General features: G+C 45.2%; 1 protein-coding gene across 2 annotated transcripts; it reads right to left on the bottom strand.

The window, feature by feature from the left end:
- Positions 1–94,759: 94,759 nt before the first annotated feature.
- Positions 94,760–228,488, bottom strand: PTH1R (parathyroid hormone 1 receptor). Of its 2 annotated transcripts, XM_054190342.1 has the most exons (13): positions 228,322–228,488; positions 160,107–160,212; positions 140,517–140,627; positions 138,868–138,986; positions 127,849–127,943; positions 124,254–124,440; positions 122,012–122,165; positions 116,180–116,240; positions 113,801–113,867; positions 110,188–110,282; positions 107,851–107,992; positions 106,572–106,613; positions 94,760–105,382 (listed from the first exon to the last, which is right to left on the bottom strand). In XM_054190342.1, the coding sequence occupies exons 1-13, from the start codon at positions 228,394–228,396 to the stop codon at positions 105,020–105,022; spliced, it is 1,617 nt and encodes a 538-aa protein (XP_054046317.1). In that variant the 5' UTR covers positions 228,397–228,488; the 3' UTR covers positions 94,760–105,019. The 2 variants fall into 2 exon arrangements, with proteins under 2 accessions (XP_054046317.1, XP_054046318.1); XM_054190343.1 differs by lacking the exon at positions 160,107–160,212 and having other exon boundaries at positions 228,322–228,453.
- Between the last annotated feature and the right edge of the window lie 59,870 nt (positions 228,489–288,358).

Below are 288,358 nucleotides of genomic sequence, written 5' to 3'. Positions count from 1 at the left end.
CATTTCATTCTTCTTTTTAAAGAAAATAGCTCCATCAACAGTAAAAACCAAACTACCTGGCTTGCTGTGGACTTGAAATGCATTTTTAAAACCCCTGTTCCCTGCTGTTTCTTCAGGGCTGAGCCCTACTGCAGAATTCCCTCCCGGGGGGATGCTATTTTCTTTCTCCTTGACCTGACCACTTGTTTTCAGAAGTGTTGTGGGAACCCAATATCTTTGAGAGCTTCAGCCCAGTTCTTGAAAGCAGCTGGAACTGGCCAGTGCATAGCACAGACAGAAATACACATGGCCGGTGATGAAATAAGGTTCTTTTCCCTAAAAGCCAGCCAAAAACGTGTCCCTCTGAGGTGCACTGTTACAGCCTATATTGTTCCATCAGGCCCCATAACTTCAACATTTGGAGCCAGGAGGCTAAATTTAGGTGTGTTACTATTTCTATTTTAATATCCTGTAACTGGCTCAGAGTCCGACACTGGATTTTGCATTCCTCTTTGCCAAGTTTCTCCCACTCAGGAGTCCTGCCTCGATGGAGGTTCCGGTTATCGCATGCCTGCCAGTCCCTCCCCAGTCTGATGTGGCTGGGAGGTTTGATTGAGTTTCTTTACGGTGATGAAAATCAAAAGTGAAACTGGTGTATGATGTTCAGCAGGGGATGATTTTAATGCGTCAAGGCCCAGATTTGTGGCTTTACATCTTCCAACTTAAGCTGGGTGTTGCCCTAGTACAGGTCCTCTGTACAGGCAATGGAGAAGGTGGTTCACTCTGCTGTGATTTGAAGAATCCAAACCAATTTATTGACAATTATTCTATCACCTGATGACCCCTTGCCACCCAGGAAGGGGAACTGGGAAAAAACAAGGAAACCATAGGGTTGAAATTTAGACATATTTAATAGAATAAGACTAAAAAATTCATACTAATAATACTAAAGACCCAGTATTGATCCTGATAGAAATTCAAAATATACCGGATTATACTTAGCCCATTCCACCAGCAGGAAGCCGTGCACTCCCCGCATGGGACAGCAAATGTGGGACACTGCAAGCGCTGCAGCTTCGGGAGGAAGGGAAGGGCTCAGGGCTCCGGCACTGGGGCGAGGAGTTCTCTGTATGGCAGCCATCAAGGAATAGGTAAAACTCCTCATCAAACTTTCTAACTAATATTGAATGTGATGCTCATGGTATAAAATAATCCCATTGGCAGCTTAGGTCAAGTGCCCGGGTCTCACTCCTCCTCATCCCTGCACCTGGTGAGGTCACAGAATCACAAAATCACAGAGTGGTGGGGATTGGAAGGGACCTCTGGAGATCATCCAGTCCAACCCCCTGCCAAAGCAGGGTCACCCACAGCAGGTGGCACAGGAACGCGTCCAGGTGGGCTTTGGATGTCTCCAGAGACGGAGACTCCCCCACCTCTCTGGGCAGCCTGTGCCAGGGCTCTGCCACCCTCACGGGAAAGAAGTTCCTCCTCATGTTGAGATGGAACTTCCTATGGTCAAGTTTGTGCCCGTTACCCCTTGTCCTGTCCCTGGGCACCACTGAGAAGAGCCTGGCCCCATCCTCCTGACACCCACCCTTTGAGTGTTGATAAGATCCCCCCTCATCTGTATTTTTTCCAGACTAAAAAGATCCAAATCCCTCAGCCTTTTTCAGAAGAGAGGTGTTCCATCCCCTAATCATCTTGGTAGCCTTTTGCTGTCCCCTCTCCAGCAGTTCCCTGTCCTTCTTGAACGGGGGAGCCCAGAACTAGACACAGTCAAAAACACTGAGACCTTGAAACCCTCACACCAGAGCTGGCTATAGAGCAACTTTTTTCACAAATTCAGAAACTAAAGTCTTCTAAAAATGCAGTTTTCCCAAGCATTAGAAGGGATCTTACCAAAAAGTAAAATTACTGAAAGAGAAATCAATCCTGTGTCACTCAAACCAGGACAACCTCCTGCTTTTGCTTGTGGCTTTGTCCTGACTCTTGCAGTTGGTGAGCACAATTAAGGCCTTGGGAAGGTGCTTGAAAGGGCTTTGGAACTCTTTCCTAGACTGGTGGTCTTTCCTCTCATGGGACCAAAGTGTCTGGTGGACAGCAGATATGGCTTATCAGCCCCTGGGAAACGGAGTTAGGGACCGGGAGACGGGACATGGGGTAGAGCAGCACGTGTGTGTGCTGTAGCTGCAGCGGCGTGGGCATGAAATGAATTTCTCTTTGCCAGGACATGATGGATTTGCTGCTTTGAGCTAATGCCATCTTCACCTCCAGGCCCTGCAAGACCTATCCTGGACAGATAAAGGAACACACAGACTGAGGCTTGTGGCTCTGCTGCTTTAGAAATAGCAATAATAACCATGGCCCCAGCATTTCCTGGCTTTGCAGTGCTTAGCCAAGCAAACTTGCTTTTCACACAGGGTATCTTTTTTGAAACCTCTGTCTAGAATATCCTAAGGAGACCGGCGGTATGTAGCGGCTCCTAATAAAACAAGAGTTAGCACACTGTGGCATGGATGAATTATACCACAGACAACGCCACCCTGCACTTAGAATAAGAAATGGCTGGTGTTTCTCATTTTAAGTGTGTCATGGAAAGCAAATACATTTATTTTTATTTCTCTCTCTTTTTTTTTTTTTTCCCTAGTCAGAATAATGCCCCTGTTGTCTTCCTGTGCACATTGCGATCAGGAGCCAGGACAGAGCTGCCCATTTCCAAGCCATCCCTGGCATCCCAGCTAACTCCATCCTCCCCATGGTGGAAGGTCCCTGTGTGGCTTCGATCGGTAGCTGCCTTCTCCGGGTCCCTCCTCCCCAGGGCTCCTCTCTCATTGATCTCCACCATTGCAGTCCTCCTGACCTTCTTTTGATGGTCCTGTTTGGTTCTGCTTTGCTCCCCAGGTACCAGGACTGCAGCAGAGCATTTGTTGGTGGAAGGATTTTTCCACTGGAGAAAGGGAGATGGGTGCTGATGCTATCAGGACAATTCAGAGCCCTGACTCATGCAGTTGCACTTAAAAAGTAATTGAAATGAACTGTTTTCTTGCTTTGTGGACTGTGAGATAAGTATTGATTCCCTTTTATTCTTGGTCTCTTTCTTCCCGGATCAAGGTTGAAATAAGTTTCTGGAAAGAAGGCTTGGCTTTATTGAAGATCTTCCTGCTTTAAGGTGAAGGTATTTGTGTGTTGATTAAGTTGTAACAAGCCTATGTTATGCTTTCTTATGACCTTCCCTGTTGAAGATCTCAAAACACTTCACATGAAACAAAAGGACCTTATCCTCTTCTTCAAGCCTTCCAAGTTTGACCTAAATTGGGAAAATATAGTCCTGTCTGAAAATTGCTTCTCCTCTTCTTGCTGGAGAGACAGAAGAGTCCACCTCAGGTACAGGACCTTGGCTTGCAGAGGGGCTGTATCTTGGGATGTCTTCATGAAATGAAGACTGTACGTCCATCTGACACCACTGGGCCTGTGTCTCTGGTGAGCTGAGGAGCAGAGGCATGAGAAGAGATGGTGGCAGTATGGCAAAGCTCCAGAAGGAAAAATAGCTCAAGCATCCTGGCAGGAGGAGGGACAAAGCCACCCCATGTCTCTTTGAGGTGGGTTCTAGCCCATCCGGTGGATCCATCCTGACCACTCTGATGTTTTCCCTGATTGGCCTCCCCCTTTGGAGGAGTACCTGAGCTCCAGGCAGCATCGCATGCCTGCCTGCGAGACAGCACAGCTGTCTAATTACTCATAGGAGTAATTATTGATGGTGTCAGGTTGTGCCTCATTCATTGTTGATAACCTTCACTAGCTTCCATGTAACTTCATTTTGTGGCAAGTCTAGAAGTTATTTCCATTACATATCTCAGCTTATATTCATAGGTGATTTTATGGAGTTCATTTAAAAATAGACTGGGTTTTAAAATACTTTTTTTTCTAAGAAATTCCGTTTCTTGGTTTTCCCTTTTCTCAATTTCATCAGGCATAAAAAATACCCAATGTCTAGAGGCACGTAAAACAAAAAAGAGAAACAGAGGAAAGCAAGAAGAGGGATGCAATTAAAAAATCAGTGTTCTGTCATTCCTTCACCTCATAAAGTCTTGAACTGCTACAGGAAATATAAACAGAATAAAAATAAAAGAAAGTAGCAGTAAAAGCACAGTGAGCAAAGACAGCGTTTAGTGGACTGGCACATGTTTTAAACAGACTATATATTGTTGCCAAAGGTTTTAATATGAAGAGGGATGGCTCATTCTCTGGGACGATTTTAATGGAGAAAACCAAAGCCCATCCCCCTCCAAACTTTGATAGAGACATGTTTTTGTATTCCTTAAGGGAGATATAATATGTGCTGTGAGTGCTACCAGCAAGGGAGTTGTTTCAGGGTGAATTCCACTTTTCTTTAGGAGGAAAAAAAAAAAAAAAAAAGGGTGTCGGAACAGAGGTTGTTTTGCAAATACTTTGTAGACTCAGAGAAAACAGGACCAGGAGGGACCTTCAGCAATTGCGTGAGCCAATTTCTGACCTCGAGGTAGGATGAGAGCTCTGTGAACCACTCCTGAAAGACGGCTTTTTAACAAGTTCTTGCAAAGTCCAGCAATGATATCATTAACTCTATAGGCCATCAACAATTTCAGCTGTATTGTTATTAAATATACAACCTTGGTAAGGCTGTTCAGGTCTTTATGGAAAGAACCTGACGTTACGATTATTTGCATCTTTTGAAATGTTAACTCTATGTTTACTTCCAATATTTTTAGCATTTCTCTCACCTAATATTTGGGTCACAGGGCTGGAATAGTAATTTCAACAGCTGGTATGTAATATGTGCATTACAGATAGCCGAGGTATAGTACAGACCAACAGAGACTCAGTACATCAGGTCAAAGCAAAACTTTCTGTTCAGAGACACTTCACATTTGCTGAAATCAGCCATAAAAATTGGCTCAAACCACTGACTTACAAATGAAGGAGGCAGCAATTAGGATATGGGTTAGTGATACACAGGAAGACTTTGTGCATGGTTTAAAGACCTCAAAATGTATGAGTCCTGCTCTATTAAGTCTTTGGGCCAGCCCCTGAGCTGCTTCTCCAGGCAAGGCAAGGAGGTGGCTCCTATGTAGGTTTTAGAGGGCCATTTGCCTGTCCTGGGCACTTTTCATTTATTTGATCATTGATGGGAACACCCTGTGTGCTCCAAAAATAGCTGAGATTGGGGTATTGGCTGAAAAAATGCATGTGCTTTGACTCTTCCCCTCCAGAGGTACCCAAAGATGTGCTTGTGCAGCAATCCTGCTTGTGCAGGATTTAGTTTTATAGCCAACCCTCAAGGTCCCACAATGGGGACTCTGGCACAGCTGGGAACTGAGTGCTCACATCCATATCCCAAATGTGCAATGCAGCCAAAGTTTCTCTGCAGAAGATTCTTCCAACCTTCAAAAACTGGAGGTGGTGAGAATGTAGCATCTGGATTGCTGAGCAAGGCATCACTGCAGAGCACGCCACCCTTCCCGCAGAGCCTGCCCCTCTGTCCTAATTACCTTTTTGAGGATGACGTGAGCCAGCGATGGGCCAGGGAAGGTCTCATTTTTGAGGAAAGTGTTCAAAATGTGTTTCCAAGCATTTGTGAAATCTCCCAGAAGTCCATAGCAATCCTAATCTAATTATGCTTATGTATTTCCTTCGTTCAACACCTTTTTTTTTCCATGTGAGATTCCTCCTTGGCCTGTTTAAAGGACATTTTAATCAACTTCAGAGGCTAAGCAAGCTGCAATACTTCCATTTACTTCTTGGAGACTGTGAAAGGAAAAGTTTCAGGAAATGTAAATGAAGGATTAATGCTAAAATTGAAGAAACACCTTGCCATTGTTGATGCTTGATCACCTTTGGCTTGCATCAGGTCAAACAGAGTAGGGAATGTAAACCTGAATCCTGAAGCTAGCAAAAAAAATTGGTGGAAAGATCTTCTTCTCTCCAAACTTCACTACCTTGGCACAAACTTTGCTGCCGTTTTATACCTGCATCTTTCCTCCCAGCCCTTTTTTTCGTATGTTGTTCAACATTCAGCTCTGATGATGTTCTTCAGTATGGACTGTTCGTCCTTGTGGCTTAATGGGGGTCTGAGATCTGCCTCAATCTCTTTTCTTTCCCTCCCCAGCAAGTTATAGCTGTGCATGCTCTTCTCGTTTGGACATTTTTTTTTGGAAAAAGCCCCAGCGGGAAGCTTGAGTCTTGTGGCACATGGCAGGCATTTCGCTCTGCAATTATCTATCGGCGCTGCTAATCTGCTTCGAGTGGAGCTGGCCGTGCTCAAAACGTGCTTGTGGCTTTCCTCATCTTTGGCTCTTTGCTGTGGTTTCGGCCCTTTCTGAATCCCCCAGTGTTCAGGAAGAGCCGGACCAGTTCTCACACTCTGTTTTCTCTCCTCCTTTACTTTTTCCCTGGCATTCTCCAGGTTTTCACTTGCAGCCCGTGCTGTTTTTTAAATGCATGTTGAAAACCCTATGTTCCCCAGTTTGGGTTTTTTTTTCACATTGGGTGTTAAAGGAAGATCAATCTGTTATTAAACCTGTTTTCCCGTCTTTCTCTCCTTCCCATCTGTTTCACCTCTTCCCACAGGTCTGTGGTTTCTGGACTACTCTGCTCCTATCAATATCCCAACAACTTTCAGCTATTCATGTGTGTCAGGTATGCATTGGGGTGTTCGGGTCTCATCACCAGAAGGAACTCTCCAGTGGAGGCATAAACCCCTTTAGGACACGTACTTTTATGAAATATTGTATATAAATCACTGCTTGAGGGAGATCAGTTACTGACCAAAGAGGCAGCACAGCTTTGCTCTTTGCAATAATTTGCATTTTTGCAAAGAGAACATAAAAGGTACCATGCTAGTGGCAGAAACAATTCTAATCCTCTTTGTGCAAATGGAAAACAGCAGATAATCAAGACTTCGTATCTGTTGACTTTGGATAGTAAGATCATAAATAACCCATAGGATGATTCGGGCTGCTGCAGAATATCAACTGGAGATGTCATCCAGTGAGTATGACACCAGACTGTGTAATGCAGGCACTCTTGGTTTCAAGGACCTAATTCTCATTTCTTTCCCGGTAGCAGTATTTCCAAAAGGACTCAGAGGAAATGAAAAATGGCACTCAAAGCCCACATTTCTAGGGATAACCCATCCCATTTCCAGAGGATTATTGGCCACCGCCATGAAAAAGGTGCACTGAGTAGGTGCTTTGAACGTGTTTGAATTCACCTTCCACTTCTGCACACTGCTGGAGCTTGCTTCTGCCTTTTTATCGTAAATATTTTTCCTGTTGCATTTTTGTGTAAACTATGATTGAATTGTTCCTCCAGGAGTCTTGCCCCTGTCAGAAGAAGTATGTGACCTGAGAGGGCTCTTTTATTTTCAGCATGGTGTGTTCCTCCACAGCGTTTTGCATCATCTTTTGTCTCAACTTCCATCAGGCTATGCATGATTGATTCGCCTGCTTTCTACAAGTTATTTGTTATTGCTATTTGGGCACCTTTGTGTTCAAATCAATGAAGTAATCTGTTCAATGTTCTACGGCCATTAAAAATAAAGTAGGAGCCGGCAGAGGGTTATTTTGAGATCAGACACATTTGTGCTTGCTTGGCTGGTGGCCAGGAGACCATAAATGTAAAATGGGACGGTATAGTCTTCCCTTGACTATTGCACTCTGGTTTTATGTTCAAAACAACACAGCAGAAATAGAAAAAGTCTAGACTTGATGCTAAAGAAATGCTACAGCATTTTTGTAGCAAGGGGCTACAGAAATGATCCTGATCAGTCTCTGACAGCTTCCCATAGTTGAGTCTCTGTTGAACTTCCCTGGAATTATACTTGAATTACAGCAACCAGAGAGGATAACGAGGCCTGTTAATTGGAGGCGAGACTGATGTGTTAACCAACAGCCCCAGCCCAGTGTAACTACATGCTGAGTCTGCTTTGGGTTATACCATTTTGCACAACTGCACCCTTGGCTGGTTGATAAAGCAAAGGCAAGTGGCTTGTGTCTGTAGCATGTGCACCAAGTGGAATGTTCATGCATCTCCATCTTCCTTCCATGGGTCCAGCTCCTCCTAGAATCATAGACTCATAGAATGGCTTGGGTTGGAAGGGACTTTAAAGGTCATATAGTCCAAGTCCCTGCAATGAGCAGATGTCCCACATCTTCAACCAGACCAGGTTGCTCAGCTCCCCGTCCAACCTGGCCTTGAACATTTCCAGGGATGGGGCATCTCCCACCTCTCTGGGCAACCTGGGCCAGTGTCACGCCATCCTCATCATAAAAAACTTCTTCCTTGTATCTAGTCTGATATCTCCTCTTACCTCCTGATTCATTAAAGTTTCCACGTCTTTGATATTGGACTGGTGAAGGAGATGGCAATCCTCACGTACTCAACCTCAGACACACAGCCAACATTGGATATTTTCAATGCAAAATTGGCATCTTTGTGGAGAATGCTTTCCAAATCATATCTGCTTTTCACTGGGAAAAGTCCAATTTGCAAGAAAAAAACCCCAAGATCTCCATTTTGAAATGTTTCTCACGATTCACTGTATTGTTAGTGTGCTTGTCTGTTGTTGCTACCTCTCATTGTGGATAGGCCACTCTGGTAAGGAATTTTGCAGAGCTTTTCCTTGAGCTCAGAGAGCAGGAAACAGGTATACATGCAAAAATTTTTCTCTGGACATATGCTCTGTATTCTCTGGACAGTGCTGTCTTGTGCCAATGAGATTATTGAGTCATAGAAAGGTTTGGGTTAGAAGGGACCTTAAAGACCATAAAGCTCCAACCCCCTGCCCTGGCCAGGGACACCTCCTACCACACCACGTTCCTCCAAGCCCCGTCCAACCTGCCCTTGAACCCCTCCAGGGATGGGGCAGCCACAGCTTCTCTGGGCAACCTGGGCCAGGGGCTCACCACCCTCGCAGCAAACAATTTCTGCCTCACATCTCATCTCAATCTCCCCTCTTGCAGTGGAAAACTCTTCCCTATCACCCCATGGCTCCCCTCCCTGCTCCAGAGTCCCTCCCCAGCTTTCCTGGAGCCCCTTGAGGGACTGGAAGGGGCTGGAAGGTCTCCGTGGAGCCTTCTCTTCTCCAGGCTGACAAAAATGCAGTGTGCCAAAATTTATGTGCAGGCATGTGTGTGTGAGTGTATGTATATATGTGCACACACACACAAGCTTGTGTTGATACCTGGGCTCTTGCCCGTGCTGGTGGACTCTCGTATAGACTCGCCTCCCAAAAAACACACCCAGATAAGACGGTCTGGTTCATACCCTATACTGGGAGCAGTTTCTGCTCCTGAACAGTACCTTTCCTAGGATGGCCCTTTTTAGCATGGCCTGGAAGCTTGTTAGCAATTAAATGGTCTGGTTGGCTGTGCAATTAAGTCCTTTGTAGCCCGCAATGTGATGGAGAGTGCTGTGTTTAAACCTGATAAGGAAAGGAGTGGACTTGCTCCTATCAAGGGAGCAGTTTCTGAGGGAAGGAACAGCAATAATGGGCAGCAAAGGTTATTAAAAGTGGCTTTTATTCATCACTTCAGGACCTGTCTATGATTTCAGTCACAGCAGGTTCTGCTGAACTGGACCAAAGCAAATCCAGTACAGCCCTGGTGTGGAGTTATATCCCACCCTAAAGAAAAGGTGAACAAAGTTGGCCCCAGCCTGACACCTTTAAATAGATTTTTTTTTGCCTTTGGAAGGAGATTCTTTTTACATTCATCTTTTCCCTCTTTTAACAGCCATAGATGAGAAGGAAACAGGATTTCTGATGACACCACTGAACAAAGTTTCAGATGATGGGGCTTCAATTTGTGATCACTATCCACCTGGGAAATAGTTTAATCCTTCTCTGGGCTTTAATTCCCAAATCTGTATCTCGAGGACGAAAATTCTTCCTTTGCTTTCCTTGCATTGGACCTCAAATACCTGTTGGCTAATGCAATGTACTGCCCTTTTCCTTCCACCCCTCACCTTGCTGTGGGACTCTGGGTGCTCCCAGAATATAAACTGCAATTTCAATAAGGCCAACCAGCTGTTCTTCAAGGAGAGGGCACTCCTGAAACCTCACAGAGCTCCCAGAGCTCCCAGAGCTCCCAGCCTTCGTCAAACCCTATGGGTCCTGGGAACATCTTTCTGAGCCTCTTCTCTCCCCTCTCGTCTGCTAATTCCGTACTCACATTCCCTGGCTTTCCAAAGGTGTGGGGTGGTATAGCGTTGCAGGGTTTTTGCCAGAAAAATGAAGCCTTTTCCTATAGAAGGACTTTGTCTGCCCCAAACCCACTGGCTCATTCTGTGGCTTGAGGAACTACGCTTCCCCCCGGGTTTGACTTTACCTTGGAAATGCTCTTCTCTGAAGATAGGGGAACAGAATGTGTTCCCACTGCCAACATAGTCAGACCTCTGCTGCCAAGAGCAAAAGGTTGCAGGAATGGTTTGCAAAGAGCCTGTGTAATTGTCTGCAGTCCTGAGCAAGATGAGCCGGGCACTGCTTCAAATGGGGCTTGTTGCTTCAATACCGGCGAACCTTCCCACCTTCTTCAGCCCAGACTGGCATAAAGGCTCCTTGATGCGAGTAAAAAGCAGATGTACATATGGCCAGAGTATCATAAACATACTCCTCAGGGAAGCATCGTCCCAGAGGTTACAGAGCCGCCTTGTCAGGATGCCGACAGCTCGAGAACAGCTACGGCCAAGAACAGCACATGTTTAGTCCTAGGTGCAGACAGGATTATGCTTTCATTTAAGTCCTTCCCTCCCTCTCCTTCTCTGAGAATCAGCCCTCATCCATCCTGCCCTGGGAATCCCTTCCAGCTCCTCCCATGGGGCTTGGGCTGAGCTGTGTGAGGTGATGGACCAGCTGCCGGGTTATTCCACCTTCCCCTCCTGTCTTCAGACTCTGCAGGCTCAGCAAAGAGAGCAATGGAAAATATTAGATTCAGATTTTGGATGGATCAGACCATCCGTGGCATGACCCTGCTTTGCTCTCTGGGGTGATCTCATGGCACTTCAGGCTTCGGCATCTGCATGCCGACTCCCTGTGGCCTGCTATTCTGTGGTTCTCCAGCAAGGAGCAGCCTCCAGCTGAGATGGTGGGTTATGTCTGTGACAGAGATGCACCAAAGAGAGGACTCAACAGAAGTGGTGAGAGACCCCAGAGAAGTAACCGGCTGGTTGGTCGCTATGGGTGGGATTTATCTCCAGTAAGTGCAGCTGCCTAAATATGGGGCATTCAGTCAACAGTAGCTCTTTAGGCTCCCTCCAAAGTCAATAGAGAGAGATCAGGGACTACAGAAGATGGCTTGTTTTGCCCTAAGATTGGTGTGCAGCAAAGATGGCCTGGATTGCCTTCTGAAGGTGATTTCTCATTCCTGGAGAGGCTCTACATAATAAGCTTAGGCAAGATGCTGCCTTTTGATGGCTAAAACTCCAGGATGAATCCTGTTCTTTCTAGATCCAGCTTCCATTTGTGGATGTTATTTTTCTTCCTACTACCAGTTTTATCCTTGTTAGTAGCGTTGATTTGATACTGGGGCTATATCCCAAAATTCAGCTCTTCATTGGCAACATATCATAACCTTACTGTCCCCTCTGCTTTTTCAAAACATGGCATTATTTCAAACTTTTAATTTTTTTTTTTTCTCTAACTGGAGGTTTCCCACTCTGAACCGCCTAGACAGAAAACTCAAAACACAGCACAAAGCACCATGAGCAAAGTCTTTCTTCGACATTTGTTGACTTCTTTGGCTTCAGACTCTGTAAGAAGCCCTGGGGAATTCACTAGGACTATTCACATAATGAAGTGTAAAATCTTTTGGTAGCAACAGCTTCTAACAAATACTTGTAAACTAGACAAAACCAACACTCAAGAACTGGAATTTGCCCCTTAATGCTATTTAATAGTTATCATGCTCTGCTACACAGCTTTTGACCTCTGCCAACTAGACATGTCCCATTAGTTGCCGTCATACGGAGGGCAGAGTGACCAGTCAGCATGTGGCCACCATGCTCTAAGCATGAAAATAGAGTAATAATGGGGGTGCAGGATGTGTTGTACCAGATGACGGCTTTGATGGAGGGCATAGAGGACCAAAGATTGCCCCAGTACATCTCATTTACTAGTGCAGATGCGGCCATGGGCAGCTCGACCTCCTGGTTCAGGCTGAGTAGAGCCAGAGGTTTCCAAACTGCTGGTGGTATGTGAAGCACTTCCAAGTGCACAGAGGAAAATCCAGTGATGAATGTAAGTTTTGCTTTCCAAGCACATGGGTTCATGCCCAGTGCAGTGTGCCTGGTGGGTCTTCGGTTCAGAGCCCATACCTGACTTCTTTGATTAATTGGGTGCATCGATACAGTTCAGGAGCATCCAAAAGAGCAGCAATGCAGTGACAGTAAGCCTGGAAATAACTTTCCACCGCTGCTTTCCCAACCTCTTTGAATGGATATCCTTCACACTTGAGCAACTTTATAAGCAAAATATTCACACCTCATTGATTGCCGCCTGGATGTTTACAGGACCTGGGCAAAGCTGCCGCAATGGAGGGGAGGATAAGAGAGCAAAAGAATAACAGCAGATGCCTCAGTGAGGTTTCATGTGCAGACTTGGACTCGGGGAATTGTCTGCCTCTGTCTCAGCCAGGAAAGTGGTTGTTCGAAATGACATCATGGGATACCCTGTTAATCTTGTCTCTGTGCATGCTTCTAGATCAGATTTCACTTTGCAAATCTCTCAGCTGTTTTTTCTAAACCTGTCAAGAAACATGCACTTAGAGCGACACCAGCTTGTTTATCTCCTCCTGCCCTGTGCCACTGCACCAGCATCTCATGGGAAATTCACTGGAAAGAGCCTGGTGGTGCTTCTTCTCCCTCTTCACAACATCAGTCATGGTAGGATTATAATTCTCGCAGTACTGTATCCACACACTGAGAGCAAAAGACTGCAGTGAACAAAGGCCACCCATGGTCCAACTCTCTCATTTCCTCTGGACATACAGGTCTCCACTGGCACAGCTTGCCTGACCACGGGAAAATCCCCAGTAAGCTTCATCTCGCTGGAATTGAAACATTTATAAAGCAGATGTCTGCACTGGGAGTTATCAGATTGAGTCCCCTCCACCATCTGGAGTGGGGTTTCTTTCCTCCTAGAGCAGAAGGGTAAAATAGGTTGGACAGATTGCATCTTGGCAGCGCCAGTGTCTCTACAAAGAAATGCCTGCGTGTGTTGTTGCAACATGGATGACTGCAGTGATGAGAGCTGAACCCTGTTTGCTCCTCCTTTCCCCCTCCCATCCTTTATCTGCCCTGTTTATTCAAGACATCCCATAAAGGGCAGGTTTGTCAGCCTCTTCTCCCAAGTAACAGGCAATAGGAGAAGAGAAAACGGCCTCAAGTTGCACCATGGGAGGTTTAGACTGGATATTAGGAAAAATTTTTACACTGAAAGGGTTATTAAGCATCGGAACAGGCTGCCCAGGGCAGTGGTTGAGGCACCATCTCTGGAGGTATTTAGAAGACGGGTAGACATAATGCTTAGAGATATGGTTTAGCGATGGTTTTTGTCAGTGTTAGGTTGATGGTTGGACTAGATGATCTGAAAGGTCCCTTCCAACCTAGTTGATTCTATGATTTTATGATTCTATGATTCTAGGGTACAATCCTCCTCCTAATCATCTTTTTCCCATGGCTTGTCTTGGAGCAAACCATCGGGTAGACAGTGGTTGCTCCTAGAAAAGTGCATTGTGCCTCTTTACCTCCCCACTGGCTCTGAAGGGACCTCTTCAATTAACAAAGGTGGGGTTTATCATAGAGAGGGCTCACACAAGGCAAGGTGAACCCCATCCTCCTGAGGATTTGCTTTCCTAGCTTGAGAAAGGGTGGAATGAGCACACAACGCGTCTTCAGGGAAAGATCCTACAGTGATAAAGACCAATAAAAATAATAAAAATAATAAAAATATATATAAAAAACCCTGTAAAATCCCCCAGACCTAGCTTTCAGAGGGATGTAGAATAGACATTAGAAAAAAAATAATCACATTTTCCAGAAGGTGCTGTTGGCTTTTCTGTAGCTCCCAAGGCATAAATTATCATTGAGCTCTATTAAATGGCTCTTATCGGTAAACAGGGTTGGCTGCATAAAGTCCATGTGTAAGGAAGTGATTGATTACCTCCCAAGAGCAGCTGAACATGGCAGATGATGACCTGGCTCCAGGTTTATGGGAATGCTTTTCAGAACATTTCCACAATTTGAAGAGGTGTCCTTTTGTGACAGGTAAATTTGGGTGCCACCCCACAAACCCAGGAGAGCTTTGCAAAGATTATATATAGTTTGCTGAGTTCCCCTGGGAAATTTTCTAGAGCCACCTTCAAATACTTTCTTTTTAGGGTTTGGTCACACATAACGAAGTTATTGCTGGTTGAGAAATTAGTGCATATCTAGTGATCCATGATCACTGATTGTATTAACTCTGCTGATTCATGGCTTTGCCTTTATGAAAACTTGGTGCCAAACAGCAGAGCTATTGGAAAGGTGTAAAATCAGAATTACAAACATATAGCCCTGGTGGACTGACTCATATGTATTATATGGTGGTTTGCTCTTTGTAGCTTGCAAATATTTGCAGGATTGCTGATACTTGTGAAAATGTTTGTCAGTGCTGCAGAGGCTGTATTTAGTCATGGAAATCTGTGTGTCTGTTTGCATAATTTTGCATTTACATAGAGCTGTCTCTAGACACTTCACAAATCCTCCTCAGTGGATTGTTATTTGTGGACTCAGTAGTGTACTGAACCCAGTTTTAAATGGGGATTAAGTTCTTATTTACATGCATTAGAGAGGTGATTCACAGTCAGAGTAAATTTATGTCCTCAATTCACATCCATTCTGGGTCTTTATCTTACTCCTATCACTTGTTCTTTTCTTTTGGAAAGTTAAAAGGAAACAAAAACACTTAGCTACATTTCTAGTCGTGGTAAAGTGCTTTGGGATGTGCTCTGCCCACCATAGATTTGCACAAGATCAGCCTGTTATTATAACTGATGAGCAACGGGAGACTGCAATTGTTAGCCTTCAAATAAACTGTCATGGTGAATTGAGATATGAAAGATCGCAACTTGCATTTCAGATTCCCTTAACAACATTGTGCCATTTTAGACTTCATTGATAATGACATTATTGTTCCCATTACCTTTCAAAATGATATTATTTGAACCCGCTCTTGTTCTCTATTACCTCCAGTTCCACAAAATAGGAAAAATGCATTAAACACACCAATTGATGTTTGCTTGCCATTAGCACAACTCCCGCTGGTGGAATCATTCCCATCCATTCCCCTCTTTCTCCTGCTAGCATCGCAACAATTCAATTCTCCTTGCTACAATCAGAAACAGGGTCATACTGAGAAGCATATGAAAATGTTTCTGGGTATTAGATGCAATTTAGGAGATGCTGCATAGCCTTGGTGTCAAGTCAAGGCAAAGTTACTTCTCTTCTGGCAGCCTCCATAACTTCTTCTGGAGCGTGTCCAGAGAAGGACAATTAAGCTGGTGAAGGGTCTGGAAAACAAGTCTGATGAGGAGCGGCTGAGGGAGCTGGGGGTGTTCAGCCTGGAGAAAAGGAGGTGGAGGGGAGACCTTCTTCCTCTCTACAACTGCCTGAAAGGAGGGTGTAGCCAGGGGGGGTCGGGCTCTTCTCCCAAGGAACAGGCAATAGGTCAAGAGGAAACAGCCTCAAGTTGCACCAGGGGAGGTTTAGGATGGATATTGGGAAAAAATTTCTTCACAGAAAGGTTTATCAAACATTGGAACAGGCTGCCTTGGGAAGAGGTGAAGTCACTATCCCTGGAGGTATTTAAAAGACAGGTAGGTGGGGTGTTGAGGGACATGGTTTAGTGGTGGTTTTGGCAGTGTTAGGTTGATGGTTGGACTCAACAATTTTAAAGGTCCCTTCCAACCTAGATGAATCTATGATTCTATGATTCTGACAGAGTTTGCAGAGCAGCCGCTGTAAATATGCCTTACCCTTCACCATGTGTTTGCACTTTCATTTTATTTTCCTGTGTAAAACATTTCTTTTCTGCCTTTGTACGTCATCTCCTTTTTTGCCCACACCCTGCACAGGTCAGAAATAATTTGGAGTCAAAATGTGTGGTTTCTCTGCAGTTTGAGCTGTGAGCGTTGTATCCTGTAAATGCTGCATAACAGCCCAACCTCTAAGTGGAGAGACTCAAAGGCAAAGAAATCATACACTCCTCCCGTGATTGCTACACTTTAATAACACTAATTCATGATCAATGGTAATAAGAAAAGCAATTGCAAACATATAAACATAACCTCCTAATAAGCGTCATTCATTTCTCTTAAAAGACCATCATAAACATCTGTCCTCAACTGGTTGAGTCGCCACCTGGAGGTACCAACATCGCTTCACTGAGTGTGGAGGTCTGAACAAGATGCCTGCTCTCTAACCATCTGGGTCCGACAAGAGTTACCTAAGAAACCGAGGTGAATAGTGCTTTTTTCTGTTGGTTTCCATCCAGGACTACTGAGAGACACTAAAGGACTGAATGTCCCGTTTGCTTGCATGCTGGAGTCTGTTTGTTTGCTCTACATGGTGTTTCCTTGGAGAAGTAGTCACTGAAATGGGGCTGGGTTGATCCTTGAGAAACTGGGTCATCCATCCATCTGTGGTCCCAAGGCAGGACCAGCTCCACCTAAGTAGTTTCTGATGGAAGTTAAACCAATCCGTTCTAAAAAAACCTTCAATAAATGAAACCGAGGAGAATATAAGCACCAATTCTCTGTTTGCCTGTGTCCTAATGTATCATTGTCATCTTCTTGACAGCATTGGACACTCTCTTGGGTTGTGTTGGTAGCCACTGCATGTGGGTTTTGTATTTAAGTGCACACAGTCAGTTTCACCTCCTTTTTTCTATTTCCCCGTTTTTGGAGTATTTTGAGATCCACCCATTGTTTAGCACACCATGATGCTGCCCACGTTACAGGAACAAGGAAGCCTCTTTGAAGACATTGCTTGCAAGTTGTAATTACTTCAGCATTTAGTTCTCAGTTTTTCTGGAGTTTCTCTCCAGGGCTTTCTCTCACATCTTTTACTCCATCTTTTCTAGTGGATTTGTCTAAAAACTTGTCATTTAAGTCTATGTCAAAGCTTTTTTTTTTTTTAAATCACGATGTAAGTTGTCCTATGGAGTGCCTGTATGCTTTATTCCTTGAATTTCTGTCTAGGTTTCAGAGTTAATCTCCTCTGCTTGGGTTCAGTAAAGGTGTCAAATGTTTCAATGTCATCTATTTCTGGAAAAAAATATGTTTTTTTTATCATTCTTCTTGGCTACAAAATGAAGGCTTCTGCTCCAGAAGGAAGGCTGCAACCAGGAATGATGTTCACAAAGTAAAATTAAATTAATAATTTGACACAGACATTTTCCCTAAAACCGTTGCCGTGATGACAGAAATATTGTCTGCTCAGCTGCTAACTAGCAAAATCTGCTCAAAGAAAGATAAGCTTATTTCCTGAAGCAGTTTGAAAGGAATGCCTTTTTTCATATAATTTAGCATTTTTTTCATGAAATCATTTGGGCTTTCTTAAAGCCTGCTTATGAATTTCAGAAGAGAATTTAACCCCATGTCCTCCCTTCCTCCAAATGTGTTTGGAGAAGAAACGTTTTCATTTTCTTACGCTGGCAGAAGAGAGGGAAAGTGTTTGTCCATCAGAAGAAAAATTGATGCTTTTGCCTTACATCCTGCTTATTGGAAAACCTGGAATTTTCTTTAAAAGGGAAAATGTTTGTTTAAAGTTCATTTTAACAATAATAATTAAAAAAATCAGCAGAAAGAACTATGCATCTCTCGAGCAAAAAAGCCCTGGCACCAGAGAAAGCCTATATTTAAAGTAAGGGATATGATACGTTGGCTTGAGGGACGCTCCATGAACTTGTATTCTTATCCCATGTTTTCATTCCTCCTGCTCTTTGCTCTGTCTTGCAATCAGCCCTTTGGCTGTGCTGATGTGCTGGTGGGATCACATGGTGCATCACCTCAACAGGCTGCCCAGGGAAGTGGTGGAGTCACCAGCATTGCTGGAGGTATTTAAAAGACGGGTAGATGTAGTGCTTAGCGATAGGGTTTAGTGATGTTTCTTGTCAGAGTTAGGTTGATGGTTAGACTTGATGATCTGAAAGGTCTCTTCCAACCTAGGCAATTCTATGATTCTATGAAATGACGGACCGGTCCCTGATCTGGTTTAGAACTTGGTTGTGCAAGCACAGGTGAGGGACATGGTGCTCTCTGTCTTGGCTTTGCGTCTTTCATTTACTGCTTCTTCTAAATTACTGTCAAATGACTGACATTTATTGCCACAGCATCATGGAGGTATGGCCAGGATCTCCAGATGCTGCTTTCCACCACCAGTATTAGCTACACATTTCCATGACGGTCCTTAGTACGTATGAAGAAGTGCCTTAGAATCATGGATTTGCATGGATTGGAAGGGACCTTTAGGATCATTGAGTCCAACCATTAACCTCACATTGCCAAGTCCACAACTAACCCATGTCCCTCAGCACCACGGCTACCCATCTTTTAAATATCTCCAGAGATGGTGACTCCACCATTTCCCTGGGCAGCCTGTTCCAATGCTTGACAACCCTTTTGTTGAAGAAATTTTTCCTAATATCCATCCTAAACTTCCCCTGGTGCAACCTGAGGCCGTTTCCCCTCCCTCATCCTATCGCCTGTTACTTGGGAGAAGAGACCAACCCCTGCCTCGCTACACCCTCCTTTTCTCCAGGCTGAACACCCCCAGCTCCCTCAGCCACTCCCAGAAGACTTGTGCTCCAGATCCCTCACCAGCTCCTTTGGCCTTCTCTGGAGACGCTCCAGCACCTCAATGTCTTTCCTGTACTGAGGGGCCCAAAACAGTACTCAATGTGTGGCCTCACCAGTGCTTGTGTGACATGGTTTCCCATAATCTGTGAAAGGCTAGTGGAAGGGAGGAGTGGCCTAAAACCTCTTGCCTCTGGGAAAGGGACAGCTTCCCTTTCCCAGGCCATGTTTGTGTCAGAAGAGCGCAAGAATCTTTCTAATAATATTTTTCTACTGGAGGGTGCAAAATGTGGAATCCTAATATTTGAGCCCAGAGCTCCAATAAAGTCACGCAAAGAGCTTCAACTCCTTCATAACCCCTCCCCGTGCCATAAAACTCTCTGGTCTCAGGTATCACCAGTGTAGACACCACCAAAGCTGCTCAGAGTAATTATCAGTGACTTCATCAGGGAGAAGTTTCTTTGTAGCACCAGACAATGTATCTGCAGCCCATTGACTTTAAAGTCTCAGAAACAACAGATAAATGAAATGTCATGTCTGGGTATCAATGTCATGTCAGTATTGGGTACATTTTGATTAGACATTAGGAAGAAATTTTTCACACTGAGGGTGGTGAGTCCCTGGCCCAGGTTGCCCCAAGAAGCTGTGGCTGCCCCATCCCTGGAGGGGTTCAAGGCCAGGTTGGACGGGGCTTGGAGCAACCTAGTCTGGTGGGAGGTGTCCCTGCCCAGGGCAGGGAGTTGGAACTAGGTGATCTTTAAGGTCCCTTCCAACCCAAACCATTGTATGATTCTATGATCAACAGTCCTGATTACTCAAAGGGGCCACTGAAGCTGGGGGATGTCCACTTTTCAAGCAAGCAGAGAGGAAAAAAAATCTAATGATGAAGTCTTCAAATGGTATTTGCCATGATAGTGAAAAGCAACTGTGTTACAGAAGCTGAAGCATGCAGTGACACCACCACGCTGCGTTGATGTCACATTATTGTTATTAATATCACCCTTTTTCCGGAGCATGCAGTTAGCTTAGGAGAAAGTAGCCAAATATCACTAAAAATGACAGCTTGATCAGATGCAGAAATGCTGCTGAAATGGAAATGATCCACATTTCTTCACCCTTGACAAAAGAGACCAAGTTCAGTGGCCAGAAGGATAATATCCTTTTTATGATTATTCAAGTTCTGGAGCTCTTTACAGGTAGAGGCACTAATTATGGATGAGAGTGGGATTTGCATATCAGGGTTTTCTGGGTCATTTTAGAGCAATCACCTTCTCACCCCAAAAAAATACACTCTGGTGGCGTTCATGGGTTTGAGGCAAATAGTGACCTATTCCTGGGGAGGAAAAATATATAAAATAAAACAACAACAACAACAACCAAAAAATCAGGAAAGTCATTCCTGGCAGGCAGTGTAAAGGTCTGTCTGTGGTTACTCATGACTTAATTCCTTGTCACGTAGGAAGGGCTCAGTCCTGTTAGGCACTGAGCTGAGTAACTTCCTATTGCTTTTGTGGTCATGTCATAAAAATCCTCACTTTTCTGGTCTTTGAGCTGGCGGAGGAGAAGGGGGGGGGGTCAATGTGTAGTACATCCATGTTCTTAAGGATGCTTTCGGGGGGGAAAATGAGGGAGTTTGTCAGATTAAAATCAGTTCATAGAATCAAATTATCTTGAACCTATGACATGTCAAGTGCATCAGGAGTCTGGCTGGCAGGTTGGTAGAGCAGGGTCCATCTCCCCTCTCATTAGCACATTTTTTGAAGACGCTATAGCTTCAAGAGTAGCAATCCTCAGAGACCCCACTCAGATACTGGATTATTATTATAGCTATGGGAAATTATATAGTATTATGGTCTGGCAAAACCTGAAAGGACTTGGTCTGTGTCTCAACGGGAAGTGGGCTTGGACTGGTATCCAGGTTATTTTGGACGCGTGGTGGCTTGATACAGGCAGTTGCAAAGATTATATCAATGCTGGGTTTCGAGAACAAGTAGATTGAGGCAGATTTTGCCACATTTAAACTTGGAATAAACAGTCCACTGGGCTGTTTCACGCAGGCCAGTCAATCTTTTTTTTTTTCTTTGCTCTTTGACTGTGTTTTCTTCTCCTCTCAATCACTGAGTCAATTAATCTGTCATGGAGAGATTTCTCTGACTGTGTCAGACAAGTGATAGTCTTTGTCGAGGCTCTTCCATGGTTCGGCACAAACATCTGTGGAAAATATGTGTTGCTGCTGCTGCTAACAATGAGAAGGGCAAAACATCTATCCCCCTGAAAGCTCAACTCTAGGAGGGAGTTTTGAGGTTTTTAAAAGCCCCTCATGCTTTCCAAATAGGTCTTGTTTCCTCCTTCTCTCTCCCTGCTGCTATTCTTTGAATGGTAGTCTAAATACAGTCTTGATTTTGCCTGCAGATCTAAGGAGGTGGTGAAGATTTTTCTTTTTTCTTTTTTTTTCTTTTTTTTTTCTCATTTTTCCCTTTTTTCTTTTTCTTTTTCTTTTTCTTTTTCTTTTTCTTTTCCTGAGCATGTTCATCCTCCAACCAATGCCAGAAGAGAAATGCACCTCTCTATTTCAGAGATATGAAAGGGTTTGTTCCAAGTCAGGCCAAATGCTCCCTTGGCCAGGCTCCTCTATAGTCTGCTCAGCAGCAGATGCCATGGCAAGATCAGAGATCGTGGCAGATGCTTTGGGACCATCTAAGAGCCTCTCCTCCTCCCAGCAGTCTGCAGCTCATGTCACCTCTGAGCTGACATGTATCTTTGGGTTTGTCCCTGCTTGCATCAGGTGCCAAAAAAACATTGAGGTGACCCACCCTCTGGGAAGATCTCTCTTGGTCATGGAGGGGGCTGACATGGGTAGCTGAGCTGAGATGCCCAAGGTGAGACTCTTCCCACCTAACATTACACTCAGCAGGCGCTTAGATTTTAGCATGAGGTGAACTCTCTCTGAAAAATGCTTCTGCTATCTACTGACCAAAAAGGGAGTTTAAACAAGGTCAGCTGGAAGCATCTACATTTTAAAATCTCCCTTTGATTGCAGTGGTTTCACCCTTAATATTTAGGTAACTGAAGTTACCTAAACTCAGCCAAAGGAGAAAGAAGGAACAAATGAAACCACCTAAGTGTGTGGTGACCCCAGTAGACATGCATCTGCCTCTTTAGGTACCTGTAATGGAAAAATGGATGCTCAAAGACTTGTCTGAAGCCATGTGGGCAAGCTCTGACACAAAAGGGAACCAGACCAACAGTTCAGGTGCGAATGTTCTGACTGAGCCAACTAGAGCCAGGAGAACATAAAAAAGCACATGGAAGAAGAGGCACTGTGATTAGTCTTTATGAGAGATGACCTGTCTAAAACACCCTATTAGTAATTATTGAAGAGTTGCCAATCAGTGCCCGTAACTGTATTGAATTTAATGTAGCTTGTTTGGTTGATGCTTCCTGGTTGGATTTGGATAATTGCAAATGTGCAGGTGCAAGACCATATGTGACATAACTGGAAGGTCCGTGCCAATGCCTGCGTCACCAGGACATGGCTGTGGTACACGTTCATCCCTGTCCCTCTTTTTAAGGAGCAGTATTTTCAACAGGATAACTCTGATACCATCTGTGTGAGTGACCTTGCCAATTGCCTTTGCCAAACACAAAGAAATTGGTGGGAACAGGGAAAAACGTAGTTCTGGCCCCTTTGCATTTGATCTTGGGTGCTGCTTGCATCCAAAACCAACAGTAAAGGAGAGGAATTTGAATCTGATAATAGACACAGGCTGCAAGAAAGAAGTAGAATCCTCCAACCACAGCAGATTTTCATTTCTGAAAAGACATCTGCACTGGATGTGATGTACCCTGGTTCTAACACAAAAAAATTTGGAGGCAAGATGTGTTCCCTACTTGGTGCTCTATGACTTGCGAAGATGAGAAGTGATGAGTGTGTGTGAGTGATAACTGAGGCTGGCAATTGCCTCCTGCGTGACAGCCTGTGCCTAGAGTTGGAACAGGACCTCATGGGTGGTGGCCGGGACTGCTTTCCTTTCCCCGTCTCGACACCCCCTCCTCCTCTGAAATGCCAGATGGGAGGAATGTCTACACCACAAAGCAAATAGCAGGCTGGAGCGTGGGTATCGGCTTGCTGAGTCCTGCAGTCTATATGTTTTCTGCCTGGCCTTGTAGATCACAGACAATGGGTGGGATCCATCCTCACTAACACTGGATGTTGACAAGACAGATGCCTCTTCCTGAGCTAGCCACCCTAGAATCCCTTTATTGAAAGTTAATCAATATATTTAATCAAGCCAAGGGCATGATTTCTTTCAATCCAGCACAGGCACTTCAAGCAGGACCTATGAATTAGCCCCTAACAATTCCTGCTTCTCTTCATGGGGCTACGGAGTTAACATCTACCGTGGAGACAGCTGGAGCTGAATACACCCTGGGGTGTCCATGATGTGCTCAGGTGGTGGACTAGGATGTGGCAGGGTAAGTTCCTCCTGTAACTGACTCATCCTGGCTGTACCAAACTTTCTTCAGAGAATTTTTGGCAAGGTGATGAGTGAATTCTTGCTCCCTCCCTGACAGAGGGTTCAAGCTAACCCCGTGCCTGACCATGACCACCTGTATAAACAACACAGATAATGGGTGAGCTCAAATCTGGACTCAATTTGGTATTTAGAGAGCTCCCGGAAGGTCATAGAGTTTACTGAATGGGCTTCCAAGTATGCTGGTTGAAAGGACCTTGAGGGACTAATATCATAGTGAAGGAAAGCTGAAATGCTTATCTAGTTGTAACATCTTTCAAGAATATGATGTTAACAGAGGAGGAAGGCTGGAGCATCATCCCCAGACAAATTAATGACCAGGAGAGCTCCAATGAGTCAATGATACTTGACCTGAGCTTGTTCTCCTGTTCCACTTGGACCTTCATGAGTTGCAATCCACTCTCACAACCCTTCAGAGAAAGGCTGTATGGATCATCTTCCTCCTCCCTGTCATGTGTCTCTGCCACTGGTCCCTGCCTCCCAGCTGGCACAAGTCACAGCCAGGAAAACGTGCTCTGCAGGATGGGTTTCCGACAAGATGAGCCTCACAGCTTCTTGACGCAGCTGGGCCATTGCGAGCAGATGTTGCTAGAAGAGGAGGGCTGGCATGACAATTAGTTCTATGGGGTACACTACAAGCTGTATATATTAAGAGCAGACCTGCTTGGAAGGCTTTTAAACAAAAATGAAACATTCCTCTTTGGCAAGACACTCAGTGGAAAATTTCAACTTGTCAGCTAGACCCTCTCCTTTCCCTCCTCCCCTGGTCTCTTTTTTCCTCTGCTTTTGGCTAAAAAAATGTTTGGTTTCCAGCTGCATCGATGGGAAGATTTCGCTTGTGAAGTTTTCGGTGAAAAATGAACAAAAGCCAATTTTGATCAAAATGGATATGTTCCATGGGACTTTACTGAGGTGGAAACACTCACAGGCAGGAAAGCTTACCTGATTTTTGTCTAATAAAAGAAATTACCTTGCTGCTTAAAGCCTGAAATGCACTGTATTTCTGGATCATCATGGCTAGAACAACACAGTTAATAAAAATATCAACATTGTGCCTGCTTTTAATTAAAAATGGGATTTTCATAAGCAATCACTACTGGTTGAATTCTGCTTCAACAAAGTCAACCATTTGCCCTGGAGGGCACAGAAGTGACTATTTCCAGACTGTGTGGTCTTGGGCAAACTTCTTTCCTACTCTGTGTCTCGCTTGCATGGTCTCTCACATGCTACATGTTGTCTTCTGGGCCACTCTGCGAACCAAAGAAAGCCCTACAGAGTTAATGGTTATTATTAACATATGGCTACTCTGCTCATCTGTGTTGTGAAACCCTCAGTGCTGTTCAACACGACAGCCACTCTCACAAAATAAATGCAGTTGTTTTTAAACATAGCTGTATTTTTACCCACATATTTCTGAGTCATTTGGGGTCAAAGTATTGATTCCATTTGTCACCCAGCTTTATCTTGGCCAGAAAACGTGTTTGCAAATAAATAATCAGCAAGAAGGAATTCATGGGATGTTATGCCGTTACTCTGCTTTCCTGTGGGGCTGAAGCATCTTGTGAGTTATAATAACACAGTTCCTTCTCTCTCTCTTTCATCTGGCTCCCTCACTGGTATTGTTTCTAAGTTAATATCTCAGGATTTCACAATGGGTGTGCTAATCTCTCCCCCTCTTTTCACTTCCTTCCAGAAGAAAACAAAGCAGAACGCAGCCTAAATGCTTAAACCTGGGATGAGCAGAAGAGTCGCAGTGAGTGTAGGAAGCCCATGCCCTTGGGCTGCCTGGAGAGTCTGAGCCCAGAGGAAAAACATCCAGCAGAGAAGCCTTCAGGCTTTGCTGGAGATGTGGAGATGGTGCCCACAACCATGATTGTGACCCAGACGTAGGTTCTTTCTTGAACTCCTGTGTTTGTCTAGCTGGGGTTGACATTTGTCTGTCCCCATGGGCGGCTTCACTACATGAATGAATTAATTATGCTCTTCTTGAACTTGAACCATGTGGTTGTGTTTACTTTACTAACACCATTGACTTTACAAACATAGGCTGGAATTGCATTGTTATATTCAGCTAGGGACCCATCTCCAGAGCTCCTTTTTTTTTTTTTATTTTGGGTGCAACGTGCCTGGAAGGAGGTTGTCAAGGTCTTGCTTGGATCCAGAAAAAGGTATTCCCCAAGACTGAGAGAGTTGGGGGTGTTCAGCCTGGAGAAGAGAAGGCTCCAGGGAGACTTTGGAGCCCCTTCCAGTCCCTCAAGGGGCTCCAGGAAAGCTGGGGAGGGACTCTGGATCAGGGAGGGGAGCCATAGGATGAGGGGGAATGATTTTAAACTGGAAGAGGGGAGATTTAGATGAGATCTGAGGAAGAAATTCTTTCCTGTGAGGGTGGTGAGGCACTGGAACACGTTGCCCAGGGAAGTTGTGGCTGCCCCATCCCTGGAGGGGTTCAAGGGCAGGTTGGACGGGGCTTGGAGCAACGTGGTGTGGTGGGAGGTGTCCCTGCCCAGAGCAGGGGGGTGGAACTAGGTGATTTTTAAGGTCCCTTCTAACCCATACCATTCTATGATTCTATGACTGAATATCTAAGGAGGTTTATCGCCTGTAATGAAGGATGATTTAGCATGTCTTGAGCCGACACAACTTAGCAGTCGGTTACCCTCTGGATGTACTCCCGACCACTGCGTGAACCGGCCGCTCTGCTCTCCTAAGGGCTTCTCTGACCTTGGCTAGTCTGGAGGGTGTGTAACGGGTGGGATGAATCCAGAGTCAGAAGAGGTGAGGATGTCATGACACCCCAGCACCAGACCCCTTTGTGTAACCTCTTCCAGAATTAGCAGATTGCTGTGTGTACACAGGGAGGGAAATGGAGATCAGCAAACATTACGGGCTTTATTTCTCTCCTCACCTACACTCCTCTCCCTTGGCACACACCTCTGGGGAGAAGACCTTTCTGCTGCCCTCTGATAAAGAAGGATGCCAGATTGTGGTGCTTGACACAATTTTTCTCATGAGCTCAGTTCTTCATCTTCATTACGTCATGTGGATGTACTGGATGAAGGGCGGCTTGGTGCACTTGAATCCCAGAGGTGGGAAGAAAGGAGACAGCTGTAGCTCCTGAAACTGGGTTCAGCCAAGCCATGTCCTCCTTGCTAGTGGAGTGGGGCACATCAAGGGTGTCACTGTCAATACTGGCAGCAGCTACTCTTGTGGGGACACTGGATATGCCACTAGCTGTGTGTGTCCAAGATAACACCGGGTCATAATGCTTTCCCCGCTGAAGGCATTGCAAAAGGAAACAGGTACATGATTAAGGCATTTCACTATCTGCTGAAGTGTGAAGCATGTGGGAAAGCAAGCAATCCAAGCCAGGGCCATCAGCAGGCTGATAAATACAGCATTCCTATCCCCACCCTTCCTTGTAAAGCAAAAAATAAAAGTTTAATAGCAAACAGACAATCAAGCTGTCCTCAGCTTTCTGGTTACGAGGTGTCTCTTGTTCCAGATGGCTCATGTGATTGCCAGGAAATGTTATTATTAAACTTGCTAAAAACAGGGGGATCGTTGCAAAGTGTAGCATTTTGCTCGGTTTTAGGTTTCATCTCAAAATCTTCGGGAAGGTAGAAATCTTCTGCTAGCAGGTGGGGACCTGGAATTCCCAGGATTAAACAAGAAGGTGAGGAGAGCTGGGGTGTGACAGGAGGTTTGAGATTCCCAAGGCCAAAAGCTGGATCCTGGTTGCTGCTGGAGGATCCCTTTCAGGTGTACAATGTGGGTAGCTCTGTGTGTGTTGCAGGGTGCTCTCACCAGCAAAGAAACATGCAAAAAACCAAAGACCCCTGGAGCATTCATACGTTGAACCCATGGACAATGAGAAAAATCCATTTCCTATGAACTGAAACAGATGCCTTCACACGGGACTGAGCTATTGTTTCCATGTGATAGAAAACATCGCTTTTCGCGTCGGAGAGGCTCGTTCCCTCACAACGCGTGTGATGTCTTAGCGTGCGCCACCCCGACTCTTTCATGATAAAGGGTCTGTTTTTCCAGGCTAAGATCTCACAGCCCTTCCTTCCTTTGACCTTTTGTTCTCTAAAAAGATGATTATTCTCTTGTTTGGGTCTGCTTAGAAGATCACACAGTATCTTCCGATTGGAGTCATTCAATGTATTGTAGCTGTAAAAATATTTATCACCCTTGTAGCCCATGCCTGGAAGGAAATCACCCCACCAAGAGGCTGAATTTCTTTCAAGTAGTGATCTAAGCTTTCTGATGACCTCCAGCATGTCCTGTTGTAGGCAAGACACCTCCCTAAAGGTCAGCAGCTCCCACTGATGTCAAAAAAGGAGTGAACCACCTGAATCTTCCTGCCTTGGCCATCTGGAGAAATGGTACTGTTAAGTGTGTGGGGCCAAACTCCAAATCCTAATGACCATATACATGGTACAAGGTCATGGTGCAAAGGGAGACAGAATGGCCATTTGAAGGCAGAATGCCTTTGGAACATGTATGGTGACAGGCAGGACGATGAGCCAACTCCATCAAGAGGGACAGAAACAACCCACAACCTTTGAGTGAACATTTCTCACACAAGAATGAGGGGATTCTGATCTCTGTACTAAGCCTTGATGTAGAACCTCTTCTCATGATGAATCTGGACACAAAGCTTTGCCATTTGTCATATAATCTCCTTCCTCCTCCATCAAACACTCGGTGCTCCATGTGTGATGAATTCCTTGTATATTCCTTCCTCGAGGAAGGTAATCAGCTACCACATCTGCCCATTGTGCTCCCTGCCCTTCTTCTTAGCAGCTACTATCTTTTCTGTAACATGGTCTAAGGGATCCACAGCTCATTAAGCCGAGCTGTCAACTTGAATTTAGCTGTGACTTTTGCTACTTTTCCAGATCTAAAAGTCTTCTTGTATCTGCAAATTCACTTCTTTTTTTTCCCAGCTATATTATGAGGTCTAATAAAATACATAATTTTTTTCTACTAAGCTGTCTTTAATGCAATGCAACGAAAGGCAGGCAGTCTGCCCATGTTCCAGCCTGTATCTCCTGAATGATAAAGGGAGAATTGTGTAACTTAGATGATGCACTGCCATTGTCCCTCCAGATGGGCTGTGGACCTGCAGGCAGGTCACAACATTCATGCCTGTTTCTGCTCTGTGTATAGGGCAGGAGACTTCTTTTCCCTCTTGTCTTCACTACATAGACTCTTTGGAGTGTGAAGTGTGAGAGATCTTTGACAGCATGTCCAGCTCTGGGCAAGGGGTTGGATTAGAAGATCTCCACTATTCCTTTCAAATTTAAGTCATTCTGTGGTTCTAGGCTGGATGTTAACATCTCTTAATGCAACAAGGCTCTGGTCTTACTATGGACTAACGCAATATGAAACAAGAATATGATGAAACCATGCCCTAAACTGATATTAGTGTGGATGTTTACATACATGTATGCCTATATACTTGTTATGATTAATAGGCTGATGAATTTAAGGTCCGAGGCTCATTTTAAGGAATTCTTTATAGGTGTCTCTCTTGGGGATCAGGACAGGGAGGTGAGAGATGGAAGGACTTACTGTGCATACCCAAAGGCCAGGAAAGCCATGGATTCAAGTGCTGATCGCCGTCCTGAAGACACCTGGAAAATATTGATCACAGCAGGCTTTTGGGTAGGGAAGGGGCTGTTACCCCATCACCTCTGCCTTGTTCATTGCAGGAGATGGAAGGGATGGATGGACAAGGCAAAAAGTTGCAGAAAGAGGAGACGTGATCCTGCGTTATGCTGAATATTCCCACATCTGTGCCCTCTAACCATAGACAGTTGTTAAATGGACCCTGAGTTCTGCCTGATCCTTTCACCTGGGTTTAAGCACTTGACCATGGCAGCTAAGAAATCCAAGTGCCTGATGAGAAATAATGGGCTGGTTTGCAAAAGTGCTGAGGGCTCACAGCTGTAGCTGATGGGAGCTGCACCTTGAACATCAAAAAGCGTTACATGGAGGTAAGTGCTCTAAAATAAAAGACCCTGGGAGAGGATATTAGTCTTCCCTAAACTGGACATCTGAGTCTGGAGAAAATAGACATGTACTGAGGTCTTTCCTCTCGTCATAGGATATATTTCTCATGGAAATGGTATCATTGGCCTCTGGAATAGCTGACTAATTGCAGAAGGAGTCTGTAAGGATGGATTTGACAGCTAATTTTAAGGTATCTAAATTTCAGAGAGAGCAGATGCTCTCAGGCTTACTGTCTTGACATTGATTTTGTAGGATGCTGCAGTGGCATCCTTTCTGCTCCTGAGCATCATGATGACGGATTCCTGTTTTAAAAGTGGCCAGACATCAGTGTAACAAGTGCTGCAGGGATACTGGGAAAGCTAAAGTGTTCAATCTTCAGAGTAGGGATTGGTCAGTGACAAAAATACGGGTCATAACAGCAAACAAGGAGAAGAAAACACACTTCTGACAGCTTCTTCTCTAGCAAGCCCTATCCAAGCTGTGCAAAACATAGGTGATGAGCCCCAAATGTTGGGCCAGAGGAGCATAAAATCATCATATTCAGTTAAGCTGTGATGCATACTCGCACAGGAGATAGATGTTGGCAATTAAAACCACATGTCTTTGGGATGTAAATAGCAAATTTGTTGGAAACTGCAGTCTGTGTGGGTGTGCATGTGAGTAAATGGAAGATGGGACATGGGACACACTGGATAAATCAACTGAAAAATTCTGAAGATTTTTAGCCATTTCAAACAGAAAATATCAGGAGGAAGCAATGTTTCTGTTTCAAAGCTAGACATTATTTTGGGAAGATTTAATAACTCTGCAATATGTTAATTTTCGTTCCAAGCTGATCCCAAATGAAGTCTTTAAGACTTTTATTTTTAATCTCATTAACCCATTTCAAGGGATTGATTTCAATCCCTTCCCCCTAGTCAAACAAATAATCTGTTTTCATTTGGATTTAATTTTTTTTCTTCTTTTAGCTTTGGCGAGCAAACTAAAAAAATAATAATCCCTATTTGCCCAGCCTTACTGCACAGTGACCTTAGTTCTGGCATTTCCTAAATTTTAAGTGTTTGATGCTGCAGCTCTGATGTTTTTTTTTTGAAGGCAGGTGCTTTAATGCAATTAGAATGGCTTATGGCTTTCCACAACAAGCCTTTGTCCCACGAGACCAACCTGTGCCTCTGCCCAGCCTTGTTTCATAAAACGAAACCAGGAAGGCTCCCAAACATGGGGTTTATCCTAAGATTTATGTAACAAATTAATTTCCCTTTGAGCTCCGGCGAAAGATTTGTGAGCCTGTGAAAGTGTTTATGAAATCCAGCCGGTTTAACTTCCCTGGCTTGGAGCTGCGCTCGCTCTTGTGACAGAGTTAATCAAGGAGGTATGGCAATTCAAAGAGCAGAAGGGCAGAGCCCAGAGCGGTGCCAATGGAAAGCATGTGAGGCTTTGTGAAAATAGTTGACTTCTTGTAAAGGAGTATGTCATCGTTTTGCCATATGGGGTTTGAAACCGACTCCCTTCCCTTTATCCCCCATTTAAAAAAAAAAAAAAAAGAGAAAAAACATCTCAAATGAAAATAAAACTGGATGGGGCTCATTATTCTGGCTAGAAGCAGGTGAATGTGATGCCTCATCTCTGAGCTTCCCCTTCCCCAACAGCCTCCCCCAAGTCTTTGGAGATCAGAGTTGCTTTCAAGTGAACCTGGGCCAAAAAACCCGAGTGGTCCAGGGCCAATTTGTGCAGTTCCACATTAATCTGGTCGAGTCCTGGGCAGGACTGCACTTCAAACAAACCTGGGCTGGGTCTGGAGTGAATCCAGGATGAATTTCTGAGCAGGCATGACACAAAGGCAGGCTCAGTTTCAAATTAACTGATTTTTATCACTCCAGTCAATCATGGGCAATTTTTCTCTCCCCCTCTTCTTTTTTTTTTTTTTATAATTTTGCTTTTATTCTGAATTTCGACACTCAGAGCGACACCCTGTCTGCCAGTAGCAATGAAGGCCGGAGTTCTCTCTGCTCTGCTTCCCTGTCAGTGAAGGAAGTAAAATGATAATTTCTAGCTTTCGCTACAGGCTTGTTTCTCATGCTGGAATATAACTGTTTTTACAGAAGGCATGCAGACAGTGAATATAAAGCAATGCCATGGAGAAGAAAAACCTTCTTATTGAACCTGGCAGAGGCTGGTGTTCACACCAGAACAACTAAAGAGCCAGGCTATATTTGAATCATCCTTATTCACGGGTTTTAGCTATCATCTGAGATGGTGTGGAGGGTCAGGACCTAACCTGAGAGCAGCCCTGAGGAGAAGGACTTGGGGGTGTTGGTAGATGAGAAGCTCAACATGAGCCAACAATGTGCACTGGCAGCCCAGAAAGCCATCTGCATCCTGGGCTGCATCAAAAGAAGCGTGGCCAGCAGGTCGAGGGAGGTGATTCTGCCCCTCTGCTCCGCTCTGGTGAGACCCCACCTGGAGTACCACGTCCAGCTTTGGAGTCCTCAACATAAGAAGGACATGGACCTGTTGGAACAGGTCCACGGAAGGGCCACGAAGATGATCAGAGAGCTGGAGCCCCTGTCCTGTCAAGACAGGCTGAGAGAGTTGGAGGGGTTCAGCCTGGAGAAGTGAAGGCTCCAGGGAGACCTTGGAGACCCTTCCAGTCCCAAAGGGGCTCCGGGAAAGGTGGGAGCAGAGTTTTTATCAGGGAGAGGGACAATAGGATGAGGGGGAATGGTTTCAAACTGGCAGAGGGGAAATTTAGGTGAGATATGAGGAAGAAATTCTTGGCTGTGAGGGTGGTGAGCCCCTGGCCCAGGTTCCCCAGAGAAGCTGTGGCTGCCCCATCCCTGGAGGTGTTCAAGGCCAGGTTGGATGGGACTTTGAGAAACCTGATCTAGTGGGAGGGGTTCCTGTCCATGGCAGGGGTTTTGGGACTGGATGGGCTTTAAGGTCTCTTCCAACACAAACCATTCTTTGATTCTATGATTCTGTGACCCAGCAGATGTAGATAGGAGGTGACCAGAATTGTCCCTGACTCCTCTTACCTTAGTCATAGTCCATATTGTCAGGCAAAGTTGAGTGGCTATAGATGGTCTCTTTATGGTCCCCAGAGCTAAAGCTGGCTATGAGATACTCTGTACAATGTTGCCCATGGTCCATGAAAGGTGTCTTTACTGGAGTCTTCTCCTCTATTTCCTTTGCCCTCCTCATTTGCAGGGTTTTCAGGACCACGACCCTTCACAAGGAAGGAAGGGAGGTGCATTTTGTGACACTTGGGATTTCCAGCAGTGTCACCTGTGTGTGTCACTAAGCACCCAAGCTCTGGAGGCAAGGCTTGTTTTTATCAGAAGCTGAAAGGTTCTTAGAGCTCCATATGTACTTATCATCACTCCACACTTATTACTAGTAAAACGCTTGACCTTTTTTCTTCTATGTGCCTGAACCACTGAACCATATCACCTGGTGAGACTGCTTTGTGTTGATGCTATTAGTATATGAAATGCTCCTTCCCTGTGCCGAGACCTGCAATTGCCCTCTTGGAGTCAGAGAGGAATTCAGAATAAAGTGATTATTGCTGGAGTTTCAAATAACCCTTTTCAAGACGGTTGTTCCTCTATGGACTAATCAGTTCCACAAGTGCAATAAATTGGACAAGGGCTGCATAGAGGGAGCTGAAGGAAAGCCAAGGCTTGCAAGCTAAAAGGCAACCCCTAGCTCCAATTTCTACTCCAGGGAAAGAGTGGTTGGGACTCTCAGGGGAAATTTTAATTGATCATGTTTCATCTTCCATCTCTGAGTCCCCCTTTCCTTCCTGTTCCAACTCTCTCTCCTTTCTTTTACCATCATCATTCCCTCCCTCCCCCTGAAGTATTTTCCTTGCTTCCTGAGAAACAAAGTTCACGACCATCTTTCTGCACCTAACTTCACACTTCATGTGAATTAAGGTCCAGCATACAAAGATCAGCATGATTTCCTCTGCAGTCTGGATACAATTTTTACTGTTGCAGTAGCTGTACTGATAGCTTAAGGGTGGGGGAACACTAACCCCCTCCGAAACACATGTTGAAATTGTCTTCCTCTGATTCCTAATTGTTAAAACCCTAAATTCAGGCTTGAGTGCCTTGCTCAGTCTGACTCCAAAACTCTTCAGCTCCATTAGAGCCAGCTTAAAGAGGTAAAGACTATTTTGGCTCTACTCGTAATGCAGATGGGTTTTTTCATGGAGGCTGGAGAAGTCAGGCAGTAGTTTCCCAGTAGTTTTATGGTTTTACATTGTTACCAGCCCAGACACACTGGAGAAGGAACCTACAGCAGTGAGTCCGTATGTTCCCCATGTCAAAATCAAGACTAGCCTTAACAGGCAAAGTAGGCACAGATTTAATCTGCCTTTTTGCTGTATTCCTAATGTGTAAAATGGAGGGGATGTTACTGCCTTTCCATCAGCTGGATGGAGATTGTCTGTCCCTATTAGACCTGCGGGGGGAAATTCCAAGCAGAATTTTACATCAGAAGCTGCAAATTGGTTAAAATGTGTCTAAGGAAAGGGCCAGGGTGTGGAGGAATTTGCCCAAAGGGAAAGCTTCATTGAAACCTAACTCAGGCTATGTTTTGTTTTTTGTTAAGCTTTCATTGTACTGACCATTTAATCTCACATGGGCAGCCAAGGACCCCACTACTGGTATTCCTGTCTCTACTGGATTTTAGGAATATTGACAGTCTCATTGCACTGGGCAGTTTAGTCCTTAGTATAATACATATAAATAAACAAGGTGTTAATGTAAAAGTGCAAGATGGAAAGGGTCATTTAACTCACTAAGTGGGGATGTACTGAGCTCTGTGCACATTTGCTGTGAACTGAGATCTTTTAACACTTCCCTGAATTAGGCTGTGCTGAAGAATCAACCTTGGAAGGCTGTTGTCCATCCGTACATCCTCTCCAGGCTTTTATCTTCCCCTTCACACCCTTCTTAGCAATGCATCTTATTTATACGCAACGTCATGGTTTCAAAAGCACCATCAAGTCATCACGTCGCTAACTCACAATGGGAGAGAAGAGATACTTGAGTCCCTTCTCCAAAGCCACCGCTTTGGTTATTTAGGGAGGAGGTGAATAAACCCAGGCTATTAATCTTAACGTTTAAAGACTCTTGAATCGGGTCTCCTCTTTCCCTCGATACTTAATCACATACATGAATGTTGTTCTTAATCTATCTGATGGGTATTACTCTTGTAGGATACCTGATTTTAAACATTTTAGCATGTGAATGAGGATGAAAAAATACCTTTAAAAGTGACAGGAGACTTTGAAGTAAGAAAATGAAATGTTCGTGTAGTCGTGTAGTCAGTGATGCCAGAAATTAGGTCTTTAGGAGAACCATCAGTAGGCTTGTGCTGGGGACAACAGTATGTGATGTGTGAATAGTCTTTCTAACTGCATAACTCGCACAGTCTCACTCCCTGCATGCCTGTCAGCCCTTCGAACACCTGAAATGAGACAGACACGGAGGGAAATGAACCATGACAGGAACCTGAGTACTCCTAATTTTATTTAGTCTTCATCTTCAGACACGAGATCAGCTGAAATAAAACACCATCATGCAGGACTTAGGGGAAACACCTTTCTGCAGCAGGAGATGGAATAAGGGCAGGACGGCCCTAGGTCCTTCCTATAGGCAATGGAGACCCAGGTTGTCATGGTTTCTGCTTTGCTCCATGTAGCAACACTCGTCTCCTCTTCCCAGGGAGAGGAGGAACGCCTAGGAGGTTGCACTGTGTTATTCAAGGAATATGGGGAAGAAATTGCCCAGAGAAACTGAGTCGGGAAAAGAAGTTGGGACTGCAGAGATGTGTGTTGAATGTAGAGGAGAATTGGGAAGTGCTGTCAGGAATGAGAAGAGAGTAGGCTGAAATGCCTTAAAGAACTGGGAAAAAAGTGAATTAAAAAAAGGAAAGGAGAGAGGAGGAGAGGAGAGGAGAGAGGAGGAGAGGAGAGGAGAGGAGAGGAAGAAAAGAAACCTTGAAAAGCAATTGTAGAATGGCAGAAGGGACTGAGAGAGCAGAAAGGAGGGAGGGAAGAGCCCAGACACACGGTGGCAATGTGTTTATCCAATTGATACTGTCTCTGTGATTGCATTACCCTATCTGTAACAGGACAAGTTCCTATAGCTTCAGGGAGGAAGGACAGATGGCTGCCTTGACATGCTAGATTAAAAATATTGCTGTTCTGGATGCCGTAGATAGCTGTTTAATTAATTGGAGGGGAAGAAAACAATTTGAGAGCTCATCAGAATGCCCCGAGGGCATCTCCAGCAGTGGGAGGGCCGGGATCTCCACTATCAGCTACCAGCAGACAGGGACAGGCTGATGGCAGCCTTCCAGATGTCTTTCTTGGCCACAGCAATCTGGGTTTGCTGGTCTCTGTGCTAGTCCCCACCCCTTCAGATGGGAATTGAGAGCCAAACACTTTTTTTGGGGTCCTTTTGGCGCATTAAATGAGAACAAAGGTCTACCAATGACCCCCAAGTAGTCAAAAAACAGGACTTGGAGACAGTGGGCAGGATTGTACCACCATTTAGTTCTTTGCTATGGATTTAATGCACTGTAAAGGATGCTCTGGGATATTCTTCATGGAATGCTTTTTCCATAGTAGAAACCTTTCACTTTGAGCTCTGGATGGCCATGTCATCACCTCCTCTCCAGGAACCTGCTTGATGATTAAACTAAACCCTTCTAAGATGTGCTGACTCAGCAGCCCATGCTCTAGCCAGGCAGTGCTTCACACTTTTGCTGAATGACTCCGGCATGAGGAGTCGCGGTGGCTGAATTCAGTTCTGTGTCAGAGAGGGAAAGACCACTTTGCTTTTTGAACTTCAGCATCTATAAGTGAAGACATAAGAAAGAGTTAATTGTGCTCAGAGCCAATGATGCAAAATTCACGACTCTTACTTGTAATCTTTTGCTTGCACAGCGGATCATGCAATAAAACACCAACCCCCTCCAGCTAAAGTTTGACTACCACCTACAGAACGTATTTATGTCAGCTTACAATATTTTTTAATATATCATTGTACTTGTGAGTAAATATTTTTTACCTATCTGTTTTCTCTCTAGACAGTGATCCTGCCACGGGATATAAATTCACAGTCCAAACAGCTAATCACGGGGGGTATCTTAAGTGACAAATCCAATCCAGAGTCAAGCTAATTTTAACAGAGGAGGCAATAAAAGCTGAAGACCACCAGAAATAAACTGCATTATTTATCTTGGTCCATTTTGAGAGTGAGCAGCAGCCATTTCCATGGATTATTTCTCTCCAACGACCTGTTGAACACAGGTGATGGAGAGGCACAACGGGAAAGTCAGGAGATTTCCATAAAGTGCCTCCCTGATCTGCTTCACCGAGTGGGAAAGCTGCAAAATGCCTCCTCACTGCTGTGATTGCTGACTGTGGGCAGAGAGAGAGAAGGGATGTTCAGGGTGGAAATGAGCCTGAAATGGCTCTGCAGCTCTTTGCTCTGCTGCCTTTATTACAAACACATCCCCTTTTTTTGCGTCTCCTGGGGCTTCTTCCCTGCTGGTTTTGAAGGGCTGGTCGAAGGGGGAAGCTCTGGTTGGTGTTTGCCTCTCCAAAGCTGCCCCTCTGGTGGTAAAAACTCATGGGCTTCACTCCTAACCTGTGATGATCCATACTACTGACTTGTTAATATTCTTTTTACCAAAAAAAGTATGCCCCTGGTGTGGTTTTTATTGGTAGGGTTTTATTGTTTTATTTAGCTAACATTTACCAGACGTGTCCCAAGCATAATCTGGGGTGTGAGGGTGGCCCCTTAATCATTACAGAGGTGTGTAAGAGAGTATTCAAGCCTGTACCTTGCTTTGTTTGCTATTACAGATACAGCTTTTGTGCATGTGACACCAAGAAACTGGGCTGTAGCTGCATTTTCTGCTCTGGCCCTTCCTCTGTCTAAGTTAAGGGCATGAAAAGCTCGATCCAACAGCCATGTGAGAGGTGTGGGGTGACCAAGATAAACTTGGAGAAACATTCAGACACTGAGGTCTCAGAGAGGTTGTGTTCTTCCAGTTTTACATCCATTTTGGCTTGGAAAATATGTAGAAAAAGCTAATACTGGGAGGGAGAATGGACCTGTCGTACAATCCTTGAGCTTGCTGCTTCATGATCACGTCTCGGAGTAACTTATCCGCTGCTTTCTCCTCTGTCCAGGATAACATCTCTGTTGTGGTCGCAGCCTGTTGAGAGGCTGAGCACTAAATCCACCCCATTTCTGCCTTGACAACTTCATCATTTTACAGCCCCATGAAGCTGTGACTGCCTGGATGGCTTAAATTCCTCCATCCTATTGACCATAGAAAAGAGCAAACCCAAAGCACAAAGAAAGCCACATGGAGAGAGGATGACAGATCCTCCTCATATGTCAAAAATGACGGTTCAATGGGTCTCCTGGTGCCAGTTCAGTATGTCGTGATCCCTCCCAAGGAGTTTCTTTGCCCATGGATGCAGGGAACCTGTGAGTTGGAGAAGTTATTTTGGCAGCAGGGTTAGCTCCTGAGGTTGCTGGTGGTGCACAGGGGAGAGATGAGGACCATGCCCTTGATCCCACATGAGATCTCACCTATGCCTTGTGCAACAGCTTTAACTCTTCACAGTCACCACTGGAAGACCCAGCTCTCCAAGTAGGGCTTTTGCCTGCTCAAGTCCCAGTTCACTGCCAGGGAAATCAGGCTCTTCTCTTACTGACCTTGCTGAGACTACTGACTGTTACTGAGAAAAAGTGCACAGAATGGTAAATGTGTAGCCAGAAGGGGTGTAAGGAGCTGATTCTTTCCCTCTACTCTGCTCTTGTGAGACCCCACCTGGAGTACTGTGTCCAGCTTTGGAGTCCTCAGCACAAGAAGGACATGGACTTGTTGAAATAGTCCAGAGGGGGCCACGGAGATGCTACAAGGACTGGAGCCCCTCTACTGTGAGGACAGGCTGAGAGAGTTGGGGGTGTTCAGCCTGGAGAAGAGAAGGCTCCGGGGAGACCTTATAGTGGCCTTCCAGTATCCAAAGGGGGCCTGCAGGAAGCTGGGGAGGGACCCTTGATCAGAGAGTATAGTGATAGGATGAGGAGGAATGGCTTCAAACTGGAAGAAGGGAGATTTAGATGAGATATTAGGAAGAAATTCTTTCCTGTGAGGGTGGTGAGACCCTAGCTCAGGTTGCCCAGAGAAGCTGTGGCTGCCCCATCCCTGGAGGGGTACAAGGGCAAGTTGGACACGGCTTGGAGCAATGTGGTGCGGTGGAAGGTGTCCCTGCCCAGGGCAGGGGGGTGGAACTGCATGATCTTTAAGGTCCCTTCCAACCTAAACCATTCTATGGTTTTATGAAAACTGTGTTTCTTCATGTGGGTATTTTTAAAATTAGCTTTTTTTCATTTGCTTTTTGTTAAGTTTGGTTTTGTCTGAATGGATATGGAGAATGTGCCCTAGACATATGTTATCTGTCCATTATCAACCTTTATTGTCTTCGGTGATGGCAATGATATTGTGACCAAAGAATTAAGTGAAAATGTGCTGATTTTCTGCTCAATGCATTCACTCTTTGCTCCATCACGTTCTTTCAAGCAAAACATTTTTTTTTAGAACAGCTGCTCTACATTACAGATGTTGCCTGGCCAGGTCTTCAACTATATGCAGAGCCCAGGTTGTTCTCTGAGAACTGGTGTATCTCTGAAGTATTGTCACTGACTTTCATCTGCATCGAATATGGTTCAGTGTGAGTATAATGGATTGTATAGCTATATTCCACCAGGTTCTGACATCTTCCCTCCAGAACACTAACTTTACCGGGCCACCAATGGGAAAAAGATGAAATTCACTATGAAGAAATCTGTTAAAAGCCGAATCTTCTAAGTTTCTGATTAAATGGAGGTCGTGAAGTAGTAGAAGACACTCCCAAAATGCAGCAGTCTGAGCTTGGGGCAATAAAAAGAGTTAAAATACAAATATTTTTCTGTAGTTTCTTTACGATACTGGCAGGTCAGAGCCTTCACTGGTTGCTAAGGTTTAATGGGCAGCCATTACAATCTCATCAGAGTCTAAATATTAATGGTTGCTTACTGCTCCAGCAGGGTTGATAAGATGGGGTCAATAATGCCAGTCAAAACAGATCAAATGCTGAATACTTCTCATGAAGTGGCAATAAAAAAGCACTCAGTGGATGAGTGTCATGTTCTTATAAATTATTTTATGAATAACAGATGAACTGGTAGAGATTTTGATTGACTGTCTGACGGTTTGTCTACGACAAAAGAGACTCAATCTTCTAAATAGTCTATCTTTGCTTTCTTGGATATATATATCTGTTTCACACAAGGGATCATTTGTAATGGTTGATATTTATTGTAGACACTATATGACCAGACCTTTATTTACATGCAGACCCTAGCACTTGTGTCATCTTTGAAGAGCTCTGGGAAGATGATGGGAGCTGATGACAGCAGCCATCAAGTAATTCAAGGATCCTACAAACGGTGATTAAACTAGTGATTATTGTAACAAATCTGTGGTCACCTTGGACCTTGCAGCTGTCATTGTGCTGCTCGTCTTGAGGCATTAAAGTAACCATGACAGGGAATGGAGAGCTGAACTCAGCGCTTAGAGAATTATAATTGACTGTGCCTTGATATAGGGGATTTTCTCTGCTATCCCCAACTCCCGAAGACTTTAATTCAAAACCGAGTCCTTCTCCAGCCCTCCAGCAGAGGATGTGCCACAAGAGGCCACCTGAAAGCTATTGCAAAATTTAAGCACACCACCAAACCCCTTCTTTTTCTCCAATATGTTCTTAGTTGCTTAGATGTTCCTACTCTATTGGCTTGTTCACTATTAATTAACATATCTGTAATCATGGGAAAAGAGGAATTGCTATAAACATGCAAAATAATAGGGTGAGAAACTGGAGTAGAATAAAAAAGTAAATTTATATCACCGTCCCTTCCTTTGGAAGAAACCTTTCCTATTTTCTTCTCTTAGGACAGCATTACTCGTTCCTTCTTTCCGGGTCATCTAAAGTGCTAAACAAATGTTCTAGGCTCTCTCTAGAGGCGGTGAGACAATAAATCCCCAGAGTTCCTGTGTTGGGCTGCAGGTCCATCGCATGTCCCAAGTGCTTTTTAATATATTTCTTTTATATTTAAAAAGAGTGCTCTTTAGCTGGCTGTCTGCAGAAGGAGATGAAGGACCAGGTGATGGGAGTCAGATGAGCCCATGCAGGCTTCAGGTCCAGGGCCCTAGGAGGCAGTTTCTCTGTGTTGTTTTGGTTCAAATGCACTTTTTATTATTTTGCACTAGAAAAGCTAGCTGAGGGAAGAAGTTAGCCTCTGTGCCTTGAGCTTGTTTATTAGTAGCAAACCCACTGCTGGTTCACAAAGCAACAGCTCCCCCAACACAGTTGCTTGAATCCATCTATTGCACCCCTGAAAAGACACAATACCCGGCGTTGCAACCGGTCCTCCTTCTGCTCCTTCTGCAGCAAAACGTGGAGAAGAAGCTGCTTTGCAAACAAGAGTGTGCGCGCGTGTGTGTCTTGGTTTAGGCTGGGGTAGAGTTGACTTTCTTCCTGGCAGCTGGTATGGTGCTGTGTTTTGGGTTTGGGATGGGAACGCTGTTGATAGTGCACTGGTGGGTTTGGTTGTTTCTAAGGAGTCAAGGCCTTTTCTGCTCCTCACGCGACCCCGCCAGCAAGCAGGCTGGGGGGGTGGACAAGAAGCTGGGAGGAGACACAGCCAGTACAACTGTTCCCAGTTGACCAAAGGGATATTCCATACCATGTGACATCATGCACAGTATATAAAGCTGGGGGAAGAAGAAGGAAGGGCAGGATGTTCAGAGTGATGGTGTTTGTCTTCCCAAGCAACCATTACGCATGATGGAGCCCTGCTTTACTGGAGATGCCTGAACACCTGCCTGTTGAAGGGAAGCAGGCAATTAATTCTTTGTTTTACTTATGTGTACGGCTTTTGCTTTATCTATTAAACTGTCTTTATCTCAACACATGAGGTTTCCTTATTTCTCTGATTCTTCTTTACCATCCCACTGAGACTGGGTGGGGGGAGAAGTAAGTGAGCATCTCCATGGTCCTAGGTGCTGGCTGGGGTTAAACCATGACAGTGTGCATGTCTGGAAATGGTTTTACCTAAAGGTTGAAGACCTCTCTGAGCTCAGTTTCTGGTGAAGTGACTCCAGTCACAGCTGCCTAAGCCTTCTTCTGGATGCACCCGGGGACATTCTTTTGGATGCCTCTCCAAGAATGTCACCTTCTCTTGCAGATAGCAGGGAAATGGTGGAAGGGACACCTCCACCTCAACAAAGTGAAAAACAAGGACCTCTTCCTGCTCTTTCCCTTGCATCCCCTTAAATGCTCTGTAAGGTCATGTCCTCAACTCTCCCTTTGTCTGGCAGCCTCCTCCAGACAGCTGTCCTGCAAGCTCAGTCTGTGGCTTTGCTGGTGCATGCATATAACTTCCCTGACCCAGCAGAACTTCTCCAGATTTACACCAGTCAGGCAGGAGGTAAAACTACCCCCCAGAACCCAACCAGGAGCTGGCTCAGGAGAACAGATTTACTGCAAAATCTGCCACCCATGAGACTTCCAACCTGCTGCACTTCCATCTCCCACAGGCAGACACCTGCTCTTTCTTGGAAGGACTTAGGTTGACTTCACCCTGCAATCATTATAGTGGCCCACAGTGGCAAGGGTGGATCACGCTCATCAGCTGCGTGTGGTTTGGAAGGGCTTTTGAGATTTACTTCGTGTGGACCAAAAAGTCTTCTGCCTTAATGCTCCTCTCCAAGTGTGATGGTGATCCAGGCTGAGTGCTGGTGCTGCCATGTGGAGGAAGAGCCCTGGTTTTATGAACCACATCAGCCATTGGTGATGCAGAAAGGTCTAAAATGTTGTACCCTTCTGTAACTTGCTTTGTTTTTAAATGGGCTGCTGCAAATCTTTTCTTGCTGCCAAGTGCCTTATTTACAAGATAAAAAATTAAATGCGTCAGAAAGCTCCTGGACTTAAACTGGCTTGAAACAAAATAAATTATTACTGTTGTGGATTCCTCAGAAGAGGAGGGAGACTCAACAGGGAGGCGGTGGGAAAACACTCCTAAAGCCTGATGATGCAAGGGAAGAAGCGGGTTATTTTCTTTCTGAAGTCAGCAGATGCTGAAATGATGGTAAATTAGTAGCCTTTACAATTTTCCTAGTCCCATGGTGTAATCAGCAAAGTCGTTCGCTCTCAGCTGGGCTGGTGTGTTTGCCCCTCTCTGTCCTTCAGGTGATGAGGTGAGGTGACACGCTGTTTCCTGCACACCGAGTCACTCAGACGACTGGGACCAAAGTTTTACAGTCAAGGTATGGAGCCTGCAGCAATGAAAGTCCCTGCCCTGAGCACAGCACCCGAGGCTGAACCAGCTGGTTAAGGGAATCACTTTTCCTCCTGTCTCTTGGCTCTATGTCTCTCGTTTCTCCACTGCCCTGTATCAGTCATTGTTATTCTGCAAAAGGTGGGGTAAGATTATTTATTTGGGTTACTGTAATTTTAGTCCCTTTTCATCTTGGGGCAAGCAGACACTTAAAATGCAAACCTACACAGAATATACGGAATATATGGAGTATATGACAGCACATGGAATCCACAGTTGCGAAGCATCCTGCTGCAGAAAAGATCCCAAAGAAGAGAAAACTTGAAGGAGGAGTAAAAGTTGAAGGCTGGTTTGTATAGAAAGGATGACATGGGAATGAGATGTGGAAATGGTCTTCAAACACCTAGGAGGCAGCTACAGAGATTGAAGGAATGAACTGTTACTCATGTCTCCTGGTAAGTGATGGTCCAAAGCTGCAGCAGAGAGATCAGGCAGACTCTAGGAAACACTTCACAGCGATAAATAGGTAAAATCTTAAACTGACTAGCTGGGGAAACAGAGAAACCTCCATCATTGGAGACTTTTATGACCATGTTAGATGAAAGAGGAATATAAAGCAGAAGGTGGATTATATGTCCTCAATTACTGTTATGAGATGCCCTGCCACTGCTACAGTGCACAATTCTCATCTCTACACATGGACCAGAGCACACCTACGTGTAGCGGAGCAAGAAGAATAGAGAAGCGAGCTACAGTGATCAAGAGGATGGATGCATTTCTCCATGAAGAGAGACTAAAAAAGCCTGGGACTCCTCAATCCAGAGAGGAGAAGAGAGAGGGGGATGCACTCCTGCTTTCCAGCATCAAGAAGGCAGTGGCTAAGGTGAAAGCAGAATTGTTCAGAAACACTTAAGACTTCTCTGTATATTACCCCACTTCTCTTTCTTTTCTTTTTCCTCTGTGCAACAGTTTGCCAAAATAAATCTGTTGTAGGCTGAGATTATTTTCCTTTGGCGAGAGAGAGTAAAATGTACTTCACTCGCTTTTAATTGTTTTCCGTCACCTGAGAAGCCTGCTCTGTTTTATGGTGGTACAGCAGCCTCTACCGTGGTACTGACATTTGGGAAGTTTCAGAAGTTTGGGTTTTTTTTTTAAATTTTTATTACAAGGAACAAAAATCTCATCATGCACATTCCTGGCATTAGGCTTTTCTGTTTTAGCACCAGATATGCCAGCCATTGACTTCAGCCATGACAAAATGCCAGATGGACCAGGCTACATGAGCTGCTCCCTCTGCTTGAGAACTCTTCAGGTTGCAAATGTGTTTTCAGCTGGAAAAGGGGTTCATGGTGACCTAAATGCAGAATTTCTGGTGACAGAAACAAAACAAAAAAAACCCCAGCATTTTAACCCTCCCCTTCTTCTATCCTTTCCCAACCGCAACCCTAAAAAACCCCCATGTTTTCTTCATCCTAAAATGAATCACGACATTTGGGATCACTGTAAACTAAAAGTAGATTTCTGTGGAGGTTTACAAAGAAGGTGCTGATTGGAGCGGAGAAAATCTGAATGCCACTCTGGTCATCATCTACCCATCACCTCTGGAAACTAAACCTGTTCCCGAGCCAGTATCTGTGTGCTGTGTAGGATGAAAAAGAAATTAATGGCAAAAAGGGTTCTCCTTAAGGACTTGGTTTGAGAAGCTGGGGTTGGTATTTGTTGGAGTAAAGGAAAACATGTGCAATAGAGACCTTTCCATCAATAATGATGAGCCCTGCTTCCTTTCTATTTACCAGAGTTTGAGTCATTAGGATCACGGATTTATCTCATCTTAATGTCAATGTCTGGAAATAGGATAATTAATTGCACTCTAAAAGTGCCTATTTCCCTCCCCTGACTTTAGGGTGAGGCCAGCTTGACTGGTAGGGAGAAAGATGTTACCCCACAGACATGCAGGGCTTGATTCTGTTAGGAAAAGAAGGCAGCCAGAGCCATTTGAGGTATCCAAGTGCCTTATGCGTCCCGACCTTCAGCTGTGGCTCCGAAAGGGCAGTGGTCTCCTTTGGTCTTAAGCCCTATTTACAGCCCCATGTAGATGTTGCAAACACCCCAACATGTCACTATGGCACTATTTAGACAATTACATCCTTCCCTTAAAGGCAGACAAGGTAAATCCCACTTTCTAAGTCTTAGAGGGTAAGGGATGATGTTCTGGGTGAGTACCAGCCCCTGCCTTCTGGATGGGTAGCATTCTCTTAGTGAAGGAAGTCTTGTGTTGCCACCCAGGACACAGGTATGATGCTCCACCAACAGCAAGTATGGTCCTTACCAGATACTTGCTCACTCTTTTGGTCATAGCAGAAACTCCTGCCTGGACAATTGGTTCGGGGATTGCCAGAAGCAGGAACAGGTAGAAACAAGTTGTGTCTATTGTGGGAGCTCCACAGAAGTCCACCTAGGGTTGAAGGAGGACTTCCAAGTCAGGCACAAACTGTTGGTCATTCAATGGAGGAAGCAGGAAATGGAGAGACGCAACAGAGCAGCCTACGTTGAGGGAAGATCCTACAGATATCCAAGCATCATTGCTGTATCTGTGGGCTTGGAGGAAGATTAGGCAAAAGAAGCTGCTGAGCAGCCCAATTATTTTCCTAGTGCATAGCATGTTATGTGCTTCTACTGGCAGTTAGCATATGCTGATGATTTAGCAGAATATGTTAATGAACATCTGAGGTTGTGGCTGTGCAGTCTTTGATAGGGACTCTTTGAGCCTCCTACACTAGGCAACACAGAGCTTCTCACTTCTCTTTCTTTCCCTGGCTTTAAAATCTGGTTGCTTCCCCAGCATCCTGTGCCTTCCCTTTCCCGTGCCTTGGGACACAGCCCGGGATCTCAGAACAAAGCCCACCAGTCCAAGAGTCATGGCATCCCTTGTAAGATGCTGCAAAACCCAGGCCACCGTCCTGTTGGGTGGTAGGCTTCCAGTCCCTGCTCTCGTGTCTGGGATGGAGTCCAAGCCCTGGAGGGAGATGCCTGTTTTCGAGTGAATCCCTTTGAGACTGTGTAGTTCTCCCTTCAGTCTGTCTTTCTTTTTTTTTTTTTTCTTTTTTTTTTTTCTTTTCTCGGTTTCAATTATTTCCCTCTGAGAGAGAGAACAATATTCATATGGGCATAGGCAACTGATAGCTTGCAGAGCTGAAGGGAAATTAGTGGAGTCTTAAAATCCACATGGGTGGCTTTCAGTCAGGGCGAAACGAAAGAGGAGTGTACTGAGTGATCTCCCCTCTCCCTCTGATGACAGGCTATACATTGCTCCTTGTCGCATGATGTGATGCTAAAGGTAAATAGGTAAAATAAATGTCAAAGCAGGAGGAAGCTGAAGGGCAAAGCTGGGTTCCTCTTGCTTCACAGCCTGAGAGTGACAGCTCACTGGAGGGAAGATGTGAAGCACAGAGTACAGGATGAACAAATAGCTCCAGATAGTGACGTGATGAGCATCACAAGGCACAGGATGGATGCAGCTGGATGGGTTGAAAGAAGCTTTAGTGGCTGCTGATGTTCCTCTTGCAAGTATCTGGTGAGCTCTGTGGCATGGGGTTATCTAGCCTTTAGGCACTGGGTATGGGGCAGGTACATCAAAAGAGAGATCTGGCTTGGACCAGTGTGTAGTGGGCGATACGAACAGTCACATAACACGTAAGATACAAAATAGGATGTGACATTCCTGCTGCAGAAGTTTCCAGGGCCACCCTACTGCAGAAGGAGAGTTGAGTCCTGGGAAACTCTGAACATCAGGCAAGTCCAAATTCCTCACTTGTTCAGACCAGGAACGTCAGAATGGAGAGGAACACACATCAAAAACCGAGTGTGACAGTATGCTGTGAGTGGTCTGGCTTGTGGTTAGCTCTGATGTGGCTGCAACTTGCCCGTTGCCTCTGCAGAAGCCAGGTAGCATGGCACGGCACAGGAATGGAAGGGTATTCCCGTGCCCTGGCTCTGCATGGTCTGGTAACTTTGCCACCAGCAAGTCCCTGCGATAACCTCTTCAACTCTACAGAGAGATGATTTATCACTCAGTGAGATGAGATGGTGATGGAACTGGCTATGGAAGCCCCACCTCATGTGCAGACCTTCTGGTTCATTGCTGAGGTCTGAGACAGGTGCGGGGGCAGACTGTGAAGGGGAGGGTGAAGAGCCGCAATGTGTGCTTCACAGTTTTTTATTCACTTCAAATTCCATATCCCACTGCCCAGGAGAATTCTGCCTGCTTTCCCCAGGACACTGGCCGTTGAGTGCAGTGTGTTCATCCCTCCCCTCTTCCAGGAAGGAGGCGTGTGAGTTGCACCACTGTCTTTTTCTGAACCTAATCAGTACCACTGCCGTAATAAATCCCATCCACCCAGGACATAAATTCAGCTGGCATGTGTATTCACCACAGAGGCTTCAACAGCTTCCTGCAGGGCCTGTGCTTTCCCAAAGCTTGGCAGCTTTCCTCCTATCGGTTACTGTGTTCTATAGGAGGGACCACCCAGAAACTCTCCTGCTATTGTTCCAGAGCGACGGCTTGCGAGATGCTAATCCTGCAGGTAGGTGCCATGCTGGCAGATCGATCTCAGCACAGAAGAGACGTGGAGCTGTTGGAGTGGTGCCAGAGGAGGGCCACAAAAATGATCAGTGGGATGGAGCACCTCTCCTGTGAGGACAGGCTGAGAGAGCTGGGGTTGTTCAGCCTGGAGAAGAGAAGGCTCCAGGGAGACCTTGGAGCCCCTTCCAGTCCCTAAAGGGGCTCCAGGAAAGCTGGGGAGGGACTTTCTAGTAGAGCCTGTTGCGATAGGACAAGGAGTAATGGTTTTAAACTAAAAGAGGGGAGATTCAGACTAGTTATAAGGAAGAAATTTTTAATGATGAGGGTGGTAAAACCCCGGCCCAGGTTGCCTAGAGAGGTGGTAGATGCCCCATCCCTGGAGGTGTTCAAGGCCAGGTTGGACGGGGCATTGAGCAACCTGGTCTAGTGGGAGGTATCCCTGCCCCATGGCAGGGGGGATGGAACTAGGTGATCTTTAAGGTCCCTTCCAACCCAAACCATTCTATGATTCTATGATCTATTAAAGATTTCACAGCCAGCCCAACAAACAGCTGATGAGGTGACCTGGTGGCTCCCGAGCAGTTTCAGGTTTTTTCTCTTACTGATGTTGCAGCAAAAGTGAGGCATTAGGAAAATGTCCTTGCTTTGAACCTCCCTATGTGCTTAAAATTAAGCCTGTTCTTGAGTGGAAGATAATCACCAGGACAGGAGGGACCTCAGGAGAGTGTCTACTTCCTCCTCCTGCAGTAGAGGCCAGTCTGGTTGCACTTGCCTGTTACCTGCTTCAGAAAGATCTCAAATCCCAGCCATTTGTGTCAAAAGTGTGACCTCTAATGTGTGAACAAAAGGTGGAATTCTCCAGGGCGGACACTAAGGCTCTTTCTCCTCATACACTTGCCCTTGTAAGGGAATGTGGCACTGGCCCGTCAGGTGTGCTACTGTTGCATCAGGGAGACAAAGGGGAAAGGGAGGTCAAGAGATGCTGGGAGAGGTCATTGGATGCAGGTTGCTCCAGGACAGCATTCACAAAACAAGGGCATAGGGATCAAGGAATAATTCAGGCTGGAAAGGACTTCAGAAAGGAGATCTCCAGTCCAACCTCCTGCTCAATGCAGGATCAGCTCTGAGGTCAGACCAGGTTGCTTAGGGTCAAGTTGGGTGTTGAAAACCTCAAGGGATGGAGACTGCACAGCCCCTCTGGGCACCTTTTCCAATGCCTCGCCGACCTAATGGTCAAAACCACACCACTGAAAGGAAAGACATCATTAATGGGGAAGGGTAGTTAAACTGGAATTCACAATTCTTAATATTTTAACTGAAGGGGAGAAAAGTACTCACAATACCCTAAAGAAGAATAGATCTCCACAGGGTAAAGTGAGCTTACTTTTCTGAAGATGTGAGGCTGGTTGCACCATCTGACACTCTGTTACTATAAATATGTTTTCATTACCACTTACAGAAGAAAATTCCCAAACTGAAAGCAACTGCAGTTAAAACTAGCTAATGTGTTGCCTCCAGTGGCTGATAAAGCAGCCAGCTCAAGCCTGGAAAGGGATATTAAGGAGTGACAAATGCAATTTGACATAATCAGAATGCAGTCAGGAGAGTGGCTATCCCGAATTTGCAACTCCAGCTGCAATTTTAAGATATCTGATTTACCAGCTGCAGGAAGCAGAGAGGTTTCCACCAGGCTTCCACACTGCCGTCTCACAGAAGCATCAAAGAGGACCCAGCAGGAGGGAAAAATGATTCCCAGTTCTCTCTGTTGCCGATGACAGAGCTTGAAGATTCTGTCTCTGACTTGGAGCAGAACATGCGAGAGTTTTTTTCCCACGACTCTGACAGCTTAATGGGGGCTGCATGAAATTGTTTTCCTTTCATAGTAAATAACATCAAATATGACTATGCCCTCCCTGGTTCTGTGTCAGCGCATTTAACAATAGTGAAGAGGGGTAAAGAGACTATGGAGATTAGCAGTCATGTAGGGTGGGTTTCAGCTCCTGCTTCAGACACCATATAGAAGCCAACCTCCCATTGCTGGTAGACAGCAAGAGGTCTCTTGCTAGCAGAGCTTCAGGGCTCACTTCACTTGTCCACACAAGGGCAGCAGGAGGCATTTAAGATGCCCTGAGGTATCTCAGACATCTATATGGGCCCAGCGAATATGACACAGGGCTTATGAGACATCTGTGCCCTTTTATGCTGCTGGCTGGAGGACAAAGAGGTCATCCTAAGGTATGGCAGATGGCACTAGATGTATATCTGGTAAGTGCAGTCAGTTTGACATGATGTGGAGCCACCACAAGGCTGTGGCACGTTTGATTCTGGAAAGCAATCATATTTTACCTCCTGTACAACAGGACCAGCACATAGAGATCTGGGCACCCCAGAACATCTTTTGCAAGGGCATCCGAAATACAGGTTTTAAGGAAAAGAAGAGGAGAAGCACAAGTACATTTAGAGGAGCACAAACAGATCAGCTGAAGTTTCCGGTTTACAATGGCCAGCTGGGGAGGTGAGGAGAGAGAGAAAAGTCTCATTGCTAGATCAAGAGTCACACAGGATTTTTCCTGGGAGACACACAGACGTGATTGGTAGTAAGCAGGGCTTGTTTTGAGGTCTGGATCTCTGCATTCATCTTCTGGGTCTGTAAGAGCCCACCCACTGTCGTGCTGAGTCAGGACACGCACGTGTGTGTGTGTGTGTGTGTAGGTTGATGCAAAGAAAGGAGAGGCTCACAACAAAGCATTAGCAGCTCATCCAGGAAGATTTAGCAATCCCAACCAGAACCAGATTTTTTTTTTTCATTCTAATGAAAGAAAAGAGAAGGATGTTTTTTCTTTCTGATAGAAACACTGGCTTTTTCTGAAATGTTGAATTCTTGTTTGTGAGAGGAGAAAAATAGCTTAAACACCAAAAACATTAGCTCAATTTTCTTATCTTGCTCGAGCAGTTGAGTTTTAGTGATCCCTTTAAGTTTACAATGAGTCCTTTTTTCACCAATCAAGCTCTGGCAGAAGAGAAGTCCTCAGTCACAGACCCTGTTTGCTTGCTGCGTTCTGGAAACATCCCAACATCTCCTTGGAGGTGGCAGAGCATCTTTGTGCATCGGCATGTCCTAACCATTGTATGTGCATTAAAATGCAATGAAAAACATCTTTGTCTCACTCCCTGCATCCGTATTAGGGTAACATAGAGTGAGAAGCAGAACCAGGAACATTGCAATTAGAAGTAACTAGCTGAAGAAGCCTGTTCCCGGGTGGCAGCTGGTGTGTGGTGAGGTTGGCAGGATAATGAATTTTGACAATGTGCCCTTGTGGCCAAGAAGGCCAATGGCATCCTGGGGGGCATCAAGAAGAGCGTGGCCAGCAGGTGGAGGGGGGTCATCCTCCCACTCTGCTCTGCCCTGGGGAGGCCGCACCTGGAGCACTGGGTCCAGTTCTGGGCTCCCCGGTTCAAGAAGGACAGGGAACTGCTGGAGAGGGGACAGCAAAGGGCTACCAAGATGATGAGGGAACTGGAACACATCTCTTATGAAAAAAGGCTGAGGGATTTGGACCTTTTTAGTCTGGAAAAAAGATGACTGAGGGGGGATCTTATCAATGTTTATAAATACTTAAAGGGTGGGTGTCAGGAGGATGGGGCCAGGCTCTTTTCAGTGGCTGCCCAGTGACTGGACAAGAGGTAACAGGCACAAATTTGAACATAGGAAGTTCCACCTAAACGTGAGGAGGAACTTCTTTCCTGTGAGGGTGGCAGAGCACTGGAACAGGCAGCCCAGAAAGGTGGTGGAATCTCCTTTTCTGGAGACATTCAAAAAGTGCCCGGACGCGTTCCTGTGCCACCTGCTCTTGGTGACCATGCTCTGGCAGGGGGTTGGACTAGATGATCTCCAGAGGTCCCTTCCAACCCCTATCATTCTGTGATTCTGTGATTCTGTGACTGCAAGGATGTCTCTTTCTTATGAAGGGTCTTTGGATGCAAAGTGTGGGGGCCGTGCCTGAAAGTTTGTCTCCACTGGGGTTCACCACAGAAGCTCTATCATGTCCCAGCTTGGTGTCTCATGGTGCTGCCCTGGGGTGGACATGCTCCTAGCTTACGCCTCCAAGGTTCCTCTGCTTTCAGAAAGGACTTTTCCGAGCACCTTGTTGTCCCCATGCATTTCAGTTGTGTCATTGTACACACGGGCATGCCAGGCTCTTCCCCTGCTGGCAGGCAGACTGAGAATAAATTCAGGAGTGACAACTTACTGCTCGGTGTCAGCATGGGGACCATCGCAATGCATGGACAAACAAAATGGTGGGACCTGCTCCAGAAGCTTTCTGCTGAGTCGTGCAGTTTGGTGACCAGTGCCATGGGAATTTCCAAAGCCATGGGAATAACCAAGGCAAGGTTGAAATAATTGGACTTGAAAGGGATGGTAGGAGCTGAATTGAACTTGAAAGGGAATATCATCATGATGCAGCTCGTATACCCAAAATCTCCTTAGATGTGTTCCTAATTATGTACGGGGTTATTAAATTATATATCCACTCTGGGGAAGAGGGAAGAAAACAAACAAACAAAGCAAAGAATTCAGTGAAGGCTTGGTACTTTAAATCTGGATACTTCAAATCTGTGTCCCATCTGGTGTGGAGATGGGTTTTTTCAACCACAAGCGTTTGCTGCAGCACTGGCTAAGAACAACCCTCCAGCGTCTTTTGCGTGAACACATAGGGATAAATTCAGAAAGCAGGACACCTCATGAAGTCGAGGGACATGTGTCTCCCCCAAAGGAATACCACAAACATCTGGACTTTCGCAGCTGCTTTTATGGTTCTGTATGAACTGCCATAATAAAGCGAAGATCTGAGAGACAGCTGGTTCTTTATCCAGTGGTGCAGAAGAGAGATTGATGGATGTTGCTGAGAAGGCTGAAATGCCCTTTTTGTGTAGTCTACCCTAAAAATATTGGCTGTGACCAGAGAGCAATGTTAACACCAGGGATAAGGGAGTGAGATCTCAGTCTAGAATAGAGAAGGAAACAGTTTCAACACACAAATGCATGAGAGAATTTCAAATTGGATGCCATCGTTTCATCCTTAAATATTTTAAGAGGCAGACAGTGGAATTGCAGAGCTTGTAATGACTATTCTAGTGAGCGCATAGAAGATGGATGAGGCACTTGAAGAGAGGAAAAGGTATAATGCGGTACTTATCTTCAAAAAGGGAGAGAAAGATGAATGAAGGAATTATTGATGAGTCGATTTAACTAAAATTTCTGAGAACAAAACCGGAGTAAGTAATTATACTATTTGTAATAGCAAAAAGCACAGACTGGGTGCCAGCTGAGCTGGAAAACATATTTATGGAAAAGAACAAGGGGGTCCTGGAGGAAAAGAAGGTGAATGTGGGTCAGCAGTGCTTGCGGGGCAAAGAAGGTTAACCCCATACTGTGCTGCACCAGCAAAACTGCATCCAGCAACCACAGGGAAATGGTCCTGCCCCTCTTTGGCCCTTGTGAGACCACAGCTGGAGCAATGCCCAGTTTGGATCTCCCCAGTAAAAGAAAGACATGGATGTACTGGAGTGGGTCCAGTGAAGGGTCACCAGTAGCGTTGGAGGGTTGGCGCACTGGATATACAAGGAGAGGCTGGGGGACCTGGGTTTGTTCTGTCTGGGGAAGAGAAGACACAGGCTAGAGATGCTTGTGTACTAACAATTACTTGATGATGTAGCGACAGAGCCAGACTCTTCTGAGAAGAATATAGTAGATGGACAAGGAGCCATGGACTCAAGTTGCAAGAAGGAAAATTCAGATTAGATATAGGGAAAATATTTTGCACCATAATAGTGGTCAAATACTGGAACAGGCACCCATCAAGTTTTCTGGGACCTCCTTCCCTGGAGATATTCAACACTTAACTTCAAAGTCCTGAGCAACCTGCTCTATTTTGGACTGAGGTTGAACCAGAGGCATCCAGAAAACCCTTGCAGCCTATATTAGTCTATGAATCTAAGCTCAGGTCCCCGCAGCACTGGATAGTTAGGATTTGTTGAGCAATGATAAGCTATTAAGTCACTGCGTCTGGAGAAGCTGAGTCGACTCTGCTGAGAGCCGTGGAGTTGTCAGACCCAATCTCAAAGTATAGCACAGATGCAAAATAAGATGTGGCAGACATTTCAGCTGACCTGTTTCAAGCTTCTCACAGCAGCTGCTGGACTGCAAATACCCTGGGAGGCTTATAAAGGACACAGTCCTGGTTTTGTAGAGTGGAAAGAGGAGCTCAAGAATAGAGAAATGTAGCAACCTACGATTAGCCAAGAATACGTGTTCTGACTATGAACAGTTAATAAGACAGTTGACCATAAGGCTCTGGGCTTCCATGAGTCTGATTCCTCATGTTCCTACTTGCATGTATCTCAGTTTATTTTATTATTGAGCTAGCCCAGTTGGGTGCCAGTTTTCTTACAAATAACATAGTCCTAATTGCAATGTCTTTTTCCAAGTAGTTCTGTTCTTCATCTCTCAGATAAAAGAACTCTTGCGGATTATGCAGACGAGGTTCAATTCCTGTGAGATACTGATTGTGGGAGAGCTCCATCATTTATAACATAATGAAATGACTTAATAAGGTCCATTATAGGAGAAAAAACCCACAACAGGCTGGCTGGAGGATGCTGGATGTCTCAAAGGGTATTTTCACCTAAGTTGCATCAGTGTGTAGCAATTATATGAGTTGTTTGTGGCTACTTGATTGATGGGACACTGAGCTGACTAATCTGCTCTGATGACAGGGGACAGGCTGCTTACAAGAAAAGTCCACAGTAAAATTATAGGAATGCAGTTCGAAAAGGGCCTTGAGAAATCATCTACTCCAGGCTCTTAAGTGTCCTTAAATATGTGCATACAAGCTACATCTATACTGGAAACTAAACAGGACCTATTCATGGCCCTGGGGGTTTGTAGCATAGTGGAGTTCATATTCGAACAGCCAACAGCCCTGCAGCCCTACTGAGAAGGTCTTGGGGTGATGGGGGGTGAAAAGCTCCCCATGAGACGGCAATGTGCACTGGCAGCCCAAAAACCCCCCACAGCCTGGGCTGCATCCCCAGCAGCATGGGCAGCAGGGCGAGGGGGGGGGGGATTCTGCCCCTCTGCTCCGCTCTGGGGACACCCCCCTGCAGCGCTGCCTCCAGCGCTGGGGCCTCAGCACAGGAGAGACACGGAGCTGTTGGAGCGGGGCCAGAGGAGGCCCCGGAGATGCTGGGAGAGCTGGAGCCCCTCTGCTGTGGGGACAGGCTGAGAGAGCTGGGGGGGTTCAGCTTGGAGAAGAGAAGGCTCCGGGGAGACCTTGGAGCCCCTTCCAGTCCCTAAAGGGGCTTATAGGAAAGACGGAGAAGAACATTTTAGTAGGGCCTGTAGAGATAGGAGCAGGGGTGATGGTTTTAAACTAAAAGAGGGGAGAATCAAATTAGATGTAACAAAGAAATGTTTTAAGCTGAGGGTGATGAGCCCCTGGCCCAAGTTGCCCAGAGAGGTGGTGGAGGCCCCATCCCTGGAGGTGTTCAAGGCCACATTGGACAGGCTTTGAGCAACCTGGTCTGGTTGATGTCCCTGCTCATTACAGGGGGATTGGACTAGATGGCCTTTAAAGGTCCCTTCCAACCTAGACCATTCTGTGATTCCATGATTCTGTGATAATATCTTCCCTCCCTTGAAACAAGACAGCCTCATCCCCACTCTCAACTGGGGACAGTCTTTGGCCTGTGCAATCGTGTGCTCGATAGCTTGGGCAAAAACTCTGCCAGGGTCTGTGATAAGACCTAAAAAGAATGGTTGTGGGACAGTCCTTGAACCAGTGCTCTGCCCAGTTTGCACAACTGATCTCCTTGAGTGAGTTGTGTCACTGCAAGACAGCTAGGTGGGAATTCCTGAGGCCAAGTTTCGCATCTGGAAGTAGCATATTTTCATGTGGATTTGGTAAACTTATTGAACTTACAAGCACCAGGAAAAACATTATGAAGAGGTAAAGTAGGGCTCAGGAATAATTTACAGGCCAATTTTGCTGCCCTTCCTGCCTGTAAATATCTTTCTTGCAGGTCCTTGTTTTATTCAGCCAAGTTTGCCGGTAATTGCTTGAGTGTAGATCATTTTTCCCTGGAGCATGAAGAGGATTCAGTTAGCAGCCATTCAGTTTGAGCTGTACTTGTAAGAAAAACTGCTCAGCAAAATTTAAGCGACACGTCTCTTACTCCAGCTTTGCTGATGCATCAGTTTTGACTGACTTTCCTGCAAAGTGAGTTTGACGATGAATGGGCTGACTTTGCTGTTCATTTTTGCACCTGCTGTCTTCGGAGTTTGTAGGGCCGCTGGCTACACAATGTTCTCTGGAAGCAGAGGAGCAGAAGTTTTAATTTTTCAGATAATTTGGAGATTTTTGTCCAAGAAAAGTGCTGGAATTCAGCAACATTGGTTTTTTTCTGGAAAGCAGAATAACAGCTGGGTTTCCCACCACCACCACCACTTTCATCTCTGTCCCTCCATTTGTTTTGAGTCACACTGGGAAATCGATTGAGTGTTGTGCTCTACATTGCCTGACAGAATCACAGAATCACAGAATGGTAGGGGTTGGAAGGGATCTCTGGAGTCCAACCCCTGGCCAGAGCAGGGTCACCCACAGCAGGTGGCACAGGAACGCGTCCAGGCAGGTTTGGAATGTCTCCAGAGACAGAGACTCCCCCACCTCTCTGGGCAGCCTGTGCCAGGGCTCTGCCACCCTCACAGGAAAGAAGTTCCTCCTCATGTTGAGGTGGAACTTCCTATGGTCAAGTTTGTGCCCGTTACCCCTTGTCCAGTCACTGGGTACCACTGAAAAAAGACTGTCCCCATCCTCCTGGCACCCGCCCTTTAAGTATTTATAAGCATTGATAAGATCCCCCCTCAGTCTTCTCTTTTCCAGACTAAAATGACCCAAGTCCCTCAGCCTTTCTTCATAAGAGAGATGTGTTCTAGTCCCCTAATCATCTTGGTAGCCCTTTGCTGAACCCTCTCCAGCAGTTCCCTCCCTTTAGGGAAGATAATGACTCCCAAATGAAAAAATGTGATCTTTCTCAGTGGCTGCAGTGGTGATGCCCCTATCCTGTACATCAAGATGCATCTAAATGTTATACAGAGAGGGTAAACCTCCTGGTGCTGAGCTTGCCCATTTCTGTATGGGGGCTGATAGCAAGTCTTTGGAGCAAATCTTGATCATTGCAGGGGACCTCCCTCTCTCCAGACTCCAGCTCCCTGCAGGACTTCTGGGGGGAAAAGTTTTAACAGGAATTTCACCGTTGCTGGGGAAAAAGGCTTTTTCTGTCCCTTCATGACATCATGGTGTACCTCTGAAGCTCTCCTAGACTTGTCCTCCTCAGCAGAATGGAGGAGGGAAGGGGAAGACACAAGACAGAGTCTTGCCTGTTAGTGTGTGGCAGTGGGCACCAGCTCGGTACCAGTGCAGGTATGGAAAGATTTTAATGAGACCTACCCCTCGATTAAAAGGTTCCTAGAGGCACCCTCCATCCCATCACTCTTGGCTGTCCTTGTAGAAATCCACTGCAGCACAGTTTTCGCACTGGGGGGAAAGATTTTTCTAGAGTGAAAAACCACTCTCTGTGGGTAAAACTGGAAGCTGCACTTGCTGTAAGGACATCTGCTACCCCAGTGCCCTTATTTCTTCTACTCTGGGTTGGGATAAAAACCAGGATTTGAGAGATGTTATTCTCTACCACCCTGTCTCGACTCAGCAGTAATGCCACCTGCAGGAGCCTGTGGCCATGTACACAAGTGAACCTAGGTTACTGTGGGACCATGACCATGCAGAAAGGGTGGGGGGTTGTATTTTCAATCACACTTCAGGACCTGACCCCTCATTCTCCTCATTTCCCTAAGCCCTTGGGCATGCAGAGACCTGAAGCCAGCTCAGCACCTTCTCCTGGGTCCATGCAGGTCCACTCAGGCTCCTGTCAGATGGGACTCGTGAAAGGGGGTTTGCATGGTCTCAGCCCCAGGCTGGGTGTGTGCATCTTGGGAAAAGCAGAAAGTTTTCCTGCAGGATGGCCTGCCCGCTCCAGAAGCAGCCCACAACAGGGCCTTTGTCAGCACAGCACAGATGCAATGCCCCTGAATGACATGTGTTCCACCACTAAATGAAAGTGAGTGGGTTACAGGCTCCATGGGTTCCTTGGCTTGAGTGTAGGAGCTTACCTTGGAGACACGTCTATCTGTGTCCATCACCCTAGGTTTCCCTGTAGACCACGGACACCAGGGTAAATCCACTTGGTGGCTGCAATTCCTCTTATCCTAAAGCCAATGATCATCATTTGTTGAAGAACCCCAACAGCACTTGCTTCTTTCCTTCAGTTATAAAGGGTACCTACATGAGTTCAGCTGGAGAACTGGAGAACCAATGCTGGTTGCATTTAGATAGCTGATAAATCCTAATATTTATGCCTCAATTTGCTGTCTATACAAGTGTGTGTGTGCACTTGTGCAGGGCAGAGGTGCGACAGGCACAGAGGTTGGTGGAACATCACAAGGTCCTCCCCATATGAACAGCTGAAACAGAAGATCTGCCTTCAAGTGGCATGAGAAATGTAATCGCTGTTTCTTACAGTTTGCTTACAGTTCCTGGGCTCAGGGTCCAAGGCCTTGTATTATTGATGGTAGCGAGTGCATTTAAGGAGAATCTAAAAGGGTTTCTTTTATTCCACTCCTTGCCAGGCTTCAGCTTTCAAACAAAAGAAGAAAATTAAAATTTTAACATGTGCCAGGGACCCTTGAGGGATGTCATGGTCTTTCTTTTAATATTTCACATATCCCTCTTTTTTTTTTTTTTTCTTGGCTATGAAAGAGTCAGGCACAATCCTGCCCGTGTCTTGCTGAGTGGGAGGGGAAGACAGGAACCTTCAGCCTTCGTCCTATCAAGCATAAGTAGAAGGTGGTTCTGTGTCTCCAATCAACTGCCTAACACCAACACCACTGCCATCCTGAACTGCTCATAAAAGTGTTGCTATCATCTGTTTTATTGCTTTTGCTTTCCTTTCCTCACTCAAGAAGCCATGGCAGCCCAGGATGCAGACCTGCAACTCAGCATCTTTGAATAGTCCCAGGAAGGACAATGACGGGCATTTTCTTTCACTGACAAAGAGACCCAAACTGAACTTCTAAGCGAGCAGCAGACCAGGCTGTAAATCAAGCATTTGCTGGGATGCAAGCAAAAAGAAAAAGAGTAATAAAATACAAAAAAGTGCCATCATTTATTTTTCTTCATTTCAACAACCTACTGTAATATTCTCCCAGGGAACAGTTTGGCTTCGTCCCCCGAGGCCAGCGCAGGGCTGGTATGGGGAGGGGAAAGGAAATGCTGTGGTTATGAACCCCAAAGGGGTCATAAAGAAAGTTACAGTGTTTGCTTGTGGAGCAACTGCTGGTTTTCTTCTTCAGCCCTCACCTCACCGAAGGATGGAGCTGCTTCAAACAATAGGAAATCTGTCGGGGAGGTGCACTGTGTGGGGGTGACCTTCACGTGTGTGTGGCCCGGCATGAGTGAGTTATGTTGCCCATCACTGAAGGTTGGGTTTTGCCACCACAAACGGGTTTCTCGTGCTTGGGGAGGATGTGTTGGCAACGCCTGGAAAGTTTCACTCTGCTAAAGTTGGAAATCTTCATTTTCCACCTTCTTTCGGGTGTTTTGTCCTGTAAAAGCTATATCCACCTTGAAACAGCAGTTAAAACAAATATTTGCACATTAATGCAGTGGAACACTTCCAGCATATACCCTTCTCACAGTAAATTGTTGACTTTTTCTTCCCTCTGAGCCAACAACAGAAAATAAATCCTTGCAGTTTTTCTCCAGGATAAAGGTGAGGCATATCATCCAGCTCCTGTACTTTAGGACATGGTCAGATGTCCTTTTGTCAGTCCAGCTGGAATAGCTCACTCTCTGGCTGCATCTCCTCATGGTTACTGCCCCAGAGCTGAGCAACATTCGAGGTCCAAGTGAGCACTCTTCACACCTTCTGTACCGCCAGCCAGGTTAGTTTAAATGCCCACAAAGGTGGTTTCAGCCAACACGTCTGGCTTAGAACCTTAAACGGCGCACAAAACACCTCCTGGAAGTACCTCTCCATCTTTGCTGACTCTGCAAGAAGCCTAAAGGTCTGGCTTTGACCCAGGTGGGATTCATCTCCAGTTGTGGAGAGCTGATTTTAGATGTCAGCAGAGAATCTACTTGTGCATGGGATATAAGAAACAATTAGTGACAATATCAATGATATTAGTGACAATTAATGATTCAGCTCCTAATCATTGGTGGCTAATGTCATCTGAGACACTTTATGGTATTTAGATAGGAGAAAGGACTAAGGCACGAGACACTTCTTCGATAAACTGGATTGTACCTTTGCTTGTCATTGACTGAAAGAGGAATTTAGACTATCAGGGTGTAATTCAGATGTCAAAACACAGTTCCTCGGTGCCATTTGAAACTCCCTCGGGTAACATAACACCTGTGGGTACCTCCATGCAGCCTCTAAGATGAGAGATTTGAAATGGTGAACTGAATCTCAGCCCATGAGCCCCTCTTCTAGAAAATTTGAATTAGTTAAAATTAATCCATTTCTCAGTCTCCAGCCCCCAGCTACAGAAAAGATGTAGGGCCAGCTTTGCAAAATTTAGATAACGCAGCATTGATGGGTGCCACAGAGCAACCGTGTGTGAGGACAGCTCTCCAAGTGGTGAGTTATCTACAGGAGGACACGGCATCCCCATGAAATGGGTGGGGGGTTTTGATAGGATGAATGAAGTTGCTCAAGCTGGGTCTTGGCCAGGACAATGGCGTTAACACCTCTTCTCCTACAAAAAAAAGAAAAAAAAAAAGCCAGGGGATTTCCATTGCAGTCAGGCCTTTGGTGTTTTCACACGTCATTTGAAAGATATGGGAGAAGGAAAAAAAAAAGGACACCTTCTGTAGAAATGCACACAAGAAAACATCTTGGCTGTGTTCAGCTGTGAGCTGGAAAGTTCCCAACTGGTCAGATAGCTGGTTTCCGAGTATCATTTTGTCTCCATTAACCCTATCTTGTTGATCCTTGGCTTTATAGCATATCTTCCTGATTCTTGGCTTTAATCTTACCCTCTGATTTTTGAGCTGAGGATCTTCCACACAACATTAACAGAAGGGAATTGCACGGAGACAGAATGGTGTCTGAGAACATTCCTCCTAATGTGATAGAAAACTACATGTATGGGTGTTGCTCCAGACACGTTTTACCGTGGCCTTAAAAAGTTACCATGCATCTGTTGCTTTGAAATGACCTCCAGCATGGATGGCTCCTTCACCTGGCATGTATGGAGAAGATGGGGTAATTTGTCCTTCCATCTGTGAGAGAGGACCTGCATTGAATTGCTTTGTGTCTGCTAAAGGGGGAGATCACTGCTCAGGCAGATGCTGTGGAACAACTCACATTTGGTAACCAAAGATACTTGATAACTGTAGATTCCTTTGATTCTCTCTGCAAGTCTGCTCTGCGCCTAAATTCCTTGTCCTGCAAGTGTTTTGTACCCGTTTCATCAAATGAATTCTCAAAACTCTCCTTTGCTTTGATCCAGTAGACAGGCAGCAGCTGGATTGCTGGCATATGAGATAAAATGCTGCCTTTGATACTGGCTGATAACTTCTTGTAGTTTCTTTCATGCGTCTGCCTTTTGCGGAGCCTGTCCTTCTGATCCCTATCCGCACCCTGCCAAGCTCAGTGGAAGTTCAGTTCACTAAAAGTCTATTAAAAACCTCCTTGGCCTGTGCCCTTCACGCTTTCACACAGCTACATTTTGGTCCATTCGTCGGGCGTTTGATTTCTATTAGTCCTTCACAGATGTGGAGCTCCTGGTGTGTACACAGGCTCCCCAGCTCTTGCCTGGAAAGCTTTTCAGGATCCAAACTGAAGTGTTAATGATGCTGTAGGAGAGGATCAGCACTTTTCTAGTACGTACTGGAAGGGGAGACACTGTTGCTTCCCAGTGAGCAAAAGTGCAGGACACTTGCTAGACCTGAAAAGGGGAAAATTGGAGTTGCTGGGACTCCAGCTAGCAGGCTGGACTTGCATTTACATCCCCAGCAGCAAGATGAGGTGTGAAGTTGGTTTCTATGGATGATTTAGTGCTTGGCGAAGGCTGGGGTTGGTAATTGGTACCATTTGTGCTAATTTTGTCAGCATTTTTCCCCCTGCCCCATTGGCTCATGTAAGTTCTTTAATATTTTTTTTTTTTCAGTTTAGGGGAACAGAGTTGCGGTTTCACATTCTTGTTAAAGACCAGGGCTGTGATTTATTCTGGGTGGAGGCTGGGAGGTGGGGGGAGCACAGGGAAGGAGATTATAATTGGACTTGGGTTTCATATTAGGTTTAAAAAAATAAATAAACTGGCCGGAACAGCAGCAGAGCCAAGTAATTCTATTTCACTTCACACCAAATTTAGTAAGTAGAGTAAAAAAAAATAAAAATCTCAACTTCACAAACCCATGGCAATTCCTTTTTCCACCTCAGGTTTTCCTCTCTTTTCTTCAGTTTGTGCCTACTGAGAGGAGGCACGTGTTGCCTTCAGCTTCCCTGGGTTCCAGCTTTAAAAACTATAAAATTTCTATAGCATTGAAGGGTATCTGGGAATAGTAATGGTTTCAAATCCTCCCTTCCAACACTACTAGCAACAATCCTCCAGCCTTACAAAGAGTCTTGCTTGCAGGAGCAACCTCCAGTGGTCAGGAGTTGATCATCTCACCAGGTTTATTTGATGTGTCTTAGAACAATAAAGAAAGGGTCCTTTTATCTGCTGAATTCCTTTGCCTTTGATAGGAAAAGGGCTGCATGTTTTTCTTCAAAAGTTGCCTTAATGGAATGAATTTTGATCAGTCTGAGCTGACCTGAAAGCCTGGAGGGGAGTGGATGATTCTTCAGCTGGCAAAGCATGAAGACTTTTGAAGGCATGAAGTTGCAAAGACCTCAGCAGATCTGCTCTGCCCTCCAGTTGCCTCAGGGACACAGCCTACGTAAGCCAAGGAGTTGGTGGAACTTGATCACTGGGGATCAATTTGATCTCTCTCAGTCTAGACATTTCCATCTGAGTTTGTGTCCTGGTTCCGGCAGGGATAGGGTTAATTTTTCCTGGTATTCCATGCCATGTGAGCCATGCCCACCCTGAGCTGCCGGGGGACGGGGCAGGAAGTCGCCGCTGGGAGTGGGCTGGGGCGTCCCGGGTCCGGTCGGTGAGCGGCGGGGAGCGGCGGTTCCGTAATCGTGTTCGTATATTCCTCTATCCGTGTTATTGTTGTTGTTTGCTTGTTCCCTTTGCTGTTCTGTTAAACTGCCTTTGTCTCAACCCAAGAGTCTTGCCTTTTTTTCTTCTGATTCTTCCTGTATTGGGAAGGCCCGAGCGAGCGGCACGTTGTTCTTTGTTGCTGTCTGAGGCTAAACCATGACAGTTTGTCAACCTGGACTCCTTCTATAGGCAATAAAGAAATACAGAAACTCTTAGACACGGTAGATTTGACGTGTTTTCAATATCTTCTTTGGGTGAGATGATCACACCCATGGCTGGGTAAATATCCCTTCAGTGGAAAGGAAGAGCCCAAGACAACCAGGTCTCACAGAGATATCTACATTTGATCAGATGAGCCTTGTCTTCCCCATTGGAACGGTGCTTTCCTTGGCAAAAGGATGGGAAGAAAACCTCTCAGAAACAAGTGGTTGAGCAGTTTTCTGCCTAGAAGCCACTTGCCCTCTTCTAATGGTGCTCCCAGGCTGCAGAAGAGGTAAGATTACCCTGTATTTTGATTTTCTTCGCTGTACCCTCTTTTTCTTTTCAGATATCTTCTTTGGAGAAACATTGGCTAAACCAAGCAGGCATTCATGGGGAGCTTGTTCAGAGCATTGACAGAAAGTCCTGCAGGTCTCCTAAGCGGTGGACTTACTGTGCACACAGATATTTCCACCTGGGGACCTTCAAAAGGGAATGCAGCAGCATTGAGGGATAAGCTGTTCTTCGTGCTGGACCAGTCTGGAAGTACCGCCAGGGAGTGAGCGCTGGTGTGAGTAAAGACCAAAATTCAGTTGATATTGCAGTTCACTGACTGTGGGGGCAAAGATTCATCTTCAAGCTTCCATTCTGGGGGGAGGACTAGAGAGCTAACGATATGAGGCACACACACTCTGCAGTACTTTCCATGAGTACATATCCTACTTCAGACTGTCAACTCTTTGCTCCAACAGGTTCCTTGGATAAGTTGCTCCTTGTGTCATCGCTTGCATGATTTACTTCTCCCAAGTAACAAGTGATAAGACAAGAGGAAACGGACTCAAGTTGGGCCAGTGGAGGTTTAGATTAGATATTAGGAACAATTTCTCCATGGAAAGGATGGTGAAGCATTGGAACAGGCTGCGCAGGGAAGTGGTGGAGTCGCCATCCCTGGGGGTATGCAAAAGACGTGTGGACGTGGTGCTGAGGGACATGGTAACTTGGCAGTGCTGGGTTAATGGTTGGATTCGATGATCTTAAAGTTTTTTTCCAACCAAAACGATTCTGTGATTCTAAAATGGTTTATCCATCCCTAGTTTCCACAGCTCCGCCTTGCAGATATACTTTACAGACCAACAGCTGTTGTCATTTGGTAATTTTTCGTTTTTCTTCTCGATGCTTAAATCATTGACTGCTACAGGTAAACCAGATGAATAGTCCTAGGGAGGTGGTGCAGCATGAGACACCCAGGTTAGAAATGACTTGCAGAGGATCCAGCTCAGATTTCCCTCTGAAGCAGGGCCCGAAGCACCAACCTGGACATTGGAACAGATTGCCCAGAGAAGTTGTGGATGCCCCTTCCATGGAAATGTTCAAGACCAGGTTGGATGGGGCTTTGAGCAACCTGGTCTAGTGGGAGGTGTCCCTGCCCAGGGCAGGGGATTTGGGACTAGATGATCTTGAATGTCCTTTCCAACGCAAATCATTTTATGATTCTATGATTCTCTGATTCTATGAACCTAAGTCTGCAGAGAAGCTGAAACAAAAGGTCCAAGAGGAGACAACTCGCCTGTTGGTATTCCTGAGATTCTTCTGCATTAGGAAATTCGGGACAGGTGACCATGAACATCTGTCTATGATATCCTTGGTCTGAGGTGGGGGCCAAGGTTGTCTCCAGGGTGGATGGAGCTCCAGGTTAGCATGCAAAGGAGAGCTGTGCTGCCAGCCCTAAGGCAGAAGTGGATCTGAGATCTGAGATAGCAACTGAGACGGGCTGAAAGCCCTGAATGGCTCTGCTCTGCTGCAGGCTAGGACAGAACTGGGGACACAGTGAGGCCATTGCAATTAGATCCTGGGCAGCACTGAAGGTCACTTCATTTCATTTAATTTTTTTGGAGGAGAAAAACACTACACGCCTTTCGATAGACTTTACATAGCTATAGTTACCAATCCACAAACATACCTATAAAATTGGGCCTTTTAGGTGAAATCACTGCATAAACAGAAGTGTTTATAGAGAAATTAACCCGGCTGAACTGCTGCCTGTCTGGGTCAGGAGCCCACATCTACCTCCCCCTCTACTTCCCCCCGCACCACTCTCTGTCACCTCATGAGCACTGGCTGCTCTGCCTTTCCCCATCAGCTCACACAGCTCAGTAAAGGGCCATTGACAGGGACAAGGGGCTTTTTTGGAGGGATGGGTGGTGGAAGAGCAGTAAAGACGCAGGTAAATCTTCATCCATCTTCCTCAGTTACTGGATACTCAGTATCCTGGGGCCAAAGGCAGTTAAAAAGGGAATGGATAGAAAACTATCAAGAATGGGGGCTACCCTGTCTAAGGGGAGATGGTCTAGGTGTTTCGCTTCTTTCCCAGGGACTCATGGGTTATCTTGAATTCGAGGGTGATAAGGAAACGTGAGCAAAAGGCTGTGAACTCACAGGATTTACACCATTCACAGTCATGAAGTGTGATGATTAATTAATCATTATTTCCTGGCACTCCTTGGTGGGCAGAGAGTGTTGCCAGGAAGGAAGCTTTCTGGGATGGTGGCTGAGAAAGTCAAGATCTCTAAGGATGGGAAGAAGCTGTCTTCTTGTCTTCTTTCCAGGGGAAGAATGAGACCATGCCTTCTCCTGTGTCCTTCCTGTAGATCCACACCATCCAGAGCAGCTAGAGCTCTTCTCAAGCCTTGAGCTTTGGGCTCCTTGTCAGGTGGACACACTTTGAACCGAGCTCCAGCAGGGCTGGCATGGTCATGGGGCTTGGTGGACGTTTGAATCTCCTTTTGCCTTGCAGGGTAGACAGAGACTTATTTTGATTCTTGAATACACTTTCCAAAGGCTGAATCTCGTTAGCTGAAGCGTAGACCTCAGGTGGGCTTTGTCCTCAGAGTAACCTCTAGTTTAGGGACTAGGGCCAATGTGGGGATGGCCTGGGGAGAGTCAGCTCCTTCTTAACTGAAGAAGGGAAGAAAAGAGTATGTCCTGGTCCCAGTATGGGCAGGACCAACCTTTGAGGATCCTCTGTAGGTGTTGGCCCAGATATTCATTGCCCTTTTGGACAGAAGATACCCACTTAAAAACTAGCACATGATTGGGTCCCATCCCTTCTTCTCCCTTCACTCCTCTGGTCACTAATGATAAGTAACCAAGAGGCTGGGAGCACATGGCAGTGGGTGGAGAAAGGGCAGTGGTACCAGGATCGTGTTTTTGGCAGCAGAAGGGTCTCTGGTAGACTGGAGCCCACTATGACACCCCATCCTCACCCCAGGGGACAAACAGCATCAGTCAGACTGCACCACTGTGCCTTGGGTTTCCTTGGCAGCCTTTCTTCTATGCATTGAGGAAATGTGAAGTTAGATGTTGAGATTTACTACTTGTTTCCAGATGGCAGAACCCCATGGTGCTAGGTGTTGTGGAAGAACAGTCACGCCTGTGGGAACTGATTTGCTATGCAGATAAGAAAGAAATTCACAGTGATTCATCCAAACCCTCACAGAATTATTTTTGTTCCTGACTTTTCCAGTATTGCTCAGCCCCTTTTCCAACAGGAATGTGAACTCTCATGCTCTGCTTCCTAAAGAAGATCTGACATTTGAACGACTGTCAAAGCTGAAGGAGGGAGGGGGGTTTGTCTCTTGGAGGGAACAGAAAATGTACAGAGGGAATGCAGATTATGAGGAAGTCCCTTGGAGGGAGGGTTAGCAGGGGAAGAGGAGATATCCTCCACCTGCAAGACATTTTCTTGTGCTCATCTCAGGACATGGCCATGTTCTGGTCCTCCACTTGGCCAAGCTGTAGGTGGGGGACCACCGAGGATGGGCATGGAAGAGGATGCAGGTAGGGAGGACATGGGTTGGGGTCTAAGACAGAGGGGACGGGGTCTGTGTATAGCGACAACCCAGCATGTTCAGTGTGACTGGGGAAGAACTGAGCCCAGAGGCAATGATCTGTGGGCATCAAGGTATTACATGTAAGCAAGGGCTAATGCTTCAACCTGGTGATTGGGGTTTTGGGTTTATTCTTTACCCCCTCCTCTTTTAGTTCCTGAACACTGTTTCCCACTTTTCCTGGCATCTGGACCCATGTCCTGAGAGCCTACTTGGGAGTTCACCGAAATCAAAGGGCGACTTTTGCTTTGCTGGCAGCAAGGGCTGGATCAACCCTTTGGGGGCTTTTCTCTGCTGCCCATGCCAAGCCTCTAAAAAGGGATTTCCTGACTGTTTGCCTCAGCCTTTTTATTGTGCTTGGCCAGTGCCACAGATGAATGTGGGCTATTTTTGTGCTCTTTCCTTCACCCACTGCCCCGCACACGCACCCTTTTGCCCCCTTACTTTTCGTGCGCGTGCATCAAAGGCCACATATAGCATCATGGTGACCACAAGAGCAAAACCCCCGAGACAAGTGTGCGTGCAGCATTAGTAAGGCTGCCGGCTTGCACTGTGCTTGAGGAATTTAACAGATCCCTCAAGAGTTTAATAGAATATAACAACATAACAAGAATGTTTGTTTATATTTTTTTTAATATATTTATATTCTGCTGGGGAGAGTGGTGGGTGGGGACCTGGGAGGGAATGAATGGTCTGGTTTTAAAGGAGAATCTGTCGAGCTCTTTTGAAATCCCACCCTCTGAAAAAACAAGCCCCAAAATGCATTCAAAATAGTCAAACAAACAAACAAGCAGACATAGCTCATTGCAAACAGCTCAAAAGTGGAGAGAGATGAAGCCACATGCCCACACCTGGTTTGTTATCATAGGGTTTTTTATAAGAATGGGACATCCCATCTTTGAAATGACCAAATAAGCTTTCAGAGGGGGACCTGACAGGGGGGTATCTGTGTGAGACATCTATTTGGACTTATATGTGTGCACGTACACACTATTTACAGGTACGTGTTTGCAAGTAGGTATGTGTGCATGTGTGTCTCTGTGCCTGCTAGACCTAGCAGCATGTCTTAAAAAGAGTATGAGTCAAAAAGGGTCTAATCTGATCCTGCAAAAATCCCACCCTTAGAGCTAAGTGTCAGGACTTATTTTGCTTGCACAAGCTGTGTGCAGAAGCACTTGTCCAGAGTGCCCGCAGGGGAGCAGGAGGTGTCTAACCCTGCCAAGTTTGTCACTGCTGGGTGTATAGAATCATAGAATGGTTTGGGTTGGAAGGGACCTTAAAGATCATCGTGTCCCATGCCCCTGCCCTGGGCAGGGACATCTCCCACCAGACCAGATTGCTCCAAGTCCCATCCAACCTGGCCTTGAACCCCTCCAGGGATGGGGCAGCCACAGCTTCTCTGGGCAACCTGGGCCAGGGGCTCACCATCGTCACTGTACAAAATGTCTTCCCAATATCTCATCTAAATCTCCCCTCTTTCAGTTTAAAACTGTTATCCCTCATCCTATCGCCCCACTGCCTGATCAAGAGTCCCTCCCTAGCTTTCCTGGAGCCACTTTAGGGCTTACTGGAGACTCTAAGATCTCCCTGGAGCTTTCTCTTCTCCAGGCTGAACCCCCCCAGCTCTCTCAGCCTGTCCCCACAGCAGAGGGGCTCCAGCCCTTTGATCATCTCTGGGGCCTCCTCTGGACCGGCTCCAACAGGTATGGCCAAGGTCTGCACCAGGCTGCCCAAACCTGGCCCTCATCTCGAGGATGGGTGCACCCAGCCCTGAGTTCCCTAAACTGGGAATAATCCAGAAGGGTCTATCCTGACACAGTACATCAGTGCATTGGTCTGGAAAAGCACGTGCAGGAAGCATGGAGCAATCTGGATGAGAGGACACCAACTTAATTCAGGTCTGGGAGTTGTGGCCCCAAGATCTGACACCCACTTCTCCTAGGAGAAGGACCTCTTTGGGATCTGCTACGGCATGGAAGGTGGGAGTCAGGGACCTTGCCTTTGATGCACAGGACTCAATTTTTCCCTTTGCATTTTACTTTCTTGGCAGCTGGCTGCACAGCAATGATACTTTGCCTCCATACTACTTATGAAAGCCACCAGCACAGAGAAAGACTTGCTTCACCATGACAAGCCATCGCTCCTGATCAGAAAGGAGCAGAAGCTGGGAAGGATCTGGGCTGAGAGGAGCCAATTCCTGTGGAGGTACAGGCACAAAGGGAGTAACAGCAAGACTAGGAAGGTCAGCTGAGCGAGGACTTTGCAGGTGGGACTGCCAAGGCACATAGGGATCAGGTAGCCTGTCCTAGATCACTTAAACCACCCGGCGAGACTGGGGAAGGACCGAGAATAGCCCCTCAGTGTGACTACCAACACAGGGACCTTTGTTTCTTCCCTTTGCTGGGAGACAGTCCTGGCCAGGAAGAAGAAGCAGGTTTCAACATACGAACATTTAACTATTCAGTTAGTTTACCAAGGCTTGTGACGGACCCTCTGTCCCTAAACACTTTTCTTTTTTTTTTAATTTATTTAAGCATGAGAGTTTTTGGAAATGTGTTCTGGAAAATGCCATGTTCCCGTCTGAACAGGAGTGAATTTGGGACTGTAGCAGACAGCGTTGTGCAGGAGGTAAGACTAGACATCTTCTGGCTCTATAATCTACACAGCCATGTCCAACACCTCAGGCTGGTGCTTTGGCCACAAACCCATGATTTCTCTTTTTCACTAGAGCAGCACTTTGTGTTTGAAAGTCCATAGAAAACTGGACTTTCAGATTATGCTCAGCAGAGGTTTAGAGAAAGACCCAATAAACACTATTCCAGCTACACCATCCAACTGCCTTCTCCCATCGGTTTGATTTCCAAATGGGGGTTTTGCACTGTAATTGCCCTTAAAAAAATATTAGTGGAGGATCTTTGGCAACAGGGCCAGCAGGATCTGCTTCATTGTGCTTGCTGACAGTGGTGCCTATGTCCAAGAAAGGGATAGTAGATGGGCATCAGGGAGGAAGGCTGCCTGGAATTCTTCCTGGGGTCCTGGGCACTGATTTCTTGAAGAGGGTTCTCTGGGACAGTTGTGCACAAGGAGTGGGTTTACAATGTGGACGCAAACTAAAAGTTTGGGAAACCTGGAAGGCATTGAGTGGCCAAGACATAACTCAGCCCCAGAAAAGTCTGCAATGCACTAAAGATGCTCTTGTAAAAGAAGCACAACTGAGCAGAAGGATTTTGACAACTGCTGGAGGCCCTTTGGCTTGTGTGTGGTGGTGAAGGATGAGTATGGATGTTAGTCTACTGAGCGACCCCTCTGTAGCTGCTCATCCACAAATTCAAATTCCTGCGGGAAACAAGGCACCTCCCACTGCATTCCCAACACAGTATTATTAAAGTATAAAAAGTGATCTCACAGCAAGATGTGACTAGGACCAAGCTAAGGAACCAAGGCTGTTAAACTCAGCCCAGAGGCTGGTTAATTCAGCTGCAGCCAATGTCAGGTTAGATGCCAAGGTCAGAGATGTGATCCCTGTTATGAAAGATGGTGAAAGACCACTGAACATTGTCCTTATCTTCCAAGGCCTGAGAGCTGCTGAAAGTAGCAGCTAGAACATTAAATTAATGACGGGGATAGTCTTAGGCTGAGTTCTTTGGACTCCACCCCTGTCTTTCTCTTGCACGTGTCCCTTTTTGTAACCAAGAACATAGCCCTCTACTTTGCCCATGCAAAAATTCTTGTTTTCATCCTGTGCACGCACCAAATTCAGCAAATCTGAACTGCACCTCCCTTTCCCAGAGCTGCCAAGTCCTCAGCGGAAAAAACCTTTGGGGCTCCAGAAGCCCAAAGAAATTTGGGAAGCGGAGGGGTTTGTTTCACAGTCATCTACAAGGATTACCAAAGAGATTAGTTATGTCAAATACTAGGAAAAAGAGAGAAGCTCTCCCAGGAAGCATAAAGCAGTGCCCCTCTGACAAGAAACAGATAAGAGGGAGCCAACTGATTGCTGAAGGAAAGCCCTGTATTGTGAGACTGTCTTATATGGGAAATCAATCTTGAATGATCTAATGGTCCCTTGTTGCCTTAGGAAAAGAAAAAGTCTATTAATTTGTTCCAGTTAGTTGTTCATGCAAGAGAAATTGTGGAGGAAAATGAGCCAGGAGAAAGAAAGAACTGCTAAAAAGAATTTGCTTCCTGCAGGGTAAGCGGTTTTAAAAAAGTGGCTTGGAGGAAGTCCTAGCATGGACAAACCCCCTCACCCTCACAAATGGGGACTTTTTACTGCTGCAAATTTTTCTGTTGGATCTCACCTAAACAGGCGTGCCCTCTCAAACCTAGAGGGAACTCAAGTTAAGTTGCTGAGACTCTTTGGATATCCATGGGTGGGCACTTCAGGGTAGCTAAGGGAAGACAGGTTGTACATTTGGACTCCTATCAGGACCTATGAGTAATATCTGCCAGTGGATGTTGGGGCAAAAGCTTCAGGGCATATCCTTGGTTTTGCAGTTCAATGGAGATGGTCTCTTGGTACCAGCAGGTCTAAGCAGCACCTGAAAGAATATGTGGAAATGCTCCCTGACCGCTATGGGCTTGATCAAGGACTCTCCTTGATGTTTCAGGCCATGGTGTTGCTATGTAGATCTGCTCCTCTCCACCACAGCTCTGACTAGGTGACAGCTCCTCATCATGACGTGGACCCCTTGCTGCCAGCGTGAGGGCTTGGTGATCCCATACCAAGCTGGCCATCTGTGTTGTAGACTAAGAGAGGACATAGAGCTTGTTGTCTATATCTGAAGCAGTGGTCTGGCTGCGAAATGGGAGAAAGGCAAAAGATAGGTCTGGGAGTGTCATACATAAAGTATCAAAGAAGGCACGTCTGCAAAGTGCTTGTGGAAATCATGATATGTTAAGCTAAATGTCCCAAACTCCTCTGCTTTGCAGCAAAGCACGTGCTGAGCACAGCATGTGCTGAGCTGAATTGGGGCCCAGTGCCTAAAACCACAAGACCTCTGTGGGAAAGCTTATTAGCTCTTCCTGCCTCTGCTGCCTTTTAATTCCTCACGGCTGACTTCCAACTCGTGCTAACATCTCCTCAGCCACAGCACCCATCCCTGGTGAATTCGAAGACAATACTGCTCTTAAGGAGCAGGAGGGGTAATTACGGGATTAACAACTGACCTTCTCTCATGTGTTTTTATGTGCTTATGTGCCTCCAAGGACAGGATTTGTACTTTTTGTCCCGTTTAGAAAAACATGCTTGACCGTATTTTATTTTTTTTATGGCATGTTGTAGGTTTGGCCAAGAGAAAAACATGAAGCATAGTGTCGTTGAAGCTGTAAACAGGGGAGGAGCAGATGTTTCTTCCCTTCTGCAGGGAACGCGAGGCAAAGGAGAGAGAAAGAGAAGGGAAGGGAGCCAGACCTGCCCAGGAGGGAGAAATGAAGCGTGATGTGATACAGTTTGGAAGGAGCTGAGAAGATCTTGCCTACTGAAATTAAAATACAGCTCGATAGATCTTGAGCACCCCTGTTTTCTGTGTGGGGCCCCTGGAAACCCTGCGGACAGGATAGACATCTAGCAGAAAAAGGGAAAGAAGGCCAGGAAAGAATAGTTTTCCCTATGAAAATGAATGAATGAAGACTTCCTAGGGACCAGCTGACTTGGCACTGAGTGACTTGACCTTCACAACCCAACCAGTGCACCCACCGTCACTGGTTCGTGCTTGGCTTTGTAAAGGTAAGTATGGGATGAAACGCCCATGAATGGCAGGGCTAAGGGAGCAGACAATGCACTACTGGGAGGCCCTGTTTGGATGTGCTTGTTGGCATTTTTCACCCTGTTCTAGGTGGAATATCACCTGGTCTGAGCTGCCCGACAGCCATGTAAGTGTGTCTGGAGTCCTGCTGGGCCATAGCTGAGGCTTGGTGTGGTGAGACCACCTCTGTGTTTTGTGTGATGATGGTGGGACGTAAAAGATTGCGGTGAACCTCGTTCTGTCTGGTCCTCAGAGGTTTTTCAGGGAATCCACATAATCTAGTAATTGGTGGACTGCATCCATCTGTTGAAGACATATCTTGTATGAGAAAGAAGCATTTGGGACTCCTCTGTCTTGTCCTCGCTGTCTTCTGTGGTCAAGGAAGATGCCTTTGAAGTGGGAATGGTGTGCAGAGTCGACAATATAAGATCTGGTAAAAGAGAAGACATCAAAACTGAGGAAGACATCAGTTTTGAGTAGCAAAACCAGCGCAGAGTGGGGCTATAACTTCTGTGGTTTTTAATACAAAGGTCTACGAGAAAGAAGAGTTATTTAAGCTCAAGGACACTGTCAAAACAAGGATAAATGAAGATAAACTGAGCACAGATCAATTCAGAGGGGAAATTAGCAGGTCTCTAAAAGGTAGAAAATGGATGTTTTGGAACAGGTTCAGAGAGAAGCAACCAAGGACAGATCGTGGCCACTTGTCACATGGAGCTCAATCAGTTTTGGAAAGGATGGTGGGTACTTCTGCTTGTGACAGGAGGGACTGGACCTTGTGGGCTGCCTGGTCCTTCCTTCTATTAATATTGGGAAAACAATGCCTAGGAGATTGAAAAGTCCCTTTGACTAAGACAGGCATAAATACAATCCTCACTATAAACACTAGCAAGGAGCTAAGAACTCAAGAACCCCAAGGCAAAAGACCTCCAGAAACTGTCTGAATTCAAAAAAGGCACCCCTAAAACACAAACAGAAAGAATTTGGATACCTCATTAGTATAAGCAAGCTACGGACAAGGCTAAATTTTCCCAGCTCATTTATTCCAGCATGTCCATCTGAAAGCAAGAATTATATTTTCCCCCAAGTGCAATTTCCTCTTACGTTTTTGGTCAGTATTTCACAGCTTGTCACTTCATTTTGCTTCCCCCCGCAAAGCCCTGAGTGAAGTTGATTGTGGATGATTGAACCAGTTGTATTTTTCTCCCTCCAGAGACGGCTGCCTTTCAGTAGCAGGTGAGATGATAATGCCAAGGCTGTAGAAATGTTCATTTATTCCTCCAGTCCAGGCTGGATTCCTCTCAGCAGAATGGCACCTGGACAGACAGACTCTCCAGACTCCAGGAGACACACCAGAACATGAATGCTAGGTTCCTGCCCTGAATTACTCCCTGGAGGTGTTTCAACAGCACATGTGGTGGAATTCATGGGGTAAATGAGACACCACTTTGTGTGGGTGCCACCACACCAAACTAGGTGCTACCACAACCTGGGGTGTCTTCAGCAATGGCTGGGTGAGGTTTAGTCATGGAAATGTGTTGCTTAGACACCCATCACCTGGGCTTCTCTCTGTGGCCTCGGGGAAGGCCTTTTTTTGTCTTATGAGTGCCATGACTAAAGAACAACAAATCTTAAATCAGTGGAAAGGTTAAAGGAGACCTTGTAATGTCTCTGTAATGGTCTGGATGCTCAAATACAGATATATGACTCAGCACGCTCATTTAATACTAACAGACAGATGGTTTAGCTATTACAGCTCATTGCAAGAGGGGACTTTATCTGGTAATCCAATAATCTTAATTATATCATTCTGATAATAAACAATGAGGCAGATTCAAGGGAGACAAAGGCTAGACACAGCAGTCCAAAGAGCCTCTGATTTGTTATGTATCGGATGATTTTTAATCATGCTATCATACTGGTTCTGGATTCTCAGCCCAGTATAAACCAGTGCAGCTTTACTAAAGTCAAGGTAACTTGGTCAATTTTTCCTGCTCTGAGTATCTATTTTGAAGTGATTAATTCTGTTTAACTTGCAATACTCATTTTAACCATGTGAATCATGAAAGCTGTGATTCCAGTAAAAGGCTAGGTCCGCCTCACATCTAATCAAGTAATTGTATGTAATTGCAGATAATCAGAAGTCTTAGATCTAGAATGCATAGCAGCAAAACAGCTTGCATTTAAAAAAGGCTCCCAATTAAATGAGTGCTGAATACAAGTGTGTTATTCTTTTTTTAAAATCTTTTTTTTTTTTTTTTGTGGGGCTAATTGCAAGAAAGGAGCTCATTCTTCAGTGAGACCGTTTTGCATATTAAGCATCGCTTTTGATTAATCTGAAAGCCTCCGTTCCCCATCACAAAAACTTCTGCATGAGCGCTCGTTTCTAGACCAGATATGGCATGCCACATTTGTGAATTCTCTTAGTCCACTTGCACATGCAAACATAAACAAACTGAATTAGAAAGAGACACTCTCACTTCAAAACAATGCTACGAATATACAAAATATGGCGGTTAAATTAAAAGCGGTGCTGGAAACTGGAGATTATCGTGGAAATGCCAAAGTATTTTGAACAACGTTCTCTCTCTTACTCTGAAGCTCTGAAGGAGAGAAGACACAGGTTGCTTTTCACTTTACGATGTCTGAGATAAAGTTGCCTGAGGCTGGACACAACACCCTCGGGGAAAAGCTGCAATAACTTGCCTCCACGTGGTTTTTACACCAAATAGGTTCCTTTCGATTTCAGAAGGTGCATTTTTACCCTGAAGATACAACTAGAATCTAATAAAATAAAGTGGTAATTTTATTTTTTTTTTTGTACATTTTTTCAGCTGTACTGCTAAAGCTGAAAACTTCTTGCACGGAGATGCTCCATCAAATCTGAAGTGACATAATTGATACAATTTGTGGTGGAGATAGAGAGTTTCTGGAGGATGAAAGTCTGAAGGTTCAGGAGACTACTAACCCATAAAGCCATCTCCTGGATTATTATGTCTGTAGGAGTTTAGCCAGGATGTCACTTGAACCTGCATCCAGAGCATCTCAGGTCCCATCAGTATGCTTTATCCATCAGATGAACTTATATTATGGTGTCGGGCTGGAAATGGAGTGATGGGGCACAGACCCATTGGTCTTTTGCGAAGACATGGAAACAGAGATTTTGCTTCAGAATCGGAGCAAGTAATACCTTTTAACATTGGTTTCCCTCTAATGAATCGATTTTTGCACCTCCCTTTCTTCCAAGCTCCCTTGCACCTTATGAATGCAGACATTTCACGTTTTTTTTCAAATTTCTCTTTGAAGTCGTATTTTCTAGGCTAATTCTACTGGTCCTCAGCTGGGTGCATCTCACTCCGCTCCAAAAGCTGATGGTCTCCTGCTCCCTTCCTGTCAGATGAATAAAGTCACCAAGTCCCAAGGAGCAAGAGGATTTAATGGTCGCTGTCTTGCAGTCCCTTGAAGTTTCCTCTCTCTGACCACGGTGCTGTCCTCCATGGTGCTTTGCTGAGAACAGTCTCCACAGCACCGTAGACCACCTCTGTCTTTCTTCGTTCCCTTGACAATACCTTGCTTGCTTTCTTCAGTTCTCCAAGGATCAACTCAGTCTATCCCATTCCAGACAACTAAATTATTCCTCTTATTGTTAAGGAGCTGGTGGGACAGCAGTATTTTTGCTAACCAGGTATCCCAGGACACTGTAGGATGTTCCTTCCTCTCTCCCTGCTCCTCACCGCTTCTCTTCCCACCACCCCAGACAGCACTCCAAGTCCAAGAGCTGAAGATTGCAAAAGGAGGGACATGTGGGGCATTCACCCGCAGTTGCCCTGGATGCTCTCTGCACGGCACAAAACACACATCTGGAGTTTTTCAGTTGAACCTGGCTTAAGGCTGGACATAGGGCTTGTTGAAGCGAGTGGAAAGGTGCTACCCAAGGGCAAATTATGGACTGTCCCCAGATGAGAGGGAAACCCACCCTGGAGCTCAGAAGAGAGCCCAGCACTAGCTCTGCATGATGCCTTTTCCTAGCCATTGATCAGGTAACGATGTGCCCTGGTTCATGTGGCTTTTGTTGCACGTGAACGTACCCCAGCACCACGGCTTCCTCCTGAGATGAAGTCAGCTGTCTTATTTTCCATACAAGCAGCATCTCTCATCCTCCGTGAATTTCAATTTGGCAGCAGAATTTTTCTTGAAATGTTAAACAGATTCGAAAGAAAGGCTGACGTTTCTCTTGAATGACCTGAGAAGTGAGATACCTGTCAAAAAAAAAGGGGGGGGGGGGGGGGGGCGGGGATTGATTGACTTCGGCTGGTAGGAAGCTCAGATAATGAGGGCTCTTTTACAGGCACAGCAGCTTTTTGAAAAGTGGCAGCAATTTTGGGGTGAAATATGGTGTTTCACAGCGCACAGCAACATAACACAAAGTGTCAAACAGGAACTGAGAGCAACTGATATAACATGTTCACATTTGAGGTTATTTTAGGCTGTCATTAATGAAGTTAGAATAAAGACAGGACAGTGAATTTTGCAACAAAAGAAAAAAGGAAGTAGTAGTAGAACATTTAACAGCCAGAAACTCTGTTTTATAACTACATCAAAAGTAAGACCCATTCGCCTTCATATCTTTTTTCCATTCCATGAATTATTGATCCATGGGGGCTTTAAAGGAAAGGGATTATACTCACTGGATTAGTAACACTATGCTTCTCAAATTGTAACTCATAAATTCAGGTGGATGCTTACACCATCATCAAAACAGTGGAAATTCAGCCGTGAAGGTGAGATTTGCAACTGAATATGGTCATTTCAGTGAGGCAATTAATCTGAAGGTGAAATTACTGTGTGGTCTCCGCAGAGTTCCTTCCATTTATGTGCCCTCGTACCCTGCTGCGGGTGGACGTTGAGCTGGAGGTTGACTGCTGAATGCAACCAGCCAGCCCATATTTTGGGGATCTGAATGGCTTCTCAGGGCTCTGTAGAAATGCAAAAGACTTGCCTGCCTGTGGTTTCTTCTTACATGGGGAGTTCTGGGCAGGTTAGATACCCCGCATGGAAATGGAGCAGAATGGAGACCTGCAGCAAATAGGCATGAAATCTGCTTTCCTCGGTATTCAGCTTTTCCTTCCATGGAAGCTCTCAGCCTGGTGCATGCTTTTGTTCCTATAATTACTCAGTGAGTACATTAGATCCCCGCTTTTCATTTTTATTCATTTGCTTTTGTTTTCGATGCTCTCTTTCGCTGAGAAAGAGGCATTCATTTCTGGCTGCTGTTCTTAACATCGAACGACGCACGCTTGTCACTTTGTGGTGCTTCTTGCTGGGGGTGTAACAAATGCTTTCAGGAAGCGTTGCTGCTTTACCAGATTCTGGCAACGTCTCGAGAAGGGAGAGACGACTGTCAGGAAAGCAGCACATCAACTGCTCACGGGCAGTATACTTGAGTTCAGGCCAAGTGTCTGAGTCCACTTAGTCTTCTGATTAAGGAAGACAACGTGCCTGTGGGGCTTCATGCTCTTTGTCACCATGGAAAGGGCCTGAGAAAACGCAATTTACTGGGAGAGGAAATGCATATATTTGCAAAGAACCAAGAGTCCTTATTGTAGGGGCTTATCAACAGGGTAGAAAAATGAGAGGCTAGTGGTTGTAATACCTACGTTCGTATTTACAGTCATTGTATCATCACCAGTGCGTTAGGCTGTTGGAGCCCAGCATCTCTGGGTGAAGTGGTGTCTTTCTTCTCTGGGTTCACACAGTGTCTGGTACAGCATGTATGGGAGACCATGAAGGATCCAGACTATGCATGGGGCTTCAGGACAAAAAAAAAAGAGCAATTATTCAATTAAAAGATAGCACTTTCATGCCTTGAAGAACAAATAGTATGTGGAGAACAGATGGGCTCAGGCTGAAGGGAGCTGATAGATACAGGAACATTGATATATATGAGATATGATGGAGAGGGATGGAGATGACAGACATGTCTGGGACCTTCCCCCTCGCTATAAGAAAGGTATAGAATCATAGAATCATTTAGGTTGGAAAAGACCCTTGGGATCATCGCGTCCAACCATCATCTCCACTCTACAAAGTTCTCCCTTACACCATATCCCCTAACACCACATCTAAATGAGTCTTAAACACATCCAGGGATGGTGACTCCACCACCTCCCTGGGCAGCCTATTCCAGTGTCTAACCACTCTTTCTGTGAAGAATTTTTTCCTAATGTCCAGCCTAAACCTACCCTGTTGCAGCTTGAAGCCATTCCCTCTTGTTCTATCACTAATTACCTGTGAGAAGAGACCAGCCCCAACCTCTCTACAACGGCCTTTCAAGTAGTTGTAGAGAGCGATGAGGTCCTGTCTGGCTCTGTGTGCAGGGGAGAATTCAACCCCAGGATGAATCCCAGGATCTCAGTGGGAGACTGACCGTACTTAACAAACAGACCTCTTTTCCTTTGCCTCCTGAAGGACGACGAATTTCTATCAGGCAAGGTGAAGTTAGGGACACGAGCCTGTGATCTCTCCTCCTGCGGAGTAATGCAAAATGCATGAGGTTTAGGCAAAGGAAAGTTAATCTACTTACATGTATGAGAACTAGTCCCTGGCTTCCCTTGCAGTAGCATCCCCCAGGTGCTCAGCAGGGCTTGCTAAATGATACAAACAAATTAGCCATTAATTGTCTCTTCATTTGCCCTAAATATTTTTCTCTATTCTTTATCTTAAAACTCCCCAACTACACAGAGTCATGTAATTGATCCTTCTTCTTTTTTTCTGGACAAAATATATTTTATAGTGAAAGAGCATTAGAATTTTCCCCTTTGGGGAAAAAGAAGAGTGTTATTCCTGGCTGTGATAAGCTGAGATATTATTAAACTTCCTACATGAGTCCTTAAGCTACTCTACTCTTCTGAAGCACTTTCAATAAGCTGTTTGCAGAGTGCTTTGCTGTGGACATCAGACTTAATGCTTTAAAGAGTGGTTCAAATTACACAAGGGAAGATGTCGTGAGTCCCAACGTGCTGCTTCGGTCAGCACAGACAAAATTGCACTCCTGGCTCATTTGACTGCATTTAACGCTGGTGAAATAAAGCCAGAACACTGTCCTGAGCACTGTCCCACCATCGTCTATATTATGCAAAAAGTTGGCATGACCTGGCATGGTTTTGGCCCAGGTCAGCTAGCACTGTTCTGGACAATGCAAAGACACTGTTCCGGGCATAGATTCCCCCAGGGTAATATGGCTGGGTCTGCATTAGGTTTGACTCCTTAGAATCATAGAATCATCGTAGAATCATTTAGGTTTGAAGGGACCTTTAAAGGCCATGTAGTCCCAACACCCTGCCACGAGCAGGGGCATCTTCAACTAGACCAGGTTGCTCGGAGCCACGTCCAACCTGGCCTGGAATGCTTCCAGGGATGGGGCATCTCCCACCTCTCTGGGCAACCTGGGCCAGGGGCTCAACACCCTCAGCTTAAAACATTTCTTTATTATACCTAGTCTGAATCTCCTCTCTTTTAGTTTAAAACCATTACCCCTTGTCCTATCGCTACAAACCCTACTAAAAAGTTCATCCCCAACTTTCTTATAAGCCCTCTTTAGGGACTGAAATGGTCTCTAAGGTCCCCCCAGAGCCTTCTCTTCTCCAGGCTGAACCCCCCCAGCTCTCTCAGCCTGTCCCCACAGCAGAGGGGCTCCAGCCCTCCCAGCATCTCCGGGGCCTCCTCTGGCCCCGCTCCAACAGCTCCGTGTCTCTCCTGTGCTGAGGCCCCAGCGCTGGAGGCAGCGCTGCAGGGGGGTGTCCCCAGAGTGGAGCAGAGGGGCAGAATCCCCCCCCTCGTGCCCCTGCCCATGCTGCCAGGGATGCAGCCCAGGATATGGCTGGCTTTTTGGGATGCCCTTCCACAGACCTACTCAGAAACAAGCGTAGTTGGTGCTCATGCAAGCAGCTTGGCAGGTTGATGTATACGAGGAGAAAGAGGATATGGGAGAATGTCATCAGTAAAAAATTTTTTCTGGGGAAATTTCAACTGTACAAAGTAAGTAACTAACTTCTGCAGGCTATCATAGGGATTTAGGTCTTTAACTGCTTTGTTTTCTGAAATCTCCCCTATGGTATGAGCTTGATATAAACATGGCAGGGGCAGAGAAATGCACTCAGCGCAGAGAGAGATACACAGAGGGAGGTGTTTAGCAAAATCTTTGGGTATACAACACATTAAGAACGATGATAAAATAGTTTCACTTTGCTGCAGAGAACAATCCTTCCGCATCTGCTTAAATCTGGATGGCGGACAAATGTCTTCTGACCTGTGCAAGGCTAATGAGGCTGAAGATGTATGTAAATATATACTATTTACCAGGGAAGAGGACATTAGTTGAGGAAATGAATAATTTCCGAAGGTATAAACTAATCAGAGACGTTTGGAGAAGGAAGATGCTCATATAATTGGATTTGATCCAAAGGGTAATCCAATCAAATGATAATGAAGGCCGGTTGTTTATCACCTGTTGTAAAAGAGTTGTCTGGGCAGAGAATAAAGAAAGAAATAGTGTTATGTCTCTATAATAAGAACCTCCAAATAACCTCTTATAGATTTGTAGGGTTCAAAGGAAGATGGGATAATGAGAACTTCAAATCTGACCTCATGTTTGCCATTGTCCTTCCAGTTTCACAGTCATCTCTGCGCTGACTCTATTACATTGGGTTTGATGACAATAAATCTTCTGGAAGAATATCGAGTCTTATTAAAAATCTGTGAGTCAGTTCTGTAGCTGAAGTTCCCAGAATTGCACTGATTTAGAGTCACGGAGAGTTTGATGCCATACTTAATAATAATGATAACAATAAAAATTTTTTTCACAGTTTTTTATAGTACTCTATGAGATCATTAAAAATGAACCTCTGTTAGGAATCATCCTGGCTTTCAACTAAGTGCACTCTCTGTGGTCAGTTTGGAGACTGGAAGAAACACAAGCCTTATTTTCTGATCAAATTGTTTTTGCAAACCAGTGGGGCTTGCAGTTGCTTGCAGCTTTTTGCATCTTGCAAAAACCACCTCTTTTGTGACACTCCCCTAGGATTTTGGTTGAGAAGCCACCTCCCAGCCAGCAGAACATGAAAGGGCTGGCATCGTCATCTGACTTTCATTAACCCCTGAACCCAAGCTGGATGCATTCAATGAAGCTGCTGTTATTTTTTTTTTAACCATCACACTGAGACCTGTTGAATTCTCTCTGTTGCTGGGACCTGGCGTCTCTAGTAGGTGAGTGGTATCATAAAGTATGCTGTTAGTCCGCAACGCTGCACACCTCGGTGGCATTCAGAGGCTTCACATAGACTTAGCTCACAGGCAGGCTGTGGAGGGAATTACTGAGTTACCCATGCATGCAGTTGCCTTGGCAGTTATCCCCGTGGTTGTAGCTTTGAATCACACTAAAAACAGCTCATCCTTCTGAGGTAAATGAAGTTCATTACTCTGTAAAGGTCATTTTGAAGGAACTTCAGAAAATGGAGGCCTGCTCTGTTGTTCTCCGTAGGAGATTAAGACTGGTTTATCTCCTGCTTCTTGGCACCCATCAATCAGATTTGGGATTCACCGCTTCTAAGTACCCGATAAACAATTAGGAGACGGTTCTTGCACCATTAGCTTCTTGCCTTTCCCAAGCCTGGCTGCTCAGGACTCTTGTTCACTGCTGAGGACCCAAGGTACAGGAGATGGGGGTCACCCACAGAGGCCATAGCAGGACCAAAAAGGTAATTCAGATCCCACAAACTTGCATCTGGGCCTCTCAAATTTATTTTTTCTTGAAAATCTTGCATAATGAGTGACACACTGTTTATCACAGCCCACACAGCCGCGTGTCTGTGTTGGAAGAACACAGCTTGTAAAGCATATTCAGATCATTCAGGCAAGTTTCCTCAGAAGTACTTTGCCTTCCAATGATATAAAAGTGCTGAGGACTGTGGGCTGAGCAATCCCAGTTCCCCAGGGTTCACTTTCCCACCCAGCTGCATCATATGCTCCAAAACTGAGTATTACTCCCGAACGAATACAAAAAAGATATGTACTTCCTCATCTTGATGTTAATTCTCTTTACAGACACTATAAAATAAAAGCAGTTGAGGGAAGAAAGAGGGAAAAGCAATCTGTGGAATAAATTGTTTTTTCTGAAGTAGTTTAACCATCAGTAGTGAAAGAGATTTTTTTCGGGGTGTTAAACTGTTTAAGAAATGCTTTTGAGATCTGAAAAGTGAACAAACAGTCTGTGCTGCCTCAAAAGGGATGCTGAAATGTGTGAGGGCACAGAACTTAATTTTTCAGTAGCCAAACATTTCTCTTCCTAGGAGGCAATAATCTTGGGATAGTTTTTTTGTTGTGGATCTGGGATTTACCTAGAAGCTAAAGAAATGGGATATGAATGTAGAAAAGGAGGAAGCTTGAGGGATAAACAGAGAGGGGAAGGAACTGAATCCGGTTACTGCCATAAGAAACAATAAAAAAGTCAATAAATGCATTAGCAACCAAAGAAGGACTAAGAACCTGGGGGTGTTGGTTGACAGCTGGCTGAAGGTGAACCAGAAGTGTGCCCAGGTGACCAAGAAGGCCAACAACATCCTGGTCTGTATTAGCAATAGTGTGGCCAGCAGGACTTGGGCAGTGATGGTCCCCCCATACTGGGCACTGGTGAGGCCCCACCTTGAATATTGTGTTCAGTTTGGGGTTCCTCACAACAAGAAAGACATTGAGGGGCTGGAGCGTGTCCAGAGAAAGGCAACGGAGCTGATGAGGGGTCTGGAGCAGGACTCTTGCGAGGAGCAGCTGAGGGAGCTGAGGGTGTTCAGCCTGGAGAAAAGGAGGTGGAGGGGAGACCTTCTTGATCTCTACAACTGCCTGAAAGGAGGGTGTAGCCAAGGGGCGTTGGTCTCTTCTCCCAAGTAATGGATGATCGGACCAGAGAAAATGGCCTCAGGTTGCACCAGGAGAGGTTTAGGATGGATATTAGGAAAAAATTATTCACTGAAAGGGTTGTCAAGCGTTGGAACAGGTTGCCCAGGGAAGTGGTTGAGTCGCCATCCCTGGACATATTTAAAAGACAGGTAGTCGTGGTGCTGAGGGACATGGTTTAGTGGTGGACCTGGCAGTGTTAGGTTAATGGCTGGACTCAATGATCTTAAAGGTCTTTTCCAACCTAAACAATTCTATGATTCTCTGAATTGATGTAGAAAGTATGAAAGTATTCAAGAACCCAGGGCACATGCAATGTGCATGGCTGGTGGAAGAAACCCCTCCCAAATCTTCCTGTCCTCTGCAAACAACGTTGGAAGCTTCTTGGCATTTCCTACTTACTCTGGTTTGTGAACCAGCAAATAGAATTATTATAGAATTATAGAATGGTTTTGGTTGGAAGGGACCTTAAATATCATTTGGACAGGGAAAATAATAGTTTTGGCTTTTCTTTCTTTAAAAAAAAAATATTTTTATTTTTATTGCCTCTTTGGGATTGTGCAATAAGGTTGTCACATAACGATATGTGACCATTAGATAACTGGAGTCATGTGGATGAAGAACAGAGGCTATGTTTGGATCATTCACAGGGAAGTGCAGAATTGTTTCAATATGGTTTTCTGCGTCTCTGCTACCTCCTGGGCTGGGACTGTTAGAGGAAGGGGGTAATTAATGTCTGTTCAAGCTGAATGCAAAGCGGGACTGGAAGTCCAAGTTCCTGAGCTCCCCATGAGACCCATAAGGTTGAGTTCCCAGTGAATAGGGTCTCCATGGATCCACCAGAGGCCAGTTTCAGCACTGGTCCAAGTGGGCATGGCCTTGATGATGCATCATGGGCTACCATCTGCCTGTGCACATCTGAGTCTGCTCTGTACAGGCAATGAAGTGCACCACCTAGATGTCAAGCCTCTGTGGACCACTTTCTGAGAGATAATTTGCATGTGTAGGAGACGCGGAACATGTTGCCGTGTCTCAGCTCAGTATGCATTGTGTGTGTCTTGCGAAGTGCCAGCTGAGTGCACCGGGTTTGGCACAGTCCTGCAGTGCTGTCTCAGCAGGCATTGAGTGCCCACACAAGCTCGTGCTGTATTTGCAAGTCACGAAACATCCACCCACAGGTTCACGCTATAAACATACCACTCTGGGAGGTGGTGGGGCTGTATCAGGCACCCTGAACTGAAAAAAAACAAAACATGCATAAGTGAATAAAAATGTCTTAGACCTACAGGGACACTGCATGGGGCTGAGGACAAATTGCTGTGTAGCTTTGCCATTCAAAAATAAAACTTTTCAGCTTTTGCCTTACAGAAGTGGAATGCTTCTGCCTTACAGAAGTGGAATTATAAAGTGACTTTAAATTCAAAGTTGAAGTACCAACAGCAGGGCTAAATAACTCCTGGATTAAATGAAATATTGAGTTTGGTGTCAAACAAAATTTCTCAGGTTGTCCCAAAATGGAAAGTTCAGAATTAAGTAATTGTCAAAAAGCATTTTTATCTTGTCTGCTGAATTCTTTCCACCCTCCTCCTTCCCCTTTTTCCTCAGATTTCAACTCATCCACTGAACCAAAACTCCCGTTATTCATCCAGCTCCATGCCAGCATTTGCAGAGGGCTTGCAACAGAAGTGTGGAGAGAGGCAGCTCACCCCATTCATCTCAGCAATGCATTAACGTAAATCTGGGGTGACAATGCATGTGTCAGCATAGCAAACTCTTTCTTCACCCTCTCAAAGGCAATGTGGAGATGGGGGGGGATTATGGTTTCGAGGTCTGCGCTGTATATCTGGAGTGAAAACAGCCTTTGTTTCAATATCACAAGAGGCGTTTTTTGGAAACTGATCCCACACAGAACTGCGGGCAAAAGCAGACAGTACAAAGAGCAAAACAATAGCATTAAGTCAAAGGGAGCTGAAAACCAGACTGAGCAGTGGCAAGGAAACCAATAACAGCATAACTTAGATAAGAGCACGTAACTGCAGAGGTAGTACAGGTAGAAGCATGAGCTGTAACATCCTGTACAAGGGGATTTGGCGGGCCAGGAACAACCACAAGAGAGGGTTAGCGTGGTTTGAGTCAAAAGAAGTGACAGATACCGTCTGAAAAACTTGCCTGTGAAGAGAAATGACCTTACTCAAGGGACAACATGCATAAAAACTGTGTGACCTAAAATCATTAACCTTGTGAGGGTGTCTGGTTCTCACGTTTGTGTTTGCATGAGAGGAACCAGAGACAGGATGGTCTATGCAGAGTGAAGCTGGCTGTTGTAATCACACTGTGTTTCAAATGCAAAAGTAAGCAATGATCTGAGTGTCTAGGACTCTCTTCTGTTACTGATACCCTCAGTACATTGAGGCACCAAGTGGCCTGAGATCTGACTCCCCCATGAAGAAAAAATCTGTAGAAGTCTAGTAAGATCCTTCAAAGCACCTGAGCTGGCAGAGGTAAAGCCCTGGAGTAAAGACAAACCCAAGGAGGGTCCCTGAGGGATTCATTTTGGGTGGCATCTCTTTCTGATGGGTAAAAGCAGGGAGCTTTATTGTAAAGCACAGGTACATTCTCTGTCCCCCTTGTCTCCCACACAAACTTTCCCTAAAAAATTCCTCCTCCGAGCTTGCTTTCCTCTCTTTCTCTGTGTCAGGCTGTTACTCTTGCATCTTCACTGTGACACAGAGGAAGGAGATGATTATACATTAATAATAGTAATGCTACCAATCAGACTTAATAAGCGTTATGATAAGAGCATTTTAAGACCCCTCTAATCATTTGAACTGGGTATTGATGCCCTGGTGCTCTGAAAACCTCTCATATAGTCTCCTCCCAACAGACAATGTCTATTCTTAACAGCTCCCTGTCAAAATGAATGAGAAATGAAAAACGAAGATGAGTAGGAGGATGAGGTACAATTGATTTAAGTTGCAAGAAATTTCTGATTAGATGCCAGAAAAATACAAAAAAATAATGCAGTCACAGTGGTCAGAAAATGAAACAGGGGCCCAGAGCCTATGGAATCTCTATTCCTGGAGGTACTCAAAACTCAAAATAATGTGGTCCTGAACACACTTTGAGGTTGGATCTGATGTTAACGTTGGCCCTGCTTAGAGCAGGGTGTTGGACCAGATGACCTCCAGAGGTCCTCTCCAACTTAAACTATTCTACAGGAATGTAACAAATCTATAATAGGCCTCTTCCAGACTTGCCACCATGCATCCTGCTGTCGTGCCCTCTTGGTAGTCTGGGCCTGAGTCTTCTTGGAGAGGACTGTTGTTTCCAGTTTGAGAAGGAGTAGCGGGGACCGCTGCACACCCAGATATCTCTGTGTTGGGAAGTAATGCCAAATCCAACAGTATGGACCTATATGGAATGCAAAATCTAAGAAGATATATGGAAGGATGTATATACACATGTTTTCCTATACATATACACACACACAAATATATTTTTATATATGCAAGTAGAGACAGGAAGACATATGGAGGGAACATGTACAGAGTGACTCTGGTGTTCATCAGACGGCTTAGTGTTAATTGACTATCACAAAAGCTTTGGCCAAGAATATGGTCATTCTGACATTTGCAGAAGTCCTTAGCTTATACCTAGGGGCTTTTTTAAATGCCAGAATGCCTTTCCAGGTATTCCTAGTCCTGTTGCTCCACGCAAGTCCCATTGCAGGTCTTTAGAAAGTGGGATTGATCGTGACACTTTGAGGGGTGAGGAATGGGGAGAGAAAAAGAAAATTCCAGGCTGAAGGTCTCTCGCCTCAGCCTCAGTAAAACAACCAATATATTTTCCCAGTGAATGAGACCCTCCAATCTCATTACCCATGTCTCAGTCCCTCTTTTCCTCACGCTGCCTGGTTATCTTTATCTGTGGCTTATGAGTCCAAGGGAACCGCCTACTTGGCATTATAACCAGCCATGAGTGCCATCACTGATATTTCCAGAAACACTTCTTTTTCTCTTAAAAAGTATTCCTTATGTAAAGCACCAGGGCTGAAACTAAGCACAGTGGGGATGTGATGGCCTCTGGCTGCCCAGGACCACTGGCTTAAAGTCACCCAGTCTTGTAGTCTGGAGAGAGGATGCAATGTTTCTCCACCCTACCTAAAATTTCCAATAGTGTCAAGGGATAATTTAGTCACAAAGTATGGACCCCCCTGAACATCTATATTGCTACCTTACCCCCCCTAACCAAGGTTTACCCCTGGCACAGTCAATGAATTTTGGGGAAACAGTCAAAATAAAGTAGAACTTTCTGCCACTAAGGCCCGGTGGGTATTTATTGGTGTGGAATGAATTTTGGGTTGATTTCCACTTTTAGGCTGAATGCAGGGAAGATCTCAGGTGCACGTGGAGATTTATGAAATTACCTTTACCCCAAACTCATAACAAGATCAGGAAAGATGTTGGTAGGAGAGTGAATGAACAAGGCAGGACTGAGCTAAATCGTAGAGAAGCCAAACCTCCGACCATTGCTGTAATTAGCTGGGGGACTGAGGGAAACATATATTTTCAGCATGCCTTTTGCAGCATTCCAGATGTTTAACTTCTGATTTCTTTGCAGAAACTTAAGACCCCATTTCCCAAAACCCCCAGATGCTTTTGTCTAGGGAAATGATTCAGAATGCAACAAAGATGTGTTTTCCTCACTGTGCAGATTAGGACTCAGTGGCATCACGCCGGCAGATAGGAGCCGACCAGAAAAATGTGCACAATAATAAACAAGAATAATTGTGTTGGATTGGATGGATCCTTCTGGATTAGACTCGTGTCTTCTTTTCCTTCAGCTTCTTCTTGCCAGACACTCCCCCAAATAACTCTTGCTCCCCGTCAAACGGCATTGCTGGTTCTTGTGAGTTTATTGCAGGTTTCCCAAGACTCTCAGGACTCCACTCCTAAAGTCCTGTGGTTACCAGAGAAGCCAGCTTTCTTTCAAAACCAAAATTAAATTTCCAGTCCTCATGGCTGCAGAGAAAAACTAAACATGGCTCAAGCCTAAAATGAAGTCAAATATAATATGATCTTTTTCTTCCCAAAAGCAAAATAGGAGATCATGTTTTATAGACTTGACACTGGATTGTTGATCCAAAGCAGTTATCAAGAGCACAGGCAAGCTGGCTAATTTTTAATCAGTGTTTGATGAGTTTTTGAGTGAATTTACACACCAAGGTCACCTACAGCAACCCCGATGATCCTCTATATTCTGTGGTCCCATGTCCCCTTTCCCAGATTTCCCTTCTGCACTCCCAGGGTATAATTCATGGCAGTAACTACTGTTTCTCTGTAAGTAACAGGAAACAGCAGCACCTTCAATTTAGGAAAGTAAAGTTTTACAATGGAGATACAGATCAGGGAAGTACAGACAGCATCAGTTTCTAGATATGGCACTACGTAACGTTGGAAGAAGAAGAATAAAAATAATTTAATAATGAAATACCAGCTGCTGTTTTATTAGTATGAAAAGTAATGTGCTGCTTATTTCTACAAACACTCCCCCACTTAGAGAAGGCAGCTGTACAACTCCCTTTGTCTGGTTCCTTCAGGAGAGGGAGGAGGAGGCCTGGGATTTTGATAGGGGAAGGAACAAAGTGGAGCATGTGGCGGAGCGCATGGGGGACCTGCACCTGCCTCTCCTACTAAACCCTCAGGAGCTCAAGCATCATTATGAAGGTGCGGGTTGAAAACAAAAAGTAGTGGAATTTCAGACCATGCCTAGTTCAGCTGCACCTCTAGGAAGTAGGTCTAGAAAAATGAGTAGGGAGAAATATAAAGGAAATCCGTTCTGAGGTTCAGGAAACTCACTGATACCCTTGGGCTCCTGCGAACAGGTGTACCTCCTGGGAGTGCCTTTGCTTGCTTAGCCTCCAGGTCCATCTGCCCCTTTGCAACCTTCCATTGTGGGCAGGAGAAGAGCTTTGGGGTAGGGAGAGACCTCTTCCACATTCTAAAATGGGAGAAAGGTCCCCGGAGTGCATTCAGGAGCTGATGATGTCCTGACCAGAGCAAAAGGAGGAGGGAAGTGTTTCAGCAAGACTTCGCTTTACCCTCTTTTACCATGATTACAGGACCTTGCTTGATAGAATCATAGAATCATAGAATGGTTTGGGTTAGAAGAGACCTTAAAGATCATCTAGTTCAACCCCCCGTTGCTATGGTCAGGGACACCTCCCACTAGACCAGGTTGCTCCAAGCCCCGTCCAAACTGGCCTTGAACACCTCCAGGGATGGGGCAGCCACAGCTTCTCTGGGCAACCTGGGCCAAGGGCTCATTACCCTCAGAGTGAAAAATGTATTCCTCATATCTCATCTCAATCTCCCCTCTTTCAGTTTAAAACTGTTCACCCTTGTCCTATGGCTCCCCTCCCTGATCCGAGTCCCTCCCCATCTCTCCTATAGGCCCCCTTGAGGGACTGGAAGGGGCTGGAAGGTCTCCCTGGAGCCTTCTCTTCTCCAGGCTGAACACCCCCAACTCTCTCATCTTGTCTTGGTAGGAGAGGTGCTCCAGCCCTCTGATCTTCTTCATGGCATCCTCTGGACTTGTTCCAACAGGTCCATGTCCTTCTTATGTTGGGGACTCCAGAGCTGGACACAGTACTCCAGGTGGGGTCTCATGAGAGTGGAGTAGAGGGACAGAATCGCCTCCCTCGACCTGCTGGCCACAGGCCTTTTCCACCCCATGGTCCTTTAAATCTTCTCCCTCTTTCCTTGCACCATATCCTGGCTGGTAGCCTAAGAATCTCCCCACCAACTGAAATTGTGATATGCCTGTGTAAATCAACATCATCCCTTGGAGCTCAGTGGCATTGTGCTGATTTACTTGCGTGCAGGGTCTGTCCATGCTGTTTTGTGTGATTTAAACAAGATGTTCCTCAGGCTTAGACATAAGTGAATAAATGATGTTTGACATTTTAGAGAGGCTCATGTTTGCTAAAAACATTTCTTGTTCCAGCAGACTCACCCTGGTGGTTTATTCACTTAGTTCCTGTGCAGGCTTTCTCCTGCTCCCTTCATCTCACCTCGGTACTATAATGCTTCTCATGTTCAGAGATTTTTCTTCACTTGTGAGTTAAATCTTTCTTGGTCCCATCTGAGGTTCCTTCAGCATTTTCTCTGCAAAAATTTGCAGATAATTTGCAATTATCTACTGTTATGTAGGAACCAAGCCATGAGGACGAGCTGGGTTTTGTCAGTGGCATCTCTCCCATTCAGACATGGCTCCCTCCTTTCTCTTCAGAAGACCGGTATCTCATGTGTTTTCAGTGTCAGGGTTTTCTTTCCTGTTCTGTGACCCTGATGGAAATGGTTGATATTCACTGCTGACCACTCAGACCTAGACTACAAGGTCATGGTATGGGAGAGAGGCCAGAGGATTGGCTTGGGCTTCTCTTGTCTGGAGCTTCCATGGGTAAAAAGTAATTCCTACAGTAGGGTAGAAATCATTTCCCAGATACAGCCTAACTCCTGGGCTCTCTCCGCACTGAAGATTTTTAGCCCACTGGAGATTTCATTGCTTAAGAGATTGGCTTTGTATCCAGAATGACACCATTGTTCTTCCAAAAAAGCTTAATGGGGGCTGGCCTGTTCAACTTCTGATAAGCTAAGATGTCCTCCAGGATTGCTTATTCTTTCAAGACAGAGGGAGGACTGCAGCAATATTGGGGGAGACTTGGATAGAAACCTTGCAAAATCAAGCTTGCAATTTAAGGTTGGAAGGAACCCTCCATTTAATTCCTTCTCAAACTACTAGGAACTGTGCCTCGAGTAGGAATGAGCAGCCTTTAAAAAACAGGGTTACAGGTTCTTGCTTTCCAATGGTGATTTCGCTACTTTGTTATCTCCCGGGCAGGCCATAAAGCACATTCAACAAGTATTACATGAGCTATTTTGATGCTGGAACTGATAGATATACTCCAGATGATAGACTCACTGAGTAGCCTAGTTGGCTGACATCCTACTGCATAGGTGGCCGCGTTTTACCACTCGATGGAGCCCTCTTCTCTCACCACACACGCACAAACCAGCTTGAGACGTGGTTTGCAATACACCTGCTGCTTCAGATAAATCATTCACCAGTGTTGCATCCAGTGTTCCCCCTACAGAAAATTTATACAGCACTGCATATAAAAACCAGCTGTTAGCACTTTGGCAGATATCAATCCTTCTCTTCTCCAAAGGGGTATTGCTTCCAAACAGACATAGTTTGGATTTAATTTCTTTTTCTTGCTCAAAGTTTGGCTGCTTAGATGTCCTTTATTTTCCATGGGCAGATGAAGGTACTTCAGCAGAGCTAATATTACTTGTTAATCTTTGTGGCATTCAGCGGAGCACGGAGAAATGGAAAATTCTTTGCAAAGTTTTTGTTCTTCGAGAGAACTGAAGATATTTGGAACTGCCAATTGCTCAGCCAGCAGCAAACTGAGACTTCTTCTCATGGAGGAAAAATATGCATGTTTCTATGTCAATCTAGATCTGGTTTAGATCTGGTTTGTTTATCTGTCTTTGATTCAGTACCACTACCTCCTTTTCCAGGTTCACCTAGGTTGTATCTAAGGGCATCTAGGTTTAATCTAACACTGGCCCATGTTGTCCAGAGAGGTGGTAGATGTCCCATCCCTGGAAACATTCAAGGTCAGGTTGGATGGGGCTCTGAGCAACCTGATCTGGTTGAAGATGTCCCTGCTCATGGCAGGGGGCTTGGACTAGATGGTTTTGAATGGTCCTTTACAACCAAAACCATTCTAGGATTCTATGATTCTATGATAATCTGCCCCTGGTTGGGTTGAACTATTGGCTCAAAGTGCAGAAAAGAGTTGAAGGAGAGAAACCATCTTAGCAGTGAAACTTCTGGCTGCATGGGTGGGAGTAGGATGGCTAAGTATCAAGGGACATGCTTAGGTGCTCACTGGGAGAAGGTTACATTTGTGGTTCTTCCCAACTCCAGGCAGAATGCATCCAACTCATCTTTGTTCTGCCAGCTCTTTGTACCAGAAGCCCATGGCAGGACAACTTCCCACCATGCTGGTCATCTTCCTTTCTGCTTCATGGGCAAAATGATTCTGCGTAATTAGACATCCTGCATATGATCAACATAGGAGATGCCAACATCCCATGCTGCCCTTGCTCCACCTGTGCCCATAAACAGCCCAGCATAGTGAACCTGCTACCCCAGGTACCCCAGGATGGGATGGTGTATAAAGTCACATTTTTTTCTGGCTGGTGGTGCCTGGGAAGAAAGCAGCTGGGTGCTGTGGAACCAGCAACACAGGATGCAGGCAGTTGGCATCAACTGGTTTAATCCACAGTTTGTTTATAGAGCACAGAAGGGCCCCATTCTGTGTGAAGCAAGAGCCACCACCAATTTGAGCGTTGTGGATATCAAAAATTGAATGCTTAGTTGTGGGCTCTGAAACCATTTTGTTTTGGAATGGCTAAATGAGAGGGGAAAGGTTACAGGAGGAATGAGTTCCAAAGAGTGCTTGAAAGTCCTGAGCAGTCTAGCCAGTGGGGATGACATTCTGTAAAGGTCTCCACCAGTTAGGATTTGCTGTGATTATATTTCATGCTCATGAGGAGCAGCATTTGCTCGTACCCAGTTACAGCCTCTCTCTGCAAGGGCAGCGCTCCGGGGAACCACCCTGCATTGTTTGTGCCGTGTGAGATGAAGGCATCGCACAGCTGTGAATGGAACGAGGCGCCCCTCATGACACTGATACCATGAGTGTATCAGGTGGCATGAGAGCATCCTTTGAAATAGCCACTGCAACCACATTAGAACAACAAAGCTAGAAGGTGCTTTGGGACTAGGGAGAGATAAAAGGGTGATTTGTCCAATTTGCCTTTTGCCACTGCTTTATTTTTGTTCTGCAATTTTCTACTGTATTCTCCAGTTGACATTTAGGGCCACAGCCAGAGATGCCATGCACGCTTTTACTCCGGTGAAAGTTAATGCCGATGATGCAGAAAACAGTTTTAATATGAGATGAGGGGAAGGCTCAGACTTACTGAACTTGATCATCTAAGCAAATGTTATCCACATGGTTGGTCATTTACCAGCTTGTAGTGGGTCTGAAGCCATCCATGTTGTGCTTAGGAAGAATTGAGGCCAGGACACCTGGAGGTGGATGGGCTGCAGTGTGCTCTCTGTCCTGTTCCTCTCCATTCAGGTGAAAGAAAGTCTGTCTGAAAGCAAAGATTTGGACTCTATCCAGCATATCTCTAGCCAGATGCAGAGTTCAGGTTAGAACCTGTGGGTGAATTTTGCTTGTGTGTAAACAATGGGAATGGGATGGGAGCCAGACCTACTCCTGCATCACTGTGAAGTGGCACTGTAGACATCCCCCTGGGATGAGTGTGAGGAGCTCTGTAAGGGTGAGTACCTTCTGCAAGGTGGTTGTTCTCTCTCCTGGATGTCATTTGATGTTGATGTTGAAGTCAGTGAATGGGATCAAGACACTCAATTTATACAGTAGCCCATCTCAATCTCAGCCAAGACCCGTGGAGCTACATCTGGAGCAAATGTTTGTGCAACTGTCTTTGGTCAGCAGCATTCCCACTCCTTGGTGCTGGGACCCAAGTGTTTTTTGAAACCAGACCAATCATTCAAAGTTTATCCATTTAAAAGAGCAGAAAATTTTTACTCCCTGTTCCCACCTATAACCATTGGCTGGCTTTCCTGAAAATATTGCAGGAATGGTGATACACAGCCCACAGAGTGTATGTGATGTGCTAAATGTTGGGGTAAGGAGCTCTTTGGCCAATTCTTCCTTCTGTGTGAAGCACACTCTTGCTTCAAAAGAAATGCCATGACTAAACTCTGTGAGGAAAAGCCTTAAATTTCAGCTTCAGTAAATCATCTTTCTTATTTAGAAGCTGTTAGAGTTAAACCATGCACAAGGAGAAGGTTGAATTAGCATGTCTCCAGAAGCGGCTGCCCAGCAGGAAGCACGAATGGGAACTGACCAGGTTTATTCCCAATGCTCATGAAAACCACAAGCTTGAGCAGGTATTTAAGCCACCCAGTGTGAGGTCTTCCCAAAGGGTTTCCAGAGATATAGCTCACTCCCATCTTTCTGTATCCTTAATGGACTGCAGGAGCTTCCTCATGAAACCAGAGGAATACCTACCCCATGTCCATCTAAGAGTGACCCTGAAGGACTTTCTCTGAGTCTTATTTGAGGGAGGAAAAGACACAGAAGAAACATTTAATGAGAATCAGTAAAGGTTTCTTTTTATTTTAATTCCCTTTTACATACACCTGTGGTTTGTCATTTTCTGCTTGTTACTTTGGTCCATACAGAAAGCAGAAGTGGAGGAATGTAAACCAAATGCCTGCCTAACGACACACACAAGGCAATGTCCCCGTAACCCATAGAAATAAATCACAGTTTCATCCTTTATTTTTTCAGTATTGTCCCTCTTCTGCAGTAAAACAAGGCCTTAAAACCCACTTCTGTGAAAGCGTTCACGTTGGAGGGGGAAGAACACACCCCAACTACTTTGCCTCCTGTTGAGACTAGAAAAATGGAGCCAATATCTTGAAAACAGATATCCCTGGGCAGAGCCTGGCAGACCACTGGGAATGGCTGAGTCCTTTTGCTAATGCCCAGACCCCATCACTTCTGGTGACCACCATGGCTGGGTCACCCTGAAGTTGCTGAGACGAAGCAATGAGATTTAGCAGCAGATCTGTCTCTTCATGCATGCTCCAGCTCATGCAGATGGCAAGAGATCGACATAGTATTTCTGAACACAGGGATGGACCGAGGGGATGGGTTTGGGTGACGGTGCCTGGCTACGCCTGTCCTTCCTCTCTGTCACCAACTGGTTTCCCTCTACCACCAGTTTTACCTCTACAACCTGTCCTTTAAAACATTTCACCTCTAACAACAAATGGCTTCCTGTTCATCCTTCCCTGCAGCTCTCAATGAAGAATGATTGATTTAAAGAAAAATTTAAAGGTAAAAGCTTGGCCTGGCAAGACGCACCCAGCTCTATATTTAGAAGGGCTCATGCCTATTGTAATGCTCTGGTTTAAATAGATGCTGGTGAAGTCATTGTTTTGTCTTCTGTTTTAGGCACCTGAGGTCTGCCTGTTTGGAGAACACCCTTCATTTAAGTTTGTTCTAATCAGTCTTTCAAGTGGATGTTGTAGCTCTATTTCAGAGGATGTAGGCCCAGGTATTTTGGAAACCCAGTGCATACTAATCCCATCTATCTCAAACATTTTAATCCCATGTCTTTTTCTAGCCAAATATCTACCACATCCTAAATCCCCACAAGCAGAAGCTGACACCAATACAAAAGCCTGATGTTGTCAGTTGGGAAGCATTTCAGGAGAAAAGACTGCCATCGAACCACTTCTACCTCTTGGTCTCTGCTTTCAGGTCTTGTATTGACCTAAAGCAAAAGGACACCCTGAAATATGGGTGGCAAGTAAGGTTTTGGGGCTGGGGGAGGTCATTTGTTTGAATCGTTATCCTTTTCTTCTTCAGAATTTATGGGTGAAACCCACTCCATGGAAATCAACAGACATTTTGGTGCCGATTTTCATGGGATCGGGATTTCATCCCAAATTGATGCCAGCACATTTCTGCTCTTGCACACCACATCGCTAGCCCAGAATCATTAACCATCAGTCTGAGGAAGATAATTAAATACCATCAAATTCCTTAGTTAATGTCCCAGAAAAACAATTGCTGTGATCACAGGGAGAAGTTACTCTGTGGGAGCCAGGACAAATGGGTCTGAATTCCAGGTTCTCATGGTGAGGTTGTCCTAATGGACCCCTTTTTTTCAGGTGAAAACAGAAAGAAAAAGTGCCAGTGAGGATGATGAAGAAGAGAAAGTTGAACTGACTTTGTTACATGCCCCCCATTTGCTCTCTCAAGACATCCCTTCTTGAGGAGGGAGCGTAATTGTGCAATGGAGTCTACCTCTGTCAGCTCTGCGCTGGATAGAGAGGTCTGTCCGAAAAGAAACCAGATTTATAAGACTTCCTAATTACTTAAGATCATCTGTGTCAGCTCTTCCATAATTTTTTTCTTTTGTTCCTGGCCCCTGCCAGACTCTGAGCTGATTTCCAGCCCAGCCCTGCCGTGCCTCGCTGGAGTCTTTCAAATCCATTCTGAATTAGGACAAAGTTTGTTGCACTCTGTTCTTGCAAATGCTGCTTTCGGCTCCCTTGCAAAGCGGCATCACTGCCTGTCACTACTGAAGGCCACCACGAGACGTGGTCAGAAAGGGGATGGCCCCTGATGGGTTCAGTAATTCCTACATGCCACAGATGCAAAGGCAGTTCAAGGGACAGTTCTGCAAGTGTGCCCTGACGCAGCACTAATGTACCAATCTAGAGAAGGATGAAGAAACCACATGAGCAGATCAGAATATTAAACTTCATTTAAACAAGAATATTTAAATGAGCGTACCAGCTCTAACCCCAAGCCCTGTGAAGCCAGTGGAAAGACATTGTGTGAGCTTTGCAGGTCATACTGAATGGCTCGAGATCATCTACGAGCAAAACATGAGTGAGTTCAGTTGGAGGATGAAATGCTGTGCCAAGGTCTGCAAACCTTTCCCTGGTCTGTGGGAAAGGTTTCAGAGGAACCTCATTTGATATTTATTTTAATGCTCCCCTGTGACATTCTTTTTTGTACTCGCCTCCCAAGTCCTGGCAAAATGTTGATACTATCTTGAACTTTGTATACGGCGGGGCTAGCTTAAACCTGGAAGACAGTATGAAAACTTGGAGGATCTGAGTTCACATGCAAATAGGACAGAGAAGAAAAGAAAGAAGGGGCAAAGAAAAATCCCTACCAATTGAAACAGCTGAGTGTGGCTCAGGAACAGACAAAACTGGATTGTTGTATGTGACAGCTGATTCCTTGTGTGTCCTTTTATTTAATCCCAAACCGCAAGCCTTGTCTTTAATACTCAGCAGAGTATTTCTGTAGCTAGACTTGGAAGCTTTATTTTAATTCCATTATGCAAATTGTACATGAGTCTTGAACTGTGGTCTAGATTCAGATCTGTTTTGCCTTGGCATTAGACCGAGTTAACTCGATTAACTTCAGTGGAGTAGCTCCTGCCTTCTGCCAATGAATATAAAATCAACATCAGGTCTGTTTCTCACTGTCCTGCCCCAGAGACCAGCTCTGAATGACTCTGTCCACTCATTATAACTCTTCTATCCACTCATTATAACTCTTCTATCCACCACAGAACTCGGTTGGCTTGGGAGAAACCAGACACTGCACAAAAACCATCAGGACACTCAGCAGAACCTGATGAAATAAAAAAAAAAGATAACTTATAATTACTATTTTATCATTTATAGCCCTTCTTAAGTGTGGTGTAAAGACAGCGAGTCTTTTTCTTGCTTTCAGTTCCCTTTTCTTATAAATTCACGTAGAATGAAAGATTATTTCGGCAGAACGACCTTCCATCTCTGCTGGGGTACCTGTTCTCTGAGCCTGGTGTGATCGGTAATGATGAGACTATGGGACTGTGCAGCTGACCTGAGCAAATCATCTTCCCATCCCGATGCTCTGGATTGGTTTTGAAATAGAGTTGAGATTGGCTTCTAGCCATAAAAGAAAATGAAATGCTTAACCAAGTTCTTTAAATAAGTTTTTGGGGGTTGTTTTGTAGGACCAGTTTGGAAAAAAAGGAATGAAGCGTGGAGAAGGACTCCAACCCACCTGAGTTTGGGACCGATATAGAGGGGAAGTTTGTCCACCCTTCTGGTGTCCTTTTTATGGGCTTCTCTACCCACTAGGGACAAGCAGGCTCAAAGATCTAACGATCCCAGCTTCAACTGCTAGGCTCTCAGTAGAAGATACCTGCTCTAAAATCTCCTAAACCGCCTACAGACCAAAGAGAAGCCAGTGAAGATGTCTATTAGCACTGAGTAGAGAAGCACCCTGATTAGGATACACTTTGCCTCGTACAAGACTTGATATATTAGACAGCAAATTAATTTGGAGTTAACCACTAAATGAAGCACATTAGCAATATTTCTGTTTCAGCACACAATTGCTTGATGTCCCTAAGCTTTAAAGGACCAGTAGCTGGTCATAGGCCAAGGCGGATTCCAAGTTGCATGTCCATGTGTCTCTCTCCATCCCAACTCATTCACAATGGCCTGTGGAGATTTCCTATGGAGAGGCCAAGGAGCACATGGAAACACCAAGGAGACCAGATTTCTAGCTCAATCTTTCTGTCCAACTGAATGTTATTGGGGAAAAAAAGAAAAGAAAAGAAATGCCAACCTGCATTTTTTTCTTTTCCTTTCCCTTTTGTCTTTTTCCTGAATAAAGCAAGTTCATTCTGCATTTCCAAGGTGATTTCTTTTAGAATCACAGTGATGAAGTTATGTTTTAATAGTCTTCAGCTGATCATGTGTCTGTGCAACAGCTCACCTCTGTTTTATTTCCCCCCACTACCTTTAGCTAAGAGCTAAGCTTGAGTTTTGATTTTATGAGTGGCCACAAAAATAGCTTGGGTGGAGCAGGATATGCCCAATAATTTTTATGATTTCGTGCCTCAAAACAAAATGTTCCTTTGGGCCAACTGTATTGGCTGTCCAGCAGGTTCAACCTTTCACTTCCGTGGGTCAAAACAGAACTGCCTTCCAATGAATGTCCACAGAGATGGACACGCTCTTTATTTTACTTATACAGTTTATGAACCGTTATGTCTTCCAGGCAAATCCAGAGAGCCATGGCCAATCATGATGGAAAATTATTTATTGGGTCTTTCACAAACTCATTTCCTTTACAATTTAACATTTTTCTCATTTCAAGACACCCTAGAGGGATGAGTATAAAATCTACTCTGTCTGAAGAATCACACTGTAGCTGGACAGAGATATCATATACGTCCTCTGTTCACTCTGTGGAACATGGCAGCCCACCAGCAATAGCAGTAGAAATAATAATAAGAAGAAATCAAACAGCAAACCTGTTCCAGCATGAAGCTTATTGAAAAAGGCCAATTCTCCTAGGCCTGCCTGAGGGTGCAACATGATCTCTTCTCTAGCAGGTGCTGTCAGCAGGGAAGTGGCATGGGAAAGACATAGGTTAACCTGCTCATGGCCTTAAAACAAAGCTTCCTCACCAGCTGAGCAGTTTGCAACTTGCAGCCATCAATGCAATGCCCATTTGTGACATACGATATAGAGTTGATGAGCCATTATCCCCCAACTTTGGAAAATACTGCTCCAGGTACTTTTTTTTTTTGTTTCTTTATTTTGTTTGTTTGTTTTTCTTCCTGTTACAGCTAATATGTCATAAAATTCAGATTAGGCCAGAAAGAGAGGGATGTGAACCATATTACTGCTGCATAACTTTCCATGACAAGGCACAGTCTGGTCTTCAGCAAACTCATGGCCACCAACGTGTAGAAAAAAACCCACATACGCCAATAAGAAGCAATGTTGCATATGAAAAGACTTCACAGGTTCATACAACCTCTCTTAAAGGTCAACTCTTAAAGTGCTTTCTCTTATTTCATGCAGTCCTATCTCAGGTGAAAGAGTCATTGACCATAGCGAGAGATTCAGATGAGTTAAAGGATCCCTGTCCTCATCATCGGTAATTCTGCTTGAAGCTTTCAATGAATTCTGGGTGGAAAGTGTGCAGAAAAATCAGCCAGTGACAAAGCAAAAGAACCCTACCTATAACTAAAGTTTCTTAACTTTTTGAAACATCAGAGCCTGAAATTTAAAACTTTTAATCCAGCCATTGAGTTAGTCAAAACAATAAACAGGAATAAAAGTTGGAGATCTTCCCTCTTAATGTATTTTCACAGTTTAAAAAATGGAAAATTCTACCAGCACTGTGGATGTTCTATGACTTTCAGCCAATCACCCATAAACAGATAAATGAAGCCAATCCCTGGCTGAAGAGTTCAGTTTTGGAAGATCTTTGTGAACTGGTTTGGCTCTAATACGTATCATACAAGAAGAAGCATAGATGAGGAATGGTGAAGAGTAGGACAAGACATGATCTCATCTGAACCAAAACCAAGCAGTATACAGAAGGTGTAAAAACACTCGTCTGCACGTATCCAGACAAAGCAGAAATGACAAGGCTCCTGCCAAAAGTCATCCTTAAGAGACACAAGGCTGAGGAACATTTAACAGCTCTGTGTCCATCTGGAAAAGAGGTAGATCATGTAGGAAGGACTCAAGAAGAAAAGTAGGCTGCGCTGCTGTGGATGGGAATAGAAGAGGTGCTGGGTTGGTACCATGAGATGAACCTGCCAGGGGGTGAGATTCCCTGCTCAAGTCCAGTGACGCTGTGGCACAGGAGAAGAGGACACACATCCAAGAGATGAACAAGGGGATTCCTCCCCATGTAGCCAGTCAGCTGGGATATTGCAGCGCACAGCTTGGCCTGTGCCAGCCCAGCAGGTTTAGAGAAGTGAGGGGGTCTATAGGACTCCTGAGTGTTGCCAGCTGCTTTACAAGACGGGAAGAAAAGACGCACAAAGCTGACACTGTGGAGGAGGAAAAACTAGAAAAATACAGACAACCAGCTCCTTTGGACCGTTGCCTCCTGCTAGAAACGACCTTGAGAAAAAAATCTCTTTGCCCATGTGTTTGCTGCACACTGGCTCCAAAGCAACCTCTGCTCCACCATCCCATGATGGACCCGAGCCAGGATGGGCAGAAATCCTGCCCTGCCTGTGGGGTTTGCAGTGGTAACTAGATGAACTACAGCCGAATGCATCCTCACCTCACCATGTATCTGTTTTCTGTGGCCGTCGGGGCTACACCTGCACTAGTAAATCAGACAGGAGAGGAACTGTCACCTCAGGTGGACTCAGACTTTTGGATGGGGATAAACGGTCCTTGGGAAACGCCCGCATCTCCCGGTGATGGAGGAAGCGAAGGGGACCCTACTTTGAATCTAGAGGCTTTGGCTAAGGGCCAGCAGGACCACTCTGCTTTCCCTTCCAGGGCAAATCGCAATGACAAATTGTGGTGTCTTCTCTGTTTTTTAAACATCGCAGCTCTGATCCTTTCCTCACTACAATCAGTGATCCGTGGATCTCTAGCTAATAGATCATGGCCTCTAGACTCAATCAAGAGTTTGTAATCAACCCAGGAAAGATAGGAACAGGCTTTGACAAACATACGGTCTACAGTTATTCCCCTGTTTTGGTATCAGCATTTTCCCGATTTTTGCATGAATATTGCTCACGCACATGAACACCCAGAAAAAAAATATATCTATTACGTATGATTTGTAATTGAAAGGATTAAGAAGAGATTTCTTCCCCTGTAAATCTCTTCTGCATGCAATTTTTATCTATGTTTAACAACAGATTTTAGACATTTATTCTAAATAATCCAGTGATGAATGCATTTCAGTGAGGGCCTCCTTTTATGAGGGATGTTGTATCTATTTATAAATAATTTCATGGCTTTTGCTAATTCCTTGAATTTTGCTAAGTGATTGTCAAACATGTTATTAATCTTGAGTTCTCAGGAACAAACACAAGCAATTAGTGAGTCACTGATGGGCTTTCTTGGGGTTTGTTTTGGTTTTTTTTTTGCTTTGTTCCAGCAGTGAAAAGATACTAAGAAATTTCTTTAAGTGAGAAAATCTGGAGGCTCATTGCATTCTTGCAGGATTTAAGCATAATGTACTTCTGGAAGTGTGGAAAGCCAGAGCCAGCATATTCAGTGTTCTTCTCTGTCATTGGCGGTTCAGCCACAAGGGATGCTAAATAATGCAGCTGTATACACTCTGACAGCTGACTGTTAATAACTTTTGCCCCCTTTGATTGCCTCCAGAAGCCATACCAGCATCTGCGAGGAAAAGGCGAGTAGTGAGTGTAGCTGGGCTGACCCAGATTTATGCAGAGCTGGTTGGCTCTCCATGCCAAACTTTCACTAGAGTTGACTTCTCTTGCAAGAGTACTTAACTCCTCTGTAATACTATTGTTATTATTGTTATACAAATAACAGCAACAACAACAACAACAATAATAAGAGAGCACGAAAAAAGATTATTCTTTGAAAACCTGACATTTCAATAGCTGCCATTTGGTAGTAAATTGTTATGATGAGTTTTGACTTATTCGAATGATGCAAAACAAGAAAAGAACATCACAAATAAATACTGGCTTTTAAAGACCCACTCATGTATGTCTTTACCTGCTGGAGAAGAGGTGCTTCAGTGCCTGACAGAGCACTGCCTCTCAGCCACCACATCCCCTACCAGCTCTGAATCCAAAACTCAGAGATGTTGAAGGGAGAAGGTTTTTTCCTTGACTTCACTGAGCTTTGGATCAGGCCCTAACCTGAGAGGTTGTTTAAAGGATATGCGGGCCACAGAGTCAACGTTCCAACTCTTCCTGACCTCCTTCAGAGTTTTGGGGAAGTTAGTCCTTAATTTGCCCTTAATTTGCTGGTTGCATCAACCAGATGTATCTCAGAAGTGCTGGTTGATGTGACTCAGCAGCTGTATCTAAAGGATCAGGATGGAGAGTAGATTATCCCATCGGCTCCACCTGCTCCACCTGCATCCTAAAGGACTTCTGCAGAGTTTATAGAATCATAGAAACTTCAGACTTGCCCAATACCTCCTTCCTATTCCATTTGAGTAACAGCCAAGTGAGGTCAAATGTTTTAGGTACTAGAAACTTGCCAAGAAGGAAAAAAAGAAATAAGAAAAAAAAGCACCATGAGGAGCTGACTCCTAGACTGCAGCAAGGGGTGATGTTGTGACAGGGGCTGAAGAGAGGGTCCAGGCTGGCTCAGCCAGAGTCATTCCTTTGGGGAAGCACATGCTGCAATAGGAAGTTTGGTCACTGTTTCTAATTTCCCACTTCCGGGCAATTCTGAATCATGCTTGGGAACTGGCAGAGCCCCTTTGCTGGATGCTTAGCTAGTGTGAAAAGACACCAGTCCAGTGCACTGTTGGCCAACAATGATGGTACCAATGATGGCAACTAATGATGGCTGCTGCTAAAGACATGAGGTGTGTCAGAAAATGACCTTTTGGCACACAGTGTGAAACCCACCAGCAAGGGAAACTCTGCAAGGTGACAAAATCTCCCTGGTCCCTCTCTCTGTAGGAAGGAGGCATTTCCTTGTGCTTTTCCCTTTGGAAGCAACAGAATAACATCTCCTCATCTGAGCATCTCTAGGCAAACTCAGTGAGTTTGGTTGAAGTTACGCTTGTTTACACCAGCCAAGAGTCTGATCCAGTGTACATATGTGTGTATGTGACCAAACCACAAAGAACAGGAAAGTTCAGAAGATGCTCAGGGGGAGAACGTCCACAAACATCCCTTGTGCTTTTAGCTGGCAAATTTTGCCTTCCGATCTCATGAGGGTAGGTTTGTCTGGCTGTATCCAGCAGTTTGTATTTCTGGGTGATACAGGCGAGACTGTTGATAGAGTCTTTCTCCTCACGAGGGTTTGGATGAATGAAAAGCAGGAAATTCAGAGAGGAGAGTGAGAAGCAATTCAAAGGTTTAAAAAATTTAAAGATTTAAAAAAAACCTCGTTCCATGAGCATCCACAGAAATGGAGGGCTGAGTGAGCTAAGCTCTGAAGTGATTTTAGCCACACACATGCACAGGCACATGTACCCAAGACCTGCAAATCCCCCGCCCTGCCTCAGCCCACTTGACAGGCCCCTCTCCACTGCTGCATCTGGAAGAACAAAAATGTCGCACATTCTGAGAACCACATTTTCCATCCTAAAATTGCACTGGTTTCTGGCTTGCTACTGGGACTGAGGTCAGGGAAAGAAGAACAGAGTTTTCAGCCTGCATCCAGCAACCATGAGCTGTTAAACCTGCCCATCCCAGAGGAGCATTTTGCCAAGGAGGGAGATTGCCCAAGGGAAGAACATGCAACTGGTTGTACCGAGCTGTCCGCGTTGAGCGCTTGTCTGCAAGATCAGGCTGCTATGACCCCCAAGGGGTCTTGACCAGTGTTGTGTGTGTTACCAGGCAGACTTTACAGGGAAAGGGTAAGCCAAACTGAAGACGCTGATGCCCAGGGTGGCTTTTACCCTCGCAAGAAGATGGCACTGTACACTCCCCTCAAGACTCTTGCTTTACTGAGTGAGACTCCTGTCCTCCTCAGCTGCTCACGCTCTCCAACAGGTCCAGGGACCACATGCTGCTTTGCAACCCTCCCTCACGAACTCTCAGTATCTCTGTTGTTCAGCAGGGAGCAAGGCCCGTGGGTCTGGATAGCCCTGCCTCCGTTAACACCAGGGAGACATAGATCACTGAGTATATGTATGTGATCAACAGCTGGCCACGTTGGTGGCTCACTTTTTTTTCCCATATAACTTAACCTCTCGTTCCACAGAACAGAGAAACTGTATGGAAACCCTCGGCATCCGATGTGTGGCCTGATATTCTTTTGCCCACTAAATGCTCTCCAGGAACCTTTTTCATCCTTTTGCTTCTTTGTTCTCCTCCTCCCTTTACATCACCGTCTCTCTTTCTTCTTCAACAAGTACTGTGGGTCTGTCTCCATCGTAAAGCCCAGAGCCATTCAGGTACTCCTCATCTTTGTTGTACTGCTCTGGTCCAGAAGAAGGCATGGAGTTTTCAGAAATGGAGCCATTTTTTACATAACCTGGCAAATTCCGGTGTCCATTGAGGGTCCCTGGTATAAGTCTCGTATTGAGATGGAGGGCAAGTGCCCCTCTTGTGGCTACGTTTGTGATGCTGGTGTGGGAAACCATTGGTCCATAACTGTAGGTTGTGCTCCCACTTCGTGCTTTCCTTTTAAAGTCAAGTGCTAATGTCCACCTGCTCCATGACTTCTTTATTTCTGCTTGGACCTGAGAGAAAAGGGGGGAAAAAAGCATGAGTGGGAGGAGAGAGGGGCAGAGAGTCCTCAAAAGGCAGCAGTATCCACAGACAGAATGGAAGAGAAACTCTAGAGTATGAAATTGGAAGGAACAGTAAATTCACATTAAATCTGCCCTTTCCAAATGAAATATTTGATATTGGGAAGCTTGACTGCCTGAAAACATCTAACTGAAAATATGGGTTGACTCTCTCCCAGGGAGAAGTTGTGGAGGCCCCATCCCTGGAGGTGTTCGAGGCCAGGTTGGATGGGGCTTTGGGCAACCTGATCTAGTGGGAGATGTCCCTGCCCAGGGCAGGGAGTTGGAACTAGATGATCTTTAAGGTCCCTTTGAACTCTAACCATTCTGTGATTCTGTGATTAAGGGGGACTGAGCTGCACAACCAGGAGTGAGTTATCTCAGTGTACCATGAGCATCAAGTATAAGTGGGATGAAGCACCTTCGGAGGTGTCTGAGTCTCAAGAAATTTCCTCTAGAAAGAAGTTAGCTGACTATAGAGTGAGTGTCCCACTTTTACATGGCTGAAGTTAAGATGACATCAATACCCCTTATGGTATGGATTTCCTCTTGGTTGCTTGCTGTAGATCATCAGCAGCGTATTTTTAGTTGCATTTCCCCTTAAAGTCCACAAACTTAGGCCAAACCAGCCTTATGAAAGTAGCTCTGTTCTTCCCTGGTGTGCATCCACTGACTGTCTAGTTACTTAGTTTGCAGCCATAGAGGGAATTAATGGAAACAAAGATATTAAAGCATATCACTCTGGAAATAGAAACAAAGGTCAAAAAAGTCTGGAAAATCAAAAGAGCTTGCTCATTAGGCAGCTACTCTATCAGTCCACTATTCTTCCCGCCACAGATCTGAAATTAAGCAGCACTAAACAGCACTTGTACTGGGAAAAGGAAAGAAAAACCCCACATTTTTATTCTCCATTAGCTGCTTCCAGTAGCTCATTTATTGGTGACACATTGACCTGGATGTCTTACATGACCAAAACTGAGGGTATGAACTTTCTATGTGGACTGATAGTTCCTTCACTGAGTGCAAAAGAGGGTTGCACCTCTAGAATAAGTGGGGATATATTGATGTGCATCCACCTTCCCAGCTGTGTGTGGAACTAACCTAACAAAGGAGGGAAATAATTAAGAAGCTGGTGACTTACCTCTCCATTGCAAAAACAGTATATGATGGCAACAAAAAATCCCTAGAAGGAAGAAGAAACAACATATTAATGTTACTCTTGTGACATATGAGTTTCTCTTTCCTGATTGTGCTGCCCAACATCTCTGTGTTCCTCTGAAATCAATGACATTTATAATATGTTGTATATAATATGCATAAGAAACCTTGCATTGTTAAGTAGTGTATGAGAGACAGATGAACACAGCCATTTCCCTGCAGACTATTGACAAAGTAGGTAGACTATATAAGCCCTCTGGGTCATGGTTTAGCTAACAGGTCTCTTTTCACCCCCAGATCTTTTGCAAAGTTTCTGAGATGGTGATGGGTGCTTGGGAAGGTGGTGGGATCTACCTCACTGGAGGTGTTTATGAACATATTGGATAAACACTTCCAGAATTTTACATGTAGGTGATCCTGCTGCAGGATGGGGGTGGGGGTGGGTGAAAGATGGCCCCAATGGGACTTTTGCAGCCCTGGTTGCAAGTGGGGCAGCCCATGTGTGGAGCAGAACTGGCTGAGTGGGATCAGCAAAGGAATTCAGATGTGAGCAAACCATCCACATCTTTTGGTTCGCCAATAGTTTACCCAGGTCTTTCTGAGGTCACCCACTATTTTGTCCCATCTGCACCCAACAGTAATTGTGAAAGCACATGAATGCAAGCTTGGTCCCCTTTTCCCTTACAGTTTCTCTAATCTGTCACCTGGACAGACCCACTGTCCACCTTTCATCATCCATCATTTGGCATGTGAGCCAAAAGTTAATTTCTCAGGGGATGGCGTGCAGTGACAATCAAACACTGCTCTGCTTGTAGAGAGTTGTGTATTCTTGCTGCTGTGTCTTATAGAGGACCAGTACTGTAACTGAACCTGCCTTTTGCCCAAACCTGGAACTGAGGAATCCATTCACAGGACTGAAAGACAACTTGGGACAAGCAAATTGGAAGCTAATGTGAAATAACAGGTCTCTGTGGATCTCTACCAGCTTATGTCTAACCTGGATATAAAGGGATTTATTTTGTGAGGAAAGTTATCTTTCAACAGGAACATTTTTTTGTTGGACACAGTGAGCTTTTATACGTTGTGTTTTGCAAATATAAAACATACCTGATGCTAAAACACTGTCAAATCACCTTGTGAATGAAATCTGGAGTATTGTAAAAACAGTCCTACTTCCAAAGACAACACCTTCCACTCTCAATTCCCTCCTGTCCCAGCTGAAATTCTCATAGTTTGACCCCACAGTTTAAGAGCTACAATACCTGGAAAGAGTTGAACAGCATTTCATAGTGCATTTGAACTTGCCAAAGAATCCCTGACACATCTGTGTATGGCATAGCCATGAAAACAATATAGTGAACGCCGAACAGAGGCATAAGGACAAGGGTAGATTTCAGCAGCTTCCTGCAGCAATAAGGAAAGAGAAAGACACAGAGGAAATTAGTGGATGGAATGAACCTCCCCACCAGGCTCGTCCACCTCATACCTTGGATACAAGTCATATGTAATTTCTTCCTTTCTCACATGCTCCCTTGGCTGGGCTTGGCTACCGTATATTTGCAGGCACTGTGTCCACCTGCAATTTCAAACTGTTTCTTCTCTTACGGCATCTGACACAACCCAGTCCATCCTCCAGCATGGCTTGATGTTCTAGTCTAACCCTCTCCACTTGTGTGCGCCAGTGTGATGCTGCTGTAGGTACTGGAGATGAAGAAGCTGAGATGTTTTTTTCAGCCTCAGACTATCCTCAGTTTCAGGTCAGGTTCATGGGTAGAGGGTGTAAGGGTGACTGGAAAGAAATGTGCGCTGCTGCTTCCAGCCCTCAGCCTCTGACTGACGCTAAATCCCCTTATCCTTAAAAGATGGTTCTGCTTCAGCTTACAACAACTGGACACAGTCCCATAAAACCTATGACACTGCTTGAATGGGGGGGTTGGACTAGATGACCTCCAGAGGTTCTTTCCAACCTCAACCATTCTGCGATTCTGCGATTCTGCAATTCTGCATGCTTACTGAGGCAAGACACGAAGGTCCACCCTGGGTTAGTGCCTCCTGGACAATGAGCAGGGCTGGTGGAGAGGGAAGTGCATTTAGGAGAGGAGTTGTTCCAGATATCAAGGGGAAGAGGACAGCGCACTGCGGGATAATCACAGAATCATAGAATGGTTTAGGTTGGAAGGGACCTTAAGGATCATCTAGTTCCAACCCCCTGCCCTGGGACACCTCCCACCAGCCCAGGTTGCTCCAAGCCCTGTCCAACCTGCCCTTGAACCCCTCCAGGGATGGGGCAGCCACAGCTTCTCTGGGCAACCTGGGCCAGTGTCTCACCCCCCTCAGAGTGAAAAATTTCTTCCTGATATCTAATCTAAATCTGTGTTCTTCAAGCAGGAGTTGAAGACTCTTAGGAGGTTCTTTAGACTGCAGTATCACCTGAAAGCTCCTATTTAAAGAAGCAGCTCCATCTCAGCATAAGACCAATGCTAGAAGCTGGGGGTGAAGTACAATACAACCCTGAGTACTTGGCTAGATTTGCTCCTGAGGGAACCAGCCTTGCCTGGAAGTGATGCTAATTGAAGGATTAAACCTTCTGCCAAGAGTTACAGCAAGTTACCAAGTGCAGGCAATTATTGAGAAGGGCCAGACATCACTACCAGAAAGACCTGGTACCTCCTCTGTCCACCAACTGGAAACCACTAAGGGAATTTAACACATTAAAAGGAGAAGGTGCCATCCAAACCATAATTAATAGCAAGCTTCAGCCAGGGAGAAATAAACAAACAGATAAATCAGAACCCTGACAGGGCAGCGAAGAAAAATGGAGAGGTGTTTTCCTGCCAAATCTCATTCCTGCTTCAAATGAAACATCTTGTGTTTGGAGAGTGAGATGGTAGCAATGAGCTCATGGTTTGCAGCCCAAATCATTCTGCTCTCCCCCCTCTGCATGTGTCATGCTGGTCAGTCCAGCTCAGAAGATTATGAGATACCTCAGGAGCTCTCAAGCAGCCGAGGTGTCTCAGCAATCTGTTTTTTCTGTCCAGTTTTGACCATGCTACAGATATCCTAAATTATCAAGAGAAAAGAGCTGGAAGAACAAAGGAAAACAAAACAAACAAGGAAAGGCCGTATTTCCAGCAGAGAGTCAGGCAACGTTTTTCATTTCAGCAATAGCACTGAAACACCCGCTGAAGGGCACATTGAACAAATAGACCAAGTTTTACAAAGCACAGGGGGGAAATAAATAGAAATAAATAAATTGGTACTAGTTTTAGGGGCTTCAACAGCATAACCAGTGTTTTTATTTGTGCGCTTTTGGTTCAAGGCCAGCACAGTCACTTCCAAACCCGCTGAAGAGACTGAATTCCTCTCTTTAACCTATAAGGCAGGTCCCTCAATTTGGATTTGAAAGGTTTTGGAGATGTTTAAACTGCTGTTGATTCATTCTGCATTATCAGATTTGGAAGATGGCATTCTCCTCACCTTTTTTCAGGTGTCTACAGTGTAGATACCATGAACTACTCACCCTGGGCTCCCTTTGTACTCAAGGAGGTGAAACAGGGACTTGGACGTCTCCCAAAAAGTGGAGAGGGTACGTGACTCACCTGTACTGTTGTCTTGAGTCACACCTCCCTGCATTCGTCTCTCGTAGCTTGGTTGCTAGGACTCTGATAATGTTGATAAAAAGAATAAAATTTACCTGGAAAAAACAACAAAGAAAGGATAACTCTTAAAAAAGATCCAGACGATGACAGTGTTGTTTAGTCAATGGTTTCCCCAAGATGAGTCAAGGGGCTGTGGCACACAGTGACCTGATCATGCTGTGTATGAAGCTCCTCCTGGGAGAGCTTGTTCTGTAGAAGGGGTGAGCTCCACAGGAAAGACCCAGTGTTTGGTGGGAGCTAGTCGTCTGTGTTTAACCTGAATAGCTGTGAGAGAGAAGGGAATGGCTTTGTCTGACAAAGTGGGAACATCTCGCATCAAAACACCTACTTCTGATCTAGCCAGACCAGCAGACACCTGATAATTGGGTATGACGCTTACCAGGCATTTTGAGGTATAGACTACAGATAACTCTCAGTATTTTTCACATCATCTTTATTTAAAACTCCATACAGTGATATGGGTCATTTTCATGGACTCATAAACCTCTCAAACTTGGTTTGGGGTACAGGGAGCAGACAGCAATTAGGTTATATTTGTCTCTTGCAGCCCACCCAAGACGAAGATCTCATCAGGCTAAGAGATGCATTAGTCGGATGCCTTTCCACATCTCCATATGCAAAAGAGCAAGGAAACTGAACCATGACAAAGACGCAGAGCAAACCAAACTAGAGATGACAGATCAAGAATGCAGAAGGGCAATACAACTGCAAAACTTCTGTTGTATGTCTACTGGTTGTTCTCTCTCTGGAGGAGTGTTTAATATGGACCTGATAAGGACAGTGAGGAAGTAATATCCACTTCCTATGCAGGGAGGCACATTTGTGAAGGCATGTTGTGGCCAGCTCCTCAACCAAGCTAATCTTCTCCTACAGGAACATGCCCATGCAATGCGGCAAAAAGTAATGGCAACATCTCATGGCTACACTGCCACTTAACGGAGGTGAAAAATGGGGATATGTTTGAGGGATTCTTAGCTTTTCGGAGCTCTTCAGAGATTGGTTTCACTGGGGCTGGGATTACACCTGCTGCTGCCCCAGACAAACCCATTCTTGGGACTACGGTAAGGCCACAAGCAGAACCATTGTGTAACCGTCTGCACTAGGCAGATCCCTGTTGCTGGGCTAATGCCGATGCCTATGGGTTTCTCTGGAGGCTTGCAGCACTCATTTGACCTCTCAGATGCCAGTATAGCAGCATTTCAAGGACACAAATTACCATACCACACACAGGCTCATAGTTTTATGCCAGAAGGGACCATAGTGAACCTCTAGTTTGATCTCCTGCAAAATGCAGTCCATAAGACCTCCTTGTATTCATTTTTGTTTGAGCTATAGCAGATCTGGGTTTCAGTGTTTCCATGACGAAGATCCTACCACAACCATTGGTAAGTTGTTCCAATGGTTAATTATCCTCACTGTTAAAACAAGTAGTTCCCTGAGCCACTGAATGAACACAGCCTGGTTTGCTATGGCTTTGTCTTCTGTGGTTGGATTCCTTCTCCTTTAACGAGGTGCAAGTTCATTTTAAACAGCTCTCCTCTGTGTTAAAAAGGGGGTAAGGTCGTACTATACCCTTTCCCTTGAAGAGGTATTAGTAGAATTTCTCTCCTGTATCTATTTGACTGTTTTCATGAGGTCTGTGGGAATTTAACACCCATGCAACCCTTAGTTACATTTGGTTGGAATTTACTGACTGGCACAAAAGTTATAAGGGGGGGATGGATCGACCAACAGGCAGAGAAACACACAGCCCGGGGGCATATAATTCATTTTCATTGGAAACCAATCTGAAAGGGAAAAAAAAAGGCAGGATTTGTTTCTCATATGAGATTTTTTTAGCTTCAAAGGTTAAAAAGTGGGATCTTATTCTTCATTTGTTGGCTAAACTGAAGACGTCCAACCTTATCACAGTCAGGAGGGAAACTCCCCTGACTTCCTGAAGCACGTGCTAAGTTTTAAAAGAAATCCAGACAACTGAATAACATCAAAGCTAGCAGCAGAGCGGAGGGATTTTAAGCCCCTCAGTCTCCAAATTCTCTGCGAGTACATCCAGAAAATGCATAACTTAGTCCAGCTACATATGACCAGCCAGTGTGGGAACTGAAAAGGCAGCCAAGTGAACAATATGAACCCACAGAATATTTTTGCATAATAAATAGCTGCATTTGCAAATAGCCAGGGTACAAGCACAGCAAAGCCTCATGGAGAAACATCATTTTTACAAGGACGAGCCTCAATCGAGCTCTTTCTCCTCTGCTAATTGGGCTTTAAATTAAATGCAATGGGATTGCTGGCATTCATCTAGTTGAACTATCTGAACTTTCTTCTCCATCCTACTATTTTGTTTCCAATGACCACGATGTGGGCTTGCTGATTTGTTTCTTCCAAGATGCAGAACTAATTGCTAGAGCCAGGTGGAGAATTTCCACCAAAAGGAAATTCTGAGGAAGAACCCCCCCCCCCAAGTCCAAAGCAGCTCACCTAATTGCACATATGAGCATATTCACCTCAGAAAGTTTCCTGCTGTTTATATGCAGATGGTCTGATTTTCTTCTCACCCACACTGATCATCTTCCAAGGCCTCCTGATTTGTGAGTCAGAAGGAAGTATACAGACCTTGATGCAAAACCCTCTGAAGACTATAAAGAGATTCTTACTGACTCCGCTCAGCCACTCGTGGATGAATGTAAAAGGGGACTAGGAGGTGTGGGAGTGGACAAGCTTTTTTGCATGCACTTTTCTAACCATCAGAAGATGGAGTAATGGAGAACGATAGAGAAAGACCAAGGGAGTGAAGAGAGAAACTCATGGAAACTGTGAGATTAGGTTCTCTAGCTCATTAGGACCCTGCTCAAGCAAACACATATCTACCCACCGAATTTCCCTTGTGCAGATAATGACATCTTATAATGACCTCTCCAGCTTGTGAGAACTCAGACCTGTGTCTGGATAATGTTACTTATATCCTTTCTGTCCCCTCTGGCTCCTGGGTGGGGGCTGAAATAATCCTCCATCAGTGATTAACATCATGTCTGATCATAGCTGGGATGGTTTAACTTTCATCCCCACCTTTGAGGTATCCCAAGCTTTTATCTGTTCAGAAAGACAAGTCTGAAACAATCTAATGCCACTGAAGCGTGCCTGGGGAAAAGGTTTAGTCCAACTACAGAACCCAAATTCCAGTTCTTCCAACATAAGATGCCTGGTGAGAACGTGTTATGATCCCTGAGGGTTTCCAGTATCACATGGGTTGGAAATATTAGCTTGAATGTTTGTTTCATTACTGATTTTAGGGTCTTATCTCTGTGTAATTTTTCTCTTATAAGTAAAACTTGAAGTTGCTGATAAACCCCTCTGCCCTATGCAGCCATCAAACCTACAGGCAGGTCAAATATAAAGCCCTTAGACTGTATAAACAGACACTCCACACTATTAAGGCAGGAGCTGTGTTAACAGAATGATTAGAGTAGGGCAACCTGGCTCAACTGTTCCCACTGAACCTACATTGACCAAAGGGAAAGCCTCCCACCCCTTGCAATCAGCCAGTACTCACCACGATAGCTGCCAGGATGGGCACCTGAATAATCCATTTTAAATTGCCAGCACTCAAGTCCCAACACCTGAGGAGAGATTGACATCCCGTCAGAAAATCATTGGTTACAAAGAGCAACAGACTCAAGTGTCTTGTTGGATAAATCCACCCTGGAAAGGTGGTTCCTCCAAAGGCTGATGCGGTGGAAGGACCCTGCCTTCAGTCAGGATGGCTTCTCCTGCTGTTACATTATTCAAAACTGAAACCACTATTAAACACATTTAAAGTTATGCTCTCCAGATGGTGGAACAGCTCTTTCCACAGTCATCAGGACTTGTCGCTTCTGGGCAGGAAGACACCCTTTTCCACTTTTTCTTTACCTCCTTACTAGAAAAAACTACATTAAGAGTAATCCAGCTTTCATGAAAACAGGAGAGGCTGAAATGCCCTAATATTACGCCTTGGAATAAACCTGCACAACTTTGCATGGGGACAGGTCATGTCTGGAGACGTGGTGATGGGAACAATGCTGTGGGGTTCTACATTCAGTTCCTGTGCTTCCTTCAGCCCTGCTTTTGCAGTGAGACCCAGCCGTGCCCCGCAAAACTCTTTATCTCTTTTTCATCTTCAGCCCTTATCCAAGTAAGGATTGGAAGGGCAAACTCTTGGTGGCGTGGATGTTGGGCTGAGGTCCTCCATCTGCCAGGATGGGGCTGAACAGTATTTCCTCCCAGGCTTTTCCAGCAGCCATTGAATAAGGTCACTCAGTGTTAATTACTGTGTTTGAATTCTCTCCAACCACAGAGAGAGGAGTGCCACAGGCTTTTCTTTATTTGAGCCAGACAGCCCCCACATGGCAGCTGCAGTTTTCAGTTCACGGGCCACATGCTGCCCAGGCAGCTATTCAAGGCAAGCGAGAGGCAGGGGCAGAGAAACCACCAGTGCTGACTGCAAGGCTCTACCAGGATGACCCTGTGCCAATGCAGATGTGTCACACTCCAGTAGCTGTGCTATTCTGTCCTTCCAAGCCTAGAGCTGAAATCCTATCCAGCTCTGGGGCCCCCAACGTAAGAAGGACATGGACCTGTTGGAACAAGTCCAGAGGAGGCTATGAACGTGATCAGAGGGCTAGAGCCCCTCTGCTGTGACGACAAGCTGAGAGAGCTGGGGGTGTTCAGCCTGGAGAAGAGAAGGCTCCGCGGAGACCTTCCAGCCCCTTCCAGTCCCTCAAGGGGGCCTATAGGAGAGATGGGGAGGGACTCGGATCAGGGAGGGGAGCCATAGGACAAGGGGGAATGGTTTTAAACTGAAAGAGGGGAGACTGAGATGAGATATGAGGAATAAATTTTTCACTCTGAGGGTGGTGAGCCCTTGGCCCAGGTTGCCCAGAGAAGCTGTGACTGCCCCATCCCTGGAGGGGTTCAAGGCCAGGTTGGATGGGGCTTGGAGCAATCTGGGCTGGTGGGAGGTGTCCCTGCCCAAGGCAGGGGATGGGACTCGATGGCCTTTGAAGGTCCCTTCCAACTTAAACCATTCTATGATTCTATGAAAGCAGTGTTCTCCCAGGCAAAGCCATTTGAAAAGTTGCCTGAGGACTCCCACACTTTTGCTGGTGGATCCTGGGCCGACGAAACCCATTGTGCGTTCAAGCCTGTGCACCACTGGGGGAAAATGTGACTGGTTAGGGGTCTGAAGACTGGATGCTATGGATCCTTCATTCAGCATATTGTAAAAATATGAGGCCATGAGGGTGCATGAGTAGGACCAAACAAGCAACTGATTCAGTATCGTGTTGCTGACAGTATCCAGAAGCTGATATTTAGCACAGTAGTGATATTTTTTTAGAATATTCTTCCAACAATCTGCAGTTCAGGACGGTTTCCTGAGCCAGAGCATTACTGAGTATCTAATGTTTTTAGAGGAATTTATCTTCCATGAATTTGTACAAATGCTTTTTAAACCTAAGGACGTGCTGGAGTCCACATGTCCTGGAGTGAGGATTTACAGCTTTATCATCTCATCAGCTCCGAACCGCCTCTTTTGACTGTGCTCCCAACCTCCTGTTTCCCAACTTCATTCCCATTCATTCGGGATTTTAAAGATCCCTGTCCTGTCCCTGCCTAGCTCTGAGCAGTCCCCTTCAGCCCCAGGGATAACAGCTACAGGTGTTCACATTTATCAAATTCTGTAAAAAGAAAGGAAAGCTGGGAAGATTGCACCCACTTTATCCTTCCCTGCCACACACGCCCCAAAAAGTTTGCTAACTTCATAGTGGAAATCACTTCTGGCTTTGCCTCGTTCCTTTTTTTCCTTTCAATTCACTCACAAAGTCACCATTGCCCAAAGACCCACAAAAGCATCACACGTAAAAGGGAGAAAAGAAAATCCAATGCAACTTACTCTGTGTCAGCTACAGTGGCTCTCACGCTGGCCCACGCTGTAACAAATACAGCAGGGAGTCCTACAAAAAAACACATGACAAATGGGGTGAGTAGAGGGACCAGAGGACTCTGTTATGACAAGCCCAGGTGGAGCAGGCTAGAGGAAGGTGGAAGAAGCAGTTTTTAAATATTCAAGTGTAATTTAGACTAGGAAAGCCTGATATTGGTCTCACATCTCTTCTGTAGTCCAAATGGTAAACGAAACAGTGGCAGGGAACATTTTCTGGAAGACAAATGCCATGGTTTAGACATGTCCACCCTGTGAACTCTCCTGGCTTTCAAAATTGAGCAGCTTGCTTTCCCAAGTTGCTGGCCAGGAGTGGTCCAGGTTTAAGCTGCCGCCTGGTTTCTGCTTGGGAGGTGCTCGGGTCTGGGCCTGAGATGGGGCATAGACTTGGCAGGATAAATCATCAAGTTCCCGTGTCTTTCTTACAGTGGTATTTTATAGACACATAACATGTAGTGCTTGAACCTGTGTGACTGATACCTCCTCTAGCCAACTCATTCAATTTGAAGCAGGTAAGGGTTTCGTGCAGCACACCTTTCCCAAGATATTTGTTCCCTTCCCCTAACGCCAAGGAAAGGTGGATCTGGAGTCAGGCTCAGACCGTCTCTCCCAGCACGGATGGATTAGAAGCTCTGCTAAGCGTGAGAGACTCTGCGCGAAGCAGATAAATGCTAGAATTTAGGGTGATGTTTGCAAAATACTCTAGCCAAAGGTTCAGTGCCAAATGAACCATCCTCATTTCAGCACAGTTACAGTGGGCATCACCATTTCTCTGTGGAAAGTAAAAGAATCACCAATATCCAAATGCAATCTTCTATTTATTTTTTTAGGGTCCAGTTCTGCTTTATTTGTACAACTGAGTCCCCTACTGGCTTCCCTTAAAAGGCAGGATCAAATCCACAGTAGCTTCCACAAATTCAAGAAGAATAGCCCCTTTCAGGTGAAAAAAAAAAAATAAAAAAAAAATAAAGGCAACATTTATCACCAATGACTGTAAATATGCTGTTCACAGTCTAAGCTCATTGGGGCTCGGCATGCATAAGCACACGCTTAACTTTCAGCATGCACTTAAGTCTCATTAGGGTGCTTAAAGTCTTTCCTGACCACGGACGCTTTCCTGAGCTGGGGTGTGGAGCAGGGACGCCTGTCTCATACACACGTGGACAACGGGGCCGTTATCTTGGTTGGAACCTTTAAATGCCATGGTAATATAAGAAAGCATAAATAATTAAACACAGAGCCCCACTCAGGACCAGCGCGGCAGCACTGCCTACAAAGATACATTTATAAGGAATGCACCCAGCTTTATAATCCCCTGCGACCGCTGGCATTGGAAAGAAAATACTCAACCTATTGCACTGGGAACCCATGAGCACATTGAAGGTGATTGCTTGGGGATGGTGATGATTTATTGTAACAGGCACCATCTATTTCCTCCTCACTGTTAATCACCTATCTATGAAAAATACGTGCATGCTCCAGACTACTGGCTGAGCTATCAAAGGCTTAAATGCATCTGATTTTGCTGGTGTCTTTGGTGATATTCCAATTTATATCAAGCCAGAAACTGGCTGTGTTGCAAAGTTCAGATGCCTGCTGCCTGCAGGCAGGTCTAAGCTTGAAAGATGGGTTGTTTCAGAGGTTTAGATGCATTTGACATGTGCTTGTTCCTCCCTAGCGTGTCCCGCACTTCAGAAAAGACACTGTTCCCATTCATACTTATCCTGTGCTGTGTTCAAGGTTCCTAGCAACAATAAAATATACAAGAGAAAAAAATTACACCTAAAAAAATCCCTATGTGTGGATTTATTGTGCCCTGTGCACTGCTGCCTCACTCCGTTCAGGCAAGCTTAGGAAAAGGATCTTTTGACATGTTTTTCAAAACACACAAAGCAAATTCCTGGCACCAGTTTTATGGCTACATTTGTCTTTCTGTGTCTCTGACATCGTTTTTTGGGATTTTTTTTTTTTTTTTTTTTTTTTTTACAATGTGAACAATAGTAAATGTTCTTAAATTTTCAGAAAGTGGTATGAATGCTCCCCCTCCCTTTCCTCTGCCTCATTTTTAGATTCGACCTCAATATAACAAGGAGTGTTTGGGCCATCAGGTAATTTCTAGAGTTCAATCTTTTCCTCCCACTCTGGTAAGCTAGTTTTTCAATGTGAAGAGTAAGAAGGTTTAGCTTTGCCTCCAGCATCTCTTTTACTTTTGAAAGGTGATGACTGCCTTTTTGGTGTCTCCACTTCAAGGTCCTGGTCTGTGATGCCCCAAGATAGACAATCCCTCCTGCTGAGCACCCACTAATGGGAGAACCATTAACCCAAAAATCAGGACTGGGGTCCTCAAAGTTAGACATCCAAAGACATCCACAAACCGCAAGACACCCAAGAGGATGCAGCTCTGTGAGCAGGAAAGTCATATGTGATTAAATGCATCTGGCCGACGCACCAGAGAAAGGGAAGTGTCTCCAAAAAGCCTGTGATCTCCTGGGTGGCTTTGAGCGCAGCCAGATGGATGCATGCTTGTCCTCCCCCTTGCACGTATGTACCCCACGTGCACCACCGGTGTGACGCAGGATGAACCCCACTGGGCGGCGATGCTGTGAGTGACTTCTACAGAATCCACATTGTATGCGCTGTGCATTTCCAGTCCATACACACAGTGTGTACAATGCAGGTGCTATAAAGTCAGGTATCTCCCCTTCAGCTGGAAAATGTGCGAACCTCAAGCTGGGCAGTCTGGTGGCCCACCCCACCACAGTCCCTTGCTCTTCCTCTGTCACTTTTCTTGCATATGTGTGGAACAGTGGCTTTCAGGTATATGTCAAAGCTATGAGTAAGAGAGATGGTCACAAAGTGACTGCTGGAAGAAAGCCTATGAATAAGGACCTTATGTAGGACTGGAGAAATCTGGTCTCGAGTCCCTGCTCTTTGAAAAACTCTGAGGAGCAATGCATGTGCTTTTTCAGTTCTACCCTCTTATGCTTCCTGTCCTGTTAGGTACGAATACTTTCAGGCAGGGATGATTCCCACTCAGATAAATATACAGGGCTCACCATCATGGATTTTTGGACCTGAGCACCTCTAACAGTAACACATCGATCTATTTGGATTGTCGAGGTCTCCCTGCAATCCTCATTTGCACCGTAGCTGAAAGCCAGTACAATCCGAGGGGTGGTGGGGGGAGGACGGAAAAATTAACATGGTGTGAAGGAAAAATGCCAGTGGAATCGGCTTGGGTTTTCTAGCTATTGGTCATGCTTCTTAGACTTCCTTCATAAAACAGCTGCAGGGAACTTGAAGTCTGCTGGGGAATTTATTGTTGCCCATAATATCATTACTTATTTATTTATTTTTGTTGGGCGCTGGCAAGGAACAAGTTCCTTTCTGTCGTCAGTGTCTCCCTTGCAAGAAGGGCGCTGCGGATTTTCACGGGGCTGTGCTCCCTTGTGCCAGTGAGGATGTGGATTGCAAAGACTCTACAGAAATCTTTGGGTCTGACATCAAAGAGTAGCTATATGTTCTGGTTTCCTCAGTAGTCTGGAAATAGGATGTTGTAGGGTGATTTTTGCTCCCTATCCCCACCTTGGAAATTTCCAGGCAGGATAAATCCACTCTTGTTTATTGTTACACAAGCCAAAAAAATGAAAAAATCCCAGCTTTTGGGGAAAACTTGTCTTTTCTGTACCTATGTGAAATGTCATAATTATTTATCGCTGATTCCCTGTCATTCATTGCTGTGGTATGGGCAGGATCCAGTGCCCACTGCAGGGAACTGGAGTTTTTCCACTGACTCCAGTGGGTCTTGGACTGGGTTGCCCTTTCCAGTGCCCAAAAGCTATCAAAGCAATACGTCTGTGCGGGTGTGTGTGTGTACATTATCATGCTAATCAAAACAAAGCAAAAACAAATGCAACTGGAGGGATCCTATGTTCTCATTCCAGAGGAATTTAAATTGAGCAGCCTCAAACTCTTGGAAGCACATAGATGATTGGTGTTGTGACAGGTGTGACTTCAGCTTTGTGGTTGCTCCGATAAAATGATTATACTCTGGCAGTGGTTGGAAGAATTAATGAGAGGAACCCATGCCTGTTAGACTGTTTTCCTTTGGCTGCATTACGAGCAGCATCAAGTTGTTTTTTCTTGTTAAACATATGGCATTATTTTTCAACTGCTTCCCCCTCTTCCAGAATTTGCTCAGGGGAATTGCTTCTTTAAGTCTGCTCTATACAGTTGAATACCATTTTCTGAGAACCAAATTCTATGTAGCTTGATGGTTTGGAAGAGGGTGGGTTATGGGTTTCATCTTTTGTTCATTTGTTTTAAAAAAGAGGTGACATCTAAAGTCCTCTCTGTCTCACAGCAGCTGAAGTTAGAAATGCCCTGTCCCCAAAGTATCCCTCTTTATTTGTTTATTTTCCCCCAAACCTACCAGCTGGCTGGGACTAGACTTTGCCTGAGAGATGGATGACAACTTTGGGACTCAAATTTACACCTCCCATCTTTATCATGTGGCAGCACCAGCTGAACATGAGGTTAGTAAGGAGCTTGTGGATCCCTTCTTCCCTCAAAATCCCAGTGGGGAAGGAGGAAGGCTGGAAAGAGTCCTGCGGGCTGGACTGCCTTGGACTAGTGAACCCCTTGCTTGCTCTCACGAAGCAGAAAAACCCTGCAATCCTCCATAAACTCAGATCTGCACTCTCTGGCTTGCTCAGAGCTCCACTGTTAGAGACACTATTTTTCTTCCAGAAGAAACCACGTGCTGGAATGGGGATGGCATGGTGCACACATTAATCTCGTCCTAAAATGCAGACAAGATGTGGCCAGGTGCATTTTGGACCTGGAAACTGAGAAGTGGTCTTGGGCCATACAGTTTCAAGGTAACCGTAGGCACCTCTGAACAGGTTTTTACTGCTGTAAGCTCCTTTGTAGACCTACACCCCATTACTCTTAGTTATGTCCTCGAGGATCATCTAATATTTTTCCTGTTCTACCTTACAGTCCACGAGCTTCAAACAACTGTGAGCAGTTGTTTTATTGTCCTCAGCCTACCAGCACCTCATAACTCCTTGCAAGCCAAAGCTAATGCCAGAAGTGAACAGAAAGCACATTCTCGTCTGAAATGCGTGTGCCCACAACGCCTCCCACTAACTAGCACCCGTCCTGCACCCGCGTCCCACGCCTTTCTCCTTACTCCAGGAAAAGATGCCCAAGTTAAAAGAAAAGGGGGGAAAAAAAGAAAACTTCCCCACAAATTGCAGGTTTCTACTGGTGCTCCAACACTCATGAAACCTCAGGAGCTTTTTAAAGCTGAGATCTGAGGTAGGAAATCGGAGCTTAAGATCTGAGGTAGGAAATCGGAGCTTAGGTCTGCCATTAGGAGCAGATGCTCACAGCCTCATGCAACTTTCTGCCTCTCCAGCCCAACGCCTGTTTCTCAGCTGGAGGCACTTGGCAGAGACAGGGATAACTCAGAAGATGCACTAAAATCAGCTGTCACATGCGCACATCTGCTGCCCTGGAAGGATGGCAAGATGTGCGGTCTCTCCAAGCCTCGGCTGATCCTTCTAGAGATCCTAGAAGTGCCACAGTGTAAATACCACCATTTAGAAATGGTGAAGGATTCACAAGAGAGCTAAACTGTCCTTGCAAGAGTCACTGTGTCTCTGATGCTCACCTTGCTTCTGTCCCCTCTCCTATATTTATGTATATGCACTATCTGCTTCAAAGACTACCTCCAACAGGCTTCTTACAGATCATCCATAAGGAGCAGCCATGACTTACCCCAGCCAAATAATGTGAATCCCCAAAGATACTTCTTCTCTGAGAAAAATGCCATGAAGATGAGGCTGTGGAGATAGAGCCCTTCCACCAGAATCCAGTAGTAATTGGTTGCCAGGAAGTAGAGGAAGAAGGTAACCGCTACTTTACAGCCCACCTGCAATGACCACAGAAAGACAGGGTTATGTGAGGAACATGGTGTGAAGTTCTTGTTCTACATAACGCCGTAATTTACCAAGATGGGCTGCAAAACAAGCTGGAGAAAAGGAAAAAAAAAATCAGAAAATTCTGTTGCAGGGCTTTTACAAGAAAAATCAGTGCAAGAATAGAAGACAGCCTGACATCACGTCTCCAATAGTGCGTGAGCTGGGAGGTGTAGGAGGGCAGGGCACATGTGGAAAAATGGTGACCTAATCCTATTCTCTCCCAACCCCGGTCATGAGGGGCTCACACACTTTCTAGGGCAGCTGTGTTTCATCTTTTCCCTGTGTCTCTTGTTCCATGTTAGAGGGCAAAGGGCTGTGGCCAAGTCTCCTTGGTCTGGGTGACCTGATACAAGTCACATCACTTGGAATTACGACTCTGCCCCTCAGGTCATGGAGAGATATGGACACCGTGCTGAGGGTGAGTCACCCCATCCTGTCATGGATGTCCAAGACGGAGTCCTCCAGGGCTGCCTTTCTTTCCTCAATAAGTGTGAAGACACTCTAGATGGCTGCCGTAGGCTTTGGCGACTGGTTCTCCAAGAGCAGACAGAAGCTGTAGGATTTCACCCACAATGTCAAGGTGTTTTCTGAACACACCTGAGTTGCAAGGTGGGAGACCTGGTAGACACTTCCAGGACACACTGATTGTAAACATACTCATAAGCTGACCTCTCACTCCACTTCGCTTTTTTCTTGAGTAGAAAACCCTGACTGCAACTCAATTCTCCCCTATCCTGGCAGAGTGGGGCAAAGCCACCCTTCTTCCAACATTTCTTAGCCTTAGTAGAGAACGGCTGCAAAGTAATGATGCCACACAGGGTTAATCGGTACAAAAGGACACATAAAACCATATCTTGTCAACGTGGAAATGCTAGGACTATGGGTAGTCTGATTTCACAGGAAGTCTACGACTACCTAACACATCCCACATCAGCAGCACATCTCCATGCTGCCCTTTACTTTGAGAGGAATACAGAATCACAGAATCACACAGAATCACAGAATCTTCATGGATGGAAAGGACCCTTAAGGTCATCGAGTCCAACCAAACAACCTACAATCTCTGCCACTACAGCATGCCCTGAAGTGCCACATCTAGACGCTTCTTAAACACCTCTGGGGATGGTGACTCTACCACAAGTGACTTTCAGAAAATGTCAATAACTTGTACCTTGTAAATAAAGACTGAATTTTTTATTCTGGCACAGCTCTTAACACTAATCCTTTACCAACCAAAAACCATAGAAAGGTTTGGGTTGGAAGGGACCTTAAAGGTCAATATATTTATATATATAAAATATGGACACATTTACGCCCATTTTCTTTTGCAAATGAAGTCAGTTAGAGTAGAAGGAACATCAATTAAAAAAATCCCCGTCCAGGTTTAATAATAATATTTATATTAATAAAAGCCAACCATTACCCACACACAGAGAGCATCAGGCAATAATTGCAAAACTCCCACTTCCCTTAGAAAAGAAAGAAATACACTAATTTTCACCTTCGTCACTTGTTTGCCTTTCAATTCAGCAGAATGGGAAATGCCATTAAATCGCTAATATTCAAAGAATGCAATATATTATACCAATTATTCCTTATAATGAGTCAAGCCCAAGGAGAAACAGAAAACAATGCAGCAAAACATTTTGTGTTCTTTCCAAAAAAAGAGTGTTTTGAAGTGTGCTGAGTGCTCCAGCTAGAGACTCGCCAAATTAAGGAAATGGATCTCTGAAATGGGAAGAAAACGTGATAACAAATTTCCATTTGGGGGCACTTGGACACAAAAGGGGACACTCCATATCTGCTGATTTTATGCAGGGGTGTTGGTGGCCAGGTCTCTGGTAGTAGAACAAGCTGTGGAAGACTGGAGAAACCAAATGAATCTGCAAGCAGAAAGTTCGTTGCCACATTGCGAGAGCAACCCCACTAGGATGCTTAAGCTAGCTCAGATTGTCCCTCAGTAGGGTGGAAAAAGCCCCTGAAAGAGGTGAGGTGTGTTGAACAGCGAGGACAGAGGCACAAAGCCTGGCGATACTCACAAACTGTGATTTATCCGCTGGAGGTGCTTCAGTAATGGATTTCAAGTCTTCCTCTGAGATGCGCTCCATCTCCTCCAAAGCTGACCCAGAGTACAAGACCGCATCCTTTATGAAGATGCTCATGGCTCTCAGCATGAAGGAGACAAACAGGTGCATGTGGATGTAGTTTCTAGTGCAGTGCAAACGTCTGGAGGAGGAGACAGGAAGGGTTGGGGTAGTTTAGCCCATTTATTGGAGAGTCTCAGGGTCATCTCTGCATCTGAAGAGCCCCAGCTCCTCTCATCAGCACTGTGCCACCATGGGGTTGCTGCCCTGCACTCATAGTTCAACCATGGGGTTGGTAAATGAATTAATACCTACCCCATGGTGTTGGTAAATGAATTTAAACTCTTTTAAACTCCTTTATTTCTGACCATGAAATCTTGCAAAGAAACAGGGATGCATTTTGCCTCTATCAGGCATGGGGAGTGAGCACGCATGCAGTAGGTAGTGTGGGCAGTAAGTCCACATCTGGAGGATGGTGTGTGTGCAGTGCACATGCAGCTGGAGCAGGGTATGTGATACACAGTCCATGCTCAGTGTGTGTACCTCTGGAGTGCAGTGTGTGTGTGCAGTACGTGTGTGAGGAGTTTCATGGAATCATAGAATGGTTAGAGTTGGAAGGGACCTTAAAGATCACCTAGTTCCAGCCCTCCTGCCCTGGGCAGGGACACCTCCCACCACACCAGGTTGCTCCAAGCCCCGTCCAACCTGCCCTTGAACCCCTCCAGGGATGGGGCAGCCACAGCTTCTCTGGGCAACCTGGGCCAGGGGCTCACCACCCTCACAGCCAAGAATTTCTTCCTTACATCTCATCTCAGTCTCCCCTCTTCCAGTTTAAAGCCATTACCCCTAGTCCTGTTGCCCCACTCCCTGATCCAGGGTCCCTCCCCAGCTTTCCTGGAGCCCCTTGAGGGACTGGAAGGGGCTCCAAGGTCTCCCCGGAGCCTTGTCTTCTCCAGGCTGAACCCCCCCAGCTCTCTCAGCCTGTCCCCACAGCAGAGGGGCTCCAGCCCTCCCAGCATCTCCGGGGCCTCCTCTAGACCCACTCCATCAGGGAGTTGCACATGCAGGACACTGTGTGCAGTGCACATCCATATGGAGGCAATGAGAGGTGCCTTCAGTATGAAGCACATGTGCACTGACTGCACATCTGGTGAACATCAGGATGAATGCGGTGGGTGCGCAGCAGCCAATGTGCAGGGTGCGTGCAGTGAGCGTGCATCCAGTGTGCAGTGTACATCCAGGGAATGTACGTCTGGCGTGCAGTGTGTGCGCAGTGAGCCAACAACGGCTGTGCAGCGTGCGCCGGGCATGCACATCCCCGTGTGCAGTGTGTGTGTGGTGAGCACGTCCCTGGTGTTCAGTGCATGTGCAACGAGTGTGCATCAGACACGCAGCCATTTTCCAAGGTGTACAGACAGAAGGCAAGATAGTGCTCACTGATACTAAAGTGTCTTTCCTCTCTGTGTCCCTTTCGGTGTTAAATCCACCCCTCCAACAAACCTGCCCTTCTCAGAGTCAAGCCCTGCATTTATCTGCATTTTGTATGGAGGAAATGGACTACAAAGGCATTGTGGCCACTAAAAACAGTGCAGAGATTCTTGTAAATGACTAATCTTTGTCCCCACTCCAAATTTAGCAGCAATCATAGTAGTAACTATAGTGTGCTGGGCTGTTTTCTCTGCTGTTAGAGACACCATCCTTTGCTCGGTCACGTTGAGCAGTTTCTGGGCTCCACCCCAGCAATGGCACCAACGACCCCACAAATGCTGATTGTAAAGCGCTTTAAGATCCTTTTTGGGGAAAAGCTGGATGATAAGAAGTGAATGGGTTAGACCCATAACTATGAGGTGTGTTTTAGAAACGGTGATCGTGCCTTTGGGGAGAAGAAGCAACTAACTGGCCTGTTGGAGTCCCTTTCTGTCCTCTGTAGTTCTGTGGCCTGGCTAGCCATGCATGAATTTATGAATCGGTTTATACCCTCTTAAATCCCCAGCTCCAAGAATGGAAATAAAAAATAACAGCTGTGTTTTTTTTTTTTTTTTCTCCTTTGGAGGGGATTGTGATAGTCATAACTGTTGTTTCCTGTGCTATTATAATACAAATTATGCCAATTGGAACTGCTCAGGTATAAATTATGATGGGCTTTGATCCCTGCATTTGAAATGTAGTCGGTGAATCTCTGGATTATGTGTTATCTGGGATAAAATCTAGCTCGGTCCCTACTGCTGCTTCTGTCCTTGGGACAAAGATGTTCTAGCACAGACGCCCATGTAGTTTGGGCTGAAAGTGAAGTGCTCTGACTACATCAAGGGAGAGAAAACCTGTCTCCTGAAACTAGGAGTAGTCTTGCCTAGATGGACATTAAATATTTCAACAACTTTGCCCGTGTCCAGTGGGAAACGAAACAGAAGAGAAAGGGTTGAGAGGACAGGAGAGTGGTGGCAGGGGTGGGTTCTGGGATGACATCATGTGAAGTGCCTCCAGGAGGGGTCTGCAGTCCCTTTTGGCTTGTGGGTGTCACAGATTTGGGCGCTGGGATGTTCTGCTATCCAAACAACCCCCGCGGCCTCCTTTTGCTTGCTGCAGAGAGGTCTGAGCACTTTTAGAACCAAAGGCCACACATTTTATTCCCAGTGGTTTGTGTCTGGGGTTTATCTCGAGCTTGCACGGTGGGAACTGCTGAGTCCATCTCCAGACACAATGCGGCTATTTGCAGTGTGAAGAATTTCCCTCCACAGCTTTTTTCTGGGTCCTGCTGTCTGCTTCCCTTCACCGAAGGGAAGCAAATCTGGGGCTCAGGGGATTGGGGCTTCAGCACCCTACTCTATCTACACCTCACCAGGCATGGTTTCTCCCCAAGGACAAACTTCTAGTTGTGAGCAACACCTTTCATCCCTCCCCTCCCCTGGTCTCTACAGCAGCAAGGAGATGCAGCAGCCAGGTATGAGGAATAGATGGCGCAGCTTCAAGATGGTATTTAGGGGTCGACATCCAGTGGCATGAGTGGTGGAAAGGGAAGGCAGACAATCAGTTTTAGGAGGGTGAGTCATCATTTTTGGATCCCTAGGTAGAGCAGCAGCATGGGAAGGTTGAAGGAGTTAGTCCAGCAATTTTACATGGCTGGTGTCCCCTTCAACTGGTCTATCCTTCATGAATATTTGGGTTTAGAGTGGAATTTCTCTTATGAAACCTTAGGTATCTGAAAATTAGCCATCTAAATCTAAGCTGACATCTGAAGGGTTAATTGGGACAGCAAACCCTCGATGGTCTACCAAGGGAGACAAACCTCTTCCTGGAGACGCCTTTCTTCCCATTTGCTACAAAAAAGGTCTAGAAAACTCCATTGCAGGCAAGCGGAAGAAGTTCAAACATCCCACCCACCATCCCCCAAGAAGTTTGACCTAAGTGACACTAACACAGCCCAAAGCACAGATGTAACATCCTGTGGCTTGCTGAAGAAGCACATGCCACCCCAGTTTTATCTTTTAGGAAAGCCCGAGGCTTTTCCAGTCTAGTGACAACTTGCTTAGGTAGAAACAGAGCCGCCTACCTGAAGTATCCCAGGATAAGGACAGCAACTGTGAGGGATCCCAGAGAGATGGAGTATCCAACAGTATAAATCAAATAGAGGCGATCAAAGACCTCCTGCAGTACAAATGATGGAAAAAATAGCGTCACATTAGAACGCGTCTTACTGCATCGTAACACAACCATGGTAGCAGCACAAAGATTCAGGCTATCATACCTGCTGGGGGTGTACAGCTCTGGGCCTGGAAAACCTTTGGCAGGCACACTTATTGTCCCCTTTTTGACATAAGAGCAGCTTGGAAAGAGGTATTCATCTTTCCTAATGACTGGGAGGAGCTGGGTTCTTTCCAAGGGACTAGTGATGGAGTTGGGTTAATCCCATGCCTGGGAGTTTTGCAGCATTTTCATCCCAAAGGAACCCAAAGCGCTTTACAAACTCTCAGTCAAATCCAGAGATCTCTTGGCAACTTTTGGGTCAACAAAATGCCCACTGACCCGGGATTTTTGCTGGAACTGTAAAATTTAACCATAAGGCTATGCTATACCATTGCTGAATGACTGATGTCCAGGCTGGTGGAGTGTCAACCCACCACAGAAAACATGGGGAGGACATACTTTGGCTGTGGGATAGGAGAAGACATCACCTGCATTTATTTTTATTTTTTAAAATCAATATCAGCCTATGACTGTGGTTATCCAATCCAGACACAATTTTAGCTTGCCAAAGTCCCATTGGAAAAGGTCCTGTCACAGGAGAGCTCATAGTAATTAGATTTTAGTTCTATTGGCCCTCTGAATTTTAGAGTTGGGCTTAGAAACCCTGAGCTTTCCATTAAATATTGAGATGTTTTTCTTCATCCAGTGCTGGGGCATGCAGCTTCACTCAGGGATTACTGAATATCTACCTGAAAAGGGTTAAAATGCCTGCCACTCTCCTAGCTTGTACTACCTTTCAGTGTCTGAAATTAGAAATAAACCCCGAAGAAACCAACCAATTCAGCATCTTTCTCCTCGCTCCCTCCTCCCCTGCCTCCCGCCTTTCCCTCACCCCACCCGCTGGGTTGCAATAACATTAGTAACGCTGGGCTCTGAATGACAGCTCTGATTTTGATTTGAGGCTAGAAATGCTGTCCTGGAATGTGAAACCTCAGCCCTATTACATCAGAATCCCCAGATATGTGAATGTTTCTTTGCGGTTTCCATTGGTAGAGTGGTGCGCTTGCCAATATTAATCTAGTGTGTGTGTATGTGCGTATTTATATATATATATCCCTGTATATCTGTGGAGCCAGCAGGCACTAAAAAGCCAATGTGAGCAGATTTGAGAGTTTTAGGAGGGAAAGAAAAGCTCCTTCCCTTCAAAGGTTGGTGCACTTTTGCCACTGTCGAGCTGGAATCCTCTTTGAACTGGAAAACACTTGCCTCCACGGTGAAAATTAAAAAAAAAAATAATAAAAATCCTACTCCAAGTTTAGGATTCTTGGTAATTCGGCAGTTGTGAGGCGTTACTATGCCCAGCCGAACAAAAGTGTCCCTGAGCCCCATTCAGAAATTTAACCGGAAAGATCCACGTTCCTATCGGACAACGACACCGTTGTAGTAGCAATGGCCTTGGGAAGGGCCTGCTTATTGGCTGGCAGGACGTTTTCGGAGGCTGTGGTTAATTCCTCTGATTAACCACAGGGCCTCTTTTTGAAAGGATGTTGAGTCAGAGCTGCCAAGACATACACATGCATGCATGCATGCACGCTGGTGTGCTCACTTGCAGACATAGGTGCCACAATCTTACCCAGTGTCACCATGGAGAGCCTTCAGGGCAGGTAATTTTTTTGGACAGGGTGCTTAGGTCCTTGGGGAAAGGCTTGGGAGCAAAAGGTTGAGGTTCTCCTAAAGGCTGCACAAGGGCAGCCCTTGGGAGGGCAGCTCATGCTCGCTAGTTCCCAGGAGTGCTTGTCCTCAGGAATGGCAAGACCTGGATTTACCCAGGAGGAAAAAAAAAAAGCACGAAAGGCAATTCCAGGTTTCACTCATCTCCTAGCACAAGGGAGGTCCCAGCTCAGTGGAAACCGCAATGCTGAATCAGGAAAGGTCCTCCAGGTAACAAAATATTGAGTCATCTGCCAGCTGAAAAAACCACCTCCATGGTCTGAGAACCCTCTTTTTGGAGCTGAGATGGATGTGAGTTTAAATAATTCACAGAAGACCACAAAGGTCATGCATGGCCAAGCCATGGACAAAACCTGGATGTCCATAGTCTCGATACAGTGCACTACTTCCTAGATCATGCTGCTACAATAGAAGCTCTACCTAATGTCTCCTATAAATCCACCCTGAAGGTGGACTCACCATCACTGGTCATCCACTGACCCGCTGGAAGAAGCAACCCACCCTGCAAAAATATGGCCTCGCCACACCATGAGACCCTGGTTTAAAAGGTGTGATACTTTAACCAGTGTCATTTAATTTGACTCCTGCAGACATCCTTCACTGTTTCAACTGTTGACGCATGTGTACTTAAAAAAAAAGAAAAGCTGAAAAAAAGCTAAAGGAAAACCAGAAGGACAAAACCTCCATATCTATGATTCTAGGGGCTGTGATTGTCAGCAAAATATTGTAAAACTCACAATACAGTGCCAAGATGAGGGAACATCAGTTTCAAAACTGGCGGCCTTGCATATTGCCCTCTGCCCACTCCATCCCATGCCCTGCTGGAGTGCGATAATGATAGGGAAGGTGTGGGATGGATCTGATCCCCACTTTCCTCCCTTCTCTTACAGCTTTCCTGGGCCTCTTGCATCTGCCATCTCGCTAAGGAGTACCCAACTTAACCCCTTCCCCTGCCAACAAGGTCTGCAGAAGAATGCTCTGGAGGCCTTCCTTACACTTGGTTGAGTTGTGGTTGTTCTTGGAGGGTTCTGGGCAGGATGAGCCCCCCTGGCGTGCATGAGTTGGTTTTGGTGTTGGTAAAATGACTTCCCATCAAGTCATGCACCATGCATCCTCTCTAGGCCATGCTCCATGGTGATCTCAGACACTGCACAGCCTCAGCTCATTTCCTTTCCCCCCTCCTCTCTGGTCACACATTGCAAAGCTCCACCAAACCACAGCCATCTATCTTGTATAGCCAGGTGAAATGATCTGTCTGCAGTGAGCTAGCCCACCTGATCTTGCTTTCCCGACCTCACTCCAGCCATAACTCAGAGACTGACAATAGATTGAACCATGAAAACCATAAGTACAATTTCAGATGTGTTGCGTGCTGAACCTGTAACAAGATCTCCCTTTCCCCCTCCCTCTTGGTTTGGTGGGAGACTTCCTCTCTGCTCCCCTTTGCGTCTCAGCTTTCCACCAGCCTGACCTCAAGGTAGAAACTTCACAGCAGTCTGGTGGCTTTGGGAGAACAAGAAACCAAAACAGAGCTGGACATGGCTTCTGCGTGAACTCAGAGAGTGCATGGAAGAAACAAAATAAACAAACCTTAGCCACCATGGGCATTCACGGGCTGGATGTTCCCCCCTCCCACAAGGGTCCATGCCTTCCCCACTGCCTGCGGTTTGGATGTCTTCCAGGTGTGTGACCCTCAGAGCAGTTGGCTGTTACATTTTCATACTGTGCTTAGGGCTTAACTTGAGTCCTAATTTGCCCGCTTCCACCAATGGGGAGATAATTTGCATTGATGTGAATTCAGAGGAAAACTGCTTTCCTCTGCAGGCCAGCTCTGAGCTACATCAGAGCATCAGGTGAGGGGTTTCGAGGCCGCATACATTGTGAAACCAGGGCTTTGCTTTTACTCTTGCATTGCATCCAGCTGTAGGACAGTCTGTGTGAAGAGTATTTCTTCTCCCTCAAATTCTAGTATGGGTACATGGAGTTTGTCATAGGGAATGCGGTCCTCTAATTTAGATGTCTACAGAGTGGATAGCTCCATCAGAGCTGGCCACCTGAGGTCCCAGCAGCAGTAAGAAAGGGGTGCTTTAGGCTGCAATCCGTCTATTTTAATCACAGGACTGTGCCCTCAGCCACCAGCTGCATTGACTGGGTTGTCACAAGAGGAGTCCAGGGTGATTAGCTCAAATAGAGATATTTACATTTATATAGCAAGTTCCATCCATCTGAGTCTCAGGTAAGAGGTCTTGCGACCCTTAGGACTCAATTCAGTTGTCCTTCCATGTGTCCCATGCCTTTTTAGAGCCCAAGTGTTCTTTCTGGTTCAAGCTGCTTTTACAGAAGGGAATGAGCGTCCTGTAGGTCCCGTGTTGTATCTGCAATTCCCATGCAGTTGTCTCATCTACCCTAGAACATCTCATTTAATTCTGGGCATAAACATAACCTACGTTTCAGCATCTGGATGAAACCTTCAGGGCTTTGGTGTTCATGTGTCCTGCTTCCTTCCAGTGTCACAGGGAGGGACGTGAGTGACTGAGACACGTATTTTCTAGATGACTGGTAGCAACGTCTGTTCTGAGTATCATTGCACTGTGCCCTGTATCCAGCTTTCTCCTTTCCTCCTTTTCCTTTCCCCCTTTGTGAGACAACAGCAAGACTCTGCAACATTTAGGTTGCGAAGCTGAAATGGATCCAGTGGTCTTTTGAGGGGTTGGCAGGCTGTGCTGAAGGGTGGGATTAGCAGTAGATGAGGATGGAAGCATATGTAACGGCTTTCCAGATCAAGTATCTGCAAAGTTTCTCAAAGCTGCTGATTCAGATGTTGCTAATGACATGTTTGAAATTAGCAGGGGAAGCATTTTACTGCTTTGAATGATAAGCAAAGCCAGAAATCTTCAGTCATTAGCTCTGGTCGTTGCTTTTCTTGTCTTTTTTTACAACAAAAGATGCGACTAAAAAAACACTTAATGGCAGGGAGAAGGGATATTTGCAAAAGGCACAAAACAGTCACTGATTTCCAAAGCCTAAGGGAAAACATTGAGTGTTGAACATGACTTTTTTGCTACGGAATTCTGTTCCCCTCATCTGTAGAGGTCCCGGGCGCTTCAGGTCCTCACAATCTAGATAGTGACTAGGGTCAGCTCTCAGACTAAGACACCCCAATTTAGATGTGAAAATGTATGTTTCTGTGTGTGTTGAGCATCTATATTCACATGATAGTCAACAAGGAGAGATCTTCAGATTCAGTTGCCTGCACATAAGCACTGAGCGCTGTGTGAGATGCTTGAAAGTACTCACATGGACCCCAGATGCTGCTCCAGAAGAGCATGGGTCTCATAGATATCTGCCAACCTTGTGCTAATACTGTAGGAGGTGTAGTGCATCTCCAAAATGTATCTCTGGCAGTCATGCCAGGTTTCTAGGTGTAGGGAAGTAAATTGGACCCCTTGACTGCAGTCAGCAGAGCTGGAGAGTTGTTCAGGTCTATAGACCAGTCTATGAAAAAAAAAAGGAAAAAGGAAAAAGGTGGGAGTAGACCCATGTCTAAGAAGTCATCTGAGCTCTTTGGGTGCCCGATAGCTGTATTGACGAAAGGTAGCACTTTTCCATGTTGTGCCCAGTTTATCTACAGCATTCATAGCCATGGGACATCCAGGAGGCCACTGAAAATATGTCCCCCAAATCTGCTGTTCATATTAATAGAACAAAGTTCTCCAAATCCTATGCTATGGCCACAGGCTGAGAATGCCCCACAGCTGCAGGCTCTTGGAAGGCTTTAAGTAGGGACAGGAGCACTCTTTGCTTGCCAGCCTCCATAAACTGTCCTTAAACATCTTCTATGGGCCAGCAATGGTTAAATAAGGGGTACAAGGGGACTATATGTGACCCTGTGTGCTGTGTCGTGAGAACTCTTGTGTTTTTATGTGAAGCATTGTTATGCTGTTGTTATAAATCATCAGAGTTTCCCAGCAGACTTAGGGAATTAACCATCAGCAGAACCACACTAAAAGGTGCTGCAGCATTTACAGGAAGGCACTAGGCCTAAGTTATAGGCATGAAACAAGGACTGCCTGACAGGGTTGTTTGCAAGAATGAAGAACACATCTGAATAATGCATTTTTTTTTTTTTTTATTCCTACATGTACTTTAAAACATCTGCCCATCTTTCATGCTGCAAATGTATGACGCTTTGATGGCATTTCATCTGTATAACTCAGTATATGCTATGTAAACATGCTTTATGCCATCAGTTTGAGGCTACACAAAGTTGTTTGCTTTTAAAAGGACCCCAGAGAGCTCCGAGAACAAAGGCCAGGCACAGAAGATTTTTGGTTTGAAGAAGGGAGTTTAGATAAAGCAGCCCTGCAACATGCTGTGCCTTTCCCATTGTGTTTGGTATGTGATGGATTCTCGAGGCCTCTCTGATTTCCCTGGAAGCAGTAAAACCACCATAATATAAACAAGCAGTAGCAGATGAAGACAGGATTGGCAGGCTGAGGTTAGATCTTAGGATGGTCTATCTTGCTAAGCTGGTGGCTTCCGAGCTGAGCTAACCTCCCAAGTTGCTGGCTCATATTCCCCTTCCCCATGATTTCAGTAGATGTAGGTCACATTTAGCCTTAAACTCATCCTTGAAAACAGGATAGGCTTGACCTGCTTTAAAAAAAGGATGTGTTTGGCATTAGTGTTGGTTTTGGGGGAGACGGAAATGAAGGAAATTTCTGCTTATTGAGCAAAATACGCCATTACTCCTGCCAATGTCTGAAAAGGCGATCAGAAAAATGACCATGCTGGGAGTGCTGCTATTGCCTGGCTGTGTGGAAGGGAAGAGGTCCATAGTCAAAGCACTACTATGGTATTTTGGAGACAAATTGCCCAAAAAGCTGCTTACTAGTGCATCAAGACTTTCCATGTGTGCCATGTTTTATCCAGAGATTGAGGAGGAGCTCCAAGAATACAGGTTGCCCTCACTCCTGTTTTTAAGGGAACTGAAGAAAGCTCTAAGGACAATGGCCAACCTCGGCCAGACCAAGGGTCCTTTTAGGCCCACTCCTTGTCTCCTACATGCCCAGGAATAGTGTAAGAACAGAACAAATATAGAATAAATAGATATATATACACCTATGTGCCTATCATCTAGTGATTACGTAGCAGTGCTTTATACCCTCTCCCAACGTTCAGCAGCTTGCGATTCAGCAATGCGAAACACGCAGCAGACAGATAACCAGCTGGTGTTTTAACCACGCTGCCTTCCTCAAAGAGCGAACAGCGGCCAATCCGTCCCCCTTCTGTCCCTTGTCCTACTGGCTCTCTTTAAGCACCGGATGGAAAATAAACAAAGCAGAGCTGCCCGGCCTGGGGTGGGAAGCCACAGATCTCTCAGCTGATCTGTTCAGAGGCAGGAAGACTTTTGAAAGATCCAGGGTGCAGTCGGGATGGGGGATGCCCATGCACGTCTCCTGGGGAAGGGGTGGGAGAACAACATTTTCCACCATTTCTGCTGCGCTGGTGAAGGGTTATTTTAAAAGCAGAATATGAGAGAATATATACAGACTGTGGTGTAGCGGTGGCTTTCGGCACTGCCCGAAGGCACAGAGAAAACTGTCTTATCTTCCCATAAGGTGCTGCTGAGACATCTTTCCACAAAACTTCTTCCGAACTCTTGCTAAACAGTTGTCTTCTGCAGACCATGGTTGTTCATGGCAAGATTAATGCTGCCTGCAAGGTGTCTGGGGAAACACACTTCAATAGCTAGTTGCAGCCTACCTGCTCTCTTGGCTAAAGAGAGGACATCAATCTTCAAGGCTGTCAATCCAGCGTCCTTCAGCAGTGCTAATTTTCCCTTAGAAAACAGACCAAGAGCAATTGCTCACTGGGCAGTTACGAGCTGTTAATTCTCCTGGCTCTGATGGCTTTAGCATACTTTGCTAATTTCAGAAAGCGGTTTCCGTGCTGCTCTGTGTGAAATAATCCTCTTTATATGGTTCAGGAAAAGGTAGCGAAAGACACAAACTTTCTCTGGGGCCCGCCGTTTGCTGCTTTGGTCAAGCTTATAATTATCCCACAGTGGCTAAAATGAGAAAACTACACACCTAAACAAACATACATGGACATATATATATATGTGTGTGTGTGTGTGTGTATGTGCGCATGGACGTGGGTGTTTATTTAGGTGTGTTCATCTGTAGCTATCTATAGATACAGGCCTATTTCTAGAGATAGCAATGCAGATATATATATATAGTCACAGACATACATTTTTTTCTTAATGCTTTCTAATGCATAGTTTCTTAAAAGTTTCTCTGGTTACATCTGCTCGGATGCTGTCCTACTTGGACTCAGCCCACGATCTCCTTTCAAAACGTTGGTTAAATGCAGCTGTTACTGGTGACGCAAAGATGCTGTTCCCCAGGGGGGGAAGTAATAATAGAAAACAATCTCTCTCTAAAGACGACTAGTCTATCTTGCCAAATTCCCTGATTCTGACATCTCTTGACATATTTACTTCAAGAAAAAAAAAATCAAAGGAAGGTTTATTAATACCAGTGCTTCAGAGCCACGCTTGGGTGTGAAAGACAAGAGGCCTTCCTTGTTCTCTGAAAGTCATCACCCAACTGAGAAAAAAAAAAGAAGGTCATTCCTTTTCTCTTTTATTTCCAGAGCGTTTTTCATGCCAGAAGGCCCAAGAGACCTGCAGTGGATGTGTAGCATTGCTTCACTTGTCACTAAAATGCAGCCACCTCTATGGTGAAACAAGGTAACTACATGAGAGCATGCACCATCGCCATGAAAGCAACCTCTTGCAAATACAAGGATAATAATAATAATAATAATAATAATAATAATAAGTAATAGATGCTGTTGAAAATCACTTGTTAATCACGCTACAACTCCAAAGGTAAGGGAAACTTCCATTTTTTTCTAATGTTCTTTGCACTGGGGAGGTGTCACTTAGGCAATACCGTGTTGCCCATTTAATCTGAACAATGATGATGGTCTAATTTGTCTTACCATTAAGTACCATTAAATTCACCTCTGTGTGGCTAGATGAGAAAACTCCTGGCAGAAGATGACTGACCCTTATGTACAGAATAATGAAGATGATAATATTTGGATGGTTTATTAAAGCAGGTCATAAAGTGAGCAGTAATTTTCCAAGTAAGAACAGAGGTTGAGAATAAAAATGAAATCTTCTGCATCATGACACCTCATCTAATGTCTCTCCATTAGGAAACACAGTCCAAGTCCCCTGTCTGTGCAGTGACCACCTCTACACTCAGGAGACACAGACAAAAATAGATACAGGAAACCCAGGACAATAGACTTTGCTTTCAGCCTTTTTTCCCAGCCTGGAGGTCTGGTCTCTACACCTTCCTTGTGCTCGTAACAAATGGACAACTGTCTTCTTCTTTGTACCCTTCCCCTACCAATTTATCTTGACCACATCCTAGCTGCCAGCATAGGTAGTTTAACAGAAAGGACCTCCTTTCCCTAGGGGAAATCTAGGATACTTGCTTAGGTAGAGAGGTCTACAGCAGATGACTCCCACTTCAGGACATGGCTGAGATAGCTGGGACAGGGGAGATAATGACTGCAGAGAGGTCAAGAAGTTGTGCAACTTAGTAAAGCTCTCAGTGTGAGCAAGATGTTCAATGTCTCCAACACCAACTCCAGAAATTTCCCAGAAAACTCTGGGGCTAAAATAGTTCTTTCCACTATACGTACTGGGAAAAAATGAGTCCCATCAAACTTGTCCTCAAAATGAGTGTTGTCTAGCACTGACACAACACACCTTGCTATCAAGTAGCTGGAGCAGTACCTGGCGTATACAACCTTGTCAGTTCTTTGACCGCATGATATAATGCGTGCAGATGCTCAAATAACATCTTTCCTCACTAAACAACTTCATTCATATGTTGCTTCACCGTTGGGAAAAAAAATGCAAAAAAACTATGCTGTGGTTGGACTTAAAATTAAGAACGTTCTCCCAAAGGGGCTGTATATCATCTTCAAGCTTGCTCCCCACTGTGAAGCTTGTGGTTAGATCTTTATCTCCAACTGTCTGAAAATAACCCTTGCTGCAAATGATCAGTCCCTAATGCCATACCCCATATCCAAGGAGGACATCTTCCAAGTACCACTGTGAAACCAGAGGTTTCTGCTGAATTCTTTGCAAATTACAGAAATAGAGCAGCAACCGCGTGTGGGTGGAAATGTCTTTTTTTGCGAAACAAGAAGGTCACATCCTCTCAGGTGACTCCACTGACGGCTTTGCTGTCGTGTTAGCACAGAGTCACTTCTATGATGGACTCAGCTTGGGAGACATTCAGAAGCACTACACAGCCCCAGCTGGGCTCAGACCCAGACAAAGATGTGGGAAATTTCTGTCAACTACTATTTTGCCAATCACCTGAATTTGTGTAAAAATAAGGTACATAGGTGTGACGTACAGATAGATAATTTTTTTTTTTCCCCAGGAGCATACCAAACTCTCTCCATGTGCTATGAATCCCTTTTCTAACTTTGGACTGGTGTCCCTGTTTCAAAATTGTGACTACACCAGAAATAGTTTAAGATCTGTTCTTACATGTTAATTTGCTTTAGCAAAGGACTTTGTCCCCACCCATCTCCAATGAACAGACCACGTAAAACCTCTGATCCTTGATTTATACCTCTCAACAAAGAGGTTCTCTATTAATGACCTATAGAAGCAGGGTTATTACTGGTTTTATTGACACATCTTTTAGCTCTGTGTTTGTACATTCCCCAGCACAGACAAGCACATAAGCATTAGAATTATTGGTAACAAACTGGTACCAAAATTAGTGTCTGGTGGGGAAGAAGGAGTCTCAATGGCATGGAACAACCTCCAACCACTTCTTAGTGTTCCTAGCCCACTTCAAGTTTCTCCAAGATCTCTTTACAAATGGGAGTCATGGCAGCAGGAGGAAAATTTTCTGGCTTTGACGACAATTTCAAATTCAAATAATTCCCCAATCAAAACAAAGATGTGGCTTTGGCAAGCTCAGACATAGTTTCCAAGAGGAGGCAGCAAACTAGAGCTCATCAAGGGTTTTAAATGAGACAGTGCTTCTTAGGTTAGCCCTGGGTGAAGCCAACACTTCGTGGTCCATGCACAAATGCAATTGCCTACCCTTTCCCTTGTCTCGTTGGTGAGGAACTTGGCACATTCACTGTAGTTTGCCCAGGTGCGGTTGTTGCCTGGGACCAACTCCCAGCTCCCGTTCAGGTCACACCGGCGATAAGCATGGCCTATGGGAGAGAAATGAGACAGAGTAAGCGGGACTAGACCTGGTAGAATAGGAGAAACTTCTTCCAAGGATGGATCCCATCAACCCTGATTCTTCCTGCCTGCTTTGAAGTACAACTGCAAGAAGACAATTTCTGCCTGCTTAGCAACTTTATCAATTTTCTGGCTGAGAAACACTAGAGAGCTATTAACAAGTTGCACTTTGTTTAGGTTAAGATATTTGGTCTACAAACAAAGGAGAGAAGCTTTGAAAAGTCCCAATGCACAAAGTCATCCTCAGAGTTGCATCTCTCCCTATGAAAATAAACAGTGAACTATATTATGCTGCTTGTTGTTTACAGATTCAGTGCTTCTCAAGACAGATTTTTCCATGGGTACCCTCCCCATGGAAAAAAAAGAGAAGGCAAGGTTTCATCTCAGGACCCAATCAGCAGACGAAAACATTCATGTTCAGATGTCTGTGTTGGGGTATCATTGCATAAACTGTGTGTAAAAAGTCCCATTACAGTTAACAGGGATGAAACCAGTCAATAGATCTATCTGTCCTGTGACTACAGAGGGAGAGGTTATAGAGACCTCTGCATCTAAGGGTCTTAATCTGACTCCCACCCTTGCTGACCTGACTGGTGGCGATCAGTGAGGTGAGGAATCCATGCCGTTGTTGGGTTATGGAGAAAAAAGGGATGCATTGCCTGTTCCTCCTGGTCTCTAATGTGAAGTGCATGTGCAGGGATCTCCCAAAGAGGTCATCAGCCAGGGGTTAAGCTGGCTCAGATCACCGTCCCTTATAAAAAGGGCAGGACAGACTACATGCAACGAGGCTGCACTGGAATATCGCTTCTTTTCTGAAAACAACATCGGTGCTCTGCTGGGAACATATAGTCTTAATTCTTTAGTTTTTCAGTCTTTGGATGCACAGCTTTGCCTGAGAAAAGAGAATGCTTTAGCTTTGAAAATACACTAAGGAGTGAGTGTACTTCAATTCCTTCTAAAAACATGCACAGACTCTGCGGCACCACAAGCAAGCCAAGAAATGTGCTGCCTGAGGGAAAGTGAGATGGGGAGGAATTCACATGTTCTGGTTACCAGCGCTGTTCTCAGATACCCACCATAGGGGTCTGGGCAGAAATCAGGGGTTAGAATTAACAGATCCGTCAAGCGAAGAACATAAATTGGAAGAATATCTTGTGGGTTTCTATTGCTATGCAAAGTTTGTGGCATCAAACAAATAGAGGTTTGTATATCTGCAAGACTACCCAGTTGTAAACATGAAATCAGTGCTTATAATGCCCCATTACAGTCTGGGGTGGGTGGGAAATTTGTCATTGTTTAGGTTAAAACAGAGCTTTTCTTCCAGCATAAAAACGTAACGGTTGTTTCTTAACTTCCTTTTCCCTGTCTTTACCCCTCCTTGGAAGGGAGCCACCATATGACAAAAAAGGGATACTAAAGAGGATTTCTAATTTTTCAACTGCGAGACCTCCCCTTCCTGCAGCTTACCAGGCTGTGCTGACACCAAGGACAACACCTACCTTTGTGATTGAAGTCATAGATGTACTCAGGACATGGCATAGCCACCACTTTGCCTGGCACACCTTCAGGCCAGCAGACAATACCATCCCACTCCGGAAGACAAAAACCATCTGTGGAAGAGAAACAAAGATAAAGAGGAGTCACTGGACCTGCAGAGGTGAAACTAATGCCCCACCGTTTGGAGAAGGGATCTCCGTGAAAAAAAAACAGCAACATTGTCACTCAATTCAAGAAGGCCACTCTTAGGTATCATTGCAATATTCTTCTTAGTGTTTAGCTCCAGAAGATGTGGTTTCTCCCAAGTTTTATTTCAGAAGGAGATGGTCAGACATGGGATAATCACTGAGCGCTCTTTGAGAGGGGACAATGTGTCTGGAAAGTTGCTTTCCCTTGTGGGATGGAAGAAATGGAAATGGGGCAGGAAAGCAGAGTGGAGAGCTTGAGCATTCAGGACTCCGTAGACTGACAGGCAACCTGGAGATGCCCAAGGGAGCTTGGTTGGGTGTAACCTTGATAAGGCAACACAGATTTGAACCTAGCATACCAAGGAGCTAGATTATGCTGTGGCTAGATTATTGTGGGGCTCAAAGTTACCCTTTCAGGCTTCCCTGAAAGGTACTAATTCCCACAGAGTAGACTAGCTGTGATTTAATGTCCACAGACCATTAATCCAAATTCAGCTGTAATTGTAACTCATTATTTGTATCAGCCAGTGCTATGCTATCTTGCGATGCTTTGCTGCTTTCTCAGATGTCCTTGTGTGCCTGAATTTGTGTGCGCTTTTAAGCAACACTAAGACTAGCAAGAATCTAGAGAGGTGTCTGTGGCAAAATTTCTAACCATAAATAGAGAATATTTCATTACCTTGCTTCATAAGGAGGGAAAGGGTGGAATTTCTTTTTCCTAAAAATTTGCATCCTTTCCCGTCTGACATCCTTTAGGCCGGTGACTTCAGTAGACCCAGCTTCCCTCTCCCCCCATTTCCCTGTGATGTCACCATGGGGCAAGATGCAGGTCGTGCACTGATTGATTTGGAGCCATGCCCATGCTAATTGGCTGGCAGCACACACACGCTGATTGAACCGTCGCCTGCTGCCCAGCACAGCGCACAATGGTTGAGTTTTCCCAGATTTCCCTGCTGCTTACATACTATTTTGGATTTCTGCCCTCTGCTTAATCACAGGTTTTCAGAAAAGGAGCAGAAAGAATGGGCAGGTGCAGAACTCACATGAGCCCTGTCACCTTAGGAATGCAAATATCCTCAGAACTGTTTATCTCTCTCGGTTGTACCACTTTGCTATGTTCACTGCTAATTCCTAACCTTTTGGGAAGGGAGTGGTGAGGCGTTGTTACCGGATTTTTCTTTAAATCATCCTTGTTGTCCCTTTTTGTTCATTGAAGAAAGCTAAAGTAGCCCTGAAGGAGAAATCCTGTCTCCCCCCATACACAGGTCTTCCTCTTACCTCTTCATATGTTAGTTTATTTGCAGATATCTGTGATTTATGTGCTTAGCACAAGGAAAAGCAGAGATACAAAACAAGAAAAAAGTCCTTTCCCACACTTTATGTTGCCTTTTCCCTCCAAACCTTCTTTTGAAAACTGGCAAGTATATAAGTATATACTTAAAGTTCTTTAGTTGTCATTTTGCAATCCTACAGAACTTGAGAAGCAATTAAGCAGGCCTTCTATTGACCCGTAATTATGAGAAGCTTCGTTTCTCTCTTCACAAACTGGGGTACCAGCCAACCATTCAAGAGCTCCGACATCATGTCCTACAAAACCATGTAGGCTAAGAGGATCATGAAGGAGCTCTGCAGCACATAGGGTTTGCCACCAGCCCCTGAAGCAGCTGAGATGCCAGCAATGGAGGTAGACTGCCCTGGGAGATGGGCTGCCCACCCTCCTGGCAGTCTCATCTTCCTCATCGTCTGCTCATTCAGTCTGCAAGGGACAAAGCCAGAACTTATCCATATTTAGAAAGGCTGAGAAATACTCCAGGCTTCTTGAAAACTGTGGGAACTGACCTCATTTTCAACACTGCTTTAAAAAGAGGGAAGTCAAACCCTGTTCCCTACCTCTGACAACTTGTCAGCCACCCATTTCTGCAGCTTTTGATCCAGAAGCTCCCAGTCCACAAGAGAGCAGTTCGCTTTCAGACATGGATGTTCAACATGGGCTGCATTTCCAGTCCCTGAGGAAGGACTATCCATCCAAATCTAATTTGGTGCTTATGTACCCCTCTACTCTGCTCTGGTGAGACCCCACCTGGAGTACTGCATCCAGCTCTGGAGTCCTCAGCACAAGAAGGACATGGGTGGAATGGGTCCAGCGGAGGGCCACGAAGATGATCAGAGGGCTGGAGCCCCTCTGCTGTGAGGACGGGCTGAGAGAGTTGGGGGTGTTCAGCCAGGAGAAGAGAAGGCTCCAGGGAGACCTTCGAGCTCCTTCCAGTCCCTCAAGGGGCTCCAGGAAATCTGGGGAGGGACTCTGGAACAGGAAGGGGAGCCATGGGACAAAGGGGAATGGTTTAAAACTGAAAGAGGGGAGATTTAGATGAGATGTGATGAAGAAATTCTTGGCTGTGAGGGTGGTGAGGCACTGGAACACGTTGCCCAGAGAAGATGTGGCTGCCATCCCTGGAGGTGTTCAAGATCAGGTTGGACGGGGCTTGAAGCAACCTGGTCTAGTGGGAGATGTCCCTGCCCATGGCCTTAAAGATGATCCTTAATGTCCCTTCCAACCTAAACCATTCTATGATTCTATGATACACCTTTGCGTTGGGCTGTACTAACTGCACCCATCAGTTAGCATCCAGTTGCAGCAGAGTATTTGAAATGAAAAGCAAAAACCGGTGAATCTGCCCCAGCTCTGCTTTCAGAGCAGCATCTGCCCTGCGTATTGATGGCAACCTGTGAATAAGTTTATCAACAGCATACAAAGTGTCTGACAGAGAGGAATTACATGAGAATCAAACCAAAACGGAACAGCCTGCTCTTATCTGCAAAAGAACTCCACTAGTAAAGAAATGATAAGCACGGCCAAGATCTCAGCATGTTTCATTAATACCAAAGCTCGTCCCTTAGCAATCTTTCAACCAAACAGTAATTTATCCTTTATAATGATTGTGCTTTCACAAGATTAAATAAGAATACAGGATTGCTTTAAAAACCTTTGGCTGGTATGGTGCCCTCCAGGGTCGGAGCTGACAGTGATCAATTCAGTTTGATGGTATTTTAGGACATGAAAACCAACTGAAAAACTCATCACTTAACAGCTGATTTCTTATCTTTAATTTAGTGTTGATGAAAAGGACCAGACTAATCACTGCCTATCTTATAAAGCATTAACTGGGAGTGAGGATAGAGGAGCTAAAATTCCTCAGCATTGGTGTGATAAAAGGGAGCAAGAAGTTTATTGCATTTTCTCTATTTCCAGTCACAATAGAGGAAGAATAATACTAAATTTCCTATTCATGAAAACTGGGAAAGCCCTTCCCTTTGGCTCATTATGTTGCAGGATTATTTACACTGTGAAAACCTGTTTATTTATTTTTCAGTTCTCTGGAAGGATCAAAAGAAAAAGGCAAAAAAGCACCCCACAAAATTTGGATTAGGACAAAATGTTATTGTCCCTGAGGTTTTTTTTTGCAGGCAAGAAATTAAATAAAGATTTCATTTAGCCCTCAAAGTGGTGTTACTTAAAATAAAACCATTTTTTTTTACAAAATAAATAAATTAATTTGGGTAATCTTTAAAATGAATGACATGGAGAAAAAACATTGAGAAGAAAAAAATTCATCTGAATGTCGTGCTCTGAAACGCTGAGAGAAAAACCTTCCACTTTTCTTCACAACGACTTCCAAAGGTCAGCCTTCACTTGTAAGTAGTTTCATTTAGTATCATACTGCAATATTTGTCCAGAAAATATTAATGTGGAAAAGTATCTGGTGGGTACGCCCTCCTCATGCTGTAAACATACACACACACACATTTGCAATGGACTCATTCAAAAGAAAACTGATGCTTTCTGGATAACAGAGTGTGAAATTGTTTCTTTTTGTGTACTTTGATCCCCACAATCCTTCCAAAAAGCAGAGGGTTGAAGGCTCGGTGCAGGAAACACAGTGCAAGCTGGTGTTGGGACACCCCTGGACTGCTGCTTTACCATGTGGACAATGTGGGGAGCCATTAACTGACCCAGAAATTCGAAAAAGAAGATGATCTTTGCTGCCTCTCACTGCATCTGAAATCTTTCTGTGCCTCTGTATATTGACTTGTGGAATTGATTCATTAATGCTGTATAAGATCTGGTGGGACTCTATCTTCAAGAAGTGGCTAAGGCTCTCAAGAAAAGATGAAAATGAATATGTTGTCATTATCACGAACTGCCACAACACAGAGAAACCTCTTTAATGTCCTCTCCACCTCTCTATCATCCCCTGCCTCTCTCTCCCCCCTCCATGCTTGGAGAACACATTTCAGCTCAATTTGAAGGAGGCATAAGACATCTCAGTCATCATTTCCTTCCTGCAAATTTTGCGGTGATTGATGATTAGTAGTGGGAAGGGCAGGTGGACATTTGGTATCTGCCACCTGTCCAACCAGCCTAAACTGACTGACCAGCCAACTGGCAGGTGCACAGCTTAAAATTAGGCCCAACATGTCTGTTTCTTGCCAATCCAGGGCACCACGGGGGCAAGGAGAGAGGAACCGGATTAGGAAAAGGCACTGCAGTTATTAGTTTGTGGTAGGGGGAAGCCTGGGGGGACATCGAAAGGTTAAGCTAGGTGCCTCTGGACCTCCTGGTTGGAGAATTGACAAGTTCCTACATTGAGTGAAACTCTTGGAAAACATTTTTCAAATGGAAGTATTGACTGACATCAGGTCCGGCCACACTTTGTGACTGTTAAATCCACATTCCTGGGTTTTAATGCAACCAAAAGCTGTTTCTTCTCTCTGTGTCACACTTCTTGTCCCAGACAGGAGCCCCACCTTCCTTCTCTCACTCCTTTTTCTAATACCTCCATTCCTCCCATGTAAGGAGACAAACCATTGACCTGCTGATAGGACAAAGGAGTAATGGTTTTAAACTAAAAGACAGCAAATTCAAACTAGATATAAAGAATAAATTTTGTATCCTGAGGGTGGTGAAACCCTGGCCCAGGTTGCCCAGGGAGGTGGCCAATGCCCCAACCCTGGAAACATTCCGGGTCAGGTTGGACGGGGCTCTGAGCAGCCTGGTCTAGTTGAAGATGTCCCTGGTCATGGCAGAATGGTTGGACTAGATGGTCTTTAAAGGTCCCTTCCAACCCAAACCATTCTGTGATTCTATGATTCCCCACATCCCTTCCTTCTTCCCTCACTCCACCCCCTGTCTCTTCTGGTCTGCATGTGGCACCTTTACCATTAATTTCACCAGTTTGAGACCACTGATGTGATAAGTGGGACCAAATTCTGCACCTTCTGTCTCCAGCTTTCTCCTATTTTACTCACTGTAGAGGTCACTTAACAACTGAGTTGATAAAATGGGGAGGGAAAATACCATATATTCCATTGGTATTGTGCTGGAATCCAAACAAAACTTTTCTTTTTGTTTGTTTTCCCAAATATTTCCTCCAAACATTTTTTTCTTGGTTTATAAAAATATTAACAGTACTAACAACTTGGCTTCTCTCTGTTGTTTTCCTTTTCTCTTGGTCATTTCTCAAAAGAGATCCATACTGAATTACAAGAAGAAATATGAAAAATGGTGGAGAGTTTCAGGAAAACAATAAAAAATCCACAAGCTGACAATTTTTTTCTGATGGCTATAATTTAAAATAAAAAATAAAATCCATTTTTACAACTTTTTTTATAAGCTGTCATTAGAAAAAAAAATAATCCACCACCTGCAAGTAGCGTGCTTTTGGCATGCTAAAAATAAGTCAGTCTCTCCTGAGACAGTGTTAACAATATTTAGAAGCATAGATAATCAGAAAGGATCCAGTTTTTTCTAAATGCTGATTGAAAAGCTGTCAAAAACTTTCTTTTCTTGGTGAAAAATAGTTTGAGGGTTCAAATATGTTGTTTGGATTGATACAGGTGGGTAGGTTTGGGACACGAAGTCACACGTTCCAAGTGAACTGGGAATGCAAAACATTTCTTTCCTTGGAAGAAATAGTAGGATTCACTGAAGATGTAAGTCAAAAGGAATTCATAAACTTTTAAGAAAACAAGTAAATCTCATGCATATCCCACATCTTAAGTGTCTTGGATGTGTATCAGTCATTCGGGCAGCGCTGAATGGAGGATATTGCTTCTTTCTCAGGCATGTATGTATGAGGGTGAAGCTCCTCCAAATTCAGAGCTGTAACTCTCATGGATGGAGACAGGGAAGGTGGGAATTGCACTGAAGTTTCTCACGTTGAGAGGACATCACCGACCACTTCGGTGCTGTGTTGCGGGACAACATGAGTGGATGGAAGTGAGGCGAGACCTTTTTCTTCTCCAGAGACTTCACAGATGCCTCATCCTGGTGCCTCCCTTTCTGTCTCTGTAGTTTGAGATGAGTTCAGGGAGACAGGACTATCGTACTTGTGGAGACCATGGGGATCAGTGACCACCACACTCCCTGACTACAAATCTAATGCAAGCAGATAAGTGAGGTCGGTAAAAGTCAACTGCTGAGGCAGGAATTGAATCTTTGTCTTCTAAGACTTATTTTTTTTTCTTCATTCCATAGTAGTTTTCTAAAAGAGGCTTCATAGGTCCTGAGACGTCCTTGCTACTGGTCAAACAAAATAACCTCTCTGGGAAAAAGCTCATAATTTCCTTTGGTGAAGAGGAACAGAAAGCAAAAATCTTACAGCAATAAGGGAGGACTATTAGAGTGGGAAGATTTCATTGGTGGCCCTGGAGGAAAATAAAAGGCTTGAACTGCTTTGAGAATGAGAGAGAGAGAATGAGAAAGAAGGCTTTTCTCACCCTACTGGTAAGCAGTCTGAGTAGAGATGAGCTACAGAAGTGGAAAATTATGCAAAAATAATCAGTTGTAAACTGGCAGTGAACAAAGCTTATACTGGAAATTAAGAGACAGCTCTATGCTTCAGGTGAGTTATGTTTGGGATGAGGTCCCTGGGAAGAACTGTAAGTTTCATGTCACTAAGTGATTTTAAGATCGAACCTCATTAAAGGAAATGGAGGCTGCGGCATTAATGGAGCTAGAAGGAGAGCACTATGTCACTCACAGCTTCCTCTGCACTCCAGCTCTGCTGCCATCCTTGCCCTGGGACAGGTCCATGCATCTTCATCCTTCCTCAATATCCTGTATGCTGCTGTCTCACAATTAGCAGAGTCACTTGTGCTTCCCACCCCAGTTTTCCAGCTGCCTACCCACCTGCACTCCAGATCTCAGAAATCATTTTGCTTGCCCTGCAGGCAATCACTTCCAAGGACAAGAGAGATTCCAAAACAGTCCAAATTACTCCTTCCTTCCTTCCTTCTTAGGTACAAAGACGCCAAAACAGCTCCCATATGCAGCTGTTGGCCTCTCATCTCTTGGTCTTGAGACACCCAGCTCATCAATTCCTCAAGACAAGCTGAACCACAGCAGAGGTCAGCCGCTCTTCCCACCACTACATCCTTGCAGCAATAAGGGTCACCTCCTCTAGTTCACTGATATATTTTCTATTTTTCTTTATTTTCTGTTTTTCTTTACCTCTCAGCCCATCCATACAGATCACTCACGTCCTCAGCTTCAACTGAAGGCAGCCTAAAAGGTTCAGGGAACAAAGCGCTGCCTGAAATACGGGTTTCAGTCTGAGAGATGGTGCTAAGTGCTGCTTTCACCCACTGCCTTCCCAGGGCTGTGCTGGGGCAGGGACTCAGGTCACCACCAGACAGCTCCTCCTTATCCAGCTCTGCAGAGGGGATACCACCGCCACGAAACAAGCACTTTGAGAAGATGAGGCTTTTGGGAATGTGTCAGTTCACCATCCAACTCGAAGTTCCCAGCACCTCAGTGAAATGCACTGAATGACATGTTCATCCACTATCAGTCACAACAGGCAGGTATAAGCCTTCAAGTCAGAAAATCTGATTTATTTCTCTGCATCTGCATGCCATTTTATCACCAACAATCTATGCCCATCTTCTAAGACTAGACTGTAAAATCCTGCAGGCAGGGCATGTGCCTCGGTGCCTGAGATGTCTGAAGGTTACTATTATAGTGTACCCATTCATCTCACTGTTGCTTGGACTGCCATGAATACTCCCTTACAGTAGTACCGTACTACAGAGTAGTTATAGTAGCACAGATTACCGTAGTTTTAGAACAGACGTGCCTTGCAGTTCTCCTTAGCCCTTGAGGGTTGAAATCTCAGGGCGTGGAAATTGTACTCGTTATCACAAGCCAATATGGTATTCAGGACGGAGCAAGCAAAGGCTCCGTTTGGTGTTGCTGCTGAGGACTTGCCTTTTGAAGGCAGAAAGGCCTGTCACAGGGTGCTTTGTGAAAGGCCTGCGCCACATGCGGCCCTCATTTTGCTCTTTCTTAATTTCTGCTTGCCCACCTGAGCCTAGTCAGAAACCCCAGCATGCTGCAGGTTGCTTTGGTGGAAGAGAGAGGAAAAGAGAGGCATATTTGGGCCATGCCTGCTCACTGCTGTATCCCCCAGGGTGCAATGAGGGCTATTCTCTCCTGCCTCTTACTTCTCCCTTGCCTCCTCCCTTCTCTCCTTCCCCCCAGTCTCAATTCCGATTCCTGTGCAAGCGGTACATGCATGTGGAGAACACATTAAAACCATCTGCGAGGCTACTTGGCAGCTGGATAAATGCAAACACGGTCTCGAGGTGTTTATCTAGGGGTATGGAATATAAATCAGCCCGACTTATTCTGGCACCGTGCAAGGCACCAGGGAGACCACATTTGGAATACGGTGTGCAATTGTGGTCACTCTATTACGGGAAGGACATTTGGTGGATTGGAAACAGGCAGGGAGAAGCAACCAAAAAAATGACCCAGCATTTTGGGACAGAAGGGGCAGAAAGGGAGGCTTGGAGGGTCAGTGCCTCTGTATGGGGGTGTTTGGTGCTGCAGATGCACTTCAAGCCTGGCTGTCAGAGCTTGTGTGTATGAATGCCTGCATATGTATAGATCTATAGAATCATAGAATGGTTTGGGTTGGAAGGGACCTTAAAGATCATCTAGTTCCAACCCCTCTGCCATTGGGCAGGGACATCTCGCACTGGACCAGGTTGCTCAAAGCCCTGTCCAACCTGGCCTTGACCACTGTAGGAAGGGGTGTGTGTTACTGTTGACCTGTATTGTGCAATGCAGAGGGAGCATCTGTCTGTTTTGGGCAAAGATGCTCTGCACACGTCCAAGGGCATTGGCATGGGTAGCTGGGGACGCAGTGCTGCAGTATCTCTCGGTGGAGCTGTATGCAGTGTGGCCTGTGTCAGCACATCCATCTCTGAACATCTCTGTGTGTCTATGGGCACTGCGTGCCGGCCAGCATGAGGGGAGGTCAAGGAGACAGGATGGATGGATGTTGGTCCTGCCTGTTACTACTCAGAGATCTTTGCTGGCCTGTGCACCATTGTTAGTGGGCAAAACACCCCTTGCATGCTCAGCCCTGGAGGAACTGGACTTTGGAGGGCAATGATGTGTGTGCCAGGGGCTGTTCTGAGTCCCCCTGTCTCTTTACTCACCCCAGTGCAGAATGGGAAAGTCACAAGATTAAAAGTGCTAACAGAATTGCTAGCACGACACAGCTCCAGAGAGCTGGCTACCCTGACATCAGTGGCCCATTTCACATGCTGTCTGTCCACTCACTGCACTCACAACTCCAAAGATGAAATATCACCTTCTACATCCCACCTGATAACACCCCACCTGCCATTACTGGCCCAGCTCAGCCCAGGCATGCTTCTTTCCTCATTCAGTTATCTAGTTCTCACAAAATACTCCAGACGTCCTTCTGGGAGGGCATAGTGCTGGTCATATCAATCATTAAAATAAGCATAGAAATAAGGCTTATAATTAGAATTGCAGTTTAGCCACTCGTATGCAGCGTTTTCCACCCATTCTTCATGTAACTTTACATATCTAACACATGGAACATTTATGCCTATCATAACTCCTGAGATTTATTCCTCCTGTGCGTTGCAAGACCTATATAGCTGCTCAGCAGACATGTCTCAAGAGGACTGGAAGCTCTTGGTCCATAAACCTTTGCAAGTAGAGGCCAGCTGTTGGTATTCCCTATCTCTTCCTAGCTTTAATTCAGGCACGACCGGCAAGTAGCCGTCTGTGAAGAGCTGCAAGCCCTTGCTAGTCATCACAGTCTGCTGATTTGAAAGCTAGTGGTGGTAGATAGGTTGGGTGGGAGGTGACATCTCTCTGTATGGTTTCAGTGCTCTTTTGGCCCATCCCAAAACCACAGATGTAAGGAGAAAGCCCAGGCTTGACCAAGACTCACTGATTTAATCTATATTAGCCAATACAACAGACCATAGCCTATTTTTAGGCCCTGTAAGCCCCACATGGCTCATATCCACAAATGTGAACTCCCTCTCATACACACCCCAGAAGAATAGTCTTGTCTGTGCTGCCGTCTTGAAAGGTCTCCTGGTCAATGCTGACCCACAGATGGTGTCCATTGGGGCAGTGACAGCTGTCCCAGGCCAAAACTGTGCTGGAAACATGCTAACAAGGGATGGTTTGGTTGTTTGCAGAACAGTACTTTGCCCAAAACTCTCACCCTGCCCATTGAACCACAAGGACTGAGAACAGAAACAGGGAGAAGCTAGAAAGAGCAGAAGGAGATACGGGGCTTATAGAGGTTTAGCATGTTTAGGGCAAATCCTGAGTGCACTGGATGCCTTTTTCTCCCTGAACTTCTAGGGCAGCTGAGGCTACTTACAACCTCTGAGGATACCCTGGCAGGCTGGATGGTCAGAAGATGATGCTTGACCCTCTGGAGAGAAATACAGGAGCAGATCCTGTCCTTCTGCAAGCCCAGAGAGAGTCTGGACTTGGGTATAGGTCCTTTAGGGACAATGGGGCCATAAACTCAGATGGGCAACCCACACACCTTGGGTAAATACACACAGCTTCTCAACTAAAAATAACCCCTTTTCCTAGCAAATAGGTTTATTTATTAACAAAACAAGCCATTTTGAGGCAAACTGCAACACCTAGGACTCTGAGAAAGGATTGCCGATGGCCTTTGCTAATAACAGGTTTGTGTAAAAATGTCTCTTCTCCCACAAAATGTGCCATCTCCTTTTCCAAACCAGGGAAAGACAGGCTTTTAATTCATGTGTGAAAAAAAAAAAAAAAAAAAAATCAGGTCTGATGGCTTACGGCTGGGAATTTCACTTCATCCCCTTCCAGGTTTAACTTTGGGGTGGCATCAGGCTGCCCACCACGGCTGAAATGTAATATTTGTGTACGTAGAAGAGAAATTTTAGGGTTTCCTGTTCTTTCCAAAAGGCTTTCATCTAGAGACTAAATTTAAGGAAAAAAGGGGGATAAAAAATAAAGAGAAAAGAAGAAAGGAAGCCAAATTCTTGCAGGAACAGGTTTTGAGTTTTTTTTTTTGTTTTAATATTTTGGGTCTCCATCCCTCGGTGCCTTAGCCAAAAGTGGCAGATGACAAACGTATCCTGAGACAGGGCTGTGTGGAAGTTATTATGGCTGAAGAAAGTTTAGAATTTCATCAATTTTTTACCTTTCTGTTTGCTAGGACTTTCCTTTGGACCATCAACCCTGCTAGCAATCACACGTGTAACAGTCACATGTTCCCGCTCCACAGAAACGCTTGGCACATCTATTGTTCACCTTGATACTCCATAGTCCCTAATTCAACTCTTGAAACGCAGCTTCGACACGCACCCAATTAAATTACATCTGGTTTATTTCAACTGAACAAGATATTGCTGACCCATGGTAGCAGGTACCATACTTGAATATTCCACTTGACGGATAATTGCCTGGTCTTTCAGGGCATGGGTCAGGGATCAGAAGAAAGTGAAAATCAAGAAAGAGGGTGATCACCCCTTCCAGCATCTGGAAGTCTCTTTCCAATGAACATCTCCTTCCAATCTCTACAAGATGGATGGACATCACTACTCCCCATACTCCCATCAACTCTTTCCTTTTTTCACAACAAGCAGTTCAAGTTTTAGGCCTACTATACTGTTTTTTAAGTCCAGTTTTAGCAGCTGGAGCTACTTTAAGATCAGCCCTTTGGCACAAGAACCAAGACTGTGTCGGCCAGGTTTGTGAGGGTGGTTGGGAGAATAACGTAACCACTCACCGGCTGCTTTGATAGGAACTGCTCTGGAAACTGCTGCCTTTTGGTACTGCACCATGAGGCACATGGCACTGGCTAATAATTGTGCAGGCTGAAGAAAAGAAAACTGTGGATTTAATAAAATGGAGACAGTAAAAACCAGCAAAGGGAAAAGGACAATGCTAAGTGGAACGGAAGGGAGAGCAAGCTCTTCCTGCTTCCAAAGGATGGCAGAGCATGATTCTTCTGGGCTGGCTGCTTCTTGGGTAAGAGCTCATGAAGCCTATGCACAGGCAGGTTCACATTTTCCAGTCAAAGAACCAGTGCTGGTGTGTGTCTCCACGCCAAATCCAAGTCTGTGCTGGAAGAATGATGCACGGAAACCTGCTCCTCAAATCTCATTTCCCCTCTTGGGGGCAAGGAGTGGTGCTGGACTCACAGATCCAGCATAATGTGTCTCCTTCACTTGTGTTAATCCGTGTAGCCATTTCTAGCCTGTGATTGCCAAGTGAATTAGGATAAATTAGGATCACATTAAGAGTGGGTAACTGCAATGAGTTCGTGATAAATCAATGCCCTCACTAAAGCGAATGAGAATCTGCCAGTTTATGCTGGGAAAAGAACTGGCCCATGAAATGCACTCAGCAATGAGATGGGCAAAAGAGGAAGAGAAACCAGGGACCCATTGCACTGCAGGAAATTTCAAATGTGTTTTCCTCATTTCAAAACAAAACCGGAGGCTTTAAAGTGAGAGCAATGATGAGAGTTTTGAGTTTCAGTCAAGTGGGATTTGTCCAAAGATTTTCATCAGTTTCTGTCCACCTGGATTTGAATCTTTGGAGCCTCACCTTGAATTCCAGGACAAAAGGAAATGTGGTTTGTGGCTTGTGCCCTGGCTGAAGAGTAAGGAGATGAGAATCCAAACCTTGGCTCTGCCACAGACTCTCCTTTGAGATCGGAGGCGAGGCGTTGAATATCCCTGTGCGTCAGCTCCCAAGAATGAAGACAGCAGCCCTACCAAACTTTCATGCCAGCTTACGTGATATTTCTTTCTATCTAAAAAATAAAAAAAAGGTGTCCCAAATTCCCTCACTGCTTCTGAAAGCACAGATCGTTGGCTATTATGGAGCTGTGTAAATCACAACACTGGGCTGCAATCACACCTAGGCAGAGGCGGGATCCAAGCAGCCCTCTGCCAGGTGGTATCTGGCAGCTTCTGATGAACAGGGATAGTTTGGGTCAAGGGTAATCGCAGGACAGGATCTGACAGCACTAAGTGGATGCGCATACCCCTTGATGTGAAGCGGGGCTGCATGAAGCAAGGAGAGAAGGCAACGGGGAATAGGTCAACTTGGGTTTTCAAAACTTCAGCTGCTCAGCAGGTAATGCTCAACGTAGTACTGCTTACACCAACAATTTTCTTTCCTGGCACTGCTCCTTTCCCTGTGATGGCTCTCTTATTTATGTGGCTGCACGTTGAACCAGATATGGAAGCTCATCCAGCTGAAAAACAAACCTCCTCCAGAAAGGCTCTTTCTGGGTTGATCAGTTGTGCCATTAGCCCCGCCCATACTTGCATACTATTTGAAATAGCAAATGAAGTCATGATTTTGATGATAAAACTGGCCTCTGTGTACACAAACAGGTCCTTAGCACCTCTGCCACCGTAACTGAGTTCTGCTCAGCGCTTGTAAGCCAAGCTGTCTTATCAAGGATATAGACATATGCTCAAGCCACTCCTTCCCTTTGCCATAGAGATGCCCTGTAGGTTCAGTTGAAGAAATGACATGCAGTTAGGAGCCCATGGCACTCCATCTTCTCCTTGTTAGAGAGAAGAGACATTACTGCTGCCTCCTCACACCTTCCATCTGGCTGCCTTTGAGCTGGCTGAAAAGCAGTGCTTCATTCAGTCTGGTTTAAATCCAGGTATGAACTTGAAAGGTTGACGAGAGCAGGTTTGCAGGAAGGGATCCTGAGAAAGCTCCTTGGAGAAGCAGAGGCTGTCTGCAGAAATGTACACTCCCATTTCTCCTGGCTTAGAGGGCCACCAGAGGGAAGTATCCCTGTCTGCTCATAGCAATGGATGCATCTCTCAAAGTCCATCCACAAGCTATAACATTGAGGAAGTTGAACATTTACATTGAATATTGAGGAAGTTCCACCTAAACATGAGGATAAACTTCTTTAGTTTGAGGGTGCCAGAGCACTGGAACAGGCTGCCCAGAGAAGTGGGGGAGTCTCCGTCTCTGGAGACATTGTAAACCCGCCTGGACACGTTCCTGTGCCACCTGCTGTGGGTGACCCTGCTCTGGTAGGGGGTTGGACTAGATGATCTCCAGAGGTCCCTTCCAACCCTACCATTCTGTCATTCTGTGAGGAGTGCAGGACAAAACTCCAGAGCAGAGATATGAAAGCCAGACCTCAGGTTGCACAGCGGTCTTCACTTGTTGCAGAACTCGCGTAAGTATCCAGTGTGGAGCAGCTCTAAACCAGCCATGGGGTCAAAGGTCTCTTTTCCTATGACCTCTGTGGTTAAGAGTTTCCCTGGGGACATGGGACTCTCAAGTCCAAAGCCACTCCTTGTTGACTCAGGCCAAGTGTTTTAAGTGGGAACTTTCTCCTTTCCCAAACATCCTACAGCATTGGGCTGTCTGCAGGGGTGTCCCACAGCTAGAGCTGCTCCATGCTGAAGGCTACTATAATGGTCCCAAGCATGATACCGCTTCTAGAAGGAGATCATGAGGTTGGACAAGCGAGATCCAGCTTGTGCACTGGTGTTTTTTTGGTACTTTCAGACATAGTGAAACAGAACTAATGGAAGAGATTTCAATCTCCTTTTGCACCTCTGTCAGGCTAGGCAGTAAAGCATTATTTCTGGGAAGTAATAACGTAGATTTAAGTTCCTTCAAGCAGAGCTGAATGTGAATCCTCTCCCTCACCACAAACGACTATGTAAGAAAGGCTGAAGAATTCTCATCCTTTGACAACTGTATGATGTGCTTTCTTTATAATCTCCTGAAAACTGCTGCCTCATTGTGGCCTTGTCCTTTTTTCCTTCTTTGGAATGACAAACTAAGCAGAGATTTGAACACGCTAAATAACTGGGAACAACATGCAAAAAAAAAAAAAAAAAAAAGGAGAGAAAAGCTCCTCTTCCAACGTAAAAGACAGATGAATTACCCAGACCTCCTCTTCTCTCCTTGTCCATCTCTGTACCTGCTGCATTGTAGTTAGGCCCTCACCAGTCTTTGATAACTGAGCCTTGAAGTCTACAAGGAGGAAACAATCCCCCCAAGGAGCCTCAATGCTGTTGGCTTGTGATCCTAAATCCCCTGTGCAGGACTAAGCATAGAAATGTTTCTTGGAAGGGATCTCTGAACTTCTCTTGTCCAATCTTCAGCCTTCAAAACCAGCATGAGGCCAGGTTAGTCACGGCTTTGTCTAGCCAACTCTCAAAAATCTCTGAAGATGGAGGTCCCACCACATTATCAGGTAGGCTATCTTAGTGCTAGGCTACCCTCCTAGGGATCACACCATCATCATCAGTAATCATATCATACTGCAGCATAAGTGATAAGCGCTCCATCTAAATCAGCGGTCCTAGGTTTAATCTGTGATCAACATCTGGAGACAGGTGGGAGGCAGGTGCCACCCCAAATGATGCTCTTCTCTGTCCAGCAACTCTAGAAGGAGCTCAGATGTTCAAGGTCATCAGCAATCCACCTCTGCTGCACACGACTATCACCAACACTGTGACAATCGTGGTTCAAATTCATAATGGCTCCAATGACCGCGACTTTTGCTTTATGGGTGACTTCTTCAGCTGAAGTTCACCATGCCACTGTCACATTCGGTGAAACCGTACTCCCTTACCTCCTTTTGTAAGGCAGATTGTTTGATCTTGAACTCTCCTCCAGGGTGCCATGGAGTAGCTCTGCTTTATTATGGACAGAGAGAGCAGATTGTGCAAACTTTCCAGGGTCTCATATATGATCCATATGGCCGTTTATTGACCACATGGGGCCAGTTTCCCCTGTTTAGAAGACTTCCATAAACTAAATGTAACACTGGTAAATTGAACCAGGAGTGTAAGCTGCTGCCTGCATTGCATACCTTGAGCCTGGGTGGATTTGTTTCTTTTTGTGGTTACTTTCATTGTTGTTGGGTTTTTTTTGCTTTGTTTTGTTTTCTTGTTGTTTTTTTTGTTTGGTTTGGTTTGGTTTTGCTTTTTAATATATATTTTGAAGGGGCTAGACTGTGCCTGTTCCCTTTTGTGCTTTGAATACCAGCCAGATCAATAAATCATTTCAGGCCAAGGGGTGCAGCGCTCCCTGTGATCTGCAAACACACTTCTCAGCGGGGCTTGCCCCACCTCTAATAAAATAAGTCTGTTCTGCACTGGCAGAAGCCGCCTTCAGAGTAGGACCTATTCATCATGCTGCTGAAAAGAAAAATAAAATCCATAGGCAGGGGTCGAGTCTCCAGCCTTGCTTTCAGGAGGCACTGTGAACTGTCAAGACAGGAAGGAACATGGTAGGCTGCCAATGGGAAGATCTTGCAAGGAGATAAGGTCCTTCGTATATCTGATGTGAGGACCATTAGTCTGCATTGCTGGCAGGTACACTTGATATAGATACAGCAGCACCATGGGCTGCTGTTATCGTCAAACAGAGGGTCAAACGGACCTAGGCACAGCTCTCTGCCTGCCTGCAGAGTCACTTTTTTTCCTTTCAGGAAAGGCTAGGTCTTGCAGAGCCAAAATACAAACGCATCGTGAGGGACAGCTCTGTCCTACACCATTAAAAATCCCAAGACAAGACAGATAGGGGACCTGGCAGGGTGGTAACAGAAGTCCTCCATGACAGTTAGAAGAGTCTTCCTGCCACCCAAGTGGGTGCTGCTCAGAAACACTCTGACTGATATCACAGGAGTCTGCCTGAAGGCTTGGGGTGCCATATTGCTCCAAGTCACAACCACTTTGCCCCCACAAATATTATCTGCAAGTCGGGGCTGGTATATCTTAACTGTGAAGACCATGTTGCCCTTCCCAGGCTTTTTCTCTTGGGTCTGTAGTGAAGGAGGAGGCAACGGGATGAGGTCCTCCATCTGGCTGAGAGGGGCACAGACCCATATGTCCTTGGGTGATTAGCACAAATAGAAACCAGGCCCCAGTTTCCGTATCATCAAAGGAGGAAAAGACTGGACCCAACCACTTTTCACCCTGGGCTCTGAAGCCTTTGTGCAAAAACTAAGTTTCTGAGCCTTAGCCAGGCAATTAATTGCATTAAAGTTAACACAATGCAGATTACAGCCTTTTGTTCTGTCACCCCTCACCCCACAAGAGGATCTAAAACTATGCATCTCCTTCAACTCCTGCAGCATCAAGGAGCAGACACACTGCAAAATGGAGTCAATCTCTTCACAAATACCCTGTAACATCATATTTTCATTGTCCAAAGGCATCTGTATCTAAAAATCTGTGGATGGCAACTCTTCTGCAAAGTGGGAAGATCTTTTCCAAATTGCAAAATCCTTTATCTGCAACCGCTGAGTCTTTAGACCATCTCAGAGATGGTCTGGCAACTCGCTGCCTTGTTTATGAAGTGCTAGAAGGAATTTCTGGGGTGTTATGGAGGCACCGCCACTGAAGATTTTTTTCACAACATCTTAAGAAAAACATTTCTTGGGAAAGGTTAAATCAGAATTCATTTGGCCTTTGGATTAATAGACCTCTTGCAGATTAATTTTAACTAACTACCTATTGCTAATGATTGCCTTGAGTCTTTAAAGACTTGAATATACTGCTATGAGTAACGACATCAAGATGATTTCTTCCTCTTCACTGTACTATTTGGGACTGGACAGAGATTTGCCTGAGTTTTACTGCCCGAGAAGCTCAGAACAGCTTTTCCAAAGCCAGGACTTGGATCCATGAGATATCTAAATGACAATGTATTAGATTTCCAGTCAATGGCAGAAGTAATGCTGTCCTCAGTCGCAGAACCAGGTCTCAAAACAAGCCCAAGGGCAAGTTTGCAAAGCCCTGTGATTTTATTCCTTTGCTCTACCAAACTGGTAAAGAACCAAAAGTCTGTTTGTCAGTCATATGCCTCTCCCCAGCCCCACCAACACTGCTGCTGACAATTAAGGAGAGACATCAATACTAAATGCTGACAGTCTCATAGAGAAGAGTGAGAAAATAGGGTGTGAGAGCAAGACCAGCTGGTTGATATCACCAGATCCCAAGGTAGGCAGGTGGTCTATAGTACAACAGAAGGAAATGCCTTTGCACATATGTTTTTTAATGAGCTGTTAATTGGGCATTGAGTGAACAGGACAAAGAAGCAACAGAGGATGTGGCTTGAGGTTTTGGCTGATGTAAAACTGGAGGCCTGGAATAAAATGAAAGCTGGGCTTTTATGGCCTGTTACTGTCATTTCCAGCAGGAGAGGGACACCAGGTGGGCAGGTGACTCTGCTCTAAAATCACTACTGGCTTTGGGTACCTTTCTCTCTGCTGGTGATGTCTCCAGGTACTCCCAAAGTGCTGGCTGTGGGAAGGGAAATCTCTGAGATGCAACAGTGAAGGTGGGAAGCATTCTGGTTTGTCCCCTTATCAGGCAATAGAGGGAGATGGGACAGGATGCCCACCCAGGACTAGCTGGGTGGGTGCAGGGGGCTTCAGCATACAGCCCCAGTGCCAATAATTAACACATGTGAAACTGGTGAAAGAAACCAATGGGGGATGATTACTTTGCTACCCACATGAGAGAGTTTTCTCCCTTCCTTCTCCCTCCAGCCCTACCTCTGGCAGTGATTTTTCAGCCCAAAATAGAAAGGAAGTGGAAGAAAGAGGTTTAGCTAAGCTTGGGCCCATTTGAGAGAATATAGAGAGAGTATGTCAGGGGGAATCAGAGAAGGCGTGTTGAAAGGATGCTTTGTTTCCCGTACCAGTGGTGTCTTACTGCGAAGGATCTTGGGAGAACTGATGTTTGATGCTATCTCCCATGCTTTGCCTGGACTTTGGGTAAAGTGATGAGGGCTGTAAACCCATGACCATGGCTCTTGCATCCTCCTGACCCCTTGGCATTTGGTGTTCTGGAGCAGGACAAAGAGGCTGTGGCAATTTTGTTTTCCAACACCTCATGCTGCAAGATCTTCCCCATAGTCTAACCTAAAAAACCAGTCTGTTGGTCCATCTTCAGCTGACTCCCTCACAGCTCTGTGTATGGGGTTAAGGGGAAGGGCTGGAGTTGAGCAAAGAGGGGCCTAGCCCCAGCTGTGCAGTCTGGGGTTGCTGTGGGAACACTCACCATGCACCTTGGGCACCTTGGCTTTCAGGTGTCGTTCGCACTTAGCCTTGGCTTTTAGCAGTAGGAAGATCTGCTCCTCTTTGGTGATGACATCATCAGCATCCACCTGCAGGGATGGGGAGAAATGAGGTTAAACCTCAGCATGGGAAGAGCAGCAGGACGCAAACTTCCTGGATAATGCGGATGATCTGAATGCAAAATCTCCTTTGCATCAGCAGTTTGCTCCACCAGCCTTGCTCTGTGCACCTCAGCTTGCTTAGCAATTAGTGTCCCAAGCAACACCTCTTACAAGATGCCACATGAAATCATCTGCCTATGTGGCAAAGGAAGTGCACACTGCAATTGCTCACATCATACACATGTGCACACAGCAAAGTAGCAATTTCTGGGGTGGCGTGCCCCAGCTTGCAGGGATGAGGCTAGGAAAAAACCATCCTAGTCAATAATATTGGCATAGTATTTTTAAAAAGCGGTGCCTTTGGGACACAGAAACATAGGTAAATATAATACTCAGGAAATGGCAAAACAATGCTGTGTTTCCTGGCGCCCGCCTCTTGGAAAATACCGCCAGGGGATAAAAGTACCAAGGGCTCTTCTCCCTTTAGGAGTCGCAACCTGCCATCATCAATGAAGTGCTATTTCCACCTCCGCATGCAGGCCCTTGACCACATGGCACCAGGCTCTATCCACATCCTAACTAAATCCAAGAACATGTGCAGAGGGAGGCTGCCTTAAGCAGGGCTGTGAGCTGATGTCATTTGCCCCCCAAAGGCTGAAGATTCAGTGAAAAGACTCTGTGAGCATCATCCTGGGAAGATTAGATTTCTCCTCCTGTAAGGCCTCCAGATGTCAAGGGACAAGGAGAGCTGGGACAGGGAGGGTGCTTTACCCAGAGCCTTCTTCTACCCTCCTCTGTTTGCTGCTTGCTGATACACGATGAAACTCAGCCCTCAAAGGCACTTGCCGGTCATAAAATAAATCTTGCTTCATGAAGCTGACACATTCCCATCAGGCATGGCTGGCCTCAGGAAGCCTGGGGTACAACTGTGGGGAAGGCTTGTTCTACGGATGCTTTGGTTGTTACGGCATACAGAGCTTTGATCTAATGCAATATGGCTACTTTAATCTTTAATTTTCTGATATGCCTCTTGGGTGCTTAACCTGTATGTCCTGCTCAGACATCCAAGACCAGTCCCACTGCCAGAAGAAGCCTGAGATTAGGAGGAACTTTCCTCTAGGTCAGCTGGGCAGGAGCGGATGGAAATTTTAGTGTAGCCATCCCAGCTACACTGGGATGAGACTGCCTTTGTTCTTTCCTGCTTTTTCCCTCCAAAAGAAGAGTATACTTAGCCTTCTCCTGCATTTATTTTCTACTCCAAGTTTGAAAGGGTGATGCAGATCGTACACTCCAGGTGCTTTGTGATTTGCAGCACAGAAGGGGATGAGGAAAGTTGTGGACTACGTCCATCTACTGGCAAACATCCCTTGCGGGCTCTGACCTGCAGAATCAGACCACCCTTGAGAAACCTTTTGGTTTGGGTCCATCCTTAGTACTCTGCCACTTATGGCAGAAGAGGAGGGCTACGAAGATGATCCGAGGGCTAGAGCATCTCTCCTATGAAGACAGGCTGAGAGAGCTGGGGTTGTTCAGCGTGGAGAAGAGAAGACTCCAGGGAGACCTTATAGTCCCCTACAGTATCTGAAGGGGGCACACAAGAAAGCTGGAGAGGGACTTTTTACAAGGGCATGCAGTGATAGGATGAGGGGTAATGGCTTAAAAATTGGGAGAGGGTAGATTTAGATGAGATATCAGGAAGAAATTTTTCACTCTGAGGGTTCTGTCCCAGGTTATCCAGAGAAGCTGAGGCAGCCCCACCCCTGGAGGCATTCAAGGCCAGGCTGGATGAGGCTTTGAGTAACCTGTCTAGTGGGAAGTGTCCCTGCCCATGGCAGGGGGTTGGAACTGGATGATCTTTAAGGTCACTTCCCACCCAAACCATTCTATGATTCTGTGAAGAGTCTCTGGAAGGTCAGGGCTGGGAGGGCTCCTTATCCACAAGATCACCCCAAAGCTGGTTCAAAGCACAGAACAGTGGCGTGCAATGCGTCATAGGGCTCCTAAATGAAAGATGTTTGTAAGGCAATAGCCTGAAATAATTAAGTAATGTAGTAAGTTGGGATAAATCACTGCTCTTCTTATTGCCTCTGTTTCCCTAATATTGGTTTGTCTTGATTAATCAGACTGTAAATGCAATGAGAGCAGATGCTCCCTCTCTCTGGATTCATACAGAACTTAGCACTCACTCATAAATGCCTAACGTAAGCAAGAAGGGCTGCAGTACGGTTTTATACGTGTTTCTTTTTTCCACTTACATTGACTGCGCTGAGACTGGCCACTGTAAATCTGTAATGCAAAACCTAGGGATACTGGATGGATGGAGCAGATGTAAACATTAATGCTTCATACAGGCAGGCAAAAGAAAGAACAGAAAACCTTGTGAAGCCAGTAGTGATCTGCAGATGAGAAGGAAACCTGTCAATATGTTGTAGAGCCTGCCTACGGAGGTGGCTGCTCATTTCAGTCCCTCTGAAGCAGAGACTGAAAGGGGGTTATGACATTTCACTGTACTCCCCAAAACCGCTGCTCCTCTGAATTAAGGCTCCATCACTCATTTTAAATTAATTCACTTTGGAAAGCAGGTGAGATAAGCCAGCTGAAGGCCAATCAGTTCTCGAGTGGGACTTACTACAAATGACATAATGAGGGTTAATGAAATCCAGCTTACAAATTAACTCAGATTCAATTTCCCAGTGTGCTTCTATGGAGAGCAACGGTGGATGTTTGAGCAGCTGGTGTGGTAACAGACACCCAGATGGACAGCTAGATCTGATAAGGGGATTCTGAGTAAAACAGAAGTTAGTTTTTCATGTCCTTGGAAAAAATCCATGCTAAAAATCCTTCAGAATGGGGAGTTGGTTTCAAAACCGCATTAACGTTAATGCAAAACAAAGCCATCCCCTTCCAGATGTTTGGCCTGTCCACATTTAAGGCAACATCCTGCATTTCAACTCTTTCATTGGAAACAAAAAAAAACCTCTGGGTCAAATCCTGCTGTCATTTATATCTGCACAAACCCACAGTGATTCCACCAAAGCTGGAGGAGTTAGTCTGGATTTACAGTGGCCAGAGTAGAATCTGACCTCAGGCATTTCAAATGATTCATCCCTTGCACGCTTAGTCCTCAGGCTCCTTTGGCCGTGCTCTGAGAGTAGGGCAGCTCCCAGCCAGAGGGACGTATGGTGTCCAGGCCAGGCACAGAAAATAAATTTTACTTCCCAGAAAGGGAGATTAGGCACCGAGCACTGTGCCCAGAGCTGGGCAGAATGGCTGGGGCAGAGCTCTGAACCCAGCCCAGGTTTTCAGCTTTCCTGAGCTCTGGTTACCACTCTTAAATTTCCCAAAACCTACCAGACCCTTAAAAAAAAATAATAAATCTCCTCATTCTCTCCCTTCCCCTCAAACTGGTATAAGTGCTGAGAAATATATTTAAGACACGTGTTTCTGTGTTTCTCCTTGGTCAAAGAGGCTGAAACACGTATGTAAACATATATATATGAATAAAGACAGAGATTTTCAGTGAATCCTGTGGTTTGAAGGAGACACCTATTCTCAAGAGACTTGTAGGAAAACTATTCGGTCTGTCAATGCTGCACCTTTGCTGCTGAATAACTCACATTAAACACCGAAGAAGCAAAACCAGGCTGATAGCTGGTGGTTCTCAACTTGTCATCTCCTCCCACCCCATCCGCACGTTCCATCCCTTGTCAAACCCCTTGCCGAGACACTTCAGTGTGTCAGCCAGGCTGAAAGGTCTCCAGGGACAGAGGATCGAGCAGTATGCTGCCAAATCAGACACTGAAATGGCTCAACCTTGGGTTCAAGGACAGTAAATAAGACAGGGCAGACACCCACAGCTGGAAACCTTTGGACCTGTCAGCTGCTGGAACAATTTTAACTGTTCAATACCACTTTTTCCTATGCATCCGATTTTCTTGCTTGGGATCTTCTGATCTTAAGGCAATGCTGCTCTATTCATCTTTCCACCCTGGCTGTCAAAGGTTAAAAGAAATCCACAGGACCACTTGCTTTGCAGCGTAGGTGCACTCATGATATTAGACAGACTTGGATCTGGCTTGGCAAAACTCTCTCTTTGACAAACAATCTCAACACCTGATCCAAAAATACTGGTGGGACAACCTTGCTAAAATCATTAGCAGTTGCGTATGCCAACTTGTTGGAATCTGAATATCCCTAGGCAGCAAAATAAGTGGTTTCATTTTCATAAGTGCCGAGGTACAGGCTGCAGGACTTCGTAATGGGTGAGAGCTACTGCTGGTGAAGCACCCACTGCTTTGGAGTGGATTTGGATCCCTTGGGATGGGAGAGAGATGAGGCCAGAGATATTGGTATGAGAGGTGTTGGTAAGATAATTGTGATGCAGAGAAAGGGGACTAATTAGTCACAGTTTTGCAGAATTTGAGATCTGGGAGGCACGAGATGAAGAGAACAAGGTCTAAAAGAAATAGGATGACGTATGTAAGCAAATCACATCAGTGGATTCAAAATATGACTAGACAAATTAATAAAGGACAAATCCACCAGTAGCTGTTAAACACTGTGCCCTGGATGCAAATTTCTGATGCAGGAAGATCTTAAACTGCTGATCACAAAAAGCTGGAAGGTGACAACCCCTAGAGCTGTCTCTTTCTCTAAACATCCTAACCTGTCAGCTCCTGGGTATGGTCCGTTAGGACAGAAGATTGAATAAGGTTATTTTCATATATATAGAATCATAGAATGGTTTGGGTTGGAAGGGACCTTAAAGGCTATCTAGTTCCATCCCCCTGCCCTGGGCAGGGACACCTCCCACCAGCCCAGGTTGCTCCAAGCCCCGTCCAACCTGGCCTTGAACTCCTCCAGGGATGGGGCAGCCACAGCTTCTCTGGGCAACCTGGGCCAGGGGCTCACCCCCCTCACAGCAAAGAATTTCTACCTGATATCTCATGTAAATCTTTCCTCTTTCAGTTTAAAACCATTCCCCTTCATCCTATCGACTCACTCCCTGATCCAGAGACCCTCCCCATCTCTCCTATAGGCCCCTTTAGGGACTGGAAGGCCACTATAAGGTCTCCCCAGAGCCTTCTCTTCTCCAGGCTGAACAGCCCCAACTCTCTCAGCCTGTCTTCACAGGGGAGGTGCTCCAGCCTTCTGACCATCTTCATGTCCCTATCTATTTTTTTTAAGGCCACAGAAACATTGTGCCTTGCTGAACACACCTATATTCAGGGTTTGGTCCCGTTTGACATGGTCAACACAATCTGCTTTGTGTATTCTCCACACCTTCTGTTCAGGACTATGAGAGAAACTGGAAGTGCTTCATCCAAGTGAGTGCTGCAGCAACAACTCACCAAGATTTACCCTAGTCAACATTTTACTCATCTTTTAGCAAGAACCTCTACTATGAGCCCACCCATTTGCAGCCCAAGACTTCTCATCATGCAGACGCTCATTAGCCAACAAAAGGGAACTAACATCACATAGGCTTTCTAACATAATACCTGCCTTACTGGCCAACTGGGGACATCCAGGCCTAAGGTATTCATCCACAGTTCCCCTTATAGTCACCAAGCAGTTCGATACACAGATCAGCTGAAATCCATTCCATCCTCAAACCACCACTTAAAATAAATTCAGATCAGCTGTGGGCATATTTTTTTTCATCTTTTTTTTTCCTTTGGGCAACTGGTGACTGCAGTAATTGGTCACTTTAGCGGCTCCGAGAAGATCTGTGGAGTTTAGGAGCTGAGCTTTTGCTGACGTGAGCTCTTGGGCTCAAGAGAACCATCTGAGGGAAGTCAGAAATAATGTCACAGACAGGTACATCTCCCACATGCAACTATTTGGATGTATGAGGTCACCCTGCCCCTGCAGAAGTTAATCACTCTAAAAGAGCTGACAGCAAATCCCTTTTCATGAGCCCTCCCTAACTTGCTTCAGCATAAATTCCTGCACTGAGCTTACTTGGCATCATATTTATGCAAGCTCAAGGGATGCAGGCAGGCTGGGAGCAGGAGGACAGCTTTGCCCTTCACTCTTGCTGTGACAGACTGTGTGCTGTTGGGAGGCATGGGGGCTCCTCCCTGGCATCCCCAATTTTGCAATCAAAACCCATCTGCTACTCTTAATGTTTATCACCTCTCGGCTTCACAGCACTGTGTTGGGTTTGGTTTTTTTTTTTTTGCCAGAAAAATAAAATTTCTTGTAGGGAAAAGATCTAGGAATGTTTTTTCTTCTCCCCCTCGTTCAGCGAAAGCAGAAAAGCAGAGCAGGAAGCAGGCCAAGCAGGGAAGGGTGAAAAGACAATGCTGTCCAGAGGTTGTTAGACCAGTTTTGGTTCAGATTTTTTTTCCCCCTTTCCCTTGCCCCTGGAGGAGGCCATGGGGTAATTATGATAATGTTTTCTGGTATTTCCATTTCATTGGCTGATCTCCCAGCCACTAAAGTAAACCCCAAATCTCAATGGGGAGGTCATATTCATCCTTGTTTATGGGACTCATTTTCAGAAATAACACTATCCTTTTTGTGAAACTTCCCTGGCAGCGGCTCAAAAAATAGCTAAAGGCAAAAAAGATTCCTCGGTCGGGGTTGAGAGCGTCACAGCTGCTTGATGGGCCCAAGGCAAGGGACTGCTGGTGATCACCATCTTGGACAGCAGTGGACCAGGTAATCGCTGGCTTGAAGCAGAAAATGGGGTGCAGGCAGGAGCAGGGCTCAGGAGAAAGATGGGAAGAAGGTAAATGTGAAAATGTGTTGGTGATGTGGAGGGAAAGGGAGGGAAAAGGAAGCTGGGTCCCAAGGGTGTGGGACATAGGTGGAGCTGGCCATGCAGATGGCACCCAACACCAGCCCTGCTGATTTTGGTGATCGCCTCTGGAAGGGTGATGGTAGTGCTGGCTTTTTGCAAGGAGTGAACCAGATGGGCTGAGGTGGGATGGGGACACAGAAATCAACAGTTACTCAGCTTTGGGGAGCGTGACAGAACTTTTTGAAGGTTTTCCTTTAACTGTGCTTTAGGAGAACTGGGTGAATGGTCTAACTGAAGCACCAAACCAAGCAATATAAGGTTATAAACCAAGTCCTTTTTCTGCAATAGAGATGCAATAGAGCTGAGGGCATGAGCGGGAAGGAAATGGAATTAGAGCTTCATTCCAGCCTTGCGATTGGAGCAACACCTCTCCTAAACTCTGTAAGGGTCAAGATAGCTGTTAGAATTAAGAGATTAATCTATTTGAGTCTGATCTAAGGCCAGACCTGCAGCTGCCACAGATGAGCATATCTCTTCTGATAACAGAGCATCAGGCTGGGCTGCGGGCAATGGGGTATTGATGCCAGGCATGCAGACAGGGGTGGCACAACTAAATAATGCCACAGAATAAGGATCTGGCAGGAGCTGATACAGCCTTCATCATGGGCTGAGCCAAAACCGGGTCACTCAGGAGCTTGTGGTGATGGGGAATTGCTCAGAAGCAGAAAAAGGTGGCAAGGTGGAGGTGGTCAGGAACATAAGGTTGGTCGGTGGTGGGGTGGCAACATGGGATGGTGTAGAATTGAGATCCTGACACCTGTTTTTTATAAATGGAATTACCTTCCTTTAGATGAGAGAGGATGGATTCTCCTGGTTATGTTGTGATTGGTTTGGATATCTAGTTTGTCTTCTCTGTTTTCTTACTTTTCTGCTAGTGAGTGTTTATACACGCCCTGCATCTCCTGGCCACTGGGCTCTGCTGGTTTACTCAGGTCCAGATGAACCCTGGCAAGTATGGAAGGACCAGGGATTTGTACGTGCTGTCTTGGACAAAATGTACCCTGTGCAATCTCTGTTACTGGGTCGGCTGCCAGTCCTTTAGCAAAGTAGGATCTGCCAGGTTGCAAGTCAACTGGTGATTAACCATGCCCCGTGCTGGCTATATTTCATGGAATAAATACAGGTATGCTTGGGATTTGCTGGATTTGTACACTGGCTTTTGCAGTCACTTTGGGCACATGCACCTTGGGGAGCAAAACTCCTTGGGTTCAGAAGGAGGTTCTGACCCCACTACTTGGCTCTGGAAGCCGGCACTTCAGGCAAAATACATCCCTCACCCCTCCTGAAAGCTGCTCTGGATTTGTGCTTGGACTGTGGGGGTCTGGCACTTCATATTTCAGTAATGGCTTACAACATCTCCCTCGTGGAGAGACAGAGTGGAGTAAATATAGATAAATCATGTTTATTCACTTCTAACTTGGGCAATGCTGGATTTGCCCACTGCTCTAATAATCTAATTCTCTTTTTTAATTTCCTACTACCTCCGTGCTTCTTACCCTCTGCCTGCCTGCACGTTATCAGTGCCTTGGCATAAAAAACATACATATAAAAAGCAACAACAAAAAAATCCATCTGGGACAACTTGTGGCAACAAGGAGCTAACTGGGGAGGGAGAGCAGGGAGTGGTACTTTTTCTGCCCTGAGGGATTTAGTTTAACTGAATAGGCATTATTTCCAGCATTAGAGGAAAAAAAAATAAATGTGGTTTGAAACTTACTTCCTTTCAGGTTAACGCTGGAAAGATTTAAAAATAAATAAAGCCCAAGTGCCAGTTGGCCTAGCCAGAGATACAGTAGCGAAAGCAGCAGAGGCACGATCCGCTGCCAGCAGCTAATCGCAAAAGCTGTGGAACTGTAGTTTGCTCAGGACACCAGAGTGGTGACGAGGATGGGGTGAGGAAGGTTGTTTCATAGCAGGAGACCCTGGACTGATGGATGGGCCAGGTCCAGGCAGGAGAGAGGAGATTTGAAGCCCCACTGGTGCTGGGTCTGTAGCGGGACTGACGTTTCCTCCACTTGGCCAGCTGCAGCTGCTTTTCTCAGGTCATGCAAACCAGGGCTGGTATGACAGGAGCAAAGGACACGTCCTGGGGGGGGCTAAGCATCAGACTTACCCACCAGTTGTGAGACCAGATGTGAGCCCAACAATGATTCTCAAGGATTCTTGTTCCTACCCCTGAGCTCTGCTCTGCCCCATGATGGACAAGCACCCAACTCTCTCTCCCCCTGCCAAATATCACCCAGAGCGATGTTGCTACGATGGCAGGAATTCAGAGTTAAGAGCTCGGGCAGGTCGGTGCTGAGCTGAGCTCTCTGCATTGCTGTCCTGACACGTGGAGTGATGCGTCTGTGTGTGTCCCTCACCCCATCCCACTTGCAGAAGATGAGAATGAAGGTCATGAGATGTCTTACTCTTTTTAAAGACTGAGCTTATAAACACTGTAATGGGACAATCAAATCCAGAGGGTGTGAAGACAGAAAGGTGAAAGGAGGAGGAGATCCAAGAGACACTCAGATGAAGAAGAGGGTGAAGGGAAAAGGAGTTGATGTGAAGGGGAAGTAAGAGCTGGTTGGATGAAATAGGATTCTGGCCACAAGCTGGGGAAGCACTGAGAGGTTAGTGCACAAGCTGCTCTGCCCTCTACCTGCTTTTCCCAGCCTCCTAGAGGGTAAATGAAGTTGGTAGTTTTCCCTTAATCCCTTGACCACATCACCCAAACCACTGCCTGCTCCAGAACAGCAAGACATCTCTGCTCCAGGTAAATGGGCTCAGGGACCCTGCACTGCAGCTACAGAAAACTGATTAACCTCAGTCTGTGTTTAGGGCTGTCCCAGCCCTTCCCATGGCTGCCTTCACCAGACTAGCTGGTCCCTGCTCTTCATCCTACCCTCATGTTCAGATCTCCAATGTCTAGGAGGCGTCTACACACTTTTGAGGAGCTTGCCTTCCCATTTCTCAGTGCCTCGTTGTCCTGTAAGGAGGATACACTCCTACCCTCCATCATAAATCCACCCTCTCTGCCCATGTCTATTAGAGTCCAGGTCTCAGCACGGTTCTCCCACGGCTGCTGTACTAAGAACAATGCCGGTGAATGGAAAGAGGAAATGTCGGCATGGAAAGATGCTGGGCAGAACTGGGAATGTCGTATCCTGTCACTGTTTGTTTGGGAATAGTACAGGCTGAGCTGGTCTCTTTGATGCCCTTCCAAACCCATTTGCTCTCACTTTGCCTTGGGGAAGCCTCATCCTTCAAGAAGAACAAGAAGAGTGGAAAGAAAATCTGCTTGGACAAAGCATAACTTGCAGACTCATGATGACTCCTGCCATCCTGACATTTATGCAGGACCTGGAGTTTTAGGAGAACATCTGTCACACCAAAATGATTGCCCACTTTCCTGTTTTACCCCCATGGAGTAAATGAAGTGTAACCCAAGAGGCTGATCTATGAAAAAAAGATCCTTCCAAAGAAAGAGAAAATTCATCACAATGGCTTATCAGTGCTGCCCCAGCAGAGGTGGTCTTTCCAGTGATTAGAAGATGGAGGTGTAGAGATGTCAGCAGTGATTGGTACTGATTTGAGTTATATTCTTGGATCTTAAATAACACACATCACATTCCGCTCTTGTGCAACAGGGTTACTGTAGTCAGGAATGATTAATCCCAACATAAAGCTAATGTCTAAAATATTCACATGAATCACACCCTGATGCTGCCAGTTCTCCCCTATGACTACAGTGGGTCCAGAGAAGGACTCTCTCAGCTGGAGGTGTCCACATGGCTCCAGATCTCTCATGTGAGATGAGACAAACCCTAGATTGAACACCTCAGCTGTGTGTCCATGCTGAAGATCGATGCAACCCAAGGACTGTCTTCTCTGCCTAGATCAAGGCATGGGCTGCAGGCTTAAACCCAAGCTAGAAAAGCAGGTCTCTGCTCTCTGGGCTGCCAGAAGGATGCAAGATTGCTCCTTGGTGACAACTTGGCAGCTGAACGTGATGCCTGACCCTTCTGTGACTTGGAGGTCCCCTTGTTTGTTGCTGATGGAACCTTGTATCTGTTCCACACTGGTTGAAATATTGGGAGGACCATAAAAGAAAGTAGATGTCAGTCTGACATAGTGTTTTGATTTGTCTTGGCTCACACCCCTACCTTTCTCTCATCTTCAAGGGATGATACAAAGGAGGGTGCTGTAAGACCCCATATTTCCCAATGCATGAGCCTAGATACGATGTTGGCTTCTCTCTTTCTGTTTTCCCCTCATCCTTTGAAAGCACGTGGTTTATTTTAGTTTCATACCTTGCTGTCTACAATGATTGTTTCGCAACTATCAAGCTGCAAGGCTTGATTTCTACCCTTTCTTTTTCCTTTTGCATTTTATTTTGCCTTGCAAAACAAGAATCCAAAAGGTCATGGAAGGGCTTTTCTTGTAAAAATGGACACCTCTTTCCTCCTTCCCATGCTTCTACCACAGATACAAGGAAGATCATCTGAGTATAGACCCTGTGGTCCTGAAATTGTTTAAGGAAAATCTGTTTCAGTTATGTGACATATAATGTCACTTGGACACAGTAACAGAAGGGATATATTTTTTCTTGATTCTTCATGAGAAATTCCAGCTCCTTCCCCTTTGCCAAGTTCTCTTGCGCCTCTCAAAAACAGCTCCCTCTTTTAGTTTTCTCTCCTGGTTCTCAAAGCTTCAGGCACTGATTATTTTTTTTTAAAGCCTTTCTAGGAATACCCTCCCTGGACGAGGGAGTTGGAGTTCAGTCTTTTACTCAAGTACTCAGAATTGTCCTTAAACAAGACAGATGGTTGCAGTCAGCTGGGCCAAGGATGCAAACAGAGCCATCTTAATGCACTCTGACACACATTCCCTTGTTATCCTCCCACGGTGGAAAGTACCGATAAGAGCAGGAGAAAGATCTATATCAAATTGTGAGATTAGAGCTCTAGAAAAAGAGGACTTTTTACTTTTATTTCTTATACCAGCAGCAAAAAAGCTGGGGGTTATAAAGCATGATGTGCCCGGTGGGAGTGTGCTAGGGAGGAGGTTGCCAACAGCCTTTACTCAGCTCTCCAAACTGCGCAGAAATGGGATTCTCTCCATTTCACAACTGACTACTGTTGCTTGTCTGAAACCAGGTCAATACCATTAACACTGAGGAATGAAAGACTCCCAGCGGAGTGTCTAATTGAAAGCCATTTAAGACAACAATTAAAAGAAAGGTCTACAAGTAAACACCTGCTATCAAGTAGTAAGAATTAATTACCTATTATTAAGTAGTAATACTAGCGAAAAACATCCTGGTGACTTTGATCCATGAGTACTAATAATTGGTGTGCCACTGTCATGCCTTTAGATGCTCACAATCAGATAAAATTAGACAAAATACAGATTCATAAATAGAAATAACAAATATTGTATATACTCGTCCAACCTCACACATAAAAATATCTTTTTTTTTCTTTCACATCAAGCCAAAACAAGCTTTTCCTATAAGGCTTGTGAAATAGGCATTAATATGCTGACTATAACATCATTAAATTCCCCCCAGGTGCATCTGTAGAGAGAAAATCTTATTTTCCCTATTATTTACCACAAAAGTGACACAAATCCCAATTTTTCTGAGCAGTGCGGAGGTAAGAAAATCAGATATCCCCAGTAAACAGGCTTTGTTTCCCCAGCAAGATGCATGGACATTCCCAGTGTCAGGCTGGTCTGGCTCTCCAGCCATGCCCAAAGGCACAGCCACTCTCCTTTGCCAAGGGCATGCCAGAATTGGTATTTCAGGATAAAGGTTTTGGATTCAGGATAAAGGTTTTGGATCCAGGGACTGATGGAAAGGTCTTCATAAGAACAACTCTGAGCTGCTCTGCATTCGTTTGTGGTAGACAAGTGTCCTCACTACCACCAACTACTGGGAACTGAGGCATGGAGTGGTAAGTGCTGGTGACATCTCACCTAGCTTGAAGCGTCTAAAATGCAGATATGTCATCATAAATTGGCACTCAGAGTCTCTTGAGAAGAAAAGGAGACAAATAAACACTTTTAGGAGCTGCTGTTCTTCTCTGCATTAGGACTTTGACACCAGGGTGAGATGATCATGCTCTGGACTCTAATGGCTGTAGTGGTTATGCTTCCACTGACTCTACAAAAAGCTTGGGGTGAATAGCCTGAAGAAGCTAACCCACATTCTCTGTAAGTCACATCAGTCCCCAGCTCACTGTCTGCCACCAATGATCATGTAAGTACCATGCAGTATGCAGGGATTTGAGCCTGGATGTTTAACAGTGCAGGCACCTCTCCTCTCATGACCCCGTCCCTGCCAAGGCTGGATGAAGCTCACCAAGCAAGTTCTCTTTTGTAATGAGCCCTCTGCACCGTACCCATCCTACAAGACTGGTGGCATCAAGATTGGATCTGAAGACCAGTTAATAACCTCAGGGAGTAGTGTGACGGGTCAGGTCTCATCCTCTGTACAGCCTCCCTGCTTGTTTCCACTAATGATGCTGCTCTGGAGCAGAGTGAGGCCACCTCTGCAGTGTCATTTGGCGAAGGTAAAATTATTCTGCTTTCAGTAACAGCAGATGTCACTCACAGCACAGGCTGGAGTAGGGATTTGGGTTCACCAGTCTCATCTGCTTCAATCATCAATTTTCCTTGGATATGTACAGCAGCTACCATCATGGGTTGCCATCTACAAGAGATCCTTTAAGGGCAAATGTCAGTACTACTGTCAGTAAGTGACAGTAGCATTCTACTCATCTTCTCAAAACTCCCAAGCTCACAGATGAATGAAGCATCCCAAGCAATCAGACCGCATCAGATCCCATTGATGGCAAATGTATTCAGATTCAAGGAGTGAGCTGATGCCACAGTTCATCCGAGGAGACCAGGAGGAGATCCTCATTCCCTGTATTGCACCTAGTGACTGCATGGCCAGTGGGTGAGTTAGCTCAGCAGTCTGCTCTGACAGAAAGGTCTTATTTTTGGGGAAGTGATTGGTTATTTTCTCGTCAGAGCATAGGTTCCAACAGTTCAGGTTGGAAGGGACTTCAGGACCTCAACTAGTTCAAACTACTGTTCAAAGCAGGATAAGCAATGAGATTGGATAACCAGGCTTTATGCAGCCAGGTCTTCAAATTAATTACGCTGCAAGAAGAAGTGGGGGTAGGAAAGGGGTGGGCAGGGAGATAACCCCTGTGGTCATGCCCAGTAAGGTGGGCTGAACCCTTCAGATGACTGACCTGGAGGAGTTGGTGTTATTGTCTAGGAAAACCAGACCCTTCTGCTACTGGGGTCCAGTTAGGGAAATCCCTTCTTCCTGCCTCAGTTTTCCCCTGGTGGTATTGGTCAAGCCATATGGGGCTTAGTGGAGTTCACGTGGCTGACAAATACAAGATCACAAGTGTGTTTGATTAATGTAATCTCCTGGAAGCAGCGTGCAGGGCTGCTGTCCCTGTTACCTGAGTAGCATTGTCAAAGCTGTCACATGGGATTCAAACAGAAGCAAAGTGAAGATCCAACACTTGCTCTAGTCTTTGAGCCTCCCCTTTCCTCCTCCTCTTCCTCCTCTCACTTGATTTTTTTCCATATTTATCTCTAATTGCCTAACCATTTTCTTCTAGCTTCTCTGCACTCATGATCCGCTACAGTATCAGGAGACATAAATTGTCAACATCTCTCTTCTTTCTTAGTCCACAGCCGTGAGAAGTGACGAACAAAAGTTTTATTGCTTTCCTCTGAGATGAGCAAGCCACAGCCTTAGATTTCAGTGAGAACATCATGCTGCCTAGACCTGGGCAAACCAGAGAAGGGCTCAGTGGTTGGCTGAGTCCGCTGGAGGTGTTATCTGGCAGAGAAGAGTTTCTGTGTGCACGTGCGTGCGTGGGGGACACTTGCAAAAAAAAATCTCTCAAGAGCTGGAGGCTGCGATACCCTCCTTCGCAGCTGAGTCAGATCTGTCCTGAATCTGAAATCAGAGAGGGAGATCGGGAATTTGTTAGCTAAAGATCAATTAGGTACTTAATTGACTAATTACCCTTTGTTGACTAAGTAAAGTTGGATGGTTTTGGGGTGTGGGGGTAGGGAGGAGAAGGCTGTTCTTACAGTGAGGCCGATTGTCCTGGCTTGAAGAGAGACATGTGGTCCGAAGGCAAAATAGCCCCTTGTCCCCAGTTTCAGCAGGTCCTAGGTGACTGACATCAACCATAGGACCGATCGGGCTGGGTTTCAGTGGTGAGGCATATAGTGCTATAGGGGACAGAGAATGGTAATGTGTGGGGCTGGGAGCTGCATTCCCCTGGGCTCAAAGCACTGACGGTCAGGGACATACTGCTGTTACAGGTCCTTCGGGGGTGTCCGCATTGCGGTGAAAGGAGCTAAGCAGATGCAATAGCCTGTTTTCTTGGTGAGTCTTTGACCCCATGGATAAATCCTAGGGGTAGAAAAGTCCTTCATGCTCTCATGAAGGTGCCTATCAAAGCAATATCTCAGGCACTAAAACATTTTGATGCAATATGCACCAAAACCCAATGGCTACAGCTACTCAAATTGTAGGATTTGCAGGCAGGTCATGGAAAAAACCAGTATAAAGCCAACATCCCACAGAACATGGTGCCTAAGTCCTCTACACCTGACCAGGGCTCTGACTGCTGGTCCTCCCTTCCCCTCCCATGATGGCCTAGCTGTGTAACCTGAGAGCCCAGTGCTGCACGTGCAGGAAACTAATACCAAAGGATTTGTCTCTCCAGGATGAGCAATTCCAGTTTCCACAATAAACGTCCTTGTCACAGGAAACACTGGGACTTTGGACTGGTCCCAGAGGGTAATGAGGTGGACAGTAGCCCACCATCGCCAGCAGTAACCCCAAACCGCTACGTGTTTTTGCTGAGCTACGCAGAGTCCAAGCAGAGAGATTGGAGGCTGCTATCACCCCCAACACCCCGTCCATAGCGCCAATCACGACTCGCAGCAATCCTGCCAACAACAGCCGCTGAGTCCCCAAGGCCAGTTAGATGCCAACAGGAGCATCCTCTTTGACGTGCATGATCCGAGCCATGGAGCTATTTTAGCAGTGAGGTCAGGTGCTGCCTGAAAGACAGCCCTGACAATACAAAGTCCCATCTTTTTTGAATACATTCATCAAACAAACTCACAGTCAGGCATTTCAAGGCACAGCTGTTGGACTTGGCTTTCAGGTTGTGGCCAAAGAGTGGTGTACCAGCTGCCAGCATCTTTTCTGGATTCCCAGAGGTGGGAAGCAACCCTATTGGGATGCCACTTCAGCATCTCCCAAGCTGTACGTACGAGATCAAATTGCCTTTCTTGGTGCAACCACATGCATGTAAAGCAGCTGGGAAGCAACCTCTGTCAGCAAAGGAACTGAATCTCTGGACTAAATGTCCCTGTATGTGTTACAGGTTTATTGTCCCTGAGGTTGTCAGTCAATCCCATCTGGAAAAGACTTTTACAGCTCTGCTGCACAGGGTCCTGACTCCCAGCCTCTGGACTTGCCATTGTATTTACCCTCTGAGATGTCAATTTGCTGATGAGATTGAATGGTTATTCCAGAGACCCATGAAGATTTCTCAAGAGGCAATTTTGTGTAGGCTGCTGCTCAACTAAAGGGAAAGGAAAGGCCCAGCTGGAGATGTTTTTGTGTAGCATCATCCTTGACATGCCTCAACTGGAGCATCACCCTTGTACAACTGAAAAACTCAAGGCAGAGCTGAAGAGCATCTAGAAAGAAGGAAGGTAAGGTCTGATCTGGACAAATGAGGCAGAGTGATGGAGCCAGGCTGTAAAAGGAAGTACGTCATGCTGTCAGTGTTAGGTCGATGTCTGGACTTGATGATCTGAAAGGTCCCTTTCAACCTAGACAATTCTATGATTCTACGCTCTAAGGTCCACTGACTTCATGGGCTAGATCTCCATATAAAGATACTACACTGAGGACATCCCCACTTTGTCATCTGAATCCCCTTGTATCCCACATGCCCTTGCAGTCATGGCACATTCCTCCTACTTCTCAAGCCTGGACTGGCCCAATATTGCCAGACAAAAGGGAGATAAGATGTGGAGGTGACTCCAAGTACAGGCAGTCCATAAGGGCACTTAAAGGAGTAGGGACGGGACTTGGGAGCACATGAGGTGTCAGGGAGCTCCCAGCACCGACTGGTATGTGTGATTAAGCTAACGAGCCACAACTCAGCACCCACAGGGCAGAGCATTCTCCAAGAGGCAAAACAGCCTCAGCTGGGAGTTCAGAATGATCTTGTCTTCTTAATTTGGTGATATACTCTGAAGATGTTCAGGTACCAACATATCTTTGCAACTCTATGCTTTACATTCGTATCACTGAGAGTTTGAAAGGTGAGCACAGGTGACAGCCTTTCTGCCTCAGTTTCCCCCAGGCAGTGCAAACCTTCTCACCTTTCCTTGCCTTATCTGTTCGGACTACCTCTAACTTTTTTTGTGCATATATGTCTAACCGGGAGAGGGAGTGGAGGGAGGAGAGGAAAGGACAGATTTCAGAGCAGGCAGCTGCAAGGAGCAGGAACGAACTGCATGAAGCTCTCTTCCATTGGTGTCCGGGAGAGCTCTGCTTGCAACGGGAATAAGGAAACGGTTCCTGCAGCCCAAATTGTTGCTCTGCAGCCTTTGTGTTGTCAAATCACCAGCCTTTTTGCTTGAAGGCTTGACTGAATTTCCAATGCAGCTGCTCCAGGACATGATGTGATTGATTTCTTTTTTGCCTTTTTTTTTTTCCTTTCTCTCTTTTTTTTTTTTTTTTTTTTCCCTTCCAAAACATCAACTTTTCATCTTACAGCAGGCTGCTGAGCCCTGATGAGTGATCAAGCACAAGATCGCACCGTGGCCCCACGCAGCCCATGAATTTTGTGAGGGAGGCAAAGTCCTGGCACGCTTTCCCTGCTGCAGCTTGGAGACCTGGGACACCACAAAGCCTTACGGTCAGGCTGACCTGCTCTTTCCCAAAGCCCTGTGTGCATTTTGCTCTCTCAGTGCCAGATATCCAGATGCATCCAGCCTCCGGTCCCAGCAATTCCCCAGCTAGAGACACACACAGATAGAACAGAGACACAACACTGAGATGACTTTGTGCAGCCCTTTGTTCTTCTCTCCTCTCTGGGGAAGAAGTCAGCTGGAAGCTAAATTCATTATTCCCACCTTTGATGCCCATAAAGGGGCTTGATGGACGCTCCTGAGATGTTTCTCCTGCAAATGGTCAATCCCACATCCCTCAGCCTGCTGCCCCGGTAGTAGGGTTTGGGATTTACTCATGCCAGGTCACGTCTGCTGGTGGGATGCTACCACATATGGACCACGGGAGGTGAGGGTTTTGTGCCCTGTGGACACTGTGCCAATGCTGCGGGCCAGGCAGGTATGGGCTGAATGCCGTCTCCCCCTCTGCACTGCATGTGCCAACAGCCACAGCCAAAAGCAGAGAAACCTTGGTGGCTCAGATGGCTCACAGCACAGTGGCAATATCTGTTCCCTCTGGGGCGCACCTCCACGTACCCTCCTGGGAGGGACATGCTGAGCAGCATGTCCAGTAGCTGAGGTTGGGTACGAGTAACAGACAGTAACATGGGGTTTGGGCACAGCAAGGACAGATGCCAGCATGGATTTGGTCAGGAAAATAGTCCCTCAGTGGGGGTAGCTGCTGTGGTGGGGATCTGGCTGCTGTGACTAAGCTCTGGCCATAAATAAGCTTCATATTACCTAAGTTTAGAGGTCATTTCAGAGAAATAAGCATTTCCTGGGTGCAAGGGATCACCTCCTGAACTAGATATCACCCAAAATAAGGCTTGTTTTGTCTGCACCAACTGTTGGCTATCCAACTGTGTCTGAGCATCTCTGCGACCACGGGGAGGATATTGGTTACCGACATGGTCCAGGGCAGAAGGTGTTCTTCCAGCCAAGTGGCAGAGACTCAAACTTAGGAAAGATGCTACCGGCCTCCATGGGTGAATCAAACTGTCTGCCACTGTTCTCTGTCCCTGGTGTGCACGGGCCAACCCACATCCTTGCTGTCAGACTCTTGTACCTTCTAAAAGAGGATGGCTGCACCCAAACTCTCACATGGGAATGATCCCTGATGCACAATGATTGTGAGATAGGGAGAGGGATGTTTCACCTAGGTGAAAAGCATACAAGGAATCATGCTTGACATTTAATTTGAGAGACAGTCGTGAACCCAGAGCCAGGAACTTTTCCAGTTCATATATAACTTATAGAGGTAGTCACTGTATCACAGAGTCACTGCTTTTCCAGGGTTTAAAACAGAACTGGGGGGTCCAAAAGCAGGAAGCTGTGAAAGAGAGAGTCTGAGATACGCTGATTTGCTGGTCTCTGTTGAAAATATCTTTGGTACGTGGAGACTGACTCTTCACTTTGAGTTCTTACAGCAACATACGGGTTCAGAGCCGCAGTAGAAGTGAAATCTGCAGGCAACTAAACGAGTGCTGAGAGTCTGAATAGTGTTGTGGATCCAGGTCCAATATCTAAATGGCTTTGGGGACAGTCAGTACAAGCTACTGGTAGGAAAGGAAATATGATTTACTGTGACTTGTACAGAGTGTTTGGGGTGGCCAGCCCTCTGAGACAGGCTGCACACAAGCCCGTTGCTTTGATGCAAGTCTGAACTTCTCCTCAGCTGCACACAGGCAAGCGCAAAGAAACCTTCAGATCAGGAAAGGAAGGTCAATGTGGAGGGGGGGCGGGTTGCAAGAATTGTGTAGGACTTGAATTTCTGGCCTGCTAGAACCCCTCCCAACCCCAAGACCGAAACCCAGAGCCCTGCCCTGGTGCAGTGGAGCTCTGCAGAGTGTGGCGCAGAAGAGCATGGCCTGGTGGGATCTCCAGAGCAGCTGCAGCACAGAGCACGTATTCTCCGTAGCCCTGGAGAGCGCGACACCACTAATAGCTCTGGAGGAGCTGACGTGCCAGCATTCCTCGGACGGTGCCAGGAAAGCCGCACTGAGTATACAAGGAGTTGGCTGCCCTACGGGATCACATTAGAGACACTCTCAGGTCTTCCCAGCTTTTGCTGCAGTAATACCTCATCTGCTTCATTGTCCACGGGAGGCTTTGCGGGCAGAGTGGGATGTGGGAAGAGGCTCTTGGGGGAGTCAGGCCCTGCGCCATCGCAGTGCACTGGCCCCATTTCCCTTCATCACTGCTACTGAGAGCATCAGGGCAGAGGTGCACAGGGTGGATTAGGCCCATTGATTGAGGACCATCCTGCACTAGACCACCAGAAACGTGGTTTCTATTCCACGCTGTGCTGGGTGAGCTTCCCCTCTTTTTCCCACTTTATAGCAGGTATAAAACCCCTTCTCTAACACTGCTTTTTTTTATCACCTTAGGCAAATTACTTAATTCCTGTGCACTCAAAACATTTTAGTTTACTATTTTATTTTTTTATTATTTTATTTCATTTTGATTCCTGAAGGCTTTATGATAATCAACAGGTCTATGTCTCATCTGCTCCCTAAGGTGGAGAACAAAGACTATCTGCTGTAATGGAAAGGGAGACCTCATACTGAAATCACTCTGTGTGCCAAATTTTTACCCAGATGACTGACTGCCTACCACAAAATCTGCTGTTAGCATCCCTGGGAGCAAAGATGCCTCGCAAAAAAAGACACAGCCAACAAAGCAAGTCATCTCATCTTGCCTCTCAAATGTCTGGGAACTGAAAATAGAGAGCTTGAAACAACTCTGTTGACTGGAGGAGCACAGATTTCCTCAGGACTCAAGGGGGTCCTGGGAGCACAGATCCATTCTGGGTCCTAGTCCTAGATGGTGGAAACAGAGAAACAGAGAAAATATTCTAGCCTGCTTTCAGGTTTCTGGAGATGTGACTTCACTCTTTTTTCCCAAAGGAAATTTCTCCCCTTTTGTCTGGGAGCCTAAATGCTTGCCCAGGACTTTTTGAATATCCAGCCGACCCATTAGACTAAGCTGATGACTTTTTCACGTGGATAACCACCTGCTGGAGAAGACAGCGATGGGCTGATCCAGCTTGCTGTGAGTCAGTGCAATAAGCACAGGCAGCAAAATACAGCCGCTCAGGCAATCGGAGCCCTACAGGTCCTGTAGCTCTTGTGCCAGAGGATGCTGACACCGGCAAGCTGCCATTCCTGGAGAGCAGCCGCAGAGCACCCTCATGGTACTAAGCTTTCCAGGAAAATCAGGTTCCTCTTGACTATGATGTCTGTGTCCATAATATTAACCGAGACCACTGTGTCAGTAAAAACCCTGCAAATCAAGGAAATTTCTACTAGCAATGAAAAAACAAGTCAACCCAAACATCTGTTTTTATTTTGAAGGTGTGTTTTCTCTGTAGCAGAAGTAATGTCAGCAAAAGCTTGTCACATCGACAGCAGTCCTTCGACCAGCAATCAGACCAGGAACTTAACAAGCCTTTGCAGCAGCATCCAGGACAGCAGCTGCACCCAGTGTGTCAGTCTGGGCTCAGGTTAATGAATGTGAACCTGTTGGAGGGGGTCCAAAGGAGGCCATGGAGATCCTCCGAGGGCTGGAGTCCCTCTGCTGTAAGAAGAGGCTGAGAGAGTTGGGGGTGTTCAGCCTGGAGAAGAGAAGGCTCCGCGGAGACCTTAGGGCCCCATATAGGGCTCCAGGAAAGCTGGAGAGGGACTTTATACAAGGGCATGTAGTGATAGGATAAGGAGTAATCGCTTTAAACTGGAAGAGGCGAGATTTAGGTTAGATATCAGGGAGAAATTTTTCACTCTGAGGGTGGTGAGCCCCTGGCCCAGGTTGCCCAGAGAAACTGTGGCTGCCCCATCCCTGGAGGTGTTCAAGGCCAGGTTGGATGGGACTTTGAGCAATCTGGTCTAGTGGGAGGTGTCCCTGATTATTGCAGGAGGGTTGGAACTAGATGGTCTTTAAGATCCTTTCCAACCTAAATAATTTTAAATCATGTTCTTTAAGGTCCTTTCCAACCTAAATCATTCTATGATTCTAGGAATATATCCCTGCTTAATCCCATACGTATCTGATAGAAGGGAATAAAACAAGAGCATTCAATAAATCCTGTGCTCTGAAGGCCACAGGGTCTTGTCCTATCTAAGGAATCACTCCATAACAAGCAATTATCAGAAAAGGAAAAAAGTCTTGTGGAGTGAGCAACTTCTTGTGAGTCTGAGTTCAGGCCAAAAATAAAGTGTGTGGGATGGAAGTGATTATGGTGCCTCTTATGGCTCTTGGAGTGAAGGTCAAGCCTGCAAGTGGTCAGTGGTTCTGTGACCCCAGGCATTGTCTGGCTGTCAACCTCAACGACCAGCTCAAAATGTCCACACTATGCCTACGTGGAGCTAACCTGGGACATCTCCCAGCAGAGCAGCCTACGCATAACAGGTCCAACCTGTGCCCCAGATGCTGCAGGAAAGAGCTCTGGGCTTATGCCGAGATCTCTTCCCTTGCAAAGAGCTTGGGATAAATAAAAGACACCCCTCCATTTCTGTGCACACTGGTAAAACCTCGGTGATGGCTGGGTGCAGGCTCAGAGGCTCAGCTTTCTTGGTAAGTGTGGCTCAGGCTCCTGCTTCCTACAGACATTGATTATTTTCCTTCCAAGGAGGCCGTTCCTTCCCCTGCCTCTAAACTCTCCCTCTGCTGTGTGAGACTCACAGCATTCACTCACTCTGGGCTAGTGTGGACAAGGATGTAGTGACTCAATCTGCACCCCTTTGGGGTTCCTGCAAACAGGCTGGCAGGGTGGTAGAAAATAGAGTTAAAATAGATCATAGAGGAAAAACATATTATTACTATCACAGCCTTGACATGTCTCACTCTCCTGGGTTTTCCCACCCTGTTCCCCAGCCCTGCTGCAGCTCCGATGTGTTGGTCCTCCTCTGAGACATTGCCATGCTCCCACCACCCGCCGGTTGCTGCAAGCACTGAGCCATGAGGCCTATTTTTGTTGAACAGCATCCTAAACTGGGGGCTCAGTAGTGCCTGGACTTGTGTACCTTTCTTTCTTGGACTAAAATACGATGCTGCTTATTTGGCAATAATGATTTGTGAGAGTCAGACAGTTGCCTGGCTCCCTGCCCTTTGGGGAAGAGAGTGAGCCTCTCGTCTCCCTGCTCTGGGGCCAAAAAGCACTTTTTTTTTTTTTCATTTTGCCAGATGCCTCACAGAAGTCTACCCAGATGGGCTGGATGAGGGGCATGAAGGACACTTTGCTCACCCAGGCACCTTTTAGCCTTGCACTATGGCAAGGCCAACCAGGACTGCCAGCAGTGTTGAAGTCACTGAAGAGCAGATAAGACTGGAAGTCACCTGTGGATGCTTTGGGAAAGCTGAGAGATGGATGACATTCTGGGATAGCCTTTTTCAAGAGGTGGTTATTGACCCCTCATCATTAGAAACTTGCAGGTTCCAGACTCTCTCCAAAGCTAATTCCCTTCCCTTCCCTCCAAGTCACTTTTAGCAGTTGTAAGGCTAGAAATACTTGTTGTCTCTTCGAATGTCCAGTCCCCTGGATCTGACTACAGCTCTTGGTTTCCATACCTCTCTTGTAACAACAAATTCCTTAGTCTGGTAAACCTCTTAAGGTTTCTCGATGTCTTATTTAGTCTCCCTGTGGAATTTGCTCAGAAAATCTCCTTGATCTTTTGTTATGAGACACAAGACAGATGTCTCTGGGAACCTTTTCCTCATAGGTGTGTCTGTTCTCAGCCCTGTCTGCAGCTTGTGTGATGCCTTTGCTCCATGAGTCAATGCGCATTTAACCCATCTATGACCCAAGTGACTGATTTCAGTGGACAGTGCTGTTCCAGACTAACCATAAACAGAGGCAAAATCAGGCTTAGGTAGATTTCCATGAAAAGCACAAGAGATGGGGTAAGGTAGATTGTCAGAAGAAATAATATACCCTACTGCTTAAGCCCCAATGGAGCAAACAAGGTGGATGTCCAGAGGCCAAATTCTCATAGCAATTAAGCGGTTGTATAAATTACACAGTAGACGTAAGCTGGAGCAATGCAAGCAGCAAAGACAAGGGGTTGGGGTAGAGTTTCCAAAACAGGTGTAAGGGACATGGGAAACAAGCTGGTGACAGAAGTCTGGATCCAAGCAAAGCCCTTGTCCTCCTCACACCAGAAGCACCTTTGCATGAAGTAGGAAGAAACTGGAGCTGCTGTAACAAAGGTATGCAACAGCACCTGGTGGGATGCAGCATGAAAAGGAAGGTAGATATTCTGAGCTATAGGTCTTTCCAGGGCATTACAGGGATCCACACCATGTAACTTTGAGCCCCTACAGTTCAGATGTCCACATTTGAGCTCTGCGCTCTCTTTGTAGCCAATGAGGAGAAACAGGCACTTTATAGCTATGGTTGGTCAACTCTACTTTAAATGTCTACTTTTAAGCAAGCCTAGATAATGCCTCATGTACATTGACAGCATGAACAAGATCTCCATTACCTATAAGGATACAGAAATACTTCTACACTGCAGTGTCTACATGAATCCTGCGCTGGGTGTTTCTCATAATCTTTGCATCCTCAGCCTATTTCTTCAGAAAAATGTCAATAACAATATTAACATTGGCATGGTCTTTCACATTCAGCAGAAATTCTGAGCACTACACAGCAACTTTAGAAATAGATTCACAAGGGAAAACCCAACCAAAAGGATGCCAAAGTATTATGTCATTCCTAGGAGCTCCAAGGCCAGTTGATAGGGAATCATTGGTTTGGATATAGGTAAAATGCTTTAACACACACAGGACTTGCTGCCAGGACTCTGGGGTCCTCCTTTCTTTTCCCTTGCTAGCAGGACTGCGGTTTTTGGCTGTAAAGAAAAAAGCACAGAGCTAGTTGAAGAGCAATTAGTTCTGCAACAAAAGAAATTGGCACCATTAGGAATGTTGCTGTTTTTTGTACTTTTGTAGGTTTTCATTACAAAAAATAAATGTACACATACAAATATTAGACAAATCTGTTTTCCCTGAATAGCTGATTTTTTTCCTAGGCTTAAATTTTTGCTATCTGTGAAGGGAAGAGACAGATTTTATGCTTTTTCAGAAAAAAAAAGAAAAAAAGAGGTTTTTTTTCCCTACGAAAAATCTTTTCACTGAACATTCCCATTTCATCAAGAAGCCATTTTCCATTAGGAAAAAAAAATGCTGAGGAAAACGTTCTGACCAGCTGCTACAATGCATCTTGCCACCTCAGCGGGGTGCTTGCAATTTTAATTAGTGGTTAGGATAGTAATATGCTGCACATTTCTCTGATGTGAAATGCTGGTAAATGATTATTCCAACCGCCTGTTGGATCCTAGTTTCTTCTGTTGCTTCTGTATCTCACTGGGGTTTAGCAGTCTCTTGAGATCTGCAAACCCTTTTAATCATGGTGACCAAAGATGGTCTTTTGATCAACAGCCCAGCAGTGCTGCGTGCGAAGACAAAATCAATTAGTGAAAATGCAGATTGCTTTTCCCTCTCCTCTTCCACCTGGCAGAGCTTCTGAAATGGGGGCAGAGTGGTGTTTCCATGGCAGCATGTGATAAAGAAAAGAACCACCACTGCTGTAACTTCGCTGCTGGACTTGGCCATTCCCAACCTTCAAGGCCACCATGACTAACAGTTGGCCAACTGGTTGCATCTCACAGCCCAGAGAAGAAAGGTGGCTGAACTGAATTTGGTATGATTCAATGCATATATGCTTTAGATACTTTAGATGGGGAAATGACTTATTACCAAGATAAGCAACACCTGGGCAAAAGGGGTTGAACCACATTGGAGGGAAAAATTCAAATTAATAGATAAATCACTACAAAAAAGCAATACATAATTGTTCCAAGGTGACACTCTAAATGCGAAAAAATTCAACTAAAAGGCCCACTCCGCATCTCAGCCTGGCTGCATTCTGTATCCCAGGGGATTTCAGGAGGTGCTTTTTCAAAACCAGCAAAGAATCACAGCATCCCTTGTAGCATTAACAAAATGACTGTTTTCTTTTTTTTTCCACAGTGATAGGTCAATGGTACAACATGATGGGTGGTACAACCCTGCCCCTGAAATCAAGATTAAGCCTTAAATTATTCTGCATCAGTCTAGGTGCATATAAAATACTCAGGTTTCCCCAAAAGTAACATGAGAAAGCATCTCTAGCTCTCTCTTCATCAGCACCAGAATTATTTAAAAATATATTTCATCCATGCCTGTCTATGTTGGGGTTTAACAGAAATGTGCACAGGTAAATCCTGGATTTCATCAGAAATCAAACAAGCGGTTAAAAAGAGGTTTAGTTTCCAGCTTCAGCTGCAATGAAATAAAAATACTGAGCAAAAAATTAGCTGCAAAAACTAAACCAATCTCTTCTGGTCTAAAATTTTAATGGGGGGATGGAGTCTATAATTTCCTGAGCAGAAAATTGTAGAAGCGCTCCTGCTTTATCTTACTATCTGGTGAGCTCAATTCGAGCTGAAGTCCCCTCCTCTTGCTCCTTGCTCTTGTTTTGCAAGGTAGCAATAATAATTGTGGGGACTTGCCAAACCCAGGGCCACCTGGACCTCCCCAACAATCTCACTCACAAAAAGTTGAGAGTTTTTTACTGACACACGTGAAGGAGCAGCTAGAGCCATGGGGATATCCAGGTTGTGGAATCACAGTGCTGGTCGCATCCTAGCTCCCATCCCAGCTCAATATGCTCCCTGGGAGCTGGTCCCAGTGCCCTTGGGTACATGCAGCGACAAAAGTCTATGTGTTTGTCCAGGTTGAGCAGTCACGCTCTACTTCAGGCTCCTTCATCCCTGTGACTCTTGAATGGAAGGCTGTTCAGGAACTTTGACCCTTTCTTAGGAGCCCCCCTTCTGATTTCCAGCCTAAAGTTATTCCTGCTCATTACATTTGTTTGTCCTGGTATCAAGAGCATGTAGTGTATTGATGTCTGGGGACCAATAAGCCAGACTTTTGGGGGTCCTGTCTGCATCCCTCTTGCTTGGGAAAGGCATTGATGGTGTCATAAAAGTTTGTGGAGGGGGTCTTGGCTCTCCTGGGTGTGTCTATGATGTGGAATAAGAACGGATACAAGTGCCCCTGATGTTGCATAACCGGGGTTGAGCTACTCCTATGGTGGGCTTACCATCCTGTGCTGTGGAATAACACAGTCGTGCAGTGCTGGGACAGGCTGCTCAGCCTCTTTGCACCAAGCTACCTTGAGCGTCTGCAATTTAAAACAAGCTTAGCACACTGAAAGCTGTGCTCATGGGAAAATCCAACCAGGGATCCCACAACGGCGCTCGTTGCATGTGAATCACTTTTTTCAAATCTTCCTGAGGTGCTGAGACAAAGGCAAAGCTCTTCTGAAAGCTGAGTCTTAAAGCTCTGTTGATAAATCAGAATAAATTTCTCTGGATAATCTGGCCTGATGCTTTTACAAGTAATGTATCTAAAAGTACATTTGGGGGTGTGAAACACACAGACCGTAGGGGAATGTGTGTATCTCTGTGCTTATGTGCATGTATTAGTTTCCTCTATTTGCTTTCACACTTGTCTTCACAGTTGTTACTGTGCTTTGGAAAAGAAAAAAAAAAAAAAAAAAGAAAAAAATCAGACAAGTATAAATTGCCAGCAGCCTTTTAAAATAACATTTAGAAAGCATTTGGCTGACTAAATGCAGATGTCTCCACTGGAACTAGTCACCTTGGGCTGTCTTCAACGCCAGCGAAGATCTGCTTAAAATAGATGGTATCTGTGTTCGTTAGTGAATGAGTTATTGCTGGGGAACACCCCCTGCCCTGGAGCCGACACCGGAGCCGTGGTCTGCCCAGTCCCTGGCATACCTTTGGCTCAGGCTTTCTCAGACCGTTCCTAGGCATGGGTCAGCAGTAGGAAAAGCACCACCCCTGATATGCTGCTGGGATGGGGCCACCCTGTGCTGGAGGTGAGAAGAGTTTAATACTAAAGGAAAAGTCCCAACTGGTGTCCGGGCACTGGCAGTGTTTAGTTTACTAGAGCTGTCGTTGCATTGACTGGAGTGCCAGGCATGATTTATCTCCTCCTAAAGTAGACATGTAAACAGGGCACATGAATCATGCCTTAAAAGTGCCTGTTTTTCCTCAGCGGCTATAAAGGGAGACTGGGATATGAGCTCAGAGGGAGTGGTTCCACCCTTGTCACCCAAAGTGAGGTGGGTGAATTGCCGTTCTTCCTCCTGCACCTCTGCATTCTCTCCATGTGTCTGTCTCAGAATAGCTGTTTAAAATACCAGTCTCTTTTTTTTTTTCGTTAACCAACAAAAAACCTCGGAGTTTATAGTCACCAGACATGGCTTACACAGGGACAGATGTTCCAGATAAGCCATAACCTTCCTTAACAATGGTTTCAACACAGTTTTCCTTCCAGTACCCTATCTGCCAGAACCAGAGCTCTTTGGTGGGGAATAGCAGATCACCTGGCTGGATCTGAGATATTATTTTTTTTCTGCTGCTGCTTGCCCTGTGCAAAATCATAGGGTTTTTGCTGATCACCAGGCTCTCCGACAAATGATGGTGACCCCCTGCACTTGACATCCTGTTGCCTGCCCTAGGACAAATGACTTGCTGATGTCTCCATCACAGCCAAGCCTCCCTGCTACGCTTGATCTTTTCAGCATGTCCAAAGGTGGATTATCATGATTTATGAGAAAAAAAAAAAACCTAAAAATATCTTACTGTATTTAACATCCCCAGTTCCCTACAGTTGAAAGCTTTTCCAGAAATTCATTTCGGATTCAGAAACAAGTCAGCCATCAGTGTGCATCAACGAGCCCGTAAAACAGCTAATGAGTTTTTGTCTGTTTGGAAACAGATTCCTTATGGGGTGAGGTTGGTGGAGGGATTACGACAAACAGTTCCTGCTCACATTCTGATTTGGAGGCTCAACTTGTGTGTCAACAAGAAGCAGAGGGGAAAGAACTTCATTGGTATTGGGAGGATGTTGGAGAGCTGTGAGACGGAGCAGGAAGGTGAGACTCAAGCAGGACTCTGGGGTCATGATTACATGCAAATGGGAAACAAAACTGTGAAAAGAAACCTGAAGTCAGGCAGGTTCAGGCTGCATTTATACTCTGCAGGTGAACTGGCATTGTTGGTAGGAAGGCAAGAGAAGGGGAACTTAGCTATTAGAAGCCAAGGGAATAAGTTTTTCTGGCTCTGGAAACTCTTCATCTCTGCCATCAGGGAATATTCTCGATTGTGACATTTGGACATTTCTTTAAAGATGCTGCCAGGAGCTCTGGGTTCAGCATTGCACTGAAAAAGGCCATTGCTCTTTTTTTGGAAACAGGATGCACGCAACTTGTCATCACTAGCCCAAGACCTTATTCTCTCTGTTCTTGGCTTTGCAGACTAAATGCCCTGTGTTCAATTGCTTTCCCAGCAATCCCTAGGTGACCCACTCAACCTGTGTTTGGGATGCTCTTGTTTGCTAGGAACCCTTCTCTGCAGTGGCTGTACACAGTCTTCTGTGAGCTCAACTTTCAACTTCTATCGGTGTTTTTTGGCACATTTGTCAGCACGGACACCAAAGCTGCGGCCCCATTGTCCTGCTGACCTTTCATGGTCATTGCTCAGCTTGGGTTCATCACACCTATCTGCAGATACATCAGAGACACCACCACAATCAGCTTGTCTCCCCAGGCTGATTCCATCACGGGGGGGAGAGTACTTCCAGCCAGCTGCCACAACACTCAAGATCCGGCCCCTCAATCCATTGGTCATACAGATCAAGCTGACCCCGATATAGTCTTCTCAGGCACACATGAAGTTGGACTGCATGTCAAACATCAGGGAAAAAAGGATATTTATGCATCACATTTCCAGGGCTGACCTAGAGCTTCCCAAACCCCGGCAAGTCTAGGGCTCATGTAAAAGCACAACATCTTCTCTTTGCTGCTTCTCATCCTGAAGCTGGGAAAACCACTGCTGCATTTCTTTTGAGTCCTTCATGCTATTTTTCAGTCCCTACCGCAGCTGCATGACGCAAATTCTCCCATCATCGGCAGCCCCAATGAACCGACCGAGGCACAGCAAATGGACCCAGAATTTTGGCCGATGTAAATCGAGCCACCCCACTGACGTCAGCTGGACTATGCTGGGGTAGGATCTCTTACTGAGAGACTGGCTCAGAATGCCAGTGCTCTCACAATCACAATACATGATTTGTATCCACTAACATCTAGACAGATATGGCTATCAGCACGTGCAAATATCAAATTACTGTTTCCCCAGTTAGAAATACTCAGGGGAGCACTGGGCATTTTGGTGCTCACCCAGTCCTGTGACTTTTTGCCAATGCATATAAATGTGTCTGCGCCTTAAATTTAGCACAGGGTGCAGACGGTTCTCCATCTGAAAAAGCAGATTGGATGCCTCCTGAAAAAAGAGACACCCCATCTTGATTGTGAGAAAAGGGCTTTGCACTGGAATAAGGGAGTGAATTTCTGTCTTGAGTTACACAGAAAAGCCTTCTGGCTTTTGTGTCTAGGAATAGCTCAGGCTAACAGATAATCAAATAAATAGTGGATGTAGTGAATGCTGGTTTTCTACAACCTGGCATTTCAGGAACGCTGATGCCCTGTTGGACAATAAGGCTGAATGTAAATTTTAGCTTTAATTTTGCAAGTTCACCAACTGGTTCAATTGCTTTCCTCTAACCGATGGCTGATTTTTACAGAGCTTGAAGGCACTGGCTGACTTTAAAATCTCAACTAAAAGTCACATTTGTTTAAAGATTTCCAAAAGATTCAAAGCTCCTTGAAAGTTATAGTAGCAAAGGAAAATACATGCAAGTGCACATATAGACATATAACAAAATAAATCACATTGCTTTAGAGGACCAAATAAATAAATAAATAAACACTTTTGGGAAGATTCAGGCTTTTATTCAGGAGTTAGAGATTAGAAAATAAACCTGGATGGAGGACAGGGGGGGATATTACACCATGTATATTTACAATAGTGTTTCTTCCACTTCTTCTGACACGTTGGGTTTTTTGGCCACTTTGGAGACAGGAACTGGGGTAAAAAGACCCCAGCTGGGTTCAGCTGAGCCCTCTCTTTGTTCTCCTTGTGAGAATTGCACAGCAAGAGCAATGAAGTCTCATGATCACCGCCACAAGACGCTCAGCCTTGCAGTCACGGTCTCCTAACTCCCAAAGCAGCTCTCCCCAGTGGGTAATGAGTCCTAATTGGCAGGTAACAAGAAGGGAAACAGGCCTCGGAAGGAGAGAAGGGGAAATGTGGCCTCTGCCATCTGGAAAGCTGGTCACTCAAAAACAAAGACCTGCAACAGGAAACCACTTCTATCAACACAGCCCGAGTCGACAGCCCGAGACAGAAGCCAAATGTCTTTAGTTATAAGCAGGGCCAAACTTAGTAAAGCAGATGGAGGAGGGATGAAATCAAAACGGAACAGCTTTCACTCCTCATGCAGGAGGGGATGCATCTCAGGTTTTCAGAGACACAGGAGGTGCCTGGTGAACTTTTGCTCAGGATCTCGTTATGTTTGCACGGTACCTGAGCAGAGGATGGACATGTTTCCTGTCCCACTTATCTCCTCCTGCCCCTTCACCCACCCTCTGGTGCTACCTTATCCTTTTCAGTGGGAACGGAGAAGGAAAATTGATAGCAACACCATTCACTTCAGGCATTGGTCCAAGAGCACTTTGCTTCTCCACACCAAATGTGACGGTAATTCAATTCATGCTGAAAGATTTGGGCTTCTCTTGATGCCCCAGAAGAGGATCATGGCCAGGAGATCATCGCTCCTGATGGTCTCAACCTACCTAATTGGCATGCACCATGCTAATGAGCAGGTCCCTGTGCTGCAAGAGGTACTTTCAACTGAGGCACTTCGTAAGGCTTTCTGAACAATGTGAAATGGCAGAAGACTGGTTGCCCAGAGAGGTGGTGGATGCCCCATCCCTGGAAGTTTTTAAGGCCAGGCTGGACGGGACTCTGAGCAACCTGATCTAGTGGGAGATGTCCCTGCCCATGGCAGGGGGGTTGGAACTAGATGATCTTTAAGGTCCCTTCCAACCCTGACAATTCCATGATTCTATCATGTCATGTGGATGTTGTGGATGTGTGGGGGAAATCTTGGACCATGCTGTGCAGCACATAGCTCGGGAGGTGAGAAAGAATGATCCAATGCCTTGAGGAGCCAGGAATGATCTACTGGTGGGGAACGTAATTCTCCTGAGTAAATTGTGTCTTTTTGCTTGCATGTAACTTTAATGACAAGCCATCGAGATGTAGGGTTTATGTTTCCTTCTAAAAACACCATCGCCACCACTCAGGCACCTCTCATTTAACCTTAACTACTACAGCATCTAAATTAGGAGCAGAGTTTTGTGGTAGCCCCCATCCACAATAAAAGTCTAGGGATGGGCTCTGGAGGATGATTCGGTCCATCTTAAATCATGAGTCCTATTGGAGGAGCCTACAATGACTACTGGGAAAAGATCAGCTGAATAGATCTTGACTTAGGCCTCTTCACATTGTGGCGGAGAGTGCCTTCGTGTCTACAAATATCCTTCAAGCTGTTGGCTTAGATGGAAGAGCTTTCCTTAATAAAACACCACTGGCCTTCTTTGGTGTATCCCAATGCCTCCCAGTTTAGAAAGCAGACCAGCTGAATGTCCAAGGGTGACATCTGGTCATCAGCTGCCCTCAAGAAAACATATTCTTGAGCATGTCTCACACTACTGGGTGTCCTTGCTAACCAACAACTTGTTCAGCATTTTTGCAGAGAAGAAAGTGCTCTGAGGACTGCAGTGCCTGAGAGTGGGTTTATACATATGCTAGCAACACCAGAACCCATGCCATCAGCTTGAAATAAACTGATGATCCCTTAACCCTCCTCTCTGCCTCCAGAACGGACAGCAATTATCTATGGATCATTATTTGTGTGTTCCTGACTAGTGTTGTGGCAAAACAATCCCAACTATTCCTGGCAATGGGGCAAATGAAATAGCACTATTCAAATCCTGATGGCTTTCTCCCCAAGGATGAATGTTCGTCTTGATCTTTGGGCTTTCTGCTGATATTTGGGTTCGAAGTCAATAGCTTCTAGAAAAACACAGACAAAAGCATCCCCAGCCAGATCTTCTGGGCATGCAGTTCAGGCCATCACTACTAGAGTGAGGGGAATTAGCCTGGAGATCATGAGCTCATGTCTTGCCTGGATTAGGGAGGAATCCTCAAGGAGACACCAAATGGCATCCACCCATTTTGGTTTTTTTTTTGTTTTTCCCATTACAGAAATAACACGAAGCAACTGCACAGACTCATCTGGGTCCCAAATAGAATCGCCTGCTCCCTTTGCACCAACTTGCCAGGCCCAGACATGCACATTGCTTTTCCACACCGTTCTCCAGGGGCTTCTAAAAGCGAAGATGGCAAGTGCCATTGCTACAAGTGATTTAAAAAGATGCTACTCATTCCCTATCCTCCCGCACATTGTTTCCTGGTGAGCACAAAAGGTTAAGTGAACTTGGCACATGTGAACCTGGACCTGGCGGGAGTTTGGAGTTTGGAGCAAAAAAACCTAAAGATGAGTGAGCTGCCCGGGTGGGATTTTGTTCCAAAAGGCTGCATACGGTTCCCTGGTGCCGGGACAGGACACCGAGTGTCTCGCCTGATTCTGGGAAGATGTCCTGCTGAGCTGGAGGCATTTCAGCGCAAAGCTGATTCCTGTGCTTTAAAGGGCAACATCTTACTTGAACTACACAACCGCAGAGTCTTGCCTTTGGCCCAGGCATGCATGAGTCTTAGTCAGCAGAAGGGTCTGAGGTTTACCCAGAAGTAAAAATCAAGTATTGTTTTCTAGGGAAAAGGTGGGGTGAATCTAATTTTGGGACCCCTAAGTTTCAGCCCCACCCGTCCTGAGCCATGCACTAGTCTCAGAGACAGCCACCCTTGTTCCATCATAGGACATGATACAACCAGCACTGCCAGGCGGTGTAAGAGACTGATGTAGCTGGGGGCAGAAAAAGAGTGGAAAGGAAAAGCTTGGTGGGAGGGGAGAGAGGAGAACGATAACGAGGAGCACTGGGAGAAAGGAGAAAAAACATAAAGCTGGGAAAAAGATGAATTAAAAGAAGACAGATCAATGGACCAGGGGAAGACAAATACTGTGTAGACCTGCAGCTCAGGATAATAGGTAGGAACCAGAATCTCTTCTCTCTGACACAGACTTATGGGATGACCACGGGCACCTTCCTTCACTGTTCAGACTGTAAACTCTCTGGAGTAAAAAAAAAACATGCAAAATTGGCCAGCGTGGGGGATCACAATGTCCTTTGGAAATGTTAATCAGGAGGAGCTGTGGAGCAGGAAAATAAGTAAATAAACAAAGAGCAGAGCCAAATAAACAAGGGGTACAGCAAAGAAAGTTTTGATTTGGGTTTTGACACTGCACCCTGAATCCTCCGTATCTCTGTGTCCTGAGAAGGCAAAGGATTTGTCACAGCTGTATATTCGCTGCTGCCTTCTGGTTTCATTTAGCTACGTGTGAGTGCGCGCGTGTGTGCAAGAGGTGGAGCTGCGGACCAACCTTAACCCTGCACTTTTCGCAATTGGAAACAAATGGACGCTCTCCGTTTTCCATTCACTGGTTTTATAACAGTTTGAAATTAGACTGATGAGGTGTTTCCTTGCCAGCACCATCTATCTTGGTCTAATTACACAGTCTGTGCTAATTGCAGGAGCCAACCTATAGAACCACAGCATTCCTTTTCTGTGCTTCTAGGGGGAAACGTATGGGGGAACTCACGTTCCTGCTCACTCCATCTCTCCCGCCTGCTTGTTCTATATCCCTGGGTGATTATGGTCCTGAAATGATAATTAAAGGATTGCAAAGAGAAGGGGACATGGCAGAGAAACAGCTTTCCAGGCTCTGGAGAAGAGCCATGAGTCTGGAGCCTGGCTAACAAAATGCAGAACAAAGAGCTGGAGGGAGACAATCCAGTAATCCAGCAAAGTCGAGGCAAAGTGAGAAACAGCAGGTCTTGCGATGGTTTTTCGTTGGTGGTGAAGTGACTGGGAAGGTGTTTGCTTCTCTGCTTAGATAACGTAGCTTGAAACACTAGGGGCAGTGAGATGCACAGATACATCTTATCCCTGCAAAGCTGTAGGTAAAGCAGGATTAGGACCCCCTTTCTTACAGTGAAGGAACCAAGACACAGAAGGAGGCTAAGTGACACCACCTAGGCTATCCAGCAAGCTTGGCCAAAGCAGGAACCTTAACCCATATCCAAACGTGAAGTTAGTGCTGTGACAGGGGACCCAGCCTGCCTCCCCCAGCAATCCCAGCACCTGCATGGAATCCGGGGAGGCAGAGAGATGGAGTTCAGCTCTGTCCTTAATTCCTTTCTTGAGACTGCAGAGCAGAATAAGGGTCTTCACTGGGCTGGGTTGTGTGGGATTGGATGGAAAAGGATGGCTCCACTCTGAAAACAGGACACATGAAACTCCTGCTAAGACAAATAATTACTGAGTGGAGGAATGGCTGTGAAACACCGTGAGCCTTCGTGCAACCTCCAGAGATGGAGGCCTTAAGATGGCAGCTGGGGCAGGAGAAAGGGAACGATCACTCCCAACAACTCTGGTTTTTATTCCTTTTCCCAAACACCTATGACTATCTTCTGTGGGAAGCAGGTCGTGGGGCTAGATAGACTTTTGGCCTGATCGTACCTGTCTTTTCTTAAGTTCCTGTAGGGTAGGAATGACTGTGGTCTTGCTGGAAAGTGGGGTTGGCAAAGTCAAAGTTTTTGTAATACACAGGTGGGAAACTTTCAGTTTTGTCTTCTTTTTCTATACCCTGGTGCAATGGTTGCATTTACACTGGCAAAATGAACTAAACCAGGGCGCTTTCTCTGGTGCTGTCCCTCCTGCCCTGTTGCAGGACCTTCCCCATCCTGGGGCTGTGATTGTCCACCCCCCTGCCCTGGGCAGGGACACCTCCCACTAGACCACGTTGCTCAAAGCCCCGTTCAACCTGGCCTTGAACACCTCCAGGGATGGGGCAGCCACAATTTTTCTGGGCAGCCTGTTCTGGTGTCTCACTATCCTCATTATAAAAAATTTCTTCCTTATGTCCAATTTAAATTTATCCCCTTTCAGTTTAAAACCATTGCCCCTTGTCCTGTCACTACAAGCCCTGTTCATCTCCAGCACCATTCCTAGTGAGCAATATGGAAGGTCTCACCAGGCCTGGCTCCCTCCACAGTCCCCCTGTTCTTCCCAGCACCCTGGAGCGTGGGGGACTGGAGGAGATCCAGGGCTTGCTTGCCAGTGGCCACTAGACCTGCTCTGCTGGAGATCCCTGCATGGGACCCAGCTAGTGACCTCTGCTCCTCTGTCCCTTTGGAGAAGGGACCATGCCTGTGCAGCAAAGGGATGGAGGAATTTCGCTGGCTTGTGCCTTTGTTCCTGTGGCTCCCGGCTGCAGCAAGCCAACACAGCGGGATGCTTTGAGACTTTTGCTGCCATCTATGGCCAATAATAAATAATGCAAAAGTAGGTAGAGAGCTGGGGTCTGGCTGCAGACTGCACTTTCCTCATCTCTGTGCCTCCACAGGGGTGCTTCTCTCCATGGGGGCCAAGGCTGGCCATGGCGATGAGGATGGAGAGGCAGGGAGGTGCCGTCTGAAAGAGACTTTATAGCAATCCCTTCCCAGCAGATCTATGCCATGAAAAGGTTCTGTCCAGGATCCACAGGAGACCAGGGTTCTGCCAGTCATTTGACTCAGATCCCACCAGTAACAGCTATTAAGTGCAGAAACAAGAGAGACAGGAACTCTCTGTGATAGTCTGGAGGTTGCAAATGATGCTGCATGGCTGGCCAGGGACCAGGCATTTCCTTCAGCTTACAGGAGCAAAACACACACACACACACACACTTGTCCTTTCTAGTGCAGGCCTTTTGTAGATATTCCTGCCCCTTCCTCTTGGTGTTGTTTCTCTCTCTTTTCTCTTTTACACCCAGATGCCTCCAGACGAGATGCCTGGAGAGCATCCAACTCTGATTTTGGGACTGCCATTGCATCAGCATCCCCCAAATCTCAGAGAGCTATTTCAAATGTTCATGAGAGGTTTGAAGGTGGTCATTTTGTCCCAGCAGGCTTGGCACCAGATCACAGATCATGTCTACACTCTCTTTGGTTTCCTATCAGATCAGCTGCAGCCACTGCTGTAGCACAACCCTGTTTTTGGTGCTCTGGTTGTAGCTGCAGAAACGCAAGTGCTTGATTTCAGGCTTTTTTTTTTTCTTGATTTTTTGGCTTTTTTTAGGAATGTCACAGGTCACGGATACAGTTTTAATGATCCTGGGATAATTGGGAGAGGGTTGTTCACAACAGCTCACACCTTGCAGCAGCTATTTAGCAAGTTTTGCCTTCTCCCTTTGACCTGTGCAACAAAAAGGGGGACAAAAAGTAGGTCCTTGATGGTTTTCCCTGCTGGCATGGTGGGGACAACCAGGCACTGGGGAATGGGATACGCATCTGTGTTATAGACTGGGACCACTGGGGATATGGGCCTCCTAGCAAGGCCCCTCTGAACGCTAGGTTGTATATACCAAATCAAAACACAGAGCTCAAACTCCTCTTCCTCCTCACAACTACATGCCAGATGGAGCTTGTGAATGTTTGATGTCTGCTGAAACTCAGAGAAGTGAGTGATCCTGACAATGCTGTAGATCTGCCCAAGATCCCACAGGCAGCTGATGATAAAACAATAACACGAAATGAATAAGAGCCTCACCAGTGCCCCAGCGACCAGGGAACCCCCCCTTTTCTGAACTGCAGGATGAAGCAGGGGTCCTGTTGCATTGTAGCCCACCATCCACATCCAGTCCTGCTGGGAAGGTCTTTGTGTAGTCTATGTTTTCCAATACAAGGGATATAAAACCTCTCAGGTCCTGGGTGCATTTCTCACCAGTTCTTGGCCCATGTCTCTCCCAACTTGGGAGAGGCCTGAGAGTCACCATGCCACATTTCAGCCAGCGCTGGGGTTTGACTGCAGGTAGGACCTTGCTCCCCTTTCCCTAGACAACCCCATTGCATTAATTCCTGTCCCCTCCAATGACAACATGATCTCACATGCTAGTGACCTGCCTCCTGCTCCATGACTGGGCATGAGGAGCCACCTGCAAGCAGGGAAGCCGATGGGTGCATGCATACATCTGCTCCAGGGACGGAGAGCCCACCTGGGATCACTGCTGGTGGCTGAGACACCATGAAGCCATGTCCTTTCACCATTGTATAAAGTGTGGAAACATTAATCCACCCCGCTTAACGCAAAACCCATAGAGGAACAAAGTCTATGTTGCATCACATGGCTGCTACAAAGGCTTCTTTGGCAAGTAAACACCATGCAGGGAGCCCTTCATTCTCCAGGGGGGTATAAGAAAGATCCAAGGACGACACCTGGAGAGACACTCACTGGGTGCCCCCTCACACTAACTGGAGACATTCAAGTGGGTAAAACAGACACTTTTAGGACAAGATTCTATTGATCTCCTTTACACATTGAGCTCTGTGCATAGATAACGTGTCTGTATGCATGTATGTGGGTGTAAACAGCATGTTCGAGCACATGATGTGGGCTTGTTTGTAGGGTTGCTAGTAACGCACCCGAGCTGCTCTACCAGTAAATGCACTTTGTGTGCAACACAACCGGAATCACTGTGGGCTTTCTGGCTTCCTCCCGAGATAACATCACTGTGTGAACCTGGGCTGAGTGCACGCAACATTGGCTGGGAGGCAATGGTGCAACGGGTGACCAGAGACACAGATCTTCCATGCTGTGAGTGAGGGCTCTTCTTCAGTCCCTGTGAGAGCCCAGCCAATGCATCTGACTTTACAAGGACACAGGTCTTCTCCTATACCCCTCCAACAAAACCAAAACTGTGAGTTGCATCAGAGTACCCTACAGAAAGCAGAAACTCAACTGACAGACTACAGCATCTCTCTTAACATCGTACAAGTATCACCATCACTCAGCAGATCAAATTCATTTTCCTCTTTCAGAGAAACATTTCAGCCCCATGCAGATTTCTGCTTGCTCCCTGCTGCTCCAGGCAACCACTACCCTCCTGTCCTTTGCAGAGGACATGCCACCCATCCCCAGCTCCTCTTGGGCTGGGACATGCTTGGACTGTGAACACTCCCTCCCGTTCACTGCAAGGCAGGAACATGAAGCGCTGGGTGCTTTATGCTCCTGGACTCCATTCTCTTTCCCTTCTTCTTTCCCAAAAGCCATTGGATGAAGCCAATAACACAGTTTAACTTAACAGGATGCCATACATGCTCTCAGGGCTCTTTGTCCCTCCTCTTTTTTAGAGCTGTCACCTCTCAGTGTTGCATCCTGTCCCCAAGTACCTAATGCAGCTAAGTCAGAGGATCCCTGGGACAGACTGGGTTCAACTCATGGACTCATGGATTGGGACACAGGGACTTAGGCACAGACAGAGTTCCCTCCAGAAGACACCCCCACCCCCATTGCAGCCACATTCTACAGCTCTTCCCAAGAGGTGGAAAGCCTTCTCCATCTTGTACCTGCTTTTCACACACTGGAGACTTTGCAGAGCTGTGTGCCCGGATGGCTGGGTGTGGGTGCTCATCTGAGAGGGTTTCAATGCCCTGCTCAGTCTGTGCCCTGGTGTCTGGACATCTGTTAGCTTGACTGCATTCATGCATCACTCAGGGTGTTTGCATCCCCCTCATGCCTGAAACAAGTTGCTGGTGCAAGTGCTACTGTGCACGCACAGCATGGGGCTGCCTGCGAGCATCTGGGAGCTACACAAGCGAGTGTGTGGTGCCTCCCTCCCTCCTTCCTGGCGAGGCAGGAGAAAGCATTCCCACTGTGGATGGCCACTGCTAATGGCCCAGGAATCCTCAATGCAGCTGTTTGTTCTGGCACCAGCACAGCGAGGTCCCGAAGTCAGTTGAACCGCATCGACTTCCCTGCCAGGGTCAGATTTCAGAGGTATGCGATTGGGGATGCCCCCACTGAATGTTTCCAGCACCTGGCCTCCGCCCCCTTCCCCGAGCCTGCCATCACTTCTGCTGGAGGGAAACCTAAGCCTTTTCAACACGGGCAGCAGAACACGGCTGCCAGGAAAGTGATTTACAGCCCTGCGAAATCCCATCACCCAGCCAGCCCACAAGGCAACAGTGCTGCTATTGTGACAGCCGGTTTGGTGATAGCAGAGGACCCCTGCGCCAGCCTTTCTTCCTCCGTTCCCTTCCTCCCCTTCTCCTTCCCCAACCCAGGTCCCATGGCCCTGTGACCCTCTGACATCTGGGGCACTTGTGCGGGAAAGCACATAAATGAGCTCCATGGTCCACTGTCTGGTTGGGCCTCTCGGAGACAGTGTGTCTGGTGTGGCCATCGTGTTGATTTACCTCAGAAATTAGAGAAACTGAAACCAGGATGGAGTGGCAGAGTTACCTCCGCAGCCCCAAGGAAGCTCCATGTCCTTCCAGCCAAGTTCATGGGGAAGTCTGTATCAAGAACCCAGCTGGTGGGGAGAGATGTGCTCCTCCACAGGGCTACTAAGCCCTCTTCAGAGCATCCCATAGCAAGGAGTCCTACACCTGCTGGATGAACTTCTGCATTCCCAGCTTCAGACCACCTCTGTGGGGCAGGATGGTGACATCAACCCATGCCTCAGACCTTAGAGGAGCCAGAAGATGGTTTGTTGATGCCCTCTCTCTGCTCTGACTCCTGAGGCACCCAGGAGTACCCACATTGCTAACTCAGCTCAGCCACATTCTTCACTCCAGGTGAAATGAATTTGGGCTGTTTGGTTCAGAAAGTCAAATGAAGCTCAGTGACAGATCTGGGTACAGTAGGGAATGTGGTGAGAACTGGCACAGCTCTGAAGAACCATCTAGCCAGGTTGTTACCAGAGCCCACGTGTGACTTTGAACATAGAGATGCCCTCTCTACCTAGGGAAAGAAGTGTGTGCCCAAGAGCTCCCAGTAGATCTGTGATGAAGACAGAGAATCAGCTGTCTCCATCTTATCCCACCAGCCTGCTGATGACCAGCAAGACTCTGCTTAAGTTCTGGTAAAGTTGGAAAACTTGATGCAAAACACTGTGGTTGCTAAAAGTTTAAGGGAAGGCTGGACAGATTAAAAAACAAACAAACAAAAAAAGCCACTCGGGTCCAGTATGTCCATGGGAAAAAGGTCTTGCTCAGGAAGTCCCTGAACTTTGTATGGTTTGGGTATTGAAAGGAAGCATTGCATTATGCTTGACATGTTACATGTTTCCAAAGCCATCTGCTCTTGGCCACCTACAGAGAGGAGACTTGGGAACCTTTGCTGAGCTGTAGGGCTTAGGGCTGCTCTTTGTAGAAAAGCCGTGCAGATTAGTCTTTCTGCATCCTGCTCTCTCAGGTATGAGTTTTCCCTCTGCAGAGACGTGGACCAAATGTATCTGGAGTATTGCACTGAGCAGGGCAGGCAATCAGTGTGTTTTGGGAGGCCTCCAGGGAGGATTGGGTGTTGTCCTGCTGAATGCTGTGTGAATACAGTGAGGACCTGAGTAGGGTTTCCTTTATCCTACTTCAGGAACTGAAAGTATCTGAAAGTTAGGTGTTTCATCTGAGCTAATCTCTGCAGGCTGCTTTTAGCCATCTGAGACAAAACAGTCCTGGATGAGAACAGCTCAGCATAGGAGAGATTTTGACAGCTCGATGTTTCCTCTATGAGTTATATACATGTGGGTTGAGGTGATCAGCTCAGACAGAACTGCTCATCTTTTTGACATCTAGAGAAAGGAGAAGTCCCTCATCTGAAAGACAGCACAGCCCTTTCCACCTTCCTCCTCTGAAGGAACCACCCCCGTACCCAAGGCTGAACCGCAGACTGATGGGCAGCCCCCAGTGCACGTGCCTGTCCAAACGATGACCTCATGCAGACAGAAGGACCTACTGTCACTTCACAGAAGAGCCAGTGTTGGTGTGGAGAGACCCAGGGAGCTTCTGGTGTTGCAGTGGGTGGTATGGTGGATTGCAGGATGAGAACAGAAGAGGAAGACATGGGAAAGGAACGAATCTTTGTGGACTGAAAAGAGAGACAGGACTCCCACCAGGTACAAGCCTCTGGTGGTCCTCATGGCCTTGCATTTTCCCTGCCATGGCTATGAACGGGACCTGCTCTAGCGGGCTGGTGCTGCAGGTTCCCACACTGACATGTGTGCCTCTTGTTTAACCACGTACCAGATGCACAGCAAATCTGTCCTCTGAGCTGGGTTTGGTTTGAACTGTTAACTTCGTTCTAGTGTCTGGCCTCCCACGTGTGTGGGAGCTTTCCTGTTTAAGGAAAACATTTCACGGAGGGTTTGAAGGTGTATTTCAGCAGGAAACTTTAGTAGCTTCTGCAATTGTAGTGTTCCCTCTGCTTCATTCTCCTCCCCTGCCCTCGGAGGGCCTGCAGAGCCAATCAATCCTGCTTCATAAATATTTTACTGACTACCTAAATATGAAGAGACTCTGCCATGGATCAGAATCCCATTGCAGACAATTGTTGTGCCACCAGAGTGATACTCAGACTAAGCCCTTGGGATGCCACCAGAAGAGCAAGAAATGGTATCTCTGTGCTGGTGACTCCGTGTCTATTTACGTGGAGATTTACATGTCTATTATGGCATGGAGAGGGTGATCACTGCCAAGGGGGCCAGGGGATCCCCTTCTAACATGGTCCCTTGGCCCTTCCTCAGAAAATTTATCCCAGCTCATTTCTGTTAATAGGGAAAGACACGAAGGACTTACGGGGAAGGGTACAGGGAGGTTGTCCATCCAGTTGATGCTATATGCCCTCCACCTCTCATCATTCAAGAGGCATTCAGGGCACCTCTCTATCTTTTCTCCAGCTGCTGCCTCCAGGAGAACCTGAACCTTCCCCACGTGACAGCTGTAAATGGAGAAGGAAGGACCAGGCAGAGGCACAGCTTCGGGTCTGGGGATCACATTCATGCTGGGACTTCCTGTTCAAGGGTTCAGCCTCCCAACAGCACCCTTCACTGCAGAGATAGCTTAGAGAATCATAGAATCACAGGATGGTTAGTGTTGGAAGGGACCTTAAAGATCACCTTGTTCTAACCCCCCTGCCATGGGCAGGGACACCTCCCACTAAACCAGGTTGTTCGAAGCCCCGTCCAACCTGGTCTTTGAGCCTTAGACATGCCTTGGCCTTGCTCTTTTCATGTCCCCTGATGCGTCAGAGGGAAGGAACTTATATAAGCTGCATCTCCCAAGTTGGAGTCCCACCACCACTGATCAAACTTTTTCCACCTCTGGCCCACTTGGGATCACATCTGATCTCCCACTAAGAGCAGCTGTGTTTATTTCCATTGGCTTACAACCATAAGACTAAGAGCCCTCTCTTAGCCTTTGCTTCAACCTTCTCAATGACACAAGAGGGTCATTGCCCTTGTCTTTGAAGGAAGCTCTATGATGAGGAGGAAAAGATACAGCTCAGAGCAGAAACCCTGTCAAGTTAAGCCTTTCCTAACGAGCCCATCACAGGACATTTTGAGACCTGGGACTGCTGAAATCCTGCATGAGCCTGCAACTGAAATATTCTGTGTTTGCTGAGCACATTTATTTCCATGATCATTCATGAATGCCAGTTACACCACGAGGACTCAGCACTGATCACAGAATCACAGAACGATAGGGGTTGGAAGGGATCTCCGGAGTCCAACCGCCTGCCCGAGCAGGTTCACCTAGAGCAGGTTGCACAGGAACGCATCCAGGCAGGTTTGGAATGTCTCCAGAGACAGAGACTCCCCCACCTCTCTGGGCAGCCTGTGCCAGGGCTCTGCCACCTTCACAGGAAAGAAGTTCCTCCTCATGTTTAGGTGGAACTTCCTGTGTTCAAGTTTGTGCCTGTTACCTCTTGTCCTGTCACTGGGCACGACTGAAAAGAGCCTGGCCCCATCTTCCTGACACCCATCCTTTAATTATTTATAAGCGTTGATAAGATCCCCCCTCAGTCATCTTTTTTCCAGACTAAGAAGACCCAAATCCCTCAGCCTTTTCTTCGTAAGAGAGGTGTTCAAGTCCCCTGATGATGTGCTGTTGGGGTGCGTGCTGTGTCCATGCATGCAATACCTCTTGTAGCAGACCTGCTTTGCATAAGTGCTTTGTGAGGGAGTAAGAAAGCCCAAGGGTGGTTAGGTGACCATCAGATTTTGAAGGCTGTAAGCTCACTGTACAGCATTTATGCCCCTTCCTTCTGCAGCTGCCAGAGACCATGTGCAGAGCTGGTGCGGGTCTGACTTTTAAAGAGTGTAGCACAAAAATATCACTGCTGCAAGGCCAATCTCATTTACCAACCTTATGACTTTTACAAGAAAATAACACGCTCTTTTCCTGCAAGGCAGGCAGAAACATATGGCATCGGGCCTGCCTTTATTTCCCACCCTTCTGGGTATTAGCAAATGTGTCTGTCTCTTTCCAGTCTTCTGCCTCTTTTACGTGCTTTACACCATTAGACAAACCCGCAGTAAAAGGAAAGGAAATTGAATTAAAAATTGATCTGATCTACCTCCTGGGAGCTCTATGAAAGGCAGCATCCCAATATTTCCTGGGTAGAACAGGAGGAAGGAGAAATAATAACCCTTGAAAAGGAGGAAAAGAGGAGTGGGAGCATTAATTAGACTGAAAAGATACACAGGGTGTACTGCCTATACACTAATTTAGTAGATAGTCAGACAGATGGTGCATAGGACTACCCAGATGTATGACAGGTGATATTTCCCAAAAGCACTGGCGACTGAGGGAGCGTAACGGGCACCAGTTCAGAGGGGACTGGTTTTCCCAGTCGTGTGGATTCATACACAGGTGATAATGGCCCAGTGTTGTTGGACAATACCTGATGTTCCGGGGATCTGAACTTGCATCACTTTTAGAGAGCTTGAGTCTGCAGACCCAAGTGTATGTCTGGAGAATGCAGATCAGCAAGGTCTGGAAATCAGGTCCAGATTCAGAGGATACAGATTTCCTCATGGATCACGTGCCTCGAGCGCAAAGAGAGGCTGGTTCAGGTCCCCACTGTGTTCATGCACCCAACTCCCATGCACCCGTGCTTTGCAGTGACATTCTGTGCCTACCCAGAAAGTCAGAACGTGAAGCATAAATCAACGCACCGTAAAACACCACCAATCCAGTAAACAGAGAAGATTACAGGAGTGATTTGGCTGGCCTGTTTTAGCTGTTTTGCAGGGCTCTGGTGATGCAAAGCAGCTGTCAGCTTGGTCATTCCCATGAACAACCATCTCTTATTATCCCAGCCTTGCATTTGGGTCTGGGCATACTTGGGAATCTGCTCTGCCGATTGCACCCTCCATGCACATATATTCAGGAAACTGAAGGATGTCTTCAAGATATTGGCATGCAAGTCCCTGGCAGCTACTGGCTGAGAAGAAGAAACCCATTGAACTGAAGCCAGCTGTGGAGAATGTAATTACACAGGTAAACTTGGAGACCACTGACAGTCACATAACAAAGGAAACCCAGCATCACTGGAGGCAAATTGCTTTTGTTCTGCTTGAGAAAGGAAGGTTTTGTTGACAGCCCAGATATCTGCTTTCAGACAGGAGCTCTTAGAAAGAGTCACACAACAATGTCTTACTCCATTAGACAGCTCTACCCAGGCTGAGGGGCTTCTCTGTCCAAGAGGGCTGCTATTGTGGGCTGGGGCCATTAGAATAGCAAGTCAGCTCATCTCATCCTCCAGTCATCACCATCATGTGCAAAAAAAACTCCAGGAGCACGTTAAAAATGTAGTAATTCATTTAGGACATGGTCTTTGCTTCCTTTTCTCCTTCCCTGAAGGACAATTGTCTGCAGAGGGAATTGTCTCAGGGTTTCTGAAGATCCTGTTCAGGTTTCTTTAATATATCCTCTGCTGGGAAGTTGTCTTAGAGAAGGAAGGTAAAATTAAACAGATCTTGGGTACGGAGAGGAAGGTGGAGGTGGTGAACTAGGTCGTCTTTGGGAAAATTACATCACTGCTGAATTGTTAGAAAGACAGTTCTGGTGGGAAGGACCGTGTCCATTTTCTTAATCAAATGCAGAATAAGCTCTGTTGTAATTGCTTTGCGAGGTGCTGGAACTGTTTTAGAAACTCCCTGTGATGGACACTCTCTCTCCCTTCACTAGGCAGTCTGTTTTCCCGCCCTACTGTCTTCTCTTAGAAAGCTTCTGACATTTAATGCTATTTCCTTTGCTGTAATCTAAGGTCATTGCCTCCTATCCCTGAGGGACATGAGGAACATTTTTTTTCTCTGCCTTCCTCTGTGCAGAAGTGTGGTGGGTTCACCCTGGCTGGACATGAAGTGCCCACCGAAGCCTCTCTATCACTCCCCTCCTCAACTGGACAGTGGAGAGAAAATATACTGAAGGGCTCGTGAGTCAAGATAAGGACAGGGAGATCACTCATCAACTACCGTCATGGGCAAAACAGACTCAACTTGGAGAAATTAATTTAATTTATTACCAATTGAATCAGAAGAGGATAATGAGAAATAAAACCAAACCTTAAAACACCTTCCCCCCCACCCTCTCTTCTTCCCAGGCTCAACTTCACTCCCAATTTCTCTCCCTCCTCACCCCGAGCAGTGCAGGGGGACCGGGAACAGGGGCGGTGCTCAGTTCATCACAAGTTGTCTCTGCCACTCCTTCCTCCCTCCTCAGGGGAGGACTCCTCACACTCTTCCCCTGCTCCTCTGTGGCGTCCCTCCCAGCGGAGACAGTCCTCCAAAAACTTCTCCGACCTGAGTCCTTCCCACAGGCTACAGTTCCTCATGAACTGCTCCAGCGTGGGTCCCTTCCATGGGGTGCAGTCCTTCAGGAACAGGCTGCTCCAGTGTGGGTCCCCTACGGTGTCACAAGTCCTGCCAGAAAACCTTCTCCAATGTGGGCTTTCCACGGGGTCACAGCCTCCTTCAGGCATCCCCCTGCTCCAGCGTGGGGTCCTCCATGAGGTGCAGGTGGATATCTGCTCCACCGGGGACCTCCCTCCGTGGGCTGCAGGGGGACAACGTGCCTCACCATGGTCTTCACCATGGGTTGCAGGGGAATCTCTGCTCCAGCACCTGGAGCACCTCCTCCCCCTCCTCCCTCCTTCTTCCTTGGTATCTGTGGAGTTGTTGTTCTCACATATTCTCACTCCTCACTGGCTGATTCTGTGAAGTTTTTTCCTCCTCTTCTTAACCATGTTATCCCAGAAGTGCTACCACTGTTGCTGATGGGCTTGAGCTTGGCCAGCAGCGGGTCCATCTTGGAGCTGTCTGGCATTGACTCTATTGGACATGGGGAAAACTTCTAGCAGCTTCTCACAGAAGCCACCTTTGTAGCTCCCCCACTACTACAACCTTGCCACATAAGTCCAATATGTGTTCAAAGGCTGTAATCATGTGTCCCCTTGATCTTCTCTAGACTAGACATCTTCTCTCCTCAGCCTCACAGATCATGAGTTCTCTATTGCTTTTGGGACACCTCAGGACACAGCCAGGTGTCTGCACAAATGACCTTTGCACTTGCTATAAGGAGTTTTATGGCAATCAAAGAATGCTGTTATTTATTAATGTCTGCAGACAAAGTTAAAGATTTCTCCGATATCTTGGATGTAGGATGTGGAGCCTCTAGAAGGAAGGTATCAAGGTCTCAAGTGTGAATCCAGACAGGCAGCTTAAATGTTGATGTATGAGAAAGCATTATTCCTGGACTCTGTCATGTAAAAGTGACAAGACCAGTCAGCAACAATGAACCAAAGGGATGCTTACGGCAGATGCATAACCTTTGAGCCAAAAATCTTCTAAAGTGCCTTCAACAACTTGATGGAAGCTGTGCTTACAGGTCCTTTGAGGGTGGATACAGGCTAAACACATCTTTTTCATCTGAGGAACCCTCTCAAGCACACTGGGTCTTTCTAGGGAGGGAGAATGAATGTTCTTAATAGCATTGGTAGTGCTTGGCTGCAAGAACTGTGGAATGACAATGCATTTGTGGGACATCAGCTGAAGTCAGGAGCTGGTAGATTTGAGAAACTCATGCAGTATGTGGTTAGATTCATTGCTGCAAGATGTTGTGGCACAGAGGACTTGCAATAATTTAAGGCATGACCGAACCAGACTTTCTCATGGAAGGGCAATCCACAGAGGGTTACTCAAAGCAGAGACCCCAAAGCTAGCTCACAAATTAGGTGTGTCACTGGAATGGGCTAATCTCTGACCTTCTCCTGTGGGCAAAACATTTTTCTCCTTTAAAGAGTTCCGTAATTTGCTGGAGTCTTTGAACTCTCATGACTACATCCCATTAAACACTCTGCTTTGTTGCCTGGGAGTTGGCAGGTCTCTGACCTTTGCCTGAAGGAGCTGCAAAACCAGGGCTTGGTTGTGATACCCTTGATCTTGAATTCTGACATCCTGCCTTTGATTCTGCCCAGCACTATCTGCTTCAGATGAAGGTGAAAGAAATTTTGTGATACACAGTTATTAAATAGTCTTCCATTGTAAGAAACTTCTTGGCCTTTATTTAGAGCAGACTGGCTTCTGTCCCGAAGCATTGCAGTATATCCCAAAAATGTTATCAATGTCATATTAATGGTACTTCTGTCCATTTTTATGCCCATACTTAAAACTTTCTCTACCTCTGGTCATAACGCAATCTTATGGCAAAAACTTCCATAAATGAAATGTGTATTTGCACATTAAAAAACAGCATGAAGGAGGGATATTTTAGCCAAAGGCTACCAGAGGTTACTCCTCCTAAACATTCAAAAGTGTTATAGACCTTTTAATGAGAAATAAGAAGAGATGGGAGACAGTCTTGGAGAAAACATACTGATACCTTGCACAAACTCAGCTTACCCTGCTCAGCTGACCAGGAGTCTGAAACAATATCCATGAGCACTCAGATGCAGGGGGAGAGGAAAGACAGTTATTTCAGAGTGGCTGCTGAAACCACAGCGCTGTTGTGCACAGTTCCCATTGTTATGATCTCTCAAATCCATTAACTGTGATTGTTTTACACCTCCCCCTCCCTCTCATCCTGGGTTGATTTGCAGCAGAGGCAATGAGAAAGCAGAAAGCTTCTCTGGCCAGACTCCATCCTCTACAGGGGCAACCAGACACTAGGGAACACCAGCCCCCATCCTCATTTTGCCCTCAGATTGTACGCTATTGCTCTGCTGGTGTCAAACACCTTTGAAGAGGAGTTGGCATAACCAAAGTGTCCATGAGATGCAGATCTCTGTTATACGTTCTTCCATCCATGCTGAGGATCTTTCACAACCGAAAATAATGAAGCCCCATCTGAAACGAGACACTGGATTCACACAATAGATTTTGAAGGGGGAGGACAGGAAGATGTTATTTTTGGCTGCTTGCCTACATCAAAACCAGCCACCACTCTAAAACCAATAGATCTGTATTAGCGACTCCTGTGGGAGGCACAGGCTAAAGATTTACATCAGTGTTTGTAGGACAAACATATTTTGAGGCCACAGATAGAACTCTGTTACTGTTATGCTTATCTTTATGCAGGCTTGCAGCAAAACACATCTCTCCTCTGAGGAACTTATGGCTCAGGGCCCAGAAATTAGGGTGTAAAGTTGCTTTGGTGATAACTCCCTCCGATTGCAGTTGGTACCGAGATGCTTTGAAAGCCAAGCCTATAGAAGCAAGTTGGACAAAGGATATAAGAACCAAAAAAGGAAGGGGCTTCTCAAAGTCACCCCAGGGTGATTGTCAGAGCCAGAAATAACACACAGGTTATTTTGGTGCGAGCCATCTCCATCCTCAGCCATATAAAGGTTAAGCATCTAACCTAGCGTGTTGTTCAAGGCTCTTTCTATAGACCACAAAGAAAAGCAGGAACAACCAGCAGGCGATACAAACCACCTTACATGGGATGAGAGGAGAGGTCTGACTGACATAATGACTATAGAAGAAACCTCAAGAAATAATTTTTAAAACGCTAGATAAGGTGAGAGTAATCCCACTTGCTGGTCTGCTGTTTAATGGAGGCCAGCAGCACACTCGGTCTCCATCTAGGTTGGTGTTCCCATGCCCACAACAGCCAGTGGCTCACAAGGTCTTGACAAATGGTCCCCAGTTTCTTTACAGAACCAGAGTAAACACTAGCATTTTTAACTAAAGGTCAGAGGATTCAAATCATGGTGGTCGTAAGGAAATATTGGTGGCTAAATGTTTCCTTGGCCACAGAAATGGGGAAACTATTGACTGAGCACTGGCTTTCAACATTTCTCTGTCAGTTGTGAGCCCCTCACCATTTCTTGGTGGAGGTGTGGATCTTGTATCAAAACTACAAGTGTATTAATGACAGATTTCAGGATTTTTATCCACCCTTCATAAACATCTCAGTGTTCATCGTTGCCAACGGAGCCGAGGACAGCAGACTCAAAACCGGGGAAGTACAGCCTGAAACAGTATGTACTGTTTGTGTTTCTAGATGTTCCTGAAGAGGATGGGAGGCCATGGTGTAGCTGTACCAGGCATTCTTCAGCATTACATGAAAATGCAAAGAGATGGCAGGGACAGGGAGTTGCCATGATTGTATTAGAAGTCTCTGCTCAAGCACACATTTTCTTTCTGGTCTTTGAAATTAGTAGGTTTATTTACGACCAGATAAATGTCTGTTTTCTGGCTTGTTTTCCCAACAAAAGCATTTTTGAAATTTTTTTTTAAAACACACCATTAGATTTGAAACCCAATATTTTGGACTGAAAGGAAAGATAAAATTCTCAGCCTTACTGCAGCCTCGGAAGGATTTTTATTGATAACAACAGTTTGCATTACTACAGCAGCTGCTGGTTTTGATCAGGAATTGGAACTGTCCAGAAATTACTACAACATAATCACTTAGGTTTAAATCCACCACATGTACCTGAGCTGTCCTATGGCGAGCCCCTCCAGCTTAGTCAACAGAGAAAGACAGACTCTGCCTGTGAGGGGTGATGCACCCCTTCCAGGTCTTTGTCCTGCTCCACTGACCACAGAGAGGAAAATCCCAAATCTCACTTTGCCAGAGGCTGGGCAGTGGCAAGAAACAAGGTGTCAAGTGCAACTTGATGCCCTGCAATACCTTACTTGGCTTCCAGCTCCTGCTCCATGGCTTCCTGCTGGCCCTGTGCCATGTCTACCTGCCCTTGGCAGATATCTTGGACAGCCTGGGTGCCTCTAAGTGATGAGAAGGCAAATGAATTGAGCCTTCATTGCCTCTGTAGAGTGAAATGAATCTCTCCTCAGGCTCATTGCTGTGCTGGCTAGAGCTCCATGGACAAGTTCAGACCACAAAGCCCAGGTAGACACCTAGATGTCTCAGATCAGGCAAGAGGAGTCTCCTGCCCAGGATGCCCAAGGGAACCTGGACCAGAGCACAAGCCAGTCTTTGCCTCTAAAAACTTCCAGCTCCAACACAGCCAAGAGGAAACAGGAGCACTTGGTTGAGAAAGCAGCTTCCTAAGTATCCCCCTGTGAGATGCTCACACAGCTACTTGCGATGCCTGTGTTCACTTATTTCAAGACAGTCTCTGCATTCCCCAGAGACCACTTTTGGCTCTGGGGTTCTTACTGTGACTGTCCTCTTTTAGTCACATTCAGGACTCCTTTAAAAACTTATTTTAAAGATTTTAATTCATGCCCAAACTGCAGGGTTTTGCTCATTCCAAAGGCATATTTCCCAAATCTAAACACAAAAACTTCAGCATCAAAATCTCCTAGCTCTGAACATCACAAATGCAACAAAAGACCAAACCATCCCCAAAACTCTGAACAAAAAAATGAAACCAATTTTCTTTCGAGGCATTTGCAGGAGAACGCCTACTCATATACAAACAAAGCAAACAGCACTAATCCCCAGAGGAGTAAAAATGTATGAGATTATTGTTTTCTTTTAATTTGCCCTGACACTTTCCTTTAGCACACAGTGACTGGCTCGATGATGAACAAGAAAAACAGCAAATGATGTTTTACTTTCAGTAACTTCCCAAAACTCTTTAGACATCTACTTTGTCAAGTCCTTCCAGAGGCTGTCTTGCTGAAGGACACACAGGAAAGAGATAATAGTATTTTCTTACTCATTTTCCCCTACCCTTTAAGTACAAGAGTAGCCAGCCACTCATCAGGACTACGAGTTCTCACTCCTTTATCTGCTGTTTTTAAAGACTAGTTTTCTTTGAGCCTTAGCTCCTGGAGTCATCTGTTGGGGGACACACAGCTCACATTTAAAATAAAAGCAAGCATTTACCTGCCATGCAGCAGAAAGAAGCTGGAGATGATTAACTCCAGAGTGCCAGAATAAGGGGAGAAAAAGGAAGAGAAATAAAAACTCCCCCTTTTTGAAAAGCTCTTGGTATTTTAAGCAACTGTCATAATTTTGGGAGCATTTTCCACCTCTAACCATCCAAATGGGTTGCTAAGGCAGCGTTTCCTGCACTGCAGCATTGGGTGCTACCTGCAACCTTCTTTCATTAGAAAGAGAAAGCGATCTCCATTGTACTTCAGAAACTGAAGAGGTTTTTTTTCTACATTGCAGAGGGGAAAACTTACAAAGTCAATTGTTGGCATCAACTGGCAAAATAAATTCAGAGCAGGCAGTGTTCATGGAAACTGGGAAGCCTTTGAGAACATCCTGCTGATGCCACTAACCACGAGTCCATAAATGCAACATTATTGTCTTAAACAGGGAGGATAGCCTAAAGCCCACTGTGGTTAAAAGATGTAATAATAAAACTACAAAACCAGGTAAAGAACAGAAAAAAGGAGGAGAAAGATGCAATGCTAAGCCGACAGGCCTGGGCTTTGCCTTGTAGCATGGCCTAGCACCTCCTGTTTAGAGGTGGCTGACGGCTGCCTAGACCACAGGCAGAAGCAGCTTGTGTCAGTCTGCACTCATGGGACCTGGTAGACAGACACAGAGTCTCTTGAGGGCTTCAGCTTTCCTCACTGCAGATATCCATGGTATCATGAGCTCATGGTGATGTCATGGTGTCTTATCTGCTCCCCTTTAGGTGCCTGCTCTAACATCTCTCTCCTTGCTGGATGTCTGCTGCCTATGGAGGAAAACTGAGTTACCCCCCTCCCTTGGAGAGGGAGAAGTTGTCTTTTGGAGTGGCCTCCAAAAGCAGGTGAGATCCATCTCATCTGACTCCCAAGCAAGTCTGACAGTGTCATGGTCAACCATATGCTTGCTATGGGGACTCCTGCCTCCCTCCAGGCAGCACAGATAAAAGGAAACACAACAACTTCACATAGCCAAGGTGTCTCCACGAATCCCTCACAGCATGCTCAGGTCTTGATTGCAAACACAGACCCTTCTCTTTCCTCACTTTCCCCACTCCTCCTGCCTTGTGCATTTGCACTGTGGTGTTACGGTCCCTTTCCCACCCTGGGATGCCCTTGTGCTGGACACGGATGGGCCAATCTCCTGCTTGTGTTGTTAGGGACTGGGAGGATGGAGGGGTCGATGGGAGCTCTGAGACAAGGGACCACAGCATGCTTCTCCGAGGGCAGTCCCTAGATGTGGCTGCACCCTGGCTGGTACCCCTCTGTCTTTATGTGACTTGCCATAGCAGATCCCCGATCTTCTCCCATCCTGTCAGCTCAGCTATGGTGTCCTGCCATGAGCAGGGAGAAACCAGCATGGAAAGTTCTGCAAAATGCCTGAGTGGACCCAAACCTAAACCCCTGACAGCTTTCCTTAGACTTTATAACACCTAATATCATGTAAAAGCCAGACGCAGCTGAGAGCCTGTTTCATGCTGCCTTGGAAAGCAAAGCAGCCTCAATCACAAGGACAATGAAGGGGCCCTGTCTCCTCCGGTCCCCTCTTCCCAGGAATAGGAATCCCATTTATTTCTCTCCCAAGCTCCTGGCACAGCCTTTAGGGCCCTGCCTTCCCACACTCTTCTGCTACTTCTCCTGCCTGGATGGTGCAATTAATTTCCATGCTCTCCTCTCCCCAGTTTCTTGCCAACACTCATGGGAAGGGATAAGCAGCAAAGTCCCTGCACTGACGATGCAAGAGGCAAGACAAAGGTTCAGCAGGCGGGTTATAAAGCAGGCAGCCCTCTCCTGTCATACTCCTGCAGGCAGAGCAGCCAGAAAGCCCCTGGAGAGGGTTTCTTTCTTCCTTTCTTCTTTCTTTCTTTCTTTCTTTCTTTCTTTCTTTCTTTCTTTCTTTCTTTCTTTCTTTCTTTCTTTCTTTCTTTCTTTCTTTCTTTCTTTCTTTCTTTCTTTCTTTCTTTCTTTCTTTCTTTTTCTTTTCTTTTCTTTTCTTTTCTTTTCTTTTCTTTTCTTTTCTTTTCTTTTCTTTTCTTTTCTTTTCTTTTCTTTTCTTTTCTTTTCTTTTCTTTTCTTTTCTTTTCTTTTCTTTTCTTTTCTTTTCTTTTCTTTCTTCCCTTCTCCTTTCCTTTCCCGCCCCCAACAGCAGCCGCCTCCTGAGCCCGTCCCCCTGTCTCTCCCGGCACCATGCCTCCTGGAACGTCGCAGCTCCACTCTTTCATGAGCAGTGTGTGGTATTATGACTCCGGTGATGCTGAGCCCTGCCAGCATGCCTCAAACCACAGGTATCTGACCCCGTCCCAAGCCCCATAACACTGATTAATGTCCTGATTCACAACCCGATAGGGTCGGCACCATCGGTGGCCGAGATGGGACACCACCCCACTCCCTGTTCTCTCCCGCCTCCCTGAAGACCCCTCTCCATTTGCTGGAGGAGGGGGGGATCCGTTCCAAAAAAACCACCCGGCAGCAACTGCGGGCAGGGAGCGCGGGAGCTGCCAGCGGCGGCCGGGAGCTGTGCTTGGTCGGGGTGCCGTTACAACAAGGCCAGCTCTGTGATTACGGCACATTAAGCTCTCAGTGTGGTGCAGGCAGCTCTGGGGCATGACGTCCTCCCAGCTCCAGCCAGTCAGCTCCAGCATCCCCCTCCGTCTCCTCCTTTTGCTGGTTATGGAGGGGGGACACTGGGGGGCTTGACATGCTGCTTACCTGGAGCTGAGGGCAGCCATGGCTTCAGAGCCACGGGGGAAGACACGGTAGGGGGAAAAGCTGCGGTGGCTGGGCATGCCTCAGCAGGACATGGAGGGGAGGGAGGAGGAAGGTCGCCAGAGAGAAAAGCACAGGCTGCAAGCCATTGCAAGAGGGCAAATCAACCCTGGAGCATGTTGCAATGGGGCATCCATGCACCTTGCTGTTGGGATAGAGGTATCCCCACACTCCAGCAGTACTGGGTGGTGGCTGGTGGTGGGAGTCCCAACAGAGCCTTGTTTTATGTCTGTTGATGCCTTGGATGTGGCTGTAGCAGGGATCCAAACATGCAGCCATGGAGTGGGACCTGCTGCAATGTGGGTCCCTGCCCATGGGGCCACAAGCATCACCTAATCCTGTGCAAGAAAATAAATCAGCTGGGTTCTGTTCTCTGTCTCCTTTGACCATGCCCATGTCCGTACATCTACAGTACAAGGGTGGTGAGGCACCGGAACAGGTTGTCCAGAGAAGCTGTGGCTGCCCCCTCCCTGGAGGTGTTCAAGGCCAGGCTGGATGGGGCTTGGAGCAACCTGGTCTAGTGGGAGGTGTCCTTGCCCATGTCAGGGGAGTTGGAACTAGATGATCTTGAAGGTCCTTTCCAACCAAAACCATTCCATGATTCTATGAATATCTTTTTCCCAAAGCAGTATGGCTTCATACAAAGGACCTCCTACAGTCCACAGTACACCTGAAAAGTGCCGAAACATTATTTGGTGTAGAGCAAGCTGGTGAGAGCTAAAGACAGTCCAGGCAGTGTGCTGGCAGTAGAATAGCATTGAGGATCATGGGAAAGCACTTCAGCCCATCAACAATGCTGGTAACTATTCTGCAGGAAATTTGGCTGCTTTGCAATTAGAGGAGGGATGGACGATTCACCTCCGTGTCAGCAGAAACAGGAAAACTGGCAAATAGAAGGATGCAGGGGTCCACCTGGACTCTCTGCTCCTGCTCCACCTCAGGTCTCTCCTTCACCCAGCTCAGTTCATGGGATGGCAGTCAGTTCACCCTTTGGCTTGGCCATTGTTCTGCTTATCTGGGGAACTCAGAGCCCTTATCACCCCAGGAAGTGCTGAGTCAGGTCAGCCAAACACATGCTGGCACTGACCCCTACAGAGATCCTCTTTGTGTTCTGATTTGTTGGCACAGAACCAGGGCTGGATCCTTACCTGGGTGCAAAACATGGACTGACTGTTCCATTTTCACCAGCTGAAGTGTGCTCCCCTCCCCCTGCTCCGTCATAAACCTGAGTCATCCTTTGCTGATAACAGAGTAAATTAGGAGTACACAGTAGCTGTGACTTTGAATGGCCCGATTTCCTACTTCCAGTCCTACAAAATATTTGCAAAAGGCACTTAAAGCTCAGTTTGTTGATCACACTGACATTGTCAATGACACGAAAGGATGCAAGGGCAAAATCAGTATAAAAATTTGTGTAGGACAGAAGAAAAAGCAATCTTCTACTGCACAGTCTGCTTTAAACACTGGGGCTAAATTTGCTCAAATCTCTTAAATTCAGACATCATGATTTGGCATCCTTTAAGAATGGACCCAAATCCACAGTGAATTCAGCTCTGTCCTGTGGTTTGAAAAATCCAGCCTGCCAGCATGCTTATCATCCTTCCCCACCATCACCATAGCCAGAAACAAGAGCAACACCCCACCCTTTCAGGTCTCCCTCCCCGGTTGCTCATATTTAAATGTTTTCAAGAAGGCATTCATTGCACAAGGCAGCCAGCCACAAAGGAAGCTACTGAAGCATGGCCGAACATGGTTTGGAGAAGCATCTGGAAACTGGGGACTTGTCATCTGACCCAGATCTCTCAATTTGCAGAATCTTCTCCCTTCCCATCCAGATGCAACCCAGGGCCAGGAGACCAGGACCAGCATATGCCAGTTGGGCTTCTTCAATTTACACTCTGGCTCTCTCCTTCTTTCCCTGCAGTGACACTGATTGACATCAGATGAGATTCTCTTGGCCCTTGTGCACTCCACAGGAACACCACTGATTTACGCCAGCAGAAGGCTCTGGCCCCTTGAGCTTTGTGGTTTCTATGATGAGGTTAAGGCAAATCACAGAGAAAATCTGATCCCAGGAATGAAACAAAAAAGAAAACCAACAACAAACATGCTTCATTGTGGTGGTGAAAGGCTGACAGAGAAACACCAGTCATGGAGGGAAATGAATTGGAAATGAAACTGGTACTCTGCAGTGGGATCATATGGTGGGATGCTCCGAGACTGTTTAACAATGCTATGGCATGAGTCAGAGCTGTACAGTTGTACCCTCATGCTCACTTGTATATACACACGTCCTTGATGGTTTCATACCAAACCCCACGTCTTTGTCAGCTGAGGAAATAAGACCTCAAGGCCCACCCAGGTTCTGTGGGGTGAAGTCACAGATGATCCGTGGTGGGATGCTCTGTGGCTGAGCGGGTGCCTTGAGGATACGGGGCAGCTCTGACATGCACGACCACCCATTGCTGACATCTAAAGCCAAACAGGGGAAATCAGCCCTGTCCTGCTTTGTCCCCAGCCAGTGGCTAGCCTGGGTAAAGAGTTCTGGTAATTTAGTGAAAATAAGCCACGTCTGCATTAGAGACAGTGCATCAGACCCTCTGACCACCTACTGGTGTGTGTTTTAGTAACCATGGCTATTTAGACTGGGAAAACATTTCCACCTCAGTGCCTATAGAGCTAGCTATCTCTCTCTTTTATCCTTTTCTGGGAAGAACAACAAAAATCAGCCATGTTTCCAAATGCACAAAGTCCACCTTCGCTCCCCACAAGTCCTCTCTGCCTTTGCTGCACACACAGAGCAAGAAGTGCCTGAAAGCACACAGAAAGTCAATGGGAGAGCTAAATCTCATCTCCTGGTCTCCTCTCCTTACTGAAGAGGCCATTTTAGAGCAAGCAATTCAGTCAGCATAACCTCGAGGGCACTGGAAGAAAACAAAAGCCCAGAGAAAACTTCAGGGATATCAACTCTGAGAGGTTAAAAGGCTTCATAAACTGATGGCTCTTGACAAGCCAGAAATTCTGGCTTTTGAAGCTCTATAAGTTGGTTGACTCTTAGCAGTCCCACCTCTTGGCAGCTCTCTGCCACGTTGATTTTAATAGTTTTTTTTCTATATTTTTACTGAGCTGAGTGAAATTGCTAACCACGAAATAGATACGCTACGTAATGTTGCTTTATCGATCTTACTCTTTGAGTGCAGCCAGGAGAAACAGATCATTTCCTTGCAATCACTCTCCATAGCCGGTGTCTCAAAGCTACTTCATCTCTGATTGCTCAATGTCTGAAAGTGGTTTGGGATGCAGGAGTCAAGAAGAAAGTCAAGGTAACATTGAGGCAAGGCAGGGGTTGAGGCAATAAAAGTGGGATAGATGGAAATAGCATGTAAAGTTCATGGAAATCAGTACAGTGGCTTCACTGGATTTTGGAATTTGGTTTGTATCTTTGCAAAACAAGAGAGGCTACTGGCTATTTACTCCTGGGGGAGATCAGGCATTGCCTAAAGTGTTTTAATTCACAAAATCAATGGATTAATTACTCTGCAGGTCAGCCTAAGGTTTCCTACAACTGAGCAGTCTCTGTGTCACTGAATAAAGTGGATTAGAGACCATTTTATTGGGAAGGGAAATGGCAGTAACATGGTCTGGGTGCAAGTGAGCCTGTCCGTGGGCCAGAGTCAGCCTTGTCTTCTGGTGGGCTTCCATGTGCCTACAGGGAGTGGTCTGAATGCAGCCCCATGTTCCAGGTTGGTGAAAAATGTTGGTTTCTTTCTCCCTAGCCTTGTGTAAGAAAGGCCAAAAATGACAGAGCTGGCTGTCATCACGCTGGGGAGATGTTCCCCTAACAGCACAGTGCAGGAAATTGTGAACAAAATCATGTTCAAACGATGCTCCAGGAGGAAAGTTTCTGCTCTCCTCCTGGGAGGAGAAGGGCCAGGGTACTTCCAGCTTCCGAACCCTTCCTTTTCCTTCTGACCTAAGAAATATCCCACTCCTTGTCTGCTACCAGCACCATTCCTGTGGTCGGTGTATGGGATGGGCCCAGGGCTCTCCTGGGATACTGCAATCCCTTGAGTCCTCAAGGCATAAAATATGAGTAAATATTTTCAACATTGAGTCATATTGGTGATATTTAATCACAGGTGAATAAATTAAGGCAATAAGATGATGATTACTAGTAGTCCTAAACAGCACCAGATTCCCCCAAAGCCCCAGTGAGTCTCAGTTAATTGATCATTTGTCCTCTGCTACATGCCCAAGGGGTGGTAGTTCCCTACCATCTGCTGCTTCTTACAAAGTACCTCATCCCTTAACCGGCAGCAGGCATGAGCTTTTGCATACCACTCACTTTCCTGTTAAAACATACAGAAAAAAAACATTTAGGTCCCAAGCCAAAGTTCAGTAAAGGGAAGAGAAGGTTTTCTAAGGACACCCAGTGACTTCCAAACCTGTCTTTAGAGATGCAATTTGAGGCTGCTGCTTGCTCTCAGTGTGGCAAGACCAAGTAGATAAATCCACTGAAATGTTTGAAGAGATGGGAAGGGAGACTGAAGTAAAGATAACATCGAGGAACCCTTATTAGCAACGGGGCAGCCATGTGAAAAACGAGATAACCAGCCTGTCTTGCGTGCTGAGACAGCAACTCCTGTCTTCAGCCCTTGCCTCAGACACTGATCTAGGAGGGGGTCTTTTTTGAGAGGCCACGTCTCCTTTCTATGAGCTGCCCTTATCTGACAGACGGTTGATACTCGAGGTCGTTACGGTGGAAAGACTCAAAGACACCAAACACCTTTGGACTGTGAAGGTTCATTTGTTCTGCACTTTGCTGGGGTCAGAGAGGTGGGCCAGGGCAGGCTGGCTGTGTTGCTTAATCCTGCCTGGCTCAACACCTTCCTCGACCTGGACATAGGGGTAATAGTTTTGCTTGACCATTTCACTGTCTTGGCAAGTGACAGCCCAGAAAGCAGGTAAGTAGGTACTAACTGTATTGTATCTCAGCTTATCCAGGCCACTTCTGAGTCTTGGAAGTCCCTGTTTATGTCTGTACTGCTAAATACAAGGGCTGCGTCTTGTCCTCTGGCCCTGAAGCCAAGTGGCACAGCACACATGTCTACAAGCCTGAACTTATTTTTCCCCCAAAATAACAAGAGTGCAGTCATATCCAATAGAATCATAGAATCACAGAATCACCTAGGTTGGCAGGGACCTTTCAGATTATCGAGTCCAACCATCAACCTAACTCTAACAAAAACCATCACTAAACCATATCTCTAAGCACTATGTCTACCCATCTTTTAGATACCTCCAGGGATGGTGCCTCAGCCACTTCCCTGTGCAGCCTGTTCCAATGTTTAATAACCATTTCAGTGTAAAATTTTTTTCTAACATCCAATTTAAACCTCCCCTGGTGCAACTTGAGACCATTTCCTCTTGTCCCATATACCCTTGGCCTATGTTATCCTACACCACCACCTGGCACTCTCTGCAGGACCCACCTGCTCAGACAAAGACTACCAAGAATTGTGCTAATGATCAGGTGGTATTGGTGGAGGGGTGTCATGGTTGGGATGGAGTTGGCTTTCTTGCTAACACCTAGTGTAATGCTATGTTTTGGATTTGGGATGAGAATAGTGTTAGTAGCACACTAATGTTTTTGGCTGTTTTTAAGCAGTCAAGGCCTTTTCTGCTCCTCACAAAGCCCCACCAGCGAGTAGGCTGGAGGGGCACAAAAAGTTGGGAGGAGACGCAGACAGGACAGCTGATCCCAATGAACCAAAGGGATATTCCACGTCGTATGTTGTCATGCTTAGTGTTTAAAGCCGGGGGAAGAAGAAGGAAGCGGGAGGATGCTCAGAGTTATGGCGTTTGTCTTCTTAAGTAACCATTATGTGTGAAGGACCCCTGCTTTCCTGGAGATGGCTGAACACCTGCCTGCAGTGGGAAGCAGGGAATGAATTCCTTGTTTTGCTTCCCTTGTATGCATGGCTTTTGCTTTACCTATCAAACTGTCTTTATCTCAATCCAGGAATTTTTTTTTCTCAGTTTTAATCTTCCGATTCTCTCCCCCATCCCAACTGGGGAAGTGAGCGAGTGGCTGCATGGTCCTAGTTGCTGGTTGAGGCTAAACCACAACAGGGAGATTCAGAGGTGGCACGGAGCTTACGCTATGCTCACATTGAACCCCGTGGCTCACACTGCTGTATGTGTATTTATCGCCAAAGAGCAGGAGGTACAACAGGGATGGGGTATGGGTCTGTTAAATGGAGAATTTGGGGGGTTTTATGCCAGCCTAATACGACTGTACAAGCACGGTGCCAGGGCAAACATGCACAAGTTGCTGCCTTGTTGTCCCCACCTCTGTGACCCAATCTCTCCCTTGTGTGTCTCAGGGATTCATCCGAGACTTTGCTGTGCAGATACCGTTCCCTTACCCAGCTAAAAACCTTCTCCTCCATTTATTTTATTTTTCCATCTTGGTTTAGTTTCATACAAGCTCAATGAGTTGAATCAGCTCATGGAAAGGTGCACACGGTCAGGAAGGAAGAGAGGAGACGAGCACAATCCCTGTGCTGCTGAAATGCCTTGAACCTGGGATGCTAGAGGGGTGAGAGGGAAAAGGGGCAGAGAAATCCACTTTCTGCTTTGCTGGGTAAAGGGAAAAACACGTAGCCAGAAAGACAAGCCAGCCTTGCAGAAGATTTCAACAACTGAACCATCACCTGAATGCTGTCAGAGGAATTTGTGTTACAGGAGGATCAAAGTATAATCTGTTAAGAGGATGTCGCCAGTCCAAAATTTTCCTTTCTTGAAAATCAGGTTTCTGGAAGTCAGTCCAAGCTGAGCCTCCAAAGGAAAAGGAAAACCCTAAAACACAGAGCCCCTCTAATCACTGGCAAAGGTCAGCCTGGCCTCAGTGGAAATAAAGGGATTAATGCCAAGCCAGGTACATTAAGCACTTGTTTGGGTGCTTTCTTCCCATGACACAGGACAGCAAAGCTCAGGCTGACCCAGCAGGTATTCCACTGGCTGAGTTTCAGCCCCAAGAATAATTTGTTTATTGCCACGTTGTGAGAGGTGCAACACAAAGATCATCTTTAGCATAGCAGCTCTTGCAAGGCCAGCTGAAGTCTGAGGTGTTATGGGGCGAGATAGCCAAACGAGATTATAACAGCCGAGAGGATGCAGGGAGAAAGCAAATTCTCCATGTCGGGGAAAAAAGTCTTTGATATGGTCTAATCTTTAACACAGGCTCATCCTGTTGAGTTCTTCCTTTTGATCAGGGCTCGCCCTAAGGAATGCATTTTCTTTGGGTTGTTTTGTTGTTGTAACAGTTACTAATTGAGAGACGCTAAAATTGCACTTACAGCAAGAGCAGAGCAGACAGAGAAACCCCTCTACGCTTGCCCTTTTGCAGAGAAACAGCCCATCCAAAAGCGTGGAGGATCCCTGCTGGCTTCTCCCTTTGATCCGGACAGTGTCTGAGGGTGAGAGAGTTTGGAGGGATCAGAACTCAAAAGGCTGAGACGAGCCCAGCGATAGTCATGGGGTTGGAGAGCTGCACAGTGTAGCGAGTACCTAAACACATGCCAGACTTCATCGCCTTTTCCCAGTGGTGCGGGATGAAGATGGAGCCGCTCGGCAGCAACAAGGACCAGTTCCCAGGAGGGTTTAAGTAGGAGGCAGCTGTAGCCCAGCTCTGCCATTCCTTCCTCCTGGTCTTTAGGCACAATGAAAGTTCAGTGACTGCAGGGTTTGGCTGGAGCCATAGCTCTGCCACCCACTCCAGGGAGTAGGATTTCCCCAGCCCTATATCTCAGTGCCGGGAGAGGTGTTTCACCACCTCACCCCACATTACTTGGTCAGAGGCTGACTGGTAACAGCTGCAATTTAGGGGTTTCAGTGTGATGAGTGTGGTATCTGTGCCCCAAATAATTTTGCAAACCAGAGACCGATTTCAACTGAATTTGACCGAGGGGCTGAGCAGTGCATTTCCCAAGCAGAGGGAAATCTTCCGGCCGGCATCTTTACACCCTCGGAGAGTCCCTTATCAGTACACCCAGCCCAGGAAAAGAGACAATACAAGTCACGCAGCTGTGGGACAACTCTCAGACTCTCAGCATCGTTTTTCAAAGGGACACAGGAGTGCAGGGTGGCGGTGGCAGGGCCAGCAGCTGTCTCTGCTTGAGCTGTCTGGGTTGGGGGTTGGCCCTTGCAGGGACCGCAGACACACTGCCCTAGCTGGAATAATCCCACTGTCATCTCAAAGCACCGCTCGGGGGCTATTTCTAGGAGGCCAGAAACCAAACAACAACTGTCTGGACCTGAAAGGCACACCTCGGATTTCATTTCCTTCAGCCTTGACCCCCTCTGCGTGCAGAGTTGCCCTCTTGCTTTTCCTCTTCCCGATGCAATGAACTCACCCCAAACCCAGTCTGCTCAGGTCAGACTTGCCACCAGGCAGCTGAACTTTTTTTAGCTTGCAGGGGATGAAATCACAGCCCATGCATTACCCTGACGTGGAGGCTTGTTTGCTTTATATTTTTGCGGTTGAGTATTTTATAGTCAGGGGATATCTGCTAATCCCGAAGTACAATAACAAAAATCGTATCTTTCATAAATACACGGGGCAGGGATGGGCACGCTCCCAAGCATGTGTGGAGAAAAGAACATTTCAGACATTGTTTCCCTGCACTTGGAGCCTGTCTTTATTTAATGAAGTTAGAAAGCTAGTCAGGATTTGCAAGATCTCCATATAGGTTTATTTCATTAGTATTATTCTTTTTATTATGGGCTGTATTCTGAGGCAGAATATGATTATCTCCCCCCTTCCACCTGTAAATTATTCAACTTCCAATCCTTCCCCTTTCCCAATCTATGCAGATTTGGGTCTGATCAGGGGAACAAAAAGAAACAAGTCAAAGAGCAAAACACCGACCAGCACCTCCTTAATCCAGCAGTTTTGCTGGGGTCTTGGCTAATTGCTGACCTAAGTATCACTTTGGTGGGAACTTTCTGATTTATACTGGACCTTCCCACCAGAGATTAACACCAACACTGGTGTGGACGCAGCTCCCTTGGGAATAGGACCTGGGACCTTTCTGCAGGTGACCTGGTCGAGTCTGTCCCCGTATTGGGTTATGCCTGCAAGAAAGGGTTCCCAATCCCTTAATGATACCCCTTGAATTTCTGTGGGAGTGGGGCCAGGGCTGGGGAACCACTGCCTGCAGCAAACAGAAGGGGTTGAGACCGTTCTACTGCCATTCTACAGTCCCCCTAATGTGCAGCACCTTCTGCAAGGCATTGAGCACTGCTGAAAGGCAGGATCCTCCCATTCCCAAACTGAAGATATTCTGGTCCAAAGCCCTGCAGAAGGCTGGTGGCTTCCCCTCCTCCCCATCCTCCTCCTCCTCCTCCTCCTTCTTCTTCTTCTTCTTCTTCTTCTTCTTCTTCTTCTTCTTATTATTATTATTATTATTATTATTATTATCATCATCATTATTATTCAGAGTAAGTTCTCCAGCGACAAGGGGATTGGGGGCTGCCAGGCTTAGACTGGCAAGAGAAGGAAACAAAGTGAAAACCGAAGGGATCAGCAGAGCATACCGTGGAGCTTTCGGCCAGGAGCAGGACGTGGGGAGGTTTTTCTGCAAGGAGCTCTGGCAGCAGCTTTCGGATAAAATCAGAGTGCTTACATCTTGACTTCCCCCATGCTCTGCTGATGTCAGACCATACTTTTAAAGATCCTTTTGCACACATCTTCTTTTTGAAGCTGTTTGCAGGGCTATCTGGCTCTTGCTTCCCTGGCCCTTGGACCAAAAGGCAGAATTAACCCAAATTTCCCCCCTCACCCTGCCAGATTTCAGGCACAAAGAACTCAATCAACAAGAGAAACTCCCCTCACTGTTTAGGAAGGTGTTAATCATGATATTCCCAGGGAAATGCTTGGGGAGGATTTCTCTGGATTACCAGGGGAGTTGGAGGAGAGCAGGGCTTCACCCAATACTTCAGTCCACATCAAAGACAGCCATCTGTCCCTCTGTCCCTCTCAGCTGTCCCTCAAAAACTCAGGACAGGGATGCTCATCTCTCTATTGACTTTATGTGGCCGGACGCTCATGGCAAGTGCCATGATTTCTGCACAGACACTTTTAACTCTGCAAGGACTCACTCCCGCAGCTGAATTTCCCACCCTGGTTTACAGTTAATGCAGGGACATGCAGCCCGCGTGCTGTGGAGAAGTGATTCAGCTGCCAGCATCCTGCCCCATGAGGTACCGGTGACACAGGCAAGCAAAGAAACCATTTCCCATCCCTACTTCTCCACTCTTGCTTCAAAAAATGCCTTTAAGTATCATCTTTGCTGGCTGACAAAAAGAATAATGGGAGTGACAGCTTCAGATTTATGATGCATCATGCTCTTCCTGATCTCAGCATCACCAGCTCTCAGCTGCAAAGCAACTGGGCTGCAAAAACCCCAGCAATTAGGGCCACGGCTCTCAAGGTTCCAAACTTCTGCCCTCAGACAGATGAACTGTGCCCTGAAGCTGGGAGCGATCAGCTGCCTCAGTCTGCGGGAATCCTCCTGACTCAAAGGCCATGACGGAGCTTTGCTTTGCTCTGCCGGGCGAGTGAAGGAGTGGGTACCACTTTTCACTTCCCCAGGGCTGCCACACAGCCTGCCTCTAAATGAAGTCCTGGCATCCCCATCCTTCTGCAGCTGCCCTCATTGATTTTTGCTTGTTGCTTCTAGGAGAGAGGCGCTTGGTGACTTCTATTGCTCCACCACATCAACTACACTCAGACCTGTTTAGCCCAATATCGAATATATACACGACCCCTCTTATAGTGTAGCAATTGAGGTATTACTGTGCTGAAACATGCAGTCAATACCATACAGTGTTGTTAAGTTTATCTAAAAATCAAGTTAGTTTGGGAAAGAAACAACAACAGCCAAAAAAAATCAGGCTCTAGACACCCTGCAAGTTGTTCCCTGCCTTGCAAGTTGCTGTAGGGTGGGATGACATGGGGTTGACTACCTTATTCTGACTAAGTGGATGCCGGAAGGGACACACAACATCTCCGCGACCCCTGAACTGTTAGGATGACTTTTCAAACCTTCTGGTAACTCCTTCAGCTGTCAATAGTGGGTTTGCAAAGCAAGGGAAGTGTCTGAAACATGCATTTCAACCTGGGCCTAATTAAACAGAATGGGGGTTTTAGTGGCAGGACCCTAAATCGGTACAGGAGGAGACCAGACTTCTGGAAAGGCAAGAGAGCGAATACACTGGTATGTTCCTCCTCTAGTCCTTCGCAGCAATTTTCCCTGCTTTCTTGCCCCTCTGTGATTCTGGCAGAGCTATCCCTGATTTACACCCAAGTCCAGCTCGCCCTGAAGCCGGTGCGTGGGGCACGCGCGGCCACTCCAGCCGTGAGCCCCTGTCCCCTACCCGTGCTGCCCAGCAAATGGCTTGTGATCTTAAAGTGTCTGTTTTGATGGGGATATAATAAATAAAATACCCACTGGGAACATGAGACAGCTGACGCTTGGCTCACTGTCTGGTCCTCTGCACTTTTTAGAGGTACTGGGATGTACTGGAAGAGGGGAGCGAACCAGGATTGGGACATGACATGCACTCTGCAGCCCTCGCTTGTGTTTTCTGGACCCTGAAGTTTGTCAAACTACAGTCCAACTGTTACAAGAACCCGATTTTCACTGGTACCGACAGAGACACCACAACTAGCAGGAATTTTGGTGCTGACCTCGGCGGTGGCAGTGCTGTGCAGCTGGGGGGTAGCAGGTGCTACAGGACCTACTAAGCCCGGTCACGATATGGTCCCAAAGCCATTCGCTGTTACAGAGATGAAAATCTGCCCCCAGAACAGGAGAGAAACCTCAACCATCACTAAAAACTCAGCAAATCTACACACGATCCCCCCAGTTTCCCCAATTTTGGGGGGGCTTTGAAAGGTTTATTTGTCCTTAGAGTTGTGCTAAGATGGGGATGGACTGCAAGAATGATTGTTTTCCGAGAAGCTGTTTCTCCTCGTGTATTAATGAGATGTTTCCTTCCAGCATGATGCCAGACATGTGAGGGAAATACCCCCCACCAAACCCACACAAGGTCCCAATCAGTCGCTACAAAATCCAGGGGACAGGGCCCAGGGTGATGGTCCCTGGAGGGTCAGGGAGGACCCAGCTGGAGCCAGGGTCAGGGGCAGCCCACTGCCTTCCAAACACATCTCCATCCCCTTGGAAAGCAGACAGGGCTTTAGGGGGTGGTCATGCTCTTTTCTATGCCAGAAGGCATTGAGAAATGGCCAGCGGTGGTGGTGATTCCAGGGATGGAGAAAGCAAGGAAAGCACCTGTCAAATATATAATATCTGGTGGCTGGTTCTGGATGACATTTCCCTTCGCTTCTGCAGAAGGGCTCTGAAGACCACTTGGAGTCTGTAGATCTCAGCCCATGCCCCAGCACCACCAGCAAGGCAGTTTTGATAGATTTTAGTCCTTTTTGCTCCCTCTGTAAAGGTATTTTCTCTCGGTGTGTGCAGGAATAGGTGAAAACTGCGCCAGGAAGCAAAGGGTTAATACTACTTCCATGCTCCTGAGCGTAAACTGTCTGCAAACTCTGCACTCCAAGGTCCTCTCCAAATTTAATCCCAAAGAGGAAGGCACTGTTTCACCGAGATTAAGCAGATTTGCAGATTAAGCATATTAAATTAAAATTAAATTTGTCGTCTCGAGGAAGGGGGGTGGATTAAACAAAAAAAAGAAAAAAAGAGGAAAAAAGAAGAAAATGTTGCCCTTTACCCATAGGTGTCTTTTAAGTTATTTCCCAAACGCTTTCCTCAGCCCCCTGTCAAACTGCACACGTTCCTGTCTGGAGGGGTTTAAAAGTGATTCAAACTCTTGGGGAAGCACAGACATTTTAATTTCATCTGGTGCAGTGACTCTTGAGACCAACTGCACACACTATCTGCCAGCGAAGGAAACCATTGGGCTGAAAAGAAAAATAATAAAAAAAAAAAAAAAAAAAAGAAAATCAACCCCAGTGTTCTGCTTTCTAAATCCTTGATACAGCACATTACTCATCAAGGAAACAGCCGCGCGGATCGGTCAAGAACGTGAAGGAAAAAAAAAAAGATTGAGGGACTCACCAGAGCGTAGACTGAACTCAGTACGGAGCAGCAGAGGATCAAACCCAGGCTGTGATAAACCAGATATGATCCCATATCCAAGAGGCTTCTTCCAGCATCCAAGCTCGCTCAGGGAAGTAGGAGGACGAGAGGTCTTCCAGCGCTCCGCTTGCAGATGATTTCTCCTTCTCTTTCCCTCCCACCCCCCCCACCCCCCCTTTTCCAGAATTTGTGTTTGATTGTTTGTTTGTTTCCACAGTTTGTTGGGTTGGTTGGTTGTTTTTTTTTTTAGCCAGAAAGGCACATGACAAGAAAACCCGGTCTTTTGCTTCGTTTTCTCATGGCTGGGGATCTGGGCAGCTCCCGAAATGCAGCCGATGAGCCCATGTGAAGCGGAGCCACTTCGCTCCCTTCAGAGCTCCAGCCCCTGGTGCTGTTTGTTTTCCGTGTGCATCTGTCTCACAGCAGAAAAAATCACATCCATATGTCAAAAACTGCTCTTCTGTTTCCTTTTTATGAGGCAGTGGGAAGTTCAAATAATTTCTTTGTCAAACGCAAACACCCAGAAAAGAGGGAGAGAGAGAGAGAGGGAGGGAGGGAGCGAGGGAGGGAGGGAGAAGGCGAGAGAGGGGTGGAAGGGGTGGGAGATTGGAGAGGGTGGGGGAGGCTTTTAACCACTGCTTTATTTTTAGATCCCGTAATTTTATCTTTTAGGTTTCAGAGGGGTTTGGAAGGAAAAAAAAAAAAAAAGAAAAAAAAGGCTTTTTTTTTTTTTTTTTTTTTACTCGTCTTCTCTTTTCGGCGTGCAAACAAATCGCCAAGTCGAAAGTTAAAAAAAAAAAAAAGCGAAAACTTGGAAATATTTTCACTCGGCAATTACCTTTTCGCAAACAGTGGTACTCGGGGGGGGGGAGGGAGGGGGGGATTTTTGCTTGAATATCCCGGCGCGTTTCAGCTCCACAATAGGTTTATTCTGCCAGCCTTCCAGGTCGCAGTGTGTTTTAGTTACAAATAGGGATTTTTTTCCTTCTCTCTCTCCCCTCTCCGTCTCAAAGGATCTGCAGTTTCAAAAAGCCGATTGAGTACGGCATGAAAGCGTTGGGCTGAGAGATCCCCCCCCACCCCTTTAAGTAGCTTATTTTAGATTTTTTATTATTTTTCTCGCGGCAAAACCACTTTTCACTGACTCTGAGAAAATGTTCTGAAATCCTCATTTTTTATTTTTTTATTTTTTTTAATTTTTTTTTTTTTCCACTCGCGCACCCGCATGGGCACAAAATCCTCCATCCCGTGCCCAGGAGGAGCCTCTCGAAAGCCGAGGAGGGGAGTTTGCAGCCTCCCGGGGCTCCGCTCAGCATCGCCCGGGGCTGGGGGCGGGGGACGGGATGCGCGGAGCCACCGCTGAGCGCCCCGGGGAGAAACAGTCACCGCCGCCCGGAGCCCATCGCTCCTCCGCTTGCTTCCCCCCGCCCCCCCCCCACCCCCCCCACCCCCAACCCCAACCACCACCTTCCCCTGCCTGGATTCCACCACTTTTCGGGAGTTTCAGGGCAGGGATGTTACAACCGGGAGGTTTCATTCATAAAACTACTAGCAAGAAAAAAAAAGAAAAGTTAAAAAAAAATTTAAAAAGCCCCCTCACTCCTCGCAAAACCAAACTCTTGGGGGTTTTATGTTATTCAAAAGCCGAAAGCTGTCTCCAGCAACCATCCCTTTATCAATTTTTCGACGTGGGAGGAGAAGCGAGGAGGGGAGGGGGCTAAAAATCATGACAAGGATGCAACAGGCGGGCAAACACCCGTCTCCGAGTTTAGGGCTGACTCATTGGGAGAACTTTGGAAGAAGTCAAGTAGTGGTGGTTATGCTTTTTTCCTTTTTTTCCTTTTTTTTTTTTTTCTTTCTTTCCTTGCAGAAGTAGGGAATATTTAGGAGCTGAACGGCGGCAAGGAGGAGGGGAAAAAAAATATAAATAAATAAAAAGCCAGCCTCCTCTCTAAGGTCTATCACAGAGCAGACGGTAAAAACATCAAGTTTTCGCAGAGTGGAGCTGTGTGCATTTCTGTTTTATTTTCTGGAGCGAAGAAAAAAAAAAAAAAAAAGAAGAGCGAGAAAGGAAAAAAAAAAGAAAACCCCAAACCTCTACAGTCGGTTTGTTGCTTGCTTTTTTTTTTTGCTTTTTTTTTTTTTTTTTCACAGCCCCATGGCTGTGAATAGGTGCCTTCAGCTAATTTTATGAAAAGGGGCTCTTTCCAAGGCTAAGGTAGAGTAGGGCTTCCTGTAAGAGTGAGAGAGAGAGAGGGGAAAAAAAAAAAAAGAAAAAAAAAGAAAAAAGTTCTGCTCTTGATGCAATCTTTTCCTCCTCCTCCGCCTCCTCCTTCTCCTCTTCCTCCTCTTCTTCTTCTTCTTCTTCTTCTTCTTCTTCCTCCTCCTCCTCCTCCTCCTCCTCCTCCTCCTCCTCCTCCTCCTCCTCCTCCTCCTCCTCCTCCTCCTCCTCCTCCTCCTCCTCCTCCTCTTCTCCCTGCCAGCCCCAGCGGGTGTCCCCAGCTCTGGGGGGAGCGAGGCAGGTATTAATCACCCCCCCCACCTGGACCCCATTGGTTGGTGACTAATGGACTGGGAAGCACGGGGTCACTCCTGCATCCGTCCCACCCCATCCCACCCCCCCCAGTCCCACCCCTGTCCCAGCCCCTTCCCTCCAGCTCCAGGGGACACACGCCTCCAGTTAGGCAGTGCATACTATGGGGCTGGGGGGGGGGAGGAATAGGGAGGGTGAGATGAGGGGAAGGGGGGGGTGCTGGGGGCTGGGGGGTTTAAAACCACCCCCCCAACCCCCCCCATTTGGAGGCTAATCCCAAATCTGTTTTTCAAGCTTTTGCATAAAAGATATTTATTGGGGAGAAGGGGGTCAAGAACGATGCGGGGGGCGGGTGTTGGTTGGTTCTTTGGGGAAGCCCTGGGCAGGTATTTCCACCTCTGCTGGGGTTTGTTTCATGGGGTCTGACCCATTCCACTCGCCTGAGGTGGGGGGGTGGTGGTGGGGGGCTGGGGGTGGGACAGCCCCTGTCCCCAGGGGAGCCCAGCATCTGTGTGTGTTTAAGTATGGGGCAGACTGAGCAAATATGTACTCAGGGCTCTATAGTCTTTCTGAGAAGGAGGAAGAAAAAAAAAAAAAGAAAGAAACCCACTGCAAAGTTTTCAGGGGCCCCATCGTAGCTCCCTCGATGGTTTTTATTTCTAGGAGAGAGGGGAGAAGGAGGGGAAAACCTCATATATTAAAATGCCCCCACCTCCTGCCGCTACTGGGAGTGGTGATGTAAGTAAACCAGGATCCCATATGGTTTAGGGGATGGTCACATCCAGGCCTTGCCCCCCTGCTCTGTATCCTGCTGGGTGTGGGACTGGACCAGGGATGCCTCTGGGATGATATTTCTCCCCCAAATCATTTAATGATTAAAGGCAGCTATTATTGAACTGCTGAAGCTGCACAAGAAGGAAATTATTCCCTCCAGCCCCAGTTTAAAGCTTGCCGAAGAAGCACAGTCGGGGAATCTTACTGGCCGTGTCTCACTCTCGTGGCTTCCAAGACTATGAAGGATGTTTTCCTGGATCCTCTTTATCCACAAGCAAAATAATCTCACACCTCAGGACTCCCTAGACCCAAAGTCAACCCGGGTATAATAGTCAAGGCATGCTTCATTTCTCCCTGCCTGTTCCCTTCTGGGAGGATGGGAAGTGCAAGGGCTGGAGTTATTCTTCAGACGGATGAGCATTAGATGTGCTGCAGCGAAGTGTAAAGGTGGGGTTCCCCCTCCTCCCAATTTCTCAAAACACAAGGGAGGACAGAGAAGGTGCTGCCCCACAACCCCATCTCTCTCTCAGAAGCAGACATAAGAATGAATCTAAAGTGTAGTTGACAGCTCAGCGTCACTCATGTAGGTTTTTGCCACTGCTGCAGATGAGTTCAGGTCCACTGGAGAGGTCTCCTTGGATGCCACCCTGCTCATCTCGTCACCTTTTCTATCCTCTAGGCAGGGCAGGAATGCAGGACAGAGCTGAAGAGCAGCACTGTACGGGTGGTTGGTACAGATGTCCTCTAAAGTCAGAGCAAATCACGTCCAGGGACTCCCAGTACCAGAAGTGAGCATCTTTACCATTCATGTGACCCCAAAACAACCTTCCCAGCTCTTTTCCCCACATAAAAAGGGACCCTGTCTGGACTCAGGAGGTGCAGATAATATCAGGCCCTGCAATCTGAGGCCCTGCCATCCTTGGAAATTGTGATTTATGCAAGGTTAGATGACAAACAGCTCTACTGCTCAAGTTTATTTTTGAGCAGGTGCTTCAGAAAAATGTTTTTGTCATCTCCCATCATCCCCAAACACAGTCTATGCTCTCTGCCTTGGTTACAAGAGGATCCTTTCTCTCTCTACAGACTTTTGAAGCTGAGATGGATTATTCTGCATGTCCAGATGCCTGGTTTGGTTTGGGATGATGCATGCGAGTGTGTGAGGTTCCTGCTTGGAAGTTTTCCCATTGGAGGACTCCGTTCTCCTTAGCAGATCCGTCCCAGGTTTATATTCCTATCAAGGCAAAGGTAATTTGGACACCTAAGTTTTGTTTTGTTTTTCTTTCAGATTGTATCCATGAACGTGTGTATAACGAACCAAGAAGGAATGCGGCACTAAAAGAAGCCTTTGTAATGTTGCTATTTTAAGGACACCCTTGGGGATAGCACGGGTTGAAATGAGTTTCTCCAACATCTTACAACAAATCCCTCCAAATGTTTAGATCCTTCTACTGATGTAAAAGAGCATCCAAAATTTTTCCGGCATTTTGGCCACAAATGATCACTATTGGGAATCGTCTTCATACTGTAGCTAAGCTTTACACTGCGTAATAGTAAACCTCTCCTCTCCCTGGGTTGTTTTCTTCCCAGCTGGGTGAATGTTTCCCTTCTGCAGGAGCTGAAATCCCATCCTGGATAAAAAGCCTCCTGTCCTTTCTCTCCTGGGTCACTCCGGTTCAGCGCAACATCACGACTTACGTCAGCCAAAGCCATTGATCGGGGAGGGAAAGGTCTGAAAAGATGGTGCTGGCAGCCACGCTGCAAAATTCCCTCGTTGTGTAAGAAGTCGGTCCAATGGCCAAGTGTTGTGGAGGGTGAGGTGGCCTTTCCTGCTCTATTCCCACTTGGCTATGGCTTGTGTTTTGTATGCAAAAGTCAAGGCCAAAATATACAAGAAGGACCTTTGGTTAAATTATGTTTGTGCATCAGGCCAAGTGGCCATCGTGGATTTCTGGCCTCAGTCGCTGTGTGTTTTGTATGTGGTGCAAAGAAGAGAGTTTTGATGTCACCACTTTCTTTTAAGAAGAGAAGAGAGGAGAAGGGAAGGGAAGGGAAGGGAAGGGAAGGGAAGGGAAGGGAAGGGAAGGGAAGGGAAGGGAAGGGAAGGGAAGAGAAGGGAAGAGAAGAGAAGAGAAGAGAAGAGAAGAGAAGAGAAGAGAAGAGAAGAGAAGAGAAGAGAAGAGAAGAGAAGAGAAGAGAAGAGAAGAGAAGAGAAGAGAAGAGAAGAAGGCCTGATACTGTGCTATTTGTACAAGGCTGAAGTCATAACTCTAGGCTGAGATGCCTGTGAAAGCCCTGCATGATGGCTTCTTTGTTGGCTCGTAAGGGAAATATCTGCGCTGGGTCTTATGGACAAAATCCAAGGTGAAAATCTCTGTCAAAGCAAAATTAAAAGACATATGAGGGTCCTGAGGGTATGTCATGAGCCCTTCCATAGTTTACTTCTTGGTGCCTCAGTTTACCTGTGATGTAGTGTTACCGAAGTTGACAGCCTGTATTTGTATTGCCAGTGGAGGTCAGGACCTCCACATCTTTGCTGTCAAACAACTCTGTGACCCGGATGAGACTGTCCTGCTTCAAAGCTCCTGCTCCTTATGCCTTGGATAGTCTTACCTGGAGATCTGCCTTGTGGGAAAGGAAGGGCAAGGCTGGATGTTCAGCCCAAAAACCAGTCGCTCAGTTGAAGTCTCCTTGCAGGGGGACAGGGGCTTTCACATCACCAGTAAGGAGGTGTGAGAAAAGAGGTGGAATAGAGGAAGCTGTCAAAGAGGAGTTTGTGGAGACGGACTCAAGAACAGGGACACCTAAGAGGTGCCACAATACATTGAAAACACTGTTAGAGATGTTCTCACTCAGTAGCTTCCCGATCAAACACAGACCCAATTTGCTAAACTGAAGAAGGGGGATGGTATTTTATGCAACAGTTACCGCTGCAGATGCAATTTTTGGCCTCACATCAGACCAAACGTGCATCTGCCCATCATTATCACCAGTGTAAATGATGCCGTCAGATGAAGTGAGACAAATTTTGGGGCTTTTTTTGTCAAGCAGAAAGGAATCCGTCTGAATATCAGGATGGGTAGGCTGTTAGACCTCAGTAGGTCTCAGTCCTGCTCTCTCCTACTGCTCCACTCACAACCTTTCAGACAGTCACCACTGCTCTCAGCCTTCAGAGTGGGGTTTCCCTGAGAGATCTTCTCCAGAAAGCCAACCCATCTTGATATCAAGGCTTCCAGGGATGGTAGATTACATCCGCACTGTCCTTCCCTTGAAACACAGGGGCAACCATTGGTTAGTCACCCAAAATGTAGGAAAAACAGCCCCCTTTTTGTCTAAGCTGTGGTTTGGTTGCTGCTCCTTACTCTGACTTTCTCCATCAGCACCTAGCACCCAAGGAACAGGACTGCCCTCCAAGTGAGTACCAGGACAAGGAAAATACACTTGTTTTTCTCATATAGCCTAAGTGAACAACCATTGAGTCCTCATGAAGAGCTGGAGGTGAGAGTCTATACTGTTAAAATACTTCCTAGAGCGATATTTTGGTTTTCAGCAGTTTTCTTTTTTGCTTTTTTTTGATTCCTTCTAAACCCTGCCTCCCTGCCTCCATATGATAGGAAATCAACCTAAGCAAAAATATTAATCTTGGTGAAAAAAAGGGGTTTAGGTATAGGAGAAATATAAAAATAAATTTTAAAAAGAACTTTTATCTGCAAAGGTTTTTTATCTCTCTAGGTAGTAGTACATAGGACCCCTTGTGATCAAAAAAAGTGTGGCCAGCAGGTTGAGGGAGGGGATTCTGCCCCTGTACTCCACTCTGCTGAGACCCCACCTGGAGTACTGCGTCCAACTCTGGAACCCCTAACATAAGAAGGACATGGGCCTGTTGGAGCTGGGCCGAGGAGGCCACGGAGATCTGCAGGGTCTAGAGCCCCTCTGCTGTGAGGACAGGCTGAGAGAGTTGGGGGTGTTCAAGCTGGAGAAGAGAAGGCTCCGGGGAGAAATTAAAGCCCCTTCCAGTCCCTAAAGGAGCTCCAGAAAAGCAGGGAAGGGACTCCGGACCAAGGAGGGGAACCATAGGATGAGGGGGAACAGTTTTAAACTGAAAGAGGGGAGATTTAGATTAGATATTAAGAAGAAATGTTTTACACTGAGGGTGGTGAGCCCCTGGCCCAGGTTGCCCAGAGAAGTTGTGACTGCCCCACCTCTGGAGGTGTTCAAGGCCAGGTTGAATGGGGCTTGGAGCAACCTGGTCTGGTGGGAGGTGTCCCTGCTCATGGCAGGGGGTTGGAACAAGAAGATCTTTAAGGTCCCTTCCAACTGAAACTGTTCTATGGTTCTATGATTCTATGAATAAAAGACATAGGTGGACTAAAGAGACTGTACACCTCTTCTAACATGTTGTAGTAATGGCTTACAAGGTGCCACAGCAGCCACATCCATCTTCTTTCAGGCCTGTGTCCTTTCTTGAGCTATTCCAGGGACTACAAACATGCTAAAAGCTTTATGTGCTGTAATCAGGAGGACCATGAGATGGGACAAAAGTCTTATGAACCTACAGTTCATGGGATGAGGCATCTATGTTGACTTCCACCTATCAGCTTTGTTCTCAGTGGTAACTCCTTCCAGTTGGAAATGTATACCTGAGACCTTGAATATGTCCAGTCAACAGGGTACTTCTCTCTGTGTATATGTATTTGGGGCAGACTTGGGAGGTGGTGCACACAGCCACCGGCAGCTGGAGTGGTGAGAGAGGAGATTTCTGGGTCATGCCTTGGCGTTCTGGTCTGAGTAGCTGGGATTGAGTCATATCCATGGGGCTGGGGGCTCTGAGTGAGAAGATGCAGAAAGTGTGTCAGCAGGAGGATCACAGGGCTGAAACTCGTTTGTGAGAAGGTGGAGACGAGGCACGTGGGCTGGAGGGCTTGGTTTAAGGCAGAGAAAGGAGTGTTGGAGGTGAAGAAGAGCTCTCCCCTGACAACAGTCAGATCCAGAGGTATTTTCTATCTTAAGCAGGCCAGGTGAATAACAGTTGGGCTAGCAAAGAAACAAGCAACAGAGACTGTAGCCAGTGGCTTGAGACAGTGACCTTCAGCCGAAACAAAGCTGTACTCTTCAATTTTTCATTATGAAACAGGTTTGATTCATAAGCTTTTGTGAGCACTTCCATGCAACAGGACCGAAGGCATGCAGGTAGGTCATGGATCATCTTCCTAAGCGATGGCCTTGGCCTCCATTTGGTTGCATTTTTGGAATGATGAGGGGATATGGGTGCCTGTCTCCCAACCTCTCCTCTTCTATGTATCCCTGGAAATGCCAGCCTTTGGTGAACTCCAGGTGAGCAGAAGGAACAGATTGGATCTGAATCCTGGGCTCTTCTCTTACTCGTCTTCTGTTGCTCTCCTTGCTGTAGATCTGACCTGTTATGAGCCCAGGTGGACATGGGCAGGATGAAGATCAGAGTCTGGCCTCTGGATTGGGTAGGACTGGGAAATGCAGCTCTAACTTGCACTGTCTTGTGTCGATGCCTCAGTCTTTGGGTTGGGCAGAAGTCATCAGCATTCAGCACTGTCTGTTTTGCTTCTTCACTTGTCTGCTGTGAGGAGAAACTGGTGAGTGGGTGAGCACAAGAAGGAACAGGGTGAGCATTGCAACTCCTCTCATTACCATTGAGGTTTCCCCCATGCCAGTGACTGATTTGCCTTTCAGGTCATTCACCACGGCTTTATCTTCTTTGCAGAGCAGCAAGTGATGCCGCTTTTGGCTTGTTCTCTTTTTTATCCTTCCTAGGGAGTGTCTTTCGTGATTTACCAGCTCCGTTGTTCAAAACAGCAACGTGAGTTGAGAGCCTTTACACTACATTTCACATGTAGTTGCCCTGCCTGCTGCTCATCACAGTTTAGCGATTTCTGTGATTTCTGCACACCACTGAACAATCTCATTCCCACCCTAAGGGGGATGTGAGTGTCTCGAGCCTGCATAATTTTCTCATATGCACAAGGTCTTTTTTTTACTCTTTTTTGAAATTATTCTTCCCTCTCCTCCTCACCTGCCACATGTGTGACAGACTGGATGTCTCTGGGCTTGAGTCAAATTGTCCTTTTTTCACATTGCTATTCAACCCACAGTCAGAACCAAGAGCAAACTCCAGTTTGGAGGTGAGCAATAAAACCCCCTCAGAAACTGCCAGGGGCCGAAACAATTTGGCAAGCTTTGCAGAAAAACTGCCAGCATGGAACGACAAGATGGGAGCATTACTTCAACAGAAGAAGCTCTGATTAGCAGATTATCGCTTAAGTGATGTTGATCCCAGCCACGCTGCCGTCCAAATGAGCCCTTTCACAGCTGCCAGCTGCACTGCGGAGTCATGCACGTAAATAAGTGGGCCGGATCCTTTGCTGGCATGAGTTGAGGCAGCTTTGATGGACCGTCATGGAGTTACAACAGCTGGAGAAGTCTGGCTATAACGGGGCGTCTGACTCGCTCCTTAAACTTCCTCGAGAGCTTGTGAATGAGAGCGCATAAAACAGAGGGATGGCTTCTCCCACTCCAACAGCATTAAAAACGCAGCATGCCACAGCTGCAGGGACCCTCTAAACTTTGATTGTGTCCAATGGCTGTTGGACAAGTCATTCTTTGTAAGTAATACTCTTTTTTTTTTTTTAATCGCAGATACGAGACTCTGCAGCCCTGGCTGTAATGCACTCAGAGCCAGTGTGCAAAGAGCCTGTGCAAGCGGGTTGAAAGAAGCTGGAATCACCTTATCACTAACTGTAAGAGAGATCCTTGCTGAGTCAGATAGGGGAATGATGAGGGATATATATATATTTATTTATTTTTTACAGTTGCTGAGCTTGTAACCTGTTCCCTGGGACCATAAACCAGTATATAGAGTCTTGCCCTCATGAAGCTTTATTTATCTCTGATGAGTCTGTTTGGCTCAACGTGTGGGAAGCATGTGAGGGACTTTCATGAACAGCCTTGGGTTGAGCTTTCCCCAGAGTTCACAGTCCATTTCAGCTCTGATAAGTGTTCAAAGGTGATGGCCTGAAGCCTGCAGAGCTGGCAGCAAGGGATGGGGCTGGGGGGAACAAGCTCTCTTTGTGAGGCTGTTGGAGCTTGCTCCTGCAAACTGGAGACAACGCAAAGCCGCAGCTTGCTGGCATGCCTGTGTATTGAATGAAATCTTTCATTGGGTTCCCCAAACAGTCTAGGAAGATCCTCAACCTTTGTCCTGAACAGGACTGCAGCCCTGTCCAGGTTACCTCAGACCACAAATGTCAGTGACTTCAAGCCCTGGTAATTCTTAGGTTATTGGGTTGAATCCTGATTTGTCAGCATAACCCTGCTGTAGACTTGGACTTTTCAACCTAGAAAAGAAGGTATTGTAGAAGGGGAGGGCAAAAGGTAGGAGACAGATCTGTGAAAATGATGAAGGCGGCCACTGAGAAATAGTGATTTGGTATCTCTCCCAGTAAAGAGACTGGGAACACAATCTGGCCTAGTTAAAGATGTCCCTGCTTACTGCAGGGGGGTTGGACTAGGTGAGCTTTAAAGGTCCCTTCCAACCCAACACATTCTATGATTCTATGTTTCTAACACAGGACTGAAAATTTTGGGGTAGGTGCAAAGCAAACAAAAGGAGGTGGCTCTTCACAGGCAGGTGGTGAAGCTATGAAACTCTTTGCACAGGATCTCGTTTGCATGGATTCGAAATGTGATTAGATGAGTTAACGGAAGGAAAAAATATTCAAGACTTTTAAACACTAGTGTAACATCTGTGCCCTGGGAGGTCTCTGAGTTTGGGATTACTGAGGTCTGGGGAAGTACGTGGGAAACCATCAGTACATGTTCATGCTGTTCTTTTGGTAGTTAATAGTCCTGCTAGTAGTTATCAGTACAGCACATTGTTCAGTCACTATCCATCACGAGTGCTGTTGGAGATAGGGTACTCTGATAGGCGGATTTTTCGTCTGAGCTGGATCAGCAATTCTGGGGTAAAAAAAAAAAAAAAGAACAAACTGGTGATTTTCCAGTCACACAGACGGCGAACTCAGCCCCTGAACAAGTCCATCCCTCTCTGAGAGACCAATATTTGGAGAACTGTGAGCAGGCACATATTCCTGGTCCTGCATGCATCCTGTCCATCTGCACTGCTGCTCCTCCAACAGCCCATGGACCATGTGCAGTCAATCCCTCTGGGTCTGCCCCAGGTCACGTGTGACCTCCCACTGGCTGCTCAGCTGGAAAGCTGGTAATATTAAAAGATGTGATCTCAGGAGTCATCCTTTTCCCTGGGTTTTGGCAGGACCAGTCTGAATCTGGCTCCTGCTCTCTGGGACAGGTAATCTTAGCATTGTGTCTGCTCCCACAAAGCCTGGAGATGGTCTTGCCATGGGTCCTGAGAGTCATGGAGCCTGCTTATGTTGCCTCTACCACCAAAACCTGAAGCACTGCCCCTGGTTACCACAGCACTGACTCCTCTCTTGAGGTGGGAGAAAAACCTCTAACTGAAAACAAGGCTTTATGTCTTGATTTGGAGGCTCAAGTGTCTGAAAATCTGAGTTTTAGCTGCATTGTGGTGTTCAAGTCACATGGCTTTTGTTTGCAGCTCTTGAACTTCCGTATGCCTTTCTTTCATGCACAAAGGCTTGGCTGGTTTCTCGGTCCTCATAAAGTCTCCTTTATCAATGTAAATTATTTTTAAAAAGTCATCTCTGATTGAAGCTTCTAGCCTGCATCAGGCAAAACTGAAAAAAAAAACCAAACCAACCCAAACCCATATATTTTCAGTGCCAATCACTGCACACTCAATGAAGTATCTGATTATTTTAAGCGACACATGATTACACTGTCCTGTAACATAAACTCTGAAAGAAAGCATCCTGGGGTACAGCAATAAAATAAAAATACCAGCATTTACACACTAGAAGAAACACAGTAAAATTCAAGCTGGTCTTGCAGAAATGGAGATAATATCCTTCTCTCATTGCGATTAGTTAGCACTTCATATAATTATTTTATTTTAAATGGAAAGAAGAAGCTAAAGCATGGGAGAAGTGCCACCAGCTATTTGGGACAGATTTGTAAATATAATTTATGCAGTAAATTATGTGTAAGTCTTAATTAGCAGCTCTTTTCTTTGTGCGTGTGGGAGTTTTTTTGTTCTGTTTTGTTTTGCTGTTGTTGTTGTTGTCCTGGAGGTCCAGAAAGAGTGAAAGAGGATCCCATTTCCCCTTTGGCTGTAGGATTGACTTTGCCTTTGAGGTAGGACTTGCCATAGGGCTTGGTGGGAGTCAAAGCTGGGGAGTGAGATGTGGTCAGAAATCTCTGCACCCTTTGTATTCCCCATCTGCACAGCTCACTGGGAGCAGCTGGAGGTTACTCTGAATGTTGCCTGGATGAGGCTGATACATGTCCAAGCTCCCTACGCCACCGGTGCCCACAGAGAAAGACTCCTACATCTGGCTCAGGAGGGATGCTCCAGTTGGTCAACCTCTACATCTCCCTGGGATCGCTATGTCATAGAATCATAAAGTGGTTTAGGTTGGAAGGGACCTTAAAGATCATCTTGTTCCAACCCCCTGACGTGGACAGGGGCACCTCCCACTAGAGCAGGTTGCTCCAAGCGCCATCCAGCCTGGTCTTGAACACCTTCGGGGCTGGGGCAGCCACAGCTCCTCTGGAGAACCTGTTCAGTGCCTCACCATCCTCAGAGTGAAAAATTTCTTCCTCTCCCAGATTATGAGCTCTCCTTGTGGTGGTGAAGAAAAGGAAGGGGCTCTTTTGGCTGGTGTTCCACCTTGAACACAGTTTCTCCACTGTGGGCTCTTGGTCTTGAGTTTTTCATTAGCCTTTTGCTCGCTGAAACAGCAAATAGCAGATGACTCTGGTACCACAGAAATCAACTGCTTCCAAGATGTTGCTTGTGAGTGTCCCATATCCCACCTCTTGTCCTTAGAAAACCCCCCTCACTTGCCTGGCTTATATCTCCTTCCAACCTGGTTTCCAGACCTGAAGAAGTCGCCACAGTCCCAGTCCCTGATCTATCCTTATTCACACATCCAATTATTAATGTGAAACCAATTTTACTTGCCATGGGAAGTCTTGCAACAGCCACGGGAGCTTTGTCTCAAAAATCAGCAGCAGGGCTGGTGTAAGAGGGATGGTCCAAGGTTATAAGTAAGGCAGATTTTTAGATAGGTACGCTCTCTTTCCATAGACCATAGATGCAGCTGGAAAAACATGCAAATATTTTAACAGACAAGTCTGGAAGGAGATATAAAAAAAAGGCGGAAACCAGTGCTTTTGGGCTGAAAACCTTTGTTTTTTCTATTCATATCTTGTACTTTGTAAGAGAAATCCCCTTTTCCAAGAACCTCACATTTATCAGAAAAGCTCTGTGTTTTTAAGGTCATATAATGACAGTTTGTCTGAAGCAGTAAACATGAGAGGATCTGTTCAGGGACAGAGACTTTCTGACCTTCCTTGTAAGTGGCCATGTCACTGAGCCTTCCACACATCAGAAAATAAGTCTGTTTTTTTTGGTTGGTTTTTGTTGGTTTTGTTTGTTTGTTTGTTTGTTTTGTATTCTAAGCTAATGAAACAAACTGGTTATTTTCTCCTGAAAGACCAACACAATGAAAGATGGTCCTCTTGCATCTTTGGTAAAAGCTACCCCAAACTCCTGTTTTCCTCCTAAATAAAAATAAACTTGGAGATTGCAGTGGCAAAAGATGAAGAGGAACATCACCAATTCTCTCAACTGGGGTTCATGAGGAAGCTGTCTTGCTCTTGTGCTGAAGGTGCACTTTGCAGGGAGGAACCAGGAAGGCAGAATAGCCTATTTCCTCCCCTCCCACCCCAATTCTAAGCTGAAAGCATTCAGAAAGCCAGCACTTGGCAGTTTCGCTTCTACCAAGTGTGAGGAGATGACAGTCAACCAAAGACTTGTGGAACATGTTGGTATGGAAGAAAACAGCCTTTATTTGGTCAATATTAGGAAAGAAAAAAGAATCATTCCAAGCTTTCTTTGCTGGCAGGTAAAAGTAGATTCAGTCCAGAATGGAGATAAAGTTGTAGCTTTTGAGAAAAGGTTGTGCTTTGCTTAAGAAAGTGAGATGTATCTGCCTATTATATCTGCCACCACTCCTGGTGTCCAAGGCACCTCACATGTAACTAGGCAGATGTTGAACTGATGGACTCCAGACCCTAAAGTTAAATGAAATGACTTCTATCTCTAAAATCAGGAGAGATGAACCCAAATCCTACCTACTAAGGAAAGTCTGGAATTTATTCTCTCTCCAGTTCTGATTTTCATATATAAAATGGGACTTTTTAATGTAGAAATAAATATATAAAGGTTATATAAAATATATTTAAATATCTGAAGAAATACATACAAATAAATAAAATACATAAAAAACTTAAAAACTATAAGAACACAACAACCTTGCTTTCTGCTCTGCTCCCCCTGCTTTTCATTTTCTTCTCTTTCTTGAGAGGTACAAGTGAGTTACGTCAGCTGGTAAAGAAGCATCATTTGTCCAGGACAAGTGTAATGACCACAATATGACATTGATGCTGAAACGAAAAGCATCTGTCCCTCATTGAGAAATAATTGATTATGACCTAGAAGCTATCGCTAGGGCTATGCTGGTGTCTTAAATTTCTCCTCTCTCAGTATATAAATGGGACCTGTAACGTGCAGGGGAAGAGCACCATGTCACCGGGAAGAGCAACAGCGCTGTAGAGAGGGATGTGCCTTGTAGCAGCATTGCTTTCAAATGTAGTTCTGCTCGTTTTCCTTCCCTCTGCCATTGCTCTTCACTGCAGCATCTCTCCTTCTCCATGACACAGCCAGCAACTCTCAGAAAAGGCCAGAATGTATCCTCAGGAATGTGGGGTCATGACGTTGAAGAAAGATGTTCCAGCAGGTGAGACCCAAGATGAGCTGCAGGAAGGGGATGGTGTGGAGTCAGGAATGAGAGGTGGGAGACACTCTTTACATGAAAACCAGAAGGTCAGACCTTGGAGTGTGGTTTCTGGTTCAAAACCAGTAGATGATCCTTTTTCAACACGGTAGAATGGAAGTGGCACCACATGGAGAATGTCTCAAGGGGCAACTGGATGCTCTTGGCTTCCCATAGACGATTACTGAGTGCTCTGAGTCCTGCTGTGTGTGTACAAGATGTGTCTCTTCCTTTTCATTATCTGGCATGAGCTCGGCACTCGGGGCTGGAAGGAAGCATCTCACCTTGTTCAGCCACCCATGGGGCAGACACCACGGCTGTCTGAAGCATCCCTCAAACTATCATTAGTTAAGTGAGATACTAAAGCTGGTCCCAAAGGTCTTTTGACTGTCGATCGGGAGTGGAATGCCTGCTTTTAGGAAATGATTGTAGAATAACACGCAGGCGAACTGGAAAGCACCTGGAGGAAAGCCAACAGAAAACAGAAGAGATTTCATATGTTGTCTGGGAGGAGAAAGCGAAAGATTTTTTTTTCTTTTTTTTCTTTTTTTTTTTTTTTTTCCAAGGCTTGGAGACAGTAGCAGCCTCCTCTTCAGTTACAGAGAATAATAGCTGACTTCTTCAGGACTGCATGATGGACTCAGAGAAGGACATTCACAGCAGGAAACATACCTACAGTTAGATACCTGAATTTCCTGTACTTCAGCTCAAAATCATTAAGCTGGGGAGGGAGAATGCTAGCATTTGATCTTGTGCAATAGAAAAATAATTTAAAGTTGGAAATGTCTTTCCTCCTATCCCCACTATAACTAGCAATATGACTGCCAGGACCCTGAAATACCAATGTAATACAAATCTACTATTGCGTTCCTCTCTTCCACTAAATCATCTGTATGTGGAACGGTGAGCAAAAATCCATTATGAGTCCAGTGCAAAACCTGCCACGCTGTTTTTAAATTCTATTGCAGGTCTACAAATCTCTGGTGCCAGCTGTCATGTGAGGTAGTTTGAAGACAATGAACAAAAAAGTTCTGAGAGGCATCAGAAAGTTTGTGTCTCTGGCTGAAATACTTTCTTCTTTTTTGAAACTTTTATTGTGGGAATTAGGTTGTCTCCAGAGATGCTTTGAATGGGAACAAAGGTATACGACTGAACACATTTGAGTTATGAAAGCATTTTAGGATACAAATGGGAACATTAGAGCTGAAAAGTGAATTACCATTTGTATGCAATTCCCCCCCTCTCTCCCCCCCCCAGAAAATTGCTAGGGAAGAATTTGTGAATATGTAAGAAATAAGAAAATAAGCAGATAGGATAATCTAATTAATCCATCAAAATGAGACTCCTGAAGACTGAAATATTCTGAGGCTTCTTTGCATTTTATTTCCATAAAAGACCAGTGCTTTTCTGATAAGACACTTCAAAAAACCTTTATTTTATCTAGAGGAGTAGAAGAGAAGATAATATAAGAGAGCTAAGTAACGAATACATTGACTTAGATTAGATTAGAGGGAAATCTTCAGTTGAGTGGAGGAAGGCAGAGATACAACAGATCTTCCTGCAGAGGAGAGAAGGAGAATCAGGGAAGGTGCAGATGATATTGCCCGACTTCAGGTCTTGGGAAGATACTGGAATGAATTAATTGCAAATTCATGAGCACCTGGAAGTACTAATACGGTGATGAAAAACAACCATTATGGATCTGTCACGAACAAATCGTGTCAAACTAATATACTTTCAGTTTTGACAAGATAATGGGATCAGGGAGGAATGGGAGACTGTGTTATGTCTTGGTTCTGACAAAGCATTTGGCACTGCCTCATATGGTACTGTCATAAGCAAACTCAGGAATATTAAGGTAGTATTCATCTTCCCTGTATTAGACGTGCATTGGGTATCTGAGTCAGTCACCCTGAGGTAGATAAAGAGTAGTGTCTAGAAATAATTAATCTTGCCCGTCTTAGACACTGATCTTCATATGGGAAAAATTGCACTCTGCAGGTGCCCATTTCTCTCCTCTGAGTGTACAGACAAACTAGGGTTACTGGCTCAGCATTTTCATCTATCTTTTAGACACAGAACTTAGGGCAGATGAATCTTACTCAGAGTCTAAATCAATGGTTAATCTTTTTTAAATTTTTTTTATTATTTTTTTTGGCACTTAAATGTTCCCACTGGAGTGAAGGTAATGATGAGTTAACAGAGATTTGCTGCCAACCAGGACAGAAGATCACATAGTCTTCCTGTGGTAGAGAATTATTTAGCATTTTTCTGAGAAACTTAAACTTTGGTAATGGCAAATGCAAAGACACAGCACAGAACAAGAGGAAAAGAGAGAGATCTAATGTCTTTCCTTTGAAATGAAGCAATATGGGAAGAAACCCAGTAATAATCAGTGTTTAACACCCTGGGAATCTGCTAAACATCACACAGATACACCAATGTACAGGACTGAATCTGTCTCATGGGTCTTTTTTGTTCTTTCCCTTTCCCCTTCCTTTCCTTTTTCCTTCTCCATCCCCTTCCACTTCTACTTCTTCTTTCCCGTTTCCTCCTGTTCCTCTTTCCTTTTTCTCAGGTATTTTACTACATTTTATTCTCACTGAGGTATCATCCACGTATCCAGGCACTGTCTCCCTTTCTTTTCTGCTGGAACACAATGAGAACCTGCAATATCTAAGACACCAGCTTTATTTCTTTCCATGATGCGTGGCAGAGGAATCCTGTGCACTCAGCAAGATGTCCCTGGAAGACTAATGTTTGTAATCAAAATCAAAAACATTTAAAGCCCAGACCCTTCCTCCTTCCTCTGGAAGCTCATCCCAGTTCTTCAACAATGTAAACAGTTTAATTTTTTTCTTGAAACCAGTTTTTAAGCTCATCTTTCCTCCAAACAACCCATTTCAGTTCCTGGTCAAGAATGCTATATCAAAATAAACTTTTTTTTCACAGGGGACCATATAGTGCAGTTGAACCCTGACACTCACTGTTTCTTTGAGATTCCTTCTCTCTGTATTTCTCCTTCTTTTTGTTTATTTATTTATTTAGGCTTTTTTTTTCTTTCTTTTTTTTTTTCTTTTCTTTTTTCCCCCTTAATTCACAGCTGCTGTTCTAAGAAATGTAGTGTACCAGAAGATTTTCTGTAGGACTCACACTCCATTGCTTATGGTAGAATATATCCTAGGTATATATCCTAGATATATAGAATATATCCCAGATATCTGAGATGCACAGAAGCTTCTCAAGGTCTGTGCTTCGATACTTCAGATGCATGAATGACCTGTGAGGGCACTGATATTTTTCCATAGATTAAAGAGGGACTATAGGGTGATGATTCATCTGATTTGTTTTAGAGGTCAGCTTTGGGGAGCTGCGAAAAATGGGGTAATAGACTCCAGGTCCCCCTGAGTGACCACTTCAGGTGAAGACACTTGCAGTGTAAATGTCTGTATTTAGCCAGACAAATAGATCTCCCTTTCCAAGGTGGATATTTGGGTTCCCTTGTCAAACTAAAGGAAGCTCATCCAATGATGAGATGAATCTTCTTTCAGAGATATCCATATCTCCACTGAACCAGGAACCAAAATCACTCAGTTAAATCAGACTTCAAATTTTTAATCACTTTAACATTGACTGGCAGGAGCCCTTCACTAAGTATCTCTAAAAGAAATTAAGGGCTGCAGAGACGTTGTCCTTCAAGTTTTCCAGAGGGAGTTTTGGAGCTGAGGAGTGGAGAGAAAGGCAGTTTTCTTCCATGAAGGAAAACGGAGTTGAAGTTTGCTTTTTGTTTTCCAATTTGGAGCAAAGCTGCCTAACCTTCTAAGTTTTATGCAGAGCAGGTTGTCATTTTTTCTTCTTACTTTACTAAATAGAACTCAGACTTTCTTACTCCAATCCCTCTTGAAAGGGTTATTTATTGAATTGTGGAGGTGCCAAGAAAATTAATTCATAAATGCCCAGATGTCCTAAGTATATCTGTTGAACTGAGCCCTTCACTGCTTGGGAACCGGCCCTTATAGGTTCTTGGTTTGCCATTAGCAGCCAAGAACGATGCTGGAACCAGGTTATCCAGAAACAGGGGAACTGATGGTGTATATCAGGAATGGAAATCAATTTTTTGGGGTTTCCACAGAGTTGCTGGACTGGAACAATCTCTGCATGATCAATTTTAATAAAGTTATATTCTCCAGCTGAAAACCTCCCATTCCTCTTAGATTTCTGATTGCTTAGCATTGACAGCAGCACTTCTCTGTCTTTTTTCATTCAGAGATCTCTTTAACCTTCTAAATTAGAGACAGAAATAGAGAAATATCTTCATCTTATGTTCCCTTTTTATCTGCTAGCTGGAAAAGAAAGAACTGTGATGCATAAAAAATTATGTTACTGAGCTCCTTTTGCCAAAAGAAATATAATCATTACAAAATCTTTATGTTACAGCATTAATTGTGAATATTTTAATTGAAAAAGCTGAGAAGTTTATCTGCCTTTTTTTTAGTACTGAAACCCAACTATCTGCTGTGTAGGAATTTCCAAAGGAGAAATTGCATGCACTTTTCTGATCTTTTCAGGACTACAAGTGGTTTGGAGAGCATTTGCTGGACAGCTTTCTGGGTGGTTTTCATCTGTTAATGAGAGAACATCTTACATTATTTGCCTCTGATGTCTTTCAGTTGCTCCTACTGTTTCAAGGCAGAGACTAGTAAAAGTAAGTTCTTCTAAATAAAACAAAACTCCAAGAGCCCTCACCCCCACCCATGGCAACATACTCTTTTATTACATGTAGCAATAGGACGAGGGATGACGGTTTTAAACTAGAGCAGGGCAGGTTTAGATTAGACATTAGGAAGAAGTTCTTTACAATGAGGGTGGTGAGACACTGGCACAGGTTGCCCAGAGAGGTGGTGGAGGCCCCATCCCTGGAGACATTCAAGGCCAGGCTTGATGAAGCTCTGAGCAATCTGATCTAGTTAAAGATGTCCCTGCTTACTGCAGGGGTGTTGGACAAGATGACCTTTAAAAGTCCCTTCCAACCCAACACATTCTATGATTCTGCATTTGTAGCTTTTTCATTTGTGCCTGAGGAGTCCTTCTGAGAGCATTCATGACTTTGCTAAACAAGGAAACTGAGCAGGGGACTGGTTGGCATCTCATGCACAAAACCTGGATAAAACAGGTTGCAAGAGGATGTACGAGCTTTTTAACCATCTACAGATCTGAGCAAAGCTTCTGTGTCAATTTGCATGAGAGTTAGATGACCCATGCAACTGCAGTGGAAATATTCACATGTATGTCTGTGCCTGTGCATTTCATCCTACATGTGCAGAACCTGTGCAGAATGTAAGATGAGCTGGTAAAAATCAAGGAAGACCCTGTTCCTCACAATAAATGACAGTCCAGAGAGAGGACTACATGCTCAGTCTCTTTTTTTTCTCCTTTAATACAAGGACTTGAAAATGAGCATCTCATGAGCTCTGATTGGCTATATCAGGAGTTCAGGTCACTGATTCTAAACAAAATGTCCTCTTCATCCAGCATCACCTTCTCCAAATTGATACATTTGCATCAACTTCTTCCATTTCAAAATGACAATTTTTTATTTTTTTTAAATAAAGAATTCCAAAGATTTTACTACGAATGCTCCAAACCAGCTCCAATCACGTAGCCATAATAATCTATGACCCTTAAAAGTATTCAATGATCCCTCACATTCAGTAGATCAGACCTCTCACTTCAGTCAGCAGTCAGGAGATAAGATATTACAAATAAATTATTTTTGCTGGTAAAAGCGCCTTCTTAAAACAGAACTTTGAAACTTGTTCAGCATTCCCTACTGTTCCTAGAGCTCTTGGTTTTAAGTTTTTCACTACTTTTAAAATCTTTTATTAAAACACAGTTGGGTTGCAGTACAATTCCTGAACATCTTTGTAAGATGAAAAGAGAGTTTGATAAGAAAGTTGTGGATTTTTGACTCCCCTTCAACAGAAGTAGAAATGTTACAAAATATCATTGAGAAATAGAAAATATTATGTTTAATATATGTGAAATGCAAAAGGTTTTAATATTTCCCTCAAAGATTCTCCTTTTTTACACCTGGCAGTTGTGAATTAGGATTTTCCTTAAACTTGCCTTCTTCAGACTGAACTTGGAGACATCCTCATACACCTTTAGTTCACCCTACACTTCCATGAACTGTGTACCTAAAGGCAATGTATAAAATACACCAGGATATTGTATGGTTACACCCCATAAACATTTTTTGCTGCATGAGGAAATGGTGGAAGTTGGCTCTTGCACATTTCAACAATGTTACTCAGCCAAGCATAAGAATAAGGGAGCAGAATGGAAAAAAAAAAAAAAAAAAGAGAGAGAAAGAAAAGAAAAGACCAGTCTTTGGAACATTTACTTTTTGCCAGGATTTTAGGTATTTTCAGCTTAGGAACATTTTCCAGCTTCTCTATTAAAACCCTTTTCTTAGTTATAAATAGTGCTACTTTAGCAGAACTGAGTGACAAAATAATTTTCATTTGATAATAAAATTTCCAAATCATGGATCCCTTTTCTTTCGACATTGAGGTAGTCAGCAACAACAAGGCCCCATCTTTCAAAAAAATGAGATCTTTGAATCGAAACAGCTCTCATGGAGATGCCTTTGGCAGTGTGTTCTGGGCTCACACTCAGTGTGCAGGACCTCAAAAAGAATAAATTCGTTTATTGTATTGGAAGGGTCAGTCTTCATGTTATAACATGTTGAGGCCTAGTGGAGATTCCCTCTTTCTCTCTCCTTCTTATCTCCAATTTTCTCCATGTGACCCCACTTGAGAGACAGTCTTCCAGATTCTCAGCTGGTGGAAACTTGTCTTCTTCTGCCTAAAGGGAAAATAGTAATCTCAGTCTAGGATGTTATGGAGAAAAAATTAAATAAACAGGTTTGGGCATGGCTGAGGTGGGGTTGTTCTTAGCTTGAGGCGGGGGGGTGATCAGATGATGTCTTGAGGTCCATTTTGTATCTATTTTTCTCTGATTCAGTAGTGTTGAAGTGGTGCTGGAACACAGGCAGGGAACCTCATCTATGGCCAGTCATAGAGTTTACACATTAATTGGTTCCTTTGAGTGCCAGATTGGATCTTATGGTGGAATTTAATTAAAATGTATATTGTTCAATCACTGTAGCAGGAGACGATTTCCATAACAATCTCCCCATCTCTCCATAGGGTTTTCACTTGGTAGATTACTTTTTCATTTTACTTGTTTGTGTTTTTCAGGCTTGGATGTGGAAATCATGATTTTTTTTCCCTGTCCCAGGACTGGAGCAAGTCATTAAAGTTTCCCAGTTTTGCTTCACTGAAGTGGAGCCTATTTAAAGTACTTAACCTTCTGCAAAGCTTCTTTTGTAGCAGGAAGTCCTGTAGGTGACATTCTGCCATGTTCATGAAGGTCTGTGGAAGAGTCTGGATGCCCAACATTGACCAGAGGCTGAACCAGTCCAGATGGTTCCTGGTCTGGATCGAGTCAACTAAGCAATGAAAAATCTTCTGGTTTCACCTTTTCAGGGTATAATTATTTCATGTATCAGACAGTGTGTGGAAGAGTGAAGGAGAATCTGAAAAAAGCTACAGGTGTCACAGGAAGCAGGACTAAGTGAGCCAACTAGTTAAACTCTTATCTCCGAATAAATGGAAATGAATCAATGCTCATTAATTCCAGAGCGGCTAAGGATGGAAGGATTTGTGTGCCATGCCCTGCCAGAAGCAATGAAATGAATGGAACCCTTGGCCATCTGGGTCAATAAAGAGACAGATGACCTGTTTTGTAGAAGTATGGTGAAGAAGGGAACAGGCTACAAAAATTCATGCAGTTGCAGCTTAAGCATTACTTTCTGTCACCTGTAAATCAGGTGTTTAGAGCAGGTCTTATTCATTGCTTATCCTAAATAATATCTGTTCACACTAGGAGTGGAATTCATTTTCCAAAATGTAGACATATAGTCTTTTCTCAGGTATCTTGTGCTATCTAGCACGTCCATGTGATGCTGGCAGATGGGACACTGGATTTAAGGGAGACCCATGCCCTTCTGGAGTGGCAGCTGGAAGTCAGGCAGATACCTTTTGGCACTGCAATTGTAGATGTCTGTGTTCAAACCACTGAACCCCTTTGGTACTGAGACGCTGGTCCTTCAGTGGGATGGCAGCTGTTTGTAGCAGAAGAGTCTGGATGGTCAGAGTTAGGGAAGAAGCCAGTACTGTATCCCACGAGTATATATGCGAAGTCATAGAAAATTTTTAATCGTATTGGCAGCACAGTCCTATTGTCTGGGCTCAGGCCATTCGGGGCAACAAAGAAAGGAAAGAAAAAAATGCTATGCATCATTGGAGAAGGAGCCCTGCCAAAGAATTGGATCCACAGGGATCATGGTAGAAAGAGAAACCCAAAACGACATCTTCCATGTGGCGATAACTTGACTCAATTGGTAATGTTAAATGAAAGGGAAGCACTTCAACAGTTTCCTGTTGATGTCAATCTCGTGTGCTGAGATGAAAAGTTGACCTTTCTAAACTGTTTCCCTCCAGAAAAGTTTCAATATTTTGACTTTGTTCCAGTTTGAGAGGAAAACAAATGTCAAAATATCTCCTTGTGCAAGACCAATGTCATTGTCCCATGTGCTGTGCAGTTGCATTTATTGCTTTGTTTATTCAGTGCATCTGATATTTTTCAGTGGAAACATTCAAATTGAGGTGTTTTGGGGTCAGTGCTGAAGACTGGGGCAAGGCTGAACATACTTCTCTCGGGTTTCTTCTCCTCCCTTCCTTCTTTGCAAAGTAACGTGATAAACTGAATCATGTCCAGATTCCATATTCACGTATCTAGACCTCATTCACATGTGAGCATGTGTTTGTATACACTTATGCACGTGCAGTGGCAAGAAGATAGCAAAGACAAACAGGATCTTGTTTACACCAAATAGTATCAGTAGGGATCAGGGACTAGGGAGAAAACCCAAAAATCACCATGCCAGAAATATGTGTGTGGGGGGAAACGTGTCAAAGATAAGAGGGAGAGCTGATTGCTGTATGTCTAACTTTCAGAGAGGAACACATTTTTAGCTGAGAGGTAAGAGACTTCCTGGAGTACAGTAAATAATGAAAAGATTGTCTAACATGATAGCAGTACTCATCTCCTTAACTTCAGCCATTTGAAGATAATTTTCTAGGATATTTCAGATGCTTATCTTTGGGTGGATATGAAAGCCAGTGTTGTTTTCGTTCTCTAATGACTTTAGAGGGAGCCTAGAGGATTGAGCTAGACAACTCAATGGCTGAAGTTAGGTGAAATTAATCCCATTTTTATTGTCTGTCCTCTGCTGCTGCTCAGACTCCAGTTGAAGACACCGCATACTCCTTGACTTCAAGAGATTTTCTAGTGAGCTAATAAAGGAAGGAATTTATGATTTCAGAAGAGGACAAACATTCAGATCCTTACTGCCAGCAAACAACCTTGAAAAAAACAGAAGTCAGGCAGTGGGGGACATTCTACATGGACAGAAAAGTCTTGGAATAGAAAGTTGGTCCAGCATTTCTGTGAGATGTCAGCAATTTTTAACAGAGCTGTGCCTGGAGATACTCAACTGGTTGGAACTAATCCATTTCCAGAAGAAGTGAATCAGTGTCTAGCAATTCACTAAGCCACTTGCCCAAGTGCTGATTGCTAAAAATCTGTGCTGGTTGCTAAAAATCTGCATTTCATTGACTTCGTGAGGGTAGAGTCCACTGGCACGCACAAGTGCATCCAAGGAGGCAGCCCCCAAAGACTCGTTTGAGCTGATGAGTACAGGAACTGCGGCTGTCAAGCAGAACATCTCAGGCTAGTTCATAAACCTTTGCGGCTGTGAGAGGAGACACCAGGAGTGGCTGAGGCATGGGCTAAAAAACAGTTTTGTCACTAAGTGAGTATAAATTGTCTCTGAGCAGGTTCAGACTACAATGGAAAAGATGGTCTCTGTCCATCCAAGGGGAGTGGGTCCCAAATTAACTCTATTAGGGATAGTGAGAGATGAAGCTTAGACTGTTAAGTGAATACAGAGCCACATATATTTCCTTGTACATTATGTAACACATTTTCCTGAAATAAGAGGGAATCTCTACTAAATGGCAAAGAAAAGTGCTTTTGTATTGGATTGGGTTATGGTCAGAGGCTGCAGAGATTTGCCACCAACTTACTGAATGAGGTTATTCAGGTCATTTATCTTCCTAGGACACAAAGGTCAGCCCAGAAATTAAGACCCTTGTTTAGGATTTGAACGACTTTAAACCCAAAGAACTAAGAACCCCCCCTTTTGGCACTTCAGGGCATGTTTTGGCACTTCAGGGCATGCTTTTGGCACTTCAGGGCATGCTCTAGTGGCAGAGATTGTAGGGTTTTTTTTGTGTGTGTATGGTTGGACTCAATGATCTCAAAGGTCCTTTCCAACCATGAAGATTCTATGATTCAATGATTCCTGTGAGACTTCCTGTAGGACAATTACTTTAGGTGTGATTCAACTTGCATATTAAGACAGCTAAAATTAGAGATGAGATTCAACCTGAGATTCAGACATCTAACATGTGGGAATTATCCAACCTTCTCGTAGCTGAGGCTACTATGTTCTAGTGGCCAAAGATGCATTTTCTTTCTCATTCAAGGAGGGGGTTTAGCACTGGGGAGTCTGGATGGACTGTGTTTCCTGCTTATCTAACATGACACCTCTCTATAGCCTACCTGAGAGGAACATTTATGGTTACATCCCAAAAGTGCCTTATTATTCTAAGAGGAAATACACTGGCAGGGTTGAATAAGGCATGAGTGCTATTCTGATGTCCCTCTTAACCTGTTCTTTAAATAAATAAACTCATCCACTGTATGACTTTAGAGGAATTCCCATGACTTAATTTCTTAGGGAGAGACAGCTTTGTGATTAAGGCTGTGGCCTGAATCCAGAAAATGCTCCAGATTCGTCACTGAGTCTCCCATTTGAGCTGCTTACTTGGGTTCCAAAAGTAGTTGTGCCAACCATTTCTCTCCCCTTGCCTGAATAAGGTACAGGTCCAACTGGTTTGGATAATGAATTGGCCAGGTCATCGATTTCTTGACCTTAGGTTTCACAGTATCTCTGATTCACCCACTTTGTAGGGTTTTATAGCCTTCTCTTGTACTAAGTGGGGTTCAACTCACTTAAATTTAAACATTTAAATATTGGCATCTAGCCTAAACTTGTTATGTAGGTGTTGTACCAGAGACTGATTCTTAGAAACCTACCTTTAGAAACCAGGCTGAGCTGCTCTCTGGAGAAGCTGATGTCTCTTCATGAACTCTAGAGGGAGCCTGGATGACTGCTTTAGAGTACACACACAATTTCTAGACAGCTAAATGAGGTGATTCAAATCCTGACATCTCTGCAGTCGGTATTGCATTTCACTATCTCAGCAAAACATAACATTTGGTCTTGGAAGCTGTGCAGTTCCAGTTGCATTTTATATGTGCTTGGGTGAGAGGCGGCTATGAAAAAACAGATACCATAAGTGAAAATCAAAGATGTTGGGGACCTTTATACACTGATGAAAGAATCCTATTGCCATTACTTTGCTGATGAGGCAAGGACCAGGAAATGGCAAGAATTGGTAAAAAAAAATAATAAAAAATTCCTTAGAGTATTCATGAATGTAAGAAAAATATGTATCAGTCATATTTATTTCCAACCTTCCTCATAAAAACAATCAAGTTTATCACAGTTATTATATAGCATTACACTTATTTAAATTTATTCAATATGTGTTTTGGCCCTGCCTGTCTATCTGCTTGTCAGGTCTCTCAGTCCCTGCCCCAGTAACTTTTGAACCTGTTGCTCAATTTTAAATAAATTTAACAGATGGATGAAAGTCCTGTAAATATTAAGTTACTCTAAGTATTGTGAAAATAGATTGCTGAGTAGAGAGGAAAAATTCGAGGAAAGAACCACCCCCAAGGCAGAGGCTGTAACGTGAAATCAGTCACCAAAGAAACTATGGGATGGAGCTGCAGGAAAAAAAAGGTTGTAAATTCTGCTGTTTGCAAAACTGCTGTTCTTTTTCTTTCTTTTTTTGGTTAAAGCAGAAATTGTTTCCCTACATCCGTCCCAAAGTTAAACAAAATTTATTTATTTTGAAGGTTGAGTAAGCTGTAATCACGCCACTGCATTGTGGTCTGCCGAGTTTGAGTGGACAAAGCCTAATTTAGAACCATGTTATAAAAGAAAACTAGAGAACCCAAAATTCCCAATCCTATAGTGAAATCTGTTTAAGCATATTTTTAGTATTTTTTTATTTAGTGGTCACCTACTTTTGCAATGTTGATTTCAGCAACTCAAGTTCACCCAGATGGAAGTTATGAGCACATGTTTCTTGAGAAAACCTAACTGTAAAAGGTTTCCCTGACAAGAAGATTGTAATAGTAAGGAAGGAAAGGGAAGGGAAGGGAAGGGAAAAGGGAAGGAAAAAGGAAAGGGAAATGGAAAGGGAAAGCGAAAGGGGGAAAGAATAGGGAAAGGGAAAGCAAAAGGGGGAAAGAATAGGGAAAGGGAAAGAGGGAAAAGATAGTGAACAAAGTGGAAGAAACAGCTTTCAAGACTATATCAAAACTTCTCAATGCTGATCACAATGTTGGGGTTTTTTTACTGCTTTCTTTAAATCAACATAGACAATAAGAACACTGGAGGCTGGGAAGGAAGTGCATGATAGGACCAGGTTTGCTGTTGACACCCTGTTCTTCATGCTGGTAAATTCACAAAGGCTAGAGAAAGCCCAAAGAAAGCTGCGAAGTCTGTTACAACGGCACCTCACCAAGAACAATGTGTTTTGCTCAACACTGCAGTTATGGTAAGATTTATGGCTCCTACTCCAAGAATTTAGCTTCTTAGCAGATGAGTCAGGCAAAAAATGTCTTGCTCACAGATGGTGAGCAGAATCATAGAGAAATTAAATGACTTGATGGGGTCATAAAACCAAACTGTTATAGAACTGGGAATTGATCCCAAACCCCTTGAATCCTTGCCTGATGACTTAGAATAAAGTTGTCAATGAATTTTATCCCTATGCAAGTAGAATGTCAAGTTCAAGTCAGTTATCTGGATTCCTTTTTCCCACATCAAAGAGCAATTAGCAGCTCCAGATGTTTTGTTTCACCTAGTTCAGCCATCTATCTTAAGGTGGGACTGTCAAGCTTGGACTGATGCTTCTTCAGTGACTGTTTGCAAATAAGCACTCAAAAGATTTGAAAAATATGGTACACACAAAAAAGAACCTGTAAGGTTGCCTTAGAGTGACTTCTTGTCACAGTCCAAGCTCTTTTCATATATCGTTCACTATATGAGCACTGTTAGACAGACAAATTGCCTATTCAAGCACTGTGGACAGCCTGTTCCAGATGAATTATTAAGGCCTTAATAGACATCTCAGAATGAGATTCCTCTCAATTAACATTAAGTCTCTATATGTTAAGCATTCAGTATTTAATTCTAAACTCTTGCTCCCCTCCAAGCCTCTCTCTGTTAACGTTTTGGCCAAGCCATCACATTCATCCAGGCTGCCTACAACCAGGATGGAAAGCTGACCCAGAATAAAACTAATTACATTTTCTGTTGAATTAGTTTTAACTCAAAAGGTTTCTTGAACCAGCCTATATGGTGGTCGTAGGAACGTCTGTGGCATTATTTACTAAAATACATCATGGGAGGTCAGGAATGAGCAGGCAGATGGACAGACGGAGGGTGAGTCCACCTCTTTGGCAGTGGTGCAATTTATGCTTCAATAGGATGGGAAGCAACGCCCAGTGGAATACCCATGTCTGTGCCAATAGAGTCTAAGTGCTCCGCAACCTGCAGAAAACGTCAGTGCTTGTGTTGCAAGTGCAAATATTTGCATAATGCTCAGTGGAAAAGTTTAACCAAAGAGCAAAGAAAAAAGATGTTTTGCACTGAAGAATACTTTTTTTGTGTGTGTGTGTGTGTGTCTAGTCATCCCACCGTCCTCACCATTAGCATCAAATCACCAGGAAAAGAAGACCTTCCTTTCCTCTGTGCTATGAGATGCCAAAGCATGGGAGCTGCAGGGCTGGCTCCATATTGCTTGTATAACACCATATCAATTTGCTAAATTTAATTACTCGTGCCAATTGTTAAAAGGCAGGGAGAAAGCACAGGAGTCAACATCGCTTAATTGGAAGGCAAACATGATGTAGTGAAGGGTGAGGGAGAGGCTCGTTTGGGGATTATTTTTTTTCTCTTCTAGTTTGGGGATTTGGGGGGACTTTTTTTCTCTGCTAAGTACTTTTTAATAGACATTTTATAGGCCTTAGGCAAATGATTTATTGAACTTCATCAGTTGACAAGGTGAGCACCAAGTCATGCAAGTTCCTTCAATGGCTACTGGATGTACTAGAGAGCAATTTGTCCCAAGTATCTTATACACCTATTTTAACATGTGAAGATCTGCTCTTTGGAAGCGTTGACTTCTTTCTTCATTGATAGAGATCATGACTTTATTAACATGTTTAACTTTTTGATGACTAGAGGTAGGGGAGATAAATCATTTGTCAACATCCTAGTTTCTTCATTCATAAAAAAGGCATTTCAGGGAATGTAACAAAATGGTGTTCTTAAGGATTTGTGCTCCCTCATTGATATTCCTTCAAATGTCCGGTGACACTTCCATTAGGAAAGAGCCTGTCTGTGGAGGGTTAGTCCAGGTTATTTCCATGCTGGATGGCACGCCTGTAAGAGTTGGCAAGGCAGTACCTATGTCCTGATCACCTGGATGGTTGCTAGTAAACTCACGTATAATGAGTGAATTTAATGTGCTTATCTTGCTTTGCGCACTGATTCATACCTTTTTTCCTCTGCTCAGATACTGATTTTCATGAGTTTATTAAGAACTTTGTTATCCCTGAGACTTCTAGCCCTGTTTCACTTGAAATTGTCTAGAAGTTTCCGGCATTATTGAGGAAGGAACCTCCAGAGAAATGGCAAAACAGTTAAGAATCAAAAACTATTTTTCTAGGAAATTATGCTGATAATACACTCTGTGAGGGAAGGGAAGGGAAGTGTTTTATATGTTTTATAGGCCTGGAGTGTATTTCCAAGTCAGTTTTATCTTATCTAGAAACACACCTTAAACATAAGTACTTACTGCTCACATAAGGCAGACTTAAGGTTGTTAACGTGATATAATATAACATACTATATATTGATAGATTATACTTAGAGTTTAACCCTAAAACTTCAGTGCATTTTTGGCCTGAGGAAGGTTTTTGTGAGTATCATTTTGTTTGGGGTCAGAAGAATATGAAAATATTTAAATGGTGCATTTGAAATGGTCCCATTGCCATGTTTCTCAAAATTACTTCATCCAAAATAAAGGAGATTTGAATTCAGGACCAGAAAAACTTTCTAACAAGAGGATAATGAAATACCGAAACTGATCACCTGGAGAGGAGCACATGCCTTCTGCCACTAGAGGTTTTTAAGGACAGATAGGTAGGTATGGTGGGAAGGGCTTAACAGACTTGGTAATGACCATGGGATTTCTGAGGGTCCCTTCTGACCTCATTTTCTAGAAAACAGAGTTTGATATGTCTTGGGGGGGGGCCTTCCCACCCCTCCCCCCTCATCCTGGCCAACCCAAGCTGATAATATCTCCCATGGTGTAAGATATATACTTACAAAGTCACAACAGGCTTTTTGCATAAAGGTATTAAAAAGAAGAATTAAAATTATTGTGGTTATCAGTCTTTTGGAAAGCCATAGAAGGCCTTCCATGGATGCCTTAGTAGGACTTTTTTCCTCTGGATGAATTTAAATTTGTTCTTATCAGGGGTATTTTCTCATGCTGAGACTTAAGGGATCTCGGATGGCACCAGACACCAATTTTGAGTCACCAGAGTTGTGTTCCAGGGGTCTTTGTTGAATAGGCTACGCCAATCTGCCTCCCCATGTGGACAAGTCCCAAGAAAATGCTGAGCTTTTGAAAACTCAACCATGATTGTTGAAAAGAGGTGAAAGCAGAGACCAGAGGTAGCAACAAGAAAGGGTGGAATACTTCAAACTGCAGGCCTGGTTTAGACTTTTAAACATGATTTTGTTCATTTTATGAGAAAGCCATCAGCAGAGATGTAGAGATGAAGCCAGCAGAGAAGTTAGCACTTGACTTTATTGTATTAACCTTTGTCCCTCCTCACCCCACTCCTATGTCACCTGCAATTCCTGTGTAATTAGAAGGGTTGAGGATAATGCCATGGAGGCCAAAAATTGAAAGCTGATAAAAAGAAACTGCTTTTCCATCCGCCTTGGTTCATTGAGTTCAAAGGCAGGAGAGTTCACAGATATGCATGTCTTGGTCTGGGTTACAAAGGACCTTTGCAGGTGAGGTCATTTGAAAATATATGGGCCTTTTCTCAAGGCAAAATGTAATCTGGAGTGAAATGACCCATGTTTTAGGAAAAGACATAATTCTTCCCACCTCTGTGCTTCAGCCACCTTCCTAGGCAGTTAAGGGATTGGATTTTTTTGAGGGATATCATGCCAGAGCTGCCCAAATGCAAGGACTGTTGCACTTGCTCAGAAGTAAATGCTGTTGGAGGCTACCTGATCTGTTAGATACGTGGTCAGTTTACCTTGGAGTAGCTGAATGGAGTATGGTTGGTGTCCATGCTCTTTGCCTGTGCCAAATGCAGACCAAAACAAGCTAGCATAGCCTGTGCTAAAACTAAGATGATTTGCACCATCTTGCATCCTGAGGGGCCTGAGAGAACATGCCTAAGCAATTACTACCTTCAGTAGCATCACCACGAGACTCATTATAACTTGTCAGTCTGTGGTAGTTTGTGAGTGGTTGAGTCCTCAGCAACACCAAATGCCTGAACTATCAGTTCACCTCCAGGGACGGGGCATCCACAACTTCTCTGGGAAACCTGGGCCAGTGTCTCACAATCTTCCGAGGTCATGTACCCTGATCAGATTCCACAGGCCTGGTGTCTGAAGTTAAATGACAAAATCTGCTTGCGATGAGTTGAAGGATAGAGTTGTACAAACAGTTTAGGGACATGAGTCCTGCATTCACTGAGAATCACCCCTGCCCCTGTTCTGGGAATTGCACTGCAAGTTTGCAAATTAGTCTGCACGCTGCCGTATGCAACCTGTGAGATTTCCTTAAGTTTGCTCTTTCCTCCAATAGCGGCAAGACCTTTTTCAGCTCCTGCCACAAACTATCCCCCTTGCTGTCACATCATAACATGTCTTAGCCCTAAGGCAAAGAGACAGACCTGCAGGTTGCAATTTCAGGTGATACACCAACAAGTCTCTAGGCCTGTAGGATGAAGCATGTGTTTCTGTCTGGCCAGCATCTGAATTGTTGTGACTACTGCCAAGTCTGCTGTAGATGCAAAGCTGTTACAATATTATGACAAGCAGTTTTCAAATCCCAGGGTGCTTATGAAACATGAGGAAGTTTATGGCCCACGGCGTCCCCTTCCCTGCTGAGGAGGATGAAAAAGAAAGCGCCGTCACCTTATCAGATACGAATGAATGGATGGTCTGTTATTAGCTAACGGTCCCAAAGGCAAGAAGCAGTTAACAGTCAGCAAACTCCTACCATGAATATGGTACAGGCTAATGCCCATGGGATATTTTTTTTCTCTTTAAAGAGAAGTTAATCATGCAGAACTGAAATACTTTCCTCCGTGCTCCTACTCTGATTGCACAAAGGAGAAAAAACCAAAGGTTTAGTGGAATTCCATTGAAGGGGGGTGGAGGAAAACTCTCTTTAAAAGCTTTAAAAAATAGAGTGCTTTTCTATTTTCTTGTCAAAGAGCTGTCTTGGCCACCTGCATCCTGAGGCGGGAGGTTTAGTGATGGCTGTTGGATCCCAACAGCCCACAGAAGGGATGAGCTTTGGCTCAGCTCCAGGTCCCCTTTGGAGGAGGGCAGTGACCATTGCAAGGGCCTGGCGGGTCTCAAAATGTGCAGATTTACTGAGGAGGAAACTGGGAGGACAATAGCCTCCTTCCTTTAGCTTTGATAAGGGGATGAGCACTTCTGGGTGGGAGCTAGTCTGTGGGTGAATGCAATAGAATTGTAGAATGGTTTAGGTTAGAAGGGACCTTAAAGATCACCTAGTCCAACCCCCTGCCCTGGGCAGGGACACCTCCCACCAGACCAGGTTGCTCAAAGCGTCATCCAGCCTGGTCTTGAACATTTCCAGAGATGGGGCACCACAGCTTCTCTGGGCAACCTGTTTCAGTGCCTCATCACCCTCAGAGTGAAAAATGTCTTCCTGATATCTAATCTGAATGTCCCCTCTTTCAGTTTGAAGCCATTACCCTTTATCCTATCACTACATGTCTTTGTAAAAAGTCCCTCTCCATCTTTCTTGTAGGTGCCCTTCAGATACTGGAAGGTCGCTCTAAGGTCTCCCCAGAGCCTTCTCTTCTCCAGGCTGAACACGCCCAACTCTCTCAGCCTGTCCCAATAGCTGCGTATCAGGGGGAGGAGGACTCCTTTTCCTGGATCACTAGAAGGGTGGGATAGAAGTGGTTGGGACTCAGGATGCAAGGTCAGTTTAGCCCTGCTCACAGCTCCTTGCTCAATGTTTCCCACTAACCCTACATTTTGTCTTACTTAAGAACATGGTCCTTCCTGCTTAAAGTCTCTACAGGATCTACACTTGCTTCAAACCTCTTTCTCAAAGGCGCATCAGGGTGACAAGTGCTTTGCCATTCACAAGCGTCAAGACAAACTTCCTCAGCTGTTTGGATTTTGTTTTGTTTCATGTAAAATTCAGGCCGTTATAGAAAGTGATCTCAGATGCTTTGACTGAAACATAGAGGTCAAGTGTTGGAGCTGAACTGCGATCTGTTAATTGTAATAAACAATCTGTTAATCTGCTGGCAGATATGTCTTGCACAATGACAAGCACATTGTGGGCTCATAAAGAAAGCACTCTGACCAACTTTGATAATAAAATACCTTTCCCTGTTTGGGAAGGCTATCTATCTTACATTATCTTTTTAATTAGCATCACCCCTCCTGATAACCCCCAAACTACTGGAATTGTGGTAGCATAACCCTGCTTTTGGAAATTTACTTTAAAATGTATGCCAATACCCTGGAGGCAATAAATACAGAAAGTCAAAGAAGGAAATGTTTATCTCATCATTTTAACATCACAGAAGGGAAACTTCCCCTGTCATGTTCACTAGTGAGTGGAAGTCCATCTGGAGGGCTTCTGTTATTTCAAATCTTCTAAACAACTCCTCCTCTGTTATTAATTGCATTAATTGCAGGCTGATTTTAAAAGTTAGCTGTAGAAACAGAGCGTGAAGCAAAGTTCACTTCAGAAGTGTTTCCCACTCTTTCTAAACAGAGTGAAGGCAGGCTGTGTAGAACAAGGACCCTGGCTCTGTTGGAGTTTGATGGATGTCTTTGATGAGCTTCTCTCTTTTTACCCACACAGACATTCAGCAAAGCCTGAGCTTAGCTAGCTCCATCCAGCCTTCTTTAGAAGCCCTCCTGCTCATCCTGGTGTCCTATTGCACTTTTGCTATGGGCACAGTTTTGTAATGGGCTACCAAAAAAAGCATGGCTTTTTAAAAAAATTAAATTATTGTTATTACTATTCTGTTCGGAGTTTTAACACCCTTATCAAGATACAATCAGTTATTTCATGCTGTTACAATGATTGACACAGTCAAAATATTTTAATTGTTGCTAATTCCTATTTATAATGCAGTTATAATTACATTATTATATACAAAGCTCCTACTATTTACCACTTTTTCTAGAATTATATTCACCCATCCCATGTGTCATTACAGCAAGCCATCGGCATGACAAGGTCTTTAGTAGTGCAATGTTGACTGTCGGTTTTGTCGCCCCAAAGTCATTGTTCTGCTAAGGGTTGCCTTTTACATATTTCAGGAAATATATTGATAACCTTTTTTTTTTTTAATTGCCCTAAAAAAATATTTACAGAATGATTGCTGGCATTCATTAGTTCTTCCTTGTATGTGGAATGGTTTCTTTTTGAGTAAAGCCACACAGATGCACAAATCTAAGCAAACTTTAAGTTAAAAACCACCTTGGAAATAGTTAGATGATTTACTAAAACAAACCTTGAACCACATCGTACGTAATGAACACCTGACAGGTGGGCAATTTTCCCATTCTGTTTACAACAAGGTAGACAAGGGTCATTTGAACCTAAAGCAAGTCGTAAACACAGCAGAACTTTCTTAAATAATTTTGCAAGTACAGGTGAAATGAAGAAAAAAGGTACATTCAAAGCCAGAGAAGTCTGGACAAGGCCTGAGAAGTCCAGAGTAACATGCTCAGTTGTTTTTGACTACAAATACCTAAAGATGGCCTACAGGAAAGCTGTGGAGGGACTCTGGATCAGGGAGGGGAGCGATAGGATGAGGGGTAACAGTTTTAAACTGAAAGAGGGGAGTTTTAGATGAGATCTCAGGAAGAAATTCTTTGCTGTGAGGGCGGTGAGCCCCTGGCCCAGGTTGCCCAGAGAAGCTGTGGCTGCCCCATCCCTGGAGGGGTTCAAGGCCAGGTTGGACGAGGCTTGGAGCAACCTGGGCTGGTGGGAGGTGCCCCTCTCCAGGGCAGGGGTTTGGAACTAGATGGTCTTTAAGGTCCCTTCTAACCCAAACCATTCAATGATTCTATGATTCTATAATTAAATGTTGCACTTACCTTGAAGAAGATGAATTTTCCAAAGAATGACACGGTCTTTGGAAGAGGGCCCAGTAGCAGAACCATCTGCTCAAAAGAGATTTTTCTAAAGGCTTTATTCTGTTTCAGTTCTAATTTTCACACATATAAAATTGGAGTCAGTAGACCGGTCACGGTGGATGCATCCTTCAGAATAACGTCTCAAAAGAGCCACCAGCTGGAAAGGGCATGCAGCTACTGAATGAAGATGACAAGGATTTGCTGAGTTATTGTCAACAGAGGGTTATGTCAGGCACATTTGTACGAGGTGCTAAGCTACATCTACTTTCCCTTTACTTCCAGTGAGAGTTAAACAAGCTCAGTACCCTCCAGGATCAGATCTAGTGTATTTTGTGTATTTTTTATTCCTGACAGAATATGCTCACCACAGACTATTTCAGTCTCAGAGCCAGGCCTTGGCTTTTTCCAGGACAATCTAGGATTTGCTTCATCAACAACTTTTATTTGTCCTCTTGTGACCAGATGTGTGTGTCCTTTTTCCCACGCTGTTGAAGCTGGAATTTAAAACTGGGGGAATCATGGACAGCTTTTTGCTGGATAAACTCTAAGGACTTTATCTGCTTTTAGAAAGCAAGAATGACAATTAATTCAACCCTATGTGAAGTTGGTCTTTCGTAGAGGTAGATTAGCCAAAGGAGAAGATGGGGAGAGAGGACCAGGAGAGACTGAGAAGAAAAAGGAGATCCTGTGCACATCCTGGGCTTATTTACAAACACAGTGAAGACCTAAGTGCACCCATGAAATCTAAACTTTCACTGAAAAGCAATGGTATCTCTTGGGCAGCAAGAAGGAAAAGGGAAAAAGTTTGAGCAAAACTGGGACTACAAATGCTCCAATGGATTGGGAGCCTCACTAATTTCAGTTTTTCTTTGAGTATTTGTCTCACTGGAGGATCAGAACCTACATTGACTTCAGCGAGCAGAATTATTCCTTCTAGGGCAAGCAGGTGTGACTGGTGGCTTGGTACAGGTGAGCTGCAAAGGGTGTATTCCTCAATGCACTGTGAGGATATTAAGTTGCAAGGAGAGCAACAAGCCTTGGTGTAAACTGCTCAGCAAAAGAAAATAAGAGGTAGGACTGAAGTTTAGAAATTGATGTTCAAAGGCAGGTGCAAAGAACATCTTTAAGTACCACATTTCAGTTTTCTCTTCTGAATGTTGAGCAAACCCAGACAGTTCAGTCTGAATGACCCTCTGATGATTGTCGTTATCTTTTTTCTCCTATTTGTCCACGTGTTCCTTGAACTGCATCACCTGAAACTTGACGTGACAATTCAGCTGAGGTGTCAACTGGTTCCCCCAGGCAAGGCAGATCTCAGGGCTGTCTTGTACACCAGAAGAAAAATGCCACAAAGTCTGTGCAGACTGAAGTTAGAACTGCTGCTGCCTAGTGATGTAAAAATTTTCTTTCTGAGGTGGCTAAATCATCGCTGAATTCATGGTCTTTCACAGTTCCTGGCATCTCTTGGAAGAAACACAAGGAACTTGTGCTCTAATGAAAGTCACTGAATACATTAAGACTTATTGAATATCCATCTGCTGCCATATACCAAAGCATGCCAAATACATGTCAAAGCTGGTATACATCATACAACAATGGTTTTGCCTTATATAGCTTGCAGAAAATTGGATGAAAGAAGTATTCTCAGCATTTGGCAGCATTCAAGCTACTACAGGAACAAGGAACGTGAATGGAAGGGAAGTGAAATGATGTGATGTCACTTTGAAAGATCCTGTCGTGGAGAGACTGAAACACAAAGTATTTCGAAAAGGGAAAGGTTCTTTGCTAAAGATTTCCACAGCAGGAGTTACAAAGCATGGTACTTGATGTGGTTACATTTTAAAATGACTGTGAAACAGAGGTTAGATACAGAAGTAGAAGATACTGTTAACTAGAGCGGGTCAAAACTTGATGTTTCCATTTCAAGGCAAAATAAGAAACTCTGAAACAACCACAGCTTTGGTTCCTTTGAAACAAAGATATGATTTTTTTTTTTTTTAGTAAAATAAGATCCTGAAAATACTGTTTTGCAGTACTTGAAAACATTTAGTGGGACTGAAATGAAAACAAAGTTCACTTCAGAACTTGCTGTGGTTAGATCGGATGCTTGACTTTTATCTTGCTCACAGGAAGGTATGATGAATCCCACTTTTACTTGCACTGGACAAAGAAATAAAGTATGGTTTTCAGGGTAACTGCAATCAACTTTTACTGCCATAGCTTTTCATAACAGTAGGTGTGCTTGCCACCTGATTTAAAGAAGGGGGTGAATATGCCACTGTACATCCCTGTTCTTATCACACGTTGCTGGGAAGTGCCCTTAGGATTCCTCTACTTCCATCTACACAAAGCTGTGAAGAAATACGGGCATATGCATCATCCAGCACGCGTGCAGGGAGGCTGTTCCATCTGAGACATGTTGAACCTTGAAGGTGTGGATGGTCCCACGAACTGAACATCCAGCCACAGTTGTTGAATTTTCAGAAGCCACAAGCAAATGCATTTTTCCAGAGTGAGCAAATTGTGGCAAGGAGAAGTAGAATGGAAGTGAATCACATCCCTCTGAACCACCCTGATTAACTCCCATCTGAAAGCAAGACCCATTCTTCTGGAGACCATCTCATGTCATAATCTGATTTAGAGAAGCACTGCCAGCTCCAGACACCTTAATAGAGAACATGACATACTAATTGCTACAGTGTTTTGTTTTATGTTAGGCTTTTCACAGATGAACTGTGGTTCAATTATCTTTCACAGATAAAGTTTAACTATCTTTGCAGTAAAGTAACTATTTTTTTAAATATTGTTGAAAGGGATTTGAGGTGGTGGAAAGTAGTTTAAAAATTAATAGAGGGTTGTTTTTTTTTTTTTTTTTTTTTTTTTTTTCCTTAATTGAACTATAAATGTTATTTTAATGGGTATGCAGTAGAGAGAAAACTTAGTCAGGAATTCATCTAGAAGACTGAGAACAAGCCACAGGATCACAAAATGATCCATTCTCAGAATAAGTATGAAATATAACTGATATTTCCAGTGGGTGATAGTTTCATAATGCATAAAGCTACCAAAAGTTTTGTCCTTCCTCCAATTTCTCATTACTAACTATTTCACTTCATAATGTAATAATCTTAAAATGTAACAGTGACAAGAGAACATTCTCAGTAATATTTGTCCCTTCTCTTGGCTCAGTTATTTGAGCATGACTCCATGGGGATTTTAAATTCTTTTCTCTTCTTTTCTTTTCTTTTCTTTTCTTTTCTTTTCTTTTCTTTTCTTTTCTTTTCTTTTCTTTTCTTTTCTCTTCTCTTCTCTTCTCTCCTCTCCTTTCCTCTCCTTTCCTCTCCTTTCCTTTCCTTTCCTTTCCTTTCCTTTCCTTTCCTTTCCTTTCCTTTCCTTTCCTTTCCTTTCCTTTCCTTTCCTTTCCTTTCCTTTCCTTTCCTTTCCTTTCCTTTCCTTTCCTTTCCTTTCCTTTCCTTTCCTTTCCTCTCCTTTCCTCTCCTCTCCTCTCCTCTCCTCTCCTCTCCTCTCCTCTCCTCTCCTCTCCTCTCCTCTCCTCTCCTCTCCTCTCCTCTCCTCTCCTCTCCTCTCCTCTCCTCTCCTCTCCTCTCCTCTCCTCTCCTCTCCTCTCCTCTCCTCTCCTCTCCTCTCCTCTCCTCTCCTCTTCATAGAGTAGGCAGCTAACATAGGTCAGATAAATCACACCTAGAAGTGCTGGTTTCCCACCACTGGCAATATAAAGCCATGACAATGAGCTTTCAATGTGCTGCGTGAATCTGGAGCTGAATCCCAGCATCACTGTCTGAAGTGAGTTGTGGTGAACCTCAGCTGTTGATTTGGACAAAACGGATGTCAACACTCTTATTTAGTGTTTGACTCGTGGGTGCTCTGATACAATGAGCCATATAAGCAGCTCTTTGCTGTCTGTAGTGTACAGCCACATCAGACCTTCTTGTCCCTCAAGCCCACCGTTTAGATGCATCCCAGGTTCTCTTGCAGGAAGACACAACAATGTTCTTTAAAGCATCGGTTTTGTCTCCTCTTTTGAGCATATTTCTAGTCCTGAACAATACAAACAGGGGGTAAAATAGAGAAGGACTTGAAGAATCAACAGGGAGCTGTAAGTAGGCTGCTGTCAAGATTTTTACATGCCTGGGAAAATTTGAAATTCATATCAAAAGTAAATAGGATAGAGCTGAGACTGCGCTAATATCACAAACTGGTTTTCACACGCGTTTTCTGTTTAGGCTGATTGGCAGGTAACGTACATGGGCAGGTACGTGGATTTGTGTGCTCCCACTTTCAATTCTATCAGCAAAACCATGACCAAAATGGAAGATAGAAGATAGATCCTCAAAGACAGTTACATGTCAAGGTCCCCTAGAATTGAGGAGATGATAACCTTGTTATTTCAACGACAGTTTGAAAACTTCAAACACTTCAGAAAATTTTGACCTCTGCGTTTCTTCTGTCTGTGTCTGTACAGGTAAATAAGGTTGGTCAAAGGCAACAGGGACTTGGTCAAGGACATGAAGGGATCCAGAGGCATGACAGGGATTTAAATCTGGGTTTGCTGAGCTGGAGGCTGAACTCTTCCGTACCTTCCTCTGTAGGGAACAAGAATGTACTTAAAGAGACATAAATGCATGCTGTTCTTCAGTCCTGTTGGTAAAATAATACGTGGAGCAGCTGGCAGAGGTTGACCAAAATCTAGTTTGCCTGATGATTAAACACGAGATTTGTTTAATCAAATTCAAATAACATGGATGTTATTTTTGATTTATAGATCTCCAGAAATCTCATCCAAATAAAATAATGTCTGCCTCTCTCCCATATGTCAGCCAAATGCTCTGAACACTCTGTTTAAGAAGTAGGAAGTTATTCATTGGTCACATTGTGACTCAGTATTACCTAGACTGGAACCAAAGTGCTCCAGTCACTCAAAACTGCCTTCTGATTTCCATCCTGAGTTTATGCTGGGTCAATCTTTAACCTCTCTTCCCATGCCAGTAATGACTTTTAGCATAAATGAATAACTCCTTTCCTGGTGGGAGTTCTCTCATGTATTTATATTCCCACTCAACCTTCATTTTGCTGGACTAAGCATGATATGTTGGCACACCCTTTGTTTTGTTCTTGTGTCCTTGTCTCCTGGTTGTGCACGCAGTTTGCATGCTGTTTTGCTTTGGGGTCACTAACCAGTTTTTTTGGCTGGGACACTGTATCCTAAGATTCAACCCATGCCCCTTGGTATGGAAAGAACTGGCCACTCATTAGTACGTGCTCAAAGATAATATATTCATAGTGTTAATCACCCCTGACAAAACAGGCCATCCCTGCCCACAGTCATTCCAGGAGCTTTTTCATGTAGCTATTTTTGTATCTTTTCATGTTTCTTGATCACGGCATTGGTAGGACTGGGGAAGTACATAGGGCAGAAGGTTCATTACTAGAACTGCCCAAACAGTTGTTTATCCAGACCTACCTGCATAAACTTTCTTACACGTCAGTGCAGGGAGAAGGTGCTTCTCAAGGGTATTCATTCTGTCCTAAAATAGGCATTTGAGACAGTTCAGGTGAATTTCTTGGTAGAGACCTTTCTTTCTTCACTGGTGCTAAGGGGTGGCTACACTGTTGAGACTACAAGTGGGATTAATTTAACCCAACTTCAGACATCTACAGAGTCACTCCATCTGAGCTAATGACTAAGGCTTTTTTTTTTTTTTTTTTTTTTTTTTTACATTCTGTGTGCAGAAATAGGAATTTGCAGGATTAGGAACCAGAATTTGTAGGATGTGTAGGAATCATCCATTTTTCATATTTCTTCTCTGTCTTTGAGAAGCCTATTTCTGTCTATGGACTATGAAAGGTATAGGAAAAGTAAATAGCTCAAGTGGAACTATTGGTATAAATTACATATCTATGTTCAAAACAATAATTTCTGAAATCTCATAAGGGAAGGAAAACAGCTGCAGGTGAGGAACAGAGCACGTTTCTCTGGCAACTTTATCACAGCTGCCAAGTTTCTTGCAATCGCAACATGATTCCTTTTGCTTGTGCTCTTGAAGCAACTCTGCAGAATATCCCCTGCTGGTTACCTTGGGCTGTGCTCCACCAACCAATCCTGACTGGCCCATGGCATTGCAGAGTTAGAGAAGCAATATGATGTCAGGGGGAGAAAGGAAATAAGAGTTTCCTTTGGTAGGAATGCATGTTGATAGGAATCCCATGAAAGACAATCTCTACTCCCCATAGCTGCTCAAAGCTAAATGCCATTTCTCACTGTATGAACACAGGTGTCTTCATTCACCCAGCAAATGTTCCTGGCAGGTTATCCAATGCAAAGCCCTTACATGCTAGGAAAAAATATATTCTATGAGGTTGGTTTGTCCCATCTCTTAGTGGGGGACTATCACCCACCTAGCCTGTGAAAGCTACAGAAGATATGAAGTTGCTCAACTGGATGGCTTGCTTTGTGGGATGTATCAACTGAGATTCATCTTGCCTTGTTTTATCTCAATTTTAGCTGATTATGGTCTGAATTATACTTTTATCTGTGTTTTTACTTTTCTCATCAAATGTGGTCATTTCTTGAGCAGTGTCGCACATCTTGTCATCAATTGTCCGTCAGAACTATGTTGAGGTTGCACACTCCTGCTGCACCAAACTTGGGAAAACTTATCTCAAAGCCAGCCAAATCCCCAAGCCAAGTGCTACAAAGCACACAGTTCCTGGTATTTGTAAGTATTTCAGTAATTTACAGGAGTCCTACAGAAAAATCAGGACTCTACTGTGAACTATCATGCCAGCTACTGTGCCTACACACTGAGAGATCTCTTTACCCAAGGTAGATATCCAGGCATTAGATATTTAATTCCAAGTTCATCGCCTTGTCTTCCTTCACGATAAAAAAAAGGAAATAGGCATCTTCAGAAGGTAACTTGACCTGTCTTAGATGACTCTTTTAAGACTGGACAAATTGTCTTTTAGACTTCTGACCTTACGAGAGATTAATCCTCCCTTAATTATTTAATCTAAATGAAACATCTAGGCTCTCTTGCTAGAACAGGAAAGATAGCATGAACCTCAGGAAGGAAGCTCGTGAAATTTTCAGAGCGAGAGCTAAGGCAGGTGGGTTAAAACATATGAAACTAATGGTTCCTTTTCCCACAGTTTTAGAAAGAGACCATTCAACAAGGTAGGGTAGACATCGAACTTTTTGTATGGCTGAGACTGGATAAAAGGATAGCTTCCCAGCTTGTCTCTGGTCACTGGATGGAATGTCATACTATTTCTCTCTAAATGGTGCATGAAGGTACATGCCATTGAACTATTCCAGACGGTGCATGTGACAGTTCCTGAAAACAATGTGAGACAAAGATACAGCACAGACAGAGAGACAAATGTTGTCCTTTGGTACATCAGTTCTATTTCTTGTACTCCTGGAGTACGAGAAGACCCTTCTGTACTTTACCTCAGCAACATGGTCAGAAATGCTGTAAATAATCCCAGTATGTCAGTCCCTCCTCCCTCTCAGAAAAGCTGAGATACTGTCTGGCTCTGAGTCACTATTAACTGGTATATAAAATATCCAAAGGGCTCTGAAGCATCATGACATGGGTCCTACAACTAGGTTCTCTCCCCTCCAGTTGGGGTCGCTTGCCTGTGTACTGTTTCCAAAAGGCAGATTGACAGCAGAAATCCCTTTTTTAGGGGAATAACAGAGTTTAAGAATATTCCCACAGAACCCTTACTGCCAGTTGGCCTCTGAGCACAGTTCATGAATATTGAACTTGCTAACATAGACACAGCCAGAGAGTGCAGAGCTCTGCAGGAGCTGAGAGCCACTTATCCACCCAGAGGCCCTTCACTGGTGGTATCTGGGCTTCTGTGGTTCCTGAAAAAAATGACTGGCCACGTTCTTCTTTTGTCCAAGGCAGTGCCTTCTGATGATTCCTGCTGAGGTGCTCAGAAAGAAGTCATTGTCTAAAACAAAAATAAAAATGATGGCAAGGTTCCCTTCCATACAAAGGAAAGAAAGCACAACTTTGGCTTACCAGTGAATACCACCCTGATTTCAGCAGTGACTGACAGCTGAGGCAGGCATGGGTTGCAACTGAAAAAAGCCTATCTGGGCTGTAAAGGCAGGGACCAACCACATTCTTTAGCACTGAAAAGAAAACGAATGATGAGATGCTGCTGGGGGGATAGAGCAGCAAGTCACTGCTAGGGCTGCACATGCAGTGACAGCTTCCCACAGAAATTTTTGATACAAGGCTGTTTTCCGGTTGCTAACTAAAACTGTCTTGTTTAGAGAACACTGACCTTCAGGCTGCAAACAGCTGGTGGTTTCGTGGCTTCCAGGAGGGAAAGGTTTGAGAGTCCACATCCTTTTGGACTTACTGAAAAAGTCATGATGGAAAAGGGGTATTGCAGGCAAGGAGAAGGTTTCAGCATGCAGTCTCATGATGCAAGGATGAGCTTCTTACTGAAGAAAAAATGATTCCACCCTCTCTCCTCTTCTTAACAAAGTGCTCTCACTCATCTGCCTTTTGCCGTCACCAATCCATGCAATGCTGTGGAGTGAGATGGACCGAGTTGGTTGGTTATTTTTTGGCCAGAGCAATTTCCATACTGATGGCACAAGAAGGGGAGACAGGACCACTCCTTTTGGTAGCAGTGTGGACTTTAAACTTTTTGTCAGATTGCAATCCTGGAATAATGGAAATAAATGGCTTTCTGTTTATAAAAATAGATGGAGACCAAGAGCCAGGGCCAAAGGGTAAGATCTCTGCAAGACTGCTCTAAAGACTGAAGGCAAAACGCAGCTTCAAGTGGAGAGACCTCCCTCAAAAGGACAGGAAGAACGTCTGCAGTATTTCAGATGTGTAACTGAACGGCAGAATGTTATGGAAAGAAACTTCATAAATGGGATTAAAAGGTATTAGAGAAAGCCCTGGAACATAAATCCAGTGGTTTACACAGCTCATGACCTCCCAAAACTGGTAGGACACAGCCATGGGAAATGCCTCATCTTGTTCCTTCTATGCTTTCCTCACTGCCTGCTGTCAGAGAAAGGTTATTGAACTCAACCACTTGTCTTGACTGGATTTTTCTAATTTCAGTTTGCAGCTCTGTAACGAACAGTTGAATAGAGGCACAAACATGTTTTGCTTGGTGCACTCTGACACACACAAAATTTGGCACTTGCACTTCAAAAAAACAGGATTTGTGTCAATGGGATCACTTTGCAGACACAGTAAGGCTGTTTGAAATCACAGCCTGCTTGCACACCCTCTGCCCCATCTCCCTTAAGAGTGAATGCTAACCAACAACAACCAGTCCATTCTCAAGCAGGTCATGTTTACTGCATTTGATGTGATGAGCAGCGCAATGTGCATGCAGACATTTAGGCTATATAAATGTTATCAATGATTGCCTTCTTGAATATGAAGATTTCTGAGCTTTCTCCATCCATAAAAATGCTCCAAGAAATGGAGAAGAAATCAGTAATGTGGGAGAGATGTGGGTTTTTTTGTGCAGCACTCAGTATCCTCAACGTGTATTTTTTACCTGCAGGTCATATAATAGGCTTATATGATAGGCATTGCATTGATTTATCTTTGCACTGAGTATCACCAGGAAAAGACAAAATATTAGAAGTTCATTGGGTTTTCTTCCTTTTCAGGCATGTAAAAAAAAAAACGACAAAAAAAGTTACTGTGGTGAGAGACTCATTTAAAGTTAATCTGAGGTCAAGTTGTATCTTGCTGTATCTGAAATTGTAAACATGCCTAGCTTAAAACCAAGAAACGCTACTAAGTTTGTTCTTGCTTCCTGTGGATAGCGGGAACAGAGGTTATGAGAGTGAGGGAAGATGTTTAAAAAGTCAGCATAGGTTAGCTCTTGTTTGTTCTCATAATGGTGTCAAAACCAGAAAGATAAGTTGGTCCTGTGGGTTTACCAACTCAGTCATGCTTATTCATCCTCAACAGGTCTGGTAGAAAAAGTGCAGTTTTGCACCTTCAGCTCCAAAGAGTTTACCTCACCTAACTTTGTTAAGATTTGTATGGCCACCTTGTTCAGAAGAAAAACTCCGCTTCAACAAAATATTTGCTTGATTCCACATCTGTGGTTAAACATCACCAGCTACTGCTGGACCTCTGCAGGAATCTGTTTATAGAATCGTTTCTCTTTAGGCTGTGTTTTCCCAAAGAGCGAAAATAGATATGAAATATTCTCCAAACACTCCAAACTGGCATGATTTCAGGTGGTTCTGGATTGCAATACATATGGGTGAAACACCTCCTGTGAATTTACAGGCTGTGGAACAGAAAACACTTAGAGTATAAGTGCTGAAGTCTGTCTTCTCTACATATATTTGCCTTCAGTTGTTCCATAGCTCAATCAGTAGGAGGGCCTGTTTGCAGTTTCAAAGACCTTAAGTTCAGTCCTGGATAGTAGTTGTGGTTATATGGATGTGGTCATGGTTCACTACACAGCTATGCCTTAGCCATGATAAAGGGTAAAGTTTGGCAGAGGGTCAGGCTGTTGGATAAATACACCCAAACAGCTCAGCAATCCCACTGACCAGAGCATTCACTTTGTCCCAGTCATCTAAGGCCTCCAAAGAATAGTTCCAGGAGCTCAGGAAGGAAAACACTCCTCCATCTCCTCTAGCTGCCTTGAATGTGGCTCCTACCCACACCACGGACTCCCCGAATAGCAGGACAAATAAAGTCATGTTTTCTTAGCTCCAGCCTCCTAACTCCCTGGCATAATTCATGTGATTTCAAGGTGATTTGCAACAACTTTCATTTTTCATGTTCTGACAGCAGTGTTATAAATCTCTTTTTTTAACCCATGACAGATGTTTGCAGGTGTATTGTAGCTCTGGAAATCTCTGACCATCTTGGACTCATCTTTCCCACCCTGAACAACTTTGGAGGTGTGATGTGTTCAAGGGTAGGAAATATAAAATATTTTGTTTTAATACATGAATGACATATGAATAGTGAGTGTTTGGTGAGTGTTGGATGAGGTTTCAGTCAGAAAAGAATAACCAAAACCATGAAGCTGCAGAGAAATAAGGGGTACATCCACAAGATCACAAGATGAAGTTAGCACATCATGAGAGATTACCAGCATCCTTTAAGATTTTGCAACAGATCATCTGTAGTTATGTGTGGTCCTAGCCCAGTATAAAGGCACTTTGAACCACCAATGGATAGCCATGAAAGGTGACCCCTCCCCCTGCAGTGCTGCCTCCAGCCCTGGGGCCTCAGCACAGGAGAGACACGGAGCTGTTGGAGCGGGGCCAGAGGAGGCCCCGCAGATGCTGGGAGGGCTGGAGCCCCTCTGCTGTGGGGACTGGCTGAGAGAGCTGGGGGGGTTCAGCCTGGAGAAGAGAATGCCCTGGGGAGACCTTCGAGCCCCTTCCAGTCCCTCAAGGGGCTCCAGGAAAGCTGGGGAGGGACTCTGGATCAGGGAGGAGAGCCATGGGACGAGGGGGAAGGGTTTTACACTGCAAGAGGGAAGATTTAAATGAGATATCAGGAAGAAATTATTTGCTGTGAGGGTGGTAATACAATGGCCCAGGTTGCCCAGAGAGGTAGTAGATGCCCCATTCCTGGAAACATTCCAGGCCAGGTTGGACGGGGCTCTGAGCAACCTGATCTAGTTGAAGGTGTCCCTGCTCATGGCGGGATGTTGGACTAGATGACATTTAAAGGTCTCTTCCAACCCAATCTCTTCTATGATTCTATAAAACATAATTCAGAAAGAAGCTACAGTATACGGCAGAAGAAAATAGAATGAAATAGAAGGAAATAAATAAAGGAAAGCTTTGCTTCACTAAGAAATGTTGTAGGGAGATCTGGCTCTTGTGAAAGGTTAAGAATTGATAATTCTTCAGTGTCTTGGTTTGGAATCAAACTGACAAAAGCCAACGTACATTCTTCTGCCTAGTGTTTCCCTCTGTCTGTCTGTACATCTTTGGAGGTATGTCATCCGCAGGGCAGACTGAGTCACAGAGTTAGGAGGAATTTGGATCACTGACTTTCTTAGCCTGTCACTTCAGCAGCCTAAGGTATTAAAACATCTTATGCAGAAAGTCCGAATAGGAAATCACTTAGCATGAGCGAGCTCTTGAAAATATTGGCAGCAATATTGCCATTTTTTTGTATTTTTACTCTCAATGTTTGCTGCCTGAACTCTCACTGCTTAGATGGTAATGCTTACCCAGGCAGCAGAGCAATTCACTTCAGTCCTCAACTGGGGAGGCTTGTCCAGGTCCTTGATTACATTCCCTTGCCCTATGGGAAAAATGACCCAGCTGCCAATGGTGATGACTTAGAGCATCATCAAATATCCTTTTCCCAGTGCATGGCACAATTATCTTCTAGGGAATCATTCCACAACACCAGCATATATTTAATGACTCCTTCTCTATGTCCTTCCAGGCTTCCCAGGAAGAACTGAACATCTGGCCAAGGAAGGAGATATGTTCGCTTAACCAGTGTATTATAGCAGTGTGGCTTGTTTTGATCCTGTGTGCTGACAGGCTTAGAGAGTGGGGGTTGTTTGGCCTGTAGAAGAAAAGGCTCCAGGGAGACCTTATAGAAGCCTTCCAGTACCTAATGAGGGCTTACAGGAAAGATGGGGAGGGACTCTGGATCAGGGAGTGTAATGATAGGACGATGGGTAATGGTTTCAAACTGAAAGAAGGCAGATTTAGATTTGACATTAGGAAGAAATTCTTTACCGTGAGGGTGGTGAGGCAGTCGAACAGGTTGCCCAGGGAGGCTGTGGATGACCCACCCCTGGAAGTGTTCAAGACCAGGCTGTATGAGGCTTTGAGCAGTCTGGTCTAGTGGGAGGAGTCCCTGCCTGTGGCAGGGGGTTGGAACTAGATGATCTTTAAGGTCCCTTCCAACCTGAACCGTTCTATGATTTTATAATTCTATGATCCATTCTGACCCTTAGTACTCATGGTAATTGCAGTGGAGGCAGTGCACCGTGTATCTACTGGAATACCAGCCTCCCATGGGCTTTTTGCATTTTTGAAGTGCAACTCTTATGCACGTATGCTTCTTGAGTTTGCTAATCCAGAATCACATCTGGGTCACTCCATGGTCACTGATCTGTCTGCACCAGTTAATATAAAGCTAGTGTGGATACAGCCCCTTTAGCTACAAGTATGCTTCTTCTGTTGAGGCTTGCCCTTTTCAGAAACACATTCTGTTTTTTCATTCCCACAGCACTGCTCTTGCTAGATTCTCTTTCAAGTGCACTTTGTAATGTTTTGGTTTCAGAAAGCAATGCCTGTGCTTATTTCTACACTTTGCTGTTCCTTATCCAATGTGTAAATGTATTGTGATGGAAAAGTGCCATTATTTGTGAGATGCTTTTCATTTTTAGACAGCACATCCACATAAGTGAAATATGATTTGTGCTCCATTCCTGCTCTTTGCTGTGCAGAAAGAAATAGGAATATTGGGTACAAACACCAAGCAATTTCTTAAAGAGAAAAGAATGTTTGTGGTGGAAGTGTAAATACTATGTTAGATGAAACTGGTCTGGAGAAAAAAAGAGAAACAGATAAACTAGTTAATGCTAAGGGATGAAGAGGGGAACGATGGCCTGGTTAGTGAGGTATTACTCTGGGACCCTGCAACCTGTCAGACATGTGCAAATGAAGGTATTAATGTTTTTTAAGATATTGTCTTTGCTCCGTTTTGTCAGCATAAGTGATTGCATGGGCTCCCTTGGTCCGGTCACTGGAAGTACGAGTAGTTACTTTAAATCCCTCTTACATTGTGGTGTCACTTCTCCAGGTGGTCTTTCATCTTCCTTCAAGTCCCATCTGCAGAGTGTATAAAGCAGTTTTAATCACCGTAGACTGCAAACTGCCGAGAAGGTTTAAAATTGATGGAACCACTAGATGAAGCATTTTAACCCTGCTTCAACACAGGGCAGAGTTTCTCCTGATGAGTCCTGCACTGAGTTCAGTAATAGCCTTGTGAATGCTGTGCAGAACAGCATCTCATTTTGAGTTGAAAAATCAACAGACCAAATCTTTTTGATAAAAGGATAAAGGTTAAGCTTTTTCACTGCTTCACACTGCCAAATATTTTCTAACTTTTTCTACAGTGCTACTGAACAGCTTTGTCTTTTCTCTATTATTAGGCACAGTTTTACTCCTTCTACCCACAAACTTTTTGCTTCAGATATATTTTAAAACCTCTTTTAAATAGGCCCTCTCAGACAGGAATCTTCTAGGCTCTTAAACTCCATTATTTACCTCTGTGCACCTCAAAATCTCCCACTTACAGTCATTGTTTTTCTTTTTTTCATTTATTTTATATTGATTTTCTAGCTCTTTCTGGTTTTGCTTTGCAATCTGTCCTTGTGAAATCACACCTCTTTAGGTATCTAATAAAAAACTCCCAGAGTTCATGTACATTTTTCATCTGCTTTTCCTCCTCTGAATCGATTTTAATCATTAATCTTTCCAGGCCGGAGACAAGAGGCCTTTCAGAAGTACCAAGGATATAAATGATGGGTTGAGACACTTCCATTTTCCTCTAAGGATTGTTATCAGGCTACGATCACCGATCCCTCAGAAACCACCAAATTCCAGTTCCATGAGTAATTCATCTTTATTAGGTAATGAGTTCCAAAATAACCAGCTTGTGTTACATGTGTGACCTTCCAATGCTACAAAGTGACCAGAAAAAACTTTAATGACGTTTTCACTGGGTTTCCATCTTTCATTAAGGGCTGTGTAGAGCAGCTGACACATTTACTCCCTTTAGGTGCTATTCTGTTATAAAGAAAGGTGATCAATTCCTTGTGTGTATATTTAGCTGTTGTTCCTTAACTGGTGGGTCACAGTCCCAACCAGTTGTCTTAAACATGCACAGAAGAAGTTACCCCAGGTGTCACTGACGTATATGGCATGGGATTTGGTTGCCCACAAATGAGCACCCTATGTCCCTATGCCCAAGGTATATCCATAGATTCAAGGTATATGAGAAGCCTACAGAAGGTTGGCAGATGGGACCAGGGTCCTGCAAAAGGTCTGTATGAAACTCACCAGACAACAAGTGAAGCTGAGAGCTAAAAGCTCCTCAGTTAATCTTCTGGGCTGCCTGTAAGCACAGGCTTTTGTTTAAGGGAAATCAGCCCTGTGCTTACCGTGGGGGAAGAACGGCACTTATGAGTCAATGGGCTCTATCCTGTCTTTCAGAAATTGTTCATCTCTCCAAACACTTTTTTTTTTTTTTTTTTTGTGATCTCGTGGGACAAAGTTGCCTCCTGACTAGATGCTCAATGTCTAGCTTTGGTCTTTGTGTTTCTCCTGTCTCTTCACATTTCTTTCATCATGCTTGTTTTGTTTGCTTTGGGAAAACTGAAAAACAGCTGATACAAACCCCATGAAAGTCAGTGGGAGTCTTTGAACAGGCTTTGATGGGGGTTTGGATTAACCAAGTAAGAAATAATGATAGACTGACAGATTCAGCTTTGGCATTAATCCTTTTGGTTGAAATGCCTGCCTGACTCTTGTGATGTATGCCTGTTGTTTCTTTTAAGTATTTTTACTTAACTATTTGGAGTTGAATAAACAGCTCTTGTAAGTGAAAGAAAGACAACAAACTATTTATCATTCTTTATTGCAGGTAGCTGTTTGCATTACGTTAGCACCCAGTGGCTTTGCTGAGTCAGGTGCTGTAAAAACATGGTCTCGGAAACACAATCTCTGATGAATTCTGATTCTCTGATGAATTCCTGAATAGGGAGTGTAGCATTGCTCTCAGTCCCCAGCTGGGGACTTTAAACACAGAGGGATTAAGTCACTATTTTTCAAGTAGATGCTGGCTTAAGTCTTTGAAACAGGGTTAATTAAGGAAACCAAATAATCGCAACAGTCAGTGGAACAATCAAGGCTTTCCTTTCTCCAAAAAAGAATTTTGGGAGATTGGTGACTCAACCAAGGGCAAACTGGACCTTACTGGACACTTTTGGATACAGAAAGGCAGTGGAATATCGGGTAGTATCTCCTAGCCCCTCCTATGACAAGCAAACAGCGTGGGGTCAGCAGTGAACAACCAACCATTCAAACATGGTTAGACATTCTGTTGATGACATAGAGGTGCCACATTTGCATATTTCCTAACTTTTTGCTCTCTGGAACTTTCATTAAGGGTGTAATCATAGCAAATTGGTGACAAGTTTGCAAGCAGTGTCAGCTGATATTCCTCATACTCAGTGTACCCCAGGTTGGGTGTCCAAAACACAGCCTTTGTTTCATCTTTTCCCCCAGAGATCCCATTCTAGCTTTGAACCAGCTGGAAGGTCTAAGGAATCAGGTCTGGGAGAAACTGTCTAGGCTGAAACAAGACAGATCAGGTGCTGAGGTGGATCCAGACTGGATTCCCAAAGACAGTTCAGTAGAGAATCTGGGTTCCTACTTATTTTAAGAGAAAGATGAGTGCCTGAGTATTTATGTTAATTTTTAAATCTTGATTGTTGTGGCTTTCAAATGACAAACCCTCAAAAGGTGGTAACAATTCCAAAAGGTTCATCTGTACTTTAAGCAGCAGAGAGGGACGACACTGGTGCTAAGAGATGACAGTTTGAATCCTACCCTTAATCCTTGTGTGAAATACTTGTAAAAATAGCTATTTCTTGACATTGATTATTGTATGATCTAGTTTAAAAATACCCCTAAGAATGGGGAGCCTTGCTTTCCTGTCTTCATTCACAATGCAAGGTTGTTTCACACTATGCTTTCTTTACTGACAACCTTCAGTTTATCTGATCTGTTTGGACAACTGCTAGAATAAGAATATGCAGTATTCATAATTCTAATACATAGAATAATGTAAAGTAGCCAACCACATCCTGAGCTGCATCAAAAGAAACGTGGCCAGCAGGGTGAGGGGAGGGATTCTGCCCCTCTATTCCACTCTGGGGAGACCCCCCTGCAGTGCTGCCTCCAGCTCTGGGGTCTCAGCACAGGAGAGACACGGAGCTGTTGTAGCGGGGCCAGAGGAGGTCATGGAGGTGCTGGGAGGGCTGGAGCCCCTCTGCTGTGAGGACAGGCTGAGAGAGTTGGGGGGTTCAGCCTGGAGAAAAGAAGGCTCCAGGGAGACCTTAGAGCCCCTGCCAGTACCTAAAGGGGCCTACAGGAAAGCTGGGGAGGGACTCTGGATCAGGGAGGGGAGTGATAGGATGAGGGATAATGTCTTCAAACTGGAAAAGGAGAGATTTAGATGAGATGTAAGGAAGAAATTCTTGTCTGTCAGGGTGGTGAGCCCCTGGCCCAGGTTGCCCAGAGAAGCTGTGGCTGCCCCACCCCTGGAGGTGTTCAAGGCCAGGTTGGATGGGGCTTGGAGCAACCTGGTCTAGAGGTAGTTGTCCCTGCCCAAGGCAGGGGTTTGGAACTAGGTGATCTTCAAGGTCCCTTCCAAGTCTAACCATTCTATGATTCTGTGATTCTATGAATAAGAGACTCTTACTTTCACTTCATTAATGATGCTCACTGAATTTACATCGATTATAAAGTGAGCTCAGATGCAGATGTCACTGTATGGTGAATGGACTCAATACAGTTCCCTAAGCATAAGTACTTTTTGGCATTTGACACTTCCTAGGAAATCTGAGACCTCCACATGGGACTGGCAGATAAGACACAAGATGTATGAAAGCCTCACATCTTCTTGGAGCAGCAGCTGGAACTTGGGTGGAATACCCTGGAGCATCACTGTATTCCCAAGACTAAGCGACTACATTAGCCCATGGAGCTGGTTTAGCCTTGGCATATGCTCCTAAAGCAGATACCTAAATCAAGGACTCATCCTACTTTCTTCTGTTGATCGTAAAGGAAATCCAAGAGGTGAGAAGTTAGCAACTCTGACCGTGTGTCCACAGCAGGGTGGAGAATCTACTGTTTGTTCCTGAAGGTCCCTGTGCACCATGAAGTGCTAGACTTTCCCAGTGTCATTGCCATAACAGTCATGATTATCAAATGGGTCCTTCCACAGTGATTACAGATGAACTGTGGTTGGAAATGACTTTTTTTTTTGGTACTTGGGGTTGCTTATAAGACCAAAATATAAAGAAGCACTGTCATTGTCAGAAGATACTTGCCTTCCTTGCCCTGTCCTTTTACAAGGAATAATGAAGCCAAAGTTAATTTGTAGCAAGACGAATGGCTTCAAAGGGTTCCCAATAAAAAACACAGCCTCGTGTGGGGTTGCTGCATATTTTAGTGGGAGGTCTGGAAGGAATATGATTGCCTCATCTTAGGCTGCCAAGTATGGGTAATTGTCACAATCTGAAGATTTTAGATAGTGATATCTTTTGCAGTTCTTGTCCGGTCAATAGACCTACAGCTATTATGCGATTTCCCTTTGCTGTAGGTTTAGTTTGTTCTGTCACAGAAAAAGAGGGAGTTTTTCTAGAACATCCATAAGGGAGCAGCTAGCCTTCAAAGCACGGTATTTACTTGGCAGAGAAAGTTTGTCCTGATGAGAATAGAAAGTGCAGAGAACTTTTCTAACCAGGCAACATTACACTGGGACACACTTATTCACTGAATCCAGCATAGTTTGTTCCAAACATCTAAAGTTTGATGAACTTCCGCTGAAACTATAGGACCCAGAAGGCAGAAAATCAGAGAATACTACCCCAGAACTGATAGTTAGAACTATCCTTATCCTAGGTGGCATGAACTCTGTTCAAGACATGTCAAAAGTAGTAAAGCGATGGCAGCTCCTGTTTCAGGACACAGGTTTGAAGCCAAAGTTCTTCCTCCAACTTTGCTCCTACAAGAAAGGGCCTCTGTGAGATTTCTGCATGTTTGAACATCTGGGATTCGTCCTTCAGGCATTGAAAGGGGTGTTAAAAAGGGGTGAGCGTTTTATCATGCCTGTGTTTTTATATGTTGGTTTGCCACTAACTGGTATCCTTAGGCTCTTACTGTGTCTTTCCATAGCAGGAAGAGAGGCTAAGGACAGGGAAAGAAAAATTTGGTATGTTCTTTATCTGACCATGTGTTTTGTATGAACTATCTACACATTTCAACCTTTTGTATCAAAATCTTGAAGGGTAGTTTAAAACAAGCACAAAAACCTCAACGACCACAGAACAAAACAACAACACAGAGTCCTGTTTTCTTCTTTCATCCAGTTTCCTCCCCTCCAGCCACATGAAGAGTCTAACTTAATTTATCGCATCATTGATTTCATAGCACAAGATGAGAAGTTTTCTTGTATCTGACATCTGAAAAATAACCTCCACCCACTGGAGTGGGACCCTGCAGTCCAACCACTGATGGGGTGAGGATAACAGGGAAAAGGGAAGCAAAAAGTTGAGATATTGCCACAATTTTTGATGAGGACAGAATTCCTGGTCTAAATCAAATCCATGCATGCTTTTGAACTTCAGACTACTTTTGTTTGGCACTCAGGTCAGTGGGAATTTTATGGTGAGCTCAGAGAGATGAAGATTTAGCCATAAATGAGTTGTCCTACCTTTTCCAATTATGGCTAGTTCTATTCTCAAAGTCAAGACCCAAAACTGTTCTCAAGACCTGGTCTCCTAACTTTCCATATTGTATTTCTGCAAACATGGTCTCAGTCCCAGCTAGAAAACACCCTCCAGAGAACTAGAGATTTCCTTGCACCTGAGCGTGACTGCTTTATTAGGATACCATGAAATATACTCCTAAAACCTGCCTGTGATCCAGCTGGGTGATGGAAAGTTGGGCAAGGTGTGGAATGCACTGTGCTTGAACCTGCTCCAGCAGGCTAATAAAATCCTGAATGACATGAGGAAGGTGACTGGGGCGCTATTCCTCATTGTCTTTTGCACTACCAGCACTTCTGCAATCAAATAAAAGTGCTGTGTAACAGGGTCCGAAGAAGCCAAAGAGCCAAAGGAGATAATTTTTCATATGAAGCATAGCTAAACTGGGAAACTTGTCAAAGACAGTGTGGATGCTAAATGTTTAGAGAGTTTCAAGAGGTAGACAAATCTAGCAAAGGTAAAAATCATGCAGGGTTGTTAAATAGAAAGACAGCACATCCAGCTTAGGAAGCTCCTGAGCTGCATACTTTCATCTTGGGTTCATCTTATTTCTATAGTTTCCTGTAGGCAACTGTTTCTGGCCACTGTCAGAGGTAAGATATTATTCTTTTTGAGTTTATGAAGTTTTTGTTATTCTTTTTAAGTTTATGGAATTCATTTATGGAGTTGATCTACGTTAAGGGTTTTGACTAGAAATTATACATCCTCCATCATGTGGACCTTAGTGGTTCACATTGTATGCGGTCAGAGAACATTTAGCAACTTTGTGCCTCTTCAAGCTGGTACTAGTTTTAAAACTGTGACATGCTCAAGTAAACATTTAGGGTTTTTTTCATTTTTCTTCACTGTATTGATGCTTATGTGAACCCCACATTCACAGTTTATCTGGGTTGTTCTGAATTGTTGCAAACATCTTGCACAGTGGAATGGCTCCTCTCCTCCCATGCCAGTCTCTAGCAGCATCGGTGGGGTACCCCAGCACTCTCACTGCCTCCGGAATAGAGCCTTTCCCTGCAGAGCTGAGTGTTTCAAAATAGCCTTAATTCCCCCAGTGTTTCTTTTCAAACTTTTGTCCTAAGTGAAGGTCCTCTTGCTCTTCTTACCAGTCTTTGAACAGGCTTGCTTAATACAGAAACAAATGACAGTCTTCTTTCAGAAGGACCCAGTTGCTCTGCTCCATGCCTTAGGACAGAGATGATTAGCACCTGATTAGGTGGATATTCCCTGTGATTCCCTTTGATTTCATGTGGCAGGGGATTATGTTGAGTATTTTCCACAGATTTGCAGTCTATTTCTGTTGGAGTATGGCAGATCTAAAGGTGCCATGGATGTGCTTGGTGCTCTTCTGCCACTGTCCCTGGATCTCACTGCTGCCGCTATTCCATAGTGTTGTCGTCTGTGGCCTGTGATGAAGAAAAGTTTCGAAGAGTTGATCTAGTGGTTCCATTGACTTTAAACTCTCTGTGTAGTCTGCAGCCTACCTCAACTGAAAGTGCTTTGTAAACTGAAGACGTAAAGTTAGTTGTGCTTAGAGGGTTGTTCATGCAATTCTCATATGAGCCTTGAAGAAAGATGCATGCTGCCCCAGGTGTCAGATGCAACTATGGTGTCACCTCTCCTCTCCCCACCACATGACTCCATGTATGCTCTTCTGCTTGGGAGATGCCCCTTGCTCCAAGACGTGAAGGTCTGGTACAGTAGATGTGCTAGAGAAGGTCTTTGTGGGAAATGCCTTTGCATACTGTTTTCTGTCTCTTCAAGCTATCCCTCTCATAGATTCCTCCACCTTCCTTCCCCTCCTGCCTGCATCTTATCTCTTACTTGGCAAGTCTCTGGGTTGAAACACCAGCCAAGGGGCATGCTCTGCTCAGCAGCTTGGAGAGGAGGAATGCTATTTTACCACCTGATGGGAGACAGGCCACTCTGTGAACTACAGGGAAGGGAAGATCCTGGGATTTCTTGTTCAAGCAGAAACTCAGAAAACTATCCTATTAGATTGGCTTCAGAGACTGATTGCAACCAACAGTACAGGCTCAGGCTCTGCTTTCTTATTTCCATGAAGGAAATTTTTGTTTGCAATTCTATTTTTTATTGCAGTTAATTGCTCATGCAATTCGTGCAAAAACCAGTGCTTCCCTCCTTTCTACCCCTGGCCATCCATTTCCAAATCATCCGTTATGAGACCACATAAATTGCAAATCACTTTCAATCAGGTCAGTTCTCCATCTGAATCATTGCATAACAATACAGGCAAAGGGCTGGGACCTGCGTCTAGGAAAAAGTCCCCATGGGGAAAGTAAAACCCTTTTTTTTCAGCAACTGAGTGGATCTGGACCAGGTCAAATGCTCATAAGATCCTAGCCTTGGAAACTACATTGAAGATAGTGCTAAGATCCTTCACAGGTAATGTTAGATGCTTATGAAGTAGATGTCTCCATTTGAACAAGTCGCACTTGCCTTTTGTTGTCAATGGAGAAAAATGAAACCTTCTAGTGAGAAATTCATCTCCTGCAGACATCTAGAGGGGGACTGAGTTGGTGATGTATAGGAACCTTGTGCTGTCTGAGATCATTGTGAGATCCAAGATATCTACATTGGATTAGCAGGTGAAAGACCTGACAGGAGGAGATTAAATCCTTCAAGACCAGCAGACTGAGGCCAGGCAGGCTCCCCCTCAGTGCCTAAAAATATCACTGGACGCTTCTTGATTGGATGAATCCCTCCTTACAGGGACTATTTCTGGTCCAGGGTAACTGTAGGTATCTACAGTGCCAAAGATTGGTGGTAAATGAGAAGAAACTTGCCTGGTCTGTATTAGACTTCAGAAAATCTCGTGGCAGGAGTCATACAATTTGAATCCTGTCTCACAGGGTTGCACCACAGCCTTTCTTCTGCCCTGTGATCCCTCCCTGGACCTGACATATCTGCACAGTGTGATGCATGATCAACTGTGTGAGGGGCCCCAGGCACAGCCTTAGCTGGGGCAATGTCCTAATAGGAAACCTCATAAAAGAAACCAAACTATTCCTCAAAGTACCCTGGTCCTGATGCGTTTCTTGCATATCATTTATCGATAGGGATGAAAGCTACATTGTGCAGAGGAAATATCACTTTCTGGCTTGGGACCCAAAAGTCTTGTCCTGGGACTATCTCTCGTTAACTTCCAGATCTAGGTCATGGTCTTTGTCAGAGTCGAGCCTTAAACATTGATCTCCTGAGTTCTTATCCCAAGCCTAAGAAATGAGGATATGGCCTTACAGACGACCTTTACTTTCTCATCCCTGCCATTCTGCTTCTCTAAGAGGATTTCAGATGCAAACAAAAGAACATTGTAATCCTCAGAAACTTGAGTACTGCTGCAGAGCTTGACTGGCGTGAGGCCAGAAATTGCTCTTCCTGCAGTGAAATAAAACTGACTGCCACCAAGATCTGTGAAGATGTTCACCTGCTTCAAACTCGTGATTAGGAAGAGCCTTCCAGCTCACTGAGTTCAGAGATTATAGTGTTGTCTGTAGTTTAAACTTCCCCAGGTATTTATCAAACTGCATCTTACATCAAGATGGATTTTTTCTCTTCAGTGTGACATCCACAGCTTTTTTTGGTAAACCATAATGTAGCTTTTTTTTTTTTTTTCTTCTGATAGACATTTTGATTTTCAGCCATACTAGATATTGGTTATGAAGAGCTTGATAAGACAGTGGCTGAAGCGGGATACTGGAATAACCAGTCCAAATAGCTGATCACAGGGATTGATGTATTCCTTTGTTTATTTAGCACTGTCATTAGCAAACAGGAGAAAGAAAAAGGCATTCCTATGGAGGCATTCTTGTGAAGCTGAAGTGGAAATGAAGAACAGCTCCAGATGAGAGAGAGATGCCACAGAAACAGATGTTATTATCTTCAGAAAGAATTTGACACTTTAAATATAGCAGCAGTAAAACCAAAGGCTGATGGGATGCAAAACTGTTGGTGCTTTGCCGTTCTTTCTTCCTTTTACCACTCCATTCCTTGCTTGCTTCTGCCTCCAAGATGCCTAAATCAACGCAGGTTTGCTATATAAGAGGGAAAAGGGATGCTGGGCAGAATTAATCAAAAGACTGATATTTCAAGGGTTTCAAGAGAGAATCCTGCTATGGTCTGTGGACTTTGTACCTATATCCCAGTTAAGAAGGGTATTGCAAAGGGGTAGCTGAGTTTATCGCTTGTATACACCCGGGTTTTCTAAGGAATGTTGCCTGTAGTACCTGAGAATATCTGCGGGGGGGGAAAAAAAGACCTGGAAAACAGTTTTGAGAAAAAGGAGGAATTTTGGACTCCTCTACAGAAAACACTCCCAAATTAATTCCATTAAAGATA

This window comes from Rissa tridactyla, chromosome 2 (genome assembly GCF_028500815.1).
Source record: "Rissa tridactyla isolate bRisTri1 chromosome 2, bRisTri1.patW.cur.20221130, whole genome shotgun sequence".
Lineage (NCBI taxonomy): Eukaryota > Metazoa > Chordata > Aves > Charadriiformes > Laridae > Rissa > Rissa tridactyla.
The sequence above is the reverse complement of the archived record's forward strand: the minus strand, read 5'-3'. Positions and strand labels throughout refer to the sequence as shown.

Coding starts and splice junctions, on each gene's coding strand:
- PTH1R (XM_054190342.1), bottom strand. CDS start 228,396: ATGGGATCATATCTGGTTTATCACAGCCTGGGTTTGATCCTCTGCTGC. Junction 107,993..110,187: donor GACTCAAGACAACAGTACAG/GTGAGTCACGTA, acceptor TTATTGCTGCAG/GAAGCTGCTGAAATCTACCC. Junction 106,614..107,850: donor TGCTGTTCAACTCTTTCCAG/GTATTGTAGCTC, acceptor TCTTCCTTCTAG/GGATTTTTTGTTGCCATCAT.